Below are 288,358 nucleotides of genomic sequence, written 5' to 3' on the forward strand. Positions count from 1 at the left end.
GAAGTGCACACAAAAAAATTATAAAATAATAATAATAAATATAGCTGCAAGCAGCGATAAAGTGTCCAAAGCCAAAAACACCTCAAATCATGAACACAGCCTGGGATGTGCGTGAAATCTTGCAAGCACATTCCCAATAGGTCAAGGAACAGATACCAACCTTCTCACATTGGCCTGTTATAGCGCCACCAGCGGGTCAACTTTTGCACAACACATTTTTGGAACAAAATGGACCAATCTTTGACGTCAGTAACGTCAAAGAGAGCACTGCCTGCGATCTTGACATTTTGTGCTTTTATAGCCATTGTTTTCTGGCTTGAAGCGAGCCCACAATTGTTTCGAAGGAACAATATTTTTCTAGTTATGTTATGATGTTTAGTTGGTCAAAATAAAAGTTTTGAGAACCACTGAATTAAGAATGTCTGCCTATTGTAAACTACTGAACTCATAAAACGCCACAGTCTCGTAGTAAATCAGTATCATACATATCCTGAAGCTGGAGACGTAGGCCTACCGATATTCAGTGATTGGGTCTAATGATCAAAATTATAATGGTGTAAAAAATCTATAAAATAAAATTCCACACTGTAAGGCCAGTAAGGGACAAGATGACCCCCGGCCACTTTCATTATTACTGAATACCTTTAATACACCTAGGTAAAACCAAATCCATCCTCTTTGGGTCAATTCATAACCTCAGCAAAGTCGTTAACTTCACAATCAAAGTGGGTGATACTGTAATAACAAGACAAAACAAAATCAACAACCTTGGTTACATCTTAGAGGCAAACCTTTCCACTGAAAAAAATGACTATTATGGTAATCAATAAAGTCAACCAACAAATGTGTTTCTTGCAGAGGGTCGCCCCGCTGGTTAACAGCAATACACGGAATACTCTAGGAGGTGCACTCCCCTCCTTGACTATGGAGTCCACGTCTGGTATCGCGATGCCCCAAATACCTTAAAGTCAAAGCTCCAAACAGCCCAAAACAAACTGATTAGGATCCTGCTTGGCCTTCCTTCACTATATTAGCGTAGAGTGGATCACAGTAGCTGACAGAGTACTGCATCTTGCAATGGGCCTGGTGTACAAGATAGACTACACCGCTAAGATACCCATGTACCTGACAAAATACTTTATAAACGTCAAGGATGTCCACAATTACAACACCAGAGGCAGCGCCACAGATCATGTTCAACCCAGATTCGTTCTCCCGCTATACCACTAGCATGTGGAACACTTACAGAGTACCGAAGGGAGTGTAAATCTCCAACTTCCTTTAAAATCGGTCTGAAAAGTCACTTACAGGCGGCTGCTACTCGAGACGTGTAATAGACTAAATCCATATTTAGCTCCCCTTTTCCACTGTAAATATATTTTCTTTCTTTTATTTTCTTCTTTATGACTGTTATTGTTTTCCTGCATAGTACTGTGTTCTATTTGTCTGTCATTCAATATTATATGAGATACATAGAGGTTTCCTGTGTAAAAAAAGCCAGAGCTAGAGCTAGTTCACCTTGTACCAGTGAACTGTAACGTCATTAAACTGTAGCTTTCCTATGCAAACTAATAAAGTCTTCAATCAATCAATCAATCATTCAATCAATCAATCAATAAGATTCCAAATGGCTATTCCCCCCCTGACATCGGATCATTGAGCATTGCCATCGTACCCGTCATCAGTAAGCAGCTTAATGACCACGTCGATGCCCAAGTCCTTGTGTTTGGCCTTGTAGACCACTCCAAAGCCCCCGGAACACATGTATTTCCACTCCTCCAGGCTGGCATTGCCAAATGTCTCTCTGCCTCCCTGTGCCATCTCTCACCATCAGACACCACGGGAGACTCCAATCTAGAGGGAAATAATTACAGGAAAATATTTTTTTTTATCATTAAATCACTCATACATTTATTGTAGACCTACTTGTCTGCTGACAATGAATTCATGCTTCCTTTGTCATGATGATTTGCCATGATCATGAATATTACTGTAAACCCATGCTGTAAATTAGCTCTGGTCCATAGCGTTAGTGGAGTTCTCCCTAACGCTATGTTCCTCTACCTCCGCATTTCTTGGCAAAACCGGAAAACCCCGCCGTCTGGTCCAAAAATAATGTTTCGCCCCTCACCAAAGCAATGGTATCAGTGGACAGTTGAAAGCTTACTCTACTTAGTGGACGCGGTCTGAGCCCCCCACCACACGCTTAAAATACATTTTTAGGGCAAAATGAAAAATATTCCACCGGATGGAGAATCTATTTCTTCTCGTTTTTCACTATTTGTCATCGCCATCACGGTGCCAACTCACTAATGCCGCGCAGGTCAGAGGACGGAATTACACAAAGCATTAGTCTCGTTGGATGTTATTCAACTCTGCGACGTTGGAAGCGCTTTTTCGTAAAAACAGTCTTCAACCAGGAATAGTGTCTCCATCCGGTAGAATATGTTTCATTTTGCCCTAGAAATGTATTTTAATCGTGTGGTGGGGGGCTAAGAACGCGTCCACTAAGTAGAGTAAGCTTTCAACTGTCCACTGATACCTTTGGTTTGGTGAGGGGCGAAACAGTTTTTGTTATTTTTGGACCAGACGGCGGGGTTTTCCGGTTTTGCCAAGGAATACGGAGGTAGAGGAACATAGCGTTAGGGAGAACTCCACTAACGCTATGGACCAGAGCTAGCTGTAAATGTACAATAAAATCTGAACAGTAGGATATTGTACTAATATTATACAGCATACCGTAAATGACAATGCATTCTGGGAGAGAAAGTATTTTTTACAGCAGGAATGTGTTGTGACACGTTGTGAGCTTGTAGATCTGCTATGTTTGGTGAGAATAGGGATGCTGGGGTTCAAGTGGTTAAAAATCAAGTATAAAAGTTGTTTTCATTCTGTCCTAATAATGGAAACAGATATTCTCTCAGGTTTTATTCCTGACATAAACTGTATCTCAGAGGGAAAGATTTAAATAGCGTTATATGACATGAATGTAACAATGTAACAAAAGTAACCCAAGATGCCTTGGATTTGAGCTAGAAAGCAAATATGAAGCGGGTGGTGCCATAGTTTTGTGCATTTTCTGTTTTGTATGTGTCTATGGAGTTAACATACATTTTTTTTCTTCTTCCGATCGCCAAAATAAAAGCCTGGGTTTCTGAGGCTAACATTAATCTAAGAGACCACCGGGTGAGCAGGGGGGTGTTTCACGAAACCTAGATTATAGGCATAACGCCTAGATTTATCAGCAATCATGTCTTGTGTTGTCAAAATGTTAATTTAGCCTGGATCAGAGCTCAATCAGTTTCATGAAATCTGAATTATCTAAACAGATTAGCCTCGCCAGTTAATCTGGATATGTTAAGCCAGAACTCGTTTTCATGAAAGTTATTCAACATTAGTTACCATGGAGATTACGCTGTGAAGCTAGCCTGTTAATCCAGTGCCTTTTTGTTCACGTTTTGTGAAATGTTAGTCTAATGACTCCAATTGTAAACTAATTACTTTTTTCCACAGTTAATTCAACACCTTTGTTGGTATAGGCCTATAGACTAATTTGAATTACCCTGCATTAAAATACGGTACAGTACAAAATACAATAAGATATAATAGTTTTAATTAATGAATCATGAATCAGATTGTTTCACAATGACTCAAGTGATATGGCATTGTCAGTGACTCTGTTATAGGCACACTATAGTTCATATTGTTGTTAGATAAATTATGTGATAATATATTAGGTTACTGACATTCTTGAGATTATAAAAACAATGCGATAAGAGGCTACTGAAGCCTATAATAGTAGCCTATCATATAACAGCCTGTCTAGGTGTGATTATTCTATGGGGCTGTTAAGTATGACATCATTTTGTAGGCAGAGGAGAATTTCTGCCCCCAGTTTCCGTGAATCTTTTTACTATTTTTACTATTTACACATTTTTATTCTCTTTGTTGTTGAAAGGAAAGTGTTAGAATTATACTTTAGTCGTTATTTTTTAGTCGTTTTTTGAAATAGCGAGGGACAGAAAATGCTCTGGGGGCAGATTCTCCTCTGCCTACAAAATGATGTCACGACTTAAAAGCCCCATAGCAGCCAGTGGTGTAAAGCAGTGGTTCTCATCCATCAGGCCGCAACACCAAAAATAATCATATTTTAACTGGGGACCCCCCACCCTGACGAGCACTAAGAGTTGAGGAATTACATTTAGTATAACATGGTTCTATTGTGAAAATAGCAGATCTACATGCTCAAAACACCTCGCATTGCAAGGCATTGTGAGCATGTAGATCTGCTATTTTCACAATTTCTATAATATTTGACAATTGGGCCAATGTTTAATTTGTCATTTTAGAGGTCCTTAAATTCCTTAAATTGTCACTTTAGAAATGTGCAGATACCCTCTATACACTTGTGGTATCTTGAGGTATTTGTACTTTGCTTGAGTATTTCCAACGTCCGATACTTCACTCCACTACATCTCAGATGCAAATATTGTACTTTTACTCTATTTATATGAAAACTTAAATAGTTACTAGTTAATTTGTAGATTTACAAGCTCACAATTGGACACATTGTCAGCTTGTAGATCTGCTATTTTCAAAAGATTTTCTGCATAATGGGAACTTTTACTTTTTGTAATTTAAGTACATTTTGATACCAATATTTCTGTTTTTTGAATTCTGTGTTTTTACTTGTAACTGAGTATGTCTTTATTGCAGTATTGATACTTTTACTTAAGTAAAACATTTGATCCTGGCCTGACAAAGTCTCTCCTTCTCAGCCTGGCTTGGCGTTAGTGGGACAGAATAAACCAGGCTATACGGAGGAGGCTTTGTCAAGTCTGGATTAAGGGGTCTTTAAACGAGTTCGCTTGGAAACGCTGCCGGTCTCATTTTTGATTTATTACCCAAAAAACGGCGCGTTTACACCTCGTTGTTGGTTCGTTTTTCTGCGTTTAAACGACAAGTTGACAACGCATGAATTCAAGCAAAATGTGTCATGTTCCCACTCCAGCCTACATAGGCCTAGCCTATACTGTGTATTTACCCTTCAACTATAAAATATATATTGTTTTTAATGAGACATGCTTTGTAGGCTATGCTCCCAAATCCATATTATTATCGTCTGTTCGCATATTCAATGAGTCCCGCAAAAGGAGGTTTTTTAGCGAGGTGAAGTGAAACACCAACAAAAGTCACCTGGAAGATGAAGGTCGGAACATTTATAGCCTATGGAGCACATTTCTGGACATTATCTACGGGGATGGGCAATATAAAGTGAGTTCTGTCTTGTCTTCTATCTGCAACACAGAAGTATAACGCATCATGCGAGGCAGCGAACGGAGTAGCCTACAGAGGCACATATGGGTATGGTAGTCTACCATACCTTGATTACAAGGGAAAATAATAATATGTACTTCTTAAAATAAATTCATCATGCCTGTTGCTAAGTATTGGCAACATGACTGTCTTGCAGCGTGCCTTCACACGTGCAAGACCAGATAACAGTCATGTTGCCAGCTCTTACTGAACTGACGCACTGGGATGCGGCGCACCGTTTCAAATGTTTTTTATTCGAGCAAATTACAGCAGAGATAAATGCAACAATGCATGCTTTTTATGATGAGCCGTTGCAAAATAAACTAACGGAATAAATTAATGAACTGGAGAGGGAGCAGTAGGTTTAACAGTGGACTGACACACTGGACAGTTTCTGTTTATTCTGTCTGTCTGTCTGTCTTAGTGGGGCGGTTAACCAAACCAATTGTGCATTTTATGAAAGAAGCATGAAACTTTCTACAGTGTTTCTATATACTATGAAGTTTGTTTTCAGACGTGGAACCACTTCTGAATTGACCTCTGGGCCCCCGAAATCCAAGATGTCCGTCCAAAAAAGGGTTTTTACCTTCATAACTCCAAATGCATTGATTTTAAGACCCATAAATGTATTAAAGTTGAATATAAAATCAGGCATTGCGGACATTTTGGTACCAGGTACGTGTCTGTATCCATTTCAGTTCTTGAGATACAGCATATAGGTACACCTGAGTCTGTAAAAGTACCTATATGTTGTATCTCAAAAACTCTAATAGATACAGACACATACTTGGTACCAAAATATCCGCAATGCCCAACTTTATATTCAACTATAATATGTTTATGGGTCTTAAAACCAATGCTTTTGGAGTTATAAAGGAAAAAACACTTTTTTGGACGGACATCTTGGATTTCGGGGGCCGCCATCTTTGAATCTTAAATCAAAGAGTGGCCTCCAAAGATGATGTGTACCAATTTTCACGCTTGTATCACCGAGTGAACGATTGCTCTTATTATTTCCTGTACTATGAGGCAAGACTCCTGATCAAGATCTAATTCTTCATTGTCAGTTTCTTCATTGTCAAATTAGTTTTTGTACCAAGCTGCACAGGCACATCCATATGCTCCACTTCAGTAAAGCCCTCTTTTATGACAGAGACAATGCCCTATACTGCACTGGCATGGTTTACACTTGCCTGTAAGTGGAAACCAGTGCACAAACTGTTCCAAGCATCTGGCCTGAAGAGGTTCTTAAGTTTAAAGATGGGGGACCAACCTGCCTTCTTTTCTACCATGTGCCAGACACAATTCATTGGTGAGGGCTTTGGATACCCTTGTTGATAGTGGGTCCTCACTGTATACTTAAAAGTGGTAAAATCTGATTTTGCTGCTATAATGTTGAGTGAATTTCCAAACGTATTACTGCTAATGTGGTAGTGAAATGAAAATGCAAGTAGCAAAGCAAATATTAGTTGATGCTGGCAAAAGTGATAATGAATATAATTGTCTTTGGGTGTGATGGAGGATATGGCTGATTCTGTGTGTGCAGTCATACTTGGTTGTCAGGGGGCCAAAGTTGATATTGACTTGACCTAAGATAACACCTCCTGGAGTCCTGGTTGTATTCTCACAAATCAGTACTGACCATTTATTTTAAATTTGCTGCAATAATGTTGAGCAAAGTTGCATATGTAAATGTACTGCTAATGTGGTAATGTAATGAAAATGCAGGTAGCAAAGCTAATATTAGTTGATGCTGGCAAGAGTAATGGTGAATATTATTTCAAGAGCATGATGCCCTGGTTTGCTGCTTATGATCACAGACATGAGACAGCTATAAACCGTTGGTCCATCACCTACAATGAAGATGCAGTTTCTGTGGCCTGTTTTGAAAACTGAAAGCCAATATTGATACAATGCCGCCAACAAGTGATGCCCTGACTCTGCACATCATGAGGACCCACTATCAACAAGGGTATCCAAAGCCCTCACCAATGAATTGTGTCTGGCACATGGTAGAAGGCAGGTTGGTCCCCCAGCTTTAAACTTAAGAACCTCTTCAGGCCAGATGCAGTTTGTGCAGTTTGTGCACTGGTTTCCACTTACAGGCAAGTGTAAACCAGTGCAGTATAGGGCATTGTCTCTGTCATAAAAGAGGGCTTTACTGAAGTGGAGCATGTGGATGTGCCTGTGCAGCTTGGTACAAAAACTAATTTGACAATGAAGAAACTGACAATGAAGAATTAGATCTTGATCAGGAGTCTTGCCTCATAGTACAGGAAATAATAAGAGCAATCGTTCACTCGGTGATACAAGCGTGAAAATTGGTACACATCATCTTTGGAGGCCACTCTTTGATTTAAGAAGCCAAGCCACGTGAAAATCAAAGATGGCGGCCCCCGAAATCCAAGATGTCCGTCCAAAAAAGTGTTTTTTCCTTTATAACTCCAAAAGCATTGGTTTTAAGACCCATACACATATTATAGTTGAATATAAAGTTGGGCATTGCGGATATTTTGGTACCAAGTATGTGTCTGTATCTATAAGAGTTTTTGAGATACAACATATAGGTACTTTTACAGACTCAGGTGTACCTATATGCTGTATCTCAAGAACTGAAATGGATACAGACACGTACCTGGTACCAAAATGTCCGCAATGCCTGATTTTATATTCAACTTTAATACATTTATGGGTCTTAAAATCAATGCATTTGGAGTTATAAAGGTAAAAACCCTTTTTTGGACGGACATCTTGGATTTCGGGGGCCGCAGAGGTCAATTAGAAGTGGTTCCACGTCTGAAAACAAACTTCATAGTATATAGAAACACTGTAGAAAGTTTCATGCTTCTTTCATAAAATGCACAATACCTTCCATATAATGAGCTTAACAGCCCCACTATCTGTCAGCAAGACTCAGCATATTACAATAACTCACTCATTACCTGAAGTCCGCTGCTTCTGTGATGTGATGCGGTGCATGAAGAATTAATCCAGTATTTGTTGGTGAGAAGTTGAAAAAGGGGAACGCAAAATAGTCATTAATCATTAGTTTACTTTGCTTAGAATGGAATACCAATCCATAGCCTAATGGTTTAATTTAACTTTGCGGAGAGGAGAGCTGTTACAACTCTCCCTCACGGCCGAATTCCGTTATTACACCGTTGCGAAACTGATGCGAAACCGCACTAATCCACTTCTAGAGCCGAATTCCGAAAATTCGGCTCTGGGTCAGGAAAACACGTCTTCGTGTGTCAAAATGGCCGAATCAATAGTAAAAGCTATCGTCTTACTTCAAAATCGACCAAAATCGACCTCATGTAATGACCACCTTAGGCTCAAATCATGGCTTAGTTTATTCTACTTACGTGAAATACGCCCCCCTCCTCCCCCTGCCCAAACGTTTGGACTTGTAGATCAGCTATTTCAGAGAAGAAAGGGGGGAGGGGGTGGCATTGGCCCCTGGGGGTGACCAGAGGATGAAGTGGTCAACTCCCCTTCATACCACAACAGGTAAGGGCTTGTGTGTGTGTGTGTGTGTGTGTGTGTGTGTGTGTGTGTGTGTGTGTGTGTGTGTGTGTGTGTGTGTGTGTGTGTGTGTGTGTGTGTGTGTGTGTGTGTGCGTGCGCGTGCGTGCGTGTGCGTGTGTGTATGTGGGCGCGTGATCCTGTGTGTGTGTGTGTGTGTGTGTGTGTGTGGGGGGGGGGGGGTTGCATAATTATTGTCTTAAACTCTCTCCTCTCCTCTCCCCTTCCCCCCACAGACACACCGTTGCTACAATCTGCACCAAATGTGCCACAAACACTATTTAAGGATCTGCCATGAGAACAGTCACACACAACAATTGACTAAAAAGGAAGTTAACACGTACAGCAGTGTTACAGTGGTGTGTAACAGTTTACAGTTCAGATACGACTTCTACTACAGTAAAAAAAAAGTGAAACAGTGAAAAAGCACTATGGCTTGTTTACATTGGGGTCCTTTGTGCTCAATTCATTGAGGAAAGAAATAGTTTAAACCTGAGCTGCTGATTCATATCAGTAAGTATTTACACACCACTCAACTCCAAAACAACTCCACTCACAATAACTGTACAACCATACACAAACCAGGTGGTTGAATATAAATATACAAGGAGTTCTTACCTTGTGTTGTTGTGCATCTGTGTCTCTGTCCAGGTATGTAACTGACAGAGCCATGTGAGTTTCTCTGACTGGACATGACACGACCTGTTCATGGAAGGAGACAGGCTCACACACACACACACACACACACACACACACACACACACACACACACACACACACACACACACACACACACACACACACACACACACACACACACACACACATTCCTCTCACACACACACACACACACACACACACACACACACACACACACACACACACAGGGTATAAGTCCAAGTCAGGACTCAAGCACGCTGGAAGTGGGGTTCCACCCCCCGACCCCCCCCCCCCCCCCCTTTAAACTATGTTAACACAAAATAATTCCCCACGCTCAAAAGCCCTTAATGCTGCATATTATTCATATTTAGGGCTGGGACTTTAACTGATTAATTGCGATTAATTAATTACAGAAAATGTACGCGATAAAAAAAATGAACACATTTTAATCGCACTTAGTTTTTGCACCACAGAACCTTCAGTTTCGGTCGTACCGATCATAGCAATGCACCAACCAAGAAGAGACAACAAAAGCAAAGGGAGAAGTAGCCGATCAGAGCGCTTTGCTTGGCCCAGTGGATGAGAAATTTAGATTTAAAAAACTCACTTGTTGATTCACTCATACAACAAAATGTATTTTGCTTGAAAAAAAATGCTTCTCGGGTCTCGGGTCAAATAATAATAATATTTGACCCGAGATTAAAATGTGATTAATTGCGATTAATTAATTACAAAGACTGTAATTCGATAAAAAAAATGTATCACATCCCAGCCCTATTAATATTTTTTTTCATATATATATATATATATATATATATATATATATACATTTGTAGTCCAACTCGAAGCGACAGGCAAGACTACACTTATCAAGCATTTAATTAGGGATTGGGGGGGACCAAAACAAAGCGACGCCGCTTCTTCTGCCTGTTGCCGGTTTAGCCCATGCCTAGGCTGGATCACACAGCCCATTTAACAATAATACCAAACTTTCCTTTCGTGGAAAGCCTGGTGACACAAGGTTACCTGAAATGTAATGGGAACTAGAAAAGAAAATTTCCAAGAAATTTTAAGTGTGCCTGCAGCTCGCTAAGTCTGTGCAACCTTGTGTAGCGGTTGGTGTTAGCATTAGCGTTAAATTTTTTAACATTAGCATTTTTTGCATAAGCTTTAACATTATGGTTCTTCATATGACACCACCCACAGCCATTTCGACTAATTAGTGGCGTTTTGGCGCATTTTCGGCCGTTATCACGGGTCGCACTTTAACGACAGTTTTTTTTAGAAAAAATTGTTTTGTGAGAAAAAAAAAATGTTTGAGAAAAAAAAAGTTTTTTGAGAAAAAAAGTTTTTTGAGAAAAAAAAAAGGTTTTTGAGAAAAAAAAATTGAGAAAAAAAAATATTTTGAGAAAAAAAAATTGAGAAAAAAAAATTTTGAGAAAAAAAAAAAATTTGAGAAAAAAAACATTTTTGAGAAAAAACATTTTTTTGAGAAAAAAAATGTTTTGAGAAAAAAAAAATTGAGAAAAAAAAATATTTGAGAAAAAAAAATTTGAGAAAAAAAAATTGAGAAAAAAAAATGTTTGAGAAAAAAAAAATTTGAGAAAAAAAAATAGAGAAAAAAAAGTTTTTGAGAAAAAAAAATTTTGAGAAAAAAAAAATTTTGAGAAAAAAAAAATTAAGAAAAAAAAATTTTGAGAAAAAAAAATTTTGAGAAAAAAAAAAATTGAGAAAAAACATTTTTTTGAGAAAAAAAAAATTATGACACCAGCCGCGAGTCTGTACGACAAACGGTTCATGAGTTATAGAGGCACTTCCTGTTTGGCGAAGGACACTTCCTGTTACAGAGGGGGCGGGGCTTAATCAATTACAGCTCATCCCTATTGGCCGGAAAAAGACCAAAGTTGTGTGTGCATTTTAAAGTTTAAATCACGTTGCTAGGCAAAAGTATGGCAGAGTTATGTGGCGCCAAAGTTTCTGTTTTTTTTTCGGAGTCCCCCATTCTAAGTCAATGGGGTTTTTGGGCGTTGTTTTTTGCGAATTACATCGCAATCGTATCGCGGATCGGAAAGAAAAGTAATAGCACACCATTCCCGGCCGAGCCGCACATTTTGATGTATATATTGCGGGGGTGGCGTAAATTGTGCGGCAGTTATTACGAGCAGAAATTTGCAAGAACATGACTTACTTACTTACTGACTTAAGTATGGCGGATTACAATAAGTGTTTTGCCATTGCATGGCAGGCACACTTAATTATATGTCAGAGTTGCAAAGACACTCCTTCAACGTGAACATACAGTGCCACCTGCTGTTCAATGTATGATATAGACTACTTTGAGAAGATTGAGGGTTTTAAAGGGATACTTACATTTCAAACATGTTTGGGGTCATTTTAACGTCCACTCAGGCTTTTGTGAGCAACCCCAGACAGTTTTTAAGTTGCTTTATTCAGTATTTAGATACAAAATAAATAAATAAAACAATCAGACACAATGTTAACATTACCCCAAACATGTTTGAAAGTGATTGATTGATTGATTGATTGATTGATTGATTGATTGATTGATTGAATATTGTATTAGACTTAAAATGTAGTACAGTACAATTACAGTTAAACACGCTGCCTAAAAGGAACATCCACAATAAGACCTTTTATGGTCTTTTTGACGTTGGAAGCCCTCTGTATTTAATTCATGGACATAATAAATAGCAAGCAAAGAAAACATTCAATAATATCGCAGTTATAAAAACACTATATGTACAGGATCGGGGAAACAAGGGGGTGGGGCTAAGGTAAGGGGGGGGGGGGGGGGGGCTGTCTATGGGATTAGTGATAACTACCTCCTTCTCTGGCCTCCTGAAAGGTGAGTTTTCAGGGCAGTTTTGAAGGATGCCAGCGAGCTACATGTTTTAAGGGAGGTAGTCAAGGAATTCCACACCTGGGTGGCAGTGTTGTAGAAGGAGAATTTACCCATATTTGTCTTATGGGTTTGTGTTATCAGATCGTTGCGTGCATGCGCTCCCTCTGGTGTTGTGACTGTGTTTTTTGGAGATGTTTGGTCAGATATGATCATAGATCATAGATACCTACTCCTCCCGCAGCAAGGGAAATTCAGTATTTTCAGCCCAACCCAGCTGCTTCGCTGCCCACAGGGAGCGTGTGAGCAATTAGGGGTCAAGAGTCTTGCTCAGGGACACACATCCACATTGCTACCCTGGCCTGGAACTGAACCAGGGACAACCAGGGGAACTGGTTCCCAATCCCCAGGCAGGCTCCCTAACCATTAAGCTATGGCCGCCCTCAATATGTGGGTACTGAGGGGATGGAGGGCAGATTTGCGTTGACTATTTTGAAAGTCAATCCCATTTTCTGTTGTTTAACCCTGTCTTCAACGCTGAGCCAACTTAGGCTAGCAAAATGAGTGGGAGAAAGGTTTCTCAGGCCAAGGACTAGGGATAGGACGATATCAATATTTCATGTCACGATTATTGTGACCAAAGAAATTGCGAATTACGATATTTTCACATTAATCAAAGAAAATATCCCCAATATCCATTATAGAGAGACTGTATCAAGTATGCGTTATTTCCAGGTCTGTTTTACCAATCACAGAGGGTTTAAAATTGTACCGGATATTCAGCTTGCTCTGAAAATAAAAGGTGAACTGATCCCAATGCATGATGATACATTTAAATCTCCACGATACGATTATTATTTTGTGGTTTTTATCACAATAAACGATAATAGCGATTATCATCCCATCCCTACCAAGGACCCCTCAGCCCTGGGACAGAGATGAAGCAGGGACCCCCACTACATAGTGTATATTGTGTTGCAGATTAAACTTGTTCATAGATTTCATAGCTTCATAGACTTAGTTGTTTGACAACACTTTCATCCGCTCCTTACATTTGACCTTGTGTGTTGGTCCCTGGCTATGTCCCTATGTCCGTATGCAGTACAAGACTAACGTCACAGAAACTACACAGAGGCCGACATCACCACAGCTGATGTCACGGACAGAACAACCTATACAAGGACACGTATACAAGTGTGTGGTGTTTGATACCGTGTGAAGTAACGGTGCCAACCGCTCCCACGTCTGGCTTTGTGTGTCTGAGCAGGGATTTCTATGCAAAGTGACTTCATTCGTCCGACTCTCCCTGTTACTAAGCCCATCCCCCATTGGGGGGGGGGCATTCATCATAAAACAGCAGATCTACAAGCTCACAAGGTGTCACGTTGTGAAATGAAGGTGTGGAAGAACACCTGTCTCTTACCTCTTCTTAATGGCGGCTCATGGAAACTCCATATTATGTTCCTTCTTTATAAAAATACACCATAACAATATCCACCATAATATCCTCTTATTTATAAGGTTTTCCTTATTTAGGACACAACGTTTCATCCAGCTCAATATGATATCATTGTTGTGATGTTGGATGAAGTTCGACTGTAAAGAATGTTTTTGATCAAAACAAACCAAGTACTCTTTTCAAAATGGAACCCAAACCGCATCACTTCCTGTAACCTTTACACCTTTCCCTTCTACTTCCTGGAACTATACCTTCTGCTTTTTAGCCTTTTACAGCTCCCCCTCTGGAGTGGAGCCAGTACTACACTGAATGAATGGCGTTCTCAGAGTTACTACTAACCTCTTTTTCTGCAAAGAGCTTTGTTGTAGAAGGAAAAAACGAGCAGACAAAGTACAGAGCCAACAGTCAAAGTATTGAGAGTTCAAGTGGTGAAATGTCTGAAAACACATTAACATGAATCCAACATGTTCATAATATAAGAGCTTATAGATCGGCTATTTTCACTATTTTAAAATGCTTTAAAAATAATTAAAGGCGTAAGGCAGGGGTCTCCAACGTTATCAGACCAAGGACCCCAATAGCTGAGAGACAGAGATAAAGCAGGAACCCCCTCTACATACTGTATAAATGTGTGATGCAGATTTTCATCGATTTCATACATAGATAGACTCATAGACTTGTTAGACAGCACTGTCATCAGTCTATGTTGGAGTCATGTTAATGTGTATTTTCAGACATTAAAGGTTAAATGACATTCTGTTTTTACCAATCATAAAAGTCTTTGCCCTGGTCCTAAAAACATGTTTTAAAATGTTTAAGCTTGAAAATCCACTCCATGGAGCTGTGGTCTCTATCTTTTATGAACCCTTTTGAAAAAAGGTCTGTCACCTGAAATACTCTATATTCACCACCAGGGGAGCCTCTCTCTCCTCTCCCCCACTCATTATATTAGTATGGTGCAGTAACTATGTACTTGAGTACAATTTTGAGTAGCCTATTTGTACTTTACTTGAGTATTTCCAATTTTCAATTCTTATACTTCTACTCCACTACATCTCAGAGGCAAATGCACTTTATCTCTCCACTACAATCATTTGGAGGCTTTAGTTACTAGTAACTTTGTAGATTTTGATTATTAATACATACTCAATCACTTCAGCCCTTATAGGCCAGCGGTTCCCAAACTATGGTCCCGACCCAGTGGCCACACACACACACACACACACACACACACACACGCACACACACACACACACACACACACACACACACACACACACACACACACACACATGCACGCATATGCACGCGCACGCACTTACAGATCTGCGGCCGCCCCTCCAACACGCTGAGAGATGCGTGCTGCGGATTCAATTTGGATCGGGACCCGATCATCGGGTGCGTGCTCGCATTTGCGTTGCGTTCGCACAAGACACAGGACACAGACACACACAGAACCATGGCGAGCCGAGCCCGAGGCGCTGTTTTTTCTTACCCCGGGGACGATACATTACCGGAGCCTTGTGGTTACATTATGTACCTTCGCGGAGTTCAATTTAGACCGTCCGCGCCGCGGTAACGTTCCAGAAAAACTTCACGGTCCACATATTGCTTGTGTTTATCATAGCGTTTTACTCTCTGCTCGCTGGCCCGTGCCATTGGGTGTGTGGGGGGGCTCCCTCCATTCCGACACAGCAAAGACATAGAGCCTAGTGTTGGTAAGAGGAGGGAGAACCATCTCTCACTGTATCCGGGCAATGACGGCACCAGGGGGGGGGGGGCTAGGGGGCGCTCTTAGCCCCTGCTCAGCCCCCCCTCCCCACAGACCCAATTGTAATGAAAAATATTTACAGAATAAATAAATAAAAGATAATAAATATGTGAAAGAAAATGGACTTGCTTCTATGTAAAATCATACAATAAAATGTATTTTCTATAAAGATAATTATTTGCTATTAACAGCCCTGTTCACTGATCAGAAGTGCATTCTCTCGGTAGAAGACGTGGTCTGCAACACAGCCACTTAATTCTCCCCCCTCCCGTTACACACAGACACACACACACACACACACACACACACACACACACACTGCACCGAGGAGAAGAGACAGAGCTGGCATCTCAAAAGACGTTTGAAATTTTTTTTTTTAAACGTCTTGGATACAGTGCCACTGGAATAATTCATCATAGATCAGAATATAGGTACTTCTACCTTTGTAGCTGTTGTCATCTCAAAGTAAAATCCACGATTTTTTTCTCCAACTTGCTTGGATTAGAATGAGGAGAACTTAAGTGATCACGGTGATCACGGTGAATGCAATACTAGATTGCCAGCCAGCTGTGTTGGGTTAACGAGGCTCGTTGAGAATGACCCTTATTTGACATACTGTAGATGAGCAACTAAGGCACTGTCTTTTATGGCAAGACATTTTAACTTTTTGTATTTTGTCTGTGCATGTGTGTCAACTGAGAATGGTTTCTCTGTAGCCTAGGTCAGGGGTTTTCAACAGGGGGTCCTCAGAATTACTACAGGGGGTCCTCCAAATCTTTGTGTGATATAAACCTTTTTTCCTCCTTTTTCATATTAACCACTTGCCAAAAATAGCCGATCTACAAGCTCACAACTTCTCGTGCTGAAAGGCCTTGTGAGCTTGTAGATCGGCTATTTTCGGCAAAAATGACTTGTAATTTCCTGTTGTCCTCAAATGGGCAACTTTATTTTTCATCCTGCATATCAAGCCTAATTATAATAATGATAATAATGCATACTGTATGATAAATGTATGCCTTATTCCACCTATATCTTTCCATTCCCACAACAATATAGGCTAAGGAAAGAAATGGCATATTTTGGACATATTTTGATTTGTGATTAATCATGATTAGTTCATTTTTAAGCTGTGATTAATCTGATAAAAAATAGTAATAATTTGAAAGCCCTAATATTAATATGTGAAAGACAACTGACTGACTTCTATGTAAATCATATACGACGGGTATCTTGTTTACAAACATTGAGACTAAATGCACAGCTGACTGTATCATGTAATCAATTCCGTCCAATCCCCAAACCTGTTGTTCTGGGGAGCGCTGGTTAAACCTGGTTTCATTGGCTAATTTTGGTACCGGACCCTGCGCACGCATCTAGTTTTATCAGTGTAACGTGGACCAGAAACCCGTCTATGGACAGTTTGTTCCGCAATGTCGCCAGTGGAGCACCGTTCGTTAATTAAAACGGGAGCGTTCCGAGCGTTGTCGCTCGACGCGCCCGGTGGAGCCGGGGGGTTAGCCCCCACTCTAAAAAAGCCAGCCCCCCCACAGACCCCCCAGTCACAATTTTCTGGAGCCGTCACTGTATCCGGGGAACGGTGCACTGTGATCTGACACAGCTGACAGAGTGTCGGTAAGGAGGGGGGAGGCGCTGCTCGCCAGCCTCGCCTGCTCGGACACCGCGGAGCTCTGTAACCCTGAGAGCAGTGCGCAAATACATTGCGATACATAGCGATTTTAATTATTTCACCAAAGCATAAACGGACTACTTGATATGAAGGATATTGATGTAAATAAGATAGTTGAATGAACACATGTATTTTATATGCTCATATTTACAATTAAAGGACAATATAATGTAGAGATTACTTCCTCAAAACTTGGGCTGTGGAGAAATACAGACAGAGAGAGAGTAGAGCCCAGGAGGAGGAGGGGGGGGGGGGGGGGGGGGGGGTGCACTAACTGCTTGTGACGACATAGTCCGAGAGCCAATGATCAGAGCATCAGAGCCTCATTATGCATCAGAGCCTGCGTTTTGCAGGACCACTAAGAAAGCACTGCATGTTGAAAGTTTTTTTTTTTTTGTGTCATTGAGGCCAGGAAACATTAAAAAAAGCATAAAAAACTCAAAATGTATTTTTGGATGTCACCACCCCTTTAAAGGTCCATGAAACACAAAATCACGTTTTCTATAAATATATATTATATTGTAAGATGGGCCAGTCTTACTGTTACGTTCAAAAATAGCTGTATTATAATAATGCAATACTATTAACCATTTACCATTAAAGGAATATATATATATTACTGTTGTATGATTATTCTTATATAAACCCAAATGGAAAAGGGGGAACTTTGTTGCCGGACAACGCCAGTTGGACTTTAACCAACAAACCATTAAAGGTTTAACACCACTAGGCTAGACACAGGTTCGTAATTATACCAGGCTGGGAGAGCAATAAGTGGGTACGAACACCCAGAGAGACTGACACCACACCGTTTGTTCAGGGGGGTACAAAGGTACAAAAAGGAATTTATTAGCCCTATACAATGGGATCTCTAAAAATGCCCTGGGACAACAATAAAACATAAAAGAAAACCTAACATCCTAAAAGGCGCCACTAACTAAAACACAATACAGATCATTTATTAATAGTTAAAATGTTATAAAAAAAAGGTTATCTTTGGTTCTACTAGTCAAGTGCCAGGTGCGGATCGTAGAGCACTCTCCTAGTATTCGTCTGTTCAACGAATTAATATAGACAGGGGGGTGAGCAGCCAGGGAGCCCAGGATAGCCACACAGCTCAGCAGTACTCAACAGCGTACATCATACGTCATCTCCTGGAACACACAATGGGAGGCCGCCAGATCATATGTTCACAGGTGCAGCATAGTTGTCTTAAAAGTACGGTGCGTTAACTTCGTGTGTCGCGATGGAAAGGTACTTACAGACCAGGGAAGCGGCTGCTTCCCTGTGAGTGTTGTAGACGTGCGACACACGCCGGACCGTCTCTCTCACAGGGGACCAGGTAGTCGTCTCCTCCGTCCTTCTCCGTCTCTCTCACCGGCGGTTCAGGTAATCGTCGTCTTCTCACAGCGGGCCAGGCAGTCGGTTCGCCTCTCTCACCGGCGTGCCAGTCTCTCCGTTCGCTGTAACTATAAGATTCACACAATGTCTCTCTCGGTCAGTGTAGCATAGCCACTCCACTCAGCACATGAGCCTCGGCTCTTGCTCAATCCGTCTGTGCTGCTTCCCCTGTTCAGCCCGACTGAATCACAATGTCCCATTTCATAGTCCTGCGTTCCGCCCAGCCGCCACCCAATTGGCCAGCCGTGACGTCAACCCACCCTGCATAGGCTGCGACATCGCCGCTAGTTATCCTATCCAGAACCTTCATTCACTTAAAGTCCCGCAGTCCATTTAGAAAAAGAGGACATGGTTAGGGGGAAAGGAATATTATTACCACATAAATACCATAACGAAAATACAATGTGTTTACATAAAAGAAACAAAAAGAAAACAACATTGTAGTTAAAGAAATAATACAAAAAATGAAAAATAACAACACCTTCCTTTCATCCCTATCACACTCCCCCCTACTTTATTGTTAGCAGTCCCTGCAACGACTCAGGCCGGACTATACCTGGCAGGCGGCTGCCCCAAGTTGCTCCTAGTGGAACGTCGGGGGCCCATAGGGAAAAACCCATAACACTGTGGCACTACTGGTCTGCTCACTTCAGGCACTGGCTCGGGTGGCACCGTTGACTGTGGCGGGGACACACACAATTTCAAAGCGTTACGGTGAACAGTTCGATCCCGGCCTCCCTTCTCTGGCCTAATCCTGTACACCAGCCCCGCCTCCCCGACTGTTTCCATCACTACAAACGGCTCAGGGTCCCACCATGGAGCCAACTTCCCCTGCCCTTGTCGATTCCGATTCCGAACCCATACTCGTTCCCCTGGTAGCAATGGAGGTATACCTGCCCTACGATCATAGATGCGTTTCCGTTGCTCAGCTGCCCCACCCATCCTCTGCCCAGCATGACGATAAGCCACATTCATTCGCTGCTGGTGGTCCTGTACCCAATCCCCCACTCTTAACTTGGGCTGTACTGGGGGCACCCCTAATTCAACATCAACAGGACGCCGTAAATGACGACCGAACATCAAATAAGATGGAGCATAGCCAGTGGCGCTATGGGGCGTATTGTTATAAGCATGTACTAATTCAGAAAGATGTTCAGGCCACCGTTCTTGTTTGTTGGCATCTAAAGTGCGCAACAAATTCAATAACGTTTGATTCCAACGTTCCACCGCCCCATTTCCGGCCGGATTATACGGGGTCGTACGGCTCTTTCTTATGCCATAAATAGTACATAACTGTTGCATTAACTCAGATTCAAAATTACGCCCCCTGTCGGCATGAAAACGGGCGGGGCATCCGAAGGGTTGAATAATATTAGCCCACAGGGCGCGGACAGTAGTCTGCGCTGTCTGGTCTCGAGTGGGTATAGCCCAGCTGTACCTAGTGAACAAATCAGTGGCAACCAGAATATTTTGACACACGTCAGCAGGCCTACCTAGGGTGAGGAAATCAATTGCAACTACTTCGAGTGGGTAAGAGACACTAAATGGCTGTAAAGGGGCCCGGGGCTCTACCCTCGTTTTCTGTAGGCTGCAGTTGACACACCCTTGATGGAACCGGCGTACCTCACCCTCCATGCCAGTCCAGTAGAAACGGCGCCGCAGCTGGGCCAACGTCCGATCTGCTCCAGCATGCGCCGCAGCCACATAAACCTCTCTCCACACGTCCTGACGTCGAGAACCTGGACAGACAAGCTGATAATACACTTCCTGCGTATAAGGATCAGTCATTCTACGGCACAGTACACCGTTCTTCAGTTCCAATTTGGCCCATTGTCGCAGCAGCTGATTAGCTCCCCGGGACCAACTCTGTTTCTCACTCAGCGTGGGGTGGCGGCCGCGGGCCACACATTGCGCCACCAACGTGATATCCCCATCATTTTGCTGTGCGTCACGCCATTCACTTCTCTCCTCGCCACTCTGAACAGTCTCTGGCGTCAACTCCACCATAGCCACCCCAGCGGTTTCCACAGGGAACCTGGACAAGGCGTCCGCGTTAGCATTACTTTTGCCCGGTCGATATTTAATATCAAATGTGAAGGATGCTAACTGGGCCGCCCAGCGTTGCTCTACTGCTCCCAAACGGGCTGTGTGGAGATGCGCCACAGGGTTATTATCTGTGTAAATGGTAAACTGGGCCCCGGTCAGATAGTCCTTGAACTTTTCCGTCACGGCCCACTTAAGGGCTAACAGCTCTAACTTGAAAGAGCTATAGTTGGCATCATTTTGCTCCGTCGGATGCAGACTCCGGCTCGCATAAGAAATAACCCGTTCTCGGCCATCTTGGATTTGTGCCAATACAGCGCCCAGGCCACGATTACTCGCATCAGTATACACCACGAATGGCTGGCTATAATCGGCGTAAGCCAAAACAGGGGCCTGCGTGAGGGCCGTTTTTAGCGCGTCGAAAGCCTTCTGGCAGTCAACTGTCCACGCTATTTTATACTGGTGGGATTTAGCGTCATTTGGAATGCCGATTGGTAAATTATTTAAGGGTCGGGCTATAGCAGCAAAGGATGGCACAAACCGGCGGTAATATCCCGCAAACCCCAGGAACGCACGGACGCCGCGCGCCGTCTCAGGGGGGACCCACTCTCTCACTGCCACCAGCTTGTCGGGATCTGGGCGCACACCCTCCTGGTCCACGACATGCCCCAGGAATTTCACTTCGCGTTGGAGAAGCGTACATTTATCGAGGCGCAGCTTTAATCCATGTTTCTCCAGGCGCTGGAACACTCTATCCAGGTGCTGTAGGTGAGAGGAAAAGTCAGGTGAGTATATAATAATATCATCTAAATATACTAATAAAGACTCAGCCAGCTGCCCGCTCAAACACTGCTGCATCAGTCTCTGAAAAGTGGCAGGGGCATTACATAACCCAAACGGCATTCTTTTGAATTCAAACAGCCCCAAAGGGGTTGTAAACGCAGTCTTCTCTTGGTCCCGAGGATCCATTCCGACCTGCCAGTACCCGCTGGCCAAGTCGAGCGTGGAGAACCACTTCGCCTGTGTTAGGCTAGTCAATGTCTCTTCGATACGTGGCAAGGGGAAAGCGTCTTCATGAGTGATCGCATTCAGCTTGCGATAGTCCACGCAGAAACGCCAGTTACCATCTTTTTTCTTCACCAGCACGATCGGTGCGGCCCAGGGGCTACAGCTCTCTGCAATAACTCCCTTCTCCAGCATGTCACTCAGCAGCGTCTTCATCTCCTTATACATTGCGGGTGGCAGAGGTCGATGTCGCTCACGTATGGGGGGGGCATCTCCGGTGTGGATCTGGTGCTGCACGACGTCCGTCCGGCCGAAGTCCTCATCATGGGCAGCGAACACCCTCTCCCAGGTGGACAGCATGGCCCGCAGCTCGTCTCTTTCCTCATCTCGTAGATCAGTGCGCTCCATCAGTGTCCGCATCTCCTGTGGTAGCGGCCGCTCCAGCTCAGCCGCTTCAGTGGTGATCAAGGCGACGTCCACCTTACTGAGCCTGTCACTGGGCGAAGACGGAACGTCTTCGCCCAGTGACAGGCTCAGTTCCCTGCGCCCCCGGACCTCAGTGGCATCTACCGGGTACAGTTGCCCCAGTCGTTCGTACCGGCCCACCCAGATTGGATATGGATGTGGATTACACAGCCGCACGGGAACCCGTCCTCCCCGTATGGTCACCAGAGCGCGCGCCACCCCCAGCCTATGGCTGTTGGGTAGCGTCTCCAACAGAGCCTCGAAATCCCCACCCCCTGGACCTCGGCGTGTACGCCCCCACACCAGGACTTCACTTTGGGCAGGAACCCGGATCTTCTGTCGGTGATCAGGCCACACGTACCCCAGCGAACCGTCTGTCTTCGTCACAGCCTCCACCTGTTTACACGCCGCAAACGCATTTTTCCAGGCAGCCCTCCCCTGTCGCAGGGAGAAGGCAGCCTTCCCCGGCCCCTTGAACAAAGTATTCCAGCATGCACTTACGACATTCATACCGATAATTAAAGGTTGTGTGCAATGCTCGTCTTTTATGATCACGACCCCCCTCCCAGGCACAGTGACTCCCTCCAATTCCATATCTAGCACTGCATAGCTAGTATAGGGAATCTCTAGGCCATTGGCCGCTCTTAGTTTAAAGACGAGAGTCTTTTTGCCCAATTTAGCCGGGGAAAAATATTTATTAAACAAACTCTGTTGCATTAGTGTAACCTGCGATCCCGTATCCAATAAGCCCCGTAAATAAATTCCCCCCATAGTAAGGCCAATCGTAGGACATTCGCCAATGAACATTTCATGGTCCTTAGTTTCTCTTAATAGAGGTTTAACTCCCGCTGCTCGGACCTCAGCAACAGGCCTATTTAGTTTAACGGCGGCTGGCCGGTTCTGCAAAACCTAGCAATATGGCCCGCCCGTTTGCATTGGCGACATATGGGTCGACCCGTCTCATCCCATTCATTTCCCTGTGTAGGCACATACCGATGGCTAGGAGGTGCATGACGCGGCGGTGGCGCACGGCCAGCCTGGACAGGCTCATACTGTTGGTGAAGCGGAGGCGGTGCAGGAACAGCAGCGGCCTGCAGGAGTGGACGGATTTCGTTCATTAGTTCTTTCGTGAATCCCTGCATTTGGCTCTTCACATCATCCAAGATCTCTCGTTTCAATTCGTTCCTCCACTCGGCCGTCTGTAAAGGGTTAGGAATAGGCACAGGGTTAACAGCATGGCATGTAACTTCAGGTGCTCTCACACTTCCATGTTCGCTGTCTAGAAGTACAGCTTCTTCTCGCAGCGCAGCAAAGTCATTATCCGGATTTCTTCGGGCATATATTCTTAAGGCCTGGCTCAGAGGACCTTTAGACAACCCCATTAGCAGTTGATCTCGTAGGACGGAATCAGAAGGGGCCGTGTCCGGGTCGTGTTGCCGCAGCCTACAGAATAGCTCCCTCAGTCTCAGAATATATGAACCAATACTCTCGTCTGGGCGCTGTGTACAGCTATAAAATCGAGAACGCACCTGAGATACCGGCACTGTTTCTCTGTACAGACCATCAAGGTAGCTCAGAATTTTCGTTATCGTGTCTCGCTCCCCTTCTTCTAACACAACAATTTGTCGTTTAGCTTCGTCTGTTAGCGTCTTAAACAAAATATTAACTTTTCTTGCCTCTGTAATATCCTGTGTACCTAATAATCCCTTAATCTGCTCTCTCCACTCCTTATACTTTTCCTCACCTTCTGTTCCTCCAAACTTAGGCAACCATGGGGCCCCCGGGTATACAGGCATCATCATCATCCTAAATCTTAATACAAACACCAAATATAACCGTTCAGTCTCTCCTTATTGCTCTCTCCTGGTCCTGCCGACCACAACGCCAATTTATGTAAGATGGGCCAGTCTTACTGTTACGTTAAAAAATAGCTGTATTATAATAATGCAATACTATTAACCATTTACCATTAAAGGAATATATATATATTACTGTTGCATGATTATTCTTATATAAACCCAAATGGAAAAGGGGGAACTTTGTTGCCGGACAACGCCAGTTGGACTTTAACCAACAAACCATTAAAGGTTTAACACCACTAGGCTAGACACAGGTTCGTAATTATACCAGGCTGGGAGAGCAATAAGTGGGTACGAACACCCAGAGAGACTGACACCACACCGTTTGTTCAGGGGGGTACAAAGGTACAAAAAGGAATTTATTAGCCCTATACAATGGGATCTCTAAAAATGCCCTGGGACAACAATAAAACATAAAAGAAAACCTAACATCCTAAAAGGCGCCACTAACTAAAACACAATACAGAACTATTAATAGTTAAAATGTTATACAAAAAAGGTTATCTTTGGTTCTACTAGTCAAGTGCCAGGTGCGGATCGTAGAGCACTCTCCTAGTATTCGTCTGTTCAACGAATTAATATAGACAGGGGGGTGAGCAGCCAGGGAGCCCAGGATAGCCACACAGCTCAGCAGTACTCAACAGCATACATCATACGTCATCTCCTGGAACACACAATGGGAGGCCGCCAGATCATATGTTCACAGGTGCAGCATAGTTGTCTTAAAAGTATGGTGCGTTAACTTCGTGTGTCGCGATGGAAAGGTACTTACACACCAGGGAAGCGGCTGCTTCCCTGTGAGTGTTGTAGACGTGCGACACACGCCGGACCGTCTCTCTCACAGGGGACCAGGTAGTCGTCTCCTCCGTCCTTCTCCGTCTCTCTCACCGGCGGTTCAGGTAATCGTCGTCTTCTCACAGCGGGCCAGGCAGTCGGTTCGCCTCTCTCACCGGCGTGCCAGTCTCTCCGTTCGCTGTAACTATAAGATTCACACAATGTCTCTCTCGGTCAGTGTAGCATAGCCACTCCACTCAGCACATGAGCCTCGGCTCTTGCTCAATCCGTCTGTGCTGCTTCCCCTGTTCAGCCCGACTGAATCACAATGTCCCATTTCATAGTCCTGCGTTCCGCCCAGCCGCCACCCAATTGGCCAGCCGTGACGTCAACCCACCCTGCATAGGCTGCGACATCGCCGCTAGTTATCCTATCCAGAACCTTCATTCACTTAAAGTCCCGCAGTCCATTCAGAAAAAGAGGACATGGTTAGGGGGAAAGGAATATTATTACCACATAAATACCATAACGAAAATACAATGTGTTTACATAAAAGAAACAAAAAGAAAACATCATTGTAGTTAAAGAAATAATACAAAAAATGAAAAATAACAACACCTTCCTTTCATCCCTATCACAATATCAATGAGTCACTTGTGATAGGGAGCAGTGATATGGTTCAATTTGCCCATAGGCTTGGGGATTCAGAGCTTTCTGCTGTCTCTGTAGCTATTTCTGTGTACTTCCACTTTCTAGGTCAAAAAGAAATCTTTGGCGCCACTCATTAAATATTAGCTATCAATGTTCTGTGGTGTAACGTGACGTAGGCATATCTAATTAATATTAACGTTTGTTTTACAGAGTCGTATCAAGGGGGGGCGTGGTTTCACTGTATGCTTGTTTCAGCCAGAGAGAAGAGCAGGCTCTCTGTCAACAGACAGTTACACTGTGTGGTTCCTGTCTGTGTTATTTTCTGTGTAGTGTAGCCTGTGTGTGTGTGTGCGTGTGTGTGTGTGTGTGTGTGTGTGTGTGTGTGTGTGTGTGTGTGTGTGTGCGTGCGTGCGTGCGTGTCGTGACAGTGCACGCACACACACAACGTCCACACACGAAAAATAGCAGATCTACAAGCTCACAACGCGTCGCGAAAGCGACGCGTTGTGAGCTTGTATATCGGCTATGTATATGTAGCCTAGCTAATAGCCGTAGAGCCGAAACCAACGTGTTTACATGAGAAGCTGCTGCTGCAACGGCTGTTAGCTAGGCTACATAGCTACATAGCAGATATACAAGCTCACAACGCGTCGCGAAAGCGACGCGCCGCGACGCGTTGTGAGCTTGTAGATCTGCTAGTTTTCGTGTGTGTGGACGTTGTGTGTGCGCGCGCGCACTGTCATGTCACGACACACACACACACACACACACACACACACACACACACACACACACACACACACACTACACAGCAAATAGCTATAAGCTAGCCTAGCGTCCATTCTTCACTGGTTCCGTGGTCCAAAGCTGGAGAAAGTGTGTCCATGGATAAAAGCTCAGACCGCTTGTTTGTAAAATACCTGCACATTTTAATTGGTTACAGAACATGGAGTTGCCGAATCTTTATACTTTTTACACCTCCAATGGCTGGTTTTAAAAAATGTTTCCGAAATGGAAAAGCAACAAGTGCCCACTGCTGACAGCTTCGGTCTGTCTCTCTCTGAGAAGACGCATTACTCCGCCCCCTCCCCCCACAACGGCAGATAAACACGCCTACATTTTAGAAATCTTTTCATGTTCTGAAATCCCATAAAACAAATTAGAGGCGGGGTTTCTTATCCCTTTAAGCCACTTAAATAGTTGATATTTTGTAGACTTGACCTTTCACTATTTACTTGGTCTGCTCTTTTTTTTTTACCTCTACACCAAACCTATTTGCCGAAAATAGCCGATCTACAAGCTCTCAACGCCTCGCGCTAGATCTGCTATTTTTGGCTAAGGTTCTCCTTGGAATAGGGATGCTAGGGTTCAAGTTGTTAATTTAAAATAATTATCCTGTAGTAACTTTAAGGACCCCCTAGGGGTCCCGGACTCCCTGTTGAAGACCCATGTTGTAAGCCAAGGGATAAGGCACCGCACAGTTTAAAAGTTTGAGAAACACTGCAATTAGATCAATGTATTGTACTTAGTTTTATGACAAATGGTAAAATTTACTTATTTGTGTAAATATTTGAGTCTGGTTATTACCGGTAAGATACACCAACCTCACCAATTCAAATGTACTTCTACGTGCACGACTTTGTACATAAAAGAAATAGACTGATTCTGCATGAAAATCTAATCTTTCTTTACGCATATCTCCTTTTTTTGCATACAGGGACCCCAACTTGATGTCTAAAGAAGAGCAGCTGTACATCCGATCGTCACACTGCAATTAAAAGAACACCAATAAACATTGCATTTTTCATTATTCCTCGGGCACTCGGGCACGCACACGTGCGCGTGTGCCCGTGCACATGAGCAAAAAAGTAAAAAATAATTTAAAAAAAAGCACTTTTCCGGTCCTCACACATCAGCGCTCACATATCAACACCTCCTCACGCGGTCTGCGAGTCCGCAGCTGCATGGGTGCTTCTCTCCTTTGGATCACAGGATCAGTGTCTTAACTCAGTGAGCTACCTGCTGCCTGTATCAATGCAGTCTGCTTTCTGATTAGAGGAACAACAAACAATGATACAAAAAGGAAAAAAGAGAAAGAAAGAGAAGACCTTTAATAGCATTATTTTGTCTATGGTTTGTTGTACTGTTACTTGACTAGATGTTTGATTGTTTAAGAACCACAATAGTCCTCTGGTTTTTAAATACAAATCATTCACATGGGGCTCCTGGCACTACATCTTGTCAGATGGAGGTCTGCAGCCAAATTGGTATTGATTTGTTGGTCCTTGATATGAACATGTTTGAGAATAACTATTTAATGGAAGGGGTAGCTATAGTGAAAGGGGTAGGTATAGTGAAAGGGGTAGGTATAGTGAAAGGGGTAGGTATAATGAAAGGGGTAGGTATAGTGAAAGGGGTAGGTATAGTGAAAGGGGTAGCTATAGTGAAAGGGGTAGCTATAGTGAAAGGGGTAGGTATAGTGAAAGTGGTAGGTATAGTGAAAGGGGTAGCTATAGTGAAAGGGGTAGGTATAGTGAAAGGGGTAGGTATAGTGAAAGGGGTAGGTATAGTGAAAGGGGTAGGTATAGTGAAAGGGGTAGGTATAGTGAAAGGGGTAGGTATAATGAAAGGGGTAGGTATAGTGAAAGGGGTAGGTATAGTGAAAGGGGTAGGTATAATGAAAGGGGTAGGTATAATGAAAGGGGTAGGTATAGTGAAAGGGGTAGGTATAGTGAAAGGGGCTAGGTATAGTGAAAGGGGTAGGTATAATGAAAGGGGTAGCTATAGTGAAAGGGGTAGGTATAATGAAAGGGGTAGGTATAGTGAAAGGGGTAGGTATAGTGAAAGGGGTAGGTATAGCCTAATGGAGAGTGACTGCCTAGTAAGCAGAAGGTTGCGGGTTTAAGCCTCAGCATGGGGCATGATGTCAGTGACACAGTCACTACAGATTTCAAAGTGATGTATACTGTATACAATAAATACTGTCAACATTACGTAATGCATTACTTGTTGTAAGTAAGTTCTGTTCAGATTCACTACACCTGCGTTCTGTTCGGGTCATTTTGACCCGGGGGATATTTGGTTTAAAAAAAACAACACTAATATAAATTTGAACTTAACAGATCATCATGATACATTGACTTTGACTCAATACCAAACAATTCATATGATATATATGGTAAATGTTTGCATTTCTGCTTTGCTATATCACATTAAACACTGAACGAGCTAGGCGCTTTTACTGATTTAGCTGGAATTCATGTAAAAGAACTACTTTATTTAATACTGGGCAATATTGCTCATGCTTATAGGAAAAAAAATTAAAATCAGACAGGGGGGCTTCGGAAGGGGGGTGTTAGAAGGGGGGGGCTGTGTGTCTGTGTTTTGGCACAATACGGTGTATTTCTGTGCATAATTATGTGCTTCCGGGTCAAAATGACCCGAACAGCACTTAAGGTTCAAAAAATATGAGGGGGGTGTAGCATGGGTGTAGTGCAAAAATATTTTTTTTACACGTTCATCTCAGAAGAATCTTTAAGGCCAGTGAGTTTCAGGTGGAAAAAATTTAAACTTCTACCTTTTTTTTTCAAATGAAAATGTAAAACGGGTCAAAATGACCCGAACAGAACTTAAGGGTTAAATTAATATCCTACTTAATCATACTGTACAACAGTTTAACTCAAAAGCAACTCAAAATGTGATGAGAAGTGACGTGTTTTGAGCTTGTAGATCTGCTGCCTTTAATTTAATAAAATAATTTTTAGGAGATTTAAAAGCTTACCTTTTCTTGCATCTGTATCTGTTTGATGATACAACCTACAACCCAATACCATGCAATGACCCTCTTACACTCGGGCACTAGACACCAGCCTATAGACCAATTATTTGTTTACAAACATTGAGACTGAATGCACAGCTGACTGTATCATGTAATCAATTCCCAACAGATCCCCAAACCTGTTGTTTTGGGGAGCACTGGTTATTCAACCTCCTCTTGTGTGCTAGTGAGGTGCTCCCATGGGTGCGCCCTTATCGAGACATATATACTTCATTGCGCAACGGTGTTCCACGTCAAGAGTAGCTGATATACAAACTCACATCGCGTCACCAATGCAACCCTTCTGAGCTTGGAGGTCTGCGGCTCTGCGCGCGACACAGTCGCAGGACGAAGCATAATTACTAATTAGGCTTCATGGACTGCAGCTGGGCGAGCAGTAGACGCTCTGGTGATCCAGTGGATCGGGTGGGTGATCATGAGGAGCGCTCCCTCTGTTCTGATGACGGTGAATAGAGGTGGGGTTTGAAGGTTTTGAACTGTTTTGAATCGCTATTATTGTTTACAATCAACAGAAACTAAGGATTATATATTTCAAGAGTGAGAATTTACAGTAAAAATCCTAAGCATTCTTCCTCCACACTGGGAGAAAAACGGCATCTGAAAGTTTGATGGAATGCATTTTTAAACACGAGTGCCATCCATTGCATCCTATGAACGGTGGGGTTCATTTGGTGCCGACCGGCGTGCGCATGCTGGTTTATATCAATGTGACTTGGACCATTAAGGCATCTATATCACATGATGTGCTTTGTGTTGAGTCAGGTAGAGATAGTGCATCAACACTCACTGGTGCTGTGGTGGAAAAAGTACTCACATTATTTACTAAGTAAATGTATCAATACTGCGATGTAGAAATACTCAGCTACAAGTAAAAGTCCAGAATTCGAAATGTACTTGAGTGAAAGTACAAAAGTGTTGGTATCAAAATGTACTTAAATTACAAAAGTAGAAAGTACCGCAGAATGTTTTCCAATGTATACAAACTATTTGAAAATAGATCTACAAGCTCACAATGCATCGCATCGCGACGCATTGAAACTGAACTTAAATGCAGTACTTAAAGGGCGATTTCACCACTTTTCAACCTATCTTCATATAATTCGTCCTCTTCATGTTCATGGTAAAATAGTAAAAAGAAAATCTACCCAGTCTGTGTCTCAGAGGAGGGCTGTGGACAGGTCAGAAACCTATCGTCCAGTGACATCATCGATGGGAATCCAAGCTATTAGAAAATGCAGGCTTGATGATGATGGTTTTCTGAACTTCCCACAACAATTCCCATGTAAAATGTTACTGATATATCGTTTAGCTTGCCTTGAGGGGAGCAAATGTAAACATTGTCTCACTTTACCCCCTGTGAATCCTCAAGTGCCGCAAAGGTACCTTGTTCACTTTACCCCCTTGTTTTCTCTCATCCGTCTCAGTTTACCCTGCTCAAAAATGGCTTGTTTTTCTAGACCTGGTTGCCTTTTTCTCCCAGAATGTATGGCAACCGCGCACACGCACGCACAGACACACACACACACACACACACACACACACACACACACACACACACACACACACACACACACACACACACACACACACACACACACACACACACGCGCGCCATGAGTCCACATTTTTTTAATATATTTTCAAACATACAAAACGACATCGGTGATGAAAATATGAGGTTATGATACATTGTTATTATTGTCTTGATGCAAGAATTGATTGACTGACTGACTGACTGATTGAATGATTGAGTAAATACTTTATTAGACCAAATGTAAACAGCCCAGCAGTATAGAAACACATAAAGGAGTTATTTATGTGTAAAGAATAATCAAAATGAAATACATTTGATTTGACCAGTAGTTCACACATAGAGCAAAACATTAAAACATAAAACATAGTGGGTCTCATTCACCAAGAGCCTGATCTGATTCTTTACTTTATTTCTATCTATTATTTGATTTTTGAATCTCGTTCTTGACCGCCAACAGAAAAAACCTGAAACTAATAAAAACTACATTTAGAACAAAGCATTTCCCCCAAATTAGAACTAAACTTGCAACCCCGCTTTAAAAAAAGGGATAAAAACTGAAACAATACAACATAGGCTATTGTATAAATGAGATACGATACTAGCCTACATGTTGTATAAAATCGTCCTGCAGATTAAACTTTTCATTGATTTCATAGATATCTTCATAGACTCCATGGACCGTGGTGTGTAAATCAATTTTAATATTCTTCTATCCACCTGTTTCCTCGAGAATTTACTGTAGCATTATCTGCGCGACACTTCCGGTTAACAGCATACATACAAGCTCACATCGCGTCGCAGATGCAACCATTGTGAGCTTGTAGTTCAACACTCGGCTGCGGCGCCGGAACTGCCGCACACCTTCTGCGCAATGCATGATGGGATGTTGGAAAGTTGTGGATATATTATATATTTCCTCTTACTTACACGGAATAAAACAAGTCATTAAATACAAGGGGAGCGTGTCGCTGTTACTACGCACATCTTTTCGACACCCGACTCTAACCATAACCTCCGTGGAGTGAGTCGCTAACCCTCCGGTCGAAATGATGGACGTTCGCACAAGCGAGATTTTCCCAAATACAAGTAAGAAACCAAAATAATAAAAAATAAAACCTGAGATAATAGTGATCCGTGGTTACTTAAAGCTGCACTATGTAACTTTCCTCTATTACCCCGCATTTGATAAACTGAATATCGACCTTCAGGTCAAAATCGGTGTCAGAGCCTGTGTCTAGAGGAGGCATGACCTTTGACACCATCTACTTGTCTCAATAGAAGAGCAAGGAGACAAAATACAACCACAACAATAATCGTTGTGGATGTATTTTGTCTCCCTGCTCTTAAAGTTATTGTATTAGCATACTCTATACTCTATAAGTTATATTGTATTAACATAGGGATTACAATCAAATTACATTTTATGAATAAAAAAAGGTTACTTAGTGCTGCTTTAATGAATAGAAGTTTGCCAACAATCATGACATTCGCCGTACATTTCAGGGTTAAAATGAACTGTTAGGGTCATTTGTGACCCGTTTTCAAGTTTAAATATGTAAAAAGTAAGTTTTACATTTCTTTATTGGAACAAGGCCTCATGATATCCTCAGAAACAGCTATTCTAACACAACAACATTCAATTTTATCATCATATTGGCATCTCCTACGCAGGCCAGTGTTATGAGATAACCCTAACCCTCGTACCACCAGAGGGGGCTCAAGTTCCACCAGCGGTACTAGTAACACAGGTTGAGAACCACTGCTCTATAGCAATGAAAATAACAACACAGAGCCATTTAACACTTACTTTAACCCCAAAACCCTCTTACAGCACCATTTCATGCTTTCATGTTTACATTCCCGTACTAAGCGTTGTGCACGGTCCACCTCTCTAATCTTTGCATAGTTTGAAGGAAGAGGCTGAAGCCTAATTTATGCTTCGTCGTATATGACGGTGCTGCACAACGAATCATGAAACGGGTCTTTAGTTGTACGTGTCTTCATAATACTCCCGTAGCCTGGCCTCCACCTCGGCAAAGGAAGGCCTCTCCTCCCAGCTGGAATGACAGACAACATGTTTACAGTTAGTGTAGTCTCGCGTAGCCAGACAACTATTCCACAATCTCAGAGTGCTTTAAAGAGTCTGGAACTTCAGCTCCTGAACAGTGGTGCTTTGGGATTTTCTTTTCAGGGCGGACGGTCATTTATTGTGCGCACATAGAGGCTATTTAGAAAGAAAGGATGTCAACAGATCTAATGGTGGGAAAACAATAACGATAGTCTAGTCTTAATTACATTTGCATTGTTACTTAGGATTTTATTTTGTACTTTCATTTAATTCAATTAGACAATACAGTGCTGCAGTAGAGAAACAAAGTTTGCCTTGAACGATTCTCAAACAGTAGCCTAAATACCACAGTAATTGAGCCATGTATGAGGACGCACACACATCAACACATGCACATGCAGTCACCGCTGGAAACCTAGGTGTTAAAGTAGGCTATATCCATATGAATTGAAACCTAGGTGTTAAAGTAGGCTATATCCATATGAATAGAGGGTAGGCCTACTTGAGCTTGTGAATCTTGTGACACCACTCAGTGCTGTCCTGCGTTATACAGTGGATGAGGACTCACACATTCACCACTAGAAATCTGTTATGCAAAGTATTAGCCACTGATTAAAGTGCTTAGCTTACTAGTTATCGCAGATTCGCGGGGTGGGGGGTTGTCGCGGCTCACTCGGGGGGTACCTGGCATGCACGCGTTTACACGCTCGTGAACCGTTCGGTGCCGTCTGTGCGCGACTGCGCGTGCATGTGGGAAATATATTGACCACACACGGCGTCCGGTCGCGTCCGGCCTCAAAAGCGCTAATGCTCTTGAAAGCTGCGTAACGGAAGCTGGCATTTCCTTTCACGCAAATTTTTAAATGTCATTTCTGATTAGCAGCAATATATACCTGTATATATATATATATATATATATATATATATATATATATATATATATATATATACTTAGATGAATTGTATTTATATTAGGATAAATGTGTGCGACTGTAAAAATGAAACAGTGGGAGTGGAGTGGGGGGGAGGCTTCACATCTGCTTTATCCCTTCTCATTTCGGATACGCATGATCAGAACTTCCATCTCCCAGACTGTATGATGGGAGCATTTGCAAATTGTGGGAGTCAACAGTCTGGCCACTACAATTAGTGCCTGTTCCTTATAATGTGGATGTCGTGTGATCATTTATTATATCATGCTTACTGTAGTTGCTCTAGATAAGAATGCCTGCTATACACAGTACTGGTTCTGGCCCATAGTGTTAAAAGGGTTTCTTAACACTATGGGAGCCATGAGCCCTTGCGTTCACAGCCCAGGCTGTGACGTCTATTGTTGAAAATCTGCTGATCATGTCTGTCCGTCCGTCCGTGGGACTTGTGATTCGTAACGGTGCTCATCGGATCCTCATCGGAGTAAGAGAGGAAATGACCGTTTTGTCTACCCAGGTCGGAGATGCGAGAGACTAGGAAAGTCTTTTGTACCGACAGCTCTCAAGCTGTACAACGAGACTCACAATGGTCGATTAACAAGGACTACCTTCCTAGGACGACGGTAGCCTTTTTTTTCTTTACTGGAACTATATCTGCACTGACTTTGACCTCTAAGGATCTTCCAGGGAGGGTGTTTTTGTGCGTCTTGCAGCATCACCCTTTCTTGTTTTTTTATTTTCTTTTGCTAGCTTTTTATCACTCTGACCTTTGGACACTGCACTATTAGGTTGTGTTAGTAGTTTTTTTTGTATTTCTGCTTGTGTTTGACATGTTGTAGAGATAAGATACCTGTTGCACTAACTAGCATTGACTGTTATGGTCACTTTGATTTGGGCACTGTATTATATTGATAGTCGTGCTTATATTATTCGTTCCCTTTCCTGTTGTACCTTGCTCTTACTGTACGTACTGTACTCTGTTCTTGTTTTTTTGTTTCTTTTTATCTTTTTACATACTTCTCTGTAACTTTGTAAATAACCTTATACTGCTGTGCTGCCTCTGGGCAACTCATCTTCCCCCTTGGGATAATAAAGGTATCTATCTATCTATCAGTAGAGATATACAGGAAACAGGGAGAGAGAAGGGGAGAGAAATGCAGCAAAGATCGTCGGGATCAGGTCTCGAACCCGCAACAATATACTGTCAGGCTACATTGGAGCCTATAGGTGCCCGGACCGCTGCGCCAGCCGTTCGGGCCGCACTTGTAATCCTTGTAAGCTTCTAGGTGACACATTGTAAGCTTGTAGATCTACATTTTTGCCTTTTTTACAAGCCCAACATAGGGATGTAATTCTAGGAGAGTCAGTTCCCAGCGTGTCTCACCTGTAGGTCCAGCAGTGCTTCATGAGCTCGTACATCTCCAGAGGACAGTTGTTCGGGGGGTCCAAGCGACCGCCTTGTTCGATCATCTTCATCACCTCTGTACCCTTCTTGCCCTGTCAGCACATAGTGATGATGTCAGCAGTGGTGGAAAGTAACTAAGTAAATACATGTACTCAAGTGCTGTACTTAAGTACAATGCTGAGGTAATTTTAACTTTACTGAAGTATTTCCAGTTTTCAGTAGTTTTCTGTCCCCGTGTGCAGGAACTCGTTTCATTCTCAGTAAAGGGGGTTTGTTGTATTTTAGAAAATCCAGGGGATGAAAGGTAGCATTTGTACTACATTCACAATAATACATTCATCTGGTTCATCCAATATAATTGTGATGTCCGTGTCAAATACATAAATACAACACAACACAACACAACACAACACAACACAACACAACACTTCCGACGTAAGCAAGACCAATTAGGTTAACCTAGGACAACCTTGGACAACTGTTACCTAACTCAACTGGAACAAAAGTTGTACTGACTCTGACCTCTAAGTACTTTCCCAGAGAGGGTTGCTTGTGGCGTCTTGCTGTGGCACCTTTCTTGCGTTTTTTTATTCTTGATTTATTTGCACTGACACTTTTTTGGCCCTGCACTGTTGGGTTGTGTTGGTTGAATTGAGTACTATTGCTGTGTTGACATGGTGGTGAGATACTTTTGATCTGTTTGGCACTGCATTGTTATCTATCTATCTATCTATCTATCTATCTATCTATCTATCTACCTATCTACCTACCTTTAAAACGACTTATTTGGGATGCTGCTTTTAGGCAGGGTGTTTAACTGTACTTGTACCGTAGCCTACAGACCTTTTTATTTTATTGACTATACTTGCACTGTTCTCCATTTTTTGTCTAATGAAATATTCAATCAATCAATCAAAAACATAACCTACCCTGTAGGGTCTCTGTCCATAGGAGTAGGCCTCCCACATCACGACCCCAAAGCTCCACACATCACTCTTGGAGTAGAACTTCAGGAAGTTCATGCACTCTGGAGCGTACCATTTGATGGGCCACTTCCCAAGCTGAGCGGCCTGGAACGGAAGGAAAGGAAGGCACACAAATCTGGGGGTCAAGTTTTGCCAGATCTTTTTCTATGAAAACAAGCTTAAAAGTAACGACTGTAGGCCACGTGAGGTATTTGAAAATAGCCAATCTACATACAGTAATCGTCTAAAGGGGGACACACATACCGGTTGCGTCATAACAGCCGCACCCATTATTTTCAATGAACTTACTATACCCACACGGGCAGCGCAGAGTCACGCGTTCACCCCCCGCCCGCCGTTTCGATACACCACTGTTCTATTTTCCAGGTGTTGCCGCGCGGTGAGAAATGTGTGCAGCCTGTCCGCAGTCGGCGTGTGTTCCCCTTAAAGGGCCACTTCACCTCTGGGACAACCTTATCTTATTTTATTGTTGTTTGGGACACTATCAACACAATCCTGAGTTATGTTTTGTGTTCAATCTGTGTTTTTAGATATTTTAGTATTTCAGCATGACTAGTGATGCATTTTGCATCATCAGTGATGCATTTTGCATCATCAGTGATGCGTTTTGCATCATATGATGCAAAATGCATCACAAGTAGGCCTACATGCTGAAATACTAAAATATCTAAAAACACAGACTGAACACAAAAAATAACTCAGGATTGTGTTGATCGTGTCCTAAACAACAATAAAATAAGATTGGGTTGTTCCAGAGGTGAAGTGGCCCTTTAAGTGCTATTTTGTAAAGATAAATACATTTTAATTTCAGAAAAAAATGGGGGTATCAAAAAATAAGTTACCACTTAACTCTTACCATGCCACAGAGGTAGATTGACGTAAATGGTCCAAAAGCCGTCATTGCCAATGACGTATTTTGACGTATATAATGAAAAATGATTTTTTTTTTCTTTTTTTCTTTTTTTTCAAAGATGTCAAAATGACCTGAGATCAGAGAGATGCTTTTCTCTGTTTGTGTGTTGGCTCCCTCGTTTAGCTGATTGAGAAAATGTGTGTCCATTCTAGTGGATGGACACTTCATTCAGCTCTATCTCTGGAACCATTTGTCTGATTGACAACATTTTTTTTGCCACTGAATCACAACAACTGGGTCTGTTTCTGTGGGGGAAAAAAAATCAAAAAAAAAAAATCTTTTTTCATTGCATAGTAAAGAAAAACATCAAAATCCTGGCACAGGGACCTTGGGGCCATTTTGGCCTGGAATGGAAAGTGTTAAGCTTGCACAGCACTAATATATATATATATATATTATATATATATATATATATATATATATATATATATATTAGTGCTGTCCAACGATTACATTTTTAATCGCGATTAATCGCATGATTTCTGTAGTTAATCGTGCGATTAATCGCATAATAAAAATATATTTTTTATTGGCTCAAACTTGCATAATATGTTGTATATTTGGTGCAGGATGCATCCAAATAAATGTATTTTTTATAATTATACTATATGTATCCAATACATTATAAACTCAATGTTATTTATTTCATTATATTATAAATTATAACCCCTCTGCACTACATAATTTAAGGCAGTGGTGGTTTTCAACCAGTGGTCCTTGAGGGGGTTCCAGCTAAACAGTGGTGTAAAGTAACTAAGTACATTTACTTAAGTACAATTTTGAGGTATTTGTACTTTACTTGAGTATTTCCAATTTTCCAATACTTTTACTTCTACTCGAAATATTGCACTTTTACTCTACTACATTTATTTGAAAACTTTATTACTGGTTACTTTTCAGATATAAGTTATAATATTTTAAAACATACATGAACCACTTTAGCCATGTTGTATACTTAGGCTGTTTGAAAATAGCCGATCTACAAGCTCACAACATGTCACATCGTGACGCGTTGTGAGCTTGTAGATCTGCTATTTTCAACACTTTCATACTTTTACTCAAGTATATTTTGAATTCTGGGCTTTTATAATTGAAACAGAGTATCTCTACATTGTAGTATTGGTTTTACTTAAGTAAAATATGTGAGTACCTTTTCCACCACTGCAGCTAAATGATGGAGAGTTGGTAAACCAAATTGACCCTTATAGATCTTTAACTCTTATTTTTGGGGTCTGGGAGAATAAATGTAATCAAATGGTGGTCTGTGGCTCAAAAACACACACACACACACACACACACACACACACACACACACACACACACACACACACACACACACACACACACACACACACACACCATTTTGTTCCTACAGTGTTCAGCTGGGGGCTGCCGCTAACATACAGTAGCCTACTAAAGACAGTCACAGTAGTCCTGGCTATCTGGAGGCTAACTGTTAGCGAACTTGCTAACAGCAGGGAAGGCACCTGTAGATGAGTAATTCCACTGTGTTTTCATCATTCATTCAACCCAGCTTCCAGACAAACACACACACTCATGGTCTCACACACAGTGAGCTTGAGCTCCGTTCCTGACTTTGAGCTGAGCTGCTCTGGGCTCACCACCATGCTCACCACGCTAATGTGACAACTCTGAGATGCGTAGCGCGGAGGGAGCGCTAAGCGTTAAAATAATTAACGCCGTTAATAGGTTGATGCGTTAATTAGTTAATAACGCGTTAACTTGGACAGCATTAATATATATATATATTAGTGCTGTGCGAGTGATTAATCGCGATTAACTCACCGTTATGTTAATCGCGATTAATTATTTTAATCGCAATTAAGCGCATATTTATATTTTATAGCCATTTGGCCTTTAGACACTGTTTCTCAACATTATTATCTCAATTATTATTTGGGGAGGTCTGCAGATGATTAGCTTAATGTGCAATATTGTTTTCTCACTTAACAGTGAACAAACCAACATACTTACAGAGTATCTGCACATTTATAAAGTGACAATTTAATTATTTTATTAATATCTCTAATATCTCTAAAGTAATTAACTAAAATGGTCAAACATTGGATACAATTTTGGCTATTTTGGCTACAAGGTCCATCCCTGTTGATACAAAATATAATTAAAGCCTAAAGGTGGACACAACAGTAATCAGATTAAGTAAATTTAGCAGATCCTTATACGAATCAGCTGCAGCCTGTTTAATGCAATACCATTATGATTTATTTGGGTTTTTAATTGCTTTTGAATAAAAGATTAACATACTTTCGCATAAAGCCAGCATATTTCTCCACTCCCAAGTTAATAAGGCCATGAAAGACTTGAAAGATATCCCTCTAAGTTACATTGTGAACTGATAAAAGCTGATGACCTATTTGCGATTAATCGTGCGATTAATTAGCTAAATCATGTGATTAATCTCGATTAAAATATTTAATCGTTGAACAGCACTAATATATATGTAACGGAGGTGATCCAAACTTCCCCACCCGGGTTCGTACCCGGGTCTCCCACGCGAAAGTCCAATATCTTAACCACTAGACCACTCTTTGGTCTGGGGGAGATACTAGACTTTTGAGGCTTCAAGGCTGGGGATGCGACTCTCTCCATCACACTCACCCCCTTTTTGACCTCCTCCTACGGGGAAGCCCGAATCCGGGTCACGGCACCAATGTAACGGAGGTGATCCGAACCTCCCCACCCGGGTTCGTACCCGGGTCTCCCATGCGAAAGTCCAATATCTCAACCACTAGACCAAAGAGACATCTCTTTGCTCCGGGGGAGATACTAGACTTTTGAGGCTTCAAGGCTGGTGCTGCGACTCTCTCCGTCACATATATATATACACACAAACACACACACACACTCACACACACACACACACACACACACACACACACAGTATACCTTATAGTAGTCCTGCTCCTCCGTCAGGACCTTGGACATGCCAAAGTCACTGATCTTGGCATGGTACTGGGTGACCAGCAACACGTTGCGGGCTGCCAGGTCTCTGTGCAAAAAGTTGTGTTCCTCCAGGTACTTCATGCCCATGGACACCTGGTGCACCAGCTCTGTGATGTTCTTCACTGAGAGATGTCTGGTTAGAGAACAATGATTAATATTACACCAGCTCTGTGATGTTCTTCACTGTGAGATGTCTGGTTAGAGAATAATGATTAATATTACACCAGCTCTGTGATGTTCTTCACTGAGAGATGTCTGGTTAGAGAACAATGATTAATATTACACCAGCTCTGTGATGTTCTTCACTGAGAGATGTCTGGTTAGAGAACAATGATTAATATTACACCAGCTCTGTGATGTTCTTCACTGTGAGATGTCTGGTTAGAGAACAATGATTATTATTACATCAGCTCTGTGATGTTCTTCACTGTGAGATGTCTGGTTAGAGAACAATGATTATTATTACACCAGCTCTGTGATGTTCTTCACTGTGAGATGTCTGGTTAGAGAACAATGATTATTATTACACCAGCTCTGTGATGTTCTTCACTGTGAGATATCTGGTTAGAGAACAATAATTATTATTACACCAGCTCTGTGATGTTCTTCACTGTGAGATGTCTGGTTAGAGAACAATGATTATTATTACACCAGCTCTGTGATGTTCTTCACTGTGAGATGTCTGGTTACAGAACATTGATTATTATTACACCAGCTCTGTGATGTTCTTCACTGTGAGATGTCTGGTTAGAGAACAATCAAGCAATATTACACGAGAGGGTGTGCATATAACACGGTTATCCTGCACGACAGCCTACCGCAGGAACGAGCCGACAGGCGAGTTCCGTCGGTAGAGCTGGAGTTGCCCTTAGTTGGAGTTGGGCTGGAGTTGCACTTAAAAAAAAACGTCAACTTCATTTCATTGTAATTAAGATATTCGATAGGAATTTGTATTTTTTTAATGACACCAGGGCAGGAATTTCACGGCGGCCACGACGGCCATGGCCGTCGTTGCCCCTCTCTTTGGCCGTGTGTCCCTCGAAAAATGACATGCCCAAACGGCCACAGTGGCCGTGGTGCCCCGGCGCCCACAGCAGTTCATTAAATGCTTATTACCGCTTTTTCCTATGCGCGATTTTCCAGTCATTACGGTAACAGCAGTGCATGGTTGGTTGAGCTGCTCACATGACCAGTAGTAGATTCCATTTACGCTCGTAGTAGCAGCATAGCAGCCACCGCATAGTGGAGCCGCCGACCCAGTGATTATACAACACAAAAACATCACCGGGCTAAACGGGAGTTACATCTAACGCAGCCTGTTGAATAAATCCGAATGTGCGAACGAATGCCTTCAAACGGAGCTCTGCTGAGCTCAGGACAACAACCGAAATGCAGCACAAGGGAACCAAAAGCTATTCTTTCCCCAAGAGGCTGAGCTGTCAGAAAGTACATTATTGTTGAGAAAGGGATCACTCCGCGAACGGGAGGGAGGAGTTTGTGTGCGTGTGTGTGTGTGCGTGCGTGCACAACACATGGCCAGTGGTGGAAAAAGTACTCAAATGTTTTACTCAAGTAAAAGTATCAATAGCCTACTCTGCAATGTAGAAATACTCCGGTTGCAAGTAAAAAGTCCTCAAATTCAAAATATACTTGAGTAAAAGTACAAAAGTATTGGTATCAAAAATGTACTTAAAGTACCAAAAGTAAAAGTACAAAATGTTTGAAAATAGCAGATCTACAAGCTCACAACACATAGTTATGCGACATCTTGAGCTTGTAGATCTGCTATTTTTTCTACAAGCTTGGTTATTTTCAAATAGCCTAAATAGGGCTAAAGTGGTTCATGTTTAATAATATAATATTATAATTTATATATGCAAAGTAACTGTTAACTAAAGGTTTCAAATAATTGTAGTGGAGTAAAAGTACAATATTTGGATCCGAGATGTAGTGGAGTAGAAGTAAGTGTTAGAAATACTCAAAATTACAATAAGCAATTAAGTACAATACTTAAGTAAATGTACTTAGTTACTTTACACCACTGCACATGGCAAAACAGAAATAAACATTTTCTTGATATTTATTTAATTGAAAGGTATTACATTAAACCTTAACGTTTAAGCTAAATTAATTATGACTGTGGCGTGGACTTAAAATCATTGTTTTAATGATGGCCTTCCTGCCCTGGCACTTGGCCTTTGTGCCCTCAAAAATTTTACAACACCAAAGGCCAATTGGCCTTGCCCCTAAACTGATGAAATTCCAGGCATGAATGACACATTTAGCTACTATGTCCCTGAACGTCACATGAAAACCGCTAGCCTAGCCTCCTAGCATGGTGTGGGGAGAGAGGCGTGCTTGCTGTCTTTCGTGACCAACGCAGCTGATTACTTTACTTGATGAGAGACAGTGAATCTGTGCTCGTTATATGCACGGTTGGAGAGCCTGTTTTCCATTGAGAGCCCGACTACCTGTTGTATGATTATTATTACACCAGCTCTGTGATGTTCTTCACTGTGAGATGTCTGGTTAGAGAATAATGATTCATATTACACCAGCTCTGTGATGTTCTTCACTGTGAGATGTCTGGTTAGAGAACAATGATTAATATTACACCAGCTCTGTGATGTTCTTCACTGTGAGATGTCTGGTTAGAGAACAATGATTATTATTACACCAGCTCTTTGATGTTCTTCACTGTGAGATGTCTGGTTAGAGAACAATGATTATTATTACACCAGCTCTGTGATGTTCTTCGCTGTGAGATGTCTGGTTAGAGAACAATGATTATTATTACACCAGCTCTGTGATGTTCTTCACTGTGAGATGTCTGGTTACAGAACAATGATTATTATTACACCAGCTCTGTGATGTTCTTCACTGTGAGATGTCTGGTTACAGAACAATGATCATTATTACACCAGCTCTGTGATGTTCTTCACTGTGAGATATCTGGTTAGAGAACAATGATTAATATTACACCAGGTCTAACATGAAAAACTGAAAAAAATGGGATTCAAAAATACGTTCTACTCATCTTACGATAAGGGACATGCAAGGGGTGTTGCAATACTTATTTCAAATAAAGTGATATTTCAGCCCACTACCCAAATTGTTGATAAAGAGGGACGATACGTCCTGGTAAAGGGGACCCTTGATTCTAAGGAAGTGACACTACTTAATGTTTATAGGCCACCAGGCCCAGATAAGCTACTAATTAAGAAGATATTCGGGTTGATTGCTACTGAGGTCTCAGGCATACTTATTGTAGCAGGAGATTGGAATATTCAGTTAACGGTTCGAGATTCCTCAAATCCACAAAAGAAATTAAACTCAGAATCACTGTATGTCAAAAAGCTACTTAATGAGACAGGAATGTTTGACGTGTGGAGGGACCTTAACCCAACAGTAAAACAATTCAGTTTTTTTCACACCCCCACCATGTCCACAGTAGGCTCGATTATTATTTTATGCTTAATACGGAGAGGCATAGGATTATAGACTGTAAAATAGGGGTTAAAGATGTGTCTGACCACGCAGGAGTATACCTTAGACTTCATTTGGATGTTCGTCCTAAAAACACAGTTTGGAGGCTTAATACAAGTCTCCTAAACGACCCACAATGTCAAGAATATGATACGAAGGAAATAACTGACTATCTAGAATTTAATAATACAGAAGAAATAAAACCAAGTGTCTTATGGGATGCAGGAGCCAAAAAAATGTTGGCATGGAAACTACGGAAACAACAGAATGAAAGATCAATCTTTAAAATTAGGGACCCTGCTACTAATAACTTTAGTTACACCACTGAAGAAATACATCAATCCTTTGAAAAATACTATACAAAGCTATACACCCAACCTGAAGCAGCAGAACCAGCACTTGTACAAGACTTTTTGGATTCCCTGGACTTGCCATCAATAGGAGAAGCACAAAACAAACTTTTAACAAAAGACATTACAACAACAGAGATTGATGAAGCTATATCGAACTTGAAAACAAATAAAATGTCTGGAGACGATGGCTTTCCGGCCGAATGGTATAAAAAGTTCAGTGAACCACTGACACCTTTACTAAAAGAATGTTTTAACCACGTTCTCCAGGGCGGAGAGACACCTGTTTCTTGGAGACAAGCTATAATATCGGTGATTCCGAAACCAGGCAAGGACAGAAAGGAATGTAGCTCCTATAGACCTATCTCTGTCTTGAATATAGACTATAGACTAGAAAAGAAAAATTCTAAGACATTTTAAGTGTGCCTGCAGCTCGCTAAGTGTGTGCAACCTTGTATAGCAGTTGGTGTTAGCATTAGCATCCTTGTATAGCAGTTGGTGTTAGCATTAGCATTTTGCATTAACATTAACATCATTATTCAATTTTTTTACATCTGCATTTTTATCATTAGCTTTAACATTAACATTTGTATTAGCAGTAGCATTAGCATTTGTTAGCATTAGCATTTGTTAGCATTAGCATGTGTTAGCATTAGCATTTGTTACCATTAGCATTTGTTAGCATTAGCATGTGTTAGCATTAGCATTTGTTAGCATTAGCATTTTTGTTAGCATTAGCATTAGCATTAGCATTTGTTAGCATTAGCAAGTGTTAGCATTAGCATTTGTTAGCATTAGCATGTGTTAGCATTAGCATTTTTGTTAGCATTAGCATATGTTAGCATGTGTTAGCATTAGCATTTGTTAGCATTAGCATTTTTGTTAGCATTAGCATGTGTTAGCATTAGCATTTTTAGCATTAGCATTTGTTAGCATTAGCATGTTTTAGCATTAGCATGTGTTAGCATTAGCATGTGTTAGCATTAGCATTAGCATTTGTTAGCATTAACATGTGTTAGCATTAGCATTTGTTAGCATTAGCATTTGTTAACATTAGCATTAGCGGTTAGCCGTTGGGACTGTGGGACCACCCACCGAGTTTGATACCAGTAATGTTTTGGGAATTGGAGACATGGCTGTTTAAAGCCCAGCCAATAGGAATGCAGAGGGGGCGGGGCTTAAGCAATTACAGATAATTCCTATTTGCCACACACAGCGAGTTTCCAGACGGTACCATGCTGCAAACTGGAGATATAGCTGTTTAAAGCTAAGCCAATAGGAAGATAGGGGCGGGGCTTTAGAGGGGGCGGGGCTTAAGTAACTAGAAGAGAAAATTTCTAAGAAATTTTAAGTGTGCCTGCAGCTCGCTAAGTCTGTGCAACCTTGTGTAGCGGTTGGTGTTAGCATTAGCGTTATTTCATTTGACGCAACCCGCGTGTCTGTATGACAAACGGTTCACGAGATCAAGGGTCACTTCCTGTTTGGTGAGGGGCACTTCCTGTTTGGCGAAATAGGCCCCAATTAAGGTCATGGGCGATTAATGAATTAAAGCTGCAAGCAGCGATGACCAGGCCCTCGCAGCTCTACCCACGTCACAAGGCCAGCAGCCAATCAGAAACCAAACAGGAAGTCAGCCATTTCGACTAATTAGTGGCGTTTTGGAGCATTTTTGGCCGTTATCACGGGTCGCACTTTAACGACAGTTTTTTGAGAAAAAATTGTTTTGTGAGAAAAAAAATTTGAGAAAAAAACTTTTTTGAGAAAAAGAAATTTTGAAAAAAAAATTGAGAAAAAAAATCTTGAGAAAAAAAAATGTGAGAAAAAAAAATTTTGAGAAAAATTGAGAAAAAAAAATTTTGAGAAAAAAAAAATTTTGAGAAAAAAAAAATTGAGAAAAAAATTTTTTGAGAAAAAAAAAATTGAGAAAAAAATGTTGAGAAAAACATTTTTTGAGAAAAAAAAAATTTTGAGAAAAAAAATTGAGAAAAAAAATTTGAGAAAAAAAAATTTGAGAAAAAAAAATTTTGAGAAAAAAAAAATTTGAGAAAAAAAAAATTTGAGAAAAAAAAATTTGAGAAAAAAAAAATTTGAGAAAAAAAAAATTTGAGAAAAAAAAATTTGAGAAAAAAAAAATTGAGAAAAAAAAAATTGAGAAAAAAAGAAAAGGTATGACACCAGCCGCAAGTCTGTACGACAAACGGTTCATGAGTTATAGAGGCACTTCCTGTTTGGTGAAGGGCACTTCCTGTTAAAGAGGGGGCGAGGCTTAATCAATTACAGCTCATCCCTATTGGTCGGAAAAAGACCAAAGTTGTGTGAGCATTTTACATTTTAAATGACGTTGCTAGGCAAAAGTATGGCAGAGTTATGTGGCGCCAAAGTTTCTGGGTTTTTTTCGGAGTCCCCCATTCAAAGTCAATGGAGTTTTTGGGCGTTGTTTTTTGCGAATTACATCGCAATCGGAAAGCGGATCGGAAAGAAAAGTAATAGCACACCATTCCCGGCCGAGCCGCACATTTTGATGTATATATTGCGGGGGTGGCGTAAATCGTGCGGCAGTTATTACGTGCCGAAGTTTCCCCCATTCTAAGTCAATGGGGTTTTTTGGCGTCGTTTTTTGCGAATTACGTCGCAATGGTAACGCGGATCGGAAAGAAAAGTAATAGCACACCATTCCCGGCCGAGCCGCACGTTTTGATGTATATATTGCGGCGGTGGCGTAAATTGTGCGGCAGTTATTACGTGCAGAAATTCGTGGCGAAAGACTTAATTAATTAAGTATGGCGGATTACAATAAGTGTTTTGCTATTGCATAGCAGGCACACTTAATAAGTCCCTATTGGCCGTTTAAGTCCAGACACCAAGTTTCAAGACGGTACCATGCTGTGAACTGGACTAGTGGCTGTTTAAAACCCAGCCAATAGGAATACAGAGGGGGCGGGGCTTAATCAATTACAGCCCATCCCTATTGGCTGGAAAAAGACCAAAGTTGTGTGTGCATTTTAAAGTTTAAATGACGTTGCTAGGCAAAAGTATGGCAGAGTTATGTGGCGTCAAAGTTTCTGTTTTTTTTTCCAAGTCCCCCATTCAAAGTCAATGGGGGATTTAGCGCGTAGTTTTTTACGAATTACGTTGCCATGGTAACGCGGATCGGGAAGAAAAGTAATAGCACACCATTCCCGGCCGAGCCGCACATTTTGATGTATATATTGCTGGGGTGGCGTAAATCGTGCGGCAGTTATTACGTGCAGAAATTTCCCCCATTCTAAGTCAATGGGGTTTTTTGGCGTCATTTTTTGCGAATTACGTCGCAATGGTAACGCGGATCGGAAAGAAAAGTAATAGCACCCCATTCCCTGCCGAGCCGCACGTTTTGATGTATATATTGCGGGGGTGGCGTAAATTGTGCGGCAGTTATTACGCGCCGAATTTTGTGGCGACATTACTTATGTATGTATGTATGTATGTACTTAAGTATGGCGGATTACAATAAGTGTTTTGCTATTGCATTGCATGGCAGGCACACTTAATTATTCGCCTCAATAATGGCATGACAACTAGAAGACATCCTTCCAACTTTAATTGATCCTTGCCAATGTGGTTTCATAAAAAATACAGACACAGGACAATATCAGACGTGCTCTGTTCCTATTAGACAAGATGAGCAAAAGCAACTAGAAAAGAAATTTCGAAGAAATTTTAAGTGTGCCTGCAGCTCGCTAAGTGTGTGCAACCTTGTATGTGTTAACATTAGCATCTTTGTTAGCATTAGCATTTGTTAGCATTAGCATGTGTTAGCATTAGCAATATGGTTTCTTGTTTTTAAGAAATAGGCTCCTCCCACAAGTTCCGCAAGGCGATTACGTTCCGTCGCTCCCGAGATCGTTTGTGTTTCGTTTTGAGAGGGTCGTTCCCCCTGAAAAACACGTTTTGGCATGAAACGGTTACGTTTTGCGCGTTTGTGGTGCCCCCTATGGGTCGAAGTGGAAATGCTTTTGGGTATATGTTCAGTATAGCGCCCCCCACTTGTGGTTAAAATTTGGTGTTGACTGGATGTTTCGTTTGTGATTTATGGCTACTTCTTACAAAACGGGCTCCTCCCGCTAACTTTGGAACCCTGTTACAGAAGAACGGTATGGACTATCAAAATATCGTTTAAATATGTTTATCGCATGAGTGCATAGATCGTGTGTATCGATTTTTGTGACATTTGGAGAAAATATGTAGGAAAAGGAGCAAAAAGTGTTTTGAAGAAAATTCAAAATGGCGGAAAATCTATCCTGACGCAAATGGGCGTGGCCTATATGAGGAGATGCGTCATGACCCAAGGAATCCAGGGAAAAAGGAATTTTAATTTTCCGACCCACGGTTCAAGAGTTACAGGCCGAAAGGTAAAGTGGACTGTTATAGCGCCACCATGAGGCCAACTGACAAAATTATTTTTCATTTAATCCTTGATATCATTATAAATCTCCTCTCCAAGTTTTGAAACTGTAGCCCCTATGGTTTGCGAGGAAAAAAATATTGAATGTGAGTTTTTGCGATTCCCATTATAAGTCAATGGGTAAAATTAATTCACTAATAAATTAATATCAATTAAACAATACAACTTTTCTCTTAGAAAAGTAATAGCACACCATTCCCGGCCGAGCCGCACGTTTTGATGTATATATTGCGGTGGTGGCGTAAATCGTGCGGCAGTTATTACGGCTCCAAATTTGTGGGATCATTATTATTAATTAATGAACCGTTGCCGTCCCCGCTACCTGCAAATTATTACATGCCTACAGACAGGTCTCCTACAGACCTGTGTGCTTCCAAATGGCACACACTTGATCTGCCTGTATGCCGTCAAATTGTAATTCAAGTACCAAAAGTAAAAGTACAAGATGGCCAATTTGCTTAGTTAGTCATAATACGTAACAAAGAAATCACAATAAGATATTTGCTCAAAATCATTAAGGCCTAGCCTACACACGGCACAATTATATTATTCATATTAACCATACATGTATGTTACTTTTGTCAAATTGTAATTCAAGTACCAAAAGTAAAAGTACAAGATGGCCAATTTGCTTAGTTAGTCATAACCCATAGCTTTATACATTTGCACAATACATATTCAACTGAAGTTAAACTTAAAGGGGAAGACCACCCATTTTCAATATTGAAATATGTCATTAATATACCTTAGAGGAGTTGTGTGGAAATAGAAAAAAAGTTCCCCCCCTTCTGTGTTGCCTAGAACTGGAAGATTGATTTTGGGGTTTGTATTGTAAAGTCCAGAGTGTGATGTCATCATTCTGGACTTTACAATGCAAACCCCAAAATCAATCCTCCAGTTGTAGGCAACACAGAAGAGGGGGAACTTTTTTTCTATTTCCACACAACTTCTTTAAGGTATATCAATGACATATTTCAAAATTGAAAATGGGTGGTCTTCCCCTTTAAGGTTGGATAGTGATTTTCTTTGGTTAAAATAATAATATTCCTAAAATAGTGTTTTAATCTTTTAAAAAAATATATAATAATTATCTAACAAAGAAATCACAATTAGATATTTGCTCAAAATCGTTAAGGACTAGTCTACACGCGACAATTATTATATTCATATTAACCTACATATATTTGTGTTACTTTTTGTGTTCATCCTGCTCTCACTGTGTGCGATGACGTCATTTCGGTGGAAACAGTCGCCTTTTTACGGTCCGATTTACACACTAAAATGTCACCCTGCCGTGTTAAGTCCCATACCGCCTGTCCCCGTAACCGCGAACTTAAAATAATATAATTTGCTGCATGTTTTCACCTGTCAAGCACGCGTACCCAGGCCATTGCAGGACTGCCCCACCCCTGCTGTTACTGTCATGTCCCTCCCCTCCCTCATGTGTCTCCCACTCGCGGCCTGCACCTTGTCGTTGGTGAGTGGGCTTTAAACCAAGACAGGCCTTTAACCAGCAATAAAATAGATGGAGTTGCATTGTCATCTTTTTTGTTTTCTTTTTTATATTCAAGGTCAACTCTGGAAAGGTAAGGTCTGGAAAGGTATAAGTTTGTATGACAAACGGTTGATGAGTTATAGGAAAATATAGTTTCGGTCAATCAGAAGAGGGGACGGGGCTAAGTTAAACCAATTAAGGTTAAGGACTCTTAATCAAGTCATATGACACCACCCACACGTCTGTACGACAAAAGGTTCATGAGATATAGGGGCATTTCCTGTTTGGCGAATGGCACTTCCTGTTTGGCGAAGGAAGCACTAATTAAGGTTAAGGACTCTTAATCAAGTCATTTGACACCATCCACGCATCTGTATGACAAGCAGTTCATGAGATAAAGGGTCACTTCCTGTTTGGTGAGGGGCACTTCCTGTTTGGCGAAATAGGCCCCAATTAAGGTTAAGGACTCTTAATCAAGTCATTAGACGCCACCCACAAGTCTGTACAACAAACAGTTCATGAGAGATACGGTCACTTCCTGTTTGGTGATGGTCACTTCCTGTTTGGCGAAATAGGCCCCAGTTAACGTTAAGGACTCTTGATCAAGTCATTTGACGCCAACCACAAGCCTATACACCAAACGGTTCATGAGATAAAGGGTCACTTCCTGTTTGGTGAGGGGCACTTCCTGTTTGGCGAAATAAGCCCCAATTAAGGTTAAAGACTCTTAAACAAGTCATATGATACTACTGTACGACAAGCAGTTCATGAGATAAAGGGTCATTTCCTGTTTGGTGAGGGGCACTTCCTGTTTGGCGAAATAGGCTGCAAATACGGTTAAGGACTCTTAATCAAGTCTTTTGACATCACCCACAAGTCTGTACGACAAATGGTTCACGAGATATAGGTTCACTTCCTGTTTGGTGAGGGGCACTTCCTGTTTGGCGAAATAGGCCCCAATTAAGGTTAAGGACTCTTAATCAAGTCATTTGACGCCATCCACGCGTCTGTACGACAAACGGTTCACGAGGTAAAGGGTCACTTCCTGTTTGGTGAGGGGCACTTCCTGTTTGGCGAAATAGGCCCCAATTAAGGTTAAGGACTCTTAATCAAGTCATTTGATGCCATCCACGCGTCTGTACGACAAACGGTTCACGAGGTAAAGGGTCACTTCTTGTTTGGTGAGGGGCACTTCCTGTTTGGCGAAATAGGCCCCAATTAAGGTTAAGGACTCTTAATCAAGTCATATGACGCAATCCGTGCGTCTGTACGACAAACGGTTCATGAGATGTAGAGGCACTTCCTGTTTGGCGAAGGGCACTTCCTGTTACAGAGGGGGCGGGGCTTAATCAATTACAGCTCATCCCTATTGGCCATCTAAGTACACACAGCAAGTTTCGAGACGGTACCATGCTGCAAACTGGAGATATAGCCGTTTAAAGCTCAGCCGCAATATATACATCAAAACGTGCGGCTCGGCCGGGAATGGTGTGCTCGGCCGGGAATGGTTTCTCAAAAAAAAAAATGTTTGAGAAAAAAAAAATTGAGAAAAAAAAAATTGAGAAAAAAAAAATTGAGAAAAAAGAATTTTGAGAAAAAAAAATTTTGAGAAAAAAATTTTTTTTGAGAAAAGAAAATTGAGAAAATAAGATTTTTGAGAAAAAAAAATTTTGAGAAAAAAAAATTGAGAAAAAACATTTTGAGGAAAAAAAAAATTGAGAAAAAAAAATTATTGAGAAAAAAAATTTGTGAAAAAAAATTTGAGAAAAATCTTTGAGAATTTTTTTTTTTGAGAAAACTTTTTTTGAGAAAAAAAATTGTTTTGAGAAAAAAAATTGAGAAAAAAAAATTTGAGAAAAAAAATGTTTTGAGAAAAAAAAATGTTTTGAGAAAAAAAAATGTTTTGAGAAAAAAAATGTTTTGAGAAAAAAAAAATGTATGACACCAGCCGCGAGTCTGTACGACAAACGGTTCATGAGATGTAGAAGCACTTCCTGTTTGGCAAAGGGCACTTCCTGTTATAGAGGGGGCGGGGCTTAATCAATTACAGCTCATCCCTATTGGCTGGAAAAAGACCAAAGTTGTGTGTGCATTTTAAAGTTTAAATCACGTTGCTAGGCAAAAGTATGGCAGAGTTATTTGGCGCCAAAGTTTCTGGGTTTTTTTCGGAGTCCCCCATTCAAAGTCAATGGAGTTTTTGGGCGTCGTTTTTTGCGAATTACGTCGCAATGGTAACGCGGATCGGAAAGAAAAGTAATAGCACACCATTCCCGGCCGAGCCGCACGTTTTGATGTATATATTGCGGTGGTGGCGTAAATCGTGCGGCAGTTATTACGGCTCCAAATTTGTGGGATCATTATTAACTAGAAGAGAAAATTTCTAAGAAATTTTAAGTGTGCCTGCAGCTCGCTAAGTCTGTGCAACCTTGTGTAGCGGTTGGTGTTAGCATTAGCGTTATTTCATTTGACGCAACCCGCGTGTCTGTATGACAAACGGTTCACGAGATCAAGGGTCACTTCCTGTTTGGTGAGGGGCACTTCCTGTTTGGCGAAATAGGCCCCAATTAAGGTCATGGACGATTAATGAATTAAAGCTGCAAGCAGCGATGACCGGGCCCTCGCAGCTCTACCCACGTCACAAGGCCAGCAGCCAATCAGAAACCAAACAGGAAGTCAGCCATTTCGACTAATTAGTGGCGTTTTGGAGCATTTTTGGCCGTTATGACGGGTCGCACTTTAACGACAGTTTTTTGAGAAAAAATTGTTTTGTGAGAAAAAAAAAATTTGAGAAAAAAACTTTTTTGAGAAAAAGAAATTTTGAAAAAAAAAATGTGAGAAAAAAAAAATTTGAGAAAAAAAAATGTGAGAAAAAAAAATTTGAGAAAAAAAAATTTTGAGAAAAAAAATTTGAGAAAAAAAAAATTGAGAAAAAAAAATTTTGAGAAAAAAAAATGTGAGGAAAAAAATTTTTTGAGAAAAAAATTTTTTGAGAAAAAAAAAATTTGGAGAAAAAAAAAATTGAGAAAAAAAAATTTGAGAAAAAAAAATTTTTGAGAAAAAAAAATTTGAGAAAAAAAATTTTGAGAAAAAAAAAATTTGAGAAAAAAAAAATTTGAGAAAAAAAAATTTGAGAAAAAAAAAAATTTGAGAAAAAAAAAATTGAGAAAAAAAGAAAAGGTATGACACCAGCCGCGAGTCTGTACGACAAACGGTTCATGAGTTATAGAGGCACTTCCTGTTTGGTGAAGGGCACTTCCTGTTAAAGAGGGGGCGGGGCTTAATCAATTACAGCTTATCCCTATTGGTCGGAAAAAGACCAAAGTTGTGTGAGCATTTTACATTTTAAATGACGTTGCTAGGCAAAAGTATGGCAGAGTTATGTGGCGCCAAAGTTTCTGGGAAAAAAAAAATTTGAGAAAAAAAAAATTGAGAAAAAAAAATTTGAGAAAAAAAAATTTTGAGAAAAAAAATTTTGAGAAAAAAAAATTTTGAGAAAAAAAATTTGAGAAAAAAAATGTTTTGAGAAAAAAAAATGTGAGAAAAAAATTTTTTTGAGAAAAAAATTTTTCGAGAAAAAAAAATTTGGAGAAAAAAAAAATTGAGAAAAAAAAAATTGAGAAAAAAAAATTTTTGAGAAAAAAAATTTTGAGAAAAAAAATTGAGAAAAAAAAAATTTGAGAAAAAAAAAATTTGAGAAAAAAAAATTGAGAAAAAAAGAAAAGGTATGACACCAGCCGCGAGTCTGTACGACAAACGGTTCATGAGTTATAGAGGCACTTCCTGTTTGGTGAAGGGCACTTCCTGTTAAAGAGGGGGCGGGGCTTAATCAATTACAGCTCATCCCTATTGGTCGGAAAAAGACCAAAGTTGTGTGAGCATTTTACATTTTAAATGACGTTGCTAGGCAAAAGTATGGCAGAGTTATGTGGCGCCAAAGTTTCTGGGTTTTTTTCGGAGTCCCCCATTCAAAGTCAATGGAGTTTTTGGGCGTTGTTTTTTGCGGATTACATCGCAATCGTAAAGCGGATCGGAAAGAAAAGTAATAGCACACCATTCCCGGCCGAGCCGCACATTTTGATGTATATATTGCGGGGGTGGCGTAAATCGTGCGGCAGTTATTACGTGCCGAAGTTTCCCCCATTCTAAGTCAATGGGGTTTTTTGGCGTCGTTTTTTGCGAATTACGTCGCAATGGTAACGCGGATCGGAAAGAAAAGTAATAGCAACCTATTCCCGGCCGAGCCGCACGTTTTGATGTATATATTGCGGCGGTGGCGTAAATTGTGCGGCAGTTATTACGTGCAGAAATTCGTGGCGAAAGACTTAATTAATGACTTAAGTATGGCGGATTACAATAAGTGTTTTGCTATTGCATAGCAGGCACACTTAATTAAGTATGGGGGAGTACAATAAGTGTTTTGCCATTGCATGGCAGGCACACTTAATGAAAAGTCATTAGCAATTAGCCTTGACGCTGAAAAAGCCTTTGATGCCTGTCGTTGGGAATTCTTATACCTGGTACTGCAACGCCTTGGCTTTGACGAAAAGATTATAACATGTTTTAAGACACTATACTATCAGCCAACTGCCCGAATTAAAGTAAACGGCAGCTTGTCCGGTGTAGTCAAGCTGGAGAGAGGTTGCCGCCAAGGTTGTAATTTAAGCCCCTCCCTATTTGCGCTATTCATAGAAGCCCTTGCACAATCAATAAGGGAAGATACATCCATATCAGGAATTTCACTTTATGGCAGAGAACACAAGATATGCCTGTTCGCAGATGACGTATTGGTGACACTCTCTGACCCAGAGACCAGTTTGCCAAGACTCATGTCACGTCTTGAAACATATGGTTCATACTCTGGGTACAAACTAAATATAGACAAAACACAAGTCCTCTCTTTTAACTACTCACCACACAAGAGTATGCGTAAGAAATACAACTTTAAATGGAATATGGAGGTTATCAAATATTTGGGGATTAATATACCTAAAAATCTGTCTAATATTTACCAACAAAATTATGATTCAATCACAAAAGATATACAAGCTGACTTGGATAGATGGGTTCCATTGGTATTAGGTTTGTGTGACAGAGTAGAAACCATAAAAATGAATGTCTTGCCAAGGTTGCTATTCTTGTTTCAATCTTTACCTATAGACATACCAAAGAAACAATTTGATAATTGGAACCGTATGATCTCCAGGTTTATTTGGAGGGGTTGTAAACCTAGGGTACGTTTCAAAACACTACAACTACCGAAAGATGAGGGGGGCTTATCTCTACCCTGCTTGGAAGGCTACTATAAAGCGGCTCAATTGAGATATCTAGTCTGCTGGTGTAATGACGAATACGAGGCCAAGTGGAAGGACAGAATTAGATCAACTGGATGTCCCACTTCAAGCCGTTTTGGCTGATAAAACCCTCATGAAAATGCACGCAAAAGAACTAAGCGATTGGACAAAGGTCCCCCTAAACATCTGGTTTAAGGAATGTAAAAGGCAAAACATAGAAAGAGAGTTAAGGCTTTTGAAGTGGGTGGCATACGATAGAGACTTCGCACCAGCACGGCTAGATTATAAATTCAAACAGTGGATCCGGTACGGTATTACAACATACAGCTCGATCTCATCTACTAAAGGTATGAAAGATTTTCAATATCTAATTGATAAGCACAACTTAGGAAAACAAGATCGTTACAGATATTTTCAAATGAGACATCATTACGACAAAAATATAAAAACTGAGAAGGTTGAATCAGATCTCATCAATATTCTCATTGATGCCTACAAGGGCAACACCACCAAAAAGTTAATATCAAGAATCTACTCGAGTATACAGACGGCAGGGAATCACTCCACCCTTTATGTCAAAACTAAGTGGGAAAAAGAGGCAGGTATGACTTTGGAGGAGGAAGATTGGTTGAATATATGTAATGTAATGTCCACCACCTCTAGCTCTGGCATTTGGAGAGAGTTTTCATGGAAAAATATGATTAGATTCTTTATTACTCCAAGAAGAAAATATGTACAGAATGGTACTCCGGAATCTGGGGTCTGTTGGAGGAAATGTAATAATACAATGGCTGACCACTTCCACGTATTCTGGGATTGCCCAATAATCCTAACATACTGGCAAGAGATCATATCTGATATCAACACAATAATGGGATTTGAGACAGAATGTAACTTCACCAACATTTACTTGTGTAATATACCAACCGATCTCAGCACAGCAGACAAATACCTCCTCAAAATATTATTGGTAGCCGGTAAGAAGGCAATAACCCGAAAATGGTTAGACAAAGAACCACCAACAAGGGAAGAGTGGACAGCCATTGTACGAAGCATTTATGAAATGGAAAAACTTACTTTTTCTGTAAGGCTGTGCTTAGAGAAGTTTTTTAAATACTGGCTAAAATGGATACTTTACATGAAAATGGATATTCTGGATATTCTGTGAGACATTCTGTGTACCTGAGTGTGTTATATTTCTACCCCTGTCATGTTTATTTCCTTGTACATCTCATATCTACCCAACTTTTTTGTTTTATTTTACTATCTATTCCACCGTTGTATCTGGAGACCTGTCCAGCATGTTGCTGGGACGGGGAATGTGACGTTGGAAAGTCTGTTAACAGGCATACCAGATCTGTAGTTTCTGGAGGATCAGAATGAGGACTTTATAACGGACTGAAGTTGTGATGGAATAAGACCTCTCACACATGGACTGTATGAGCCGTAACATAATGAGTGTTTAAAAAATGCTGCATCGTAATTGTTTATTTTCTGTATCTCTGCTGCCCAAGTTGACCTGTTCACTATACAAAAAAGAAAAAGTTAAAAAAAAAAAAATATTACACCAGGTCTGCTACTCAAAGTGACAACTGGCCAATCACAGTGTGTCTTTTCCGGGACTTATTCATTCAATTCAAAGGAACTTTATCGGAATGTTTACATTGCCAAAGCAAGCGTTGCTGATATTGCGCGGCTCAGCTGTCCCCCCCCCCCCCCCCCCCCCCCCCGCGCACACCTGCCTCTGAGCGAACCTCAGTTTCTGTGACACACAAGGATGCATGCTTCTGAATTCTGCCTTTTTTTACAGACGCCCCCAGAGCCGAGCAGGCGTCTACCTTTCTATGTCTATGCACTGAGCACCATGCACTCACTTGTTGATCGGGTCCAGGTCTGCCAGCTCCATGATGAGCATGAGGCTCTACTCTACTGTATATGAGACAGCCAGACAGCTAGGGGGCAGTAACACTCACATGTTCTTCCGCAGGAACTTATTGAGCGAGCCCAGGTCTGCCAGCTCCATGATGAGCATGAGGCTCTCGGCCTCGCAGATGCCCATCATCATGAGGATGTAGGGGTTGTCCAGCCGCCGCATCAAGTCCACCTCGCGCAGCATGTCCTTGCGCATCACGAGGTCGTCACTGTTCTTCAGGATCTTCACCGCTACCGTCATCTCCCTCCTACGAACAAGCAGGAGTGATTGATTTAGACAGCAAATACATTTGATTTAATTTGAGTCATAGTCATTGTATTTTGGCAGGCATTGATAGTGATTTGACACAAAGTGTTGCGCTGCGACACATTTTGTGAGCTTGAAGATTGGCTATTTTCAGAGTGCAACCAAACATAACATGACGTTTTGTTTAGTTCTACTGGATCTCTTCTCCCGGGACTGCCCATAAGTCTGAAGGTTCATTAGTCCGAAGGTTCATTAGTCCGAATTTAGTTAGGGTTACTGAGGTTAAGTTTAGGGTTAGAGTTAGGCATAGTATTCTTAACAAATTCGGACTAATGAACCTTCGGACTAATGAACCTTCGGACCAATGCCATGGCACCCTCTTCTCCACTAGTCCCTCCCTAACATTTTAGTCCACGTTTTATTTTCTGACAATATTTAAACTATATTTAGTCTTAATTTTAGGCATCATAGATTGTATTTAGATTTTGATTGACATGAATAATTTTGTAAATGTCTATGGAAAAAAATGATAGCAGAGTTTTTAGCGGCACCAAAACTTACACCCTAAATATAGTCTAAATCTTATAATATTTAGTCTACCAAAACTAGACTAAAACGAAAACCTTTCAGATGACTAAAATGCGACTAAAAAACGAAATGAAATGTTATTCAAAAGCATAGGCCTAAAACTAAATAAAATCAGAATCAGAATGAACAGATTTCTGCAAACCTTTGGATAAACTGTATCTTTTTTAAAGTGAACATTTGTAACTCAAATATTTTCTTATGGGGTCCCTCATACATAATATTTTGAGATGGGTTAGCGGTCAAATACATATAATTCTATAATTGACATTAAAAGGTCTGAGAACCGCTGACCATAGAAACATGCATTTTTCAAAAACCTTAGAAGGATTTAGAAGACATTTATAGAATCAGGTCGAAAATATTCTAAGATGTGTTCACGATTTAAAAAAAAAATAACAGATCTACAAGCTTTGCGGGGTCGGCCCTCCATTCCGAAACCCCCCCATTTCGAAACACCCCGTTTTCGAAACCCCCCGTTTTCGAAACCCCCCCTTTTCGAATTTTAATTTTCGGAAAGGTGGGGTTTCGAAATTGCAGTCGGGACCTCGCGATTCCGAAATTTTGAATTTGAGCAGATTATTCCACCAGCAGGGCTTAAGGTGAGCCAGAACGGCCGGAACCCCCGTCAACACTAGGGCTTTGCACATAAAGAGTGCTGCTGCATTATATCCTATATTAATTATATTGACCTATAATTGCAACATGTCGATAATAAAGTGAATAATATGAATGCCATATAGGCCTATTGATTATATGGACGTATAATATGCATGACGCACTGTGCGTCCTGTGCGTCTGGGAACACATTGCCAAAGGGCACCAAAAAATAAAAAAAGAAGAAGAAAAGGCCAAGCCGATCATCATCATAGATTCAGAGCCTAATAACTAATATGTAGGCCTACCGCCTACCGGTATTTGCTCCGCCTAAAAATAAACACGGAATGCATGCCAAAATATTGCGTGATGCCTGATCAATGGTTGTTGTGATAATCGATTTGGGTGCACAGTCAGTCAGTCAGTCAGTCAGTCAGTCAGTCAGTCAGACAGACAGACAGACAGACAGACAGACAGATTGATAATTTTCCCATTGCACACGAGAACGTGAAGTCAGTTAGTTCAGCACCGCAGGCAGCCCCTCATCACAGACAGCGTGTTAAAAGTGGTTGCACTTACGTATATGAGACAGAAATGGGCCTCTAATATTTGACAATTTGGCCAATGTTTAATTTGTCATGTTAGAAATGTGCAGATACTGCTCTATAGACGTAGACTTTGTTGGTTTGTTTACTGTTAAAATGGCGCATATTAAGTTAATCATCTGGGGACAAAATAATTTGGGTCCCAACCCACAGGTTGAGAACCACTGGTATAGCTCCCAGTTACCAATGGATCAATTAGCGCGGTCATTATTTGCTTTCAAGGAAAAACAAACAATAGATGTGTGAATTGCGCCGGTCATTAGCTCCTGCTGTGACATCAAACGAATATGGTCCACCAATTAAGGATCAAAGTGGTGATGTCTGGAGGTTTGTAGGTATGAGTGGAGTTTTTGGTGTGGGGATTCGACAAGAGATGACATCTGCTAATTAGACTACAGTCTCACAGCTGAAAAAGGGAACTGCCTGAACTTCATGACAACTAGGCCTATAACTACTTCCTAAACGTCAAGGATGTCCACAATTACAAGAGGGCGCTCCACTAATCACGTACAACCAATTTGACAGACACTAAAACGTCTCCAATTCGTTCTCCTGCACGCTACCACGAAAATGTGGAACTCCCCAGATCGTGCATAGTTTATTTTGTGAGGAGTTGCTCAGAGAGTCAGATAAAAGGAAAGTGCCACTGGAGTGAGGAGAAATATTGTATGTATCCTATAGGCTATATGCCTAAAATAGAATATTGCAGGCCAAATCGTGGCAAATGGAGACGTTTTACGCGCGGCGAAAGCCTGGTGATGCGAGGTTACGCGCGGAGCGGGCTGCGAGGAGAGAGTGATAGAACAGAGAGGGAGGGCGAGAGGAGAGACAGGGAGAGAGGAGAGATAGAGAGAGACGTTGAATATACATTCATATCTTGCTAAACTAAGTATAGGCCTAAGCTCTATATGATCTGTCTGGTTTATTGCAGGGTTTATCACCGCTGGTTTTATTTTTTGATCGCCCGTTTCCGACCGAGATAAGCGCCGCAATTTTGCTGGGGTGCACTGTTGATTTGTAGACCTATACATTTGAAAACTTGAATTGGGACATTGTGCATGAGTAGGCCTATACCGTTGTTATACTTACATTTTTATGTTAATAATCATTCATAATTCCATTGTTTTATTTGCTTTTTTTTGCCGTGGAGTAAATCTCATGTCTACTTTGAAATAAATATACAAGTTCAGCTGTGAAAGATCACATTTTAAGCCTGGGCTTTGTTTAATTTGGCTTCTAATTTAGTGTGTAGACAAAACAATAAGTTAAGATAATACAATGTATAAAAAGCATAAAGTAAAGTGTCCCGTCTCACAGCTGTGCGTGTTGAGCGCAGCTACAGCTCTGGGATGAAAGCTGCTGTTGGATGTTTTAAAAGGTGTGCGTTTAACTGTAAATTCTGCCTGGCATCATAACTTAGTTTCGAATACCGTTATGTGGTAGATGTGCGCACATTGTGTGTTGGGTCACAGGGGACGGGGACGGTGGGAGAGAATTAGAAATGAGTAGGCTATAACAGACATTCATTGAGAATTATAGATGAGAAAAGGCCTTCTGAATGTTGATGGTTTTTTGGAGAGCTATCCAAGAGCCCCAAATTACACATGAACGAGAAGTAAGCTGCGTTTCAGAGAGAGAGAGAGAGAGAGAGAGAGAGAGAGAGAGAGAGAGAGAGAGAGAGAGGCCGCCGCTGCAATCCATTTTGTGCCCGATTGCGCACTTTTTCTATGCACCACCCACATATCAAATTAATTAAACAGAGCAGGCATCACAACCATTGATCTGGCATCACGCATGCTTGCTTGCATGCATGCATGCAGTGATTATTTTTAGGCAGCGAAAATATGAGTTATTATGATGATCATGATTCTTTTTGCTTTTTCTCTCATTTTTTGGTGCACTTTGGCAGCGATGCCCGACGCACAGTGCGTGCGCGTAGAGAGAGAGAGAGAGAGAGAGAGAGAGAGAGAGAGAGAGAGAGAGAGAGTTATAGGCTATTCGGAATGGAGGGGTGCTATAGAAAAATAAATAACACCGCCATTTCGAACAATAAAGTCAATGTTCGAAAAGGCGGTGCTGTTTCCTTTCGGAATGGCGGGTCTTATATAACATTTGGACACACCGCCATTTCGAAGAATGGAATTCAATGGTCGGAATAGCGAGATTTCGGAAAGGCAACGTGCACCCCACTCGGTGCTGCGCTGTATGCTTGTTTATCTTCTATTTTTCAATATATAAAGCATGAAATAATGGTTACAATGTGTTGCATACTTCCTCGTCTTGTAGATTCCTCTCATCACGGTTCCAAAGTTCCCAGAGCCCAGCTCTTCCTGCAGGATGATCTGGTGGCGCTCCACCGTGGCACTCCTCAGCTCGCCAGGGTCTGCGGAGGGCCCAAGGCCAATTAGGCTCAGTGTTTCAAATCTGCATTTTTGTCGTCTGTCTGTCGGTCTGTCCGTCACACCTCGCGTCACACTTTTACCCTACTCATATCTCCATGCCAAATTCTCCTTCTACATCACTGCCACCCAGGTGTGGAATTCCCTGACTACCTCCCTTAAAACAAGTAGCTCGCTGGCATCATTCAAAACTGCCCTGAAAACTCACCTTTCAGGAGGCCAGAGAAGGAGGTAGTTATCACTTCTCCCATAGACAGGTGAAAACTCACCTTTCAGGAGGCCAGAGAAGGAGGTAGTTATCACTTCTCCCATAGACAGGAGAAAACTCACCTTTCAGGAGGCCAGAGAAGGAGGTAGTTATCACTTCTCCCATAGACAGGAGAAAACTCACCTTTCAGGAGGCCAGAGAAGGAGGTAGTTATCGCTTCTCCCATAGACAGGAGAAAACTCACCTTTCAGGAGGCCAGAGAAGGAGGTAGTTATCACTTCTCCCATAGACTCCCGTAGCCTGGCCTCCACCATGGCAAAGGAAGGCCTCTCCTCCCAGCTGGAATAACATGTTTACAATGTTAGTGTTGTCTCGCATAGCCAGACAACTATTCCACAATCTCAGAATGCTATATAGAGTCTGAAATAGTATATATGAATTTTACGAAACAGTGGGAGTGGAGTGGGGGGGAGGGGAGGCTTCACATCTGCTTTATCCCTTCTCATACCGGATACGCATGATCAGAACTTCCATCCAGCATTTGCAAATTGTGGGAGTCAACAGTCTGGCCACTACAATTAGTGCCTGTTCCTTATAATGTGGATGTCATGTGATCATGTATTATATCATGCTTACTGTAGTTGCTCTGGATAAGAATGCCTGCTATATACAGTACTAGTAGCTCTGGCCCATAGTGTTAGAAAGGTTTCTCCTTAACACTATGGGAGCCATGAGCCCTTGCACTCACAGCCCAGGCTGTGCAGTCTGTTGTTGAAAATATGCAGATCATGTCTGTCTGTCTGTCCGTCCGTCCGTCCGTCCGTCCGTCTGTGGGACGGGAACGGCCCCCTATTCCGAAACACCGCTATTCCGACGCACCCCTATTCCGAAACGGGGCTATAAACACTGCTATTCCGACGCCCCCCCCCCCCCCCCCACGCCCTTATTGCTCATTACTTAAAACACCCATCACCCATTCACCCTCTAAATGATTTGTCTCCTATTCCGAAACACGGCTATAAACAGCACCAACGGTCGACCCCCCCCCCCCCGCGCTCATTACAAACACCCATCACCGATTCCCTCTCTAAATGATTTGTATAGGACTCTCTCCCCTTGCGCTTATTCTCCCCCGCTCTCCCTCTCTCTTTCTCTCTCTGTGCTCCTTCCCCTCTCTCTCTCTCTCTACTATTTATTTTATTATAATGTAAATACAAAATATGTATGCTCTAAATATTCACTATAGGCCTATATTTCCTTTATTTGTAAGAATTAACTTGGTAAAGTGTCTTTTCAGGTTGTGATGACACGTTGCCTACCCCAACCAACATCAAACACCTGTGTATTAATCCTTCATTATTCTTCCTTTTATTAAATACGGTACAATAAAATGTCTACCTCTGTCTTGCCTGTATATGTCCTTTCGTGAAAGCAAACGGAAAGTTTGAGCATTTGAAGAGATTCCATTTTAACCTGGACAAACATGTTGATATACAAGCTTGAAACGCATCACAGCGCGACGCCTTGTGAACTAGGACAGTGTTTCTCAGTTTCTCAAACTTTAAAATATTAAGGTCTCCTCTTAACTCTGACCAGTAACGACTCTCCATCGGGCCCAGCGCAAGGTGCTCAGAGGGTCTAGAGCTATATAGCTTGGAGCTATATACGGAGGGAAAGGTTCCGATTAGAGCTGAGTGACACAGGTCCAGACAAAAACGTTTTTATGACAAAATATAGCCCAGGAGCATGCTTTGTCAAACCGACATTTCCTTGCAGGATGATTTAATTCAGTTTCGTTAAAAAGCCCCCAGGTCACTAAAGACAGACAGATCAGGACCATAGACAGCTCCTCGATTGAGGAGCGCGCAACGCCAGTAAATCTTTTCTGACAATGTTTTATTTTTTAAGTTTTTAAATTATCCAACACCAGGACTCTCCCAGTCTCCCTGCACGACGATTGGCGATTTGAATGTATGGCGCTGCCATATTCTTATTAGTGTTGAAAAAGAGAGACGCTCTTTTTTTAAGTTGCCATTAACAACGAGTCAACGAGTACCTGTCTGTCTGTGATGAGCTGTCTGTCTAGGGTAGACAGAACCTCGCCATCACAGACAGACAGGTACTCAATGTTATTGGCAACTTGACATGCCAATAAAGTATTCAATTCGCCGAGGCCAATAAGTTTGAGGCAATCTTGTACAGTACAAGATTGCCTCAAACTTATTGGCTTTGGCGAATTGGAAGCAGATGTTAATCAATCAAGTTCACGTCTATAAAAGAGTGTCTCATCAGTGGTACATTCTCTTTTTCAACACTAATAAGAAGATGGCAGCGCCATACATCCAGATTGCTAACCGTCGTGGAGGGAGAGTTCTGATAATAGATAATTTCAGACATTTAAAAAATAAAACTACGCCAGAAAAGATTTACTGGTGTTGTGCTCGCCAGGGGTGCGGCGTGTGGGTCCACACGCGGTACCTCAATGTGGACGCCGAAAACCCAGACATTGTCATTTTAAAACCGCCAGGTGACCACGCGCACGCGGCTGAGGAGGATCTGGTCGCCACCACGGCTGTAAAAGAGCGGATGCTCAACCTGGTGGCGGCCGATCCTACTCAACCCGTCAAGCGGGTCTATGACCAAATAATGGCCCAAGCACCACGAGGCCAACACCTCCCCATTTGGGAATCAGTTAAAACGCGTCTGGAGAGACGCCGGGCCAGCTACATGCCTCCCATCCCCCGCACACTCCAAGAAGTCGCCGTGCAGGGGGAATGGGCGGCTACATGGGGAGGGGACCAGTTCCTTTCCAAAAATAATATGCAGCACGGCTACCTGGTCTTCACGACTGAAGACAATTTGGACAGACTGTGTCATTGTGACCAGGTGAGAACCCTCTCCCATAAAACGCCCTGCTAATTAAAATATGTTGTATTATCAATGCTTGATCATTTTAATAAGTGTTTTCCGTAATGATACAGGTCTAGTTTATATCAGTATGAATAAAATGGATTTTGACATTTGTTTTAGATATACATGGACGCCACATTCCGGACGTGCCCGAGGCCCTATTACCAGTACGCCACAATTCACGGGCTGTACCTTGATAGGATGGTGCCTTTGGTGCACATTTTAATGTCCGGGAAAACGGAGGCCATGTACAGGTCTGTCCTCAGACATGTGAGGAGGCGTGTGGAGCGCGTCACAGACCGACGGTAAGAGAGAGAGAGAGAGAGAGAGAGAGCGAGAGAGAGAGAGAGAGAGAGAGAGAGAGAGAGAGAGAGAGAGAGAGAGAGAGAGAGTGTGTGTGTGTGTGTGTGTGTGTGTGTGTGTGTGTGTGTGTGTGTGTGTGTGTGTGTGTGTCGACACTCACTGTCGGCCTTCTTGCCAATGCACCTGCCTTTTTCATATTTTATGCAAAGTAGAATAATATATTTTCCTTCTTTTTTAACACCTGTTTGTCCATGCGTCCGTCCATCCATACCCCCATTCACGATGGAGCCCTATTAGAGTTCTCTCTGATTACGAGATGGCCCTAATGAACGCCCTGAGGGAGGAGCTGCCAGGGACGCGCATCACAGGCTGTTTTTTCCACCTGTGCCAGTCTCTGTGGCGCAAAGTGCAGGACCTTGGCTTGGCAGGTCAGTGTTGTTAACTGACCACAACAAAGAGTAATTTTGTGTAATGTAGAGGTGTTATTGTACATGGTTATATGTGAGTAAAATGAGTATATTGAGTCATTTTAAATAGGGCCTATATGGCACATTCCTATACTTGTGAAAGAGGTATAGGCTTAAGCTCTTTACAGATAAATTCACATAATATAGCCTATTCACTCATGGGTTAGAAGCTTTTTCTTTGTTGTTGTTATTATTATTATTACCCCTATAACACCCTTATTGTTATTATTAGTATTACTTGTAAAACATATAACTATATTGAATGTTGAGTGCTTATGAAATGAGTAAATAGCCTAACTTTTACTTCACTCAACTTTTCATCCATACAGGTCCATACAGGCAGGACCGGCACCTCAGAGGCTGGTTCAGGAAGGCCATGGCCACAGGATTTCTGCCTCTGCCTATCCTGAGGCAGAATTTCAGGCTCTTTTGCGCAGCCAGAGAGACCCGCCGCCAGCTCCGCCAGTACCCCGCAATTGGTGATTTCATCAACTATATGGAGAACACATATGTGGGGGAACAGGCCCTGCTGTTCCCACCGGCTGTCTGGTGCGTGCATCGCCGTCGGTCTGACAACCGCAGCAATAATGCAGTGGAGGGTAAGAACTTGGATGAATGTATTAACTTTATTATTATTAGGCTATTATTAGTTATTAATTATTAATGATTAATTATTAATAATAATAATCATCATCATCTTTTCTTCTCTTTTTTTCATTCCAAATCATCTGTTGTATTTGCTTCAATATCTCTAAGCAACATGTGAATGAAATGTTAATGGGCCATGATGTGTCCTGCATGTATCCTTTTTATTTCAGGTTTCCATCACAGATGGAATGCCCGAGTAGGCCGGGGGCACCCGTCCATCTGGGTCTTCATCAGGAAGATGAAGGACGAACAGAGGCTGGTGGAGAGCATCTGCGAGCAGGCTGAACGCGGGGATCGCCCACCCACCCAGCGGCTGAAGTGGCGCCGTTTGGACGAGAGGTTTGAGAGATATTCATACTGAGACAAATGTAATAATAAAAGTGGGCATGGTACAGTGGACTACAGTGCACTTATTGTGCACACCAAAATGTGTTCACCTATGTATTTATAATATTAATCAGTGGTGTAAAGTAACTAAGTAGGCCTACTTATACTGTACTTAAGTACAGTTTTGAGGTATTTCTACTTTACTTGAGTATTTCCAATTTCAGTCATTTTACTTTTACTCCACTACATCTCAGAGGCAAATATTGTACTTTTACTCCACTACAATTATTTGAAATTTTTACTTACTACTTACTTTGCAAATATAAATTATAATAGTATTATAAAATATACTTTAATCCACTTTAGCCTTATTTTATACCGATGCTATTTGAAAATAGATGATCTACAAGCTGATGCGACACGTTGTGAGCTTGTAAATGTGCTATTTCCAAATATGTTGTACTTTTACTTTTGGTACAAGTACATTTTGAATTCCAGATTTTTACTTGTAACGGAGTGTTTCTATATTGCAGTATAGATACTTTTACTTAAGTAAAACATCTGAGTACTTTTTCCACCACTGATATTAATGAACTAATTATGTTCTCCAACAGGCTTAAGCTGCTCCGACGCCAGTACCGCCGAGGAGGAAGAACCATCGAGCAGTACTGGAATGCAGTCCAGCACTGCATCCATAATTTTGTCTAGTTTATTATTATTATCAGTGGCATCAGTTCAGCAATGGCAAAGATGGGAGTCCTCAAGGAAAAGAGGCATATATTTTGTATAACACGGTTCTATTGTGAAAATAGCAGATCTACATGATCTAGATCGTTTTTTTTTTTTTTTTTTTTTTTTTTCTGAAAAAAACGAGTTTTGTCAGTTTTTACACAGGTTTCTTGGGCTGGATATGGCAGCCTGGAATTGTTGTTTAAGTGCAGCTAAACTTAGCATGTTAGTAAACGTGGCACATGCATTGCACCTGTGCAGCTGACCTACAGAACTGCATCCATCATTTTGTATAGTTTATTATTATTATTATCATCAGTGGCATCAGTTCAGCAATGGCAAAGATGGGAGTCCTCATGGAAAAGAGGCATATATTTTGTATAACACGGTTCTATTGTGAAAATAGCAGATCTACATGATCTAGATCGTTTTTTGTTTTTTTGTTTTTCTGTCTGAAAAAAAAAAAAAGTTTTGTCAGTTTTTTACACAGGTTTCTTGGGCTAGATATGGCAGCCTGGAATTGTTGTTTAAGTGCAGCTAAACTTATCATGTTAGTAAACGTGGCACATGCATTGCACTTGTGCACCTGACCTACAGAATCTGGGAATTTACCATTTTGTCAAGATGGGGAGAATACAAGTGTGAAGAATATAATTATAATACCTTGTTAAAGAGAACATTTTGTTATTTTTTATATAGAGTTTTATCATTTCCCTTTATTTATTTTATTTCTATTCTGTGAGGAAAATATTGCACTTTTATTTCAATACAAGTATAGGCCTAAACTCATGTTGGATGTTTTTATTTTTATTTTTGTATCCATATAAGTGCCGATGTGAACCGGCTGATGTCATGACATGTCGACATGTATAAGGAAGAGTAAAGGCCCTTTTGACATGATTACCAGACTTAAGTGTAACAGAGTATTTCTTCATTGCAGTAGGCATATTGATATACTTAAGCAAAACTTTTCCACTGTGCAAATTGTTGGTATAGGGTTAACGATGTCCATCCTTTGAATGGGTTGAGCCCACTAATGTTGAGTCCTTTTGTTCTGAAGAGATGATTTCAGCGGGTGTTGCACTTGGTTTTATCCGGTTTTGGTTGATGTTATTACAGTTACCTACGTGTGTATTGACCCCCCACAACGGTGTAACAAGGAGCTGTGTGTGATCAGTAGGCTATACATTTTTTTTTGTCAAGACACACAGACGTGCACAAGCCTGCATGGCTAATCACTGCTGTTCACCCCCTTGTGTTAACATGGTTGGATAGATTTTAGTTGTGCTATATGCGCACAGACTCTACTGTTGCACAATCATTTATTTATTTATGTAGCCTATTGCTTGCTGCGCTATTAATAGACTTCAGTGACGGGCCGGCCGGGCTACACCAGAAAACGCGCATGCATGCCGTGCGCTGTCTGTGGCTGTGCGTGTGCGTGTGCGAGAGACCGGGGAATTTGCGCTGGCCAATTCAGCAGGCTACACCAGGCGTATGGATAGCGCGAACCATGGATATTGATTGATTGACTGAAGAATTTATTAGAAGATTGCAATAGAAAAAAGTACAGTTTCAGCACAGTACAAATCACTGGTACAAGGTCAACTAAAAGGAGATCCTAGAAAGCCGAGGCTTATTTCCACAGGAACCACACTTTAAGTATATCATATAACATTGAATATATGATACGCATCTCTCCCTCCCCGTCTCTCTCTCTCTCCCCCCGTCTCTCTCTCTCTCTAGGGATAGGGAATTAGGGATACGCATTCCCTAAAAATAGGATTCTATTTTTTCCTCCTTGGTGTAGCCTTGGTGTAGCCTGGAGCTTTTACGCATACGCGAGCGTCTTCACCAGGCGTTTCTTGCGCAAAATATAGATATATGAGACCCAGCGGCAGTTTGCCAGGCTATCAATTGGTGATTTACGTATATACATATATATATATATATATATATATATATATATATATATATATATATATATATATAGAGAGAGAGAGAGAGAGAGAGAGAGACGGGGAGAGAGACGGGGAGAGAGAGAGAGAGAGACGGGGAGAGAGAGAGAGGGAGAGAGGGAGAGAGAGAGAGAGAGATGGGGAGAGAGAGAGAGAGACGGGGAGAGAGAGACGGGGAGAGAGAGAGAGACGGGGAGAGAGAGACGGGGAGAGAGAGAGAGAGACGGGGAGAGAGAGACGGGGAGAGAGAGACGGAGAGAGAGAGACGGAGAGAGAGAGAGAGAGAACGAGAGAGAGAACGAGAGAGAGAGAACGAGACGGAGAGAGAGACACTTTGGAAGCAGAACAGACTGCGCCTATAAACACTGTTCGAACGGTGTGAACGGAATGGACGATATGGACTAAATATTAAATAATAGCCTATAGGCTATTCGGAATAGCGGGGTCTTATATAAAAATTATAACCACCGCTACTCCGAACAATGGAAGTCTACGTTCGGAATAGCGGTCTTTCGGAAAAACGGTGTGTAACCCTGTGGGACTTGTGATTCGAAACGGTGCTCACTAAAGAAACGTCCAGTCAACACCAGATTTGAATCACATGTCGAGGGTCGTATACTCAAGGAATGCCCAAAAGCACTTCGGGCGCCACAAATGCGCAAAACGTAACCGTTTCATGGCAAAACATGTTTTTCGGGGGGAACAACCCTCCCAAAATGAAACAAGTGATCACAGGAGTGACGTGACAACGCAATTGGCTTGCCAGTTGTGTGGGTGGAGCCTATATATTAAAAACAATAAAACGTATTCATATATCACTAACGCAGGATCCAATTAGCACCGTTTTGAATCGCAAGTCCCATGGCCTCCAACGTCTTCCTCAGTTCCCAGCGTTTTCCTCTGGGTCGCGTCAGGGCGAGTCGGCAACCGCACTCGCAATTTTCCAAATTTCACATTTTCTAGTTATAATTTTACAGTAGAGATATACAGGAAACAGGGAGAGAGAAGGGGAGAGAAATGCAGCAAAGATCGTCGGGATCGGGTCTCGAACCCGCAACAATACGCTGTCAGGCTACATTGGAGCCTATACTGTAGGTGCCCGGACCGCTGCGCCAGCCTTTCGGCCACACTTGTAATCCTTGTAAGCTTCTACGTGACACATTGTAAGCTTGTAGATCTACATTTTTGCCTTTTTTTATCTATAATGAGAAGCCCAAAATAGGGATGTAATTATAGGAGTCAGTTCCCAGCATGTCTCACCTGTAGGTCCAGCAGTGCTTCATGAGCTCGTACATCTCCAGAGGACAGTTGTTCGGGGGGTCCAAGCGACTGCCTTGTTCGATCATCTTCATCACCTCTGTCCCCTTCTTGCCCTGTCAGCACATAGTGATGATGTCAGCAGTGGTGGAAAGTAACTAAGTAAGTACATGTACTCAAGTGCTGTACTTAAGTACAATGTTGAGGTGATTTTAACTTTACTGAAGTATTTCCAGTTTTCAGTAGTTTTCTGTCCCCGTGTGAAGGAACTTGTTTCATTCTCAGTAAAGGGGGTTCAAAGCATTGGAACTCTTCACCTGTGGTTCTAAAATTAGGTTATCTTCTCCCTCCTGGCCCCCAAACTGTGGAATAAACTCCCTGTTGCACTTACAACGGCAGACTCACTCCCTAGCTTCCAACGTGGTCTGAAGACCATGTTGGAAGCTGACTATGGGCATTCCCAGATGATGCCCTGTTAGGGTACTCCCTTATGCCCATATATGGAGATCCCCAGGCATCAAACCAAGGCCCTAACTCGCCAATACCCTGCTTGGCTTGACTAATTAACATAAGTTTTAAGCCCATATATGGAGCCCAATGTCATCAATATTAAGGACATATCTGGGAATGCCCGTATTTGATAATGCCCATATATGGGCATGTTTTGACATACTGTAACATTGTTGACTATCATGCAGGGGTCTCCATCTAAGGGTTACTGGTCCGATATACATCACTGGCCAGATGGCCAAGAATTACTGTACATACACATTCCCTTTTGTACTTGATTGGGTTTGTTGTATTTTGGAAAATCCAGCGGATGAAAGGTAGCATTTGTACTACATTCACAATAATACATTCATCTGGTTCATCCAATATAATTGTGATGTCCGTGTCAAATACATAAACACAACACAACACAACACTTCCGACGTAAGCAAGACCAATTAGGTTAACCTAGGACAACCTTGGACAACTGTTACCTAACTCAACTGGAACAAAAGTTGTACTGACTCTGACCTCTAAGTACTTTCCCAGAGAGGGTTGCTTGTGGCGTCTTGCTGTGGCACCTTTCTTGCGTTTTTTTATTCTTGATTTATTTGCACTGACACTTTTTTGGCCCTGCACTGTTGGGTTGTGTTGGTTGAATTGAGTACTATTGCTGTGTTGACATGGTGGTGAGATACTTCTGATCTGTTTGGCACTGCATTGTTATCTATTAGGGGTGTAACGATATAGTAACTGTATCGAAATATTGTTTTTAACTTAAAAAGTAGAAGTATATCGAAAAACAGCTAAAATCGAATCGTATCGTTTTATTTTTTATCGTATCGAATCGCCTATGCAAAGAATCGATTGTATCGATACTACCTACTTGTGGTAGTATCGATTTAGTATTTTTAAGAAGAAAAAATTAAAAGGTAAAATGTGTGTTATCTCTGTGTTCATGTCAAGGTGCAGGTTTGTCAATATACAATGTCCATGTATTTGGCAGATAATCACTGCGTTTACTTATTTATATCCATAATAATACATGTTTCCCTTAAAAACCTGCACTATCCACACCTTTCACACTGATTTAATGTATTTGATAAATAGTTACTATATCGATTTCTATCTATCTACCTTTAAAACGACTTATTTGGGATGCTGCTTTTAGGCAGGGTGTTTAACTGTACTTGTACCGTAGCCTACAGACCTTTTTATTGTATTGACTATACTTGCACTGTTCTCCATTTTTTGTCTAATGAAATATTCAATCAATCAATCAAAAACATAACCTACCCTGTAGGGTCTCTGTCCATAGGAGTAGGCCTCCCACATCACAACCCCAAAGCTCCACACGTCACTCTTGGTGTAGAACTTCAGGAAGTTCATGCACTCTGGAGCGTACCATTTGATGGGCCACTTCCCAAGCTGGGCGGCCTGGAACGGAAGGAAAGGAAGGCACACAAATCTGGGGGTCAAGTTTTGCCAGATCTTTTTCTATGAAAACAAGCTTAAAAGTAACGACTGTAGGCCACGTGAGGTATTTGAAAATAGCCAATCTACATACAGTAATCGTCTAAAGGGGGTGTTCTGTTCCCACAATGTGTTGTATACTTCCAGTATGTTAACAAGGTTAAACAGACAGCCAAACTCGGTTTTCACGAGCCAGGAAGCGAGCGCCTTGCTCCTTTTAATAATTACAATCTTCAGAGTTACAGGTGAAAATCGTGTAAAACTGTAGCAAACAGAAAAACAAAGACAAAGAAATGTCTTAGCTATCATCAAAATATCACTCTATGAATTTAAGCTGGCTAGTACGTGCTAATATGAAATATAAACACAGCTACATGAAATGAAATACTGTCTCTGAAAAGTAGCCGATCTACAAGTTTCCATTAACATCATATTTCTTAACAAACATGAATTATTTACATGAATTCGCTCATAAACAAATCAAAATAGTGTACAGAAAGTGAATCAAGTTCAAACTTACAGCCATTGCTTTCAAAGGTGCAAAAAAGGTTCACGATACAGAAAACACTGCCATCATGTGCTTGTCAGCTTGTTGTGTAATGGAGTCTACTGAGTTACTGAGCTTCTTCTTCCCAGCATGCACTGCTAAACCACTACTGACATGTCAGAATAAGAGTCTGCTAACCTTAGCATTTCAAAATAAAAGCACCTCATTGGATTACTACAAAATAAACACACAAGCAATGTAAACGTAAGTGTCTAACATGAACATAAACATGAACTCAAACTGAGGGCAGAATACTCCCCGCCTGGCATTACTGATGCCACTACAATTTCTTATCTCAGTCCTTTTCTAGGAGGATGATGACATCAGAGATGGGCCTCAGGTAAGTCTTTGAGGTGCCCTGGGATGATGTCCTCACTTCAACTTTGCGGACCCTTCCATCGGTCCCTGGAGGTTGATGTGACCAAAGCCATTGGCCATTCATTCCTTGGTGCTTGACTTTGTTTAAGCAGCACAACGTCTCCGGTTTGCAGGTTGCGTTGTGCCTTGTGCCACTTGCGTCTTGAATGCAGAGTGCTGATGTACTCATTTCTCCATCGGCTCCAGAATTCGTTTGCAAGTGCTTGCACTTGTCTCCACTGGTATTTCAGGAGATCTTTTCCAGTGAAGTCTCCTGGTGGAGCAGCTAAGCTTGGCTTTTGGGTCAAGAGCATGGCCGGAGAAAGCAGGATAGGTGCTGCGGGATCTGATGAGACGGGAACCAATGGTCTTGCGTTGACTATCACAGATACCTCCGCCATCAGCGTAGAAAGTACTTCATGTGTCAGGCGAGTATGCTTGTCTTGCAAGAGCATGGAGTCTAAGATCCTGCGTGTTACGCCAATCATGCATTCCCACACTCCTCCCATGTGGGACGCGTGTGGGGGATTAAACTTCCATGTGCAGCCATTGCTATGGAGATACCTCAAGATGCTGGTCTGTTCATCATCAGGACGTGCCATGCCGAGTTCTGAACTGGCAGCAACAAAGTTGGTCCCCCTGTCCGACCAAAGTTGCTTTGCTGGGCCTCTGACTGCGAAGAATCTTCGCAAGGCGTTGATGCAGCTGCTTGTGTCCATTGACTCTATCAGTTCAATGTGTACTCCTCTGGTACTCATGCATGTGAACAGAATGGCCCACCTTTTATTGTGAGTTGCACCTCCGCGGGTGCGTCGAGTGACCACTGTCCACGGTCCGAACACGTCTAGACCGACGTAAGTGAAAGGTGGAGATGTGTCAAGCCGCTCTGGGGGGAGGTCAGCCATCTTCTGTACTTCTAGCTTCCCCCTGAGCTTGCGGCATATCACACAGTGATGGAGGATAGAGCCAATCAGCCTCTTGCCGGCCACAATCCACAGACCAGCCGCTCTGATGGCTCCTTCTGTGAATAGTCGTCCCTGATGCTTCACTTCCATGTGATGGTGCTTCACAAGCAGTTTGGTCACATGGTTTTGCTTTGAGATGGAATGGAAGCGTGTCTGAGACGTCCTCCGACTCTCAGTAGACCATCGCTGATGTAGGGATCAAGGTTCAAGATCGAACTTGAACTAGAGACTTCTTTATTTGCTTGAAGAGCAGCATACTCGTCTGGATAGGTGTCTCTTTGAACAGTCTCAAGGATGAGTCTCTTTGCAGCTGCAAGTTCCTCTGGAGTGCGCGGTTTGCTGCATTGATGCCATCCCTTACATGTGTGCTGTGATGCATCTGTAGAATCCGCCTTGTAGGAACGTGCCTGGTGAATCAGGTAGGAGACAGCTCTTAACAAGGATTCCCATGTTGAAAAGCGCTGGAAACGTTCAGATTTGAGCCCTCTGGCTTCAACATGGGTAGAGAGAGCGGTTACTTGTGGTTTGACTTCCACGTCGACTTCAGGGTCTATCAGTTCAAAGGGCTTGTGCACTTCAGGCTCTGTAGGCTTGCGAAGGAAGTCAGGTCCCTTGAACCACATAGTATCCATGAGCTGCGATGCAGGTACAGACCTGGTGGCCAGATCAGCTGGGTTTTGTTCCGAAGGAATATAGTGCCACTGATCAGGTGATGTCGTCTGGCGTATACGCTGCACACGATTATGCACGTACACGAAGAAGCGTTTTGTGTCATTGCAGATGTATCCTAGGACCACCTTGCTGTCACAATAGAACTTCACAGCATCTGGCTTGTGGTCCAGTTCATCCAGGATGACGTCCGCCATCTCGACCGCGAGGACAGCTCCACATAGCTCGAGACGGGGTATTGTAGGCTCTGGCTGTGGTGATAGTTTTGCTTTTCTAAGCACGAATCCAACTTCACAATGACCCTCTTCAGTGACAGATCGTAAATAAGCTACTGCCCCTATGGCCCAGTTTGAGGCATCGCAAAAGAGACACAGCTCTGTGTATGTAGATCTTGAGAGGGACATTGGTAGATAGCAGCGGGGTACTTGGAGGCTGCTCAGCTCTTGCAGTGATGATTTCCACGCTTCCCATGTGGGCATTTTATCATCCGGAAGAAGGGCATCCCAATCTTGGACTCCACTGGAGAGCTCTCGCAACAACAATCTGCCTCTGATTGTCACTGGTGCTGCGAATCCCAAGGGGTCGAAGATGCTATTGACGACAGATAGCACTCCCCGGCGGGTGTAAGGCTTGTCAGTCACAGCTACTTTGAAGGTGAAGGTATCTGTGCTTATGTCCCAGCACAAACCCAGACTCCTTTGAGCAGGCAGAGTCTTATCGTCAAGACCCAAGTCTTTGATGTTTGAGGCCAGTTCTTCTGGTTCGAAGGCTTGCATGACGGTAATGCTGTTTGAGGCGATTTTGTGCAGTTTCAGGTTCGACTCTGCAAGTGATGCACAAGTACGCTTCATGAGGTCTATAGCTGCGGACTCTGTTGGAAGCGATATGAGACCATCATCCACGTAGAAATGCCTCTCAACAAAGTGCTGTGTGTCGGCGCCGTACTTAGGCTCACCTTTCTGTGCAGCTCTCCGCAGACCATAAATAGCTACCGCCAGGGACGGGCTATTGCCGAAAACATGTACTCGCATGCGGTACTCCTCTACCTCCTTGGAGAGGTCGTTATCCTTATGCCATAGGAATCTCAAGTAGTCCCTGTGGTCGTCTCTCACCAGGAATCCGTAAAACATTTGACGAATGTCAGCTGTGACTGCGATGGGTTCCTTCCTGAACCGCATTAAGACCCCTAGCAGTGTGTTATTTAGGTCGGGACCTGTCAGCAACACTGAATTGAGGGAGACGCCATGCTGTTGGGCACTTGAGTCAAACACAACGCATATCTGCCCCGGCTTCTGGGGATGGTAGACCCCGAAAATGGGCAAGTACCAGCACTCATTCTCTTCTTGGACAGGTGGTGCCTTCTCTGCACGCTTGTTCTCAAACAGCTTGTCCATGAAGGCGGCAAACTGCTCTTTCATCTCAGAGTTTTTGTTCAGAGTGCGTCTTAGGGAACTGAGGCGGGACAACGCTTGCTCTCTGTTGTTGGGGAGCAGGGGACGAGGTGACTTGAATGGCAGTGGAGCCACCCAATTGTTCAGTTCATCCTGATGAACCTCTTGATCCATAATCCCCAAGAAGGTTTCATCCTCGAATGACATGGCGTACTTGTTATCGTGAGCAGTACGTTCAAATACTGCATGCCCTAGCTCGTCTCCAGCTGGCATGGGCTTTGATGGGCGCTTGAGGAGGTCATGCTTGTGCTCCCCGCCGTAGCTTGGTTTCTCCTTAACACTGATGTTGTTTGGACAAGGAGTGAGGAGAGAAGGACGTCCATTCTGCAGGACTTGGGTTCTGAAGACACTTAGAGTCGGCTTGTGAGCATTGTCGATGTAGCCTGACTTCCGTCAGATGGTGGCAGTAGTGCGTAGGGGTAGAGAGTTCTCTGGGTAGAGAGTTGATAACACTCGTAAAGCCCCGGGCCGGACCAATCAGCGGCAGCTACGGGCGGGCTCTGAGCGGCTCTGAGCCAATAGAGTCTGATTGCAGACCACGTGGAAACCCAGGAGGCGGATTCTGGGTGTAACGTCATGCAGACAAGCCAATATGAGTGGTTGGAGTTGGCACTCCAGACTGTGATAGACAGACGGCCCCATCCAATCACCTGCTTAGCAATTCAAAAAATGGCCCGCCCCTTACATCGAGTGTGCCGGAGCAGTACCAGATGCTAGTAGGCAGAGTGGACGCACTGCTACTATCATCTGGCGCAGTCAGGTTATTGTCGATGCACACCTCACCAACAATTACCCAGCCCAAGTCGAGGCGCTGAGCAAAGGGTGAATCATGGGGCCCATTGACTTGTTCTCTCACCTTGTGCACCCGTATCATGTCTCTCCCCAGCAGGATCATCATCTGAGCTTCAGGGTCTAACTTGGGGATGCACGGAGCAAGATGCTTTAAGTGGGCATGTGCAAGCGCCACGTCTGGTGTTGGTATTTCTGATTTATTGGTCATGATTTCATTGCACTCAATGAGAGGTGGGAGATCCAGGCATTCGCCTCCGTTGACTGCTTGGATCTGAAAGCCTACAGCTTTCCTTCCTGTCATCTCTGTTGTGCCAGCGCATGTCCTCATCAGATATGGTGACAGGCTGCCCTCAATCCCAAATAGTTGGAAAAACTCAGAGCGGGCCAGAGAGCGGTTGCTCTGATCATCAAGTATGACGTATACCTTGACGGAGCGGTCTGGTTGGCCTCTAGGGAAGACCCGAGCTAAGCACACCTTTGCACAGGACCGAGCAGGGCTACCTTGACCACAGACCTTGGTGCACCGTGCCGTCACCTCGAGTTGGTTGCCGTCTTGTGGTTCTGCATCTGCTTCTGGTGTGGGTGATGCAGAATTAGGTTGAGGCTGGGAGGTGCTAGGATGCATAGCAGAGCAGTGTCTGTCACTCTGGCATTCATCACATTTCAACGTTACCTGACAGTTCTTAGCCAGGTGGTTTGGAGAGCAGCACTTATAGCAGCGCTTGTTTTCTTTCAGGATATCCTTCCGTTCTTGAAAGGGTTTCAATTTAAAGGCTCTACATTTAGCCAAAGGATGTGGCTTGTTGTGCACAGGGCAGTATCGAGCAGGATCACTGTCTATCTTCTCAGTCTCTGCTGCACCTGTGTGATCTGCGTCAGCAGTTGCACAAACATCCGTCTTATGCAGAGACACAGCAAACTTGAATCCACCTTGTCTTGGTGGCGTTCTCTCGCTTTTGTTGTAAGGCTGGCTGCTGGTTGACAGGACGAAGCTTGGGTCATTTCTGGCCTTAGCCTGGCCATAGATAAAGTCAACAAAGAATGAGAAGGGCGGAAAGATTACTTCTTGTTCTTCCTTGTAGCGAGAACCGGTGCTGAGCCATTTTTCCTGTAGGCCTGGAGGCAACTTCTCTACTACTGGCTTTATCCCGCGAGGCGTATCAAGATAGCTGAGGCCGGGAAGATGTCCTTCGTTCTTAGCTGCCAGCACCTCCAAGAGAAGATCACTGAGTTCTCTCAGTTTGACATTGTCTCTAGCAGACAGACGTGGGAAGTTATCCAGTCTTTTAAACAGAGCATTTTCTACTATTTCAGGTGTAGCATAGCATTCTTGAAGTCTCTGCCAAGACAACTGGAGGGCAGCTTTGGGATTGGTGACATATACAGAACGGATCCTTTTAACATGCTCTGATGACTCTTTACCGAGCCACTTTACTAGGAGGTCCAATTCTTCGCTATAAGTGAGGTCTAAGCCCTGTGTTGCATTGAGGAATGAGGACTCCCATGCTCTATAACTTTCTGGTGTATCATCAAATTTTGAGAGACCAGTAGTCACTAGCTCCCTACGTGCGAGGAATTTTGCAAAATCTTCCATTTGTAGGGGGTTGGCTTCTTGCGAAGAACGATCAATGTGATCAAAGTACTGTCGAGGAGTATAATAATTTTTAGGAGGAGACCGATCATATTTTCGAGGGCTAGGGTCATCATATTGTGTGTGTGGGTTAACTGATGGCCCTGGGATAAACGTGCGATCCAATGCTTGAGCACGCTCATAAATTGAGGGTTTGAAAATGTGTGTGGGGCTTTTCTTCATGTACCCGGCTGGAATCTGTGGGGTGGGATTTTTATCATGAGGATTTAACATTTCCTTGTGCAGTGGCAAAGCAAAATCTTGAGCACGGAGCTGTGTTTGATGTTGCACATAGTCCGCTGTTCTTTGTTTGACCACTTGTGATGGGATTTTACTTTTTACACTTGGTGCATCATCATCCACCCAACCTGCCGCTTCCTCTAACACCTCAGCTTTTGTTTTAGCAGCTGCCGCTTCCCCTTCAATTTCCAAAACCTCCAAATCTGCCTCGAGTGTAGCTTTATTTGCATCTAGTGTAGCCTTTTCCAGTAGTCGGGGATCCACATGCCCAAAAGCTCAAGGAATAGGGTTGAACCTGTGATTTTCTGCCGCACTTTTTATTTCTGTTTTATCTATTAGTTTGGTCATTAAGGTCCACAGAATGAGAGGCCTGCTCTGCCGGAAACATTGCGAAAAAAAGTTACGGCCATTTGTATATTCACTGTCCCATTGACACTAGAAATATTTAAAAAAGAAAATAAATCTGCTTTAAGTAGCATGAGGGGTCAAACTAGGGGTTCTTCATCATTCTGAATCCATTGCAAGCATTTGTTTTGCATGAAAAACATTCCTTGGGCAAAATATTGGCCCCCAAACACTGTGAAAACACTGTGAAAAGTGATGAGTCATCACTTTTTTTCCACTTTTCACAGTTTTGGATGTGCTTGTCAGCTTGTTGTGTAATGGAGTCTACTGAGTTACTGAGCTTCTTCTTCCCAGCATGCACTGCTAAACCACTACTGACATGTCAGAATAAGAGTCTAACCTTAGCATTTCAAAATAAAAGCACCTCATTGGATTACTACAAAATAAACACACAAGCAATGTAAACTTAAGTTTCTAACATGAACATAAACATGAACTCAAACTGAGGGCAGAATAGGGGAACACACATAACGGTTGCGTCATAACAGCCGCACCCATTATTTTCAGTGGACATTTATATATGTATATAAATATATATATATATATATTACAGTTAGATTGGGTAACTCAGTTAGATCGTGGTAAGAGCACTCGTTTTGTCGTTCACCACACACCCCAACACCACCTGGATCAATTCACTTTGATAGTCTCTTATCAGCACACCTGTGTAATTCTGCATAATCACCATGATATGGCGACAACAGCCATTCACTCATTCAACATAAATACACACACACATATACAGTATATACCTTATAGTAGTCCTGCTCCTCCGTCAGGACCTTGGACATGCCAAAGTCACTGATCTTGGCATAGTGCTGGGTGACCAGCAGCACGTTGCGGGCTGCCAGGTCTCTGTGCAAAAAGTTGTGTTCCTCCAGGTACTTCATGCCCATGGACACCTGGTGCACCAGCTCTGTGATGTTCTTCACTGTGAGATGTCTGGTTAGAGAACAATGATTATTATTACACCAGCTCTGTGATGTTCTTCACTGTGAGATGTCTGGTTAGAGAACAATGATTAATATTACACCAGCTCTGTGATGTTCTTCACTGTGAGATGTCTGGTTAGAGAACAATGATTAATGTAAAGTTCTTGAATGAATCCCCACAGCAGTTCTTTAACTCCAAACAGTATTTATTTTAACTTCTTTACTTGGTAACATGAGAGCAATCATAACGTGTCCTTCACTCGCAATGTCAACATCAGATCTGAATCTACATCCGGGGCACTGCTTCAAGTGTGTTACTACTACTAGTATATTCCAGTGCCAAGCGCCCCCTTGTGGAACAAATATAATATTGTCAGACCATGAACATTACAACCCTCTTCTCCTTAGAGATTTTTTTCTTTTAAACAGCTGTTCACAATTCAACAAAACATTCAGTTCACAGAAAATTCAATTCACAGTTCAACGCTTCTTTTTTTTTTTTTTTTTTTTTAACAGCTATTGGAAATACACACAAGGAACATAGTCCATTCACATTATTCAAACTCAGACAGGTATGACGGGGGCCCCCTGTTGGCTCTGACCGGGTACCTACGGACAGGTGACTGTGGCTGAGGTGCGTTAGGGCCCAAGGGCTCTGGGGCCAGGGGCTCCGGGTTTGGCATTTCACACCAGTTCATGACATCTTGTCCATCATCCACAGTCTTTGAGTCACACAGAGAGTGATCTTTGACCACCAGTATTGGTTTGAAGTGGGATGAGTTTCGGGTGATGATATGATCGTTATTTTTAGCTGTCACCATCGAACCCTTGATAGCAATGACCTTGTAAGGTCGGGGATTGTAAGGAGGGCATAGTTTGCCTTGAGCCTTTTGACGGCATAGGACCGTGTCACCCACTTTCAGAGCCAACGGAGCAGCATGACGTGTCTTGTCAGCGTGGAGTTTCATCCTGTTCTTTGCCACCGCATCTTCTCGACGCAGCATTGCATCCGTGTGAGAGAGACGGGGAACAGGAGATTCAGGTAGCTTGATTCTGAGGGGCCTGCCAAACAGTACATCAGCGGGAGCCATGCCAGTCGAACAGTGAGGTGTGGCACGGTAGTTGCGGAGGAATGTGTACAGAGTCTGTTTCCATGGAAGGCCCTCAACATGAGCAGCACGTATAGTCTTTTCAAGGGTACGCATGAAGCGTTCGGCTTCTGCGTTGGCCTGAGGCCACAGCGGTGTTATCTTCCGATGTCTGAAACCCAGGTATGCCGCGAAATCAGCAAATTCAGAGCCTTGGAAAGGAGGGCCATTGTCTGTTTTTACCTGAAGGGGTATACCCAGCGTAGAGAAAATTTTGTCAAGTTTGGGAACCGTGGCTCTAGCCGACGTGGACTGTAGGATCTCCACTTCTGGATACCTGGAGTATTCATCAATTACAACTAAAAGATAATCACCAGAGGGGAATGGACCACAGAAATCCACACCAACCTTTTCCCAGGGTGATGACGGCAGCTCAGACATGCAGAGAGGTTCCTGTGTGTGAGTGGGCACAACAGCCTGACAGGGCAGACAGCTAGCTATCATGGTTTCTACTTGTCTGTCAATGCCAGGGAACCAGACTTTTTCCCTGATCAATTTCTTGGTTTTGACCACGCCTTGGTGGCCTTCATGGGCAAGTGATATTGCCTTGATCTGTAGAGAATGGGGAACGGCAATCCTTGTGCCTCGTAACACCGTGTCATCTGTGGCAGTTACAGTCAGTTCATCCTTGATTCTTTTGTATGACAACAGTGCAGCAACATCAACCCCATCAGGAAAATCTTGGTTTTCTGACAGTGAACGCCATGCGTTTGTTTTAATGAGTCGAATGACCTCACATAGAGTGGGGTCAGTTTTAGTTGCATTCTGGATTTCGGCCAGTGTCATCGCTTTGGGAACGGCGGTCGTAGCGATGAAGTGTACATATTCTTCCGCTTGCCGTTCATCTCCTGAAGCACCTTGCAAGAGTGCGATAGGGTGCCGTGACATGTAATCTGCTGGGTTGTCTTTACCAGCTCTGTAGCGTTCAGAGAGCTTCACGTTCAGTCTGTGAATATTTTTGTTCAATGGGAGACAGTGCTCTACTTGCATAGCTTAACACTCTGGCTGGTTCATTTGGGCCATCCCTTTGGGCTAATACAGCTCCAAGGCCCACTGGACTTGCATCGACTACCAGTTCAGTTAGTTTCTGTGAGTCAAAGTAGGTCATCACAGCATCAGTTGTCAAACTGCGTTTCATCTCATCAAGAGACCTCTGGTGTTCTTCTGTCCAACTCCAACGAGCATTCTTTTTTGTAAGTTCCCTCAGCGGTTGAGTTATTGTGGCAAAATCTTTAATGAAACGGGCGCTGTAATTGGCCATGCCAATTAGACTGCGAACTTCACTGGCATTGTTTGGGGAAGCTGCGTCGTGTAAGGCCTGAACCTTCTTAGGGTCTGGAGAGAATCCTCCATCTGAGAATGTGTATCCAAAGAAATCCAGCGTTGTTTGTGCATAAGAGCATTTAGCCTTGTTGAGGGTCAGGTTCTTCTCCTTTAACCTCTTGAATGTCGCCCTCAGAGCTTGATCATGATCAGCCTTTGTCCTGCCAAACACCAAGATGTCATCACTGAGGTTGATAACACCCGGGATGCCATCCAGGGCTTGTTGAATGGCATTTTGAAATACCTCAGCAGCCGATGAGACCCCAAAGCTCAGTCTCTTGTAACGTCGTAGTCCTACATGAGTGGAGAATGTTGTGATGTAACGTGAGGATGGCTCTAATTCTAGCTGATGATACCCACAATTTAAATCCAGCTTTGAGAAGAATTTGGCTCCATTGAGTGATTGTATCACATCATCCACGGTAGGTGTGAGATGTCTTTCTCTTTCAATGGCCCGGTTTGGTAATCGCATGTCCACGCAGATACGCACTGCTTCTGGGTCTTTTGGCTTTGGAACAGGGACAATTGGAGAAACCCATGGAGTGGGGCCATCCACTCTTTCAATGATATCAAGGTCTTCTAGGCGCTCTAATTCCGCCTCGAGTCGCCTCCTTACGTGAAACGGTACTCTCCTGTGAGGTTGTGTGACTGGAGGGACATTTCTCTTTATGTGCAATTTCACTTGCAAGTCCTTCAATTTGCCCACTCCATGAAACAAGTCAGCATATTCAGTGAGTAGGTCATTCACTGTTGTGACTTCTGGCTGGTTTTCAGTCATTGTGGGCTGCACTGGCAGTCTTGGGGACGTGTGGAGTGTGTTGGCAACCGTGATTAATCCCAGTTGAATGGCAGTATCATATCCAAGTAGACTACCATTGCTGCCTTGTAGTACATGGAATGTTGCATTTGTGAAACGTTGCTTGGATTCCACCAGTGAGGTGAATTTTCCCATGGCAGGCAGCGGTGTGTGTGAGCCATAAGGAAAAATGGGAACTGTGGATTTTGTGAGTAGGGGCTTGTACTTCAATTTCTGATAAGTCATTTCATCAATGATGTTTACAGATGCCCCTGTATCAAGCATGACTTGTATGTCGCAGTCACTGACCTTTATCTGTGCATGTGGGAGATTTGCTCTTGGACGAGAAATTGTGTAAAGATACTCCTCAGAAGGCACTGTGTCCTCCTGTTCGCCTGTCGCTTGGGACGTTGTACCACCATCTCCACTGGTGTGAACATAATGCACTTCATGTCGACCTCTGATGCCTCCCTGTGGCCGTTTAGAGCGACAACATTTTGCAAAATGTCCTTGCTTTCCACAGGAATTACACATTTTCCCTCGTGCTGGGCACGGAATGCCATCACGATGGGGAAATGTGCCAGAGCAGTTGTAACATTTTTTCTTTAGAGCTCCCCGCTCCACATCCACAGCCATAACATCTTCTCTTGTATGTTCTTTAATTGCACTGTGTTGTGGTTGTTCCATTCCAGATGCTTGTATCTCAACAAGTGCCATGGTTCTTCCTAATAACAGTAGCTCTGGCAATGTCATCTCTGGTTTCTGTAGTGCTTGACGTCGTAGTTTATTGCATGTACATGTTTGAATGATCATAGTTTTGATCTCCCTTTCAACATCATGAAAGTCACATGTTGCTGCCAGTTGCCTCAGCCTTGTGTGATATGAGTCAAGTGATTCTCCTGCAAGTTGTTTAGCTTGTCTGAATTTGTAAGTCTCATAGGTAATGTTGATTTTAGGGGAGAAATACTCACTTAGTTTTTCTGTTGCCTTTTTGTAGTCCTTTGCTTCCCCAGTGTCAGTGAGTGTATCAAAGATGTCCTGCACACCTTCCCCAGCATAGTGCAAAAGCATAGCACGTTTCCTTGTATCATCCTTTACATCCAAAGCAATGATAAAGTTCTCAAACCTCTGTAGCCACTTCTTCCAACGGACAGAAGAGTTCTGATCATCAGCAACATCAAAAGCAGGGAATGACGGTAATGCAGCAGCCATGGTGTTGTCTTCGTTTTTTTTTTTTTTTTTTTAAGTTTTATTTTGTCTCACTTTTCGTTGTTGTTGTTGTTTTAAATCCTCGTCGCCAGTGTAAAGTTCTTGAATGAATCCCCACAGCAGTTCTTTAACTCCAAACAGTATTTATTTTAACTTCTTTACTTGGTAACATGAGAGCAATCATAACGTGTCCTTCACTCGCAATGTCAACATCAGATCTGAATCTACATCCGGGGCACTGCTTCAAGTGTGTTACTACTACTAGTATATTCCAGTGCCAAGCGCCCCCTTGTGGAACAAATATAATATTGTCAGACCATGAACATTACAATTAATATTACACCAGGTCTGCTACTCAAAGTGACAACTGGCCAATCACAGTGTGTCTTTTCTGGGACTTATTCATTCAATTCAAAGGAACTTTATCGGAATGTTTACATTGCCAAAGCAAGCGTTGCTGATATTGCGCGGCTCAGCTGTCGTCCCCCCCCCCCAGAGACGAGCAGGCGTCTACCTTTCTATGTCTATGCACTGCAGGTCTGCCAGCTCCATGATGAGCATGAGGCTCTACTCTACTGTATATGAGACAGCCAGACAGCTAGGGGGCAGTAACACTCACATGTTCTTCCGCAGGAACTTATTGAGCGAGCCCAGGTCTGCCAGCTCCATGATGAGCATGAGGCTCTCGGCCTCGCAGATGCCCATCATCCTGAGGATGTAGGGGTTGTCCAGCCGCCGCATCAAGTCCACCTCGCGCAGCATGTCCTTGCGCATCACGAGGTCGTCACTGTTCTTCAGGATCTTCACCGCTACCGTCATCTCCCTCCTACGAACAAGCAGGAGTGATTGATTTAGACAGCAAATACATTTGATTTAATTTGAGTCATAGTCTTTTGAATAACATGTCATTTAAAACGTTTAGTTTTAGTCAACTAAAATCTAGAGTTGAAAATTTTATTTTTGCAAGCATTGATGGTGATTTGACACAACATGTTGCGCTGCAACACATTGTGAGCTTGAAGATTGGCTATTTTCAGAGTGCAACTGGATCTCTTCTCCACTAGTCCCTCCCTAACATTTTAGTCCGAGTTTTATTTTCTGACAACATTTACACTATATTTAGTCTTTAGTTTTAATTGACATGTAAATGTCTAAGGAAACATTTATAGCAGAGTTTTTAGTTGCACCAGAACTGCCATATACACTCTCAATAAAGTCTGAAATCATATAATATTTAGTCTACCAAAACTAGAATAAAACAAAAACATTTCAGATGACTAAAATGCGACTAAAAAACTAAGTGAACATTTGTAACTCAAATATTTTCTTATGGGGTCCCTCATACATAATATTTTGAGATGGGTCAGCGGTCAAATACATATAATTCTATAATTGACATTAAAAGGTTTGAGAACCACTGATGATAGAAACATGCATTTTTCAAAAACCTTAGAAGAATTTAGAAGACATTTATAGAATCGGGTAAAAAATAGTGAGTGTTAACAATTAAAAAAAAAAAAAAAAAGATCTATAAGCTTGCAGTGCAGCAGTCGGTGCTGCGCTGTATGCTTGTATATCTGCTATTTTTTAATAGATAAAGCATGAAATAATGGTTTAAGTCACAATGTGTAACAATGTGTTGCATACTTCCTCGTCTTGTAGATTCCTCTCATCACGGTTCCAAAGTTCCCAGAGCCCAGCTCTTCCTGCAGGATGATCTGGTGGCGCTCCACCTTGGCACTCCTCAGCTCGCCAGGGTCTTCGTAGGGGCTCTCGTACTCCGGCAAAGCGTCCCCGGTTCCAAAGGTCCCAGAGCCCAGCTCTCCATCCTCCAGGGGGGTGATCTGGTGGCGCTCAACCTGGGCACTCCTCAGCTCGCCAGGGCCTTCGTAGGGGTCCTCGTCCTCGTACCCCTCTGAGTCTGTGTCCATGATAGATAGATTAGGCCAATTAGGCTCAGTGTTTCAAATCTGCATTTTTGTCGTCTGTCTGTCCGTCACACCTCGCGTCACACTTTTGCCCTACTCATATCTCCATGCCAAATTCTCCTTCTACATCACTGCCACCCAGGTGTGGAATTCCCTGACTACCTCCCTTAAAACAAGTAGCTCGCTGGCATCCTTCAAAACTGCCCTGAAAGCTCACCTTTCAGGAGGCCAGAGAAAGGAGGTAGTTATCACTTCTCCCATAGACAGGCCAGAAGTGAGCCCCCCCCCTTACCTAGCCCCACCCCCTTGTTACCCCGATCCTGTACATAAAGTGTTTTTATAACTGCAATATTAAGTGTTTTTTTTTTTTGCTTGCTATTTATTATGTCCATGAATTAAATACAGAGGGCTTTCAACGTAAAAAATACTGTAAAGTCTTATTTGAGATGTTCCTTTTAGGCAGAGTGTACTTGTACTGTACTACATTTCAATTGTATTGACCGTACTTGTACTGTTCTCCATTTTTGTCTACTAAAATAATCAACCAATCAATCAAAAGTGGTTCTCCACCTGTGGGTCCCCACATGATTATGTTGGGTGGTCCCCCAGATGACAATGAAGTGATTCTTTTTTTAGGAATTTAAGTTAAAGGACCACTCCGCACTAAATAACATAATGCTAATTTTCCTACTTATATTGATCCCAAATGACTGTCCATGGGGTCTATGAGGCAGAAATGCTCCTGTAGTCCAGTTTCCCCAGCAGCCCTCATAGCTTGGTGGTTGGGTCCCCTTTCTGTATCGTGCTGCCTCTGTTACACTTATTTCCTGTTATATTAATCTGGGTAAAATGTCACGCATTGGGAAGTAAAGGGGGACACTTTATTGTGAAGGACAACAGGAAGAGAAGACAAATGTTATGGCTTCTATCTTCACAGACAAATAGACAATATGTTGATTACGTGTAGTGAGAAGTGTAGAGATGGTTGCAGTTGAGCCGTTCATATTCAAAACCTTTTGTATCAATTAAAATACACCACGGACACTTTCAAACGAGAAAGGCAGCGATGCACAAGCAAGCAAGGCATTAATCATGATGGTGGACTTTGGACAATTACACCAGCGAGGAAACTATAATGATATTATCATCGGATACTTTCTGGAAGTGGAACAATTACGCTGTGAGTATTATTGCCTGAACAAGTCAGCTTAGGACTTCTCTTCTCTATCCCAGCTCAAAGCCTGTATCAACAGAATGTGGTGCGCGTGTGTGTGTGTGTGTGTGTGTGTGTGTGTGTATGTGCACGCGCGATTGCGCCATCACCCTGCGTAATTTGGTTGCATAACATCTGTTGCATTGCATGCCTAAAACTGTATAGGCTACTACTATTGTGTATGTCAGATAGTGGCCTGTAACTGTTTTGGGTCGCTGTATTGAATATATGGCATAAAGGCAGAGTCACTGTCAGACACAGCCGGTGGAGGAGGCGGCGGCGGGAGCCGGATCATTGTGGCACGCTTACCGGCCCGGTGTTCGCTTGTTCCGCTAGTGGCGGGCGGGATTGGTCAGAAATCAAGCGGGAGCGGGCGGTATAGGGATTAAGACCTCTACCCTAGCCTTAGAGTGGAGCTCAAAGTGCTTTTACGCTATTTGTTGCAGTCAAAAGTTATTTATTTTTTCATTAATGTTTTACTAGTTAAGTGTGCCTGCCATGCAATGGCAAAACACTTATTGTAATCCACCATACTTAAGTAAGTCAGTCAGTCAGTCAAGTCGCCACAGATTTCGGAACGTAATAACTGCCGCACAATTTATGCCACCCCCGCAATATATACATCAAAATGTGTGGCTCGGCCTGGAATGGTGTGCTATTACTTTTCTTTCCGATCCATGTTACCATGGCGACGTAATTAGCAAAAAACGTCGCCCCAAAAACCCCATTGACTTTGAATGACTTTGAACTCAGAATAGCCAAAAGGGACAATCTGTAATTGCTTAAGCCCCGCCCCCTCTGGATTCCTATTGGCTGGGCTCTAAACAGACATAACTCCAGTTCACAGCATGGTACAGTCTTGAAACTTGGAGTCTGGACTTAAGTGGCAAATAGGGATGTATTACTTAAGCCCTAACCACTCTTAAGCCCCGCTCCTATCTTCCTATTGGCTGAGCTTTAAACATCCATAACTCCAGTTTGTAGCATTGTACTGTCTTATAATTTGGTGTGTGCACTTACACGGCCAATAGGAATGAAGTGTAATTGCTTAAGCCCCGCTCCCTCTGCCTTCTCATTGGCTGGGCTTTAAACAGCCATAACTCCACTTCCCACAGGCTACTGGTCTCAAACTCGGTGGGTGGTCCCACAGTCCCAACGGCTAACCGCTAATGCTAACTGCTACTTCCGCTAATGCTAAAGCTAAAAATGTTAATGCTAATGTTAAAAATGCTAATACTAACAAATGCTAATGTTAAAAAAGCAAATGTTAAAATACTGATGCTAATGTTAAAGTTGTACCATGTAACTTTTTTTATAAAACAAATCTTAAAATTGTCCTAACTGTTAAATCGCTAAAGTTTTAGAACACCCACTCCGTGAATTTCAGCCTGTAAAGCCTTCTCTATATATGTAAACTGCGATCCTTGCCGGGGACCGGATCTCGCGCCAAAATTGCGTCATCACACTACCGGCCAATCACAGCGAGGGTTATACAACTGCCGGCCAATCACAGCGCATCTTGAAGTGGGGTCGCTATGGCAGCCATATTTGTTGTCGCCCGTTTGTACAATCCCTTCTCTAGGTAATTTCGCCTACCAGGCAGGGTGAAGGAGTCCGTATCTCTGGAATTACTGAACGCACAGGAACAAGGGACCCCTCAAAAGATAGATCTCAGCGAGGTGGAGGCAGACGCGGGGGTCTGAAGGTACGAAAAACGGCCGAAAGACGCGGACGCGACCGCAGTTTGCTATAGGGCTAATGACCACTAGTTGGGCATCTTACACAGTATAGCTTTAACAATTGCTAATGCTAACAAATGCTAATATGCTAATGCTAAAAATGTTAATGCTAATGTTAACAATTGCTAATGCTAATGCTAGATAATGCTAAAAATGCTAATGCTAAAATGCTAATGCTAAACATGATAATGATAATATAAAAAATGTGAAAGCTAATGCTAATAAAAATGATAATGCTAAAAATGATAATGTTAAAACTAATTGAGTGTAGAGGTGAAAGAGCAGACCATACAGAGCCTAGGGTCAAACATACTGAGAGTTTTAAATATCTGGTAAATGCACTGATCACAGCTGTCAAATAAATTCTGTTTGGCTGATTGGAGACTCTCTCTCTTTGCGGGATAAAAAAGTATTATGTAAAGGATAATGAATGGCTCCTCGGTGAATGACGATATAACAGACCGATGGCCTGATAACTCCCCGAGGCGCCAGTGAATGGCTCACCAAGGAGTCATTATCCCGCTTATTACCCGGCTACTAAATAAAATTAATAATTTGACTCAAAACTAAAAACAAAACAAAGTATTTCCTTGTTTACAGACGGCTGGAAGTGTTCCACAAGTGTTGCACTGGGCATCCCCCTAGCGCGACACGGTCGCCTTGGAAAACAAGGAAGTGCTGATTAGATAGAATCCATTTTCTGATACTACGTCGTCTATTTCTCGCTTACAATATTTTTTAAAACATTCTTGAGAGCAATGTTTAGTTCTAAATGTCCCTGTGTGTTTGTTTACATGGCTGACATATTGTATACAGCACAAGATTCACGCAGTGCATCTTGACTGCAGGAGGTGCTCTGAGTCTTTGATTAGGCAGCGGTCTGTTATAGAGCGGAGCGGTCTGTTATCCAGAAATAACCAGTGTTGGGTAACGCGCATAATATAACGCATTACTGTAATATATTATCGAAATGCGGTAATGACTAATATAACGCATTACTGACAGAAAATCGGTAATATATTATTATAATGATAACTTCATTACTGTGTTACTTTCCGCATTACCAACCAGGGTCCCGTCGTCCCGTTTTAAGCCAATATGGTAGTGATTTTTGTCGTGCGACCCAGGTTATACCTCCTGTGCCTTCAGCCTTCCTCTCAAGTTCTGTGGCTGCTGCTGCCCCGCACAGAACGGCACAGATGATGCGCAGGGACGTGCAGAGAATGTTAGAGAGGCAGGGGGCTGACATGTTAGAGAGGCAGGGGCTGAGGCAGGGGCGTTTTGGTGGACAATTCTCTTGAATGCAGCCTTCAGTTATGGTATGGAAAGAGGGCATTTGCATTTATTATACCATAGTAAAGAAATGCATTCATGATCTGAAGAGGGCCCTTTTTACAGACGGATAAAAGGGCAGGGGCTCAAGCCCCCTTTGATGTCTATGTGTGTACATGCCTGAGCCACGCACTGTCGGGTGGATTGGAGTGCCTGGAAACCATTGCGTACAGCGAGTCAGCGCGCCCAGGTGTTTAGAATGATTATTACCCTAGTAAGCTACTAAATTCCACAACATTTCAACAACTGAAGGGAAAACACACGCTAAAATGTATGCATTTCTGAAAACTATCAAATGCCTGGTTTATATCTCCCACCCATGAACTGTAGCGCTGTGTTGGTGGATGTTTTCTCCGACGCACGGGCTGTCAGATAAAACATGCCCAAAACAAGAGCTATCACTCCCATGAAGTAACGTCAGAAACACAGAACACCCCAGCAGCACGCAGCAGTGTCACACAAAGCATCTCCTTATATGGAAGTATTGTCAAATCTGATAAATCCGATCATTTTCGTTGTGTATAGCAACTGGGTGTCAATGTATAGGGATACTGGACATCTGGGCAGCTTGATGTAAAATGTGCTCTTTTGACCAAAATATTAAGAAATAGTACATTTTCTACAAGATGGAATTTGTTTAAGTCAGATAAATAAACACACTACATTTAATAATTGAAACAATTGGCCTATATAGTATTACTGTACACTACAGTAGGCCTATAGGCTGCAATATAATGACATTATTTATTGATAGGCAAATTTGTAAAAAAAGAAATTATATATGTAATTGTTCAATTTAAACATTTTGGTAAAAGTAACGTTAAAGTAATAAGTAATATATTACATATTACTCTAGTGCAGACCGTAATATGTAACGAAAAATATGACTTTAATAAGGTAATATGAAGGTAATAAGTAATCAGATTACCAAAAAAAAGTAACGCTACCCAACACTGGATATAACAGACCGCTGATTTCAGCAACTGACCAATCAGAATCAAGCATTCAAACAAGCCGGGTAATAAAAAGTAATATATAATATATTATTCTTGATTCCAAGTAATAAGTAATATAATATTATTACTTTTTCCACAGAATAATAAGTAAAAAGTAATGATTACTCTCCTAAGTAAATATTGCCCAACACTGGTTGTGTACAATGCAATATAAATGCATGAGGTGAGGCTTGAACACAATAGTGACTCAAGCCTTTCAGACAATGATTTAATAATACAAACCCATAGTACAAACATGGGGAAATTCTCCTTTTACAACACAGCCACTGAAGTGTGGAACTCTTTGACCATTTCCCTTAAAACGAGTAACTCGCTGGCCTCCTTTAAGGCGGCCCTGAAAATTCATTTTTCAGGAGGTCAGAGGCGTAGGTAGCCTACTTTTTTCCCTGAAGACAGGAAAAAAGTGTATTTTGTTTGTATTTTTTTTGCCTCCTGCCCGAACATATATGTGAATTATTTATATTTATCAAATGCAACGAACATTGCCATGTTCTGTAAATTGAGTGCCAAGGACTTCCAATGGAATCAAGACTGTAAAAGGACTTATTGTAAAAGGACTTATTGGGATGTTCCTATTGGACAGAATGCTTTTAGCCCTACCAGTGCTGTGCTACATGTTTTAAATGTGTCCACTGTACATGTGTGTAAATTCATTGTGCCAATAAAATAATCAATCAAAAGACTTGGCCACTCGCTAACCCTAACCCTAATCTACTTCAAAGTAACAGACACATAAACGGTTAACGGGTAAATCTCTCTGGGTGTTCAGAATAATGTTGGTGTTGTGGTTTATACGTCACCTTCACGTCGTCCTCTGACAGGATGAGGCGTCTGTTTGCCGTGTTTGGATCCAGTGACAGAGGAGAATAATCTGAGGAAAAAACACATGATATAATATCAAAACTAATGAAACACTTTCTACCTGATGACTATTCTGGACATGTAATAAACGCCAACATTTTCATGCATAAAAAAAAGAAATGTATTATTAAAAGGTTAAACTTCTTCAATTAGGGACATTAGTCAATTCTAATTAAGTGTGCCTGCCATGCAACGCAATGGCAAAACACTTATTGTAATCTGCCATACTTAATTAAGTGTGCCTGCCATGCAACGCAATGGCAAAACACTTATTGTAATCCGCCATACTTAAATAAGTGTGCCTGCCATGCAATGCAATGGCAAAACACTTATTGTAATCCGCCATACTTAAGTCAGTAAGTAAGTCAGTAATGTTCTTGCAAATTTCTGCACGTAATAACTGCTGCACAATTTACACCACCCATGCAATATATACATCAAAACGTGCGGCTCGGTCGGGAATAGGTTGCTATTACTTTTCTTTCCGATCCGTGTTACCATGGCGACATAATTCGCAAAAAACGACGCCCAAAAACCCCATTGACTTAAAATGGGGGAAATATCGGCACGTAAGATTTACGCCACCCCCGCAATATATACATCAAAATGTGCGGCTCGGCCGGGAATGGTGTGCTATTACTTTTCTTTCCGATCCGCGTTACCATGGCAACGTAATTCGTAAAAAACTACGCGCAAAAACCACCATTGACTTTGAATGGGGGACTCCGAAAAAAAACCAGAAACTTTTGCGCCACATAACTCTGCCATACTTTCGCCTAGCAACGTGATTTAAACTTTAAAATGCACACACAACTTTGGTATTTTTCCGGCCAATAGGGATGAGCTGTAATTGATTAAGCCCCGCCCCCTCTGTAACAGGAAGTGCCCTTCGCCAAACAGGAAGTGCCTCTACATCTCATGAACCATTTGTCGTACAGATGCGTGGATGGCATCAAATGACTTGATTAAGAGTCCTTTAACCTTAATTGGGGCCTATTTCGCCAAACAGGAAGTGCGCCTCACCAAACAGGAAGTGACCCTTTACCTTGTGAACCGTTTGTCGTACAGACGCGCGGGTTGCGTCAAATGACAAGATTAAGAGTCCTTAACCTTAATTGGGGCCTATTTCGCCAAACAGGAAGTGCCCCTCACCAAACAGGAAGTGACCCTTGATCTCGTGAACCGTTTGTCGTACAGACGCGCGGGTTGTGTCAAATGACAAGATTAAGAGTCCTTAACCTTAATTGGGGCCTATTTCGCCAAACAGGAAGCGCCCCTCACCAAACAGGAAGTGACCCTTTATCTCGTGAACCGTTTGTCGTACATACGCGTGGGTGGCGTCAAATGACTTGATTAAGAGTCCTTAACCTTAATTGGGGCCTTTTTCGCCACAAACAGGAAGTGAACCTATATCTCGTGAATTTTTTGTCGTTCAGACGCGTGGGTGGCATCAAATGACTTGATTAAGAGTCCTAAACCTTAATTGGGGCCTATTTCGCCAAACAGGAAGTGTCCCTCACCAAACAGGAAGTGACCCTTTATCTCGTGAACCGTTTGTCGTACAGACGCGTGGGTGGAGCCATATGACTTGATTAAGAGTCCCTAACCTTAATTGTGGCCTATTTCGCGAAACAGGAACTGCCCCTCTCCATACAGGAAGTGACCGTTTATCTTGTGAACCGTGTGTCGTACATGTGGGTGGTGTCATATGAAGAACCATAATGTTAAAGCTTACGCAAAAAATGCTAATGTTAAAAAATGTAACGCTAATGCTAACACCAACCCCTACACAAGGTTGCACAGACTTAGCGAGCTGCAGGCACACTTAAAATTTCTTAGAAATGTTCTTTTCTAGTTAATTAAATAATTATTTAGTTTCGCCACAAATTTCTGCACGTAATAACTGCCGCACAATTTACGCCACCCACGCAATATATACATCAAAACGTGCGGCTCGGCCGGGAATAGGTTGCTATTACTTTTCTTTCCGATCCGCGTTACCATGGCGACGTAATTCGCAAAAAACGACGCCCAAAAACCCCATTGACTTAGAATGGGGGAAATTTCGGCACGTAAAAACTGCCGCAAGATTTACGCCACCCCCGCAATATATACATCAAAATGTGCGGCTCGGCCGGGAATGATGTGCTATTACTTTTCTTTCCGATCCGCGTTACCATGGCAACGTAATTCGTAAAAAACTACACTCAAAAACCCCCATTGACTTTGAATGGGGGACTCCGAAAAAAACCCAGACACTTTGGCGCCGCATAACTGCCATACTTTTGCCTAGCAACGTGATTTCGTTTTTCCGGCCAACAGGGATGAGCTGTAATTGATTAAGCCCCGCCCCCTCTGTAACAGGAAGTGCCCTTCGCCAAACAGGAAGTGCCTCTATATCTCATGAACCGTTTGTCGTACAGATGCGTGGATGGTTTCATATGACTTGATTAAGAGTCCTTGACCTTAATTGGGGCCTATTTCGCCAAACAGGAAGTGCCCCTCACCAAACAGGAAGTGACCCTTTACCTCGTGAACCGTTTGTCGTACAGACGCGTGGATGGCATCAAATGACTTGATTAAGAGTCCTTAACCTTAATTGGGGCCTATTTTGCCAAACAGGAAGTGCCCCTCTCCAAACAGGAAGTGACCCTTGATCTCGTGAACCGTTTGTCTTACATACGCGCGGGTTGCATCAAATGACAAGATTAAGAGTCCTTAACCTTAATTGGGGCCTATTTCGCCAAACAGGAAGTGTCCCTCACCAAACAGGAAGTGACCCTTGATCTCGTGAACCGTTTGTCATACAGACGTGCGGGTTGCGTCAAATGACAAGATTAAGAGTCCTTAACCTTAATTGGGGCCTATTTCACCAAACAGGAAGTGCCCCTCACCAAACAGGAAGTGACCCTTGATCTTGTGAACCGTTTGTCATACAGACGCGCGGGTTGCGTCAAATGACAAGATTAAGAGTCCTTAACCTTAATTGGGGCCTATTTCGCCAAACAGGAAGTGCCCCTCACCAAACAGGAAGTGACCCTTTATCTCGTGAACCGTTTGTCGTGCAGACGCGTGGGTGGCGTCAAATGACTTGATTAAGAGTCCTTAACCTTAATTGGGGCCTATTTCGCCAAACAGGAAGTGCCCCTCACCAAACAGGAAGTGACCCTATATCTTGTGATTTTTTTGTCGTAATGGCTTGATTAAGAGTCCTTAACCTTAATTGGGGCCTATTTCGCCAAACAGGAAGTGCCCCTCACCAAACAGGAAGTGACCCTATATCTCATGAACCGTTTGTCGTACAGACTCGTGGGTGGCGTCAAATGGCTTGATTAACTCATCTGGTGCCGATCCCGAACTAGTTCGGCTTTATTTCAATCCAATACAATTTTTTTTTATTAATTCACTTACCCCGAGCTGCTTGTAGAGTCGTGGGTGGTCCTGGCTCGCTAGCCGCTAGCCAGCTAGCCGTTCTACTCTGTCCGACGATATATTCCATTAAAAATGGTTTAAAATACATTTTTGAGCTCCCCAATGTTCACCCGATGTTCGGCGCCGCTTCCGATGAGTACACGAGTGTGCCGATCCCGAAGTAGTTCGGCTTTATTTAATTAAATGAATAAAATGATAAGAGGCCTTCTGAAGCCTGGCCTGATTTTTGTAGCTACTAGCCGAAAGCTAACAACGTCCCGGCCGGCCGTAATTTGTGAACGCAATCGCCAATCTCCGCCTAATCCAATGAAAGACCGCATCTTTAAAGGCTTATATCTCTTTTTTGTGTTTTAGGAAAGCGGCGCGAGGTTTATTTACGGCGAAATCGCCCAAAAATGATCTTTTAGATGACAAAATGGGAATAGCCATTCTGTTAGCATCTTCATCCGGGACATTTCCATGCCGTGCATGAACGTGAGCACGTGAGGTCCTGGAAGCTGAAGTCCTGGAAGCTAAAGCGCTCGCCTATGAGAGATGCGCTGGCATTCTTTGGCCCCTAGAGGGCGCTGGCACTCAAAGAGTTAAGAGTCCTTAACCTTAATTGGGGCCTATTTCGCCAAACAGGAATTGCCCCTCGCCAAACAGGAAGTGACCCTTTATCTCATGAACCGTTTGTCTTACAGACTTGTGGGTGGCGTCAAATGGCTTGATTAAGAGTCCTTAACCTTAATTGGGGCCTATTTCGCCAAACAGGAAGTGCCCCTCGCCAAACAGGAAGTGACCCTTTATCTCATGAACCGTTTGTCTTACAGACTTGTGGGTGGCGTCAAATGGCTTGATTAAGAGTCCTTAACCTTAATTTGGGTCTATTTTGCCAAACAGGAAGTGCCCCCCAAACAGGAAGTGACCCTATATCTCACGAACCGTTTGTCGCAGACACGTGGGTGGCGTCAAATGGCTTGATTAAGAGTCCTTAACCTTAATTGGTGCTTCCTTCGCCAAACAGGAAGTTCCCTTCACCAAACAGGAAGTGCCTCTATATATCATGAACCGTTTGTCGTACAGACACGTGGGTGGCCTCATATGACTTGATTAAGAGTCCTTTACCTTAATTGGTGCTTCCTTCGCCAAACAGGAAGTGCCCTTTGCCAAAAAGGAAGTGCCTCTATATCTCATGAACCGTTTGTCGTACAGTCGATAATGTTAAAGCAAAAGAATGCTAATGTTAAAAAATCTAAAGCTAATCTACCGCTAATGCTAACACCAAAAAAATCTAACGCTAATGCTAACACCAACCGTTACAGAAGGTTGCACACACTTAGCGAGCTGCAGGCACACTTAAAATTTCGTAGAAATTTTCTTTTCTAGTTAATAATAATGATCCCACAAATTTGGAGCCGTAATAACTGCCGCACGATTTACGCCACCGGCGCAATATATATATCAAAACGTGCGGCTCGGCCGGGAATGGTGTGCTATTACTTTTCTTTCCGATCCGCGTTACCATTGCGATGTAATTTGCAAAAAACGACGCCCAAAAACCCCATTGACTTAGAATGGGGGAAATTTCGGCACGTAATAACTGCTGCACGATTTACGCCACCCCCGCAATATATAGATCAAAATGTGCGGCTCGGCCGGGAATGGTTTGCTATTACTTTTCTTTCCGATCCACGTTACCATGGCAACGTAATACGTAAAAAACTACGCTAAAAAACCCTCATTGACTTTGAATGGGGGACTCTGAAAAAAAAACCTGAAACTTTGACGCCACATAACTCTGCCATACTTTTGCCTAGCAACGTGATTTAAACTTTAAAATGCACACACAACTTTGGTCTTTTTCCGGCCAATAGGGATGAGCTGTAATTGATTAAGCCCCGCCCCCTCTGTATGCCTATTGGCTGGGCTTTAAACAGCCACTTTTCCAGTTCACAGCATGGTACCGTCTTGAAACTTGGTGTCTGGACTTAAACGGCCAATAGGGACTTATTACTTAAGCCCCGCCCCTCTTAAACCCCGCCCCTATCTTCCTATTGGCTTAGCTTTAAACAGCTATATCTCCAGTTTGCAGCATGGTAACGTCTCGAAACTTCTATGTGTACTTACATGGCAAATAGGAATTATCTGTAATTGCTTAAGCCCCACCCCCTCTGCCTTCCTATTGGCTGGGCTTTAAACAGCCATGTCTCCACTTCCCAACATGTTACTGGTCTCAAACTCAGTGGGTGGTCCCACAGTCCCAACGGCTAACCGCTAACAAATGCCTAATGTTTAAAATGATAAAGGGAAAATTCAATGATAATGCTAAAAATGCTAAAGCTAATAAAAATGTTTCTAATGATAAAAATGCTAATGTAAAAAATTCTAATTATGTTAATGTTAATGCAAAAACGCTAATGCTAACACCAACTGCTATACAAGGTTGCACACACTTAGCGAGCTGCAGGCACACTTAAAATTTCTTAGAAATTTTCTTTTCTAGTTCTTGGCAACGAGCCCGTTAAACCCCATATGGGTAACTGGAGAACCTCAGGGCTCTGTACTACAGTACGTTTTACATCACGTTGTGAGCTTGTAGATCCACTATTTTCAGCTAAAGTCTTCCCTGAAATATGGGTGATGGTGTTTAAAGGGGAGTACCACTAATTCAACTTTGAACTATGTCATTAATATACCGTAGAGTTGGAAATAAGAAAAAAGATCCCCCCCTTCTGTGTTGCCTAGAACTGGAGGATTGATTGTGGGGTCATGTGATCAGTGACATCATGAAGATGTACCCTGCAAGCCTAAGAGTACCTCTTCATGATGTCACTGGTCACATGGGAGACTGGGAGAAAGAGTCACAAACCTTTTAAACCTTTAAAAAATACTTCTTCAGTGCGGACTTGAATAGCAGCACAGGGATTTAAAAATTCTGCTAAAAGCAACAGTAAAGAAATAGGTCTTGAGCTGTGCTTTAAAGCTATCCACAGAGGCTGCCTGTCATATGGTGACTTTCACACCAAAGAGACTACTAGTCCAGCAGCAAGCCCTCAAAAAAGGCCTTCTTTTTTAGATACCCCCACCGAGATTGAACTAAGCGCAACCATGTTTTTTTCTTATCTTTGGGGTCTCCCATTAATGAAACGGATTGTTGCGAAATTATATTTTGGGGGAAAATTTGTTTTTAGTTTTTTGGTTATTCTTTACACCTACACCAATCTCTTAAAAAGGCAAATCTGAATAGGGCAAAGGAAGCAAAAAAGCTATAAATGATATAAATGTATGTTTCTGCTTCTGCTTGTGACAAAACTATTCCATTTTCTATTGTTTCCCCAAATGCTCAAATCATGTCTCCTTTTCCACTTTGCTTGTCTTGTCGTATGGGCCATGTGTAATGTCAACTCAACCATCGCGCATAAACCTCAGTTGAGAGGCATATTTCTGCTGGCATGTGACTTGTTGGTAGGATATTATATTTTGTTTCATCTACACCACACGTACATTCTCAATTTTCGACTTTTTCTATGTAGCTGTAGCTTTACCAGCTACGTCAATTTAACACTGAAACCTTTTTCTATGTAGCTGTAGCTTTACCAGCTGTGTCAATTTAACACTGAAAAAGCTACTCATTCTATGTAGGTATAGCTTTACCAGCTACGTTTCTCCAGGGGTAGAAATGTAGCTTGATAAAGCTACTGCCATGGTGAGCTACTTGTAGCTTTACACGCTACGCTTTCAAAGTAGCTTCCCCAACACTGTGCACAGGTGATAAAAGACCCCTATTGTCTATGTGTGCAAATATACCTGGCAATAACATTAAAGAACAACTTTAGTTTTTTACAACAAGGGTTCATATTTTAGATTGTAATTAAAGAATATAAAAGATGGGTGTTAAAATTATTTCATTTACTTCTTTCTATTGTTTTAGAGATTTTTATTTCAGTGGTTGGGGGCATGTGTACAACTGGCTAAATATGTCATTTTACACAGAATAAGCCCATTCCCAAGATACAACGCAACCTTGGTTGGATGTGACTTATGGGGGCTAGAAGTGTTACTGTAAATAGCAATAAAGAAACTGCTGGCTTATTGTGTCTAAAAATACATATTTAGCCACTTGTACGCATGCCCCCATGCGTACGCATGCCCCACATTTTAGCACGGTAAACACGATAAAACAATAGAACAATAGAACGAAGCAAATAAAAACATTTTAACACTCACTTTTCCTTTTCTCTAATTACTGTACAATCTAAAATATGAACCCTTGTTGTAAAAAAAACAAAGTTGTCCTTTAATATGTTTCTAATATCCATATTTATTTCACTTTCATTTTAATGTCTACCGTGGCTTTTGGGAACACCCCACACAGCGTTTAGTCGCTTGATTCAATTGTTTAGATATTTGATATTCATTTTATCAGACATGAGACTTTTTAAATTCCTTTAAAAAATGTTTAATGATTTTGGGGAAAAATAATAAAAGAATGTCATTCTGTATCACATGCCTACATATTTACATCGATAATTATTTCTGGCAATGTAAAACGTTTGACGATTTTTCGATTTTTTTTTGGCATGAATCAGGGCTATTGAACACCCTTTACATCTGATTGTTGTTAAAATAATATTGAACCAATGAAAAGTAGTAAAAAGTGCTTGGAACAAAACCTCTTTCACACTTTCTGCCAAAACAGCTAACTCCACCTGATTGGCCCTCTCTTTTTTTCATTGCGACCGTCAGGTCGCAGTTACTACCAAAACCTCGACAGGCTATCTGTCAGTTTGTCCGTCAGTCTGTCCGTCAGTCCGTCCGTCAGTCTGTCAGTCTGTCCGTCACGTCACACTTTTCCCCAACTCATATCTCCGCCACCGTTGCCCCAATCCATGCCAAACTTTGCACACACACTCCTTGCCTGCCAATCCACAACTTCCACCCCAACTTCCACCAGGGACCCCCGGAGCTCCAGGGACCCCCAGGGACCCCCTGTCGCCGCCGCCAAAAAGTGCTAAAATGACCAATGACCACCCCAACGGGGCTGTTCACGGGGAATTCCCAGGGACCACCGACTCCTGGTGCTCCAGAATGGATGCAAAAGTGGTCGCACCCCTAGCGGAGGACCCCCGCCACTGCAGCGCACATAAAATGCCGTAACTCGGGCTAGGAGCGACCGGAAGAGCCGGGGCCGGTGCCCACGCACCCGCCTCGGCGGCGCTAAGAGAGCCGTCAACATGAATCTGTCCCATATAGCGCCACCATCAGCCCCATTTTCAAACACATTTTTGTACACTGCTCCTACAGATTTTGCCCTAAAACCACGCAAATCGGTACACAGTATGTCTACACTCATGTCATCAACATGGATCTGTCCCATATAGCGCCACCATCAGGCCCATTTTTTCAAACACATTTTTGGACACTGCTCCTACAGATTTTGCCCTAAAATCACGCAAATCGGTACACAGTATGTCTACACTCATCTCATCAACATTGATCTCTCCCATATAGCGCCACCATCAGGCCGACTTTTTCAAACACAAGTCAAAACCTCCCAACTCCACTTGTGCTCATTTTCCTCAAGGAAGGAAGGAACAACGATATAGCAGATAAACACAAATAAAGACCACAGTTTAAATGTACAGTATGAATACAAAATATATATCCACGAGTTTCCATCGCCCCATAGTGCATTAGGCAGACGCTTCCGGCGCCGCAGCCGAGTGTGATTTACAAGCTCACAACAGGCTGCATCTGCGACGCAACGTGAGCTTGTATGTTTGCTGTTAAACCGTGGTCCAAATAATCTCCAGTCGCCTCCAGCAAACTCCCGCGGAAAGAGGTGGATAAAAAAAAAAAGAAATAGCAACATGTATCACACACATTTTTTTGTGATGGCACTTTACATATTAATTATCTTCACAAAAGATGTGACGTGTTTAGCTCTAGCATGTTGGTTTGTTCTATAATCCTTTATGTTTTAAACATGGAAAACTAAATTGAAATCTGTGTCACACTCACTTGTCTAAGATTTTGAGTTTGTCTCCCTTCTTGAAACTCAGGTCGTCACTGTCCTGGGCCTCACAGTCGTACAGAGCGATGGCATGTTCTACAGGGAGGGATGAAGAGATGCATGCGATGGCATGTTCTACAGGGAGGGATGAAGAGATGCATTAAAGACAGGACTCAAACGTCTCACATTAAACACTGTTTGTTCAACAAGCTTGTGTATAATACAGTTTATAAACAGTAGCAGTAAGGTGGGCTAAAGGAGTTTAACCCTTGGATGCATGACCAACCAATACCTACACTCTTCCATGAGTGGGGTCAAAAATTACCCCAATTAAAATCAATGTATTTTTGCAATAAACGACTTGCTCTCACACGTAACTCTGCCATACTTTTGCCTAGCAACGTGATTTCAACTTTAAAACACTCACACGACTTGGGCCTTTTTTCTGCCAATAGGGACAAGCTGTAATTGTTGAAGCCCCGCCCCCTCTGTCTACTAAACGCATGCAGCAGCTGTCACACTTTGCTCTCACACTTTTCTCTCACACGTAACTCTGACATACTTTTGCGTAGCAACGTGATTTCAACTTTAAAACGCTCACACGACTTGGCACTTTTTCCGGCCCCTGTCTTCCTATTGGCTGGGCTTTAAACAGCCATAACTCCAGTTCGCAGCATGGTACCGTCTTGAAACTTGGTGTCTGGACTTAATCCACCATAGGGATGAGCTGCAATTGTTGAAGCCCCGCCCCCTCTTGCCTCCTATTGGCTTGGCTATAAACAGCCATAACTCCATTTTGCAGCATGGTACCGTTTCGTAACTTGGTGTCTGGACTTAGACAGCCAATATGGACGAGCTGTAATTGTTGAAGCCCCACCCCCTCTGACAAGTCTGTTGTTTCCACCCGCCCTGACGGTCACTTCTCGCCCTTAGGGTGTCTTACTGGCAATAGTAGTAATAGTAGTAATAGTAGTAGTAGTAATAGTAATAGTAGTATTTGGACACAGCTCCTACAATTTTTACCCTAAAATCACGCAAATCGGTACACACTATGTCTACACTCATCTCATCAACATGTGACCTGACGGTCGCTTACCTCCCGATTAGGGAGTCTTACTGGTAATAGTAGTAATAGTAGTAATAGTAATAGTAATAGTAGTGATATCAGTAATAATAGTTGCAACCGTAGGTCGCAAGTTTAGTATGTGAACGGTCACAGCTTGTAGGTAGGTATGTATGTATGTATGTATACGTACTGTATGTCTCTCTGTCACGCCTGACACTGTGGTTCAATGGGTTTGTTGCTCTGACATCATGCTCTGATGTCAATGTGATGTCAGGGGAACCACTCTAACAGAATGTGTTTGCCGCTCTGGCTTCACTGTGATGTCACACTAAACGTTTTTATGCCCATACATGGAGATCCCTGTCTGTAGAACCTGCCACACAGATATGGGATGTCTTGGCCTTATGTCTTGGCCATATATGGATTCTGTTAGTGTTGTATGTGGACGATGTGGTCTCCATATATGGGTATTCCCATATGAAGTCCTGTTAGATATGGGCTTAATATTAATGACTTCAGGGAACTCCATGTATGGGCATAAAAGGGATTCTGTTAGTTTGACATCATAGTGAAGCCAGAGCGTGAGGTCAGAGCAGCAAACCCATTCTGTTAGAGTGGTTCCCCCGACATCACAGTGACATCAGAGCTTGATGTCAGAGCGACAAACCCATAGACCCACAGTGTCAGGTGTGACAGAGATACATACATACATATGGACAAGCTTTGACCGTTCACATACTTGCAATCTACGGTCGCAACTATTATTACTACTATTACTACTACTATTACACTATTACTACTTTTATTACTACTATTAATACTATTACCAGTAAGCGACCGTCAGGGCGGGTGGAAACAACAGACTTGTAAGAGGGGGCGGGGCTTCAACAATTACAGCTCGTCCATATTGGCCATCTAAGTCCAGACACCAATTTTCGAGACTGTATACAATGCTGCAAACTGGAGTTATGGATGTTTAAAGCCCAGCCAATAGGAGGGAAGAGGGGGCGTGGCTTCAACAATTGCAACTCATCCCTATGGCGTTCTAAGTCCAGACACCAAATTTTGAGACGGTACCATGCTGCGAACTGGAGTTATGGAGTTTAAAGCCCAGCCAATAGGAAGACAGGGGGGCGGGGCTTCAACAATTACAGCTCGTCCCTATTGGCCGGAAAAAGTGCCAAGTCGTGTGAGCGTTTTAAAGTTGAAATCACGTTGCTACGCAAAAGTATGCCAGAGTTACGTGTGAGAGCAAAGTGTGACAGCAAAGTGTGACACCTGCTGCACGCGTTTAGTAGACAGAGGGGGCGGGGCTTCAACAATTCCAGCTCGTCCCTATTGGCGGAAAAAAGGCCAAAGTCGCGTGAGTGTTTTAAAGTTGAAATCACGTTGCTAGGCAAAAGTATGTCAGAGTTATGTGTGAGAGCGAAGTAGTTTATTGCAAAAATGCATTGATTTTAATTGGGGTCATTTTTGACCCCACTCATGGAAGAGTGGGGTAGTGATACAAAAACTGCAATTTCTTAAAATTAATGAAAGGAATGATAAAAATGCAAATGGCCTCATGTCACAAACATGTTTTATGAGGAATACCTGGAATATGAAAATATTTAAACTTTTAATTTTAAAGATATTGAAGAATAACAACCCCTGGGGTCATTTTTGACCCCACTCATGCATCCTAGGGTTAAGAGTTCTTCTAGTTTTCTCCAGTCTTTAACAAGTATCAGCTTTAACTGATTGCTGTATAAACACACTTGTCTATCATGTCTCCTGATAAAATGTGTATCTCGACCTGACAACCTTCCGTTTAATAATAATAATAATAATAATAAAAAGGGTAATAATCAAAGTCGTGTACACTGTAGGGAGCTACAATGGAAAAAACTATGGCTCGTGTACCAACCGGTGACTTTGTACACGACTTCGTACATTTCCCATAGATTCTATGGGACTTGAACACTTGCTCCTGCCCTTCGTGTACACGGTCTGTGCCGTCTATAGTTTCTCAATGGGGGGCAGCAGAGAGCCATATGTACACAGGCCCTAGTTGGTGTTCACGACCAGTAGTTTTACATGAACCCTCAGAGGGACACTGTGGGCTTATCAAGTGGTCCGTGGTGGTTCTCAAAGTGAGGTCGGGGGACCCTCAGAGGGACACTGTGGGCTTATCAAGTGATCCATGGTCGGTTCTCAAAGTGAGGTCGGGGGACCCTCAGAGGGACACTGTGGGCTTATCAAGTGGTCCGTGGTGGTTCTCAAAGTGAGGTCGGGGGACCCTCAGAGGGACACTGTGGGCTTATCAAGTGGTCCATGGTCGGTTCTCAAAGTGAGGTCGGGGGACCCTCAGAGGGACACTGTGGGCTTATCAAGTGGTCCGTGGTGGTTCTCAAAGTGAGGTCGGGGGACCCTCAGAGGGACACTGTGGGCTTATCAAGTGGTCCATGGTCGGTTCTCAAACTGAGGTCGGGGGACCCTCAGAGGGACACTGTGGGCTTATCAAGTGGTCCATGGCCGGTTCTCAAAGTGAGGTCGGGGGGCCCACAGTGTCCCTCTGAGGGGACACGGCACAGACCGTGTACACGAAGGGCAGGAGCAAGTGTTCAAGTCCCATAGAATCAATGGGAAATGTACACAGGCGTGTACAAAGTCACCAGTAGTTTTACATGAACCCTCAGAGGGACACTGTGGGCTTATCAAGTGGTCCATGGTCGGTTCTCAAAGTGAGGTCGGGGACCCTCAGAGGGACACTGTGGGCTTATCAAGTGGTCCATGGTCGGTTCTCAAAGTGAGGTCGGGGGACCCTCAGAGGGACACTGTGGGCTTATCAAGTGGTCCATGGTCGGTCCTCAAAGTGAGGTCGGGGGACCCTCAGAGGGACACTGTGGGCTTATCAAGTGGTCCATGGTCGGTTCTCAAAGTGAGGTCGGGGGACCCTCAGAGGGACACTGTGGGCTTATCAAGTGGTCCATGGTCGGTCCTCAAAGTGAGGTCGGGGGATCCTCAGAGGGACACTGTGGGCTTATCAAGTGGTCCATGGTCGGTTCTCAAAGTGAGGTCGGGGACCCTCAGAGGGACACTGTGGGCTTATCAAGTGGTCCATGGTCGGTTCTCAAAGTGAGGTCGGGGGACCCTCAGAGGGACACTGTGGGCTAATCAAGTGGTCCATGGTCGGTTCTCAAAGTGAGGTCGGAGACCCTCAGAGGGACACTGTGGGCTTATCAAGTGGTCCATGGTCGGTCCTCAAAGTGAGGTCGGGGGACCCTCAGAGGGACACTGTGGGCTTATCAAGTGGTCCATGGTCGGTTCTCAAAGTGAGGTCGGGGACCCTCAGAGGGACACTGTGGGCTTATCAAGTGGTCCATGGTCGGTTCTCAAAGTGAGGTCGGGGGACCCTCAGAGGGACACTGTGGGCTTATCAAGTGGTCCGTGGTGGTTCTCAAAGTGAGGTCGGGGGACCCTCAGAGGGACACTGTGGGCTTATCAAGTGGTCCATGGCCGGTTCTCAAAGTGAGGTCGGGGGGCCCACAGTGTCCCTCTGAGGGGACACGGCACAGACCGTGTACACGAAGGGCAGGAGCAAGTGTTCAAGTCCCATAGAATCTATGGGAAATGTACACAGGCGTGTACAAAGTCACCAGTAGTTTTACATGAACCCTCAGAGGGACACTGTGGGCTTATCAAGTGTTCCATGGTCGGTTCTCAAAGTGAGGTCGGGGACCCTCAGAGGGACACTGTGGGCTTATCAAGTGGTCCATGGTCGGTTCTCAAAGTGAGGTCGGGGGACCCTCAGAGGGACACTGTGGGCTTATCAAGTGGTCCATGGTCGGTTCTCAAAGTGAGGTCGAGGGACCCTCAGAGGGACACCGTGGGCTTATCAAGAGGTCCATGGTCGGTTCTCAAAGTGAGGTCGGGGGACCCTCAGAGGGACACTGTGGGCTTATCAAGTGGTCCATGGTCGGTTCTCAAAGTGAGGTACATCCTCAAAGTCCCTCCTTCCCAAACAAAGACGAACCAACCAAGGGTGCACAAGGCAGCGGTGTGCGATGGACTAGAAATATCCATTTAAAACTATTGGTCATGTACACACAAACTAAGGCTCCTGTACACAGTGTTTGGTCTCAATTGTGTGAGCAGCTAAAGGGCAGACAATGGCCTAGAACAACCTAATGGTGCCTATTAAGACTCTAGTACACCCTTTGGCCTCGACAAGCCTGATCATCCTACTATAGCTAGTACCCCCCTCACCAACTTTGTGCTCCCACTTGATAAGCCCAGTGTCCCTCTGAGGGTCCCCCGACCTCACTTTGAGAACCGACCATGGACCACTTGATAAGCCCACGGTGTCCCTCTGAGGGTCCCTCGACCTCACTTTGAGAACCGACCATGGACCACTTGATAAGCCCACAGTGTCCCTCTGAGGGTCCCCCGACCTCACTTTGAGAACCGACCATGGACCACTTGATAAGCCCACAGTGTCCCTCTGAGGGTCCCCCGACCTCACTTTGAGAACCGACCATGGACCACTTGATAAGCCCACAGTGTCCCTCTGAGGGTCCCCGACCTCACTTTGAGAACCGACCATGGACCACTTGATAAGCCCACAGTGTCCCTCTGAGGGTTCATGTAAAACTACTGGTGACTTTGTACACGCCTGTGTACATTTCCCATAGATTCTATGGGACTTGAACACTTGCTCCTGCCCTTTGTGTACACGGTCTGTGCCGTGTCCCCTCAGAGGGACACTGTGGGCCCCCCGACCTCACTTTGAGAACCGGCCATGGACCACTTGATAAGCCCACAGTGTCCCTCTGAGTGTCCCCCGACCTCACTTTGAGAACCGACCATGGACCACTTGATAAGCCCAAAGTGTCCCTCTGAGGGTCCCCGACCTCACTTTGAGAACCGACCATGGACCACTTGATAAGCCCAAAGTGTCCCTCTGAGGGTCCCCGACCTCACTTTGAGAACCGACCATGGAACACTTGATAAGCCCACAGTGTCCCTCTGAGGGTCCCCCGACCTCACTTTGAGAACCGACCATGGACCACTTGATAAGCCCACAGTGTCCCTCTGAGGGTTCATGTAAAACTACTGGTGACTTTGTACACGCCTGTGTACATTTCCCATAGATTCTATGGGACTTGAACACTTGCTCCTGCCCTTCGTGTACACGGTCTGTGCCGTGTCCCCTCAGAGGGACACTGTGGGCCCCCCGACCTCACTTTGAGAACCGGCCATGGACCACTTGATAAGCCCACAGTGTCCCTCTGAGGGTTCATGTAAAACTTAAAACTATTGCCCGTGTACACAGTGGTTAATCGCATGTGCAAGGATCTACAGAGCTGGCTGGAGCATGGAGCAGCCTGGTGGAGTCTGGTGCAGTCCTGTCTACCCTGGTCTGGCATATTCAAGCCAGATCTGGACAGTAATGGCCTGGTGGAGTCATCTAACTACCCCCTTTCCCCGGTCTATACTCCTACTCGGCAGGACTGGGCTGGACTTAGGTTTGCTGGACTCTATTGGGCTCTGGTAGGCTGTATTGGGCTCTGGTGGGCCGTGTTGTGCTGTGCTGGGCTCTGTTGGGCTACACGAGGCAGTACAGTACTAAAGCCTAGACATGTTCATGTAAAACTATTGCCCGTGTACACAAAGTCATGTAAAACTATTGCCTGTGTACACAGTGGCTTTTTCCTTGACCTTTCGAGTTAGGAGTGTCGTAGAGACACGAGACCGGGTTTGTTGGATTCAGCGTCAAAAAGTAAGTCAGAATAAGTGTCTTTTATCCGAAAGAATGTGTAATCGTGTTGGTGGCGTGCAAATTTCGTGTCTTTTTCGCAATCATAAAGGGTTAAAATTGTCGGAGAGACACGAAACCCATTCCATCGGATCAGGCATCCTTCAAATATGAAAAGTGTTTCCTTCGTAAAACAAACAGATTTTTTTAGATTTTTTTTATTGATTTTAAGGACAAAAATCCGGGTTTCGGTGTCTTTTTCGCAATCGTAAAGGGTTCAAAGTGTCGGAGAGACACGAAACCCATTCCATCAGATCGGGCATGCTTCAAATATGAAACGTGTGTCCTGCCTGAAACAAAACATATTTTTTTGATTTTTGTATTCATTTTAAGGACAAAGGGCCTGTTTTGACGCCTAAAACAACCCTTTTCCTTGACCTTTCGAGTTAGGAGTGCCGTGTACACAGGATCTACAGAGCTGGCTGGAGCATGGAGCAGCCTGGTGGAGTCTGGTGCAGTCCTGTCTACCCTGGTCTGCCATTACAGTCACTGTAATGGCCTGGTGGAGTCATCTAACTACCCCCCTTCCCTGGTCTATACTCCTATTGGGCAGGACTGGGCTGGACTTAGGTTTGCTGGAGTCTATTGGGCTCTGGTAGGCTGTATTGGGCTCTGGTGGGCCGTGTTGTGCTGTGATGGGCTCTGTTGGGCTACACGAGACAGTACATGTTCATGTAAAACTATTGGCTGTGTACACAAAGTCATGTAAAACTATTGCCCGTATACACAGGGGTTAATTATTATAATTGAATTTAAGGACACAACTGTTCAAGTGTGGAGAGCTACAGAGCTGGCGAGAGCCTAGTGCAGTGTTCCAGACGGATCCAGCCTCATATACTCCCCTTATAAGTCAGTGGTTCAACTATGGGACCCCTAGAGGGGTCTCCATACTCCCCTTATAAGTCAGTGGTTCAACTATGGGACCCCTAGAGGGGTCTCCAAATGATCTTGGGTGGTCCCAAATGTTTAGCTTAATGTGAAACATTGTTTTTCCACTCAACAGTGTACAGAGGCTATCTGCACATTTCTAAAGACACAATTTAAAGTTGTACCATGTAACTTTTTTTATAAAACAAATCTTAAAATTGTCCTAACTCTTAAATCGCTAAAGTTTTAGAACACCCAGTCCGTTATTTTCAGCTTCTGAAGCCTTCTCTTTATATGTTTTCTATGATCCTGACCGGGGTCCGGTTTTCGCGCAAAAATTACGTCATCATACACTACCGGCCAATCACAGCGAGGGTTATACACTGCCGGCCAATCACAGCGCATCTTGAAGTGGGGTCGCTAGCTATCACAATAGGGCGGCCATATTTGTAGGCGCCCGTGTGTCTCTATCTATACTCGGGTGAAACACTCCGTTTCTCCGGAATGCCTGAACGCACAGGAACCAGGGACCCCTCTAAAGATAGATCTCGGCGAGGTGGAGGCAGACGCGGGGGTGACACGGGGGTGTGAGGCCCGGTCCGCGGCGAAAAACGGCCGAAAGACGCGGACGCTACTGACCACTAGTTGAGCAACTTACACAGTATAGCTTTAAGGACTTTTTAATACTTTTAAAATGATAAATTAAATATTAGGGGCAGAAATTGTGAAAATATCAGATCTACATGCTCACGCCGCCCTGCGTTGTGAGGTGTTGTGAGCATGTAGATCTGCTATTTTCACAAGGCTGTGTTTTACAAAATGTAACACCTCAACTCTTTGTCCAAACAGTGAGGCATTGTGAGCTTGAAGATTAGCTATTTTCGCCATCTGTTGGAACCAAGTCAAATAAATGCAAGGCCTACAATTCTCTGTCTGTCTGTCTGTCTGTCTGTCTGTCTATCTATCTGGCAATATCCTCAGGGTGTCCAGTCAAAACGCCACAAAACTGACATTCAAGGAGTAGTTCACCCCCAAAATGACTTATTTTTTCAATGTATTACTCACGCCATGGAGACTTGAGTTCAATAGAAAAAAAGTCACTTTGGGGTGAACTACTCCTTTAATGAAATGTTTTTCTTCTCTTCACCCACACCAAATGATCACCACTCTGTTTTGTTACACACGTGTGGTTCTAAAGATGAAAGAAAAATGCAGGGCATTCACAATCCGGCTAATTAAACAACAAACAAATTGGAATTATCAGAAATATGTTAGTCGCACGCATACTGTACCAACAAAACACAGTAAGTCCAAATGGAAAACAAATACACTTGCACTGATATGAAACATATTCTCTCCCAGTGAACTTGACTGACCAGTGAACAAAGACAGACTGGTGCCACTCATCAAGCAGAAGCCACTGATCAAAAGAAGGCACTAATTGACCACACCTGGCTTGGTGGCCTGAGTGGTGTAGTATAGTGTGTTGACAGCAAGGCTTATGCAGGCCAACCTAACTCTGTCCCTGGCATGTGCGAGGTGCTTGTAGATCTGTGAGGCGCTTGTAGATCTGCTGTATTGGGTTTTTTAACTAGTTTGAAGTGTTGGTGCCGTGCTGTGACAGCTTGAAGCAGGGATGGCTCCCCACAAACCCAATTGTGATGAAAAATATTCATGAAATAAATAAATGAAATATATATATATATATATATATATATATATATATGTATATGTATATGTATATATATATATATGTGTGTGTGTGTGTGTGTGTGTGTGTGTGTGTGTGTGTGTGTGTGTGTGAAAGACAACTGACTTTTATGTAAACCATACTATATGGACAGTTTGTTCTGCATGTCACTATGCTGGAAAGTGTCCTAATCGGGAGATAAGCCCTAGGGGTCCCTGGAGCTCCAGGGGTCCCTTGTGGGGTGGAGGTTGTGGATTGGCAGGCAAGGAGTGTGTGTGCAAAGTTTGGCATTGAGTAATATGCTGGCTGTGTACACATGTTCACAGCGGCGTCAGTTCAGGAAAGGCTAAGGTATGGCAACATGACTGGTGTCTTGCAAGACACCAGCCATACCTTAGCAACAGGCACGATGAAAAGTACATTTAATTATTTCCCCCCTGTAGCCAAGGTATGGCAGCTGCCATAGGTTGCCATACCCAATTGACGCCCCTGCATGTTCACCTCCAGTAGGTTGGGAAAGTAGCCTGCCACCCTGTGGAAATAAGCTTGAACTGCAAGATAGGACCCTAAACAAATAAAATGGAATAAAAAAGCATCCGTAAGACGGATGGGCGAACAAGTGGTGTCCATACGTAGATGGGGTCCCAGAGGACATGTAGAGCCCACCCCCTTATTTTTCACGCCCCCAGGGAACACACAGTGGGGTTTGGAAATTTGTCGTGTACACCAGCCCTAGGACCTCGGCTTCGTGAACCGATTTATCGATAGGGGTAATAATAATAACTAGAAAAGAAAATTTCTAAGAAATTTTAAGTGTGCCTGCAGCTCGCTAAGTCTGTGCAACCTTGTGTAGTGGTTGGTGTTAGCATTAGCGTTACATTTTTTAACATTAGCATCTTTTGCATAAGCTTTATCATTATCGTTTTTCATATGACACCACCCACATGTCTGTACGACAAACGGTTCACGAGATAAAGGCTCACTTCCTGTTTGGTGAGGGGCACTTCCTGTTTGGCAAAATAGGCCCCAATTAAGGTTAAGGACTCTTAATCAAGTCATTTGACGCCACCCACGCGTCTGTACAACAAACGGTTCACGAGATAAAGGGTCACTTCCTGTTTGGTAAGGGGCACTTCCTGTTTGGCAAAATAGGCCACAAATCAGGTTAAGGACTCTTAATCAAGTCATATGGCGCCACCCACACGTCTGTACGACAAACGGTTCACGAGATATAGGGTCACTTCCTGTTTGGTGAGGGGCACTTCCTGTTTGGCGAAATAGACCCCAATTAAGGTTAAGGACTCTTAATCAAGTAATTTGACGCCACCCACACGTCTGTACGACAAACGGTTCACAAGATATAAAGTCACTTCCTGTTTGGTGAGGGTCACTTCCTGTTTGGCGAAATAGGCCCAAATTAAGGTTAAGGACTCTTAATCAAGTCATTTAACGCCACCCACGCGTCTGTACGACAAACGGTTCACGAGATCAAGAGTCACTTCCTGTTTGGTGAGGGGCACTTCCTGTTTGGTGAAATAGGCCCCAATTAAGGTTAAGGACTCTTAATCAAGTCATTTGACGCAACCCACGCGTCTGTACGACAAACGGTTCACAAGATCAAGGGTCACTTCCTGTTTGGTGAGGGGCACTTCCTTTTTGGTGAAATAGGCCCCAATTAAGTTTAAGGACTCTTAATCAAGTAATTTGACGCCTCCCACGCGTCTGTACGACAAACGGTTCATGAGATGTAGAGGCACTTCCTGTTTGGCAAAGGGCACTTCCTGTTACAGAGGGGGCGGGGCTTAATCAATTACAGCTCATCCCTATTGCCTGTAAAAAGACCAAAGTTGTGTGTGCATTTTAAAGTTTAAGTGACGTTGCTAGGCAAAAGTATGTCAGAGTAATGTGGGGCCAAAGTTTCTGGTTTTTTTTCAGAGTCCCCCATTCAAAGTCAATGGGGGTTTTAGCGCGTCGTTTTATACGAATTATGTTGCCATGGTAATGCGGATCGGAAAGAAATGTAATAGCACACCATTCCCGGCCGAGCCGCACATTTTTATGTATATGTGTCCCAGCACCCCCAGCAGCCAGTCATTGCAATTTTTTTCATTTTCATTTTTTCATTTCATTTGAAAGCTGGGGATCATAGCTACAAAATGATATATTGGTTGTGGAGATTGACCCAACAGTTTTGAAGATATGGCTTATAGAATGATGCCATGCTGAAATAGGACTTTTGAGATATTCAAGTTTTAAATAAATTTCTAACCTGCAATGACCTGACTCCGCCACATGGGGAGCAATCTTCAATTCAATCTTCAATTCAAAGAAGCTTTATTGGCATGAGAACACAAACGTTTACACAGTGGTGGAAAAAGTACCAACATTTTATAATTAAGTAAAAGTATCAATTCTGCAATGTAGAATCACTCTGTTACAAGTAAAAGTCCAGAATTAAAAATGTACTTGAGTAAAAGTACAAAAGTATTGGTATCCAAATGTACTTAAAGTACCAAAAGTAAAAGTACAAAATGTTTGAAAATAGCAGATCTACAAGCTCACAACGCGTCGCACCGCAATGCGTTGTGGGCTTGTAGATCGGCTATTTTCAAATAGCCTTGGTATAACATAGGGCTAAAGTGGTTTATGTATGTTTTAAAATGTAGTTATTGCTCTCTAAAAAGATAATGCCACAACAGCATCTCAAGCATTATTGGGCTAAATGTAAAGACGCTACGCTGCGCCAACCGTGAATTCAACACAATCTGCTGTTACGCAGTTTAACCAATTTGCTACGTACGTCTACACAAACGGTCAGATTACAAAGATAAATTGCTTAGTGAAGGCTCACAGATGTCACCATAGGATACGCTCCAGCAGAATGTCCCGTAATGATCGTATTATTTAATGAGGAGCATTTTAATCCGATCGGTCGTCGTTTCCTTAAAAAGGTATTAATGTATCTAAGTGCAGTACACCTCGCAACCGATGGGGTCGCATGGCTGAAAAACAACAGAAAATGGCATCTGATCGGATTAAAATGCAGTTTATTAAACAATACGAAAGATACGGGTAATTCTGCTTGAGCGTACCATACTGTGACATCTGTGAGACTTCAGTAAGCACGTTATCTTTGAAATATGAAGGTTTTTGTAGACGTACGTAGCAAATAGGATTAACTGCTCAACATGAGGGTGAAGCATAGGGGTTGAAGTGAATGTATTACGTGCGCAACAGGGCTAACTGTGCTAAATGTAGCATAATCAGTGTTTGTGTAACTTCAGTCAGAAGAATTATCTGACCTGATAATAAAACACAATCTACAGGCTTAACCGCCTCGCGTTGTGAGCTTGTAGAAGAGAGCAACAATAGAGTTGGGTCACGTTTTATTTGTTTATAGCCTGCAGCTAGCGCTGCAGCTAGCGCTAGCTAGCGTTAGCCGTTAGCCACTCATAGCCAGTCAACCAGAATAGTCTACTCTAAAGTCAACTTTCCGACGGCGAGTGAACGATTGCATTCCATCCATGTTTTCTTGGCTGTCAATTTATTGTCCAAAAAAACAAACGCCCTGAACGTTAGAATTAGATAGTTTAGGACGACACTGATCTATTCAATGCTAAGCTAACTCAGTGACAAAGGAAGCTTCCGCACCGGAGCATACGTCACAGACGTCTCCAGGCCGCTCCAGGATCATTTCACCAGCGTAGAAGAAGAAACAGCGGAAGTCAAGAACGGCGGAAGAATAATAAATAATAATACACAAAATCATACATTACGTGGTTAATAATTGTTCATTTGGAACACACGTGGCATTAAATTAATGGGATAAATACTGTGCGTTGCATCGCTAAGTAATGGAGTCCCGATATTACCGCATTTGGCTACAAACGGCTAACAAAGGCTGGCTAGTTAGCATTTTAGCTAATATAAACTGGGAGGACTAACAGAATTATGTACCGATCTCTCACATTAATTAAAAAAAGTCTTATTTACATGCAGAGTTAAGCTCTGGCGTTTAAGTGAAATGTAGCCTAGATATTATGAGATGCTGTTGTGGCATTATCTTTTTAGAGAGCAAAAAAAAAATCATTTTGGCTACAGGGAATAATGACAGTCCCCGAGATGACTGGCTGCTGGGGGTGCTGGGACACATATATTGCAGGGGTGGCATAAATCGTGTGGCAGTTATTACGTGCCGAAATTTCCCCCATTCTAAGTCAATGGGGTTTTTGGGCGTAGTTTTTTGCGAATTACGTCGCAATGGTAACGTGGATCGGAAAGAAAAGTAATAGCACCCCATTCCCGGCCGAGCCGCACGTTTTGATGTATATATTGCGGCGGTGGCGTGAATTGTGCGGCAGTTATTACGTGCCGAAATTTGTGGCACCGTCATTATTATTATTATTAAGTATGGCGGATTACAATAAGTGTTTTGCCATTGCATTGCATGGTAGGCACACTTAATAATGAATATAGCTGCAATCAGCAATAAAGTGGCCAAGCCAGAAAAAGTAGAAAAAAGCAGTTAACTCTTTGCGTGCCAGCGCCCTCTAGGGGCCAAAGAATGCCAGCGCATCTCTCATAGGCGAGCGCTTTAGCTTCCAGGACTTCAGCTTCCAGGACCTGACGTGCTCACGTTCATGCACGGCATGGAAATGTCCCGGATGAAGATGCTAACAGAATGGCTATTCCCATTTTGTCATCTAAAAGATCATTTTTGGGCGATTTCGCCGTAAATAAACCTCGCGCCGCTTTCCTAAAACACAAAAAAGAGATATAAGCCTTTAAAGATGCGGTCTTTCATTGGATTAGGCGGAGATTGGCGATTGCGTTCGCAAATTACGGCCGGCTGGGACGTTGTTAGCTTTCGGCTAATAGCTACAAAAATCAAGCCAGGCTTCAGAAGGCCTCTTATCATTTTATTCATGTAATTAAATAAAGCCGGACTACTTCGGGATCGGCACACTCGTGTACTCATCGGAAGCGGCGCCGAACATCGGGTGAACATTGGGGAGCTCAAAAATGTATTTTAAACCATTTTTAATGGAATATATCGTCGGACAGAGTAGAACGGCTAGCTGGCTAGCGGCTAGCGAGCCAGGACCACCCACGACTCTACAAGCAGCTCGGGGTAAGTGAATTAATAAAAAAAAGATTGTATTGGATTGAAATAAAGCCGAACTAGTTCGGGATCGGCACCAGATGAGTTAAAGAAGCTATAGTCAACTTTTTCTTGAAAAACAGAGGCTAAAATAAAAAACTAGAAAAGAAAATTTCTAAGAAATTTTAAGTGTGCCTGCAGCTCGCTAAGTGTGTGCAACCTTGTATAGCAGTTAGTGTTAGCATTAGCATCCTTGTATAGCAGTTGGTGTTAGCATTAGCATTTTGCATTAAAATTAACATCATTATTCAAATTATTTACATCAGCATTTTTATCATTAGCTTTAAATTTTTATTAGCATTAGCATTAGCATTTGTTAGCATTAGCATAAGCATTTGTTAGCAGTAGCATTTGTTACCATTAGCATGTGTTAGCATTAGCATTTGTTAGCATTAGCATTTTTTTTAGCATTAGCATATGTTAGCATTAGCATTTTTTAGCATTAGCATGTGTTAGCATTAGCATTTGTTAGCATTAGCATGTGTTAGCATTAGCATTTGTGTTAACATTAGCATATGTTAGCATTAGCATTAGCATGTGTTAGCATTAGCATTTATTAGCATTAGCATTTTTGTTAGCATTAGCGTTTGTTAGCATTAGCATGTGTTAGCATTAGCATTTGTTAGCATTAGCATTAGCATTTTTAGCATTAGCATTTGTTAGCATTAGCATGTGTTAGCATTAGCATTTTTAGCATTAGCATTTTTAGCATTAGCATGTGTTAGCATTAGCATGTGTTAGCATTAGCATTTGACACCACCCACAAGTCTGTACGACAAACGGTTCATGAGATAAAGGGTCACTTCCTGTTTGGTGAGGGGCACTTCCTGTTTGGCGAAATAGGCCCCAATTAAGGTTAAGAACTCTTAATCAAGTCATATGACGCCATCCGCGCGTCTGTACGACAAACGGTTCATGAGAAAAAGGGTCACTTCCTGTTTGGCGAATGGCACTTCCTGTTTGGCGCAGGAAGCACCACTTAAGCTTAAGGACTCTTAATCAAGTCATATGACGCAGTCCGTGCGTCTGTACGACAAACGGTTCATGAGATGTAGAGGCACTTCCTGTTTGGCGAAGGGCACTTCCTGTTACAGAGGGGGCGGGGCTTAATCAATTACAGCTCATCCCTATTGGTCGGAAAAAGACCAAAGTTGTGTGTGCATTTTAAAGTTTAAGTGACGTTGCTAGGCAAAAGTATGTCAGAGTAATGTGGGGCCAAAGTTTCTGAGTCCCCCATTCAAAGTCAATGGGGGGTTTTGAGCTTAGTTTTTTACGAAATACGTTGCCATGGTAACGCGGATCGGAAAGAAAAGTAATAGCACACCATTCCCGGCCGAGCCGCACATTTTTATGTATATATTGCGGGGGTGGCGTAAATCGTGCGGCAGTTATTACGTGCCGAAGTTTCCCCATTCTAAGTCAATGGGGTTTTTTGGCGTCGTTTTTTGCGAATTACGTCGCAATGGTAACGCGGATCGGAAAGAAAAGTAATAGCACCCCATTCCCGGCCGAGCCGCACGTTTTGATGTATATATTGCGGCGGTGGCGTAAATCGTGCGGCACTTATTACGTGCCGAAATTTTGTGGCGACATCACTTACTTACTTACTTACTTAAGTATGGCGGATTACAATAAGTGTTTTGCCATTGCATTGCATGGCAGGCACACTTAATAATGTTTCGAAAATGTTTTATAATAAAATAAGCTTCATATATGTGTTTCTATTAAAAAATGACCACAACAATCGTAAACTAGAAAAGAAAATTTCTACGAAATTTTAAGTGTGCCTGCAGCTCGCTAAGTCTGTGCAACCTTGTGTAGCGGTTGGTGTTAGTGTTTCGTTTTGAGAGGGTCGTTCCCCCTGAAAAACACGTTTTGTCATGAAACGGTTACGTTTTGCGAGTTTGTGGTGCCCCCTATGGGTCGAAGTGGAAATGCTTTTGGGTATATGTTCAGTATAGCGCCCCCCACTTGTGGTTAAAATTTGGTGTTGACTGGATGTTTCGTTTGTGATTTATGGCTACTTCTTACAAAACGGGCTCCTCCCGCTAACTTTGGAACCCTGTTACGGAAGAACGGTATGGACTATCAAAATATCGTTTAAATATGTTTATCGCATGAGTCCATAGATCGTCTGTATCGATTTTTGTGACATTTGGAGAAAATATGTAGGAAAAGGAGCAAAAAGTGTGTTTTGAAGAAAATTCAAAATGGCGGAAAATCTATCCTGACGCAAATGGGCGTGGCCTATATGAGGAGATGCGTCATGACCCAAGGAATCCAGGGAAAACTGAATTTTAATTTTCCGACCCACGGTTCAAGAGTTACAGGCCGAAAGGTAAAGTGGACTGTTATAGCGCCACCATGAGGCCAACTGACGAAATATTTTTTTATTTAATCCTTGATATCATTATAAATCTCCTCTCCAAGTTTTGAAACTGTAGCCCCTATGGTTTGCGAGAAAAAAAAATATTGAATGTGAGTTTTTGCGATTCCCATTATAAGTCAATGGGTAAAATTAATTCACTAATAAATTAATATCAATTAAACGATACAACTTTTCTCTTAGAAAAGTAATAGCCCCCCATTCCCGGCCGAGGCGCACGTTTTGATGTATATATTGCGGCGGTGGTGTAAATCGTGCGGCACTTATTACGTGCCGAAATTTTGTCGGAATATATAAGTATGGCGGATTACAATAAGTGTTTTGCCATTGCATGGCAGGCACACTTAAATGATGATAAAATAATCATTTTGGCCGTTGTAGGGCGGCCTTTGTTTACATCCCTTATCAATCCATAGAAGAGGAATGTAAGTCAGTCTGACAATGGCCAAAATTATTATTAAGTGTGCCTGCCATGCAACGCAATGGCAAAACACTTATTGTAATCCGCCATACTTAATTAAGTGTGCCTGCCATGCAATTGCAAAACACTTATTGTAATCCGCCATACTTGATTAATTAATGATCCCACAAATTTGGTGCGCTAATAACTGCCGCACAATTTACGCCACCGCCGCAATATATACATCAAAACGTGCGGCTCGGCCGGGAATGGTGTGCTATTACTTTTCTAAGAGAAAAGTTGTATCGTTTAATTTATATTAATTTATTAGTGAATTAATTTTACTCATTGACTTATAATGGGAATCGCAAAAACTCACATTAAATATTGTTTTTCTCGCAAACCATAGGGGCTACAGTTTCAAAACTTGGAGAGGAGATTTATAATGATATCAAGGATTAAATAAAAAATAATTTCGTCAGTTGGCCTCATGGTGGCGCTATAACAGTCCACTTTACTTTTCGGCCTGTAACTCTTGAACCGTGGGTCGGAAAATTAAAATTCCTTTTTCCCTGGATTCCTTGGGTCATGACGCATCTCCTCATACAGGCCACGCCCATTTGCGTCAGGATAGATTTTCCGCCATTTTGAATTTTCTTCAAAACACACTTTTTGCTCCTTTTCCTACATATTTTCTCCAAATGTCACACAAATCGATACACACGATCTATGGACTCATGCGATAAACATATTTAAACGATATTTTGATAGTCCATACCGTTCTTCCGTAACAGGGTTCCAAAGTTAGCGGGAGGAGCCCGTTTTGTAAGAAGTAGCCATAAATCACAAACGAAACATCCAGTCAACACCACATTTTAACCACAAGTGGGGGGCGCTATACTGAACATATACCCAAAAGCATTTCCACTTCGACCCATAGGGGGCACCACAAACGCGCAAAACGTAACCGTTTCATGCCAAAACGTGTTTTTCAGGGGGAACGACCCTCTCAAAAGGAAACACAAACGATCTCGGGAGCGACGGGACAACGTAATCGCCTTGCGGAACTTGTGGGAGGAGCCTATTTCTTAAAAACAAGAAACCATATTGCTAATGCTAACACATGCTAATGCTAACAAATGCTAATGCTAACAAAGATGCTAATGTTAACACATACAAGGTTTCACACACTTAGCGAGCTGCAGGCACACGAAATGTTCTTTTCTAGTTAAGTGTGCCTGCCATGCAATGGCAAAACACTTATTGTAATCCGCCATACTTATTAAGTGTGCCTGCCATGCAATGGCAAAACACTTATTGTAATCCGCCATACTTATATAATAATAATAATCACTTCACAAAATTTCGGCACGTAATAACTGCCGCACAATTTACGCCACCGCCGCAATATATACATCAAAACGTGCGGCTCGGCTGGGAATGGGGTGCTATTACTTTTCTAAGAGAAAAGTTGTATCGTTTAATTGATATTAATTTATTAGTGAATTAATTTACCCATTGACTTATAATGGGAATCGCAAAAACTCACATTCAATATTTTTTTTCTCGCAAACCATAGGGGCTACAGTTTCAAAACTTGGAGAGGAGATTTATAATGATATCAAAGATTAAATAAAAAAATATTTCGTCAGTTGGCCTCATGGTGGCGCTATAACAGTCCACTTTACCTTTCGGCCTGTAACTCTTGAACCGTGGGTCAGAAAATTAAAATTCCTTTTTCCCTGGATTCCTTGGGTCATGACGCATCTCCTCATATAGGCCACGCCCATTTACGTCAGGATAGATTTTCTGCCATTTTGAATTTTCTTCAAAATACACTTTTTGCTCCTTTTCCTACATATTTTCTCCAAATGTCACAAAAATCGATACACACGATCTATGGACTCATGCGATAAACATATTTAAACGATATTTTGATAGTCCATACCGTTCTTCCGTAACAGAGTTCCAAAGTTAGCGGGAGGAGCCTGTTTTGTAAGAAGTAGCCATAAATCACAAACGAAACATCCAGTCAACACCAAATTTTAACCACAAGTGGGGGGCACTATACTGAACATATACCCAAAAGCATTTCCACTTTGACCCATAGGGGGCACCACAAACGCGCAAAACGTAACCGTTTCATGCCAAAACGTGTTTTTCAGGGGGAACGACCCTCTCAAAACGAAACACTAACACCAACCGCTACACAAGGTTGCACAGACTTAGCGAGCTGCAGGCACACTTAAAATTTCTTAGAAATTTTCTTTTCTAGTATAATAATAATAATCACTTCACAAAATTTCGGCACGTAATAACTGCCGCACAATTTACGCCACCGCCGCAATATATACATCAAAACTTGCGGCTCGGCCGGGAATGGGGTGCTATTACTTTTCTAAGAGAAAAGTTGTATCGTTTAATTGATATTAATTTATTAGTGAATTAATTTTACCCATTGACTTATAATGGGAATCGCAAAAACTCACATTCAATATTTTTTTTCTCGCAAACCATAGGGGCTACAGTTTCAAAACTTGGAGAGGAGATTTATAATGATATCAAGGATTAAATAAAAAATTATTTCGTCAGTTGGCCTCATAGTGGCGTTATAACAGTCCACTTTACCTTTCGGCCTGTAACTCTTGAACCGTGGGTCGGAAAATTAAAATTCCTTTTTCCCTGGATTCCTTGGGTCATGACACATCTCCTCATATAGGCCACGCCCATTTGCGTCAGGATAGATTTTCCGCCATTTTGAATTTTCTTCAAAACACACTTTTTGCTCTTTTTCCTACATATTTTCTCCAAATGTCACAAAAAGCAATACACACGATCTATGGACTCATGCGATAAACATATTTAAACGATATTTTGATAGTCCATACCGTTCTTCCGTAACAGGGTTCCAAAGTTAGCGGGAGGAGCCCGTTTTGTAAGAAGTAGCCATAAATCACAAACGAAACATCCAGTCAACACCAAATTTTAACCACAAGTGGGGGGCGCTATATTGAACATATATCCAAAAGCATTTCCACTTCGACCCATAGGGGGCACCACAAACGCGCAAAACTTAACCGTTTCATGCCAAAACGTGTTTTTCAGGGGGAACAACCCTCTCAAAACGAAACACTAACACCAACCGCTACACAAGGTTGCACAGACTTAGCGAGCTGCAGGCACACTTAAAATTTCTTAGAAATTTTCTTTTCTAGTTAATTAGTTAGTTAGTTAGTTTCGCCACAAATTTCGGCACGTAATAAGTGCCACACGATTTACACCACCGCCGCAATATATACATCAAAACGTGCGTCTCGGCCGGGAATGGGGTGCTATTACTTTTCTTTCCGATCCGCGTTACCATTGCGACGTAATTCGCAAAAAACGACGCCAAAGAACCCCATTGACTTAGAATGGGGGAAATTTCTGCACGTAATAACTGCCGCACGATTTACGCCACCCCCGCAATATATACATCAAAATGTGCGGCTCGGCCGGGAATGGTGTGCTATTACTTTTCTTTCCGATCCGCCTAACCATGGCAATGTAATTCGTAAAAAACTACGCGCTAAAACCCCCATTGACTTTGAATGGGGGACTCGAAAAAAAATCCAGAAAATTTGGCGCCACATAACTCTGCCATACTTTTGCCTAGCAACGTCATTTAAACTTTAAAATGCACACACAACTTTGGTCTTTTTCCAGCCAATAGGGATGGGCTGTAATTGATTAAGCCCCGCCCCCTCTGTATTCCTATTGGCTGGGTTTTAAACAGCCACTACTCCAGTTCACAGCATGGTACCGTCTTGAAACTTGGTGTCTGGACTTAAACGGCCAATAGGGACTTATTACTTAAGGCCCACCCCCTCTAAAGCCCCGCCCCTATCTTCCTATTGGCTTAGCTTTAAACAGCTATATCTCCAGTTTGCAGCATTAGCATTTGTTAGCATTAGCATGTGTTAGCATTAACATTTGTTAGCATTAACATTTGTTAGCATCAGCATGTGTTAGCATTAGCATTTGTGTTAGCATTAGCATATGTTAGCATTAGCATTAGCATATGTTAGCATTAGCATTTTTGTTAGCATTAGCATATGTTAGCATTAGCATGTGTTAGCATTAGCATTTGTTAGCATTAGCATTTTTGTTAGAATTAGCATGTGGAGACATGGCTGTTTAAAGCCCAGCCAATAGGAATGCAGAGGGGGCGGGGCTTAAGCAATGCTAACAAATGCTAATGCTAACAAATGCTAATGCTAACATATGCTAATGCTAACAAAAATGCTAATGCTAACATATGCTAATGCTAACAGATGCTAATGCTAACAAATGCTAATGGTAACAAATGCTAATGCTAACACATGCTTATGCTAATGCTAACACATGCTAATGCTAACACATGTTAATGCTAAGAAATGCTAATGCTAATGCTAACAAATGCTAATGGTAATGCTAATGCTAATAAAAATGTTAATGTTAAAGCTAATGATAAAAATGCAGATGTAAAACATTTGAATAATGTTGTTAATGTTAATGCAAAATGCTAATGCTAACACCAACTGCTATACAAGGATGCTAATGCTAACACCAACTGCTATACAAGGTTGCACACACTTAGCGAGCTGCAGGCACACTTAAAAGAAATTTTCTTTTCTAGTTAAAGGGATATTACACTTTCAAAGTCATTTTATCGTCTAATCAGGCTTTTATGAACACCCTGAACAGTTTTTAATTTGCTTGATTCAATATTTAGATATTTGATGTAAATGTTACCAGGCCCGACACGCCCAGGCCCTCTCCACATACACACCCATTGTAACTTCAAACTCCATTTTAACCGTGATAAATTCATTAAAAACAACCATTATTTTTTCTGGTGACTCAAACTGCCCTCCTAATACGTGAGCATGCCGTGTTTTTTCGATAACTTTTTCATTTATTTTTAATAATCCATTTTTGTATTAAATATTTTTCATTTTCCCAAATAATTATTAAAAATTAATGAAAAAAGTTATCGAAAAAACACGGCCTGCTCACGTATTAGGAGGGTAGTATGAGTCAACAGAAAAAAACAACGGGTGTTTTTAATGAATCTATCATGGTTAAAATGGAGTTTGAAGTTACAATGGGTGTGTATGTGGAGAGGGCCTGGGCGTGTCGGGCCTGGTAACATTTACATCAAATATCTAAATATTGAATCAAGCAAATTAAAAACTGTTCAGGGTGTTCATAAAAGCCTGATTAGACGATAAAATGACTTTGAAAGTGTAATATCCCTTTAAGTCATTAATTAAGTCATTAGTTTCGCACGATTTACACCACCGCCGCAATATATATATCAAAACGTGCGGCTCGGCCGGGAATGGGGTGCTATTACTTTTCTTTCCGATCCGCGGTACCATTGCGACGTAATTCGCAAAAAACGACGCCAAAAAACCCCATTGACTTAGAATGGGGGAAATTTCTGCACGTAATAACTGCCGCAGGATTTACGCCACCCCCGCAATATATACATCAAAATGTGCGGCTCGGCCGGGAATGGTGTGCTATTACTTTTCTTTCCGATCCGCATTACCATGGCAACGTAATTCGTAAAAAACTATGCGCAAAAACCCCCATTGACTTTGAATGGGGGACTCCGAAAAAAATCCAGAAAATTTGGCGCCACATAACTCTGCCATACTTTTGCCTAGCAACGTGATTTAAACTTTAAAATACACACACAACTTTAGTCTTTTTCCAGCCAATAGGGATGAGCTGTAATTGATTATGCCCCGCCCCCTCTGTGACAGGAAGTGCCCTTCGCCAAACAGGAAGTGCCTCTACATCTAAAGAACTGTTTGTCGTACAGACGCATGGGCGGTGTCATATGACTTGATTAAGAGTCCTTAACCTTAATTGGGGCCTATTTCGCCAAACAGGAAGTGCCCCTCACCAAACAGGAAGTGACCCTTTATCTTGTGAACCGTTTGTTGTACAGACTTCTAGGTGGCGTCAAATGACTTGATTAAGAGTCCTTAACCTTAATTGGGGCCTATTTCGCCAAACAGGAAGTTCCCCTCACCAAACAGGAAGTGACCCTATATCTCATGAACCGTTTGTCGTACAGACGCGTGGATGGCGTCAAATGACTTGATTAGGAGTCCTTAACCTTAATTGGGGCCTATTTCGCCAAACAGGAAGTGCCCCTCATCAAACAGGAAGTGACCCTTTATCTTTTGAACCGTTTTTTGTACAGACTTCTAGGTGGCGTCAAATGACTTGATTAAGAGTCCTTAACCTTAATTGGGGCCTATTTCGCCAAACAGGAAGTGCCCCTCACCAAACAGGAAGTGACTCTATATCTCATGAACCGTTTGTCGTACAGACGTGTGGGTGGCGTTAAATGACTTGTTTAAGAGTCCTTAACCTTAATTGGGGCCTATTTCGCCAAACAGGAAGTGCCCCTCACCAAACAGGAAGTGACCCTATATCTCATGAACCGTTTGTCGTACAGACGCGCGGGTTGCGTCAAATGTGTCCCGATCTCATTGAGAGCCAGTCATTTCGGAAATTACAGCTTTAGACAGGGACTGAAAATACCTTCTTTTTTTTTCTCACTAAAATGTGATAAAGCCACTAAAGCATTTCATAAATTTCAGGCTACATTTCACTTAAACGCCAGAGCTTAACTCTGCATGTAAATAAGACTTTTTTTAATTAATGTGAGAGTTCGGTACATAATTCTGTTAGTCCTCCCAGTTGATATTAGCTAAAATGCTAACTAGCCAGCCTTTGTTAGCCGTTTGTTGCCAAATGCGGTAATATCGGGACTCCATTACTTAGCGATGCAAACCACAGTATTTATCCCATTAATATAATGCCACTTGTGTTCCAAATGAACGATTATTAACCACGTAATGTATGATTTAGTGTATTATTTTATTTATTATTCTTCCGCCGTTCTTCCGCTGTTTCTTCTTCTACGCTGGTGAAAATGATCCGTTCCTGCCTGGAGGCGTCTGTGACGTATGCGTTTGTCTTCCGTGAAGTCACTGAGTTAGCTTAGCATTGAATAGTACAGTGTTGTCGTAAACTATCTAGTTTTAACGTTCATAGTGTTTGTTTTTTTGGACAATAAATTGACAGCCAAGAAAACATGGATGGAATGCAATCGTTCACTCGCCGTCGGAAAGTTGACTTTAGAGTATACTATTCTTGTTGACTGGCTATGAGTGGCTAACGGCTAACGCTAGCTAGCATTAGCTAGCGCTAGCTGCAGGCTAACGCAGGTGTTGCGCACGTAATAAATTCACTTCAACCTGGTGTTGAAAAGTTAAACCTATTTGCTACGTACGTCTACAAAAACGTTCATATTTCAAAGATAAAGTGCTTACTGAAGTCTCACAGATGTCACAGTATGGTACGCTCAAGCAGAATGACCCGTATCTTTCGTATTGTTTAATAAACAGCATTTTAATCCGATCAGACGCCATTTTCTGTTGTTTTTCAGCCATGCGACCCCATCGGTTGCGAGGTGTACTGCACTTAGATACATTAATACCTTTTTAAGGAAACGACGACCGATCGGATTAAAATGCTCCTCATTAAATAATACGATCATTACGGGACATTCTGCTGGAGCGTACCCTATGGTGACATCCGTGAGCCTTCACTAAAGCAATTTATCTTTGTAATCTGAACGTTTGTGTAGACGTACGTAGCAAATTGGTTAAACTGCTCAACAGCAGATTGTGTTGAATTCACAGTTGGCGCAGCGTAGCGTCTTTACATTTAGCCCAATAATGCTAATCTACAAAGCAATAACTAAATTTTAAAACATACATAAACCACTTTAGCCCTATGTTATACCAAGGCTATTTGAAAATAGCCGATCTACAAGCTCACAACGCATTGCGGTGCGACGCGTTGTGAGCTTGTAGATCTGCTATTTTCAAACATTTTGTACTTTTACTTTTGGTACTTTAAGTACATTTGGATACCAATACTTTTGTACTTTTACTCAAGTACATTTTTAATTCTGGACTTTTACTTGTAACAGAGTGATTCTACATTGCAGAATTGATACTTTTACTTTATTATAAAATGTTGGTACTTTTTCCACCACTGTGTAAACGTTTGTGTTCTCATGCCAATAAATAATTGAAGATTGCTCCCCATGTGGCGGAGTCAGGTCATTGCAGGTTAGAAATTTATTTAAAACTTGAATATCTCAAAAGTCCTATTTCAGCATGGCATCATTCTATAAGCCATATCTTCAAAACTGTTGGGTCAATCTCCACAACCAATATATCATTTTGTAGCTATGATCCCCAGCTTCCAAATGAAATGAAAAAATGAAAATGAAAAAAATTGCAATGACTGGCTCTCAGTGAGATTGGGACACAAATGACAAGATTAAAAGTCCTTAACCTTAATTGGGGCCTATTTCGACAAACAGGAAGTGCCCCTCACCAAACAGGAAGTGACCCTTGATCTCGTGAACCGTTTGTCGTACAGACGCGCGGGTTGCGTCAAATGGCAAGATTAAGAGTCCTTAACCTTAATTGGGGCCTATTTCGCCAAACAGGAAGTGCCCCTCACCGAACAGGAAGTGACCCTTGATCTCGTGAACCGTTTGTCGTACAGACGTGCGGGTTGCGTCAAATGACAAGATTAAGAGTCCTTAACCTTAATTGGGGCCTATTTCGCCAAACAGGAAGTGCCCCTCACCGAACAGGAAGTGACCCTTTATCTTGTGAACCGTTTGTCGTGCAGACATGTGGGTGGTGTGAATGACTTGATTAAGAGTCATTAACCTTAATTGGGGCCTATTTCGCCAAACAGGAAGTGCCCCTCGCCAAACAGGAAGTGACCCTTTATCTCGTGAAACGTTTGTCGTACATACGCGTGGGTGGCGTCAAATGACTTGATTAAGAGTCCTTAACCTTGATTGGGGCCTATTTCGCCAAACAGGAAGTGCCCCTCACCAAACAGGAAGTGACCCTATATCTCGTGAATTGATTGTCAATGACTTTTATAAGAGTCCTTAACCTTAATTGGGGTCTATTTCGCCAAACAGGAAGTGCCCCTCACCAAACAGGAAGTGACCCTTTATCTCGTGAACCGTTTGTCATACAGACGCGTGGGTGGAGCCATATGACTTGATTAAGAGTCCTTAACCTTAATTGTGGCCTATTTCGCCAAACAGGAAGTGCCCCTCTCCAAACAGGAAGTGACCGTTCATCTCGTGAACCGTTTGTCGTACAGACATGTGGGTGGTGTCATATGAAGAACCATAATGTTAAAGCTTATGCAAAAAATGCTAATGTTAAAAAATGTAACGCTAATTATAATACCAACCGCTACACAAGGTTGCACAGACTTAGCGAGCTGCAGGCACACTTAAAATTTCTTAGACATTTTCTTTTCTAGTATCTTTTTGCATTTGTCACATTGCCAAGACAAAAATTAGATTTTAGTCAATTTACCCCCATTGATTCCGGATGGGGACCCGAATGTATTTGCGTCCCCATCCGGAAACAATGGGGGTACATTTATTGTTAAGTGTGCCTGCCATGCAATGCAATGGCAAAACACTTATTGTAATCCGCCATACTTAATTAACCCTTAAGTTCTGTTCAGATTCACTACACCTTCGTTCTGTTCGGGTCATTTTGACCCGGGGGATATTTGGTTTAAAAAAAACAACACTAATATAAATTTTTACTTAACAAATCATCATGATACATTGACTTTGACTCAATACCAAACAATTCATATGATATATATGGTAAATGTTTGCATTTCTGCTTTGCTATATCACATTAAACACTGAAAGAGCTAGGCGTTTTTACTGATTTTAGCTGAAATTCAGGTGGGGGGAAGGGTTCGGAATGGGGCTTCGGAAGGGGGGTGTTAGAAGTGGGGGTGACTGTGTGTCTGTGTTTTGGCATAATACTGTGTATTTCTGTGCATCTGTGCTTCCGGGTCAAAATGACCCGAACAGCACTAAAGGTTCAAAAAATATGAGGGGGGTTTAGCATGGGTGTAGTGCAAAAATATTTTTTTTACACGTTCATCTCAGAAGAATCTTTAAGGCCAGTGAGTTTCAGGTGGAACAAACTTCTACCTTTTTTTTCCAAGTGAAAATGTAAAACGGGTCAAAATGACCCGAACAGCACTTAAGGGTTAAGTGTGCCTGCCATGCAATGCAATGGCAAAACACTTATTTTAATCCGCCATACTTAAGTAAGTAAGTAAGTAAGTCAGTAATGTTCTTGCAAATTTCTGCACGTAATAACTGCCGCACAATTTACGCCACCCACGCAATATATACATCAAAACGTGCGGCTCGGCCGGGAATAGGTTGCTATTACTTTTCTTTCCGATCCGCGTTACCATGGCGACGTAATTCGCAAAAAACGACGCCCAAAAACCCCATTGACTTAGAATGGGGGACATTTCGGCACGTAATAACTGCCGCACGATTTACGCCACCCCCGCAATATATACATCAAAATGTGCGGCTCGGCCGGGAATGGTGTGATATTACTTTTCTTTCCGATCCGCGTTACCGTGGCAACGTAATTCGTAAAAAACTATGCTCAAAAACCCCCAGTGACTTTGAATGGGGGACTCCGAAAAAAATCCAGAAACTTTGGCGCCACATAACTCTGCCATACTTTTGCCTAGCAACGTGATTTAAACTTTAAAATGCACACACAACTTTGGTCTTTTTCCAGCCAATAGGGATGAGCTGTAATTGATTATGCCCCGCCCCCTCTGTAACAGGAAGTGCCCTTCGCCAAACAGGAAGTGCCTCTACATCTAAAGAACTGTTTGTCGTATAGACGCATGGGCGGTGTCATATGACTTGATTAAGAGTCCTTAACCTTAATTGGGGCCTATTTTGCCAAACAGGAAGTGCCCCTCACCAAACAGGAAGTGACCCTTTATCTTGTGAACCGTTTGTTGTACAGACTTCTAGGTGGCGTCAAATGACTTGATTAAGAGTCCTTAACCTTAATTGGGGCCTATTTCGCCAAACAGGAAGTTCCCTTCACCAAACAGGAAGTGACCCTATATCTCATGAACCGTTTGTCGTACAGACTTGTGGGAGGCGTCAAATGACTTGATTAGGAGTCCTTAACCTTAATTGGGGCCTATTTCGCCAAACAGGAAGTGCCCCTCACCAAACAGGAAGTGACCCTTTATCTTTTGAACCGTTTTTTGTACAGACTTCTAGGTGGCGTCAAATGACTTGATTAACCCTTAAGTTCTGTTCAGATTCACTGCACCTTCGTTCTGTTCGGGTCATTTTGACCCGGTGGATATTTGGTTTAAAAAAAACAACACTAATATAAATTTTAACTTAACAAATCATCATGATACATTGACTTTGACTCAATACCAAACAATTCATATGATATATTTGGTAAATGTTTGCATTTCTGCTTTGCTATATCACATTAAACACTGAAAGAGCTAGGCGTTTTTACTGATTTAGCTGAAATCCATGTAAAAAAACTACTTTTTTAATACTGGGCAATATTGCTCATGCTTATAGGAAGGGGGGGAAGGGTTCGGAATGGGGCTTCGGAAGGGGGGTGTTAGAAGTGGGGGTGACTGTGTGTCTGTGTTTTGGCATAATACTGTGTATTTCTGTGCTTCCGGGTCAAAATGACCCGAACAGCACTTAAGGTTCAAAAAATATGAGGGGGGTGTAGCATGGGTGTAGTGCAAAAAAATTTTTTTTACATGTTCATCTCAGAAGAATCTTTAAGGCCAGTGAGTTTCAGGTGGAAACATTTTTAACTTCTACCTTTTTTTTCCAAATGAAAATGTAAAACGGGTCAAAATGACCCGAACAGCACTTAAGGGTTAAGAGTCCTTAACCTTAATTGGGGACTATTTCGCCAAACAGGAAGTGCCCCTCACCAAACAGGAAGTGACTCTATATCTCATGAACCGTTTGTCGTACAGACTTGTGGGAGGCGTCAAATGACTTGATTAGGAGTCCTTAACCTTAATTGGGGCCTATTTCGCCAAACAGGAAGTGCCCCTCACCAAACAGGAAGTGACCCTTTATCTTTTGAACCGTTTTTTGTACAGACTTCTAGGTGGCGTCAAATGACTTGATTAAGAGTCCTTAACCTTAATTGGGTACTATTTCGCCAAACAGGAAGTGCCCCTCACCAAACAGGAAGTGACCCTATATCTCATGAACCGTTTGTCGTACAGACGCGAGGGTGGTGCATTATGACTTGATTAAGAGTCCTTAACCTTAATTGCCTATTTGGCCAAACAGGAAGTGCCCCTCACCAAACAGGAAGTGACCCTATATCTCATCAACCGTTTGTCGTACAGACGCGAGGGTGGTGCATTATGACTTGATTAACAGTTTGGCTGCTCTTGGTAGCCAAACACGTTCACAGACGAGATAAGGTTTCCATGGTAACCCGCATCTCAGACGCTTGCTACGGGTGCTGGTGAAAGAAAAAACTGTATGTCATGACGCAACGCAGCCAGAAGCAACCGAGAGCGGCCATTATCCATTGACTCCTATTCTATACTGAAACATAAAAACGGCTTTATCTCGAAATAAGGTGCAAATAACGCCGAGGAGGCCGAGATCAGCTTATCTTCACGGCGACACTATGCCGTGATGGTCGGCCCCGGTTAGGATTTTAGTTTTCGCGACCGTTTGTAAACAAACAGATCTCCTTCCTGGATCGTCAGTGTACACCCACGTGCACACGCACGGAGCTTCCGGGGCTCTTCAAAATAAAGTGAATGGTGGCGTCCTGAGTGTTAAGAGTCCTTAACCTTAACTCATTGACTGCCAAGGCCCGAGTTTCCCGAGTTATTACAGTAGTCCCAGACTGCCACAGCCCGAGTTTCCCGAGTTGGAAGCCATTTTGAAAAAAAAAAAAAAAGCCTTTTTTTTTCAAAGTTTTTTTTATAAAAACATTTTTAAAAATGCCTCAAATGTATTAGGCATGATCGCAATTGCGAAATTGCATGTTTAGCCCCATAACAAACACATCTTTCAAAATGTCAAAAATGGCTGTTTTGTCTGACTTTGAAGGCTTCTATCTCATGAATGCCTGAACGGATTTCCAAGCAGATTTTTTTGTTTGAAAGCTGTTAAAAAGTACTACACATATGGTGCATATATGGTGCATGGGCGTGCATGATCCGTGCACTAAAAATTGATCCGTGCACTAGAAATTTAGGAACGTGGCATCCTGGTACTTGGCGGCCATCTTGAAAAGGGCATTCAATGAGTTAATTGGGGCCTATTTGGCCAAACAGGAAGTGCCCTTCGCCAAACAGGAAATGCCTCTATATCTCATAAACTGTTTATCGTACAGTCGATAATGTTAAAGCTAATGCAAAAAATGCTAATGTTAAAAAATCTAACGCTAATGCTAACACCAACCGCTACACAAGGTTGCACATACTTAGCGAGCTGCAGGCACACATAAAATTTCTTAGAAATGTTCTTTTCTAGTTAAGTGTGCCTGCCATGCAATGGCAAAACACTTATTGTAATCCGCCATACTTAAGTCATTAATTAAGTGTGCCTGCCATGCAATGGCAAAACACTTATTGTAATCCGCCATACTTATTAAGTGTGCCTGCCATGCAATGGCAAAACACTTATTGTAATCCGCCATACTTAATAATAATGATCCCACAAATTTCGGCACGTAATAACTGCCGCACGGTTTACGCAACCACCGCAATATATACATCAAAACGTGCGGCTCGGTCGGGAATGGGGTGCTATTACTTGTCTAAGAGAAAAGTTGTATCGTTTAATTTATATTAATTTATTAGTGAATTAATTTTACCCATTGACTTATAATGGGAATCGCAAAAACTCACATTAAATATTGTTTTTCTCGCAAACCATAGGGGCTACAGTTTCAAAACTTGGAGAGGAGATTTATAATGATATCAAGGATTAAATAAAAAATAATTTCGTCAGTTGGCCTCATGGTGGCGCTATAACAGTCCACTTTACCTTTCGGCCTGTAACTCTTGAACCGTGGGTCGGAAAATTAAAATTCCTTTTTCCCTGGATTCCTTGGGTCATGACGCATCTCCTTATATAGGCCACGCCCATTTGCGTCAGGATAGATTTTCCGCCATTTTGAATTTTCTTCAAAACACACTTTTTGCTCCTTTTCCTACATATTTTCTCCAAATGTCACAAAAATCGATACACACGATCTATGGACTCATGCGATAAACATATTTAAACGTTATTTTGATAGTCCATACCGTTCTTCCGTAACAAGGTTCCAAAGTTAGCGGGAGGAGCCCGTTTTGTAAGAAGTAGCCATAAATCACAAACGAAACATCCAGTCAACACCACATTTTAACCACAAGTGGGGGGCGCTATACTGAACATATACCCAAAAGCATTTCCACTTCGACCCATAGGGGGCACCACAAACGCGCAAAACGTAACCGTTTCATGCCAAAACGTGTTTTTCAGGGGGAACGACCCTCTCAAAACGAAACACAAATGATCTCGGGAGCGACGGGACAACGTAATCGCCTTGCGGAACTTGTGGGAGGAGCCTATTTCTTAAAAACAAGAAACCATATTGCTAATGCTAACACATGCTAATGCTAACAAATGCTAATGCTAACAAAGATGCTAATGTTAACACATACAAGGTTGCACACACTTAGCGAGCTGTAGGCACACTTAAAATTTCTTCGAAATTTTCTTTTCTAGTAATAATAATGATCCCACAAATTTGGTGCGGTAATAACTGCCGCACAATTTACGCCACCGCCGCAATATATACATCAAAACGTGCGGCTCGGCCGGGAATGGTGTGCTATTACTTTTCTAAGAGAAAAGTTGTATTGTTTAATTGATATTAATTTATTAGTGAATTAATTTTACCCATTGACTTATAATGGGAATCGCAAAAACTCACATTCAATATTTTTTTTCTCGCAAACCATAGGGGCTACAGTTTCAAAACTTGGAGAGGAGATTTATAATGATATCAAGGATTAAATAAAAAATAATTTCGTCAGTTGGCCTCATGGTGGCGCTATAACAGTCCACTTTACCTTTCGGCCTGTAACTCTTGAACCGTGGGTCGGAAAATTAAAATTCCTTTTTCCCTGGATTCCTTGGGTCATGACGCATCTCCTCATATAGGCCACGCCCATTTGCGTCAGGATAGATTTTCCGCCATTTTGAATTTTCTTCAAAACACACTTTTTGCTCCTTTTCCTACATATTTTCTCCAAATGTCACAAAAATCGATACACACAATCTATGGACTCATGCGATAAACATATTTAAACGTTATTTTGATAGTCCATACCGTTCTTCCGTAACAAGGTTCCAAAGTTAGCGGGAAGAGCCCGTTTTGTAAGAAGTAGCCATAAATCACAAACGAAACATCCAGTCAACACCAAATTTTAACCACAAGTGGGGGGCGCTATACTGAACATATACCCAAAAGCATTTCCACTTCGCCCCATAGGGGGCACCACAAACGCGCAAAACGTAACCGCTAATGCTAATGCTAACAAATGCTAATGCTAACACATGCTAATGCTAACAAATGCTAATGCTAACAAATATGCTAATGTTAACACATACAAGGTTGCACACACTTAGCGAGCTGCAGGCACACTTAAAATTTCTTAGAAATTTTCTTTTCTAGTATATATATATGTTCCGACAGAATTTCGGCACGTAATAACTGCCGCACCATTTACGCCACCGCCGCAATATATACATCAAAACGTGCGGCTCGGCCGGGAATGGGGTGCTATTACTTTTCTAAGAGAAAAGTTGTATCGTTTAATTGATATTAATTTATTAGTGAATTAATTTTACCCATTGACTTATAATGGGAATCGCAAAAACTCACATTCAATATTTTTTGTCTCGCAAACCATAGGGGCTACAGTTTCAAAACTTGGAGAGGAGATTTATAATGATATCAAGGATTAAATAAAAAATAATTTCGTCAGTTGGCCTCATGGTGGCACTATAACAGTCCACTTTACCTTTCGGCCTGTAACTCTTGAACTGTGGGTTGGAAAATTAAAATTCCCTTTTCCCTGGATTCCTTGGGTCATGACGCATCTCCTCATATAGGCCACGCCCATTTGCGTCAGGATAGATTTTCCGCCATTTTGAATTTTCTTCAAAACACACTTTTTGCTCCTTTTCCTACATATTTTCTCCAAATGTCACAAAAATCGATACACACGATCTATGGACTCATGCGATAAACATATTTAAACAATATTTTGATAGTCCATACCGTTCTTCCGTAACAGGGTTCCAAAGTTAGCGGGAGGAGCCCGTTTTGTAAGAAGTAGCCATAAATCACAAACGAAACATCCAGTCAACACCACATTTTAACCACAAGTGGGGGGCGCTATACTGAACATATACCCAAAAGCATTTCCACTTCGACCCATAGGGGGCACCACAAACGCACCAAACGTAACCGCTAATGCTAATGCTAACAAATGCTAATGCTAACAAATGCTAATGCTAACACATGCTAATGCTAACAAATGCTAATGCTAACAAATATGCTAATGTTAACACATACAAGGTTGCACACACTTAGCGAGCTGCAGACACTTAAAATTTCTTAGAAATTTTCTTTTCTAGTATAATAATAATAATCACTTCACAAAATTTCGGCACGTAATAACTGCCGCACGATTTCCGCCACCGCCGCAATATATACATCAAAACGTGCGGCTCGGCCGGGAATGGGGTGCTATTACTTTTCTTGCCGATCCGCATTACCATGGCGATGTTATTCGCAAAAAACTACGCCCAAAAACCCCATTGACTTTGAATGGGGGCCCCCGAAAAAGAAAACCAGAAACTTTGGCGTCACATTAATTAAGTGTGCCTGCTATGCAATAGCAAAACACTTATTGTAATCCGCCATACTTAAGTCAGTAAGTAAGTAAGTAAGTAATGTTCTTGCAAATTTCGGCACGTAATAACTGCCGCACGATTTACACCACCGCCGCAATATATACATCAAAACGTGCGGCTCGGCCGGGAATGGGGTGCTATTACTTTTCTTTCCGATCCGCATTACCATTGCGACGTAATTCGCAAAAAACGACGCCAAAAAACCCCATTCACTTAGAATGGGGGAAATTTCGGCACGTAATAACTGCCGCACGATTTACGCCACCCCCGCAATATATACATCAAAATGTGCGGCTCGGCCGGGAATGGTGTGCTATTACTTTTCTTTCCGATCCGCAATACGATTGCGATGTAATTCGCAAAAAACGACTCCCAAAAACCCCATTGACTTAGAATGGGGGACTCCGAAAAAAACCCAGAAACTTTGGCGCCACAAAACTCAGCCATACTTTTGCCTAGCAACGTGATTAAGTGTGCCTGCCATGCAATGGCAAAACACTTATTGTAATCCGCCATACTTATTAAGTGTGCCTGCTATGCAATAGCAAAACACTTATTGTAATCCGCCATACTTAAGTCATTAAGTCATTAAGTCTTTCGCCACGAATTTCTGCACGTAATAACTGCCGCACAATTTACGCCACCGCCGCAATATATACATCAAAACGTGCGGCTCGGCCGGGAATGGTGTGCTATTACTTTTCTTTCCGATCCGCGTTACCATTGCGACGTAATTCGCAAAAAACGACGCCCAAAAACTCCATTGACTTTGAATGGGGGAAACCCAGAAACTTTGGCGCCACATAACTCTGCCATACTTTTGCCTAGCAACGTCATTTAAAATGTAAAATGCTCACACAACTTTGGTCTTTTTCCGACCAATAGGGATGAGCTGTAATTGATTAAGCCCCGCCCCCTCTTTAACAGGAAGTGCCCTTCACCAAACAGGAAGTGCCTCTATAACTCATGAACCGTTTGTCGTACAGACTCGCGGCTGGTGTCATACCTTTTCTTTTTTTTCTCTCAAAAAAAATTTTTTCTCAATTTTTTTTTTTCTCAATTTTTTTTTTTTCTCAAAATTTTTTTTTCTCAATTTTTTTTCTCAAAACATTTTTTTTCTCAAAATTTTTTTTTCTCAAAAATGTTTTATTTCTCAAAACTTTTTTTTCTCAAAATTTTTTTTTCTCAAATTTTTTTTGCTCAAAAATTTTTTTTGCTCAAAATTTTTTTCTCAAATTTTGTTTTTTCTCAAAATAGTTTTTTCTCAAAAAAAAAATTTCTCAATTTTTTTTTTCTCAAAAATGTTTTCTCAAATTTTTTTTTTCTCAAAAAAATGTTTTCTCAATTTTTTTTTCTCAAAAATTTTTTTTCTCAAAAATTTTTTTTCTCAAATTTTTTTTTCTCACAAAACAATTTTTTTCTCAAAAAACTGTCGTTAAAGTGCGACCCGTGATAACGGCCAAAATGCTCCAAAACGCCACTAATTAGTCGAAATGGCTGACTTCCTGTTTGGTTTCTGATTGCCTTGTGACGTGGGTAGAGCTGCGAGGGCCCGGTCATCGCTGCTTGCAGCTTTAATTCATTAATCGTCCATGACCTTAATTGGGGCCTATTTCGCCAAACAGGAAGTGCCCCTCACCAAACAGGAAGTGACCCTTGATCTCGTGAACCGTTTGTCATACAGACACGCGGGTTGCGTCAAATGAAATAACGCTAATGCTAACACCAACCGCTACACAAGGTTGCACAGACTTGTGCGGCTCGGCCGGGAATGGTGTGCTATTACTTTTCTTTCCGATCCGCGTTACCATTGCGACGTAATTCGCAAAAAACGACGCCAAAAAACCCCATTGACTTAGAATGGGGGAAACTTCGGCACGTAATAACTGCCGCACGATTTACGCCACCCCCGCAATATATACATCAAAATGTGCGGCTCGGCCGGGAATGGTGTGCTATTACTTTTCTTTCCGATCCGCTTTACGATTGCGATGTAATTCGCAAAAAACAACGCCCAAAAACTCCATTGACTTTGAATGGGGGACTCCGAAAAAAACCCAGAAACTTTGGCGCCACATAACTCTGCCATACTTTTGCCTAGCGGGGTCATGCTCAAGCTCCCTCAGCCCTATGTTCCCTCAGCCCTATGTTCCCTCAGCCCTATGTTCCCTCAGCTCTATGTTCCCTCACTCCCTAACAATTTATTATACCCTATGTTCCCTCAACCCCATGTTTCCCCCAGCCCTATGTTCCCTCAATTCCAAAATAGACCCTATGTTCCCTCAGCCCTATGTTCCCTCAACCCAAAAATAGACCCTATGTTCCCTCAGCCCTATGTTCCCTCAGCCCAAAATAGACGGTGCCATGGCATTGGTCCGACATCTCATTGTTCCGATGTCCCATTAAGGGCGTCTTACTGGGCAAGGTCGCGCCATCTGTCTTGGCCACCAGTCTTGGCCATATATGGATTCTGTTGGTGTGGTTCCCCTAACAGGGCATCATCTGGGAATACCCATATGTGAACTTTTAATTTATGTTATCCTTTATTAATATATATCGGACCAGTTACCCATATATGGAGATCCCTGTTACCCATGCATTCACAGATATGGCCTTAATAATGATGACATCAGGGATCTCCATATATGGGCATATAAAGAGATTCTGTTAGTGTGGTTCCCCTTACTTCATATGGGAATGCCCATATTTGGAGACCACACCGGCCACATACAATCCATTTTATGACCATATATGGACCCTGTCTGTAGAACCAGCCACACTGGTTTGACTGACTGACATGTTTAGTCTATAGGTTAGACTGACATGTTGGCATTCACGGATATGGGCTAGGGTTAGGGTTAGGTTTAGGCATAGTTTTACTGACGTTAGGGTTATCATTCACCAGGTTAACATTAACCAGGTTAGCATTCACCAGTGTCATCAGGTTAGCATTCTTCAGGTTAACATTCGCCAGGTTAGCATTCACCAGCATCGGCGGGTCAGCATTCACCAGCATTGACAGGTCAGCATTCACCAGGTTAGCATTCAACAGCGTCGGCAGGTTAGCATTCACCAGGTTAGCTTTCACCAGCATCAGACGAATGGGGCGTCAGAACAATGAGACGTCGGAAACAATGCCATGGGGGACTGAGATATTTGGTCTGAGGGAACATAGGGCTGAGGGAACATAGGGTCCTATTTTGGGATGAGGGAACATAGGGCTGAGGGAACATAGGGCTGAGGGAACATAAGGCTGAGGGAACATAAGGCTGAGGGAACATAAGGCTGAGGGAACATAGGGCTGAGGGAGCTTGAGCATGGACCCTGCCTAGCAACGTCATTTAAAATGTAAAATGCTCACACAACTTTGGTCTTTTTCCGACCAATAGGGATGAGCTGTAATTGATTAAGCCTCGCCCCCTCTTTAACAGGAAGTGCCCTTCACCAAACAGGAAGTGCCTCTATAACTCATGAACCGTTTGTCGTACAGACTTGCGGCTGGTGTCATACCTTTTCTTTTTTTCTCAATTTTTTTTTTCTCAAATTTTTTTTTTCTCAAATTTTTTTTCTCAAATTTTTTTTTCTCAAAAAAAATTTTTCTCAAATTTTTTTTTCTCAAATTTTTTTTTCTCAAAAATTTTTTTTCTCAACATTTTTTTTTTCTCAAAATTTTTTTTTCTCAAAAATTTTTTTTTCTCAATTTTTTTTTCTCAATTTTTTTTTCTCAAAATTTTTTTTTCTCAATTTTTTTCTCAAAATTTTTTTTTCTCAAAAAATTTTTTTTCTCAATTTTTTCTCAAATTTTTTTTCTCAAAAAAATGTTTTCTCAATTTTTTTTTTCTCAAAATTATTTTTTTCTCAAAAAATGTTTTTCTCAAAATTGTTTTCTCAAAATTATTTTTTTCTCAACATTTTTTTTTCTCACATTTTTTTTTCTCAAGATTTTTTTTTCTCACAATTTTTTTTTCAAAATTTCTTTTTCTCAAAAAAGTTTTTTTCTCAATTTTTTTTTCTCACAAAACAATTTTTTCTCAAAAAACTGTCGTTAAAGTGCGACCCGTGATAACGGCCAAAAATGCTCCAAAACGCCACTAATTAGTCGAAATGGCTGACTTCCTGTTTGGTTTCTGATTGGCTGCTGGCCTTGTGACGTGGGTAGAGCTGCGAGGGCCTGGTCATCGCTGCTTGCAGCTTTAATTCATTAATCGTCCATGAACTTAATTGGGGCCTATTTCGCCAAACAGGAAGTGCCCCTCACCAAACAGGAAGTGACCCTTGATCTCGTGAACCGTTTGTCATACAGACACGCGGGTTGCGTCAAATGAAATAACGCTAATGCTAACACCAACCGCTACACAAGGTTGCACAGACTTAGCGAGCTGCAGGCACACTTAAAATTTCTTAGAAATTTTCTCTTCTAGTATATATATATGTTCCAACAAAATTTCGGCACGTAATAAGTGCCGCACGATTTACGCCACCGCCGCAATATATACATCAAAACGTGCGGCTCGGCCGGGAATGGGGTGCTATTACTTTTCTAAGAGAAAAGTTGTATCGTTTAATTGATATTAATTTATTAGTGAATTAATTTTACCCATTGACTTATAATGGGAATCGCAAAAACTCACATTCAATATTTTTTTTCTCGCAAACCATAGGGGCTACAGTTTCAAAACTTGGAGAGGAGATTTATAATGATATCAAGGATTAAATAAAAAATAATTTCGTCAGTTGGCCTCATGGTGGCGCTATAACAGTCCACTTTACCTTTCGGCCTGTAACTCTTGAACCGTGGGTCGGAAAATTAAAATTCCTTTTTCCCTGGATTCCTTGGGTCATGACGCATCTCCTCATATAGGCCACGCCCATTTGCGTCAGGATAGATTTTCCGCCATTTTGAAATTTCTTCAAAACACACTTTTTGCTCCTTTTCCTACATATTTTCTCCAAATGTCACAAAAATCGATACACACGATCTATGGACTCATGCGATAAACATATTTAAACGATATTTTGATAGTCCATACCGTTCTTCCGTAACAGGGTTCCAAAGTTAGGGGGAGGAGCCCGTTTTGTAAGAAGTAGCCATAAATCACAAACGAAACATCCAGTCAACACCAAAAGTGGGGGGCGCTATACTGAACATATACCCAAAAGCATTTCCACTTCGACCCATAGGGGGCACCACAAACACGCAAAACGTGTTTTTCAGGGGGAACGACCCTCTCAAAACGAAACACTAACACCAACCGCTACACAAGGTTGCACAGACTTAGCGAGCTGCAGGCACACTTAAAATTTCTTAGAAATTTTCTTTTCTAGTTAAGTGTGCCTGCCATGCAACGCAATGACAAAACACTTATTGTAATCCGCCATACTTAATGATAATAATAATAACTAGAAAAGAAAATTTCTAAGAAATGTTAAGTGTGCCTGCAGCTCGCTAAGTCTGTGCAACCTTGTGTAGCGGTTGGTGTTAGCATTAGCGTTACATTTTTTAACATTACCATTTTTTGCATAAGCTTTAACATTATGGTTCTTCATATGACACCACCCACATGTCTGTACGACAAACGGTTCACGCGATAAAGGGTCACTTCCTGTTTGGTGAGGGGCACTTCCTGTTTGGCGAACTAGGCCCCAATTAAGGTTAAGGACTCGTAATCAAGTCATTTGACGCAACCCGCGCGTCTGTACGACAAACGGTTCACGAGATCAAGGGTCACTTCCTGTTTGGTGAGAGGCACTTCCTGTTTGGCGAAATAGGCCCCAATTAAGGTTAAAGACTCTTAAACTTGTCATTTGACGCAACCCGCGCATCTGTACGACAAACGGTTCACGAGATCAAGGGTCACTTCCTGTTTGGTGAGGGGCACTTCCTGTTTGGCGAAATAGGCCCCAATTAAGGTTAAGGACTCTTAATCAAGTCATTTGATGCCATCCACGCGTCTGTACGACAAACGGTTCACGAGGTAAAGGGTCACTTCCTGTTTGGTGAGGGGCACTTCCTGTTTGGCGAAATAGGCCCCAATTAAGGTTAAGGACTCTTAATCAAGTCATTTGATGCCATCCATGCGTCTGTACGACAAACGGTTCACGAGGTAAAGGGTCACTTCCTGTTTGGTGAGGGGCACTTCCTGTTTGGCGAAATAGGCCCCAATTAAGGTCAAGGACTCTTAATCAAGTCATATGACGCAATATGCGCGTCTGTACGACAAACGGTTCATGAGATGTAGAGGCACTTCCTGTTTGGCGAAGGGCACTTCCTGTTACAGAGGGGGCGGGGCTTAATCAATTACAGCTCATCCCTATTGGCCATCTAAGTACACACAGCAAGTTTCGAGACGGTACCATGCTGCAAACTGGAGATAAAGCTGTTTAAAGCTAAGCCAATAGGAAGATAGGGGCGTGGCTTAAGAGGGGCGGGGCTTAAGTAATAAGTCCCTATTGGCCGTTTAAGTCCAGACACCAAGTTTCAAGACGGTACCATGCTGTGAACTGGAGTAGTGGCTGTTTAAAAGCCAGCCAATAGGAATACAGAGGGGGCGGGGCTTAATCAATTACAGCTCATCCCTATTGGCCGGAAAAAGACCAAAGTTGTGTGTGCATTTTAAAGTTTAAATCACGTTGCTAGGCAAAAGTATGGCAGAGTTATGTGGCGCCAAAGTTTCTGGGTTTTTTTCGGAGTCCCCCATTCTAAGTCAATGGGGTTTTTGGGCGTCGTTTTTTGCGAATTACATCGCAATCGTATCGCGGATCGGAAAGAAAAGTAATAGCACACCATTCCCGGCCGAGCCGCACATTTTGATGTATATATTGCGGGGGTGGCGTAAATCTTGCGTCAGTTATTACGTGCCGAAATTTCCCCCATTCTAAGTCAATGGGGTTTTTGGGCGTCGTTTTTTGCGAATTACATCGCAATCGTATCACGGATCGGAAAGAAAAGTAATAGCACACCATTCCCGGCCGAGCCGCACATTTTGATGTGTATATTGCGGGGGTGGCGTAAATCGTGCGGCAGTTATTACGTGCCGAAATTTCCCCCATTCTAAGTGAATGGGGTTTTTTGGCGTCGTTTTTTGCGAATTACGTCGCAATGGTAACGCGGATCGGAAAGAAAAGTAATAGCACACCATTCCCGGCCGAGCCGCACGTTTTGATGTATATATTGCGGGGGTGGCGTAAATTGTGCGGCAGTTATTACGAGCAGAAATTTGCAAGAACATGACTGACTTACCGACCGACTTAAGTATGGCGGATTACAATAAGTGTTCTGCCATTGCATGGCAGGCACACTTAATAATGATCCCACAAATTTCGGCACGTAATAAGTGCCGCACGATTTACGCGGGGTAATGTCGCCATTCCGACATGTCACCATTCCGACATGTCACCATTCCGACATGTCGCCATTCCGACATGTCGCCATTCCGACATCCCACCATTCCGACACATTTTAGTCCCACCATTCCGACAAGGGCAGAAAATGGTGACAGTTACACTTTTCAGCCACTAGATTACACTATAATATTAGAAATCCTCAGGAACAAAATGGCATGTAACTGTGGAATGAATTAACCTTTTTTAATAATTTAAAAAATCACTGAATCAGAGGGACAACCTGCATCAGTGGACCCCCGCAGACACAGCGGACCCCTGGGGACCCCCTTGCAAAAAAAAAGAAAAAGAAAAAGCCTTGACATGTTTCCAGTTTATATTGTAAAATCAATGTTAACTTATCTCAGAGAAGCAGAGAAGTGTATTTGGTATCACAAGCTCTGAGTTATAGACAAGGGTCCATTTGGTTCCTGTTATCCATCATTAAGCTAGGGACCCCTTGGGGACCCCTTGGTACTCCCTGAAAGATGTGGCCTAGTATGCAATCTTTCTTGGGGGAGGGGGTTTGGGGTGGTGGTGGGGTGAAGAGAATGTTTATAAACAAACCCCTGCCTGACTAACGACCCTCTTTCATTCTGCCAGGAATGTTTATAAACAAACCCCTGCCTGGCCCATTCTCTACCCTGATTGGATACGATTTTTTGCCATTAATTGTGTAACCTATAGGGGGTCCAGAACCCCCAGGGGTCATCAAGGGAGTACCAGGGGGTCCTATCTGTTACTCAGAGTGTGGAATACCAAATACACTTCCAATATATTTCTTCTATTTTTCTTTTTCTATTATTTATTTTTTACTTATTTTTATTCTTTGGAAAAAGGGGGGTCCCCGGTGATTTAAGGGGTCCCCCGTGGGGGTGTCAGTGATGTCTTTGAGGGTCCACTGATGCAGGTTGTCATTCTGATTCAGTCACTGATTCAGTGATTTTAAAAATTATTACCAAATACACTTCTCTGCTTCTCTGAGTTAAGTTAACATTGATTTTACAATATAGACTAGAAACATGTCAAGGCTTTTTCTTTTTTTTTGCAAGGGGGTCCCCAGGGGTCCGCTGTGTCTGTGGGGGTCCACTGATGCAGGTTGCCCCTCTGATTCAGTGATTTTTTTAAAATATTTAAAAAGGTTAATTCATTCCACAGTTACATGCCATTTTGTTCCTGAGGATTTCTAAAACAATGGTGCAATCTAGTGGCTGAAAAGTGTAACTGTCACCATTTGCTGCCCTTGTCAGAATGGTGGGAATGTCACCATTCCGACACAATTTCACTAGTCGGAGTGGTGGGATGTTTTTCTGTCGGAATGGTGGGATGTTTCCAAAATGAAGAAGTATCACCATTCCGACAATTAGAAGTCAATGTCGGAATGGTGACATGTCGGAATGGCGAGAGGACCCCGATTTACGCCACCGCCGCAATATATACATCAAAACGTGCGGCACGGCCGGGAATGGTGTGCTATTACTTTTCTTTCCGATCCGCGTTACCATTGCGACGTAATTCGCAAAAAACGACGCCCAAAAACCCCATTGACTTAGAATGGGGGAAATTTCGGCACGTAATAACTGCCGCACAATTTACGCCACCCCCGCAATATATACATCAAAATATGCGGCTCGGCCGGGAATGGTGTGCTATTACTTTTCTTTCCGATCCGCGTTACCATTGCGACGTAATTCGCAAAAAACGACGCCCAAAAACTCCATTGACTTTGAATGGGGAACTCCGAAAAAAACCCAGAAACTTTGGCGCCACATAACTCTGCCATACTTTTGCCTAGCAACGTCATTTAAAATGTAAAATGCTCACAACTTTGGTCTTTTTCCGACCAATAGGGATGAGCTGTAATTGATTAAGCCCCGCCCCCTCTATAACAGGAAGTGCCCTTCACCAAACAGGAAGTGCCTCTATAACTCATGAACCGTTTGTCGTACAGACTCGCGGCTGGTGTCATGCATCTCAAAAAAAAAAAAAATCTAAAAAAAAATATTTTTCTCAAAAAAAAAATTCCCAAAATTTTTTTTTTCTCAAATTTTTTTTCCTCAATTTTTTTTTCTCAATTTTTTTTTTCTCTAATTTTTTTTTCTCAAAATTTTTTTTCTCAAAATTTTTTTTCTCAAATTTTTTTTTCTCAAATTTTTTTTTCTCAAATTTTTTTTTTCTCAAAATTTTTTTTCTCAAATTTTCTTTTTCTCAAAAAAATGTTTCTCAATTTTTTTTTTCTCAAATTTTTTTTTCCTCAAACTTTTTTTTTTCTCAAAAAACTTTTTTTTTCTCACAAAACATTTTTTTCTCAAAAAAACTGTCGTTAAAGTGCGACCCGTGATAACGGCCAAAAATGCGCCAAAACGCCACTAATTAGTCGAAATGGCTGACTTCCTGTTTGGTTTCTGATTGGCTGCTGGCCTTGTGACGTGGCCGCAGGGTTGTTAAGTAACGGATTACATGTAACGCCGTTACGTAATCAGATTACAAAAAACGTGTAACTTGTAAAGTCCTAGGTTACATTTTAAAATGTGTAATCTGGATTACAGGTGAATGACGGGGGTTACATGGTGGATTCCATTCTCCCCCTCCCCTCATGAATTTTACAAATAAGTTATAAAAACACCAAACAATAAAATACTCAAGTAGAAATACCAGTACACATTGTCACAGCATCGCTTCAGGGAACAGCAGCATGTTATGTTATGTTCAGTCGTAAGACGGTGGTGCGCATCGAAAATAGCAGATATACAAGCTCACAACGTGCATGTCTAACCGCGACACATTGTGAATTTGTAGGTCTGCTGACACCATTTCCACCTGGAACGTCTCTCAGCCAATCAATGACTACTATTTGACGTATCCCTCTCTGTGATTGGCTGGGATACCGGGTCCATTGTAACACGTTGTTGTTGTTTTTACTCTGAGCGTTACGTGGAGAGGTTGGTTGAAAACACTGGGCATTTATTCGTTTTCTGTTGGGAAATAAAAGCTAATAATCTTATTTTGGAACGCTGTTTCTGCCTTTAATTACAATGGCAGCACTGATAAGTTTAACACTAACAAATAGGTTCAGGGATGATTTATGGAATATTTACAACAATCCATCTGACAGGAAAACTGCACACAAGACAGAAGGAGATACTGATATGATCAATGAAGGCTTACACATGCTGTTTCTACAACGGTAAGCGAAAGGCTGTCCTTATAAAGTTTCCCATAGCATCTGGCTAGAGTTAGCTTCAGGCTAAAGGTGGCTTGTTTAAGCCATTGGTTCTCAAAGTGGGGTCCGGGGACCTACATGGGTCCTTGAGGGAGTTCCAGCCCAGGGAGTCCCCAGCTAATTGATAGTTAGGAACCAAATGGACCCTTATGGGTATGTAGAGTGTACACAATTTAAATGCACCCCCAGCTAAATGCTAGTTTGGAAACAAATGGACCATGGGTCTGTAACTCTCACTGTGTACAGTGAGAGTTAAAATTAACATTGATTTTACAATATAAATTGGGGTCAGAGATAGAATAAATGGGGGTCCATTGGCTAATAAGTGTCCATTTGGGGGTCCTTGACATGAAAAAGTGGTGTAACTTGGTGGGCGCTGGTTTAAGCTTCGCTTGTTTAGCCTTGGATCAAGACAGTCATAGGTCAGTCTTGTATCGAGGCTGGCTATGGATTGTTATGAGTAAAACATGATTTTATTTTTTATTTTTTTTGATGGGAGAACGGATGCTGGTCGTTCTCAGCAAGAGTATGTCAGTGACAGAGGTTGGTTGTTTGCATTGAGAGGCGGCCGACGTCACAAGTGAATGCTTGGAATTGGAAATTAACAGTACAGCACCTTAATATACATATTTCTTATATATGCCTACTCTATGTACAGTATACAGTATATATGGACATTAAACATTTGGCCATTGCTTAGAAAGAGAGTACCAGTCATTTGCATATAAAGCTATTAAGTCGTTTTTCTTTATTTTGTTTGTAGGTATACTTTTGCCTTCTGTGTGTACTGTGCCTGCATGCCTATGAATAGGATGGGGAAGGTGTACACTATTGTATTTTAACATCATATGGTGGTACATGGAGAGAAAAATATTGTCTTGAGTGGTACTGGTAAAAAAATAAGGTTGAGAGCCTGATCTAACCTATTTTCTGAACATGCAGTATTTTGTGTGAATTACAGTAGGCCTATGTGTACAAGTGGTGTTATCCAGTATGCAAATCTTCAAAATTAGATATTTTATGATAATACTGTTATCAGTCATAATAAATCGAGTTTTGCTTAAAAGTAATCCCAAAGTAACTGAAAGTAACCAGTAGTTACTTTTTAAATTGTGGTAATCGGATTACGTTACTGACTACACTTTTTTGCAAAGTAACTTGTAACTGTAGGGGATTCCTTTTTAAAAGTAACCCTAACAACCCTGGACGTGGGTAGAGCTGCGAGGGCCCGGTCATCACTGCTTGCAGCTTTAATTCATTAATCGTCCATGACCTTAATTGGGGCCTATTTCGCCAAACAGGAAGTGCCCCTCACCAAACAGGAAGTGACCCGTTTTCTCGTGAACCGTTTGTCGTACAGACATGTGGGTGGTGTCATATGAAGAACAATAATGTTAAAGCTTGGGCGCCTGGTGGCCTAGTGGACCAGGCGCATACCATATAGGCATTGCCATTTCGGCATCAATGCCTGTCGGCGTCGCCGGTTCGATTCCCGATCCGGCCGACCTTTGCCGCATGTCACTCCCTGTCTCTCCCCCATTTCCTGTCAGTCTACTGTCCTATCCAATAAAGGCAAAAAGCCCAAAAACAAATCTAAAAAAAATAAAATAATGTTAAAGCTTATGCAAAAAATGCTAATGTTAATAACGCTAATGCTAACACCAACCGCTACACAAGGTTGCACAGACTTAGCGAGCTGCAGACACACTTACAATTTCTTAGAAATTTTCTTTTCTAGTTACATAATGTCGCCACATATTTCGGCACGTAATAACTGCCGCACGATTTACGGCACCGCCGCAATATATACATCAAAACGTGCGGCTCGGCCGGGAATGGGGTGCTATTGCTTTTCTTTCCGATCCGCGTTACCATTGCGACGTAATTCGCAAAAAACGACGCCCAAAAACCCCATTGTCTTAGAATGGGGGACTCGGAAAAAACCCCAGAAACTTTGGCGCCACATAACTCTGCCATACTTTTGCCTAGCAACGTGATTTAAACTTTAAAATGCAAACACAACTTTGGTCTTTTTCCGGCCAATAGGGATGAGCTGTAATTGATTAAGCCCCGCTCCCTCTGTAACAGGAAGTGCCCTTCGCCAAACAGGAAGTGCCTCTACATCTCATGAACCGTTTGTCGTACAGATGCGTGGATGGTTTCATATGACTTGATTAAGAGTCCTTGACCTTAATTGGGGCCTATTTCACCAAACAGGAAGTGCCCCTCACCAAACAGGAAGTGACCCTTTACCTTGTGAACCGTTTGTCGTACAGACGCGTGGATGGCATCAAATGACTTGATTAAGAGTCCTTAACCTTAATTGGGGCCTATTTCGCCAAACAGGAAGTGCCCCTCCCCAAACAGGAAGTGACCCTTGATCTCGTGAACCGTTTGTCGTACAGACGCGCGGGTTGCGTCAAATGACAAGATTAAAAGTCCTTAACCTTAATTGGGGCCTATTTCGACAAACAGGAAGTGCCCCTCACCAAACAGGAAGTGACCCTTGATCTCGTGAACCATTTGTCGTACAGACGCGCGGGTTGCGTCAAATGACAAGATTAAGAGTCCTTAACCTTAATTGGGGCCTATTTCGCCAAACAGGAAGTGCCCCTCACCGAACAGGAAGTGACCCTTGATCTCGTGAACCGTTTGTCGTACAGACGTGTGGGTTGCGTCAAATGACAAGATTAAGAGTCCTTAACCTTAACTCAGTTACTGCCAATTAAATATGCCCTCGAGTGGCATTATTGCCAGAAAATCTCCATAGACTTCCATGTAATTTATAGTGCACAGATCATGCACGCCCATGCACAGATCATGCACCATGTTTGTGCAGGCTGTTCACAGCTTTCAAACAAAAAAAAAAGATTGGAAATCCTTTCAGGCATTCTTGAGGGTCAGGGGATCTTAGTATAATTGAGATTTTCAATTTTAATCCAACATAGAAAAATCCCTTTTTGTGATTTCTGTCCTCCCAAACGGATTCAAAACAATCACATTTTTACCCTTTTTCATGTTTTGGTTCAGAATAAAAAAATTGTGAAAACGCAAATCAGAAAAACACAAAAACCAGTGGGGGGATCTTAGTATAATTGGGGTATTCAATTTGAATCAAATAAACCAAAATTAGCTATTTTTCCAATTTTCGTTAGTAATTTAAAAATTGTGAAAACGCAAATCTGAAAATCACAAAAACAGCCAGGTTTACTTAGTATAATTGGGATATTCAATTTGAATGAAAAAAAACAGAAAATTGGCTATTTTTCCAATTTTCGTTCAGAATTTAAAAATTTAGAAAACGCAAATAAGAAAATCACAAAAACCAGTGGGGGGATCTTAGTATAATTGGGGTATTCAATTTGAATCAAATAAACGAAAAATTAGCTATTTTTCCAATTTTCGTTCAGAATTTGAAAATTGTGAAAACGCAATTAAGAAAATCACAAAAGGTCAGGGGATCTTAGTATAATTGAGATGTTCAATTTTAATCCAACATAGAAAAATCCCTTTTTGTGATTTCTGTCCTCCCAAACGGATTCAAAACAATCACATTTTAGCCCCTTTTTCAAGTTTTGGTTCAGAATTTAAAAATTGTGAAAACGCAAATCAGAAAAACACAAAAACAGTGGGGGGATCTTAGTATAATTGGGGTATTCAATTTGAATCAAATAAACCAAAATTAGCTATTTTTCCAATTTTCGTTAGTAATTTAAAAATTGTGAAAACGCAAATCAGAAAATCACAAAAACAGCCAGGTTTACTTAGTATAATTGGGATATTCAATTTGAATAAAAAAAACAGAAAATTGGCTATTTTTTCAATTTTCGTTCAGAATTAAAACATTGAGAAAACCCAAATAAGAAAATCACAAAAACCAGTGGGGGGATCTTAGTATAATTGGGGTATTCAATTTGAATCAAATAAACCAAAATTAGCTATTTTTCCAATTTTCATTAGTAATTTAAAAATTGTGAAAACGCAAATCAGAAAATCACAAAAACGGCCAGGTTGGTGGGTCAGGGGATCTTAGTATAATTGGATAATTCAATTTTAATCCAAAATAGAAAAATCCATTTTTGTGATTTCTGTCCTCCCAAAAAAATTCAAAATAATCACATTTTGCCCCTTTTTCAATTTTTCAATTCAAATTGAATAACACAAATTATACTAAGATCCCATGACCGGGGGATCTTAGTATAATTGGGGTATTCAATTAGAATCAAATAAACAAAATTTGCTATTTTTTCAATTTTCGTTTAGAATTTAAAAATTGTGAAAACGCAAATCAGAAAATCACAAAAACAGCCAGGTTGTCTTAGTATAATTGGGATATTCAATTTGAATAAAAATAAACAGTAATTGGCTATTTTTCCAATTTTCGTTCAGAATTGAAAAATTGAGAAAACCCAAATAAGAAAATCACAAAAATGGCTAAAAAATGTATATCAGGAAAATAGGGCCATTATTCAATTTTCTAGTCAAGGAAACAAAATCAGCATCATCAATGTCACGTGACCACGTCACAAATCACATGGTCTACAACTTCAAAATAAAAGCTAGTCTAGCTCTAGTCTAACATCCAAGCAATAGGATCAACAGGCATGCAGGCAGGCAGGCAGGCAGGCAGGCAGACAGACAGACAGACAGACAGACAGACAGACAGACAGACAGACAGACAGACAGACAGACAGACAGACACTTAGAACATTGACATACAGAGTTATAGAATGATGCCAATGACATACACTTTAATAAATATAAGTATTAATAACATTAATGATTATTAGTGCAGTCAGTCTGTACGGAGTAAAATCATCTGTGTTATTTTATCCATTAATAACTCTTGAGAGAGAATGAATTGATTGAATTGGTTCCATTCCATTCTCTCTCTCTCTCTCTCTCTCTCTCTCTCTCTCTCTCTCTCTCTCTCTCTCTCTCTCTCGGGTTAAATCAACACTCAGGTTTTTACTGTGTAGTTTCATGGGTGATATAATTCAGTTTATTATTATGTATTACTTTACCCTATGCTCATACATATATTTAGAATCTATTTCTGATGTTATATTTGACTCTGTATTTAACTTAAAATGGGGGAACTACAATAAGCACTAGTTATAAAGACTTCCTGGGGTCTATATCCAGGGACACTGTTGATGTCAGAAAATATTTTTTACAGCCTCTCAGTCTAGATTAATAAAAGCATAGCTTTGTTTTTGAGCGAAGCTCCGACATTTGGCATTGGGACGAAACATGGACAAACGCGTCCCGAAGCATGCCCTACATCTGGCCTTCATCTTGTCACATAAGCCCCTTTTCCACTGCAGCTTTAGCACCACACCACAGTACACCACACTACACCACACCACACCGCACCACATAAAAATAACTACATTTTCCATTACACAAAAGTACCCCTTTCGGTAAGAAACAAATTGACCCTTTTAACTGTGATTATAATACAATATACATTTGTATTACAACTATCATAAATTATAATACACTATAATGGATTATAACTGTGATTATAATACACTATAAAGTATTAATGTATCACTATTATAATTATAATACACTATAATAGATTATAATAGTGGTTATAACACAATAGAATCTATTGTCGTGTATTACAACTATATCCTGGTGGTCTAAATGAAAAGTCAGTGAGTGATCAGTCATTATGAAGTGTTTGGCCCTGTTTGGCCTTGCTCAGACCTACTCTAGATTGGATACCTTTTAGTACCACGTTTAGTACCACTTTCACACCACTCTACCCAGTTTTTTTTTCTTTTTTTTTTTTTTTTTTGCTGATGTGTTTTTGTACTTCCACAAAATGTACAACATTTATGGGTGTTTTTATGCACCTCCCCCGGGGTACCCAGGAGTTCCCAGGCCAGTGTTCTCTCCATGTAATCCCTCCATCTGGTCTTTGGCCCCCAGACCACCCTATAGGGAGATGCTCAGGAGGCATCTATCTGTACTACAACTTAGGCATTTAGCAGACGCGACTTATAATAAGCAAGGTCAATACATAAACATCAGTACATCAAATGCATAAAAAGAGTTACTTTCAGTCATGACCCACACTCCATGACCATAGGTGAGAGTAGGAACAAAAGATTGCTCGGTAGACTGAGAGCTTTGCAATCTAGCTCAACTCTCTCTTCTTCACAACAGTGCGATTCCGAGACCGCCAGCTCCTGTTGCTCCGAAGCTCCTTTTTCCGCTCTCATTCATGAACAGGACCCCAAGATATCTGAACTCCTTCACCTGGGGTCTCCCTACCTGGAGTGTGCAATCTATCAGTTCCCTGCTGAGAGCAATGGCTTCAGATTTGGACACTTTTTTCTTTTTTTTTACTTTTCATATCAGGTCAATCACACATTAAAGTTCAGGTCAAGGTTATATTTGACCTCTGGGAGGTGATGTCTGCCTCGCTATGACTAAATGTAGTCTCCACTTGTGTACATTATGCTCACCAGCCACCCCCGTCAAGGACAAAGTGTCAGTCCACTCACACACAAGTTCAGTACACAGTGTCATCATGCGCATTACAGCATCTTTATGGTAGTCTGCTGGGGAACAGTGACAGTGTTCCAAAATCCAGCATGTTGCCATTAAACAGACAAGGTCTGGCTTAGCCTCAGTGACAAGGAGCACGATACAATGCACAGGCATATTCAGAAGGTACTGGGTTAGATATCAAGTACCTCACTATACCTCATCATGTGCTTCATGAGAGAGAAGGTGACAAGTTAATGTCACCATGTCTCCCTGCAGTATGAAGTAGTCGACCCACTATCAGCCAGTAGGGACATACTATGGAGATAAGTAGTGTCCAGATACTGCTCTGTACTGTAGCCTACTGATCTGTCCAAATGTCTTTATTTCATGCATGCATTTCCAGTGCTGAACCTTGCAGCCTTGGGTCAGCAACCTTTATCAAATTATGTTTTTATTGTCCAGAAGATTGTCAGTGTGCCATGTTAAAATTCATTTTAATGATGCCATCAAATATATTGACACATTTTGATTGGCAGGACATTGTTATAACGATTAGACAATAATCCAACAATCTCCACGACTCCCTACCCGGTCAAAGTTCAGAGTTTTAATAGATGTAGAATTATGTGCAGGACAGGCCTGGAATTTCGTCATTTTAGGGCCAAGCCCACTTAATTGGCCATTGGTTTTGTCCATTTTTTGAGGGCACAAAGGCCAAATGCCAGGGCAGGAAGTCCATCAATAAAACAAGATTTTAGTCCATTGAAAGAATTTGTTGAATTTAAGGGTTATAAGACAACCTAATCTGCAGTGATCTCTCTCACTCCTCTGCCAGTGTGACAGTGGGTTCCCCTGTGCCATTGTTGGCAGAAAGGGACCTTGACCTGACCTAGCCTATAGCATAAAAGCCTAAGGGCCGATGCATACTCCACTTTAGAGCCAAATTTATTTCGGTTCGGCTCTGTCTAAACTAAGATATGGCGTCATTCAGAGGATCAGGGGGCGTGTACCGTCATCAATTTAGCTGTTCGGTGCCACCAAGATTTTGTCACTCCCAGAACTAAATTTGTCTCTAAAAGTGGAGTATGAATCAGCCATAAGACTGGCCTAAGAATATATTCTACACCTACGTATGAACATAATTATGTTAAGGCAGTAAATAATAATAAACTGAATAATAGTACCCATGAAACTACATAGTAAATACCTGAGTGTTGATTTAAGTGTTGAGAGAGAGAGAGCGTATAAACAGAACCAAATCGACCCATACAGGGTTTGGTTCCATTTATACTCTCTGAGTTAAAAATGTATAAAACAGCACAGAGTGCCTATTGACCACACTAAGAATCATTATTACCCTTAATAACTAAGAATCATTATTATTATTAATAATAATAATAATTGCGAGGTCGCAGATTAGTATGTGAACGGTCACAGCTTGTCCGTATATATATACAGTATGTATCTCTCTCTCTCTGTCTATAACGCCTGACACTGTGGTTCTATGGGTTTGTCACTCTGACATCATACTCTGACGTCACTGTAACGTCAGGGGAACAGAATGGGTTTTCCACTCTGACATCACATGCTGGCTTCACCGATGTCACACTAACAGAATCCCTTTTATGCCCATATCTAACAGAAATCCAAATGGGAATGCCCATATATGGAGGCCACATCGGCCACATGCCACACTAACAGAATCCATATATGGCCAAGACAGCCCATGTGTGGCTGGTTCTACAGACAGGGATCTCCATGTGGGCATAAAAGGGTATGATGTCAGATGTCATAGACATCATAGGACTTTCACATGACGGATAACTGAGTAAGCTTTTTTGGGGCTCTTACAGCATATCTCCATATACAGTAGGGGTCTCCATGTAAGGCCTATGGGTAACTGGTCCGATATACATCACTGGTCAGATGGCCAAGAATTGGGGCGAATTTAGGTGTCTTACTAGTATTTATTACAATGAAAATCCACAGATCTTAACCGTATCTTGTCCGTGAGTAACGCCTCAATGTCTATATCTGCTGTTTGTTGACATTGTGACATCACATTTGTTGTGACATCACCTCATCAAAGATCAAATCCTGGATATCCATACATGGAGACGACTGGATCATCACCTAGATCTCCATACATAGAGCTGACCTCTACATCTGATTCCCAGATGATGCATTTTTAAGGCAACCACACTAATAGTATCCCTTTATGCCCATTAATATTAGCCCATATTGAGTTTGCCCATACAATAGCTGTTGACCTGTCTGTTGACATTGTGACATCACATTGTCGTGACATCACCTCATGAAAGATCAAATCCTGGATATCCATTCATGGAGAAAACTGGATCATCACCTAGATCTCCATACAGTATGGAGCTGACCTCTACATCTGATCCCTTTTATATTAAGCCCATATCTGTGAATGCCCATACAATAGAATCCCTTTTATACCCATCAATATTAAGCCCATATGTGGGAATGCCCATATGGACATATTGTGTCAGTTTAACCAGTCCAACTTAAACAACCAACCGCAACTTGCCAAATTGCAGTATAATATATGTATGTCAATGTTAGAAGCATCTGTTTGTCTGTCTGTCTGTCTGTCTGCCTGCCTGCCTGCCTGCCTGCCTGCCTGCCTGCCCGCCTGCCCGCCTGCCTGCCTGCCTGCCTGCCTACCTTCCCTGAGAGAGAGAGAGAGAGAGAGAGAGAGAGAGAGAGAGAGAGAGAGAGAGAGAGAGAGCAAGGGGAGGAGTGATTTCATTGTTGCCTGCTTGGTTTTTTGAGGTGTTGCATGAATAACATAAGTCAAGGTAGCTTAATTTACACACACATTTTATGAAAAGGGTAAATATACCAGATTGTGCTCTCAACTGTCAACAGAGGAATGTGGTGCCACCTTGTGGATTCATTTTTCAATTAATTCTTTTAAAAATATATAAATATACACTGAACCAAATGAGCTAAATGAGGCAATCTTTTAACGGCTCTTTTAAGTGAGATAAAATGCCTAAGTTGTAGTACAGATAGATGCCTCCTGAGCATCTCCCTATAGGGTGGTCTGGGGGCCAAAGACCAGATGGAGGGATTACATGGAGAGAACACTGGCCTGGGAACTCCTGGGACCCCGGGGGAGGTGGATAAAAACACCCATAAACGTTGTACATTTTTTGGAAGTACAAAAACACATCAGCAAAAAAAAAGAAACTGGGTAGAGTGGTGTGAAAGTGATACTAAACGTGGTACTAAAAGGTATCCAATCTAGAGTAGGTCTGAGCAAGGCCAAACAGGGCCAAACACTTCATAATGACTGATCACTCACTGACTTTTCATTTAGACCACCAGGATATAGTTGTAATACACGACAATAGATTCTATTGTGTTATAACCACTATTATAATCTATTATAGTGTATTATAATTATCATAGTGATACATTAATACTTTATAGTGTATCATAATCACAGTTATAATCCATTATAGTGTATTATAATTTATGATAGTTGTAATACAAATTTATATTGTATTATAATCACAGTTAAAAGGGTCAATTTGTTTCTTACCCAAAGGGGTACTTTTGTGTAATGGAAAATGTAGATATTTTTATGTGGTGCGGTGTGGTGTGGTGTAGTGTGGTGTACTGTGGTGTGGTGCTAAAGCTGCAGTGGAAAAGGGGCTTATGTGACAAGATGAAGGCCAGATGTAGGGCATGCTTCGGGACGCGTTTGTCCATGTTTCGTCCCAATGCCAAATGTCGGAGCTTCGCTCAAAAACAAAGCTATGCTTTTATTAATCTAGACTGAGAGGCTGTAAAAAATATTTTCTGACATCAACAGTGTCCCTGGATATAGACCCCAGGAAGTCTTTATAACTAGTGCTTATTGTAGTTCCCCCATTTTAAGTTAAATACAGAGTCAAATATAACATCAGAATGTATGAGCATAGGGTAAAGTAATACATAATAATAAACTGAATTATATCACCCATGAAACTACACAGTAAAAACCTGAGTGTTGATTTAACCCGAGAGAGAGAGAGAGAGAGAGAGAGAGAGAGAGAGAGAGAGAGAGAGAGAGAGAGAGAGAGAGAGAGAGAGAGAGAGAGAGAGAGAGAGAGAGAGAATGGAATGGAACCAATTCAATCAATTCATTCTCTCTCAAGAGTTATTAATGGATAAAATAACACAGATGATTTTACTCCGTACAGACTGACTGCACTAATAATCATTAATGTTATTAATACTTATTAAAGTGTATGTCATTGGCATCATTCTATAACTCTGTATGTCAATGTTGTAAGTGTCTGTCTGTCTGTCTGTCTGTCTGTCTGTCTGTCTGTCTGTCTGTCTGTCTGTCTGTCTGTCTGTCTGTCTGTCTGTCTGTCTGTGTCTGTCTGTCTGTCTGTCTGTCTGCCTGCTTGCCTGCATGCCTGTTGATCCTATTGCTTGGATGTTAGACTAGAGCTAGACTAGCTTTTATTTTGAAGTTGTAGACCATGTGATTTGTGACGTGGTCACGTGACATTGATGATGCTGATTTTGTTTCCTTGACTAGAAAATTGAATAATGGCCCTATTTTCCTGATATACATTTTTTAGCCATTTTTGTGATTTTCTTATTTGGGTTTTCTCAATTTTTCAATTCTGAACGAAAATTGGAAAAATAGCCAATTACTGTTTATTTTTATTCAAATTGAATATCCCAATTATACTAAGACAACCTGGCTGTTTTTGTGATTTTCTGAATTGCGTTTTCACAATTTTTAAATTCTAAACGAAAATTGAAAAAATAGCAAATTTTGTTTATTTGATTCTAATTGAATACCCCAATTATACTAAGATCCCCCGGTCATGGGATCTTAGTATAATTTGTGTTATTCAATTTGAATTGAAAAATTGAAAAAGGGGCAAAATGTGATTATTTTGAATTTTTTTGGGAGGACAGAAATCACAAAAATGGATTTTTCTATTTTGGATTAAAATTGAATTATCCAATTATACTAAGATCCCCTGACCTTGGTGGTCAGGGGATCTTAGTATAATTGAGATGTTCAATTTTAATCCAACATAGAAAAATCCCTTTTTGTGATTTCTGTCCTCCCAAACGGATTCAAAACAATCACATTTTAGCCCCTTTTTCAAGTTTTGGTTCAGAATTTAAAAATTGTGAAAACACAAATCAGAAAAACACAAAAACAGTGGGGGGATCTTAGTATAATTGGGGTATTCAATTTGAATCAAATAAACCAAAATTAGCTATTTTTCCAATTTTCGTTAGTAATTTAAAAATTGTGAAAACGCAAATCTGAAAATCACAAAAACAGCCAGGTTTACTTAGTATAATTGGGATATTCAATTTGATTAAAAAAAATCAGAAAATTGGCTATTTTTTCAATTTTCGTTCAGAATTAAAACATTGAGAAAACCCAAATAAGAAAATCACAAAAACCAGTGGGGGGATCTTAGTATAATTGGGGTATTCAATTTGAATCAAATAAACCAAAATTAGCTATTTTTCCAATTTTCATTAGTAATTTAAAAATTGTGAAAACGCAAATCAGAAAATCACAAAAACGGCCAGGTTGACTTAATATAATTGGGATATTCAATTTGAATTACAAATAACAGAAAATTGGCTATTTTTTAATTTTTTTATTCAGAATTGAAACATTGAGAAAACACGAAAATAGGCCCATTATTCAATTTTCTAGTCAAGGAAAAAAATCACCATCATCAATGTCACGTGACCACGTCACAAATCACATGGTCTACAACTTCAAAATAAAGGCTATCTAGCTCTAACATCCAAGCAATAGAATCAACAGGCAGGCAGTAGAGGTGGGATTTATGGCTCTGTGAAGTGAGCCAGCGCCATGGATCTGGCTCACTTAAAAGAGCCGTTAAAAGATTGGCTCATTTAGCTCATTTGGTTCAGTGTATATTTATATATTTTTAAAATAATTAATTGAAAAATGAATCCACAAGGTGGCACCACATTTCTCTGCTGACAGTTGAGAGCACAATCTGGTATTTACCCTTTTCATAAAACGTGTGTGTAAATTAAGCTACCTTGACTTATGTTATTCATGCAACACCTCAAAAAACCAAGCAGGCAACAATGAAATCACTCTCTCTCTCTCTCTCTCTCTCTCTCTCTCTCTCTCTCTCTCTCTCTCTCTCTCTCTCTCTCTCTCTCTCTCACACACTCACTCACTCAGTGGAGTAGCAAGGAGGAGGTTTTGTGTTGAACCCCCCCAAATGCCCTACTGCGTGAACCAGATCCCATCGTTCACTTCAAAGAGCTATTCAAAAGATTCGATTCGATCGCAAACGTCCCACCACTAGCAGGCAGGCAGGCAGGCAGGCAGGCAGGCAGGCAGTTAGGCAGGCAGACAGACAGATAGATGCTTCTAACATTGACATACTTATATTATACTGCAATTTGGCAAGTTGCGGTTGGTTGTTTAAGTTGGACTGGTTAAACTGACACAATATGTCCATATGGGCATTCCCAGATATGGGCTTAATATTGATGGGTATAAAAGGGATTCTATTGTATGGGCATTCACAGATATGGGCTTAATATAAAAGGGATCAGATGTAGAGGTCATCTCCATATACTGTATGGAGATCTAGGTGATCCAGTTGTCTCCATGAATGGATATCCAGGATTTGATCTTTCATGAGGTGATGTCACGACAATGTGATGTCACAATGTCAACAGACAGGTCAACAGCTATGGTAAGGGCAAAATCAATATGGGCTAATATTGATGGGCTTAAAGGGATACTATTAGTGTGGTTGCCTTAACAATGCATCATCTGGGAATCAGATGTAGAGGTCAGCTCTATGTATGGAGATCTAGGTGATGATCAAGTCGTCTCCATGTATGGATATCCAGGGTTGATCTCTGATGAGGTGATGTCACAACAAATGTGATGTCACAATGTCAACAAACAGCAGATATAGACATTGAGGCGTTACTCACGGACAAGATACATACGGTTAAGATCTGTGGATTTTCATTGTAATAAATACTAGTAAGACGCCTCAATTCGCCCCAATTCTTGGCCATCTGACCAGTGATGTATATCGGACCAGTTACCCATAGGCCTTACATGGAGACCCCTACTGTATATGGAGATATGCTGTAAGAGCCCCCAAAAAGCTTACTCAGTTATCCGTCATGTGAAAGTCCTATGATGATGTCTATGACATCTGACATCATACCCTTTTATGCCCACATGGAGATCCCTGTCTGTAGAACCAGCCACACATGGGCTGTCTTGGCCATATATGGATTCTGTTAGTGTGGCATGTGGCCGATGTGGCCTCCATATATGGGCATTCCCATTTGAATTTCTGTTAGATATGGGCATAAAAGGGATTCTGTTAGTGTGACATCGGTGAAGCCAGCATGTGATGTCAGAGTGGAAAACCCATTCTGTTCCCCTGACGTTACAGTGACGTCAGAGTATGATGTCAGCGTGACAAAACCCATAGAACCACAGTGTCAGGCGTTATAGACAGAGAGAGATACATACTGTATATACATACGGACAAGCTGTGACCGTTCACATACTAATCTGCGACCTCGCAATTATTATTATATTATTAATAATAATAATGATTCTTAGTTATTAATAATAATAATGATTCTTAGTGTGGTCAATAGGCACTCTGTGCTGTTTTATACATTTTTAACTCTGAGAGAGTATAAATGGAACCAAATAAACCCTGTATGGGTCGATTTGGTTCTGTTTATACTCTCTCTCGAGTTAAATCAACACTCAGGTTTTTACTATGTAGTTTCATGGGTACTATTATTCAGTTTATTATTATTTACTGCCTTACCATAATTATGCTCATACGTAGGTGTAAAATATATTCTTAGGCCAGTCTTGGGGCTGATTCATGCTCCACTTTTAGAGACAAATTTAGTTCGGGGAGTCACAAAATCTTGGTGGCACCGAACAGCTAAATTGATGACGGTACACGCCCCCCGATCCTCTGAATGACGCCATATCGTAGTTTAGACAGAGCCGAACCAAAATAAATTTGGCTCTAAAGTGGAGTATGCATCGGCCCTTAGGCTTTTACGCAATAGGCTAGGTCAGGTCAAGGTCCCTTTCTGCCAACAATGGCACAGGGGAACCCACTGGCACACTGGCAGAGGAGTGAGAGAGAGGATCTTTTTTTTTAAACAAACATATATATTTTTTAAACATGGTCAATCAAACAAGGTTAGCTAATTTACAGTAAACTACATCCTGCACATAATTCTACATCTATTAAAACTCTGAACTTTGACCGGGTAGGGAGTCGTGGAGATTGTTGGATTATTGTCTAATCGTTATAATAATGTCCTGCCAATCAAAATGTGTCAATATATTTGATGGCGTCATTAAAATGAATTTTAACATGGCACACTGACAATCTTCTAGACAATAAAAACATAATTTGATAAAGGTTGCTGACCCAAGGCTGCAAGGTTCAGCACTGGAAATGCATGCATGAAATAAAGACATTTGGACAGATCAGTAGGCTACAGTACAGAGCAGTATCTGGACACTGCTCATCTCCATAGTATGTCCCTACTGGCTGATAGTGGGTCGACTACTTCATACTGCAGGGAGACATGGTGACATTAACTTGTCACCTTCTCTCTCATGAAGCACATGATGAGGTATAGTGAGGTACTTGATATCTAACCCAGTACCTTCTGAATATGCCTGTGCATTGTATCGTGCTCCTTGTCACTGAGGCTAAGCCAGACCTTGTCTATTTAATGGCAACATGCTGGATTCTGGAACACTGTCACTGTTCCCCAGCAGACTACCATAAAGATGCTGTAATGCGCATGATGACACTGTACTGAACTTGTGTGTGAGTGGACTGACACTTTGTCCTTGACGGGGGTGGCTGGTGAGCATAATGTACACAAGTGGAGACTACATTTAGTCATAGCGAGGCAGACATCACGATAAAATAAAGTTGTTTCAACTTTTTGTTCTCCCAGAGGTCAAATATAACCTTGACCTGAACTTTGCGATTGACCTGATATGAAAAGTAAAAAAAAAGAAAAAAGTGTCCAAATCTGAGGCCATTCTCAGCAGGGAACTGATAGACTGCACACTCCAGGTAGGGAGACTTTACCCCAGGTGAAGGAGTTCAGATATCTTGGGGTCCTGTTCATGAATGAGAGCGGAAAAAGGAGCTTCGGAGCAGCAGGAGCTGGCGGTCTCGGAATCGCACTGTTGTGAAGAAGAGAGAGTTGAGCTAGATTGCAAAGCTCTCAGTCTACCGAGCAATCTTTTGTTCCTACTCTCACCTATGGTCATGGAGTGTGGGTCATGACTGAAAGTAACTCTTTTTATGCATTTGATGTACTGATGTTTATGTATTGACCTTGCTTATTGTAAGTCGCGTCTGCTAAATGCCTAAGTTGTAGTACAGATAGATGCCTCCTGAGCATCTCCCTATAGGGTGGTCTGGGGGCCAAAGACCAGATGGAGGGATTACATGGAGAGAACACTGGCCTGGGAACTCCTGGGGACCCCGGGGGAGGTGGATAAAAACACCCATAAACGTTGTACATTTGTTGGAAGTACAAAAACACATCAGCAAAAAAAAAAAAAAAACATACCAAGACTGAAGTGAGTGGTGCTATTTATTGTTGATTCCATTAAGCACTGCCAACGTGAACAAACTTTGAGTGCTATAGCCCCTTTTCCACTGGCCAGGTTTGTGCCAGGTTTTCCACAACAAGGACCTGGGTAGAGTGGTGTGAAAGTGGTACTAAACGTGGTACTAAAAGGTATCCAATCTAGAGGTCTGAGCTAGGCCAAACACTTCATAATGACTGATCACTCACTGACTTTTCATTTAGACCACCAGGATATAGTTGTAATACACGACAATAGATTATATTGTGTTATAACCACTATTATAATCTATTATAGTGTATTATAATTATCATAGTGATACATTAATACTTTATAGTGTATTATAATCACAGTTATAATCCATTATAGTGTATTATAATTTATGATAGTTGTAATATAAATTTATATTGCATTATAATCACAGTTAAAAGGGTCAATTTGTTTCTTACCGAAAGGGGTACTTTTGTGTAATGCAAAATGTAGATATTTTTTATGTGGTGCGGTGTGGTGTGGTGTAGTGTGGTGTACTGTGGTGTGGTCATAAGGCTTATGTGACAAGATGAAGGCCAGATGTAGGGCATGCTTCGGGACGCGTTTGTCCATGTTACGTCCCAATGCCAAATGTTGGAGCTTCGCTCAAAAACTAATAAGCTATGCTTTTATTAATCTAGACTGAGAGGCTGTAAACAATATTTTCTGACATCAACAGTGTCCCTGGATATCGACCCCAGGAAGTCTTTATAACTAGTGCTTATTGTAGTTCCCCCATTTTAAGTTAAATACAGAGTCAAATATAACATCAGAAATAGATTCTAAATAGATGTATGAGCATAGGGTAAAGTAATACATAATAATAAACTGAATTATATCACCCATGAAACTACACAGTAAAAACCTGAGTGTTGATTTAACCCGAGAGAGAGAGAGAGAGAGAGAGAGCGAGAGAGAGAGAGAGAGAGAGAGAGAGAGAGAGAGAGAGAGAGAGAGAGAGAGAGAGAGTATAAATGGAACCAAATGGACCCATAAGGGTTCATTTGTTTCAATTCATACTCTCTCCAGAGTTATTAATGGATAAAATAACACAGATGATTTTACTCCGTACAGACTGACTGCACTAATAATCATTAATGTTATTAATACTTATATTTATTAAAGTGTATGTCATTGGCATCATGCTATAACTCTGTATGTCAATGTTCTAAGTGTCTGTCTGTCTGTCTGTCTGTCTGTCTGTCTGTCTGTCTGTCTGTCTGTCTGTCTGTCTGTTTGTCTGTCTGCCTGCCTGCCTGCCTGCCTGCCTGCATGCCTGTTGATCCTATTGCTTGGATGTTAGACTAGAGCTAGACTAGCTTTTATTTTGAAGTTGTAGACCATGTGATTTGTGACGTGGTCATGTGACATTGATGATGCTGATTTTTTTCCCTTGACTAGAAAATGTAATAATTGGCCTATTTTCCAGATTTTTTGTGCACAAATACATTTAAAAAATTTACCAATTTTTGGCCATTTTTGTGATTTTCTTATTTGCGTTTTCACAATTTTTAAATTCTGAGCGAAAATTGGAAAAATAGCCAATTTCTGTTTTTTTAAATTCAAATTGAATATCCCAATTATACTAAGTCAACCTGGCCGGTCAGGGTACTAAAGTATCGTTAGATTTTCAATAGGAATTCAATTTAAAAAAATCATTTTTCTCTCAATTTTCTAATTTTCTAGCTCCCCATAAAATCAAATATTGGTTCATTTTTCCAATTTTCTAGCTTGCAAAAAAATCTGGAAAATGCTTCAATTTTTTAAATGTGTGATTCATATTTGTCATTATTTGATTTGGAACCGACAAAGGAAAAACATCTTTAAAAAAGTTATTTTTCATTTTTTTACCACATTACGAATATCAAAAAATGGACCAATTTTCCAATTTTCTAGCTTGCAAAAAAATCAGGAAAATGCTTCAATTTTTTAAATGTGTGATTCGTCTTTGTCATTATTTGATTTGGAACCGACAAAGGAAAAACATCTTGAAAAAGGTATTTCTTAATTTCTTACCCCATTACAACAATCAAAAAATGGGCCCATTTTTCCAATTTTCTAGCCCACAAAAAAATCAGGAAAATGCTTAAAATGTGCTCAATTTTTTGAATGTGTGATTCATATTTTGGCATTATTTGATTTGGAACCGACAAACAAAAAATAGGCCCATTATTCAATTTTCAAGTCCAGGAAAGAAATCGTCATCATGAATGTCACGTGACCACGTGTCAAGTCACATGGTACACAACTTCAAAATAAAAGCTGTAGGCTAGTCTAACATCCAACAAGTAATAGGATCAACATGCAGGCAGGCAGGGGGTCCATGAGGGGTTTACAAGGGGGTCCATGGCTGGTTCCCAAAGTGTGGTTTGGGGACCCCCAGGGTTTCTATGGCTGGTTCACAACAGCCTGGTACACGTACAGCCATGGCTGGTTCCCAAAGTGTGGTTCGGGGACCTCTGGAGGTCCATGACGGATTTCCAAGGGGGTCCATGGCTGGTTCTCAAAGTGTGGTTCGGGGACCTCTGGGGGTCCCTGAGGGGTTTCCAAGGGGGTCCATGGCTGGTTAGCAATAAGTGTGTTTAATTGCGACCGTAGTAGGTCGCAGTTACTTTTACACTCTCTACTATCCAAACCTCCACCAGCCGTCAGCCTGTCCTTCCCTCCGTCACGTCACTCGTCACACGTCACACTTTCCCCCTACTCATATCTCCGCCACCGTTGCCCCGATCCATGCCAAAATTTCCATACAAACTCCTTGCCTGCCAAACTACAACCTCGAAGGACCCCCGGAGCTCCAGGGACCCCCAGGTCCCTGGGGGACCCCCAGGTGTAAAAAATGACCAAATGTGCAAAAAAGACCACCCCAACGGGGCTGCTCACGGGGAATTCCCGGGGACCACCGACTCCTGGTGCTCCAGAACGGATGCAAAAGTGGTGGCGCCCCCAGTGGAGGACCCCCTCCACTGCAGCTCACATAAAATGCCTTAACTCGGGCTAGGAGCGACCGGGAGAGCCGGGGCCGGTACCTATTCGTCCGCCTCGGCGGCGCGGAGACCCCACCTCTCATTTCTCATATGGCCCTCTTCTAGCGCCACCATGAGGCCGCTTCTTGCAAAACACATAATTTTTTGGACACTGCTCCTACAAATTCTGCCCTAAAATCACGTAAAGCGGTACACATTATGTCTACACTCATGTCATCAGCATGGATCTGTCCGAGATAGCGCCACCATCAGGGCATCCTAAAATCACGCTTTGCAGAGTCCAAAAATGTGTTTGAAAAATCGCCCTGATGGTGGCGCTATCTTGGACAGTGTAGACATACTGTGTACCGCTTTGCGTGATTTTAGGGCAAAATTTGTAGGAGCAGTGTCCAAAAATTTGTTTTGCAAGAAGCGGCCTCATGGTGGCGCTAGAAGAGGGAGAAATGGGGGTAGTGGTTTGGCAGCCAAAATCACTATGAGAAGGGAAAAAGTGTGACTGAAAGTCTGACTGACAGACTGACTGACAGACTGACAGCTGGTGGAGGTTTTGATAGTAACTGCGACCTGACGGTCGCAATTACACTATTACACTATTATATTATTACACTTATTACAATATTACACTATTACCCTTATTGCGCTATTACACTACCAGTAAGACTCCCTAATAGGGTGATTTTAGGGCAGTGTCCAAAAATGTGTTTTCAAAAATCAGCCTGAAGGTGGCGCTATATGGGACAGATCCATGTTGATGACATGAGTGTAGACATACTGTGTACCGATTTGCGTGATTTTAGGACAAAAAATTTAGGAGCTGTGTCCAAAAATTTGTTTTGCAAGAATCGGCCTCATGGTGGCGCTAGAAGAGGGTCATGTGTGAATTGATGGGTGGAGGTTGTGGTTTGGCAGGCAAGGAGTATGTGTGCAAAATTTGGCATGGATCGGGGCAACGGTTGCGGAGATATGAGCAGGGCAAAAGTGTGACGTGTGACGTGTGACAGACAGACTGACTGACTGACTGACTGACGGACGGACGGACGGACGGACGGAAGGACTCACAGCTGGTCGAGGTTTTGATAGTAACTGCGACCTAACGGTCGCAATAACATTTATGCTATTTCAATATTACACGTAATGCACTATTACACTATTTCACCTATTACACTATTACACTTATTGCTAACCAGCCATGGACCCCCTTGGAAACCCCTCAGGGATCCCCAGAGGTCCCCGAACCACACTTATTGCTAACCAGCCATTGACCCCTTGGAAACCCCTCAGGGACCCCCAGAGGTCCCCGAACCACACTTTGAGAACCAGCCATGGACCCCCATTGGAAATCCGTCATGGACCTCCAGAGGTCCCCGAACCACACTTTGGGAACCAGCCATGGCTGTACGTGTACCAGGCTGTTGTGAACCAGCCATAGAAACCCTGGGGGTCCCCAAACCACACTTTGGGAACCAGCCATGGACCCCCTTGTAAACCCCTCATGGACCCCCTGCCTGCCTGCCTGCCTGCCTGTTGATCCTATTACTTGGATGTTAGACTAGCCTACAGCTTTTATTTTGAAGTTGTGTACCATGTGACTTGACACGTGGTCATGTGACATTCATGATGACGATTTCTTTCCTGGACTTGAAAATTGAATAATGGGCCTATTTTTTGTTTGTTGGTTCCAAATCAAATAATTGCAAAATATGAATCACACATTCAAAAAATTTAGCAAATTTGAAGCATTTTCCTGATTTTTTTGTGGGCTAGAAAATTGGAAAAATGGGCCCATTTTTTGATTGTTGTAATGGGGTAAGAAATTAAGAAATACCTTTTTCAAGATGTTTTTCCTTTGTCGGTTCCAAACCAAATAATGCCAAAATACGAATCACACATTCAAACAATTGAAGCATTTTCCTGATTTTTTTGCAAGCTAGAAAATTGGAAAAATGAGCCAATTTTTTGATATTCGTAATGTGGTAATAAATTCAAAAATACCTTTTTTAAAGATGTTTTTCCTTTGTTGATTCCAAATCAAATAATGACAAATACGAATCACACATTTAAAAAATTGAAGCATTTTCCTGATTTTTTTGCAAGCTAGAAAATTGGAAAAATGAACCAATATTTGATTTTATGGGGGAGCTAGAAAATTAGAAAATTGAGAGAAAAAGGATTTTTTTAAATTAAATTCCTATTGAAAATCTAACGATACTTTAGTACCCTGACCCAGGTTGACTTAGTATAATTGGGATATTCAATTTGAATTAAAAAAAACAGAAAATTGGCTATTTTTTTAATTTTTTTATTCAGAATTGAAAAATTGAGAAAACACGAAAATAGGCCCATTATTCAATTTTCTAGTTAAGGAAAAAAATCACCATCATCAATGTCACGTGACCACGTCACAAATCACATGGTCTACAACTTCAAAATAAAGGCTATCTAGCTCTAACATCCAAGCAATAGAATCAACAGGCAGGCAGTAGAGGTGCATGGGATTCATGGCTCTGTGAAGTGAGCCAGCGCCATGGATCTGGCTCACTTAAAAGAGCCGTTAAAAGATTGGCTCATTTAGCTCATTTGGTTCAGTGTATATTTATATATTTTTAAAATAATTAATTGAAAAATGAATCCACAAGGTGGCACCACATTTATCTGCTGACAGTTGAGAGCACAATCTGGTATTTACCCTTTTCATAAAACGTGTGTGTAAATTAAGCTACCTTGACTTATGTTATTCATGCAACACCTCAAAAAACCAAGCAGGCAACAATGAAATCACCTCTCTCTCTCTCTCTCTCTCTCTCTCTCTCTCTCTCTCTCTCTCTCTCTCTCTCTCTCTCTCACACACACACACACACACACACTCACTCACTCAGTGGAGTAGCAAGGAGGAGGTTTTGTGTTGAACCCTCCCAAATTCCCTACTGCGTGAACCAGATCCCATCGTTCACTTCAAAGAGCTATTCAAAAGATTCGATTCGATCGCAAACGTCCCACCACTAGCAGGCAGGCAGGCAGGCAGGCAGGCAGGCAGGCAGGCAGGCAGGCAGGCAGGCTAACATTGACATACATATATTATATTGCAATTTGGCAAGTTGCGGTTGGTTGTTTAAGTTGGACTGGTTAAACTGACACAATATGTCCATATGAGTGGTGCTATTTATGAGTTGATTCCATTAAGCACTGCCAACGTGAACAAACTTTGAGTGCTATAGCCCCTTTTCCACTGGCCAGGTTTGTGCCAGGTTTTCCACAACAAGGACCTGGGTAGAGTGGTGTGAAAGTGGTACTAAACTTGGTACTAAAAGGTATCCAATCTAGAGGTCTGAGCTAGGCCAAACAGGGCCAAACACTTCATAATGACTGATCCTTATCCTAACCCTGATCACTCACTGACTTTTCATTTAGACCACCAGGATATAGTTGTAATACACGACAATAGATTCTATTGTGTTATAACCACTATTATAATCTATTATAGTGTATTATAATTATCATAGTGATACATTAATACTTTATAGTGTATTATAATCACAGTTATAATCCATTATAGTGTATTATAATTTATGATAGTTGTAATACAAATTTATATTGCATTATAATCACAGTTAAAAGGGTCAATTTGTTTCTTACCGAAAGGGGTACTTTTGTGTAATGGAAAATGTAGATATTTTTTATGTGGTGCGGTGTGGTGTGGTGTAGTGTGGTGTACTGTGGTGTGGTCATAAAGCTGCAGTGGAAAAGGGGCTTATGTGACAAGATGAAGGCCAGATGTAGGGCATGCTTCGGGACGCGTTTGTCCATGTTACGTCCCAATGCCAAATGTTGGAGCTTCGCTCAAAAACTAATAAGCTATGCTTTTATTAATCTAGACTGAGAGGCTGTAAACAATATTTTCTGACATCAACAGTGTCCCTGGATATAGACCCCAGGAAGTCTTTATAACTAGTGCTTATTGTAGTTCCCCCATTTTAAGTTAAATACAGAGTCAAATATAATATCAGAAATAGATTCTAAATATATGTATGAGCATAGGGTAAAGTAATACATAATAACTAGAAATACTGTTCCTTCGAAACAGTGTGGGCTCGGTTCCAACCCAACAAATAGGATACTTTAAGGTACTGTAAGGTACAGTACCTTACAGTATTGTACTGTACCTTACTATACTGTACTGCACCTTACTGTACTGTACTGTACTGTACTGTACTGTAACTTACTGTACTTTACTGTACTCTACTGTACTGTACTTTACTGTATTCTACTGTAACTTACTGTACTTTACTGTACTCTACTGTACCTTACTGTACTGTACTCTACTGTACCTTACTGTACTGTACTGTACCTTACTGTACTATACTATACTGTACTCTACTGTACCGTACTGTACCTTACTGTACTGTACTCTACTGTACCTTACTATACTGTACTTTACTGTACTCTACTGTACTTTACTGTACTCCACTGTACCTTACTGTACTTTATTCTACTTTACTGTACTTTATTGTACTTTACTGTACTCTACTGTACCTTACTGTACTGTATTGTACTTTACTGTACCTTACTGTACTGTACTCTACTGTACCTTTCTGTACTGTACCTTTCTGTACCTTACTGTACTTTACTGTACTCTACTGAACCTTACTGTACTTTTACTGTACTCTACTGAACCTTACTGTACTGTACATATTATATGTGTTCTAGATCTACATTTTTGATTCTGTGTTTGGGAACCAGCAACTGTCAAATGGACTCCAACTGTAGTGGAGTATATTGAGTGCATATACTGTAGGCTAACAATCCCAGATCACATCTGTCCTCCACTATGTCTATAACCAAGGCGTTCTTCTATGTGGCCACTCCAGACTGAGGAGTGGAGCATGGCTTTTATTGTGTTTGTGGATCTGACTTGGAAATGCATTGGTTTTGATATCTCCCTGACAACCAACAACAACCACTAATATGGCTGACTGTCCCTGCGGGCTCTAGGATATATGGCTATGGGATTTACATCCCATCGCCCGGACTTGATTCTTGATCACAGCTGTGTAATCAGTAGAGTGGAGAGGGACATTTATTTATAGTTTTAACTATAACTATAGTTTTATACATCACACAGCTTAGACATTTGGATCAAATCAGAGAGCAGACCTGTGTGAACGCAATGATATAGATAGCATATCTGAAGTGTGAACACTGCAGCCACAGCGCCTTAACATAAACATGGGTCTATTATCCTTCTCTCCACTCTGGGGACCCATTGGAAATGCATTGGGTGCTTAAAGTTAAACATTTTTATTTTTTTATAATTAAACTACAAAACATTTCAAAAAGAAAAATACACGCACACTTGTCCTCAGTAAGCTGAACACATAAAAATTTGAATGGTGTTGAAAGGTGTAAGCGTTTAGGAGATGAAGCGCGCCAAAGTTTTAGGATACTGACTAGTATAGAAATAAATAAATAATGAAGATAACATACGTGTGCTCGCCTTTAGGCGAGCCCACAATAAACTGAATTATATCACCCATGAAACTACACAGTAAAAACCTGAGTGTTGATTTAACCCGAGAGAGAGAGAGAGAGAGAGAGAGAGAGAGAGAGAGAGAGAGAGAGAGAGAGAGAGAGAGAGAGGTTCATTTCATAAGGGTTCATTTGTTTCAATTCATACTCTCTCAAGAGTTATTAATGGATAAAATAACACAGATGATTTTACTCCGTACAGACTGAGTGCACTAATAATCATTAATGTTATTAATACTTATATTTATTAAAGTGTATGTCATTGGCATCATGCTATAACTCTGTATGTCAATGTTCTAAGTGTCTGTCTGTCTGTCTGTCTGTCTGTCTGTCTGTCTGTCTGCCTGCCTGCCTGCCTGCCTGCCTGCATCAAGTACCGGTAACTGGAGTCGGTCTGCTGCGCAGATGGGCGCAGATGGGCGTGGCGTACGTGGTCTTCGAATGGGCGTAGCGCGATGGGCGTGGGAAAGGCTGCCACGAGCCTATAGCCAGCAGCTCGCCGTTCGGCTCCCACTCCCACTCTCACAGTTTCTACCGTAATTACACTACTTAATGCGCAATTTTTTGGACGGGGGGTCGGGGGCTCATTTTACCGGGGGTCCGCTCACTATCCCGACGGGCCGCTGTTCCGACTAGCGTCGGCAATTTAGTTACTGAGGTACGGTTACTGAGGTTAAGTTTAGGGTTAGGGATAGAGTTAGGGGGTTAGTTTTAGTGTCGGCAACGAGTGGCACGCGTGCCGTGGACCACCTCCAGGGACCCCTGGCTATATAACAGAGGGACATGCGGATATATAGAGAGAGAGAACCAGGGACACGGGACGGCCGCCGTTCCACTCCTATCCGAAGTGGGCTGCAGAGGCGGCGGTCCTCCGCAGCGGCGCGACCACATTTGCGTCCCCCGGAGCGATGGTCCCAGGGCGCCGTCCGTGAGCCACCCCGTTAGAAGGGTCTTTTTCCAGGGGGTCCCCGGAGCTCAGCGATACCTCCAGGTGTCCCCGGAGGGCGGAGGTGGTCCGCGATACGAGCCACTCAGCCGTCCCACTCCGATGCTCCAAAGTCGGATAGTAGTGGAACGGCTGCCGCCCCGTGCCCCTGGTTCTCTCTCTCTATATATCCCCATATCCCCTGTTATATCGCCGGCAGGCAGGTGTAACTGGAGGCAGTCCGCGGCCGAGACCCCAAACTCAAAGACGGATGCGAGTGGAGCGGCGAGCCGCTGGTTCTCTCTCCCAGCACTACCGAAGACCTTTCCCACACAAGTACTTAACTCCCATTCGTACGTAACTCCCACTCCCGTACGTAACTCCCACTCCCGTACGTAACTCCCACTCTGCGCAGCAGCACAGAATCCGCCGCCATCTTTAACCTCCAGTTACTCCTGTCTCGCCTGCATGCCTGTTGATCCTATTGCTTGGATGTTAGACTAGAGCTAGACTAGCTTTTATTTTGAAGTTGTAGACCATGTGATTTGTGACGTGGTCATGTGACATTGATGATGCTGATTTTTTTCCCTTGACTAGAAAATTTAATAATGGGCCTATTTTCCAGATTCTTTTGTGCAGAAATACATTTAAAAAATTGACCCATTTTTGGCCATTTTTGTGATTTTCTTATTTGGGTTTTCTCAATTTTTCAATTCTGAACGAAAATTGGAAAAATAGCCAATTTTCTGTTTTTTTTAATTAAAATTGAATATCCCAATTATACTAAGTCAACTGGCCGTTTTTGTGATTTTCTGATTTGCGTTTTCACAATTTTTAAATTTTGAGCCAAAAAATGAAAAAGGGGCTAAAATGTGATTGTTTTGAATCCGTTTGGGAGGACAGAAATCAAAAAAAGGGATTTTCTATGTTGGATTAAAATTGAACATCTCAATTATACTAAGATCCCCTGACCACAAAAATAGCCAGGTTGACTTAGTATAATTGTGGTATTCAATTTGAATCCAAAAAAACAGAAATTGTCTATTTTTTATTTTATTTTATTCAGAATTGAAAATTTGAGAAACCCCATTATTCAATTTTCTAGTCAAGGAAAAAAAACATCAACATCAATGTCACGTGACCACGTCACAAATCACATGGTCTACAACTTGAAAATAAAGGCTATCTAGCTCTAACATCCAAGCAATAGAATCAACAGGCAGGCAGTAGAGGTGGGATTTATGGCTCTGTGAAGTGAATCTGGCTCACTTAAAATAGCCGTTAAAAGATTGGCTCATTTAGCTCATTTGGTTCAGTGTATAAATATATATTTTTAAAATAATTAATTGAAAAATGAATCCACAAGGTGGCACCACATTCCTCTGCTGACAGTTGAGGGCACAATCTGGTATTTACCCTTTTCATAAAACGTGTGTGTAAATTAATTTACCTTGACTTATGTTATTCATGCAACACCTCAAAAAACCAAGCAGGCAACAATGAAATCACTCCTCCCCTTGGCACTCTCTCTCTCTCTCTCTCTCTCTCTCTCTCTCTCTCTCTCTCTCTCTCTCTCTCTCTCTCTCTCTCTCTCTCTCTCTCTCTCTCACTCAGTGGAGTAGGAAGGAGGAGGTTTTGTGTTGAACCCCCCCCAAATTCCCTACTGCGTGAACCAGATCCCATCGTTCACTTCAAAGAGCTATTCAAAAGATTCGATTCGATCACAAAGGTCCCACCACTAGCAGGCAGGCAGGCAGGCAGGCAGGCAGGCAGGCAGGCAGGCAGGCAGGCTAACATTGACATACATATATTATATTGCAATTTGGCAAGTTGCGGTTGGTTGTTTAAGTTGGACTGGTTGAACTGACACAATATGTCCATATGGGCATTCCCAGATATGGGCTTAATATAAAAGGGATCAGATGTAGAAGTCAGCTCCATATACTGTATGGAGATCTAGGTGATGATCCAGTTGTCTCGATGAATGGATATCCAGGATTTGATCTTTCATGAGGTGATGGCACGACAATGTGATGTCACAATGTCAACAGACATGTCAACAGCTATTGTATGGGCAAACTCAATACGGGCTAATATTGATGGGCATAAAGAAATGCTATTAGTGTGGTTGCCTTAACAATGCATCATCTGGGAATCAGATGTAGAGGTCAGCTCTATGTATGGAGATCTAAAAGGGATTCTGTGATGATCCAGTCGTCTCGAGACGACATCTCAAATGTGATGTCCCAATGTCAACAAACAGCAGATATAGACATTGAGGCGTTACTCACGGACAAGATACATATGGACAAGATCTGTGGATTTGGCTGAACACATCATATATCGGACCAGTTACCCATAGGCCTTACATGGAGACCCCTACTGTATATGGAGATATGCTGTACTCAGTTATTCGTTATGTGAAAGTCCTATGATGTCTATTGTCTATGACATCTGACATCATACCCTTTTATGCCCACATGGAGATCCCTGTCTGTAGAACCAGCCACACATGGACTGTCTTGGCCATATATGGATTCTGTTAGTGTCTCCACTTTAGAGCCGAATTTATTTCAGTTCGGCTCTGTCTAAACTACGATATGGAGTCATTCAGAGGATCGGGGCGCGTGACCCATCATCAATTTAGCTGTTCGGTGCCACCAAGATTTTGTGACTCCCCGAACTAAATTTGGCTCTAAAAGTGGAGTATGAATCAGCCCTAAGACTGGCCTAAGACCTAAGATCAGAAATAGATTCTACACCTACGTATGAGCATTATGGTAAGGCAGTAAATAATAATAAACTGAATAGTACCCATGAAACTACATAGTAAAAACCTGAGTGTTGATTTAAGAGAGAGAGAGAGTATAAACAGAACTAAATCGACCCATAAAGGGTTTATTGTGCCTATTGACCACACTAAGAATCATTATTATTATTATTATTAATAATAATAATTGCGAGGTCGCAGATTAGTATGTGAACGGTCACAGCTTGTCCGTATGTATATACAGTATGTATCTCTCTCTCTGTCTATAACGCCTGACACTGTGGTTCTATGGGTTTGTCACTCTGACATCATACTCTGACGTCACTGTAACATCAGGGGAACAGAATGGGTTTTCCGCTCTGACATCACACGCTGCCTTCACTGATGTCACACTAACAGAATCCCTTTCATGCCCATATCTAACAGAAATTCATATGGGAATGCCCATATATGGAGGCCACATCGGCCACATGCCAGTATGCATGGGCCCTTAGGCTTTTATGCTATAGGCTAGGTCAGGTCAAGGTCCCTTTCTGCCAACAGTGGCACAGGGGAACCCACTGGCACACTGGCAGAATAGTGAGAGAGAGGATTTTTTTTTAAACAAATATATATATATTTTTTTAAACATGGTCAATCAAACGAGGTTAGCTAATTTACAGTAAACTACATCCTGCACATAATTCTACATCCATTAAAACTCTGAACTTTGACCGTGGAGGGAGTCGCAGAGATTGTTGGATTATTGTCTAATCGTTATAACAATGTCCTGCCAATCAAAATGTGTCAATATATTTGATGGCGTCATTAAAATTAATTTTGACATGGCACACTGACAATCTAGAAAATAAAAACATAATTTCATAAAGGTTGCTGACCCAAGGTTGCAAGGTTCAGCACTGGAAATGCATGCATGAAATAAAGACATTTGAACCGATCAGTAGGCTACAGTACAGAGCAGTATCTGGACACTGCTCATCTCCATAGTATGTCCCTACGGGCTGGGTCGACTACTTCATTCTTCCTACACTTGTGCAGGGAGACATGGTGACATTAACTTGTCACCTCTCTCATGAAGCACATGATGAGGTACTGTGAGGTACTTGATATCTATAACCCAGTACCTTCTGAAGATGCCTGTGCATTGTATTGTGCTCCTTGTCTGTTGGCACCATGTTGGATTCTGGAACACTGTCACTGTTCCCCAGCAGACTACCATAAATATGCTGTAATGCGCATGATGACACTGTGTACTGAACGTATGTGTGAGTGGACTGACACTTTGTCCTTCACCCAAATGAGATGTCACCATAGAGAGCAAGAACAATAAGTAGAGGCTGGCGAGCATAATGTACACAAGTGGAGACTACATTTAGTCATAGCGAGGCAGACATCACGATAAAATAAAGTTGTTTCAATTTTTTGTTCTCTCAGAGGTCAAATCTAACCTTGACCTTATGTTGATGTATTGACCTTGCTTATTGTAAGTCGTGTCTGCTAAATGCCTAAGTTGTAGTACAGATAGATGCCTCTTGAGCATGTCCCTATAGGGTGGTCTGGGGGCCAAAGACCAGATGGAGGGATTACATGGAGAGAACACTGGCCTGGGAACTCCTGGGAACCCCGGGGGAGGTGGATAAAAACACCCATAAACGTTGTACATTTGTTGGAAGTACAAAAACACATCAGCAAAAAAAAAAAAAAAAAAAAGAGAAAAAAAAGAAGGAAAAAAAAACATACCTAGACTCAAGTGAGTTGTTCTATTTATGAGTTGATTCCATTAAGCACTGCCAATGTGAACAAACTTTGAGTGCTATAGCCCCTTTTCCACTGACCAGGTTTGTGCCAGGTTTTCCACAACAAGGACCTGGGTAGAGTGGTGTGAAAGTGGTACTAAACGTGGTACTAAAAGGTATCCAATCTAGAGTAGGTCTGAGCTAGGCCAAACAGGGCCAAACACTTCATAATGACTGATCACTCACTGACTTTTCATTTAGACCACCAAGATATAGTTGTAATACACGACAATAGATTCTATTGTGTTATGACCACTATTATAATCTATTATAGTGTATTATAATTATCATAGTAATACATTAATACTTTATAGTGTATTATAATCACAGTTATAATCCATTATAGTGTATTATAATTTATGATAGTTGTAATACAAATTTATATTGTATTATAATCACAGTTAAAAGGGTCAATTTGTTTCTTACCGAAAGGGGTACTTTTGTGTAATGGAAAATGTAGATATTTTTATGTGGTGCGGTCTGGTGTGGTGTAACCACTATTATAATCTATTATAGTGTATTATAATTATCATAGTAATACATTAATACTTTATAGTGTATTATAATCACAGTTAAAAGGGTCAATTTGTTTCTTATCGAAAGGGGTACTTTTGTGTAATGGAAAATGTAGATATTTGTATGTGGTGCAGTGTGGTGTGGTGTAGTGTGGTGTACTGTGGTGTGGTGCTAAAGCTGCAGTGGAAAAGGGGCTTATGTGACAAGATGAAGGCCAGATGTAGGGCATGCTTTGGGACGCGTTTGTCCATGTTTCGTCCCAATGCCAAATGTTGGAGCTTCGCTCAAAAACTAAGCTATGCTTTTATTAATCTAGACTGAGAGGCTGTATATTTCTGACATCAACAGTGTCACTGGATATAGACCCCAGGAAGTCTTTATAACTAGTGCTTATTGTAGTTCCCCCATTTTAAAGTTAAATACAGAGTCTGAGTTACATTATAGATGAGAGCAGTGTTTCGGATATAATTCATGCACGCATTCAGCTGAGGTGTTACTGAATGCCAAATATAACATCAGAAATAGATTCTAAATATATGTATGAGCATAGGGTAAAGTAATAAATAATAATAAACTGAATTATATCACCCATTAAACTACACAGTAAAAACCTGAGTGTCGATTTAATCCCAAATGGCTATTCATTTGTGCAGATATATCCCTTATCACCAGTAGGTTGTTATATATCTGAGGGGATATAAATGTATACTCTCAAGAGTTTACATTTGCACTCTCAACACTGAGGATTTCACAGAGTAGACTGGAGTACCAGAGATGAAAATGGTATGAAATGGGGTCTGTGGCCTAATAATGCATAGTACTTCTATAATTTTTATCCCACGATTTTGTATCCCATTTTTTCACCCAGTGCCAATTGCATAAGCTATGTAATCCTGGGCTCTGCTCTCCCTCTGCCGCGCCTGGGGAGACAACGGACTGACCTCATGCTTCCTTCAATGCATGAGTAGTCCAAATTGTTTCTTTTCACCTGACAGGGGGGATTTCCCCGGTATGGACGTAACGCGTGGAAGGAACACGTTATTCCAACCAGTTCCTTTCCCCTCCATCAGGCGCCCCGGCTGGCCAGGGGTATAGAGACAAGGATTACTGCATGTTTTTGTGAGGGTATCTACCCTAGGAGACACGGGGAGAACATGCAAACTCCACACGGAAAGAAATAAGAAGAAATAATGCATAGTAAATGGGGGCCTTGAAATTAAAAAGGTTGAGTATCATTCTTGTATGCACTCTGGAGCCAATAACTCACACAGACACATGGTGGGTGATATGGGGGGAAAGAAAACGAATGAAATGAAAAAACACACCATTTCCATTACCTGCATCTTCTGGAACTTCATCATAGTCTTCATCATCTCCGGAGGACAAAGAATCTAGAAAGACACAAGAGTAAAAATACACTATAAATCTATTTTGGATAAGAACTTAAAAAATGTTACAGTACATGAACTCCATCATTATTTTAATAGCCTTTATTTTTAATCACAAATTGGATATCTGTAAAGAAAGAGAGAGAGAGAGAGAGAGAGAGAGAGAGAGAGAGAGAGAGAGAGAGAATAAATGGAACCAAATGGACCCATAAGGGTTCATTTGTTTCAATTCATACTCTCTCAAGAGTTATTAATGGATCAAATAACACAGATGATTTGACTCCGTACAGACTGACTGCACTAATAATCATTAATATTATTAATACTTATGTTTATTAAAGTGTATGTCATTGGCATCACGCTATAACTCTGTATGTCAATGTTCTAAGTGTCTGTCTGTCTGTCTGTCTGTCTGTCTGTCTGTCTGTCTGTCTGTCTGTCTGTCTGTCTGTCTGTCTGTCTGCCTGCCTGCCTGCATGCCTGTTGATCCTATTACTTGGATGTTAGACTAGAGCCAGACTAGCTTTTATTTTGAAGTTGTAGACCATGTGATTTGTGACGTGGTCACGTGACATTGATGATGCTATTTTCTTTTCCTTGACTAGAAAATTGAATAATGGGCCTATTTTCCAGATTCTTTTGTGCACAAATAAATTAAAAAAATTGGCCCACTTTTTGCCGTTTTTGTGATTTTCTTATTTGCGTTTTCACAATTTTTAAATTCTGAGCGAAAATTGGAAAAATAGCCAATTTCTGTTTTTTTTAATTGAAATTGAATATCCCAATTATACTAAGTCAACCTGGCCGTTTTTGTGATTTTCTGATTTGCGTTTTCACAATTTTTAAATTACTAATGAAAATTGGAAAAATAGCTAATTTTGGTTTATTTGATTCAAATTGAATATCCCAATTATACTAAGATCCCCCCACTGGTTTTTGTGATTTTCTAATTTGGGTTTTCTCATTTTTTTAATTCTGAACGAAAATTTGAAAAATAGCCAATTTTCTGTTATTTTTAATTAAAATTGAATATCCCAATTATACTAAGTAAAACTGGCTGTTTTTGTGATTTTCTGATTTGAGTTTTCACAATTTTTTAATTCTGAGCCAAAAAATGAAAAAGGGGCAAAAATGTGATTGTTTTGAAAATATTTGTGAGGACAGAAATCACAAAAAGGGATTTTTCTATGTTGGATTAAAATTGAACATCTCAATTATACTAAGATCCCCTGACCCTTGAGATAATAGCCATTATGTTTTACATTATGTAAGCAAAGATGGCTGCCCTGTATGAAAGATGGGGTTGTATGGGGGGTGGAACATGCAAAATCGCGATTGAAATCATGTTTACTAGATTTAATGGGGTCCAAAAAATCTTTTTTTTTTTTTTTTTTTTTTAATTTTTTTTTTTTTTTTTTCTAAGTAAAAGTCGATTTAAGTCGTCTGGCAGGGACAGGGAAGTCCATAGTGAGAAAGTTGATCTAAAAGTCGTTTGGCACTGTATGAGTTAATTGGGGCCTATTTCGCCAAACAGGAAGTGCCCCTCACCGAACAGGAAGTGACCCTTTATCTCGTGAACCGTTTGTCGTGCAGACATGTGGGTGGTGTGAAATGACTTTATTAAGAGTCCTTAACCTTAATTGGGGCCTATTTCGCCAAACAGGAAGTGCCCCTCGCCAAACAGGAAGTGACCCTTTATCTCGTGAAACGTTTGTCGTACATACGCGTGGGTGGCGTCAAATGACTTGATTAAGAGTCCTTAACCTTGATTGGGGCCTATTTCGCCAAACAGGAAGTGCCCCTCACCAAACAGGAAGTGACCCTATATCTCGTGAATTGATTGTCGTACAGACGCGTGGGTGGCATCAAATGACTTTTATAAGAGTCCTTAACCTTAATTGGGGCCTATTTCGCCAAACAGGAAGTTCCCCTCACCAAACAGGAAGTGACCCTTTATCTCGTGAACCGTTTGTCGTACAGACGCGTGGGTGGAGCCATATGACTTGATTAAGAGTCCTTAACCTTAATTTTGGCCTATTTCGCCAAACAGGAAGTGCCCCTCTCCAAACAGGAAGTGACCGTTTATCTTGTGAACCGTTTGTCGTACAGACATGTGGGTGGTGTCATATGAAGAACCATAATGTTAAAGCTTATGCAAAAAATGCTAATGTTAAAAAATGTAACGCTAATTCTAATACCAACCGCTACACAAGGTTGCACAGACACACTTAAAATGTCTTAGAAATGTTCTTTTCTAGTATCGTTTTGCATTTGTCACATTGCCTAGACAAAAATTAGATTTTAGTCAATTTACCCCCATTGATTCCGGATGGGGACCCGAATGTATTTGCGTCCCCATCCGGAAACAATGGGGGTACATTTATTGTTAAGTGTGCCTGCCATGCAATGGCAAAACACTTATTGTAATCCGCCATACTTAATTAAGTGTGCCTGCCATGCAATGCAATGGCAAAACACTTATTGTAATCCGCCATACTTAACACATCTGGTGCCAACCCCGAGTTTCCCGAGTTTGTATTGATACCAACGCTGTGCCAACCCCGAGTTTCCCGAGTTTGGGCCGTTTTTGAAAAAAAAAAAAAAAAAAAATATCATTTTTTTTTTTTTCAAAAATATTTTTTGGAACTCCAGAAATGTGTTAGGCATGATCGCGATCCCGAAATTGCATGTTTAACCCCCATACCAACCCATTCTTTCAAACATGGCAGCCATGTTTGTTTACATCTGAAGAAAACATAATGGCCCATAAATCATGAATGCCTGAACGGATTTCCAAGCGGATTTTTTGTTTGAAAGCTGTGAACAGCATCTACACACGTGGTGCATCATCTAGGCATGGGCGTGCACTTTTTACACAATTGCACAATTACATGGAAGTCTATGGTAACCATGGCAACGCGAGACATTGAAGAGAAAAAATCATTGCAACATAAGTGTTAAGTAAGTAAGTAAGTAAGTCAGTAATGTTCTTGCAAATTTCTGCACGTAATAACTGCCGCACAATTTACGCCACCCACGCAATATATACATCAAAACGTGCGGCTCGGCCGGGAATAGGTTGCTATTACTTTTCTTTCCGATCCGCGTTACCATGTCGACGTAATTCGCAAAAAATGACGCCCAAAAACCCCATTGACTTAGAATGGGGGACATTTCGGCACGTAATAACTGCCGCAAGATTTACGCCACCCCCGCAATATATACATCAAAATGTGCGGCTCGGCCGGGAATGGTGTGCTATTACTTTTCTTTCCGATCCGCGTTACCATGGCAACGTAATTCGTAAAAAACTATGCTCAAAAACCCCCAGTGACTTTGAATGGGGGACTCCGAAAAAAAGAAAAGAAACTTTGGGGCCACATAACCCTGCCATACTTTTGCCTAGCAACGTGATTTAAACTTTAAAATGCACACACAACTTTGGTCTTTTTCCGGCCAATAGGGATGAGCTGTAATTGATTAAGCCCCGCCCCCTCTGTATTCCTATTGGCTGGGTTTTAAACAGCCACTACTCCAGTTCACAGCATGGTACCGTCTTGAAACTTGGTGTCTGGACTTAAACGGCCAATAGGAACTTATTACTTAAGCCACACCCCCTTTAAGCCCACCCCTATATTCCTATTGGCTGAGCTTTAAACAGGTATAACTCCAGTTTGCAGCATGGTAGGGTCTTGAAACTTGGCGTGAGTACTTAGATGGCCAATAGGAATGATCTGTAATGTTTTAAGCCCCGCCCCCTGCCTTCCTATTGGCTGGGCTTTACAAATCCATAACTCCACTTCCCAACATGTTACTGGTCTCAAACTCGGTGGGTGGTCCCACAGTCCCAACGGCTAACTGCTAATGCTAATCGCTACTTCCGCTAATGCTAAGCTAAAAATGATAATGCTAACACATGCTAATGCTAAAACAATGCTAATGCTAACAATGTTAATGCTAACACATGCTAATGTTTAATGCTAATGTGAAAAAAGCTAATGCTAAAAATGCTAATGCTAAAAATGCTAATGTTAGAAATGCTAATGCTAATGTTAGCTAATGCTAAAAATGATAACTCTAATGTAAAAAATGCTAATGATAATGCAAAAGAATGCTAAAGCTAATGCTAACAAAATACTAATGCTAAAATGTTAAAGCTAATGCTAAAAATGCTAATGCTAACACCAACCACTACACAAGGTGTCACACACTTAGCAAGCTGCAGGCACACTTATTTTTTTTTAGAAATTTTCTTTTCTAGTAATACACAAATACTCACTGTGATGGCATCCATTGTTAGGTATTGCCATATTATCACTACAAATATGCTCTAAAAGTGTGAAAAACATATTTTTTATTGCAAGTTATCCAGAATGTGTAACCAAATGAACGTTTGGTCATACAGGCCGTTCAGAGTACATTTACAGGAAAAACTACAATGGAGCAACAGTATTATCTCTTTTTTCAAGAGAGACCTACAACATATTAAACATAAAGTATTACCTGGACCTGGGGGCTGGAAGGATCTCAGAAGGTGTTCCTCATGAAGCCCAGTGGACTGACAGGCAGAGCACAGGTCATAGTCAGGACACACTGTGCACTTATACCTGGTCCCCACGATAGGATCCATCTCACAGCAGTCACAAACCACTCCAGGGTGCAACATGCCAGGATCTGGAAAACAAAACAAGATAAATTAATGTTTGGTCGTACAGGCCGTTCAGAGTACATTTACAGGAAAAACTACAATGGAGCAACAGTATTATTAAGACTTTGAATGGGGGAAATTTCAGCACGTAATAACTGCCACACGATTTACGCCACGCCCGCAATATATACATCAAAATGTGCGGCTCGGCCGGGAATGGTGTGCTATTACTTTTCTTTCCGATCCGCGTTACCATGGCAACGTAATTCATAAAAAACCATGCGCAAAACCCCCCATTGACTTTGAATGGGGGACTCAGAAAAAAACCCAGAAACTTTGACGCCACATAACTCTGCCATACTTTTGCCTAGCAACGTGATTTAAACTTTAAAATGCACACACAACTTTGGTCTTTTTCCTGCCAATAGGGATGAGCTGTAATTGATTAAGCCCCGCCCCCTCTGTAACAGGAAGTGCCCTTCGCCAAACAGGAAGTGCCTCTTTATCTCGTGAACCGTTTGTCGTACAGACGCATGGGTGGTGTCATATGACTTGATTAAGAGTCCTTAACCTTAATTGGGGCCCATTTCGCCAAACAGGAAGTGCCCCTCACCAAACAGGAAGTGACCCTTTATCTCATCAACCGTTTGTCGTACAGACTCGTGGGTGGCGTTAAATGACTTGATTAAGAGTCCTTAACCTTAATTGGGGCCTATTTCACCAAACAGGAAGTGCCCCTCACCAAACAGGAAGTGACCCTTTATCCTTAATTGGGGCCTATTTGACCAAACAGGAAGTGCCTCTCACCAAACAGGAAGTGACCCTATATCTCATCAACTGTTTGTCGTACAGACGCGTGGGTGGTGTCATATGACTTGATTAAGAGTCCTTAACCTTAATTGGTGCTTCCTTTGCAAAACAGGAAGTGCCATTCTCCAAACAGGAAGTGCCTCTATATCTCATGAACCGTTTGTTGTACAGACAATAATGTTAAAGCTAATGCAAAAAATGCTAATGTTAAAAAATCTAACGCTAATCTAACGTTAATGCTAAAACAAAAAAAATCTAACGCATGCTAACATCAACCGCTACACAAGGTTGCTCACACTTAGCGAGCTGCAGGCACACTTAAATTTTCTTAGAAATTTTCGTTTCTAGTTTTATCATTATTTTACGCTTTTTGTGGTAATCTTTTTATAGAAACACATATATGAAGCTTAACTTTTTTTCTAAAATATTTTCGAAAAAATGTTATGTTAGCGTTCGTTTTTTAAGAAAAAGTTGACTATAGCTCCTTTAAGGCAATAAAAGTGGGAAAAGAAATCAAAGAAAAACTAGAAGCGTTCTTCCGAGTGTTCTTCCGAGAACAGGACTCCGGCAGGTCATGAAGGTTTTTTTGGCACTATAATAGGCCAAAGTGAAAAGGGTGCCACGCGTTCTTTGGCCTTTCACGATAATCTGACGCTGCATGCGGGATTTGAGGCATTTTGTTCCAAAAATATATCGAAGAATGTGTTTTACATGCGTACTGTAAGTCGGCCTTCTGGTGTCAGATTAGGACCCAAACTGTACTGTAACCCTACCAAATGTCATGGTTTTATGCTTGTGCTGATATCAACCGCAGGTGGGATTTGATCCACCAACCTTCTGCACGCAAGGCATTTTCTTTAACCACTACACTAGACAGCCACAGGTATTATGTCAATCATGTTTGTTAAGAAAAAAAGTTCTATGTAGGCTGAGTGTCTTCGATTAAACAATGATTTAATTGCCAAGTTTTATTGCTTTTATTCATAATTTTGGAGGCTTGGGGTAAAAGTATTTCTGAAATTTTCAAGTGCTCACATTTTCTTTAACTCAGAACAGAAATATTACAAACACGTTCATGCACAACGGCCGGTAGAGAAGGTCTCGTTTTAAACATGAACATGATCTGGAGTATTATGAGAAATAAATACACTTTGGTGAATTTCATAACACTGGCCTCTATAGGGAAACCAGACTTCTCTTCAGTCGGGGCAGCCCCATACAGTAAGCTACAGTTTGATACAAACGCTTATCAAACGTGTCAACATCAAAGAGTTTGACATGTGCAAACACCGTGGACATCCAGAGTGTTCATCAACTCAACCCCAGGTGGCATTAGAACTGACAACCTTCCACATTGTAGTGTTATCAGGGCTCGAGACTAAGGGACGTAAAAATATATATTTGGGACAAATTAATCTCCCCTGGGACGCAGACGGGACGTAGAGGATTTTTTGTTTTTTGCAAACAGCGCATATCAATGTCAAACGGTGTGCAAACTCGCAGCATGAGACACACAAAAAATAAATATTGATGTAAACAGAATGTCTAAGAAGTTACCATAGGCAGTGCTGATCTTCCTTTTCAGGTAGAACGTATAGGCTAGTTGCTAAAATGCTGCGCTATTTGAAGAGGTTAACCAACAGAATGAGGCAGAGAACAGACTGTCAATCTGTGTTACAACTAGTAGAAAAGAGCCGATCTACAAGCTGTGGCTGAGATAAATCTTACCATGCCTGTCACCTTTCCTTGGAAAATATTGCTGCGCCACATAAAGAGTAACGTTGGATATATATAAACCTATAGCCTATATTCCCAAATACAAGACGTTATGTTCGTCTAATCAACTTCATCACAAACAAGGTAAGATTTTTAGAAGCCACAAATGAAGTATAAAAATAGAAAGGATTGCCAAGCCAATTTCACCAGTAACAACAACAACAATAACAATACATATTATTATAATAGTAATACTAATAAACCTACATTATTATTATTATTTATTTTGTATATATATTTTTTGGGACGGATTAAATTCATTTGGGGATGGTTACATTTGTATTTTGGGACGGTCCCGGGACGTAGGTGAAAAAAGTTAGTCTGGAGCCCTGGTGTTATGTTCTTGTTGTTACTGTATGTATGTACCTATATGTACTTCGTATATATTCTGTAATGTGTGGAGCTCCTTGAAAACGAGATGGTTCATCTCAAGGGGTTATTCCCAATAAAGACATTTCAATATAATATGTACATATACCCAGGGGGCAAACCAGCCTTTTTTTAGGAAACCTGCATTTGCCCCGACATACAAAGTTGTCCACCAGAAATATTATCTATGACCCAGTAGGATCACAACCTATATGGACAACCCGTTCAATTTGTACAACAAAGTCCAATATGGCCGCCTCAATATTAGCCCCTATTAGTTTTAAAGGGGGGTGAATAGGGCAACATTTTAAACTGAGGGATATTTCCACGAAACTTCACAGGTTGATCAATGGTATACATATGAACATTTTTTGTATTGCAAGTTTCCATGAAATCCAATATGGCCGCCATAATGTAAGGACACAGAAAATAGTTTTTGCCTCTAACTTCTGAACCAGATGAGCTAGAAACGCAAACTTGGTGTCTATTTCATGGTGTCTGACCATGGGAGACTCAATGGAATAGCTAATTTTATTATTGGGTGTGTCTGGACCTTTATTGTGCATATTTGCAAGATGGTGGACTCCCAAAATAGAGCTTTAACATAATTTCTACCATGATTGTTGACTGCTTTTGCAAATACAAGCAATATGAATCCATTTGCTAAGATTTATGGCACAGAAGGGACTTATACCTGTATTATTCTTGAGTTTGCATGTTGTCAAAATGGCTGTAAACGAGATATTATATTTCCTGTCCGATTCTACTGTATGTAGTTGTAGCAATGACTTCAGATAAAATCAGAGACCAAAACAATGTATCTTAGAAATTATTTTTTAATAAAAAAAAAAAGAAAAAAAGAGAGAGATTATCTCAATGAAATGAATGCAACTGCCTTTTTGGGTCTTTCACACATAGAAATGCACATGCTTTCCAACAACTTCAGCTTCAGGGAAATTATAATGAACACATGATTAAAACAGGCTGCATTATAATGCAAATAATTGCTAGTCACTGTCATGTGTACCTATCCTGCTGCATCTTGTCTCCAGTCCTTGGCAACGACACCCCAAGTGGCATGCAATTCCCTTCTTCGCACATGAACAGTTTTTCTGGCAGCCTTTGATACAGCTACATGATATTGCCTTGTCCATTGATATAGGCCAGGCTGGCTCTGTAGATGGACAGGGGACTGCCTTCCCATCACTGAGAGACCATCCATATTCAGTGAAGCAAGGGATGTCTGGCTTCGCGATTTGTGCAGTTTTATCTATTATGGCTGCTAGAGCAGCTCTTTTCAGGTGCAGGCCAAAGGCATTTTCTGTAGGTGGCAGCAGCTTCAAGAGGGTTGATCGGTTATTTAGGAACTTGTACACTCTCAGCTTTGCCAGGTTAAAGTCCTCCGAATGGTCAGCTTTTGATGCATATACAGTACAGCTATTGTGAGGACCTTCCAGAGCTGTGGGTGAGAACAGAGCAGGATGCATATCTTCCTATCCATCACATGGTCTCAGCCCTTGGACTCGCACAGTGTCGTGCCCTGCCCTTTATTCACAGCCTGAGTGGCAGAGATACCACCAGCTATCCCTTTTTCACTGGAAAGAAGGCATGGTTCAAGACCAGCATGGGTCTAGATCTCCCTGCACTTCAGGAGTTTGGTGAAAATTCCTCTTATTCCCTCTCAGAGGATGTCAAGAATCAGACTAGCGACCTCACAATAGCTGTATATGCATCAAAAGCTGACCATTCGGAGGACTTTGACCTGGCAAAGCTGAGAGTGTACAAGTTCCTAAATAACCGATCAACCCTGTTGAAGCTGCTGCCACCTACAGAAAATGCCTTTGGCCTGCACCTGAAAAGAGCTGCTCTAGCAGCCATAATAGATAAAACTGCACACATCGCAAAGCCAGACATCCCTTGCTTCACTGAATATGGATGGTCTCTCAGTGATGGGAAGGCAGTCCCCTGTCCATCTACAGAGCCAGCCTGGCCTATATCAATGGACAAGGCAATATCATGTAGCTGTATCAAAGGCTGCCAGAAAAACTGTTCATGTGCGAAGAAGGGAATTGCATGCCACTTGGGGTGTCGTTGCCAAGGACTGGAGACAAGATGCAGCAGGATAGGTACACATGACAGTGACTAGCAATTATTTGCATTATAATGCAGCCTGTTTTAATCATGTGTTCATTATAATTTCCCTGAAGCTGAAGTTGTTGGAAAGCATGTGCATGTCTATGTGTGAAAGACCCAAAAAGGCAGTTGCATTCATTTCATTGAGATAATCTCTCTCTTTTTTTATTTTTTTTAAATTAAAAAATAATTTCTAAGATACATTGTTTTGGTCTCTGATTTTATCTGAAGTCATTGCTACAACTACATACAGTAGAATCGGACAGGAAATATAATATCTCGTTTACAGCCATTTTGACAACATGCAAACTCAAGAATAATACAGGTATAAGTCCCTTCTGTGCCATAAATCTTAGCAAATGGATTCATATTGCTTGTATTTGCAAAAGCAGTCAACAATCATGGTAGAAATTATGTTAAAGCTCTATTTTGGGAGTCCACCATCTTGCAAATATGCACAATAAAGGTCCAGACACACCCAATAATAAAATTAGCTATTCCATTGAGTCTCCCATGGTCAGACACCATGAAATAGACACCAAGTTTGCGTTTCTAGCTCATCTGGTTCAGAAGTTAGAGGCAAAACCTATTTTCTGGGTCCTTACATTATGGCGGCCATATTGTGGCGGCCATATTGGATTTCATGGAAACTTGCAATACAAAAAATGGTCATATGAATACCATTGATCAACCTGTGAAGTTTCGTGGAAATATCCCTCAGTTTAAAATGTTGCCCTATTCACCCCCCATTAAAACTAATAGGGGCTAATATTGAGGCGGCCATATTGGACTTTGTTGTACAAATTGACCGGGTTGTCCATATACAGTAGGTTGTGATCCTACTGGGTCATAGATAATATTTCTGGTGGACAACTTTGTATGTCGGGGCAAATGCAGCACACCTTCCTTTGCCCCCTGGGTAATATTAGGCATAGGCACTAACCACTACACTATATGGCAGCCACACATAATTGACCAGTCATGTTTACGAGAAAAAAAAGTTCCATCTAATGTACTTGACACACTGAGTGCCTTTTATTAAACAATAATTTAATAGCAGAGTGCCACAATATTTTAATTATTTTTGCATATTTTGGAGGCTCGGAGTGAAAGTAATCTGAGTAAATGTAAGCGATTGTTTCTGGAATTTTCCTGCAATCTTATTTTCTTTCAAAATGATATAGTGCCCCCCTTTGGCCAATTGGGGTAAGATTGGTTTCAGTGATATTTGGACTAACCCCACAGTATTTCATCATGAAAATGTATTAATTCATTAAATTCATCCGAATCTCAATCTGCCACGTTATTTTCGCCGGCCACAGGAACAGTGACCGTAAACAGTAAACAAAGGAGCATATATATATATATATTTTTTTTTTATTTTGTAAAAATAAATTAACTAAATTGTATACAGGATGAAGCGTTCCTTTGTTTTGAACAAAAACGTAAACTAGATAAAGAATCATGAATGGATTCTTCCAAATCCAATTACCTGGATGTGAATGGGGCGAATTTCTTTATGATGACGTCATTCCCGGTTGTATCTGTCCCATTAGTCTGACGATACCTAACCCTATCCTTAACCTTAACCTTAACCCTAACTCTAACCTCAGTAAAACTATGCCTAAACCTAACCCTAACGCTGTATATATTTTTATGGTTACTTACCTTGAATCTCTGGTTCAAATCCCACTTGGAACATTGAAAGTGTATAATAAACAAATTTGAAGTAAAATGTAATGTTACTTCAAATTGTAATGCCTTGTATTTTATGTGTACGTTTTGCCTTTTAACAGGCATCTTATACTTAAGAAGTCTGTAGGGCGAATAACATTCTTCTGACCTCCTGTTGGGCCACGGATGATCATTATACTTTTAACCTTTAATTTATGAGGCCGCCACCATTTAATGCAACTACAACTTGGATTCAGCTTTTAAAGGAACCACTAATAGGCCAGAGCACCAGAGCATTACTTTGCCCTTTTAGACATTGCTAATTTTAAATGATAAAACACCCCAGTAAACACTAGCCGTCATCTAGACCTATGGTCTATGGTTAGCCCTCATTTGAACCGTCTATCGTCAGTCTGTCTATAGACCGATTGTAGCTGATTACATTTAATCCATTATTCCATACTTGTTGATTAAAAAAACAGCTTTAATATGCACACCTGGTTTTCAAATATTGGACTAAAGTAATTTTAAGAGCCAATTTCACTATATAGTCTAGTTTAGTTGTAGCCGCCATCTGAACGCTTCCATTTAAACGATATATCACCGTTTAGGACAAACGTGTGTTAGACCATCTTTTTTTAAATACATTTTTATCAAGTTGTTCATTATCGGATGCTAACAGTATAGTTTGAAATAATTAGATCTCCCGGTTCTACCTCGTAGTTGTAGTTTGGATCCACATGAGCAGTTTCCTGGCTAATTAACGTCTGTCAGACGTCTATTAGTCCTTTTAAAAGGGGTGTTAAATAACGCAGCACTAAATGCCTCGGCGCTCGACAGTCGCCTAAACTTAAAAAATAAACTCAGATAATGACCCACAAGAGCTCTCTGTTATAGCAGACTATTGAGTTACATAATTCATTCTGACACCAACAGACACAAACACACAAGACTGCATGTCTCCCCGGCCACATCCCCACCCCCACCATACGATAATGATTAAATAAAATCGTTTTATAGCTATCCATCAATATAAAGTTAGTTTGTGTTGTCAAACAAAATGCACCGACCTAAAACGAAAGGCGGGAGGCGATATGTCAACTACTAATGGCTGCTGGAACACATGTAAGCTACAAGCAGTTGCCGTGGTCTAGCGGTAGCGCACATGTTTCATTGACAGAAGTTCCCGAGTTCGAACCCCGTCGATTCCCTGTGTCAAATAATAACAGTGCAAGAATGCTATACAAATACGATCAGCTGCGGTGGTTCAGGTAACATACGGCGCTCAGAACGAAGGAATAGTGATTTTAAACCCTGCTGGCTGCCATCATTTTCACTAATTTCGGCGGCCGCTAACGGCGAAATGGTATTAAATAAACAAGGGTTCCGTTCGGAACCTAACGGTTCAAATGACGGTGATACAATGTCTAGTCTATGTATAGCCGTTGAAAAAACTTTAAAATTTAAACTCGTCACAGACCGGATCTAGCTAGACGTCCGGTTACGGCGAAGACGTAATTTGAACGCGTTTTAACCCCCAAATTGCTTAGTGGGACCTGCTGCATGTTTTGGTTGTTCAGGCTAATGTGGGGTTCCTTTCCATCTCTGTTAATTCATCACAGCCTATGCTGTGTTCATTCTGTGTACTGCACTGTTCTCTTTGTTCCTTAACCGTTTGTAAATTATAGCTTTCATTTGAGATTTTGGCTCTTCTTCTGTTGAGTATTTCTCTGATTCTGTTCTGTTAGTTCTTGTGATTTTGATCTTGTGCCTGTATTTCGATTTTGCTTTTGTTATGTTTTTGGTCGTTCATGCCTTTGGTTCCAACTCTCCTGACACACAGCTGACCGTTTCCCTAGCTTCAGAAGTCTCTATTGAAGGCCGGGTACACATTTTAGTGTATGGGAGGGGCTTACAGTACATGTACAGCAGGGGTGCCCAACCAGTCGATCGCGGTCGACCGGTAGATCGCGGGCTGGTTACCAGTGGACCGCGAGATGATTTCAAATAAATCATTTATTAATTCGGGGGGGGGAGGACATATATCGGGCGTTTCAGTGAAACGACTCCGAGCGAGTGGATGATGTTGACTGAACTCAACTCAACGTGTAGCAGAGCATGTGAGCGGAGTGGAGCCGCTCCGCGCTCCAGAGGGCTCTTGTCCCGCTCGCTCATCGCTCTGGTCGGCCACCGCACCGCTCCGCTCCCCGCCGCTCCGTCGCTCACGTTGATTTTCGCATTTCTCGCTCCACGCTCCGCTCAGGGTCGTCAATCAGAGTCACCAGCCAAAATAAAAAAAGGATTTTGCTACCATATGCGAAACACTTTCTCCTTTGCTTTGCACAACAAGTGTTCCCAACACAAATGCCTGCGGTAACGTTACGTGAGCCTCGGCTTGATGGAGACCTGCGTTCACTGTTACAAAAGACGCCATCTAATCTAAGGCATTGTATTTTTTAATAAGACGGGCAATATTAAATCCAGCTGGTTATTGATTAATCACCACAACCGAGAGACGGAGGCGAGTCGTGGCGTGTGTTTTTCAATCAGTCTCACTTGAATTCGTATCCGTTGACTGGCTGGTGATATATAACTTAACTGACACAAGGTAGGATATGTATTATAAACATAGCCTACGTGTGTGGATGAGTGAAACCGTGATAAAGGGAATTCTCTGTCTGTTCTCCTCTCCGTCTCCGCGGTGCCAACAAGGCTTCACTGCACTAGTAGGCTACTGCGCACGGCTCTGTTTTGTTGGAAACATGCGGCGCGCGGCCCCAATAGGGTCGGCTTGGAGCGGAGCGGAGCGGAGGAATGGAGCGGAGGAAATTCCTCGCTCCAAAACCGCTCAGACCCATTTGAATTTGGATCAACCTACCTGTGTGAGTCTGCTTTTTCTCACATGAAGTTCATCAAGTCAAAGTACAGAGCCACAATGACAGATGAGCACCTTGTGGCCTGCCTAAAACTTGCAACCAGCTCATACAACCCTGACTTTGACAAGCTAGCCTCCTCTTCCCAGTGCCAGGTTTCCCACTAAGGTAGAGAGACTGACATGGAATAAAGGACAAAAAAAAAAACCTATTAAAAAACTATAAAAAAAACTATAAAAAAAGAAAAAAAAAATAGAAAAACTATATAAAAAAGAGAACTATCAGTGACTTGACATAAATCCACAGGTTTTGTGTGAGTGTGTTGTCAGTGCATAATATGCAGAGTGTGCAATAAATGGTCATGCTGTCTGTATGCCCAATGTGAGAAGTTGCAATCGTTTCATTCAATTACAATTCCTACTCTACAGTATGATTACAGTACAGTACAGTGAGTACAATGTTATAATATCTATTAATATTTTCTGTTTTTTACATGTATATTGAATGGGTGTTACGGTACATTTTGGGCTGGTAGCCCTCAGCTAGGTGGCACATTTTCAAAGTAGACCTTGGGTCAAAAAAGGTTGGGCACCCCTGATGTACAGTATGTTGCAACATATTTGTTTTTGTAGGCTAAATTCTGATTTAGGCCCAACTATAGGTAAGCCCTAAATGGGTTAATAAAAACCTGGCAGTCTCACCTGTCTGGTCTGCTGTGGAATCAGAATCAGAAGTGTCACTGGTCTCTTCATATTCTCCCTGGAGGCAAAAGTCAGTCATTAATCATCCATGTCCTCCCAGAGTTTACTTTGATGTGTTGTTAGAAATGTCAACATTTAGCAGTTGTTCTGAGAGTAAATTTGAACAGTAACACCTCCAACCAAAAGTTAAATCAAATCAAATCAAATCAAACTTATTTATAAATCACATTTACAACAATATCGCCCAAAGTGCTGTACATGGAAGGCATCAATGAAAAACAGGCCTGTACAACAATCACAGGACAGCATAAAAACATTATAAAACAAGCAAAAGATATGAAGATATTTAAGCAACATTAAAAGCTAGAGAAAATAGATGTGTCTTAACTCTTATACTGCTTTGGACGTTCCTGTTCGCCCCAATTCTAGAGAGTGAGGCGCGCCAATACGGCTGTTCGTTCGTTTGATGTTTTTTATGGATTATGATAAAAGACGTCCTTGCGCAACTTTTCAATGTATAATTGGTCGTCGGGTCGTTTTGAGGACAGCCGGAAACCGCGTCATAAAAAAAAAAGTAAACAGACTGTCCTGGCTCCGCCTGCCTAGCTGCTAGCCTTGAGGGATTATATTGTTTTTTGCATCAGACTATTAGTAGAGAGAGAGAGAGAGAGACACGTTGGTAAAAGCGATCATTTTGTCGGAAATCAGTTGTTTTATAGTATTAGTAGTATAGTAATTGTAGTAGGTAGTAGTATTTAGCAGTACTAGAATATTGAGATGTATTAGGCCAAGTAGTAGGCCAACTCAGCCTCAACTTGCTGGTATCATTCCGCCGAAGCGCGACCCAACCCCCCCTGGCCGAGGAGCAGCAGCAGCAGCAGATCCACGGATAGAAATAAACTTTGTTAGAATTAGGATTACACAACCTACCTGTGTTGGTGACCCAGGACCAGCGCCCATGAATGGTGGTGGTGGTCGTGATGATGATGATGATGATGATGATGATGATGATGAAGAAGAGAAAAAGATCACTGTAGCCGTTGGTATTGAAGATAAAAAGATTGAAGATGGTGCCAGTCCACTGTAGCCGTTGGTATTGAAGATAAAAAGATTGAAGATGGTGCCAGTCGCGAAGAACCGGGGTCCAAAAGTGGATCAATAGCCTCCTGATATTGTGGAAACCGATCCCGACGGAGCTCGACCCCCGTGCAGGATGGTTCCCCCCGCCCGGGGGCTCACATCGCCGCAGCAGCAGAGACCATGTACCGCCGCCACCGCCGCGAAGAGACAAACGAACTGGACGATTTGGCCAATGAAGAATGGCTTCCGCGTAGAGACCCCTCGGAGAACAGAGGCCATGATTCTACTGTCCAAAGTGGTAAGACTTAAATCCAGTGCATGTATGTATTGTATAGTTGTATACTGTATAGTTGTATACTGTGTGATAACAGAGCATCCGTGTGGAAGCCTGGTCTCTATCAGTGAGATGGGGTAACGGTTTTCCATTGCGACGTGTTGCCACTCCGACATTGGGATCCGGTCTAGAGCCCGCCTACTGCATCCGGCTATTTACACGTACACATACATGCAAGAAATGTTTCCGTATCCGGACCGGATCAGTAACTTGATCCAAGCAGTTAGGATCCACGTGCATGCGTTTGTTTTTGTCGCTACACAGGACACACGTGGAGTTCCTATCACGCGCGTGCACGTACCGCGTGTAGTGTACGGTGCACTGCACAGCTACTAGGATTATTTGATGGGAATTTAGGATTTATTGGCTTAGTTTGTGTGTGCGTGCGTACGATGCGTGTGTGTGTGTGTGAGAGAGGGAGAGGTTTCTTTTTACGTGTGGTGCACGTGCGGTGCACACGCGTGCACGTACTATGCACGTACGGTGGACGCCCCGCACCCACCTCGCTATGTCGTCATCATCATCATCATCATCAGTAGGCCTACATCTCTGATGATGATGATGTAGCCTTTCAGTTCAATTCAAAGGAGCTTTATTGGCATGAGAAAACATACGTTTACATTGCCAAAGCAAGTGTTACAAATAAAAACTGTTGAAAATGGGGAACATATATACAGTTGGAGGGAGTACAGCTTTGTGTAAACAGAGCTATGTTGCATTGTGACATTTTATATATTATACATACAGGGTATAAAGGGCATTTCACTGTGACAGTAAATGCATGGTAACTATTTACTATATCTGCATTTTATGTATTACATATGAACTTATTGTAAGTCATTTGCTAAATGTCAAAATTGTAAATTGATTTGTTTACATATAAACCTTTTGATAATTTCCTGGCTATGATTTTAGATGATGAGTCGACGATGATGAGCCTACTTCTTCATTGCCACATCGTAGTCGTCCAAGGACAAGGATAGGTAAAGAACAAAAACCTTTTTTCTGTAAAGCAGACTTAGCACCAGACACATGCTCACATAGACATCAAAGGGGGCTGGAGCCCCTGCCCTTTTATCCATCTGTAAAAAGTGCCCTCTCCATAATTACTATATATATATGTTTATATATATATTTGTGTGGTAAGCAGTGAAGTGCATAGAATGTTATAGAATTTCTAAAACAGCCTTTTGATGAAAATATTAGGCCCCCAACCTCCACCCATTCTGCTGTGACGCGTTGTGAGCTTGGAGGTGTACTATTTTTCATGTATTTTATAGTAATTATGTATTTGTATAATTTACAGATCGACCATAGGCTTGTGTACGTGGTAGGGGTGCAGAGTTCAGCAGACTCGGTGGAGCCCTTCCGGGGGAGCCTGGCTGTAGTGAAACAGAATGGAGCCCCAGGCCCTGTGCAGGCTGAATGAAAAGCTAGGTCATTCACTTGCGACCTTACAGCCCACCCCCGTAAAACTAGACAATCATTTGTACTGTACTTCAACCTAAAAAGTGTGAGATAAAGAGAACCCTGAAAGCTGAAGCAGGATTCAGGCTGAATCTCATGTCACTGTGTCAATGTTCTGCACTGCTCTTACTGCTCTTACACGCTAAAAGTGTGTAAAAAAACACTTTTTCTTGTTTTTATTTTTTGGAATTTGTTTGTAAACAACCACTGATCATAGGTGTGATGTTACTGAAGCCAACAATAAAAGGCTAAAGAGAGATTTCTGCCTGAAAATGTCTTCTTTACAAAAATGCATTTTTCTCAGCTTTATGTTCTCAAAGAGCTGTTTTTAGGCCATATTCTGCAGCTTCTAGCTAATGGACAGAACATGATAAAAACTCGAAATCTTTTTCTGTTACAAAGTAGAAATTCTATTCTTCGTTGCCATATCATTGTTGTCTTTATAGTCAAAACAGATTTTCTCCAGTAGGCCTTCAAAGATGAGCGACAATTCTCAATTTAGCTGGCGGTGGATTGAGCTTTTTGTAAAATTCTGTGGCAGTAAAAGAGTTGAGATTTAAAAACATCAATAGACTGGGCCCTTAACACATCGGGTGCCCAGAATTATTCAACATTTAATTTGCTGGTGCCCATGGCAACCCGCCATTTTACTTACCTTCGAAGTACTGGCGAGAAAAATAATCAGAGTAAATGTAATCCAAGCATGTCCTGTTTATTTCGCGAAAATCTTTTCTTTCAGTCAGGACCGTTTTTTATCAATTCTATGCCACAGTGTTTGTGTTACGGCCGGTAGAAGAGGACGCCGTTTTGAGAAAAAAAGAAAAAAGGAAAAGAATCCGGAGAAAACTTCATTTTTGTGCAGCCGCTAAACAGGAAGTCAACGAGACAGACAGCACGTCCTGGTGACGTGATTTCGCTGCATGTTGGGAAATGGAGTTTGTTTCATCACCGCAGTAGCCAAGTACAGTAGCTACAGTACAGTATAGTTTACTGTACAACATGTCAACGCATCGTTGGGCACACGTAAACATCAAAGAGATTGGCCAGTTGACACCACGTGGGCGTTTAATGTGTTAATTGCCAGAGGAAGGCAGTTCCAGAGAACAGGGGCTGCAGCAGAGAAGGCACGGTCGCTCCTGGATCTAAAGTTCGTTGTGGGAACCACCAGGAGTGACTGGTCAGTGGACCTCAGAGCCCTGCTTGGGGAGTAGGGTTTGAAATACAATACAATAACTTTAACACCGGAGTGATGTGTTCTTGCTTTTTGGTGGCCATGAGGAGAAGGGCAGCAGCATTTTTGCCTGAGTGCAGACTGCTCAATGTCTATGTAAAGTGAATTACAATAATCAAGCCTGGAGGATTTTTAAAAGTTAAAAATTACAATTCCACTAAACTGAATAGTTTAAATATGAACGCGAGAGAGAGAGAGAGAGAGAGAGAGAGAGAGAGAGAGAGAGAGAGAGAGAGAGAGAGAGAGAGAGAGAGAGAGAGAGAAAGGTGTGTGTGCATCTGTGTCCTACAATATGTTCGTTACACTTTGTTATGAATTACATGTGACAGTTCTGCACAGTGTTACTGTCACAAAATCTTCCAGAATGGTAGAAACCTATACCAGGACATTCTGCTGATGTTTAAAGCTTGTGTAGAACCTACCAGGACATTCTGCAGATGTTTAAAGCTTGTGTAGAACCTACCAGGACATTCTGCAGATGTTTAAAGGTGGTGTAGAACCTACCAGGACATTATGTAGATGTTTAAAGGTGGTGTAGAACCTACCAGGACATTCTGCTGATGTTTAAAGCTTGTGTAGAACCTACCAGGACATTATGTAGATGTTTAAAGGTGGTGTAGAACCTACCAGGACATTCTGCTGATGTTTAAAGGTGGTGTAGAACCTACCAGGACATTATGTAGATGTTTAAAGGTGGTGTAGAACCTACCAGGACATTATGTAGATGTTTAAAGCTGGTGTAGAACCTACCAGGATATTATGCAGATCTTTAAAGGTGGGTCGGTCCTGTGGTTTCTTCTTCCAGCATGCCCGCATGATGTTGTAGAGCATCTTAGGACAGCTCTCCAGCCGCTTCATACGGTAACCTTCCTTCACTGCAGACTTCACTTCTGCATTGCTCATCCCTGGTGAGAGGAACACAAGGTTGTGTTATCATTTCTGGAATTGGCCTTGTGTGCGACCTGATATTGACACTACTTGTCCTGTATGAGAAACCATTTATTTAAAGTGATTTTGTGGGAGATTTCTGAGTTTCTGAGTACAGTGTATAGAGACAGTATTATTATTGTTATATTGAAGAGTACAGTGGATAGAGACAGTATTATGTTCTATTGAAGAGTACAGTAGATAGACAGTATTATTGTTCTATTGAAGAGTACAGTAGATAGAGACAGTATTATTGTTCTATTGAAGAGTACAGTAGATAGAGACAGTATTATTGTTATATTGAAGAGTACAGTAGATAGACAGTATTATTGTTCTATTGAAGAGTACAGTAGATAGACAGGATGATAATAGTTCTATTGAAGAGTACAGTATATATAGACAGTATTATTGTTCTATTGAAGAGTACAGTAGATAGACAGTATTATTATTGTTCTATTGAAGAGTACAGTAGATAGAGACAGTATTATTGTTCTATTGAAGAGTACAGTAGATAGACAGTATTATTGTTCTATTGAAGAGTACAGTAGATAGAGACAGTATTATTGTTCTATTGAAGAGTACAGTAGATAGAGACAGTATTATTGTTCTATTGAAGAGTACAGTAGATAGAGACAGTATTATTATTGTTATATCGAAGAGTACAGTAGATAGAGACAGTATTATTATTGTTATATCGAAGAGTACAGTAGATAGAGACAGTATTATTATTGTTCTATTGAAGAGTACAGTAGATAGACAGGATGATAATAGTTCTTTTGAAGAGTACAGTAGATAGAGACAGTATTATTGCTGTTCTATTGAAGAGTACAGTAGATAGAGACAGTATTATTGTTCTATTGAAGAGTACAGTAGATAGACAGTATTATTGTTCTGTTGAAGAGTACAGTAGATAGACAGTATTATTGTTCTATTGAAGAGTACAGTAGATAGACAGTATTATTGTTCTGTTGAAGAGTACAGTAGATAGACAGTATTATTGTTCTATTGAAGAGTACAGTAGATAGAGACAGTATTATTATTGTTCTATTGAGGAGTACAGTAGATAGACAGTATTATTGTTCTATTGAAGAGCAGTAGATAGACAGTATTATTGTTCTATTGAAGAGTACAGTGGATAGAGACAGTATTATTGTTCTATTGAAGAGTACAGTAGATAGAGACATTATTGTTCTATTGAAGAGTACAGTAGATAGAGACATTATTGTTCTATTGAAGAGTACAGTAGATAGAGACATTATTGTTCTATTGAAGAGTACAGTAGATAGACAGTATTATTGTTCTATTGAAGAGTACAGTAGATAGAGACAGTATTATAGTTCTATTGAAGAGTACAGTAGATAGAGACAGTATTATTATTGTTATATCGAAGAGTACAGTAGATAGAGACAGTATTATTATTGTTCTATTGAAGAGTACAGTAGATAGAGACAGTATTATTGTTCTATTGAAGAGTACAGTAGATAGAGACAGTATTATTGTTCTATTGAAGAGTACAGTAGATACAGTATTATTGTTCTATTGAAGAGTACAGTAGATAGAGACAGTATTATTGTTCTATTGAAGAGTACAGTAGATAGAGACAGTATTATTGTTCTATTGAAGAGTACAGTAGATAGAGACAGGGTGATTATTGTTCTATTGAAGAGTACAGTAGATAGAGACAGGATGAGGCAGAGTGGAGATGACATGTGACACACCACCACATGTGGAATCATGAGTTCACTATCTTTGTACTGAGTGTGTTTCTGACCTGGGTATGGTGTGCATCCATAGCTGATGATCTCAGTCAGCAGGATGGCAAAGGACCACACATCAGATTTAATGCTGAAGGAGTAATCGTCGAAGACCTTGGGTGCTGCCCACCTGAGGGGATACTTAGCTCCTGTTCATATGGGAAAACAAGTCACATTATTGACAATATTGCATGTAATAATCTTGCCTCACTGTAACAATATACCGTCATAGCCTACTCTATCTGATATCACAGGTGGTGGTGGTGGTGGTAAAATTCAATTTGAAACCACTAAGTGCTTAATAAGATACACACCATGGATTGGATTCTGGATTCTGGACATTCAATATTAAAGACTAAAATCATGATTTGTAGTGTTACATCTGCCCAAGAGTGAAACTATTGGGGTTTCGTTCATCAACACTGTAGTAGCAATAGCAACAAGGACATGAATAAAGAAATAAACATGGATGTACGTATTATGTACACTGATTACAGGCAGCACACTTTGAGATGATTGAAGGTGCTGTGTGTATGGGTCCTACTTCTAAAGAATATAAATATAAATATGATCCATCCACCCACCCACCCTCGGTCCCTGTCTGTCTGTCTGTCTGTCTGTCTGTCTGTCTGTCTGTCTGTCTGTAAATGGTAAATGGTGCATTTATATAGCGCCTTTATCCAAGGAGCTTTACAATGTGCATTACATTCACACACGCATTCATACACTTCAACATGTAGACAGGAAGAGCCGGGATTTGAACCACCAATCCATGGATCATTGGCCAACCTGCTCTACCTCCTGAGCTACAGAGTTTGTTTTCGTAATTTGATTATTATTTCACAACAGGTCGGAATCAAAAGAAATTTGGTGGTCCATTTCGATTTCTGCAAAGAACTCTAGTCTGTCTGCACGTGCACGCGCGCGCGCGCACACACACACACACACACACACACACACACACACACACACACACACACACACACACACACACACACACATATACATACATATATACATACATACATACATACATACATACATATATACATACATACATACATACATACATACATACATACATACTGTATATATTATATATAGTAATCATAATTAGTAATCATATAGACGGGTTTCTTGTTTACAAACATTGAGACTAAATGCACAGCTGACTGTATCATGTAATCAATTCCGTCCAATCCCCAAACCTGTTGTTTTGGGGAGCGCTGGTTTCATTGGCTAATTTTGTACCGACCCTGCGCACGCATCTATTTCTTATCAGTGTAACGTGGACCAGAAACCCGTCTATATCAGTTTACAGAATTACCACTCAAATACATTTTAACCATTTATCAGTCCTTCACCTGTACTGCTGCAAATCTTATAAAAGGAAAACAAAAAGCTATTCTGGAGTCCACGTCTACTCTTTTACTGGAGTATCTGTCCTGGGTAGGGAGGTCCCAGCAAACAAACATCAATCTCCAATAGAAGGCAAGGAATGACATCTAAATAGGTTTTGTTAGCCTATAGCTACATCCGCCATTAAAAGCACCACAGTCCAGTGGGATTTCAGAAAAAAGGCCTTCTATAAGAAGGTTAGAGCTATTTTGGGGTACAAGTGGGGTACAAGTGGGGTACCAGGCAGTTGTACATACTGTAATTCAAGGTGTACTGAATCTGAAAACATGGTACCCAAGCAATGTTTTTAGTTTTTAACCATCTAATTTGCATAACAAAATGGCTGCCAAATTGTAACTATTTCTTCAATAATAACTGTAGAACAAAGCAAGCTAAACTGACAAATACTGTGTAAGGCATTTTTAATGTAATAGGGGATAACTGGCTGACGCCACACTCGGCTGAACTGGCTTGCCCCGCCCACTGGCAGCCATGTTGAGAATGTCTATCCACGAGTTTCCAACGCCCCATAGTGCATTGCACAGACGTCTGTACCGAGCTTCCGGCGCCGATTTACAAGCTCACAACGGGTTGCATCTGCGATGCGACGTGAGCTTGTATGTCTGCTGTTAAACACAGAAGTTTGGTCCCGATGGTCTCCAGTAAACTCCTGCGGAAACTTGTGGATACTAATAATAATATTAACTAGAAAAAAGCCCCCTGCTGGGGCCTGGCCCCTTTCCTATGCGAAAGTCCGCTGTACCCAGAGATGGATACAGTCCAGTGGGCAGCTAAGCAATACAAATTTAGGATAGCTCAACATTAAATATGCAGGTCTTTCCAAAATGCAAAATAGTGTAAATGGCAATCCATCCATCCATCCACATCCATCCATCCATCAATATCCATCCATCCATCCACATCCATCCATCCATCCATCCACATCCATCCATCCACATCCATCCATCCACATCCATCCATCCATCCGACCATCCATCCATCCATCCATCCATCCATCCACATCCATCCATCCATCCATCCACATCCATCCACATCCATCCATCCACATCCATCCATCCATCCACATCCATCCATCCATCCATCCATCCATCCATCCACATCCATCCATCCATCCATCCATCCATCCATCCATATTCATCCATCCATCCATCCACATCCATCCATCCATCCATCCATCCATCCACATCCATCCATCCATCCATCCATCCACATCCATCCATCCACATCCATCCATCCATCCATCCATCCACATCCATCCATTCATCCACATCCATCCATCCATCCACATCCATCCATCCATCCATCCATCCATCCACATCCATCCATCCATCCATCCACATACATCCATCCATCCATCCATCCATCCATCCATCCACATCCATCCATCCACATCCATCCATCCATCCATCCATCCATCCACATCCATCCACATCCATCCATCCATCCACATCCACATCCACATCCACATCCATCCATCCACATCCATCCATCCATCCATCCATCCATCCATCCACATCCATCCATCCACATCCATCCATATCCATCCACATCCATCCATCCACATCCATCCCACATCCATCCATCCATCCATCCATCCATCCATCCACATCCATCCATCCATCCATCCATCCATCCACATCCATCCATCCATATCCATCCATCCATCCACATCCATCCATCCATCCATCCAGCCACATCCATCCATCCATCCATCCATCCATCCATCCACATCCATCCATCCATCCATCCATCCACATCCATCCATCCATCCATCCACATCCATCCATCCATCCATCCATATTCATCCATCCATCCATCCACATCCATCCATCCATTCATCCACATCCATCCATCCATCCATCCATCCATCCATCCATCCATCCATCCACATCCATCCATCCATCCATCCATCCACATCCATCCATCCATCCATCCATCCACATCCATCCATCCAGCCCCATCCATCCATCCACATCCATCCATCCATCCACATCCATCCATCCATCCATCCATCCATCCATCCATCCACATCCATCCATCCATCCACATCCATCCATCCATCCATCCATCCATCCATCCATCCACATCCATCCATCCATCCATCCATCCATCCACATCCATCCATCCACATCCATCCATCCATCCATCCATCCACATCCATCCATCCACATCCATCCACATCTATCCATCCACATCCATCCATCCATCCATCCACATCCATCCATCCATCCATACTCTACTGTACGCTACTGTAATCTACTTTACCTTACTGTACTGTACTTTGCTGTACTCTACTGTACCTTGCTGTACTGTATCTTACTGTACTGTACTGTACTGTACTGTACTGTACTGTACTGTAATGTACTTTACTGTACCCCCCCACCCCCCTCTCTCTCTCTCTCTCTCTCTCTCTCTCTCTCTCTCTCTCTCTCTCTGTGTGCATCTGCCCCCCCCCCCCCCCCCATTCCCTCTTGTAACCTGAGACTCTGGTGATGATAATGACACTCAGCTCCCAACTATGGATTGCGCAATATATGCCGCCTACAGGCCAAAATGTGGGGAAAAAATTGTAAACATTTTGGGATTATGAGAAGTAGAGACACATCTGAAGGTGATTGTATTGTGTTTTTTAGACAATTGAACAACTGCTGAACGTGGAGTTACAGATGGATGGACAAACAAACACACTATTTTTTGGTGCAATTCTGATTATGTAGTGGGATAATAAACTTTATTTGTATACGCACAAGGACAGAATACTAGTCATTGTTGGAAAGTTACTGTAAAGCTGTAAACAAACATGAATGCCCAGTGTGGGTCAATAGTGATATAATCTCACCTTCATCAATGTACTCATTGTCCTCAAGGATCCTGGCGAGGTGAAAGCCAGAGATCTTGCAGACTAAAGTATCGCTGACCAGAATATTTGCAGCTGTCAGGTCTCTGTGGATACAGTTTCTCTGCTCCATGTAGGCCATACCCTCAGAGATCTAGGAGGAAACAGGCATAAATAGAGCAGTCAATACAATAGGCCATCACTGTATGCCACAAAATAGATGGCTCTCTAAGGACTATGTTCTCAACAATTAAACAAATTGTGTCACAATCATAAACACTTTATCACCAAGTACAGTATGTGTTTACATATACAAGGAATTTGCTTTGCCAAAAAAAAAAAAAAAAAGACCAGGGATGCACGAATACCAACAACATCGATTAGATTGTGTTACTTGTTCTATTGCATTGCTATTTGTCCAGCTCTCCGTTTGAGGGTTCCCTGGGTTACCAACCGCCATTGTTTCCAGCTGAAGAGGCTGACATTGCTGTTCCTTCTGTCCAGCATCACCTGCAACGTTGTCGTAAGGTGTGGAAGGATGTGTGTGCTGCCCTCCTTGGCTCAGTGGACCGTAATCAGCCCTTTTTGCTGACCGCCACCGAACCCCGGCCCCCGTGTATCAGCCCGGCCAACGTGTGTGGCTGTCCTCCAAGGACCTTCCCTTGAAGACTGACTCCAGGAAGCTTTCACCCCGTTTAGCTGGTCCTTATGAAATCCTCTCCATCATCAACCCTACTTCGGTCAAGCTCAAGTTACCCCCTCACATGAAGATCCATTCCACCTTCCAATGTCTCCCAGCTGAAGCCAGTTGTTACCAGCCCACTTTCCGCCAACCCCCCCCCCCCCCCGCGTCATAGATGACCACCCAGCTTACACCGTCCGGCGGCTGCTGGACTTACGTTGTCGGGGTAAGGGCTTCCAGTACCTGGTGGATTGGGCAGGTTACGGTCCTGAGGAGCGATGCTGGGTGCCACGTTGTTTCATATTGGATCCGTCCCTCATCTCTGATTTCAACCGTGCACACCCTGACAAGCCTGGTGGATCGCCTGGAGGCGTTCCTTGAGGGGGGGGGGGGGGGGGGGGGGGCACTGTCATGGCCCCTACCAGTGTCCTGTGTTTGTCTATGTGTCTGTCTATAAGAGCCTGTTTACATAACACCTCTTTCACGAGAAAACACCCAAATAATATGTCAGATATGCCTTCCGTTCAGACGACAGCTGCATTTGTCGTCTGAACTTTTTCATGCATTTTCGGGGGTTGAAAATGCAACAAAGTAAGACCAGGTTTAAGAGTGGAAAAGCTGACAACGGTCTCCCCTCACGTCACTGTCTGAACAGCAAAAAACACGGGGTTTTTTCTTTGTGTGTATGGGAGGGAAAGCACATATTCACTAACACAGCCAACAAGAACTACTATTAGTAGAGTTTAAGTCCTTTTAAGTCAAGGAACATGGCTGCAACACCAGGATTTCTGTCCCAAAACACACAGCAACCATCAGAGATCAGAGGCAGCACTGAAGAGATCTAGGATAAACATTAGAGGATGTTTGACAGGCAGAAGCTCACCTGGGCAGAGAAGTTGAGGAGCTCGATGAGTTTGGTGTGTTTGCCCTCATCACTCTTTAGGAAGTCCAGTAAACTACCTGTAAACAAATAAGGTGGCGTTTACACAACGCTGTTCCCGCGAGAAATACGCAAAATGAAATGTCAGATATGCCTTCCATTCAGACGATAACAGCATTATCAGGGGTTGAAAACACAACAAATTAAGACCAGTTTTTAGTTTTCACTGTGTGAACGGTGAACATGTGATGTCATGGGTCGCATACAGCCTACTGCAGCCACGTTACCATGGTGAATGGTAAACAAGGAAGTGGAATCGTCTATCCGTGCGTCACCGCCACCTACAGTAGCGACATTACATGCACACTACATCTTTCATCCCCTGGTGCGGCTTCATATAAACGCTGGAAATAAAAGTGACATTTATGTCACTGTTGCAGGGGAGGAATTTCACGGCGGCCACGACGGCCATGGCCGTCGTTACCCCTCTCTTTGGCCTTGTGCCCCTCGAAAAATGACATGCCCAAACGGCCACAGTGGCCTAACCCTAACCCTTCCTGCCCTGGCACTTGGCCTTTGTGCCCTCAAAAATTTGACAACACTAAAGGCCAAGTGGCCTTGCCCCTAAAATGACGAATTTCCAGGCCTGCACTGTTGTTTAGATGATTGTTGTCATCTAAACAACAGTGACATAAATGTCACTTTTTAAAAACATGCCCTGACACTCATTTGTAAGAAATCCTGATCTTTGTATGTGCCTGTATATCAGAAATGTGCGTGCATACACACACACACACACACACACACACACACACACACACACACACACACACACCTTTCTCCATGTACTCTGTGATGATGTAGAGGGGCTCCTCCTTGGTGACTGCACCAAGCATGCAGACCAGCTTGTCATGATGCAGGGTCTTCATCAGGTTGACCTCAGACAGGAAGTCCTTCCTTGACCTGTCAGGTTTCCTGGTCTTTACAGTCACCTTGGTGTGGTTATTGTAGTACGCTGAGAATGGGAACATTTACCATGTCACACAATGGACATTTTGCCCTCATGTTAAACTCAAGGCAAAATCTCCTTTGAATTTATGCATGCACATGTTTAAACTGTGGACTTCAGTTTGACTGATATTCCCCAACAATGATTACGTCTCATAATGCAAAGGCCAGGTAGGAGGGTAATGTGCATATCTGTATGGCATACTTACTGTAAATGTAATAAATCTATCGTTGCGACCGTCAGATCGCAAGTTACTATGAAAAGCTCCACCAGCTGTCCGTCCGTCCGTCCGTCCGTCCGTCAGTCAGTCCCTCCGTGTATCCGTCACGTCACGTCACACTTTTGCCCCTACTCTAATATATGCCAACGTTGCCCCTATCCATGCCAAACTTTGCTCACATACTCCTTGGATGGCAAATCACAACCTCCTGCCCTGATTTCTCACATGGCCCTCTTCTAGTGCCACCAAAGTCATGTCATGAACATGGATCAGTCCCATTTCCCATATTCCCTCCTGATTGGCTATGATTTCCTTCTAAAGTCTGTGTATGCGACGTGATGGCCGCTTATCTCCCGATTAGGGAGTCTTACTGGTGGTTAAAATGGAATTTGAAGTTACAATGGGTTTGTATAGAAAGGGGGGGGGGGGGTGTCTGATACAAATATTATTAAATATCTCAATACTGAATCAAGCAACTTAAAAATCTGTCCAGGGTGTTCACAAAAGCCTGATATAAGAATAATTATATATTTGATTTCCTTTTCTACATGTGCCAATATTACTTTGATTGTAAATAGCCTTATTTCCTGAGTGCAAAATACATTTGACTCACCCATCCAGACACCCCCTAATGCTTCACCACACAACCTCTTGACCAGTTCCAGTGAGTCTCTGGGAACCTCCCAGGGTCTCTGGGGCTTGGTGCTGAGGCAGGGTCTGGTCAGGGACCATGGTCTCCGGCAGAAACCATCTGACTGCTCTGGAGGAGTAAAACAAACAAATAACATAAGTACTGTAAATGGAACCTGGAATTCCTACAATAACTATTACCAGTAAGACGGTTAAGGGCTGTCTTGGCCATATATGGATTATGTTAGTGTGATTCCCCTAAAGTACCATGCATAGTAGTACATAAGGACTGCAGGAATACACAAGAAATGGAGGGGGAGAGTGATTTAATCCGGTTGCTCCGTAGATCCGTATGTAATTGTCTCTGTCCGTAACCTTACGGACAACACTCAACCCGACGGATTAAAACCGATAAAAACGTACGTACGCTTGAACTACCCGTGGCGAACTTTTGTCAACCGTGGCAGTAGTGAGGACAATTACTTATGACAGCGGTTCTGAAACTATGTGTCCCAACAAGAAATATAATTTAGCAAGAAACGGGAAAAAGGGAACGTCATTGCAATCTTTATTGGCATGAGAAAACATACACACAAACGCGCACGTGCGCACACACTCACACCGCCTGTCCTCCAACAGCGAGACGGGTGCAGTGCACTGTGTTTTGTTATAATTACTCAGTCCGGGTGGTTAATCTGTACCTCGGTCGCTCGCGGAGTTGATTTACAGCGATAACGTTGCCGACAGCAAACATCACGTCGGTCGTCGGGTCAATAAATTCTGGGGTTCTACATATTTTGGCTAAAAAACCACCTCCATGTGGTGCGCGGCCCAAACGGGAGCAGAATTGGAGCGGAGAGCGGGTCGGCAAGTAAATAACGTAGAGGAACTATGCATGTGGACGGATCTAACCGTACGTACTCTCTCACCCAAAAACTTACACAAAATCATGCATACGTAACTATAAACGGCTCTTAACTCATACAGTGCCCCGGGCCACAAGTGGCCGCTAGAGTGCCAGAAATATCTCTATAGGCATTCGCTCTAGCTTCCGTCGACACTGCCCCAAGTGCCTTGGGATTTCACTCCAGCCACTGTTATGTATGACGAGAGGAGGAAGTTAGCTTACACTTCACTGCTAACCCCTTTAGAAGCCCAATCTAAAGCTATTTCAGTCGCAAAAAAACGTTCTCTTTGGTCTGGGAACACAATTCAGAGAAAATCCTCTCTAAAGATGTGACTTATTATTGGAGTGGGCGGCGCGATGCGGCCGTTTGCGTGAATACGGCCCGTGGATGGCCGAGTGTCGGCCCCGGGCCGACCCGGGTTGAGGCCTCCGATTAAATAATTCATTTTATTAAATATCCCGGACTAGTTCGGGATAGGCACCCTGGAATACGTCGCGCCGCCGACAGTTTAGATTGAGGTTTTTTTGGGGGGCTCTAAACTTTATTTTAAACCATTTTCAATGGAATAAATCGTCGGACCATCTAGCGTTGAAGTCTGTAGAACTAACCGTGTGCTGTGAGACCCCAGACATTACCCGTTATGTGAAAGTCCTATGACGTCTATGACATCTGACATCATATATATATATATTTTTTTTTGTATATATTTTTTATCCCACGGTTTTTGCAACCCATTTTTCTCACCCGGTGCCAACTACCTAACCTGTAGTCCTGGTTTCCGCTCTCCCCCTGCCGCGCCAGGGGAATTGGGGAGCACCTGGCTGGCTAGGGGGAGGTAGTATAGAAACCAGGACTACTGCATGTTTTTGTGAGGGCATCTACCCTAGGAGACACAGGGAGAACATGCAAACTCCACACAGAAAGGCCCTATCGCCGACCCCACCTAGGGTGAGGAACACGCCCCCAGCGCCCACAGCGCCCCCCGCGGGAATCGAACCCAGGACCTTCTAGCTGTGAGGCGAAGTGCTAACCACTGCGCCACCGTGCCCCGACATCTGACATCATATTATACAATTCTTTTATGCCCATATATGGAGATCCCTGTCTGTAGAACCAGCCACTCTGGTTAGACTGAAAGGTAAAGTACGGTTTAATCCCGGGATACAGGCTTCCCTGGTAGAGTGCACGTAATGTCCCGCCCAGAAAATGGCTCATCCCAGAGTTTTTTTTTCCTTCTTTTTTACACTGTGTGGACGGATTTTATGAAAATAAATGATAAAGAAGCTAAATGCAAGACCTGCAAAAAAAAAAGAAAAAAAAGAAGGTTTGGCTCGACACTTGGCCACCCACAGGTCGAGCAGCAGAGCTGGTGAGAGCGAAGCTGGGCCTTCCACTAGCAAGCAAACTAAACTAACGTCGTTCTTTGCTGCAAAGAAACCAATCAAGGCGATTCTGGCCGAGCTTCCCACGCTAGATGGATTGTCATTCAATGCCATCGCAAAGAGTGCATATCTTGGACATGCCCTGGAGAATCTCAGCCCTGCACCAATCAAAGTCACTGGATTGGTTTAAAGTTGGGGACTGGGAGTTAAGATTTCAGAATCTCTACAAAATACACTGGTGTCTACATGACAAGAAAGAGACACCTGTGTCTACTGTCTACAGATTGGCAAGAAAGAGACAGAGCATAAAGTGGTCCAGTCAGCTGGGGCATTAAGGTCACTGTGGTCTCAGGTCATGCCATTGGTTTGAGGGGCATTAAGGCCACTGTGGTCTCAGGTCATGCCATTGGTTTGAGGGGCATTAAGGTCACTGTGGTCTCAGGTCATGCCATTGGTTTGAGGGGCATTAAGGCCACTGTGGTCTCAGGTCATGCCATTGGTTTGAGGGGCACAAGGCCAAACTGAGGGGCAACAGCGGCCATGGCCTTCATGGCTTCCATGAAATTCCTTCCCTGATCGTGACAACTGTAGATTCGCTGTTTGCTATGTCCTCCAAAAATACATTGATGAAGACAGTACCTACTCAGTCTCTGCGAACCCCTGTTTGTAAAAAGGGACACAGAACCCCAACGGCCAGATGAGGGAACGGAATCAGAAGAGGAGAGTCAGACTACTGTGAGCCTACTTAAAGGGTTATTTCACTTAAAAAAAAATGTGGTCATTGTATTGTCTAATCAGGCTTTTCAGTTCACTTTTCATCACCCTGATCAGTTTTTAATTTGCTTGATTCACTATTTAAATATTTGATGTAAATGTTATCAGTCCTCCAGGAGGAGCGCCCCATACACACCCATTGTAACTTCAAACTCCATTTTAACCATGATAGATTCATTAAAAACCCTTTTTTTTCTGGTGACTCATAATACCCTCCTAATACGTGAGCAGGCTGTGTCTTTTTGATAACATTTTTCATTTATTTTTAATATTTCTTTTATTGTATTAAAATCTCTCCATTTTCCCCAAGAATTATTACAAATAAATTAAGAAAGTTATCAAAAAGACACGGCCTGCTCACGTATTAGGAGGGTAGTATGAGTCACCAGAAAAAAATAATGGGTGTTTTTAATGAATCTATCATGGTTAAAATGGAGTTTGAAAGTTACAATGGGTGTGTATGGGGCCCTACTCCTGGAGGACTGATAACATTTACATCAAATATTTATCAAATTAAAATCTGTCCAGGGTGTTCATAAAAGCCTGATAAGACGATAAAATGACCAAATTTTTTTTTAAAGTGAAATATCCCTTTAAATCCCACTTCCTCAAACCCAAAAGGGAAGAGGAATAAAGTAATCACGTGAGAAAAACGGGTAGCCTTTTTAATTGCCTCATTTCTTTTTTTGTTATATATAGAAGGACACCAAGAATGTAACTACGACACGTTGTGAGCATGTAGATCGTCTATTTACATTGTTAATTGCGGGCTCGCTGAAAGCGGGCACACGTATGTTATCTTCATTATTTATTTATTATCTATCAGTCAAGTTCTCCCCAGCAGTACAAAGGCAGGGCCCTTTTTGGTGGAAAAACATTTGGGAGTGGTGTTAGCTGGAGTATTGGTTGAGCTTCACATGACAGTTAGCTTGCAGCAGAATATGGTCACGTCAGCAAACACACTTGCAATTGAGGTGCCAATGAGGTGCAGCCAAAGGGTAGATCTTATGCGAGCCCACACTGTTTCGTAGGAACAGTATTTCTAGTTATTGTTAATTATCTTTCTATTTATTATTAAAAAGTTTTTTGTTCTAGAAAAAGCTCAAAGAACATTCAATGTTCAGAGAATGTTTTTCGTTCAAGAAAAATCTTAAGTTCATTCAAATTCAGAAGTGTAAGTGTCATTATTTTTTCTGAATAGTGTAGGCCTAGGCCTATACATGATTGATATTTTAATTTAATAACTAGAAAGATGCAATTTGAAATTGCAAGTGTGGTTGCTGACGGTTGCGGACTATATTCTACAGCAGGGTTGTCAAACTCATTTCGGAGTGCGGGCCGGATTGGAGGAAAGGTACTTGGTTAGGGCCGCGTCCAATTGCGGACGTGCATGCGTGTTCGTTTACTTACATGTTGTAAGTAAATAAGCTGTAACTGGCTTTGTCTCAGTCACTGCTACAGTATAACTACACTATCAGACTTTAGTTTGTTGTTTATTTACAGAATAACATACAGTCAACAATAAAAGATCAAACCTTAGATAACCATTCATTATTGCTATTGACTGTTACAAGGTCGGTGGCCAGCAGAGGGTGCTGATCATCAGTGTAAACAGAATATGTTGTGTTGCCACTAACTGCACGGGCCTGAAATGTGGGGCCCGGCTCGGCCCGTGGAATTAAGGCCCGGCCCGGCCCCAGGCCCGTTAGTGAGTTTCAGAAACGAGCCCGGCCCGTAAGCCCGTCACCTTATTAGGCTATTTAATTAATTATTTTTGTGCGTGGCTTTCACTGCTGCGCACAGCAGCTACACTCTCAAAGGGGAGTGCATACTGTCACAGACCACCGCAATTTGCGTCTGAAAGGTCCGGTTCAACTACAAAATGACATCTCTTGCAACTTCTGAAAAGGATTACTCCTAATTTGAGTTCGGAAAGCTGCACGCACGTTAGAAAGTTGGAACTTTCCCACGAAAACGCTGTGGTCGGAGACAGTATGTACATCCCACTAGCTGTGCTCGTCTTGCGCTCTGATTAAAAGAAAGAAGTCCACATCACAAGTAAGAAATCTTCCACCACCCACCGTTTGTTATGTTACTGTATATCCTCACAGCAGAACATTAGACATTGATATATTGTCGGCTTGCCGTGGTTACAAGCCATCTCGTAAAATACGGAGTATCGTCCAGTTAGCCTACTAAAGAGTAAAGACGCATTCCGTAATGAACGGATACAGAGCGGGAGGTCGGGGAATCATTACTGTAAAATGGGTGAATCTACAGTAGTGCTCCTAATTTTCTAGCCTCGCTAGTCTCGCTGTGTGAGTCGCAGACACACAGAGTTTGTGTGAGTGTGTGACAGAAGAAAAGCTGTAAAGCCCTCGGCTCGTCGCAGCCATTGGCTAATGTACTCATGTCGCGACCAATCAGAGCTGTGTTGCTATAGATACGAATAGAACCCATAGTCTAGAAGACTATAGGCTATGCGAGGCAGCACCGCACTCACTCACACTCTCCATTCTAGCTATGATCACAGCCGCACACAGAGACGTCATGTGTGAAATTCACGGCGCGAAATGTTCCGAGCATGGTTCTGAGCCCGGCCCGGCCCTAGGCCTGTTGATGAGTTTCAGAAATGAGTCCGGTCCCGTCGGGCTTGCAGGGCTCTAGTACAAAGTCAAATAAAATACTAGTAAGCTTTTTGACTTACTGTATTTACACAGGAACCACTTAATGTATCTCATATAACAATGAAAGACAGACGGATAGAACACAAAACTTTGCACAGGGAATTGTCAGTAACAAAAGGGTAAAAGAAACAAGCAGTCATACAAATGTAAATAACAAGGGAAAAATAAATAATAGTAATAAAGAGAAATAGGAGATATTTACAATGGCCGATTCTTGCAAGACACATTTTTGGACACTGCTCCCACAGATTTTGCCCTAAAATCACGCACAGCGGTACACAGTATCTCTACAGTTATGTCATCAACATGGATCTGTCCCATTTCCCATATTCCCTCCTGATTGGCTACCATTGCCCTCTAAAGTCTGTGTATGCGACCTGACGGACGCTTATCTCAGTGATTAGGGAGTCTTACTGGTGTATACTTGTATTTGCAAATATGATGGAAGTTGGCACTCACTCTTATAATGGCTGACCAGGTCCTGCAGGGTGATGAAGGTCGTATAAGGAGAGATGTAGAAGCCTCCATGGTCCAGCCTAATGATGTTGTAATGCTGGACCGTGTCTCCTTTCTGGACATCACAGACCCTCACTGACAGGCTGTAACTGCCTGTGGAGAGACAGATAGAGAAGATAGTTAGCACAATGGAGACTAGTGAAGAGTTTTCAATACATTTGAATTGTTATCTCTCTATCTGTTGTATGCCACCTGAGTCATAATTGTGTAAATACAACAATAATTTTAGACGGATAGTCCTTCTTCACTTTTGGTATGTTGTCATGCTGATGTGTTGACATGGCGTCTCACCTATATTGAGTTGGCCCTGCATGTCTCTGATGATGAAGGAACCCAGTGTGTTTCCAGAGGCCAGTAGCATTCTCTCAGCATCCTCCCTGCTCACACCCTTAAAGAACCACCTGAACCACAGCAAACAAGATCAACCAACCAACCAAGCAATCAATCAATAAATACATCAATACATTAATCAATTGCTACCAACAAATATATATTAGGGCTGGGATGCGATTAAAAAAATGTATCGAATTAATTACAGGCTTTGTAATTAATTAATCGCAATTAATCACATTTTAATCGCATATTAATATTTGACCCGAGAAGCTTTTTTCAAAACACATTTTGTTGTACGAGTGAATCAACAAGTGAGTTTTTTTAATCTAAATTTCGCATCCACTGGGCCAAGCAAAGCGCTCTGATCGGCTACTTCTCCCTTTGCGCTTGTTGTCTCTTCTTGGTTGGTGCATCACTATGATCGGTATGCCCGAAACTGAAGGTTCTGTGGTGCAAAAACTAAGTGCGATTAAAATGCGTATTTTCTTTTTATCGCAATTAATCAGTTAAAGTCCCAGCCCTAATATATAATAGTACTTAGGCCGGGGGTCAGCAACCCGCGGCTCTAGAGCCGCAGGAGCTTTTTCAAAAATGTATGAAAATGGAAAAAGATGGGGGGGGGATATATTTTTTGTTTTAATATGGTTTCTGTAGGAGGACAGACATGACACAAACATTCTTAACGTTTTCCAAACCCGTAAAAATGTGTAGAATAAATATTAAATGTCAACAATCTCTCCAGGATGCGTGCAGGGAAAATAAACATTTAATCATGTATTTGTAGCGTACTTAGTCATTTTGATAGTAGGCTAATATAGCTAATATAGACACTTACAGCATGTGTTGCCTTCATTATAAGGCTTATATAAGGCTTTACATTTTTTGTCGCTCCAGACAGATTTGTTTTTTGATTTATTGGTCTAATATGGCGCTTTCAACATTTTGGGTTGCCGACCCCTGACTTAGGCCTATTAACTCATACAGTGTATATTACTAGGCCTACTTACTCCTCTGCCTCCAACAGGTCTGTGGTCACATATTGACTGGGGATGAAGCCTTTCTGACCTGTACTGGTTAACATAGCATACCACCTGTACCCTGGTCTGAACAGAGAGAGAGAGAGAGAGAGAGAGAGAGAGAGAGAGAGAGATGATTGAGGAAGACAAGAAGGAAGAAACAGAGAGGGATGAAGGGTAGAGATAAACGCAGGGGGAGAGAGAGGCATAGGGGAAAATGTAGCAGATTAACACACTTTTTAATAAAGACAAGACATAACGATGGCCAAAACGCAAAACCTCCTATCTGAAAAAAATCACTTTGTTGGGAAAATGAAAAAGAAAATGTGTGTTCAACACCAAAACCTCCTATCTACTATTTCTACTATTTCTATGTAAATCTGCAGTCGACAACATGCAGATAGGAGGTTTTTACCTAGAAATAGTTAGGATAACAAATTTAAAAAACAACTACAACAACTAAAAACACACTCACTTGTGTAAGATTCTGAGTTTGTCTCCCTTCTTGAACCCCAGCTCTTCGTCGTGTTGGGTCTCATAGTCGTACAGAGCGATGACATATGTTGCAGGGTGGGCTATGGAGTGAAAGAGAAATGGTCAGTCAGGACAGTTTTGAAAGAAACCAGTGATAAACATCCTTTAATGGATGTGGTCGCAGGACATTAAACATCATTTGATGAATGGAGTTCCACATTCCACATTGTGGTGGGAGAGCAGTAGAATGAGGATTTTCCCATGTTTGTTCTACAGTATACAGTATTTGGTTAGTACCAGGTAAAGGTCTTCGGGTAAGCCAGAGACCCCCAAAATACCTGGGATCCGACCTGGGCCCGGCTCGGAAAGTGAAAGGAAAGTGCAAAGAAAAAACAACTTATTTTTATGTACAAACTGTCCGCATTGATTGACTGGTCTAAATGGTAAATTGCTTTTCTACCACTTCTACCATATAAATGAAAGAAAACACAGTTGTAACTTGCAAGGTTATTGGAAATGTTACAACTGCAACACAACAGTGGGCGGGGTTCCATGAGCCAACTCAAGGTTGTTGACTGATTTACCACTGTTAAAACAGTGGTAAAAATTGGCTTAAAAAGCCAATCAGACTCCAGTATCTGAACATGTGACCATAAAAAGTGGTAGAAGAAGTCTTTAAATGCTATACAACTCTTAATAATAACATTGGCACTCAGTCATTTCGGGGCTGCAGGTTTTGTACAGGTATGGTCTGACATCTCTCTGTACTGCTCGGGGTGTTTGGTTATAAGTAAGCCTTGCCGAGCCATGAGGCTAATAGGGCAGGGGCCTATCTCCTCTTTCTGTAGCCATGAGGCCCATAGGGCAGGGGCCTATCTCCTCTTTCTGTAGCCATGAGGCCCATAGGGCAGGGGCCTATCTCCTCTTTCTGTAGCCATGAGGCCCATAGGGCAGGGGCCTATCTCCTCTTTCTGTAGCCATGAGGCCCATAGGGCAGGGGCCTATCTCCTGTTTCTGTAGCGTGAGGCAGCTTGATGTAAAAGTACACCCCCTAGACATGATGCTAATATGTCGCTGGGTGCTTTTTTATATTGTTTGGCATTTGTTTTTCAGTTAAGGAGGTCAGCATTTGTATTTTGTTTTTGTGACTAGGTAAGAAATATGTTCTACTTCAGTTTTTTATTGTGATCAGTCTTCCGCCTTGGAGAGTTTGTACACCACCGACAATGAATAAAATTGAAGATCGAAAAAGTAAACTGTTCTTGGGAGCTGGGAAGGTCGGTTTTCCACACCATGTGTTTGCGTCTATGTACTACTGGGGCGACATCCCTCCACTCAGGAAGTAGCTGCCTCTCAGACGTAGGAACATGCTACAACTGCCTCTGTGATCCATCAGCTTGGGATACAATCAAGAGAAGGCTCGTTGGTGCTGGAGCTGAGGGAATCCACTGACCAGCTGGTGAGAGCAGCGGGCACCCAGATAAGAACGGGAAGGAAGTGGAAAGCCCAAGAAGAGGTCGACCTGACAACCGGCTGGCTGAAACACCGCAAGGTGGTCCAGGAGGAACGAGCAAGCCCTGGGAGGGGCAAGACTTGTTCTGGCCAAAGGCTTCCAGAGAAGATTGGAGAGCCATGGTGGTGACACCTTGCCTTGTCCCCGAAAACTCCAAACTTTGGTGCCAAAGAGACCTGTCCTCTTTGATACACCATCAATGAAGAGACCTGTCCTCTTGGATACACCATCAATGAAGAGACCTGTCCTCTTGGATACACCATCAATGAAGAGACCTGTCCTCTTTGTAACACCATCAATGTGAGCCTCCAGCATATCCTGTCTGGCTGCAGGATAGCGCTGTCCCAAGGCCGTTACAGATGGCGACACAACCAGGGGCTGAAAAAGCTGGCAGAGGTGACAGAGGCATGCAGACAGGAGACAAACAGCAGACCCTCCACTCCAGGCAGACTTCTCATCCAGTTTGCTAGGGCTGGAGAGAGAGAATCAAACCCTCCTGCCAGGGAGATACAGCAAGACTCCTCTCACCGGGCAATGAGTGGACCATGAGGGTCGACCTGGGGAAGCAGCTCCTGTCCCCCAGGGAGATTATGGAAACATCGCTAACACACTATGAATTCAACGTTAAAGACATAATTGCGACCGTCAGGTCGCATTTACTATCAAAACCTCCACCGGCTGTCCGTCCATCAGTCAGTCACACGTCACACGTCACACTTTTGCCCTGCTCATATATCTGCAACCGTTGTACTAACTATGCTGACCTTCAAAGCAGCCAAAGGTATGGCTCCTCCATACCTCCAAAAGCTGATCAACCCCTACACCCCCACTCGTTCACTTAGATCAGCCAACACAGGGATGCTGACCGAACCCTCGCTAAAAACTCCAGGGCAAAAATCCACTCGTCCGAGACAGTTTGCCCTCTTGGCTCCCAAGTTGTGGAATAAACTCCCTGTCGCACTTAGAACAACGGACTCACTCGCTACCTTTCGCCATGGACTGAAGACTCACCTTTTCAGACTCCACCTAAACCCTTAGCACTACAGTAAAATCAATGACCATACATGAAGCTAGTTAACATTTGTTTTTAGGTTTCTTTAGAACTTGATTATATTGTGTTTTTCTCTAGATAGATATCCATTTACATTGTTATATTGCTGTTAATGTACTGACCTATTATCTTGTTTATTATTGTGATGTTGTATCTGCTTATTGTAAGTCGCTTTGGATTAAAAGCGTCTGCTAAATGCCTAAACTGTAAACTGTAAACTATGGGGGCTACACATGCATAGAAACTAACCAGGCATGCAGTGACTGGAGTGGAGACACGATGCATTGATAGAACGCAGCACCTGGTATAACAGCTGTTGTAAACGGCAGATTATTAGTGGATTCTCCGCTTTGAAAATTAACGACTTTTTATGACTTTAATGATTTTATGACTCAGGCTCACTGTCTCTCTGAGGCAAGAGGAACGGGGCTAAAGCGTTAGCATGTAGCTAATGGTCATCACCACACAGATGCAGTTGAATCAACATCAAACGTAGGCTATAAACAATTAGCTCATGTCACCGAATCGATGCAGAACGGCACACGGCTGCATCACAATGCAAGCAAATTGTCTTAATCTAAAACATTTTAAGTGTGTGCGTTTTGCACAGTGCACACAGGCAAATGCCCCAACATCGGGACTCTGAGTGTCTTCAGTCAACCTGTGGGTCGAGACCCCAGAGAGGTCCCCAAATGATTTTGGGGGTCCCCAGATGACAGTGAAGTTACAATTTAAGGATTTAAGACATTTCAAAAACCTCAAGAAAGAAGAAAATAAAAAAGACCATTACTGCATAAAAAGTAATCAACTATAGGCCTACTATAAAAACGGTTCAAACATTAGCCAAATTACAAAATAATATAAGAAAGAGGAAAACATTTTGAAAATAGCCCATCTACAAGCTCACAAGTTGTCACAACGGTCAAAAACATTGTATTGGGGACCCATACAATTAGCAAGGGCTGTAGACAGTCACACGTACTGCTATTGATAGTGAGTTTTCAGTTAACCTTTCTTTAACCCCAAAAGTCCATTATGATCAACAGACTTTTTCTGCACATTTTCTGCCTCTTTTCTTATTGGGCCTCGACCGACCTGATACGCGGTTTTCCGGAACTGGCGCGAAAGTATACGGAGCTGATGTCTGACATCAGTGATTTCCGGAACCGGCACTGTGTCTTCAACAAAGAGGCACAGACAGATACAGAGAACTCCATAATGGGCATAAAAGGGACACAGACAGACAGATACAGATATCACCATATATGGGCATAAATGGACCCAGGCAAACAGAGGGTCAAAATGAGACATAATGACAACAGGTTTAATGGGACTGTTCGTCGTATTTACATTGTTCCCGAGTAGGCCGGTCCACGACTAGAAGCTCGGCCGCCCGTCAGGCAGATACAGAGATCTACCGTAAATCACCAATTAATAGCCCGGTGGCAAACTGCCGCCTGGGCTCATATATCCGCAGGGGGTCTGACCCCATTTTGCGCAATAAACGCCTGTCTCAAATAAGCGCAAGGTTCGTATAAGCGCCTGGGCCGTTATTTGCAATTAATATTATCCTTATTAGGTTTTATGTAAGAGCCCGGGCTATTATTTGTTTGGTTGTTTGGTATTATTTGCTATTTATTTAATTTAACTGGTCATTTATGTTGCATGGCAGTGGTGCGCTGAAAACAGCAAATCTACAAGCTCACAGCCCTGTGGACAGACACTTCTAAGCCAAATGTATATGGTGCCCAGCCCAGTGCTGCGCTACCATGACGCGCAGGACGCACTTGCCAAAGGACACCAAAAAAAGAGAGAGGAAAAAAAGAAAAGGAGTCTGCTGCTCTCTGCGCATTGACCATCATTCATTACTGTCTAAAACGTTGCTACAATGCAAAGTTTGCGTGAGTACTTTAATGGCAAAACGTTGTGATGGAGAAAGACTGGCCAATAAAGACCAGCTGGATCAGAATAACTCATTACCTACTGTTGCTGCCTCTTGTTATCCAGTCCGCATTTTGAAGAAGTAATCCATTATTTTGAGGTTCAAGGGGAATGCAGAAGGCTTAATCATAACGCAATACCATAATGGTTTAATGTCAGGATAGTGGAGCTGTTCAGTGGTCACGTCAGCGAGTCCAGTCCAGAGCACCAGCTGCAGGACTTCTGCGCTAATTGGTTCGTTGACTCGTTGACCTAGTCTTTGCTGGCATGCGGTAATTGATTATTTTGGAGAAAGATTCCCTTAGTATAAATATTATTGAGACCGTCAGGGAGCAGTTTACTATGAAAACCTCCACCGGCCGTCCGTCCGTCCGTCACACGTCACACGTCACACCTTTGCCCTGCTCATATCTCCGCATCAGTATGACATCACACCACATGTGTACACAAACCTTTGTGTACGTTGCTGTGGCAACAGTCTGTTGTTGCTGGTCTGTTAGTGTACGTTAGCAACCACCTTAGCAACCATGGTTTTACCCTAGCAACCAACTGTTTACCCTAGCAACCAACTGTTTACCATAGCAACCATGTTTTTTTTACCCTAGCAACCAACTGTTTACCATAGCAACCAGATACGCAGAGCAGGGATCTCCATATATGGGCATAAACAGGTGACATCACACTGATGTCAGATACTCAGAGCAGGGATTTCTCCATAATATATGGGCATAAAAGGGATTCTGTTAGGGATCTCCATATATGGGCATAAAAGGGATTCTGTTAGGGATCTCCATATATGGGCATACAAGGGATTCTGTTAGGGATCTCCATATATGGGCATAAAATGGATTCTGTTAGGGATCTCCATATATGGGCATAAAAGGGATTCTGTTAGGGATCTCCATATATTGATTGATTGATTGAAGGCTTTATTAGAAGTTTGCATAGGAAAATGTACAGATTCATGACGGTACAGTTCACTGGTACAAGGTCTACTAAAAGGAGATCCATGAAAAGACTAAGCTTATTTCAACAGGAAACCATTAAAGTATCTCATATAACATTGAATGACAGACAAATAGAACACAGTACTATGCAGTAGATATGTAAAGAAAAAAAAGAAAACAGTAGGTCTATACAATCAGTAAGTACAGTATATACAATATATACAAGGAAGGGGCAGGTAACAGTAAGTCTAAACAATCAGTATGTACAGTATATACAAGGAAGGGGCAGGGAGGGTAGGGTATATGGGCATAAAAGGGATTCTGTTAGGGATCTCCATATATGGGCATAAAAGGGATTCTGTTAGCTGTTAGTGATCTCCATATATGGGCATAAAAGGGATGCTGTTAGGGATCTCCATATATGGGCATGAAAGGGATTCTGTTAGGGATCTCCATATATGGGCATGAAAGGGATTCTGTTAGGGATCTCCATATATGGGCATAAAAGGGATTGTATCCCAGATGATGCCCTGTTAGGAGATCCACACTAACAGAATCCATATATGGTCCTACCGACAGCTGCTATAAGCCAACCCTGGCGATAAGGTCTGAGTCGAAGAAATGCTTCTTTCCTGGCAAGAATTGCCCCTTTATACTGTAGGGCTCGCTTGTGTATTGTATGACATCATGCCACATCATCGGCTGAGGACTGTGTGATGTCATCATATCTCCATATATGGAGACATAAGTTGCTCATGCCCAAATATGGGCTGGTGAGGTCAGACTTAGTGTGATGCGTAGGTTATCTCCATATATGGAAATTCAACTTCAATGAGTAACCATGGCAAACTGTCAACTGCCCGTATGTCTTGATAATTGGTAAAACAAACTTTTGGCCTATTTGTGGTCGCTTATCTCCCGATTAGGGAGTCTTACTGGTAGTATATATATATTTTTTTAAAAGGCTTTCATACACTCTTGATATTTTTCAAATGAGGTTTGGTCTAATAGATCGCAATGTGCTATTTTCTGGGTGTTCATAACAATTAAAATAATAATAATAATAATTATAACATTTATTATAAGATTTAGATTATTATTACTATTATATAGTTTGAGAAAGAAAAATTAACCAAATAATGGCCAGGTGCTGGCCAGTGCCAAAATAAATAAAAGCCTGTTACCTATAGCCGCCTGGTCCCTTTTAAGCGCTCGGGGTCCGACCCCATTTTGTGAAATAAACGCCCGGGCTACTAATTGGTGATTTACGGTATATATATGGGCATAAAATGGACGCAGACAGATAACTCCATATATGGGCATAAATGGACACATGCAAACGGGTCCTATGACAACAGGTATAATGGGGTTTGCATTAAAGGGTGGGGCATTCATTCCCTATTTACATCGTTCCCGAGTTGGCCGGTCCCCGACTAGATGTAATATAAAGAGTAATCTAGTAATATAAATGTAAGACGGAACCACTGCGCTACAGCCCTCACACCTACGTTGCACCGGCAGCATGCTGAATCACAGCATGCTGAATCACAGCATGCTGAATCACAGCATGCTCCGCAGTGCTGCCACCATCTGCCGGAGTCAGGTTACATACAGTATGGAGATCCCTGATGTCATCAGTATAGTATGCCCATGCATGTGAATGTCTCCTTTTGTGCCCATTTATGGAGCTTGTTAGTGCCTGATGCCATGACAACATATTATTGAGGTTATTCAATGCAATCTTTATTTCAGACCCAGGGAGATCCATATCACAGTTCCCACAGAGCATAGAGGTATTATAATATAATAGCTATTCATTTCTATGCAAGATTTGGTCAAAATATTTAGGCCAATTTCTTATATTATTTAGCAATTTGGCTAATGTTTTTAAGTCCTTAAATTGTAACTTCACTGTCATCTGGGGACCTCCCCAAAATCATTTGGGGACCTCTCTGGGGTCTCGACCCACAGGTTGACTGAAGACACTCAGAGTCCCGTGTGTGTGTGTGTGTGTGTGTGTGTGTGTGTGTGTGTGTGTGTGTGTGTGTGTGTGTGTGTGTGCGTGCGTGCGTGCGTGCGCGCGTGTGTATGTGTATGTGTGTGCGTGTGCGTGTATGTGTGTGTGTGTGCGTCTGTATTCATTTTCGATTGACTTCCATTCATTATCTTAACGGGGTGTCAGTAAGGGTGAGTTTGTTTAATGGTGACTGCATGTTTATGTTTGTGTGATCACAAACAGCGGTGTTGCTCAAATCAACTTCACCTTGTAGTATGTTGAAGACAAGATGCGATGTGCCGTATATTACCAATTAGTTGCCCGCCACTGCCACCCAGTTTCATCCGCTGGGGGTCTGACCCCATTTTGCGTAAATTGCGAATTAACGGCCTGTCTCAAATAACCGTCAGGTTCGTTTAAGAGCCTGGGCGATTATTTGCAATTTATGTGATCCTGATTTGGTTTCATGTAAGAGCCTGGGCCATTATTTGCTATTGGGGGGGGGGGGGGGGGGTGTAAAGAAAAAGTGACGAGTCATCATAATAACTAATATGTATTTGCTCCGCCTAAAAGTAATCACGGAATGCATGATCAATGGTTGTGATGCCTGCTATGGTTTCATGATCATCCATTTGAACTGGGGGCGGGGCCGCAGCGCAGTCCGTGCGATGCATTACTCTGAGTCTGCACTCACTCAGAGACACACTCTCACACACAGTGGAGATTTGACGGTCTTTCTGGGGCATTACAAAAGTAAGAAGCAAACTTTTTTTCCACCACATGTGAATTAACATATCCCTGCCCAGCTCTGACTGATTCATATTTAGATCTCAGTTGGAAAACAACTATGGAATATCAACTATGGTGCTGTGCTGTTAGATATCTGTTATATGATGTTGTTTCTATAGGCCTATTAGGCTTGTGGTTGCTGTTGCAGCATGCAAAACACGGAAACACAAGTTGCGGCTCTAGCATACAGTATATTGGTAGGCTATATAGTTTGAGGAAAACAAAACTGTAAACGAATAATGGACCAGTGCTGGATCAGTGCCAAAATAAATAAAAGCCTGTTACCAATAGCCGCCTGGTCTCTTTTAAACGACCATTAGTAGGGCGGCGTGGCTATAAAATCGTTCAATTTTGCGATAAAAGCGCCAAACTTGGTAGATATGTTGATTGATATATTAGAAACAAATCTGGATATCGGGCCATCAAAAATTTTGATTTTTCAAAATGGCCACTAGCGGTTTGTTAAACCTTCCTAAATCACCCTCTAGGAGCGACAGTTTTAGTGATAGGAAGCTGAAATGTTGCATGCTGTGTGCATGTTCATGTCAATTGGTTAAAAGGGGGTGTGGCAAGGGGAGTGGCCTATCATAAAAAGGTGCATAACTTTGATATAGATGCACAGATTTGCACAAAATGTTGTGGAAAGGTTGGTCACGACTAGGGATGGTCCGATCAGGTTTTTTGGAACCGATCAGCGAGCACCGATCACAAAAGTTTGATCACCCGATACTGATCAATCACTGATCCGATCAAGTTATTATTTATATTTTCTAAATGTTAATGTTTTAACTTTAATTCATTCATTCACTCATGAATTCATTTATATATTTGCATACTGAACGGCTGGTTGATCGGATGCACCGATCCGATCGAATCGGTGAATTTACCTTTTGATCTAAACCACCGATTATCGCCGATCACGCTTTGATCGGCCCGATCCGATCCATTGCCGATTGATCGGTAACATCTCTAGTCACGACCCAAATAACATCTGAGTAACTGTTCACACCATCTTCTAAAAAAGGGGTTTGTCATTAGGACCAGTGTAATACCAGTGTAGTACCAGTACGAAACCAGAAGCTCCCTCCCATCAGGTTGTTCTTCTTCACCTCCTCAATTCAACTCCTCAGGGCCAAGATCTGGGATAATGTGGTTCTCTCCTCTCGAAAGGCATTTTGGTTTTCCTCGGGTGAGGGTCGATGGCATGCCGAATCCGGTTTTAGTATCATCCGGTTGTAGACCTTTGCTGCAATACAGGTCAGGCTGATGCCTCGGTAGTTGCCTAGCAGGGCAAGGTTACAGAACTGTAGGATGATGTGGTCAAGACATCAGTTCTTTACGACCTCTGGGGGTATGCCGTCCGGCACAGCACTCTTACCCTCTCTCAGAGTGTTTTTCACCATGGCAAACTCAGTGACCGTGAAGGGATCATCCTTGATGTTGAGGTCCTGGAGGAATGATGGTATTTCTTCCTCCTCTCCATCTGATGTTGTGCCCAGCAGCCCTCGGAAGTGGTTGAACCAGGTCGCTACCCTCTCCTCACTGGTGTGTCCCTCGACCTGTCCCTCCTTGGTCCTCTTCCTTGGTCCTCGTCCTCGTCCAGGCTTCTCCAATCTCCATACTGCCTCTCACCATGCGCTGCCTGGACTCTCTGCACCGTCTCCATCAGTTCCTCCCCCTTGATGTTATCATAGGTACTGAAGAGAAGCTGCTTGGCCTCGTTCAGTATCCCACGTCTCTCCACAGTAGGCTCACATGCAACGCCAAGCCATGCTTCCTCCACCCTGCCCTGTGCCGCTACGACCTCTGGGTGTTTGGACTGCAGGGAGCTTCTGGTTTTGTACTGGTACTACACTGGTATTACACTGGTCCTAATGACAAACCCCTTTTTTAGAAATGGTGTGAACAGTTACTCAGCTGTTATTTGGGTCGTGACCAACCTTAAAGTTATGCACCTTTTTATGATAGGCCACTCCCATTGCCACACCCCCTTTTAACCAATTGACATGAACATGCACACACAGCATGCAACATTTCAGCTTCCTATCACTAAAACTGTCGCTTCTAGAGGGTGATTTAGGAAGGTTTAACAAACCGCTAGTTCGCCATTTTGAAAAATCCAAATTTTTGATGGCCCGATATCCAGATTTGTTTCAAATATATCAATCAACATATCTACCAAGTTTGGCGCTTTTATCGCAAAATTGAACGATTTGTCATGTTTCAAGAGCTACGCCGCTCCACTACATGGTCCACATCGATTTTGTAATTTTGTGTAATTTTTTTGTAATATACAGTATCCTCTTTTCCACTCTCACTCCTCCTCTCTCTCCCTCTCTCACTCGCTAATGCTCTGCCCAGTTCAAATATAATAATTGTAGGGGGTCACCAGTTCAAATATGATAATTTTAGGTGGTCCCCAGTTAAAATAAGATTATTTTAGGGGGTTATGGCCTGAAAAGGTTGAGAACCACTATGCTATGCAGCTCTCACACCAAAGTCTCACCGCCACCCATGTAAGGAGGTGTCAGTCAGTACTTGTACATTTAAAGAGGTGGTGCCATGATTCCCCCCCCCCCCCTCTAAAACATGATTATCAGGTATTATGATTATACTAGGAGGAAGATGTTTTCCAAAAAAGTATACAGAAAGAGTTAAAGGGTTTTTATGTGGCCACACCCCCAGTTCATTAAGTATGCATGGATGTCATGGTGGGTGGTGACCCAGCTGAAGTTAGCCACACCCCACAGTGTTGGGTGAATGGTAATTAGGGGAGGAGTTGATTCTGTGATGTAATAAGTATGTGTGTTTTTTAACTGACACTTTTGACCACAAGATGGCAGCCTCCAAGAGAAAACAAATAAAATTAAAGCTGCAAGCAGCAATGACCGGGCCCTCGCAGTTCTACCCACGTCACAAGGGGCAACAGCCAATCAGAAGAAGGGACGGGGCTAAGTTAAACCAATTAAGGTGAAGGACTCTTAATGAAGTCATATGACACCACCCACATGTCTGTACGACAAACGGTTCATGAGATATAGAGGCACTTCCTGTTTGGCAAAGGGCACTTCCTGTTTGTTGAAGAAAGCGCCAATTAAGGTTAAGGACTCTTAACTCAGCGGATGCCCACGAGGTGGGAACGCGTCAAACTCTTTGATGTCTCCGGAGGCCCACGACGCGTTTGACGCGTTTACTGTACTTACAGTAACAATCTTAAATCATACCGTAAGGTCGGGGCTACGCCTGGATGAAGCGGGTTGTTTCCATTCGATGCTGAGAGTATCTCACGGCCGTTTTTCTCCATCTAATCCAATGTATTTCCCCATCTTTAAAGCCATTTATCTCTGATGTTTGTTTTTATGGCTAAAACTGGGGCAGGCTGTGGCAAAATGACCAAATTATGATCGGCAAACAACAGCTAAATGCTACACTGGCTCATACAGGGTGATTTACAACAACATCCGGAGTACGGTCATGTGACCAAGTGACATCATCACGCATGCATTGACGCAGCAGGGCCCTGTGTTATATAATGGATGTCAATGTGAGCCATTTGGGCAGCAGAGAGACACTCTGACGCCACCTAGTGGGCAGTCTAAGTGTTAATGAAGTCATATGACACCAGCCACACGTCTGTACGACAAACGGTTCATGAGATAAAGAGGCACTTCCTGTTTGGTGAAGGGCACTTCCTGTTTGGCGAAGGAAGCGCCAATTATGGTTAAGGACTCTTAATGAAGTCATATGACGCCACCCACGCCTCTGTACGACCAACGGTTCATGAGTTATAGAGGCCCTTCCTGTTTGGCAAAAGGGACATCCTGTTTGGCAAAGGAAGTTTGACACTTAGCCACGGTCACGCTGTTTTACGAAAACTCACGATTTTGATAACTTTTCATCGTTAACCGAAAACTCACGATTTTGATAACTTTTCATCGTTAAGGTGTCTTGTGTACGCTGCACGAATTCGAAGTTGATCCGATTAACGCCCTAGGAGGAGTTCGTTAAAGTGCGACCCGTGAAAACGGCCAAAAATGCGCCAAAACGCCACTAATTAGTCAAAATGGCTGACTTCCTGTTTGGTTTCGGACATGGCGCCAAGAGACTCTTTTGTGAGTCCGGACATGATACAGGTGTGTACCGATTTTCGTACTTGTGGGTGAAACCGTATAGTGGGGCTGTTGCGTTGAAATTTTGTAGGGGGCGCTGTTGCGCCATTAGGCCACGGCCCCTTTTATTCATTTTTAAATACGTAATTTTTCGCCACTTGTGATGTGCGTGCAAAGTTGCGCAACTTTTGGAGTACGTTTTGCGCCTCAAAAACGCGATTCTTTACGGGGAAGAATAATAATAATCGTTGCAATTACAATAAGGTCCTCACACACTGTGTGTGCTCGGGCCCTAATAAGAATAGTCTTTACAATTACAATAGGGTCCTCACACACTGTGTGAGCTCGGGCCCTAATAATCTTTACGATTACAATAGGGTCCTCAAACACTGTGTGAGCTCGGGCCCTAAATATACTTTATTTGTTTTTTGGGGGTAGAAAGGATGCCATGTTATGGTTTCATGGTGTAGCAGCTCTTTAATGGAAAGCCCAGACATGTTGTCAGTCTTACCTGTCTTATCTGCTGCAGCATCACTGGGCTCTTTGTCTTCTCCAGATGCCTCCAGTTCTTTGACAAAGTTGTTAGGGAAAACCCCCACCTTGCCATTCAAGCTGCCTTTCCACCATCCAAGTTCAGTGCCCTGAAGGTACAAGACATAAAGCATGGTTTATCTGCCTGTTCTCCCAGTCTAATGTAGTAATCAGAAATTACTACATTAGAAGATCAGCCCAGGTAAGAAGGTTTGGGGATAAAACACGAGAGGTGAGGTTGAGATGGTTTAAATATGTGCAGAGGAGAGATGAAGGATATACAGACAGACAGACAGACAGACAGACAGACAGACAGACAGACAGACAGACAGACAGACAGACAGACAGACAGACAGATTGATTGAGTTGTTTGGACATGTGAATGGGAGGGATGAGGGGTACATTGTAAAGGGATGCTGAAGATGGAACTACAATGCCAAATATATATAATTTTGGACTGATCCAATAGCGCTACAGAACCAACAGAACGCCTGCTCCATGTCAGACTCTTCTCACGTTAAGACTTTGGAGTAGTTCACCCCCAAAATGGCCTGCTCTCTATTGATTACTCATGCCATGGAGACTTGAGTTGAATAATATTTGTAGTTTTTTCTTGCATTCCTAAGATAAAAAATGTATTACAATAAATGTACCCCCATTGATTCCGGATGCCCATCTGGAATCAATGGGGCTAAATTCACTATAATAATGTTTGTGTCTGTTCATTAACCTTTGAATGTGACAAACACACACACATATATATATATATATATATATATATATATATATATATATATATATATATATATATATATATATATATAATTGAACTTAAGTCTCCATGGTGAGTAATCAATAGAAACAAAATCATTTTGGGGGTGAACTACTCCTTTAATGGTGGATCTACTACCTATCGTTCTTGGACCACTACACTACAGGTCACCTAGATCTACATCTGTGTAGCAGATCTACCAGTCATTCTGTCTAGCTACAATCAATGCAAATAAACAATAGAAAACCAAAGGTCTTATAAACAAGCAGCAAGTACTGTATAGACCAGTAAGTAGCCTTGCACCATTTCCAGTATACGGTAACAGTACCAGTACATACACCATGACTTCAATGACCAGCTCTCCTTCACACATACTGTACGCATGCGTGCGCACACAAACACACGCACGCACGCACGCACGCACGCACGCACGCACGCACGCACGCACGCACGCACGCACGCACGCACGCACGCACACACACACACACACACACACACACACACACACACACACACACACACACACACACACACACACACACACACACACACACACACACACACAGAGCAAACTTTACACCCTTTACTTTTGTCACAATAATTAGTATGTTTTCTAGCTTGGAGTTATTTAATACAGTAACTGTCTTCCTGCTGCTTAGTGTGTTAGCCAGGTGAGAGTAATAAATGTACCTCTTCAATGAAGTCAATGATGTCTCCCACTTTGAGCTCCAGTTCATCCTCCTGCTCTGGCTTATAGTCATACAACACCACATACTGCCGCTTGTTCAGCTCTGCAGTGACAAAGACCGGACACAATATAGCAGTTAGACTACTAGCCTGCTCAACGGCAGAGAAGACTAGAGACATCACTGTATGTGTGTGTGTGTGTGTGTGTGTGTGTGTGTGTGTGTGTGTGTGTGTGTGTGTGTGTGTGTGTGTGTGGCTGTGAGCGTGAGCGTGCGTGCGGCGTGCACTTGTGCAGTGTGTATAACTCAGTCAGTCTCCGATCTCATCAGCTTGGTTTGGATATTGATGTCGTCTGTTGTTGCCTGGTTATGTCGAATGACAATATAATCACGTGAATTTGTGCACAATTCTAACTGCTGAGCTTGTCGGAGGATTGATATCTATTGAAGGCCTGGGTATAAAATGCACCGCCCGCCACTGTCCTAACCCTAAACCAAAACTGAATCCTAAACCGAAATTATAACCTTAAAACCCTGTCCGCCTGGTCGAACCACCTGGGAAAGAGACCCAAGAGACAGTTTTCAAGTCGGGACATGATACAGTGTGTACCAATTCTCATACTTGTGAAACTGTATTGTGGTGGGGCTTCAACTTTAAAATAGTGTATGTTGAATATAGTGAAATGTACTCTTAATGAAGTCATATGACGCCACCCACACGTCTGTACGACAAACGGTTCATGAGATAAAAAGGCACTTCCTGTTTGGCAAAGGGCACTTCCTGTTTGGCGAAGGAAGCGCCAATTATGGTTAAGGACTCTTCATCAAGTCATCTGACGCCACCCACGCCTCTGTACGACAAACGGTTCATGAGTTATAGAGGCACTTCCTGTTTGGCGAAAGGCACTTCCTGTTTGGCGAAGGAAGTTTGAAACTTGGCCACGGTCATGCTGTTTTACGAAAACTCACGATTTTGATAACTTTTCATCGTTAAGGTGTCTTGTGTACGCTGCGCGAATTCGAAGTTGATCCGATTAACGCCCTAGGAGGAGTTCGTTAAAGTGCGACCCGTGAAAACGGCCAAAAATGCGCCAAAACGCCACTAATTAGTCAAAATGGCTGACTTCCTGTTTGGTTTCGGACATGGCGCCAAGAGACTTTTTTGTGAGTCCGGACATGTTACAGGTGTGTACCGATTTTCGTACTTGTGGGTGAAACCGTATAGTGGGGCTGTTGCGTTGAAATTTTGTAGGGGGCGCTGTTGCGCCATTAGGCCACGCCCCCTTTCATTCATTTTTAAATACGTAATTTTTCGCCACTTGTGATGTGCGTGCAAAGTTGCGCAACTTTTGCGCCTCAAAAACGCGATTCTTTACGGGGAAGAATAATAATAATCTTTGCAATTACAATAGGGTCCTCACACACTGTGTGTGCTCGGGCCCTAATAATAATAAAGCTGCAAGCAGCGATGACCGGGCCCTCGCAGCTCTACCGTTTTGGCGCATTTTTGGCCGTTATCACGGGTCGCACTCTAACGATAGTTTAAAGTTTTTCTCAAAAAAATTTTTTTGAGAAAAAAAATATTTGAGAAAAAAAAAATTGAGAAAAAAATATTTTTTGAGAAAAAAAAATTTTGATAAAAAAAAATTGAGAAAAAAAAATTTGAGAAAAAAAAATTTGAGAAAAAAAAATTTTTTGAGAAAAAAAAAATTGAGAAAAAAAAATTTGAGAAAAAAAAATTGAGAAAAAAAAATGTTTGAGAAAAAAAAAATTGGGAAAAAAAATTTTGAGAAAAAAAATTTTTGAGAAAAAAAAAATTTGAGAAAAAAAAAATTGAGAAAAAAAAATGTTGAGAAAAAAAAAATTATGACACCAGCCGCGAGTCTGTACGACAAACGGTTCATGAGTTATAGAGGCACTTCCTGTTTGGTGAAGGGCACTTCCTGTTTGGCGAAGGAAGCGTCAATTAAGGTTAAGGACTCTTAATCAAGTCATATGATACCAGCCACAACTCTGTACGATAAACGGTTGATGAGTAACAGCCAAAAAAGGAACAATCAAGTTTCGGCCAATCAGAAGAGGGGGCGGGGCTTAGTTAACCAATTAAGGTGAAGGACACTTAGTCAAGTCATATGATACCAGGCACAACTCTGTACGATAAACGGTTGATGAGTAACAGCCAAAAAAAGAAACAATCAAGTATGGACCAATCAGAAGAGGGGGCACTTCCTGTTTGGTGAAGGAAGTTTGACCCTTCGCCACGGGCACGCCGTTTTACGAAAACTCACGATTTTGATAACTTTTCATCGTTAAGGTGTCTTGAGTATGCCGAGCGAACTTGAAGTTGATCCGATTAACCCCCTAGGAGGAGTTCGTTAAAGTGTGACAAGTGAAAACGGCCAAAAATACACCAAAACGCCACTAATTAGTCAAAATGGCTGACTTCCTGTTTGGTTTCGGACGTGGCGCCGAGAGACTTTTTTGTGAGTCCGGACACGATACAGATGTGTACCGATTTTCGTACTTGTGGGTGAAACCGCATGGTGGGGCTTGAGGCACGAAGTTTTGTAGGAGGCGCTATTGAGCCATTAGGCCACGCCCCCTTTTATTTTTTTTTAAATAAGTAATTTTTCGCCACTTGTGATGTGCTTGCAAAGTTGCGCAACTTTTGGAGTACGTTTGGCGCCTCAAAAACGCGATTTACTTTCGGGAAAATAAGAATAAGAATAATCTTTGCAATTACAATAGGGTCCTCACACACTGTGAGTGCTCGGGCCCTAATAACAAGAGAATACAAAATTGCTCATAAAAACCACACCAGGGGGTCTAATGAAGTACTTTCAACCTCCTAGACACATGAAAAACAGAAAAAAGTACAAAACTATGGAACCACCTCTTTAATGCCCATAGGCCTATATGGAGATACATGATGTCATCAGTATACAGTATGCCCAATTGCCCATGCATGGGCATATCCCCTTTTGTACCCATATATGGATCTGACTGATTTGTTAGTGCCTGATGCCATGACAACACATTGAGGTTAGAAAACACATGATTGTCTTTTACCGTAAGGATCAGAATCAGAACCTTCCAGATCTGTGGGGTCTTTGGGGTTGGTCTGAAGAGAAGGAGAGAAAAGAACATTTACACTTATTCACACCATACATTTAGTAAACAATAATCTATGTTCTCCATACCAAAAAAAGTATATGTTCCGAACTCAAATGCAGGAAATGGTGGGACATCTGCCATATAAGTTGGATCACTGCTGCAACGTAGCTATTAACAATAATAGTTATCTACTCCTCCCGCGAGGGAAATTCAGTATTTTCACACCACCGCGTCTGCCTCTACCTTGCCGAGATCTATCTTTAGAGGGGTCCCTGGTTCCTGTGCGTTCAGGCATTCCGGAGAAACGGACTCTTTCACCCGAGTATATGCTGTTGTTTTGTTGAGGCAAGCTACTTCCTGAAAAGTCAGCAAGATGCGCTGTGATTGGCCGGCAGTGTATAACCTTCGCTGTGATTGGACGGTAGTGTATGATGACGTAATTTTTCTGCGAAAACCAAACCCCGGCGAGGATCACAGAAAACATATAAAGAGAAGGCTTTAGAAGCTGAAAATAACGGAGTGGGTGTTCTAAAACTTTAGCGATTTAACAGTTAGGACAATTTTAACTCATACCCTGCCAAAAAAGATGTTTCTATGATAAAAACGTCTTTAAAACGTCTTTTTCACTATGGACCTCCCTGCCAGACGTCTTCTGAACGTCTTTAAAAAAAAAAAAAAAAAATTGAAAACATTTTTTTTGAAAACAATTTTTTTGGACCTCCAACAGTGTACTAGGCATGATCGCGATCGCGAAATTGCATGTTTAACCCCCATACCAACCCCATCTTTCAAACATGGCAGCCATGTTTGTTTACATTTGAAGAAAACATAAGGGCTCCTTTCTCCTGAATGCCTGAACGGATTTCCAAGCGGATTTTTTTGTTTGAAAGCTGTGAAAAGCATGCACATGCATAGTGCATGATCTGTGCACGAATGTGTGCACCAGCGTGCACACTATTTTTTTAACCCTTTGTTGGCGAACCAGCAATATAAGAGGTCATCCCACTTTAAATATGGCACCGACTGAAGATTTGTTTTATAAAAAAAGTTACATGGTATAACTTTAAGTAAAATATAGAGTACTTTATCCAAAACTTGTTATAGTAGGCAAATAAAGGAATTAAGCTAGAAGTAAGGTGCTCTGCAATCCAGTGCTGGGTCTAAAGAAGATATACTAAATGATATGAATGTGAAACAGACAGAATAACAATGATAAATAGGTGTGGCAATGGTGAGGAGCAGATCTATCACAGGTTTGGGTAAAACGGTCAATGCTTCACCAACAGGCTGTCAGAAGGGAGGCGTAGGGAGAAATCTTCCGTCAAGCCCGTAAGGGCATGGTCACACTGCACTTTTATTCTACCAATGAGGGCAGATTCTGCCAATGCATTTCAATGGGAATGGATAGTAGGCTATTTTCAATACATTGGATATGAATGTGAAACAGACAGATGTAAACACAACTGGTTGGCAGAGGCTTACAACTGCCATGTAGTATTTCTAGTCATTGCAGACAAGTTTGGAGGTGAATTGAATTTTATGGTGGCAGAAAAGGGTGTCCGTTCAAATTAAAGTACCTACCAGCTGTTTGGAGATGTCACAGACAGCCGTATCGATTCCCTCCTCGTCATGTCTTGAAGAAACACCACGTGTCACTTTAACATTTTCTGAAATGAAAACCACCATTTACAATCTAGGCATTTAGCAGACGCTCTTAATCCAGCTATTTAAAGTAAGCGATAACAGCACAAGGTAAATACATCAAATGCATAGAAGTAGTAATGTTAAAACGTAGGTAAAACAAGGACATTATAACAATTGTAGAGGGTCACCAGTTCAAATATGATTATTTAGGGGGTTCCCATTTAAAATATGATTTATTAAGGGGTCCGCAATTATAATATGATTATTTTAAGAGGTCCCCAATTCAAATATGATAATTTTAGGTGGTCCCCAATTCAAATTTGATTATTTTAGGTGGTCCCCAATTCAAATATGATAATTTTAGGTGGTCCCCAGTTAAAATAAGATTATTTTAGGGGGTTCTGGCCTGAAAAGGTTGAGAACCACTACGCTATGCAGCTCTCACACCAAAGTCTCACCGGCACCCATGTAAGGAGGTGTCAGTCAGTACTTGTACATTTAATGTCCATAGGCCTATATGGAGATCCATGATGTCATCAGTATACAGTATGCCCATGCATGGGCATACCCTTTTGTACCCATATATGGATCTGACTGATTTGTTAGTGCCTAATGCCATGACAACACATTGAGGTTAGAAAACACATGTGTAATGATTGTCTTTTACCGTAAGGATCAGAGTCAGAACCTTCCAGATCTGTGGGGTCTTTGGGGTTGGTCTGAAGAGAAGGAGAGCAAAGAACATTTACACTTATTCACACCATACATTTAGTAAACAATAATCTATGTTCCCCATACCAAAAAGAGTATATGTTCCGAACTCAAATGCAGGAAATGGTGGGACATCTGCCATATCAGTTGGATCACTGCTGCAACGTAGCTAACAGTTAATATTAATAGTTACTTACTCCTCCCGCAAGGGAAATTCAGTATTTTCAGGCCAACCCAGCTGATTCGCTGCCCAGAAGGAGCGCGTGAGCAATTAGGGGTTAAGAGTCTTGCTCAGGAACACACATCGACATTGCTACCCTGGCCTGGAATGGAACCTGGGACAACCAGGGGCTCTGGTTCCCCAGGCGGGCTCCCTAACCATTCAGCTATGGCCGCCCCATGCTGTGAGTCCCTGCAAAGCGGGCACGATCCCTAGATGTAAGCGGCCCGAAGGGCCCCGAACTTCTAGTAGGTAGAATAAACGTGCAGCGTGACTGGGCCCAAACAGAGTGTTTCTACATTGCAGTGTGGATACTTTTACTTAAGTAAAATATTGAGTACTTCATCCAAAACTTGTTATAGTAGGCAAATAAAGGAATTAAGCTAGAACTAAGGTGCTCTGCAATCCAGTGTTGGGTCTAAAGAAGATATTGTGGACTGTCGCTAGGCAACCGCCTCACAGGTGAGCCCCACAGCACACTGGGTCAGTGGAGAAGGAGGAGAGCCCCACATTTGGTGGAGAATCGGGTGATTCTCCACCAATGGAGAATCACCCCACCGGGGAACCTCACCAACCACACACAATGGAACATGCACAGGCGCTTACGGCGCTGTTAAAAAGCCAGGCTGAGTTACAGACAGCCGTGCATGAGCTCATACGTAAAATTAATAGAGATACAGCAGCAGCGCGAGCCCCAGCCGAAGTACTCACTAAATTTGCCCCTGGTGACGATGATATTGAAGCTTATTTGGAATTGTTTGAGCGCACTGCTACTCGGGAACGGTGGCCACAGGCTGAGTTTTGGCACCGTTTCTGACTGGCGAGGCGCAGCACGCTTGCCGCAACCTCTCAACAGCTGACGCTCGAGACTTCAATAAATTAAAGGCAGCAATATTAGCGAGTTATGGTTATAGTATCCCGGCCCGGGCACAGCGGTACCACAATTGGATGTATCGAACAGACGGGCCGCCCCGTGCCCAGCTTGCTTCCCTGCTTCGTCTGACGACTAGCTGGCTGACCAGCCCGGGTGATCCCCCCGCTGTGGAGAGACTCGTAATCGACCGCTGTATTAGAGCATTGCCGCCAGACGCCCGACAATACGCATCTAGAGTGAGTCCCGGTTCGTTGGAAGAGCTGATAGCCCTGCTTGAAAACCACCATGTCAGCACAGAGATGATGAGGCGGGAGGAGCGCGCCGGCCGAGAGAAACAACGGCGACCAAGCTCTCCCCGCTCGCCACCACGGCCCCGGAGCGCGCCGCCGGAGAGAAGCGGGCGAACTCCCCCTACCCAGCGGCGGTGCTACGTCTGCGGCCAGCCGGATCACCTGTCCTGGTCCTGTCCGGAGGTGAGGAGAGACGTGTCCATGCCCAGTGCGTCCGGCTCGGAGGCGCCCCGGCCATGTCTACACTCCGGCACGGGAAGACGACGGCACGCCACAGTACCGGTGCGCATCCGCGGCGTGGACACCCACGCCCTGTTAGACTCAGGCAGCGCTGTCACACTAGTTCACCCTGACCTGGCGGGGAAGGTGGGCGACGTTACAGTTCCCGTAACCTGCGTCCACGGCGATCTCCGCTATTACCCCGTCACACAGATTAAAGTGCTCTCGCCGAGGGGAGATCTGCTTGTGACGGCTGGAGTGGTTCCCAACCTCCCTGTCCCACTGCTCATCGGCTCTGACTGCCCGCTCTACGATCAGTACTGGCCGCCGAGACGAAACGGCGAGGAGCGGAGGCGGCGCCGTCCCCGGCACAGCCAGCCGAGAACCACCTACCGCGCCTGCCCCGTGTTCGGCCCGAGCGACGAGGCCCACGACGACCCACCTCCGCGGAGGAAAGCAGAGAGGGGGGGGAGGCAATCGGGAGAGAGAGCGAGAGAAATGAAGATGGGTTGGAAACCAGTGGAGCGCGGACCCGGCGGGGACGGCGAGCGGCCGCGGAGGACAGCGTGACGCCGGAGGGAGATGAAGTCCCCGGTTTTTCGGCATTGGAGCCGGACCGTGGGCCGAAAAGCGGGAAGTACGCCGCAGACCAGTGGGTGGACCCAAACCTGAACCTAGCCAGGCAGCGTGTGGTGGCCATAGACGGCAAATACATACTTGTAATTCTCGACTATGCCACTAGGTATCCCGAAGCCATTCCCCTACGGGCGGCTACAGCCAAGGCCATAGCACACGAACTAGTCATATGCTGTTTAGCCGGGTGGGAATTGCGAATGAAATTTTGACTGATCAGGGCACCTGTTTTATGTCAAGAGTTTTGTCAATGTTATATCGGTGGCTTAAAGTTAAACGTATACGTACGTCAGTCTTTCATCCCCAGACTGATGGCCTTGTTGAACGCTTTAACGCAACATTAAAGAAAATGCTAAAGAAAATAATTGACAAAGACGGGAAAGATTGGGATCAGTTAATTCCATATGTACTGTTTGCCATCCGAGAGGTTCCCCAGTCCTCCACGGGCTTCTCCCCCTTTGAACTGTTGTATGGGAGGAGTCCCCGTGGACTACTAGACATTGCAAAAGAAACTTGGGAGAGCCAGCAGCCAGGCCACCGAAATGTTATTGAACATGTAGATGCTCTGCAGGCCCGGGCCAGGAAGGTGTGGCCCATAGTCAAAGAGCATATGCAGCAAGCTCAGCGGGAGCAAGCTCGCACCTATAACCGGGGAGCCACCATTAGAGAATTCAAAGTGGGGGAGAAAGTCTTGGTCCTAGTACCCACCTCTGAATGTAAATTTCTGGCAAAATGGCACGGCCCCTACGAGGTGTTGGAGAAAGTGGGCCCTGTGAACTATTGTGTGAGCCAGCCGGGCCGCCGGAAACGGAAACAGATTTACCATGTGAACCTTTTGAAGAAATGGCATGTGGCTGAGCCTCTGCCGTCCTCTGTCCTATTAACGTCCAGTTCTCCCCAGTCTTTCCCTGAAGTGCCCATAGGAGAGGACCTAGCACTGGCTCAGAAGCAAGACGTAAAAGAAGTGCTGAGTCGGGCACGTGACGTCTTCTCCGACCTGCCCGGTCGGACCCCGGTCATCCGCCATGACATCATAACTACACCAGGGAGAGTGGTCCGACAGCGACCGTATCGTATCCCAGAAGCCAGACGTAAAGCCATCAAGGAGGAGGTGGAGATGATGTTGGAGCTCGGAGTGATCGAAGAATCTCGAAGCCCATGGTCCAGCCCCATCGTCATCGACCCGAAGCCAGATGGGTCTCTACGCTTCTGTAATGACTTCCGAAAGCTGAATGAAGTCTCCGCCTTTGACGCATATCCCATGCCACGAGTAGACGAGCTGATCGAACGACTGGGCCCGGCACGGTACGTGAGCACCCTCGACCTCACGAAGGGGTACTGGCAGGTACCCCTGACGGAGAGAGCCAAGGAGAAGACGTAGCCTGGCTCCAGCCAATAGACCCGCCCACTCTCTGAGTGAACTGCATCTCTTGGTCTGGATATGTCATATGACGAGTCTCTTGATTCGGTTCAAAGCCGTATCTTGGCGAACCGACCAATGAATTCAAAGCAAGACGGGAAAAAATCTACAGAAACAGTGGAGGGAGGGGTGGCTGCGTGGCTCACCAGAGTTCTTAATTGCTCCCTTTGAACTTCAAAAGGACTCCGAACTGCAGGCATTGATTGAGCCATACAAGTGTTGAGTAGCTCGTTAGTGATTCTCTCTAATCAGTGAAACATCAAAGACACTGACCTGTTGGGTGCATGTCATTGAGGGGAGGGGGAGGAGGGATTGTTTTGTGTGCAAAAGTCAAACACAACCCTCCCACCAGATCGCTTGTGATTGGGAATTTCAAATTTTAAATCCCCTCCCCTTTGAAATCTCAACACAATGGCTCAGGCTCAGACTCTTAAGCTCCAGCGCAGAGTCTGAAATCAGGCTAGAGAAGACGGCCTTCTCCACCCCGGAGGGGCTCTACCAGTATACGGTCCTCCCGTTCGGAGTCCATGGGGCCCCCGCCACCTTTCAACGTCTGATGGACTGCGTGTTGAGACCCCACCGGTACTACGCAGCCGCCTACCTAGACGACATTGTGATCCACAGCTCCAACTGGGACCTACATCTCCACCACCTGGAGGCTGTCTTAGGGGCCCTCCGCAAGGCCGGGCTCACCGCCAACGCCAAGAAGTGTCACGTCGGCCTCACCGAGACCAACTACTTCGGCTTCACAATCGGTCGGGGGTGCGTGAAACCCCAGGAGAGGAAAGTGGAAAGGATAAGGAATTGGCCCCGCCCAGTCACCCAGAAACAGGTGAAGTCATATTTAGGCTTATTGTCCTATTATCAAAAGTTTATTAAAGGTTATGCTACTGTTGCAGCCCCCCTATACGACCTGACGCGCCAGTCTCTACCCCGGCTGGTCAGGTGGACGCCCGAGACGGAAACAGCCTTCCAAACGTTGAAAGACGCTCTGTGTGAAGAACCTGTGCTAGTTGCACCAGACTTCAAAAAACCCTTCCTACTCCACACAGACGCCTCCAATACCGGTTTGGGGGCCGTGCTCGCCCAGGTGGTGAATGGGGAGGAGCACCCCGTCCTATATGTCAGCCGGAAGCTGTTGAAACATGAGAGAAACTATGCCGTCGTGGAGAAAGAAGCTCTCGCCGTGAAGTGGGCCATACATCACCTGAGGTATTACCTGTGGGGCCGCACCTTTACCCTCATCACTGACCATGCGCCCCTGAAGTGGATGTCTCGTAACAAGGATAGGAACAGCCGAGTCACACACTGGTTCCTGGAGCTCCAAGATTATCATTTCAGTGTGGAACACAGACCCGGGAAACAAATTCCCCATGCCGATGCCCTTTCAAGACTGTGAGTGAAGCTACCGGTAGCAACGGCGAGCTTAGGGGGAGGATGTGTGGACTGTCGCTAGGCAACCGCCTCACAGGTGAGCCCCACAGCACACTGGCCGAATTACCTGTTCGAATTACCTGTTCAATCAGCCTAATCTGAGCACAGCTGCGTTGCACAGGGCTGGGTCCTCTGGCCAAACAAAAGAGCCTCCTATCCCCCAGTCTGCACTGACTCACTATGCTGGCGGTCGGGCTACTGGCGGTAAGAAAGCTTTAGATATTGAGCTACACTCCACATGTTCTTCTCCTAATTGTAATACAGAGGAATGCAATACTAACCCGACGTATCTGTCTTCCACCAGGCAACCTAGGAGACGCTGACACTGAACGGAGAGCCGCACGTTGGAGGGTGCGAGGGCTTTGGAACTGTGCCTGTAAACATTACGTACTGTATGCGCACTGCCCGTGAGTGTGACGGCTTTGAAATTGTGCCTTGAAACATAACCCTACTACTGAAAACACTTGCAAGTATCAATCCGCCCCCGGGCCGGGGAGAACTTTAGTTGTACTCATACTCGCCTAAGTTACTTGACTTTGCTCTGCCTAGAAAGCAGTTTATTCTTTAAACAAATGTTTACCTGAGTTATTCTGAAACGTTTAAGAAAACGATATATGTTCTGTTGTTGAAGTACTTGCATTTATCGGAGCGGGGCTCCGCTGCTGTTGACTTATTCTGCTTTATTCTAAATAAACGTGCCCAAAAGTGGCTTAAACTGTCCATTTGTCTGGTGTTGGTTGAGTTCTAAATCTGGGTCCCCACAATATACTAAATGATGTGAATGTGAAACAGACAGATAATAACAATGATAAATAGGTGTGGCAATGGTGAGGAGCAGATCTATCACAGGTTTGGGTAAAACGGTCACTGCTTCACCAACAGGCTCTCAGAAGGGAGGCGTAGGGAGAAATCTTCCGTCAAGCCCGTAAGGGCATGGTCACACTGCACTTTTATTCTACCAATGAGGGCAGATTCTGCCAATGCATTTCAATGGGAATGGATTGTAGGCTATTTTCAATACATTGGATATGAATGTGAAACAGACAGATGTAAACACAACTGGTTGGCAGAGGCATACAACTGCCATGTAGTATTTCTAGTCATTGCAGACAAGTTTTGGAGGTGAATTGAATTTTATGGTGGCAGAAAAGCTTGTCCGTTGTTCAAATTAAAGTACCTACCAGCTGTTTGGAGATGTCATAGACAGCAGTATAGATTCCCTCCTCGTCATGTCTTAAAGAAACACCACGTGTCACTTTAACACTTTCTGAAATGAAAACCACCATTTACAATCTAGGCATTTAGCAGACGCTCTTAATCCAGCTATTTAAAGTAAGCGATAACAGCAAAAGGTAAATACATCAAATGCATAGAAGTAGTAATGTTAAAACGTAGGTAAAACAAGGACCTTATAACAATTGTAGGGGGTCACCAGTTCAAATATGATTATTTAGGGGGTTCCCATTAAATATATGATTTTTTAAGGGGTCCGCAATTCAAATATGATTATTTTAAGGGGTCCCCAATTCAAATATGATAATTTTAGGTGGTCCCCAATTCAAATATGATAATTTTAGGTGGTCCCAAATTCAAATATGATTATTTTAGGTGGTCCCCAGTTAAAATAAGATTATTTTAGGGGGTTATGGTCTGAAAAGGTTGAGCCATTACGCTATGCAGCTCTCACACCAAAGTCTTACCGCCACCCACGTAAGGAGGTGTCAGTCAGTACTTGTACATTTAATGTCCATAGGCCTATATGGAGATCCATCATGTCATCAGTATACAGTATACCTATATATGGATCTGACTGATTTGTTAGTGCCTGATGCCATGACAACACATTGAGGTTAGAAAACACATATATAACTAGAAAAGAAAATGTCTAAGAAATTTTAAGTTTGCCTGCAGCTCACTAAGTGTGTGCAACCTTGTGTAGCGGTTGGCGTTAGATTAGCGTTAGATTTTTTAACATTAACATTTTTTGTATTAGCTTTAACATTATCGACTGTACGACAAATGGTTCATGAGATAGAGGCACTTCCTGTTTGGCGAAGGGCACTTCCTGTTTGGCGAAGGAAGCACCAATTAAGGTTAAGGACTCTTAATCAAGTCATATGACGCCACCCACGCGTCTGTACGACAAACGGCTCATGAGATAAAGGGTCACTTTCTGTTTGGTGAGAGGCACTTTCTGTTTGGCGAAATAGGCCCCAATTAAGGTTAAGGACTCTTAATCAAGTCAATGACGCCTCCCACGAGTCTGTACGACAAACGGTTCATGAGATAAAGGGTCACTTCCTGTTTGGTTAGGGGCACTTCCTGTTTGGCGAAATAGGCCCCAATTACGGTTAAGGACTCTTAACACTTTGACCGCCACGGAGGTCATATGACGTCACGCTTTTACCCCCCCCGCGCTGCCACCGGCGTCAGTTGACGCCGGAATGTCTTTTTTTTAATTAACACAAGATTAGGAGCATATGTATCACTGACGCTTGGATTCAGCCGTCCTGGGCCCTGGAATTACTAAAATCACCATGGTTACCATTGTGTGGCCAATCAGCTTGTGTTACCTTGTGTTACCATGGTGATTTGGTACATGACCGTCCTCCCCAGGCCTGGGATTGCTGGATGGACGGCAACTTTGGCAAGGAGCAGCAGCCATGTGTTTGGGGGGGGGTTTAGTTTAGTGCTTTACTATACTACTGAGGACTACTTCTACAGCCGTTACATGTGATCTGAAAAGTTAAACTGGATCGTCATGGTTCATCGACCAGGCCACCAGGGACCACCGAGCCGCGGCGTCGCAGCGAAAAGAACTGCTATATAAAGTAAGTGGTTGTTGCTAGATTGATTGATTGATACATACAGTGGTGTATTGGCGTGTTTGGGGGGTCGCGACGTCGCTCCGAGAGCAAGCATGAGATGAGAGATGATTATGCTCATCTCGGATCACAACAGGCGCGGACCACCGATCGAGCAGGGCGTTTAGCTCAGCGGCGTCAGTTCAGAAAAAGCTAAGTTATGGCAACATGACTGGTGTCTTTCACGCGCGCGAGGCTCGCGTGCAAGACACCAGTCATGTTACCATACCTTTACAACAGGCACGATTACAGTACATTTTGGTCAGAAATAGGACTTTGTGAGGATAGAAGGTGCCAGTGGGACCCCAAAAAAAGGTTTTAAAATAGAAAAAGTGAAAATTCATGGTGTAGGTCCTTTAACTTTTTTTTTTACAGCATTATGGCAGGCACCCTGTTCTTCATTTAGAGGTACTGTGTGTTCTTGTACCATTTACCAATTTGTTTCTAGGGCTTCTGAAAGTTTTTTTCCTTTGACCTCAATTATCTCAGAAAGTAAATTTCTGATGCTCCTTTTTCATCTGTACAGCTTTCGCTCTCCCTCAGGTTTCTCCACAGCAGAACACCACAGCAGGACGAAATTTTTATGGTGAAAGCTAAGGTTCCGACTCTATATTCTCTGAAATTTTTGTCAATTTTCGTACATCCTACCATTTTCAATTTATTCCGTCAGAAATCAATGGGCCTCTATGGTGGCAAGGGTTTTACCCTTAAAACCCTTAACATTGTGGCAGTCAAAGTGTTAATCAAGTCATTTGACGCCTCCCACAAGTCTGTACGAGAAACGGTTCATGAGATAAAGGGTCACTTCCTGTTTGGTGAGGGGCACTTCCTGTTTGGCGAAATAGGCCCCAATTAAGGTTAAGGACTCTTAATCAAGTCATTTGACGCCTCCCACAAGTCTGTACGACAAACGGTTCATGAGATAAAGGGTCACTTCCTGTTCGGTGAGGGGCACTAACTGCTTGGCGAAATAGGCCCCAATTAAGGTTAAAGTTATACCATGTAACTTTTTTTATAAAACAAATCTTAAAATTGTCCTAACTGTTAAATCGCTAAAGGTTTAGAACACCCACTCCATTATTTTCAGCTTCTGAAGCATTCTCTTTATATCTTTTCTTCTTAGCAGTGACAGGGGCGGGATTTCCCGTCAAAATGACGTAATCTGCATCATCTGTATACGTTGTGTATACGTTGGCCAATCACATCGCAGATCATACACACTTGATACACTACCTGCCAATAACCGACTCTTCAGGAAGTAGCTTCCCTCAGCAAGCAGTGTTTACGATGGTGAAGGATTCTTAACCTCTTATTCCCTAAATCCTGCTCAGAAAATTACGTTCTACCACTCCATGGATTCGTATCGGTTGCGGTGGTTTGCGGCGCCGCTCCGGTGGTCCGCGGCGGTGGTCCGCGGTGACTCCGGGCGAAAAACTGACGAAAAAAGCAATACCGCGACTGACCACTAGTTTAGCAACTTACACAGTATAGCTTTAAGGACTCTTAATCAAGTCATTTGACGCCTCCCACAAGTCTGTATGACAAACGGTTCATAAGGTAAAGCCAAATAAAGTTTCGGCCAATCAGGAGAGGGGGCGGGGCTAAGTTAAACCAATTAAGGTGAAGAACGAATAGAAAGACTGTGTGTGTGTGTGTGTGTGTGTGCGCGCGTGCGCGCACACGTGCATGTGAGTATGCGTGTCTGCGTGTGTGTGTGTTTGTGTGTACAAATCATGTGGATGTGACAGATTTAGAGCTACAAATTATGGTATGGAACTGCCGATGGAATTAGTTCTACAAATCATGGGGATGGGACTGGTTTTAGAATTAGATCTACAAATCATGTGGTTGTGACTGGTTTTAGAATTAGATCTACAAATCATGTGGATGTGACAGGTGATGGATTTAGAGCTACAAATTATGGTATGGAACTGCCGATGGAATTAGTTCTACAAATCATGGGGATGGGACTGGTTTTAGAATTAGATCTACAAATCATGTGGTTGTGACTGGTTTTAGAATTAGATCTACAAATCATGTGGATGTGACAGGTGATGGATTTAGAGCTACAAATTATGGTATGGAACTGCCAATGGAATTAGATCTACAAATCATGGGGATGGGGCTGGTTTTAGAATTAGACCTACAAATCATGTGGATGTGACAGGCGATAGATTTAGAGCTACAAATTATGGTATGGAACTGCCGGTGGAATTAGTTCTAAAAATCATGGGTATGTGACTGGTTTTAGAAATAGATCTACAAATCATGTGGATGTGACTGTGTGTGTGTGCGCGCGCGTGTGTGTGTGTGTGTGTGTGTGTGTGTGTGTGTGTGTGTGTGTGTGTGTGTGTGTGTGTGTGTGTGTGTGTGTGCGCGTGCGTGCGTGCGTGCGTGCGTGCGTGCGTGCGTGTGTGAGTATGCATGTGAGTATGCATGTGTGTGAGTGTGCCAATACATGTGTCAATACATGCGTGCGTGCGTCCATGTGTTCCCTGGACCACACTTTGAGAACCAGATAAATAGCTGATCTACAAGCTCACAAAGTTACACAGTGCAACTTGTTGCGAGCTTGTAAATCATGTGAGACCACTGACTCAGCACTGTAATTAAAGTTAATAAGGAGCACCTTTGCTTGTGAGCTACAGAACTAACTGTTTGTTCAAGCTATATCCATCGTTTTGAATAGGGAGCGCGAGTGACGAACTGATCGCTAAAAGCCTAAAAAAATTGTCTAAAAATTGTCTAAAGCCACTCAGTTAGTAGCTTTAGATATTGCTCTACGCAATTTGCGATTTTAGTGTTGGTACGATCAATCATGAGCGCATGAGAGTGATTTAGAAACGTTTGGGGGAAAATAAAAAAATTCGGAGAACCAGAAGAAGATATAATGGGAGAGAATGGGACAATCTGAGTGACGCCCGGCACTCCGAGGGCCATAGATGAAATTCTGTAAGTATCCGTTTCATTTTAGTCACACTGTACGAAACACGACGAGCGTGGCTACAAACTTGCCAAAAAACATGCATAAATGTTGAATATTTTGGCCGTGAGGACAATATATTCACAGAAAATCTGGGAACAAGAAAAAATCTCCTCCACTCTAGCCACACTCTACAACTGGTTTTCCCGCCAAAAATACCCCCAAAATACCCCAAACCACTCTACCTTTGAGCTGCGATTGTGAATAAACCGTACAACATTTTCGAATACCGTTTGAACCAGGAAGAAGTCCAAAAGCGTGTGAGCGTTCCTACGTAAAAGTATGCCAGAGTAATGAGGCTGGAAAGTCTAGTGAAAAAGTGAAAATTTGAAAGTCAGATCCCATTCATTCTCTATGGGATGAAAGATTTATGAAAAAAGTTAAATATTTCAAACAGTATAAACTTTAAAAAAATGTCTAAAACAACAATGAAACTTCAAACCTCGCTGAACATTTCAAAGTTTGAACGAGGTTTTTATGTGAAAGTATGAAAGAGATATAAGAGCACAAATAATTTGCACCAGAAAAGTGGGCACTTTTCTGCATAGACTCCCATTATAAGTTAGAAAAAATAAAGTTTAAAAGTTAAATATTTCAAAAAATATGAAATATTTTGAAAAGAAAAATGTAAGCACACATCACTGTAGAAGGCTGAACATGTTGAAGTTTGAACGAAGTGTCTAGCATAAAGTGTGTTGAAGTAGTAGGAGAACGAAGAAAGGGGACGGAACCTTGGAAGTTCTAAATAACTAGAAAAGCAGTTCCTGCAGAAACTGCGTGGGCTTGCTCGAAGCTGCCGCAAATGTTATGATGTAATAGTAGAAAATGCATTTAAGTGCAAGGGTGTAAAGTACACAAGTATGTGTCTATAGTATAACGTAGTTATGTATAAATAGTATAAAAAGTTCAAATGGAATTCTACTTGAAGTATCAAAAGTAATAGTACTTGTTAAGAATTGAAAAGTACTCATTATGAAGTAAAATCATATTTGAGTAAAAGTACTCAAAATACCAAGAGTAAAAGTATTGTTAAAAAATCAAAAGTAAAAGTACACGAGTTAAAAGTACTCATGAAGTAAAATCATATTTGAGTAAAAGTACTCAAAGTACAAAAGAGTAAAAGTATTCATACTCATTTTGAATGAAGCGTACTTATTATTAAGTAAAAGTATATTTGAGTAAAAGTACTCAAAATACCAAAGAGTAAAAGTATTGCTAAAGTATCAAAAGTACTTATTATGAAGTAATTGTACATTTGAGTAAAAGTACTCAAAATACAAAAGAGTAAAAACATTATCATTAAAGTATCTAAGTAAAAGTACTTGTTAAGAATTGAAAAGTACTCATTATGAAGTATAACAATATTTGAGTAAAAGTACTCAAAATATCAAGAGTAAAAGTATTGTCAAAGTATCGAAAGTAAAAGTACTCGTTAAGAAATGAAAAGTATTCATTATGAGGTAAAATCATATTTGAGTAAAAGTACTTAAAGTACAAAAGAGTAAAGGTACTCAAAATATAAAAGAGTATATTTAAGTATACCAAGTAAAAGTACTCATTTTGAATGAAGCGTACTAATTATTAAGTAAAAGTATATTTGAGTATAAGTACTCAAAATACCAAAGGGCACAAAGTATCAATAAAGTATCAAAAGTAAAAGTACTCATTAAGAATTGAAAAGTACTCATTATGAAGTAAAACATATTTGAGTAAAAGTACTCAAATACCAAAGAGTAAAAGTATTGTTAAAGTATCGAAAGTAATCATTATGAAGTAAAAGTATATTTTAGTAAATGTACTCAAAATACCAAAGAGTAAGGGTGCCCTCTAGCCTGGCTCCAGCCAATAGACCCGCCCACTCTCTGAGTGAACTGCATCTCTTGGTCTGGATGTGTCATATGACGTGGCTCTTGCTAACGAAAACCTCTCAAACCGAGCGAAACCGACCAATGAATTCAAAGCAAGAGAGAGGGGGGGTGGGGTGAAAATCAACAGAAACATTGGAGGGAGGGGTGGCTGCGTGGCTCACCAGAGTTCTTAATTGCTCCCTTTGAACTTCAAAAGGGCAGTCATTGATTGAGCCATACAAGTGTCGAATAGCTCGTTAGTGATTCTCTCTAATCAGTGAAACATCAAAGACAGTGACCTGTTGGGTGCATGTCATTGAGGGGAGGGGGAGGAGGGATTGTTTTGTGTGCAAAAGTCAAACACAACCCCTCCCACCAGATCGCTTGTGATTGGGAATTTCAAATTTGAAATCCCCTCCCCTTTTCAATCAAATAGTATGCAGACAGGCTCAGACTCTTAAGCTCCAGCGTAGAGTCTTGAAATCAGGCTAGGTGCCCTCACACCAAAGTACCTATTAGAGTGGAATCCGCGTTCCGCCAATGCATTTCAATGAGAGTGAAGCGGTTTCATGCCAGCAGAGGATTTCTGCAAAAAACGCTCCTTTCTCATTGAAATGCATTGGCGGAACGCGGATTCCACTCTCATAGGTATTTTAGTGTGCGGGCACCCTAAAACATTATCATTTAAGTATCGAAGTAAAAGTACTCGTTAAAATTTGAAAAGTAATCATTATGGAGTAAAAATATATTTGAGTAAAAGTACTCAAAATATCAAAGAGTGAAAACTTATGATTAAAGTATTGAAGTAAAAGTACTCATTCAGAATTAAAAAGTACTCATTATGAAGTAAAAGTACATTTGAGTAAAAGTACTCAAAATACCAAAGAGTAAAAGTATTGTTAAAGAATCAAAAGTAAAAGTACTCGTTAAGAATTGAACAGTACTCATAATTAAGTTAAACATATTTGAGTAAAAGTACTCAAAATACCAAGAGTAAAAGTATTGTTAAAGTATCAAAAGTAAAAGTACTTGTTAAGAATTGAACAGTACTCATTATGAAGTAAAAGTATATTTGAGTAAAAGTACTCAAAATACCAAAGAGTAAAAGTATTGTTAAAGTATCGAAAGTAATCATTGTGAAGTAAAAGTATATTTGAATAAATGTACTCAAAATACCAAAGAGTAAAAGTATTGTTAAAGTATCAAAAGTAAAAGTACTCGTTACTAATTGAACAGTACTCATAATGAAGTAAAACATATTTGAGTAAAAGTACTCAAAATACCAAGAGTAAAAGTATTGTTAAAGTATCAAAAGTAAAAGTACCCGTTAAGAATAGAACAGTACTCATTATGAAGTAAAAGTATATTTGAGTAAAAGTACTCAAAATACCAAAGAGTAAAAGTATTGTTAAAGTATCGAAAGTAATCATTGTGAAGTAAAAGTATATTTGAATAAATGTACTCAAAATACCAAAGAGTAAAAGTATTGTTAAAGTATCAAAAGTAAAAGTACTCGTTACTAATTGAACAGTACTCATAATGAAGTAAAACATATTTGAGTAAAAGTACTCAAAATACCAAGAGTAAAAGTATTGTTAAAGTATCAAAAGTAAAAGTACCTGTTAAGAATAGAACAGTACTCATTATGAAGTAAAAGTATATTTGAGTAAAAGTACTCAAAATACCAAAAAGAAAAGTATTGTTAAAGTATCGAAAGTAATCATTGTGAAGTAAAAGTATATTTGAGTAAATGTACTCAAAATACCAAAGAGTAAAAGTATTGTTAAAGTATCAAAAGTAAAAGTACTCGTTAATAATTGAACCGTACTCATAATGAAGTAAAACATATTTGAGTAAAAGTACTCAAAATACCAAGAGTAAAAGTATTGTTAAAGTATCAAAAGTAAAAGTACCCGTTAAGAATAGAACAGTACTCATTATGAAGTAAAAGTATATTTGAGTAAAAGTACTCAAAATACCAAAGAGAAAAGTATTGTTAAAGTATCAAAAGTAAAAGTACTCGTTAAGAATTGAACAGTACTCATAATGAAGTAAAACATATTTGAGTAAAAGTACTCAAAATACCAAGAGTAAAAGTATTGTTAAAGTATCAAAAGTAAAAGTACTTGTTAAGAATTGAACAGTACTCATTATGAAGTAAAAGTATATTTGAGTAAAAGTACTCAAAATACCAAAGAGTAAAAGTATTGTTAAAGTATCGAAAGTAATCATTGTGAAGTAAAAGTATATTTGAATAAATGTACTCAAAATACCAAAGAGTAAAAGTATTGTTAAAGTATCAAAAGTAAAAGTACTCGTTACTAATTGAACAGTACTCATAATGAAGTAAAACATATTTGAGTAAAAGTACTCAAAATACCAAGAGTAAAAGTATTGTTAAAGTATCAAAAGTAAAAGTACCCGTTAAGAATAGAACAGTACTCATTATGAAGTAAAAGTATATTTGAGTAAAAGTACTCAAAATACCAAAGAGTAAAAGTATTGTTAAAGTATCGAAAGTAATCATTGTGAAGTAAAAGTATATTTGAATAAATGTACTCAAAATACCAAAGAGTAAAAGTATTGTTAAAGTATCAAAAGTAAAAGTACTCGTTACTAATTGAACAGTACTCATAATGAAGTAAAACATATTTGAGTAAAAGTACTCAAAATACCAAGAGTAAAAGTATTGTTAAAGTATCAAAAGTAAAAGTACCTGTTAAGAATAGAACAGTACTCATTATGAAGTAAAAGTATATTTGAGTAAAAGTACTCAAAATACCAAAAAGAAAAGTATTGTTAAAGTATCGAAAGTAATCATTGTGAAGTAAAAGTATATTTGAGTAAATGTACTCAAAATACCAAAGAGTAAAAGTATTGTTAAAGTATCAAAAGTAAAAGTACTCGTTAATAATTGAACCGTACTCATAATGAAGTAAAACATATTTGAGTAAAAGTACTCAAAATACCAAGAGTAAAAGTATTGTTAAAGTATCAAAAGTAAAAGTACCCGTTAAGAATAGAACAGTACTCATTATGAAGTAAAAGTATATTTGAGTAAAAGTACTCAAAATACCAAAGAGAAAAGTATTGTTAAAGTATCAAAAGTAAAAGTACTCGTTAAGAATTGAACAGTACTCATAATGAAGTAAAACATATTTGAGTAAAAGTACTCAAAATACCAAGAGTAAAAGTATTGTTAAAGTATCAAAAGTAAATGTACTTGTTAAGAATTGAACAGTACTCATTATGAAGTAAAACATATTTGAGTAAAAGTACTCAAAATACCAAGAGTAAAAGTATTGTTAAAGTACCAAAAGTGTGTGCGTGTGCGTGTGCGTGCGTGCGTGCGTGCGTGCGTGCGTGCGTGCGTGTGTGTGCGTGTGTGTGTGTGTGTGTGTGTGTGTGCATACATGTCTTCCCTGGACCACACTTTGAGAAGCAGATAAATAGCCAATCTACAAGCTCACAAAGTTACACAGAGCAACTTGTTGAGAAGAGCTTGTAGATCATGTGAGACCACTGTAATTAAAATTAATAAGGAGCACCTTTGATTGTGAGCTTGTAGAACTAACAGTTTGTTCAAGCTATGGGCCAAATCCATTGGTTTGAATAGGGAGCGCAAGTGACAAACTGATCGCTGAATCGGAAACATGAAAAGTCAAAAGCACATTCTCTTTGCACTGTGAGTGGCTTTAGATATTGCTCTACGAACGTTGTGATTTTGGTGTTAAAACGATCAATAATGAGCGCATGAGAGCGAGCTAGAAATGTTTGGGGGAAAATAAAAAAATTCTGAGAACCAGAAGAAAAGAAAATGGAGGTGAATGGGGAGTCTGAGGTCACACCCTGGCACTCGGAGGGCCATAGATGAAATTCTGTAAGTCTCCGTTTTATTTTAGTGGCACTGTACGAAACACGACAAGCGTGGCTACAAACGTGCCAAAAAACATGCATAAATGTTGAATATTTTGGACGTGAGGACAATATATTCACAGAAAATCTGGGAACAAGAAAAAATCTCCTCCACTCTAACCACACTCTAGGACTGGTTTTCCCGCCCAAAATACCCCCAAAATACCCCAAACCACTCTACCTTTGAGCTGCGATTGTGAATAAACCGTACAACATTTTCGAATACCGTTTGAACCAGGAAGAAGTCCAAAAGCGTGTGAGCGTTCCTACGTAAAAGTATGCCAGAGTAATGAGGCTGGAAAGTCTAGTGAAAAAGTGAAAATTTGAAAGTCAGATCCCATTCATTCTCTATGGGATGAAAGATTTATGAATAAAGTTAAATATTTCAAACAGTATAAACTTTTAAAAAATTTCTAAAACAACAATGAAACTTCAAACCTCGCTGAGCATTTCAAAGTTGGAACGAGGTTTTTATGTGAAAGTATGAAAGAGATATAAGAGCACAAAGAATTTGCACACTTTTCTGCATAGACTCCCATTATAAGGAGGGAAAAAAAGTTTAAAAGTTAAATATTTCAAAAAATATGAAATATTTTGAAAAGAAAAATACGAGCAACCATCACTGTAGAAAGCTGAACATGTTGAAGTTGGAATTACGTTTCTAGCACAAAGTGTGAGGGAGTTGAAATCGGACGAAGAAAGTGGTCGGACCCTTGGAAGTTAGAAAGTTGGAACTAGAAAAGCAGTTCCTGCAGAAACTGCGTGGGCTCGCTCGAAGCTGCCGCAAATTTTTATCTAGATTGAAAGGGGGTAGATTGAAAAGGTTTGTGCTGCTGGTGGTGGTCTGTTGGTACGGGCCTGTGTGGGCATGGCTTACGTATGTCTTTTATACATGCTGTATTGAGCTTGTAGATTGGCTATGTTTGGTGTTGTTTTGTGAATTTCCTATTTTGGGGTGAGTTTAGGCACTTATTTCTGGGGCAGAATCAAGGCTGCATAGTTGAAACTCAGTGGAGAGACTGTTGTCGTCAACGTGTGCGAGCCTGTGTGGGTGATGCACGTGTGTGATTTGGAGATGTGCAGTTATAAGCAGGTGAAGTGGCCATGTATTGCTAAAAAAAACTATATAGAAGTCTAATGCTGTTGCTGTGATGGCATGGCATGATGGAAACGCTCATGGACTCTGGATCTGGAGACTGGGGTTCGATTCTCACTCAAGGCAGTGATGTTTAAATCACGTTCCTGTGCAAAAGTATGCTGGAGTAACGAGGCTTCAAACATGTGTGTTAGTTTGTCCATTTGAAGGTTAAATCCCATTGAATCTAACCTGACTTTCGCCAGATGGTGACAGCATTGCGTTGCATTGCTTACCATCTGGGCTCGCTCCGGCAGAACCGATGTAAGGGGCGGGCCATTTTTTCAAATTCTATAGCAGGTGATTGGATATGGCCGTCTCTCTGTCACAGTCTGGGAGTGCCAACTCCAACCACTCATATTGGCCTGTCTGCATGACGTTGCACCCAGAATCTGCCTCCTGGGTTTCCACGTGGTCTGCAATCAGACTCTATTGGCTCAGAGCCGCTCAGAGCCCGCCCATAGCTGCCACTGATTGGTCCGGCCCGGGACTTTACGAGTGTTATCAACTCTGCCGGACCGAGCCCAGATGGTAAAGCAATGCAACGCAATGCTGCCACCATCTGGCGAAAGTCAGGTTACATTGAATCTCTATGGGATGTAGAAAAAGTAAATATTTCAAAAAATAAGAAATATTTTAAAACGAAAAATACAAGCACACATCACTGTAGAAAGCTGAACATGTTGAAGTTTGAACGAAGTTTCTAGCACAAAGTGTGTTGAAGTAGTAGGAGGACGAAGAAAGTGTACGGAAAGGTTATATCAATAGTGGACTCGCTGAAGCGAGCCCACAATAAATATAAACTGGGGTACAACAAGGTGGACTCGCCTTCAGCGAGCCCACAAATATAAACTGGGGTATAACAAGGTGGACCCGCCTTCAGCGAACCCACAATTAAGTATGGCGGATTACAATAAGTGTTTTGCCATTGCGTTGCATGGCAGGCACACTTAATTATTGTCTTTTACCGTAAGGATCAGAATCAGAACCTTCCAGATCTGTGGGGTCTTTGGGGTTGGTCTGAAGAGAAGGAGAGCAAAGAACATTTACACTTATTCACACCAAACATTTAGTAAACAATAATCTATGTTCTCCATACCAACAAAAGTATATGTTCCGAACTCAAATGCAGGAAATGGTGGGACATTTGCCATATCAGTTGGATCAATGGTGCAACGTAGCTAACAGTTAATATTAATAGTTACTTACTCCTTCCGCGAGGGAAATTCAGTATTTTCAGCCCAACCCAGCTAATATGCTGCCCACAAGGAGCGTGTGAGCAATTAGGGGTTAAGAGTCTTGCTCAGGAACACCCATCGACATCGCAACCCTGGCCAGGAATGGAACCTGGGACAACCAGGGGCTCTGGTTCCCCAGGCGGGCTCCCTAACCATTCAGATATGGCCGGCCCATGCTGTGAGTGCCTGCAAAGCGGGCACGATCCCTAGATGTGAGCGGCCCGAAGGGCCGCAAACTTCTAGTAGGTAGAATAAAAGTGCAGCGTGACTGTGCCCAAACAGAGTGTTTCTACACTCGCCACAAAAAGTTCGGAAATCTAACTTTGGTCGATTATATCTCCCCTTTAATAAACCCAAATGGTATTGTGTTTTATATAATTTTCATTGTTGATTTGTCACCTTTACAACAAGGTACAGCTTGTAAGCATCGGGCATTCGAGGCATGAGCTACACAGCCAAACGCGTGGGTTGCGCTGACCCAAAATTTGCCAACATTCGGTCCATTATATCCCCCCTTTAATTGTGCCAAATGGTATTGTGTTTGATATCATTGTTATCGTTGATTCGTCACCTTTACAATGAGGTACAGTTTGTAAGGATCTGGCATTCGTGGAATGAGAAACACAGCCAAACGTGTGGGTAGCGCTCCTCCAAAAATTGTCAAAATGGCATGGCAGGCCTGCAATACTGTTCTTTTGGTCTTCACATTTGTTACTTGGGGCATTGAATGATTGCACTCTCCCACAGTAATAAGGAAAAGAAAAAACAACACATATTGGCAATTTTTACACTTTATTAATGTTAAGCTCAGTGTCAGGGAAGCCCAAAACGAGAGTAAATGCCAGCAGAACAGTATGTTGCAAGCCATTTTGGCAAAATTCGGGTCGGCGCTACCCACACGTTTGGCTGTGTAGCTCATGCCTCGAATGCCCGATGCTTACAAGCTGTACTTTGTTGTAAAGGTGACAAATCAACGATACAAATGATATAAAACACAATACCATTTGGGTTCATTAAAGAGGAGATATAATCGACCAAAGTTAGATTTCCGAACTTTTTGTGGCAAGTTTACATTGCAGTGGATACTTTTACTTAAGTATTGAGTACTTTATCCAAAACTTGTTATAGTAGGCAAATAAAGGAATTAAGCTAGACTAAGGTGCTCTGCAATCCAGTGTTGGGTCTAAAGAAGATATACTAAATGATGTGAATGTGAAACAGACAGATAATAACAATGATAAATAGGTGTGGCAATGGTGAGGAGCAGATCTATCACAGGTTTGGGTAAAACGGTCACTGCTTCACCAACAGGCTCTCAGAAGGGAGGCGTAGGGAGAAATCTTCCGTCAAGCCCATAAGGGCATGGTCACACTGCACTTTTATTCTACCAATGAGGGCAGATTCTGCCAATGCATTTCAATGGGAATGGATAGTAGGCTATTTTCAATACATTGGATATGAATGTGAAACAGACAGATGTAAACACAACTGGTTGGCAGAAGCATACAACTGCCATGTAGTATTTCTAGTCATTGCAGACAAGTTTTGGAGGTGAATAGAATTTTATGGTGGCAGAAAAGGGTGTCCGTTCAAATTAAAGTACCTACCAGCTGTTTGGAGATGTCACAGACAGCAGTATCGATTCCCTCCTCGTCATGTCTTGAAGAAACACCACGTGTCACTTTAACACTTTCTGAAATGAAAACCACCATTTACAATCTAGGCATTTAGCCAGGGGCGGCCTTAGTAATCTGGAGGCCCGTTTCAAGAGCTATTGATGAGGCCCCCCCACGCCACCGCCAGCGCACCCAGGCCACAGTAGCCATGCAACAATCGCACACAAAAGTTGACTTATAGTCAATGACTGCCTGCTATTTATATATTATTATTATTATATCACTACATAATGTTATAGCATTGGCCAAAATGGCGTTATATTAACAAGGTTATATGATTATTAAAAAGTGTTATATGTGTGTTGCAAGTTGAAAAGGCTTGCTGGCTAGCTCTTGGAGGCCCCCTGGTGGCTGAGGCCCGTTTCAATTGAAACTGGTGAAACATAGCTAAGGCCTCCCCTGCATTTAGCAGACGCTCTTAATCCAGCTATTTAAAGTAAGCGATAACAGCACAAGGTAAATACATCAAATGCATAGAAGTAGTAATGTTAAAACGTAGGTAAAACAAGGACCTTATAACAATTGTAGGGGGTCATAATGTGTAAAAATGTGTGAACTATTCCTTTAAGCCTCAAACAACCCTATCTCTTTAGAGTGTGCACTGAGCACTACTGGCCAATCAGAGAAAGAAGGGCCGCTCAGCACACATGCTGGACAGAATGATATATAGACTGGTTAGATAAGGAACTCCTCAGAATTCTCCGGTGGGCAGCCAAGCTTGTTTTGGCTGGACACTGATTCCTGTCTGTCGTGGAGCGACTTAAAACATCGCAAAATAGAGGCTTGTATTCTGTATTACTTTTATGCATTTGCTGTTCATATATTCATGATTTGGGAAATACTCCCATGTAATCAATAAACAATGCTGAGTTTTAATAGCTGAACTGTGCTCCTGTGTAAACGTCTCATAACTGGACTATTAGGATAGAACGACGCATCAGCTGGTGACCCTCGACGTTTATCCTGTCCGGTTTCCAGGTGCCCAGTCCAGGAGACTTTTCGGTCCATTGGGGACCCACCCGCAGGTTTTTAGCAATATTTGGTGGTACAATTTAGGGATCCCTGACAAATGCATGTTATATGCTTAGTATAGTTAATTGTACCATGTAAAGTATTGTACGAAAACTGCATTATACCAAATTTAGGTCATTGGTAGTATTTTTATTAAAGTGTTAAGATAATGACATGAATTGGGAACAGCATCTGATATCCTGTGTAGATTTGCATGGAGTCTGAGATCACATTTACCAGTAATACTTTGAGGTCATAGGGTGTGGATTTGCCTGGTGTAGTTTTAGATAAAAGATAAATGTGGGACTTTTTGTGTTTAAGACTTTTTGTGTTTAGAGTAAAACACTGTTTAAGACTTTTTGTGTTTAGAGTAAAACACTGTTTAAGACTTTTTGTGTTTAGAGTAAAACACTGTTTAAGACTTTTTGTGTTTAGAGTAAAACACTGTTTAAGACTTTTTGTGTTTAGAGTAAAACACTGTTTAAGACTTTTTGTGTTTGAGTTAAACACTGTTTAAGACTGTTTGTGTTTGAGTTAAACACTGTTTAAGACTGTTTGTGTTTGAGTTAAACACTGTTTAAGACTGTTTGTGTTTTGAGTGAAACACTGTTGGGTGGAAGAGCAGATTATCTGCAAGAGCCTCTTGACAGATTTCATGGGAAAAAGGCTATTTCCCTTGTTCATCAGACCAATCTCTTATTGACAGAATGGAAGAATGAAGGAATTCTGATCTTAACCTCACACCCACGTGAATGTGGCTGTGGACAGACTGACCCCCACCATTGGCCTGTCACAAGGGATCAAATACGCCAAATACATAAATTTGAGGAGGAGCGCTGGTGGTTTGCCAATGAAGATAAGAAGAGAACTGTATTTTCTAGCAGTACAGAGAAAAAACGCTGAGAAGCGCTATCACGTTTCTATTTTTTTTTTATATAATTGCGACCGTAGGTCGCACTTACTACAGAAAGCTGCTCGAGGTGTCCGTCTGTCCGTCCGTCCGTCCGTCCGTCCGTCCGTCACACCCGTCACACGTCACACTTTTGCCCTGCTCATATCTCCGCAACCGTTGCCCCGATCCATGCCAGATTTTGCACACACACTCCTTACCTGCCAAACTACAACCTCCAAGGACCCCCGGAGCTCCAGGGACCCCCAGCTCCCTCGGGGACCCCCAAGTGTAAAAAATGAGCACATGTGCAAAAATTACCAAATGACCACCCCAACGGGGCTGCTCACGGGGCATTCCCGGGGACCACCCACTCCTGGTGCTCCAGAACGGATGCAAAAGTGGTGGCGCCCCCAGTGGAGGACCCCCTGCCACTGCAGCTCACATAAAATGCCGTAACTCGGGCTAGGAGCGACCGGGAGAGCCGGGGCCGGTACCTATTCGTCCGCCTTGGCGGCGCGGAGACCCCACCCCTCATTTCTCACATGGCCCTCTAGCGCCACCATGAGGCCGATTCAGATTTTGCCCTAAAATCACGAAAATCACTACACAGTATGTCTACACTCATGTCATCAACATGCTCAGGAAGATTTTGGAAAAACAAATTTTTGCTCTATTTGTGGAGATAAGTGACCTACGGTCGCTTATCTCCCGATTAGGGAGTCTTACTGGTAACCTTTTATTGACTTCCCCTGAAAAGAAATCTGAGGCCCAGATGGCATGTGAAGCGCCAGTGTCTCTGTCCACACTCTGTCCACCTCCTCCTACTCATGCTTGTGAGGGCTTTGTTGTCACAAATCCTGTCGAAGTGACAAACAACAATGAGGTGGACATAGGCAGTGACAGTGTGAGTACCACACACGTTAAGGTTGGGTTAACCATCCCTGAGCTGTTCAAGCACATTCTAGAACAGCAAGAAATCTTGCAGCGGGCCAGTAGCATGGTGCAGGAAGTGTGTCAAAATCTGCTTCGCCTTGCCCCTGCAGGGAACATAATTGAGGGCTTGATAATCCCTATTACATCACCACAACAGGCTGACATACTGGAGGAGTCCAGCTCCGGTGTGCACATTCCAAGGCATAAATCTGTCCTTAGCTCACAGTCCAGCTTGCATGAGCTACCAACAATGTTGAGCCATGGTGGTGCAGACAGAGCACAAACTGTCCTTCGAGGAAAACACCAAAGTACCCAGTGGCCAGTTTCCAGTAAACTTTGACCATCACATAGGCAGACAGGTTTATGAGCCATGGTCACTCCTGGATCTTGAAGCCTACGTGTGCAAGTTGCCCTCTCTGTCTAGTGGTGCTAATGTGTGGATAACAGAATTAAACCGCTTGACAGCCCATGAGGAAGTTGCAGTGAGAGATCTTCGGGCCATTTTGGGTCGAATTAAAGGCACTATGTGGTTAACTCGATTTGAAAATAATGCAGGAACCATGCGGATAGCAGACACATCTTTGCTTGCCCCAGTCTGCACTCGATTTTGGGATGCACTCCGTTTAGAGTTTCCCATGAAGACGGATGTGGCCTTAATGCGTACGCTTAAAATAAAACCTGATGAGAACATTCACAACTATATTATGCGTGCCCAGAGCCATTACTTCCATACAATGTGCTCACATTATGACCGAGATGATGCCCATGTTCAAATCTTTCGTGACATGGTTCTTACAGGCCTCCCTGACAAATTATGTGACACCCTAGCGGATGTCGCTGGACTAAGTGTCAAACCCCAGGCTGAATGGCAAGCTGTTGTGCTTCACCACTACAACAGATACATCAAGGAAAATAACACAAAATCAGAAAGCACAACGGAAATTACGCATAAAATAGCACTCTTACAACTACAGGAATTAGAGCGAAAGAAGAAAAAACTTCAAGAGGAGAAGGACACAGCTGCCCAAGATGTAGCCTTTGCTAGGTGCATGTTGACAGTAAGCACAACCACACCTGCCCCACAGGAGGTGATTGGAGATTGGCCAATGATAGACCCACCTTCCTCCATGTGCTATCAAACTACTTACCCAACGCAAAACTCTGTGTTTAGGGGACCTACACAAAGAGGTTTAAGGAGGAGAGGAAAGCAGCAACATCAGGGTCTTAACACGCAGCAATACGCACGTTTACTGCGGAACGCAGAATGCTGGCATTGTCATGAGTTTGGTCACCTCCATCATTCGTGTCCACTAGGGTGGTCACCAGTAGGACCTGTGAATGGAGGTCCTGAGGAGGAGGACTTTTCCGGTAACTCTGTACAGGACTCCCAAATTGATATGTAGGCATATTTCAACATATTTTGTGCCAACCAGGGACCACAAGATGATTCCAGATTGTTTACACTTTTTGTGAACCTAACACTAACTCTAACGCTAACACTAACAATAACCCTAACCACCGTCGGACTGCTGCCCCGTCGGACTAATGGGACCAATATTCTCACCTTGACAGCCACCCATAGTCACATGTCTGGTACAACAGCAGCCATTAGGCATAATGGGTGGCCCTGTTGGATTGACTTGTCCAGTCTTGAGAGTCTTCATTATACCATCATGTTGTTTGTCATAAGACATGACTAACTATAACTATGTCTATGTACTGCTGAGTAAGGTCAACCTTTTTGGGCAGTGACCATAAGGGCAAACTGAAGGCAAGACCATTATGTAAAGTTTGTAACCGTTATGAAGTGAATTTGTTTTTTTTTGAGCGGTGCAAACCGCTCCTGTAGGTGGCTGTGCGTATGTCTGTAGCTTTTTTTCTCTGCGTTTTGCCATAGCAAAGTGTGTGTGTGTAGCATAGCCTGTACATCCTAGACTTAAATCCAAGTCTGAAGATGTTATGCAAGCACGACCACCGCTCACTTCACATTGGGTGTGTTTCTTTTTTGTTTTTGTTTTAGTAGACTGTACCGTAGGTGCATGGCCGGTGCATGGCCCTGAGACACGTACAGCTGCTGAGGGCATAGAGGCCTCTTTGTTTTATTGCTGTGGTAAGAGATAAGGTCTTTGGCATTTAATGAGCGCAGGAGAAAAGGAGTTTTAGTAATGTAATAATGAACTGAGAGGGGGGCAGGGAAATCTATCTTTTTGCTTTGCTGATGTGTGAATGTTATAGCGCTGTACATAAGCCTTTTTGTGTCATTTTATATTGCATCTGAAGCAAAGTGAACAGATTTTTTTGTGAGTCTTCAATTCCGCTGCGTTCTAGTCGTAAAGGCGAGAAATTATGTAGGATTTCCACGTCACCACCCTTATGGTGAAAACAAACATACTTTTTGAAGAACAGATACTCTTATGACATGACTGTGACGAAATGTTTAAGGGAAAGGGTGCTTTAATCTGCAGTCCAAACCAGTGTGAATCTGTTGTGTTGTTGCGTTTTGAAAATGGTTGAGAATGTTTTTTTGGGTATCTGAACTGAATCTTGAAGATCGGTGAACACAAAATACATGTGTTTGTCAAAAGTCTTGTTAAGTGTTAAATGTTTGTGTGTGTAAGCCTACAGAGTGTGTATTTGTGTTTGAGTGAGTGAGTGAAGAGAGAGAGAGAGAGAGAGAGAGAGAGAGAAAGAAAGAGAGAGAGAGAGAGAGAGAGAGAGAGGGTGAGCGAAACTCGTTAGTGATGTTTGTGTGGGAGTGAGTGCATGTGTATGGGAAGGAGCGCAGGGGAAGATTCCTCTGCATTCCTCCTGTCACTAACGAAACCTCGTATGTGTAAACGACTGTTATACTTTATAGATTGAATGAAGGGTGTTATAGTGTTGGGGACAATTGATTGATAAAGTGTGTGTATATGAGAGATTGTAACATGACTGTCAGCTGTTAGTCAGTTAGTGGGAAGTGTGTTTGTCTTTGTCTGTGTATGTGAGGAATGGCTAGGATGTGTGTACGTCTGTGTCGGGTGCAAGGAGTATGATGATCTATGTAACTGCCTAGCATAAAGACAGCAGTGACAGCAATAATGATGAGAAAAAACCTCACCCATTACCCTTCATAGATAATATTTTTTTATTTTTTTTATTACTATGGGTCCTGGCGCCGTGCAAAGTGTGTCCTTGTTAATATTCGATTTCTATTTTATTTTTATAATTATTTTTTAATCAAGTACAAGGGGGCCCCAATGCAAACAAGCCAATGAGTTTATGTGGGTTTAAAACCTTTTAGTGGTACTTCTATAAGCGAACTCTACCCCCCATCATTGTAACCACTTGTTCGGGTTATGTGTAGTATCAGTCCCCATAATGATGAGAAATAAACTCATTTGATTCAACAACAATCAAAGCTGTAATTTATAGATGATATAACATTTTAAAGGAAATAATAATTGCATGTTGTGTGCTTGCAGATTGGCGTTCACAAGTGTTATATAAATCCCGCGATGCAAACAGAGCTGTATAGTTTAGGGCAATCACTTATTTATTTATTATTATTATTTTTATTTATTTATTTTTTTCTTCCTTCCAGGCAGATAATTTAGAATAGGGGAGACGCGCTTGTAGAACTGCCATGAAAACGAATATCTGGCACAGTGACTATACTGTATTGTAGGTGTAGGCAACATACCTCTGTTGCTTACTGTGATTTTAAGTTATTATATATAAGGTTTTGTTGTTCTTTTATTTTATCTCTTTACTTGTGTTTGTTATGTACCCATATGGGGCAGAAGACGTGTAGAAGCAAAGGGCTTATTATAGAGAAATGTCATGTGTGTTTGAAATGTGTAAGTTACGTACACATGCCTGGTTGGACCATCTGACTACGTTGTGTTGTTTTTGTTTGGCAATTGTTGTATTGTTGTATTTTGTTTCATTTTGTTTGTGTTTTATGAGCCCTAACCGTTTTGTAGAAGTTATTCAACTTAAGTGGACAGTTATCCATGGGTTTGCTGTCTCCTAACTTTTCAGCTTGTGTCATTTAATCAGCCTCGACAGTGGAGGGAACATGGTAAAAATGCCCACTCTTAGGCTATATGACCCCCCCCCCCCCCCCCCCCTCGCAAAAAAAGAAAAATCTCACTCTTAGGTTTTCCTGAATGTTGGCAGCCCTGTTCGCAGCATAGGGGGCCACTCTTTTCTAATGAGTAGTTGTGGAAAAAGTACAAACATTCTTTTATTGCAATGTAGAGGTGAATAACTAAAGTAACTAAATAACTAAAATGAGAGTGTCTTTTGAACGGCTCTTTGAAAGGAACGGATCCCAGAGGTCCGGCTCACTTCAAAGAGCCATAAATCTCATCTCCAGTCCTCTGGAAGACTGACTGCTTTGAGTAGGCTAAATGAGGAAGTGATCCGCGGTGGAAAATGTGTGATAAATCATTTAGATTTTATAATTATAATGGATAAGCCGAACCACACCAGGTTACATGAACAATACTGATGAAAAATAAGATGTTTGCATGGCGACATTTATTTTATATAACTGAAATGTCATGAACCACAGTTAGAGTGAGTCTTTGTTATATATATATATATATTTTTTTCATTGTTTTATTTTACTTTGTTTGTCAAGGAGGGTCAATATACTGTAGTCCTGATGGGCAATGTAGTGACTTGAGACATTTCTATGATCTGCTATGTTTAAGTGCGGTATTTTGTTATACACATTTCTATAAGTATGAAAGGTGTTGTATACGCTGATTTGTATTGTGTACCCGGTCAAAACGTTGCCATGCCAGTGTTACTTTATTGTGTTCTTTGAGTCATATTTATTTCCAAATATCTTTTGACACCTCCGAGATCTTTTCCCGCTAAACGTATAAAATCACTTTCAAGTGTTATTTTTGTGCACCTTGTTGCTTATTTCTTTCGCAAAATCTGGCAACACTGGTCTTTACTTTACTGCTATGATGTTCATGGCACTACAATGGTCTAGTGAGAATGGTGTCTTTTATACTTGTATTGTTGCTGCCAATGAGGGCATGTGAAAACACCCATTTCCAGTAAGTTATGATAATTATTTTGCAGAAAACAATTCCGGAACTGTAATGAAATGCTCTAAGGTTGCCTACCTCTGGGATAATTCTAGTTGTAGTCATTTATTTGTGGACAGATCTGAAGGATTATGTGGGCACACACCATGTTGGGTTATTTTAAAAGTTTTGTATTTATTTATTTTTGTCCTAAGTGTAACAGTACAAATTGTAGTTTCACTTGGCAGCCAACTATTATTTAATTTATAATGCTGTTTGATGCTGCCTTTATTCTGGTTGTGCAGGAAAAAAGCTGGTGAGGTTTGCTGTTGTCTGGCCACCGTGCCATTCTTCTTTCTGGGAGCCAAAAAATGTCCCAACAACTGCTTGAGGCGTGACGTACGCTCTGATGGCTTAGGCCGTGATTATAAGGACTCAAGTGTACAGATTAAATTAAAGAACTTCAGTGCAATTTGATAAGGAATATACACCTTGGTTGTGTGGGTGTGCGGTGGGTCTCTCAGAGAATACAACTGCCCTACAGGTCTAATCATAAAAAGGACCTCCAGCTTACGGCTAAATCCTGAAGGGTCCCAGGTTTGTGGTACAACATTGTGACGGTTGCCTATAGTAAACTTGGATTTGTGCTGTTTTCACATTGAGGACAATAATTGATAATGTTGTTATTGACAGGTGCATTTGTGACCCATGTCAATAAGTTCACCCATGGTGCGGTGTCTCCCTGTACTTTGTTAGTTATTCGATGATGGGGTAAACAAACCTATGTGCTCTATGAGTTAAACAAAGTAATATATTTATACATGTGCCATGCCATTACTGGCATGTCAAGGAGGGAGGTATAAAGATACAATATTCCCCAGCTATAAATATTTTAATTGGGGTAAAGAATAACAAGTCTTGTTATTCGCTTTTATGTGAGTCATAAAAGGGGGGGTTAAACTTTTTGCTTTCCTGTAATCTGTCTCTATACTTTCTCGTTATATCAGTAGATAATACAGCCTTGTTGTTCCTCTGTCCATATTTTTTGGGTTTGTTTTTGTTAAGTATTACAGTACAGCTGGAGTTTGTAGTCCCGGATATATAGAGGACCATAGAGAGGACATGGGGGTTAAAAGAGTTCAAGTTCACAGTCTATTGCCTTAGTTTTTAACATAGTGACACTCCTCACTCATCGCATCACATTTTGTCACCCCTATCATAGTAATAGCACCTAAAGATGCCGCTGAACAAAACAATGGCTCAAACACTCTCTAGACTTATACATGTTATCTCTGATCAAGGAGGGGCAATACACAATGTGCAGTCCCCTTTGCACATGGAGCTCACATACACACACACACACCCACACGCACACACACCAAGTCCTGGTGTGGAGGATACAAGGAGGGGGATGGGTCTAGCTGTGTTCTCTGGAAGGGAACCCTTATTTATTTTGTCTCAATGCCATGTAAAATATTAAAGTGTCAATGGGTGATATTTTGGAATATTGGGGTACGGAATCCAATCTAGGGACCAGCACGTGACCCGTCTGTCTCGCTGAAGATGCAACGAAGAAAAATATATTCAATGTTACACATTTAGATGCAAATTTTATTCTGTAAAGCTTGTAAAGGAATCTGTGGGACCAACCCAAATGATTACCTAAGATTTAGCAAAACAATGTTATTGTTCAATACTCAGCATGTTACATGACATGATAAAACTGTGTTCAACATTTTAAACTGGGTGATCACTAAGAGTGATCAAGGAGGGATTAATGTGTAAAAATGTGTGAACTATTCCTTTAAGCCTCAAACAACCCTATCTCTTTAGAGTGTGCACTGAGCACTACTGGCCAATCAGAGAAAGAAGGGCCGCTCAGCACACATGCTGGACAGAATGATATATAGACTGGTTAGATAAGGAACTCCTCAGAATTCTCCGGTGGGCAGCCAAGCTTGTTTTGGCTGGACACTGATTCCTGTATGTCGTGGAGCGACTTAAAACATTGCAAAATAGAGGCTTGTATTCTGTATTACTTTTATGCATTTGCTGTTCATATATTCATGATTTGGGAAATACTCCCGTGTAATCAATAAACAATGCTGAGTTTTAATAGCTGAACTGTGCTCCTGTGTAAACGTCTCATAACTGGACTATTAGGATAGAACGACGCATCAGTCACCAGTTCAAATAATGATTATTTAGGGGGTTCCCATTTAAAATATGATTTATTAAGGGGTCCGCAATTCAATAATGATTATTTTAAGGGGTCCCCAATTCAAATATGATATTTTAGGTGGTCCCCAATTCAAATATGATAATTTTAGGTGGTCCCCAATTCAAATATGATTATTTTAGGTGGTCCCCAGTTAAAATACGATTATGGCCTGAAAAGGTTGAGAACCACTACGCTATGCAGCTCTCACACCAAAGTCTCACCGCCACCCATGTAAGGAGGTGTCAGTCAGTAATTGTACATTTAATGTCCATAGGCCTATATGGAGATCCATGATGTCATCAGTATACAGTATGCCCATGCATTGGCATACCCTTTTGTACCCATATATGGATCTGACTGATGTGTTAGTGCCTGATGCCATGACAACACATTGAGGTTAGAAAACACATGTGTAATGATTGTCTTTTACCGTAAGGATCAGAATCAGAACCTTCCAGATCTGTGGGGTCTTTGGGGTTGGTCTGAAGAGAAGGAGAGAAAGAACACTTAAGCCCCTTTTCGACTGCAGCTTTAGCACCACACCACACCACATGGCACCACATAAAAATATCTACATTTTCCATTACACAAAAGTACCCCTATCGGTAAGAAACAAATTGACCCTTTTAACTGTGACTATAATACAATATAAATGTGCATTACAACTATCCTAAATTATAATACACTATAATGGATTATAAATGTGATTATAATACAATAGAATCTATTATCATGTATTACAACTATATCCTGGTGGTCTAAATGAAAAGTCAGTGCGTGATCAGTCATTATGAAGTGTTTGGCCCTGTTTGGCCTAGCTCAGACCTACTCTAGATTGGATACTTTTTGGTACCACGTTTAGTACCACTTTCACACCACTCTACCCAGGTCCTTGTAGTGGAAAACCTGGCACAAGTGGTTGGTGTGGTGTGGAGTGGTGTGGTGAGGTGATGGGCCAGTGGAAAAGGGGCTTTATTCACACCATACATTTAGTAAACAATAATCTATGTTGCCCATACCAAAAAAAGTATATGTTCCTAACTCGACTGCAGGAAATGGTGGGACATCTGCCATATCAGTTGGATCACTGCTGCAACGTAGCTATTAGTTAATCTATCTATAAATGCGACAAATCTATGTCTTCGTGCGTGTCTGTGTGTATGTAATCCGCGTATCTCGAGAACCGTTCGTTCCACCAGCTTCAGATTCGGCACGCGTGTTCCCTACCACGGCGCGGAGTGCATCGACCCGACCCGACGCGCGGTTTTCCGAAACCGGCGCAAAACGTTCGGAATCTCCTTATTCTGAGCTGATTGTCGACATCAGGCTGTTTCTGAGGAAACCGGCGCAAGCGCTGACTCATTGTGACATCACATTATAAAAGGCTCTGACATCATGTACGCCACATGAGTCAACAAAAAAATGCCATGGTTACGTATTGAATGTCATCAGTATGACGTGTTCTGATGTTCATATATGGGCTTAAATGGACACAGGAAACATATGGCCTGTGTCCATAAATGACAACAGGTATAATGGGGTTTGCATTAAAGGGGGAACCGGCACTGTGTCTGCAACACAGTCGGAGGAACAGACAAATACAGAGATCTCCATAATGGGAATAAAGGGACACAGACAAACAGATACAGAGATCTCCATATATGGGCATAAAATGGATGCAGACAGAGAGATAGAGATATCTCCATATATGAGCATAAATGGACACAGGCAAACAGATGGTCAATACGGGTCCTACAGAGATCTCCATATATGGGCATACAATGGACGCTTAGAGACAGACAACTCCATATATGGGCATAAATGGACACAGGCAAACAGATGGTCAAAACGAGTCCTACATAGATCTCCATATATGGGCATGAAATGGACGCAGACAGAGAGATATCTCCATATATGGGCATAAATGGACAAACGCAAACAGATGGTCAAAACGGATCCTATGACAACAGGTATAATGGGGTTTGCATTAAAGGGCGGGCATTCATTCCCTATTTACATTGTTCCCGAGTTGGCCAGGTCGCCGACTAGACGCTCGGCGGCCGAGCTTCTAGTATTAATAATAATAGTTAACTACTCCTCCCGCGAGGGGAATTCAGTATTTTCAGCCCAACCCAGCTGATTCGCTGCCCACAAGGAGCACGTGAGCAAGTAGGGGTTAAGAGTCTTGCTCAGGAACACACATCGACATTGCTACCCTGGCCTGGAATAGAACCTGGGATCATGAATGATTGGGATTTAAATTAAAACTCAACGGTAACGCGATCCAAAAAACAAACAGAAGAAATAACGCTACCAGCCAATGTCTGCATAGTCAGTCATAGGCTGCGACCAGTCCAGCACGTCACATCAAAGAAGTACACGCCTAATATGGGGGCTCTCCCCTGATCTACAAGCCTACAACTTGGCACGGAAGGGACACAGTTTGGTCTTGGAGATCTATGTTCTGTGTGCGCTACACCGTCATACGACTAATCATAAATCAGGCACCGTGAGAAGGAGCAGCACTCGACTATAGCGCAGGAGAGAGAGGGGATGTCAGAGTTGGATGAACATGAAACGTGTCAAAGTGAACTCATATTATCATCAAAATAGGACACAACTTCCATATTGAAGCTTTTTTTTCCCGTTGCGTGAGGCGGTGTTGTGTGTTGAGTGAGTGGATAACGTAATGTGTTTGTATGTGCGTGTGCGTGCGTGTTGCAAAGCACAGCGCTCAGAACAGCCCCCGTGGCATTTTGTATCAATTATATTATTTATTATTGCTGTGTTTGAGCCCGACTCAATCGGGATAGAATCCTGTAGCGTGCGGAGTGCCCGACTGTTCAAAACGGCTAGTGTGAGCCCGTTTAGATTATCTGGTCAAATAATCTGAAAAAATGATCCTGTAGTGTTTAATTCTACCCGATTCAGTCGGGCCCGATTATCGTGTAATGTATGGTCGGCTTTAGTGCCCACACCCCACACCACACACACACGGAAAAAAATTAAATAAAACTATCATAGACCTGGTTGCTTGTTTCTCTCTCAAAAACAAAACCTGGCAACATTGGGTGATCAGATTCAGAGAAGTGTTTATCTTAGCGCAGAACGCTAACAAGCAGACTGCAGTGGAGACACATGCTGCTCATGATTAAATGCATTATGTAGCGCAATATTGTGGATATGTGTGGCTGGCTACCAACAGGGAGGGAAACATCGGAAAAGCACTGTTGATGACACGGAAAATAGAAGCTTCGCACGGAAAATAAAATAGACACTTCGCGGACATTTTTAGCGCTTCTTCAGCAGCCTTTGCTATAGATTTCAGCACTTTTGCGGGAATAGCATGGTGCCCTGTGCTTCAGCACGTAAAGTGTGTGCATTAATCTGGCCATTCTTTAGCATGATGTGAGTTTGTAGTTCTATGCCTTGTAGATTAGCTGTTTTCGACTAAACTCACGCAGCCACCACTAGCTGCAGTTTGTGTGTGTGTGAGAGTCAGAGTGTGTGTGGAAGGACGAGGGAGGGAGGGACGGACGGATGGACGGACGGGGGGAGAGAGAGCGAGAGAGATAGACGGAACACTAAAGCCCTGTTCAATTAGGCTAAAGACACAGATTTAATATTATGTTAATCAAAATGGGACCTTGCCCGGTCGGGCAGCCTGGTAGCAAACATCACCTGCCCCGGGTAAGCGGGCAAGCGTTAGCGTCAACCCCTGCACTGGCTGTGCTGCGGCTGCTTTTTGAGAGATTATACTGGACCCCTGCTCTTCACACTATTCGGTGCTATACTATTCGGTTTTAAAAACTATACGGCCGAAAACCGAAAATGCATTTTTAGCCATTTTCTGCCGAAAACTTTCTGCGCCGAATATTCGGTCACATCTCTATTTGCAGACAAGTTTTGGAGGTGAGTTGAATTTTATGGTGGCAGAAAAGGGTGTCCGTTCAAATTAAAGTACCTACCAGCTGTTTGGAGATGTCACAGACAGCAGTATCGATTCCCTCCTCGTCATGTCTTGAAGAAACACCACGTGTCACTTTAACACTTTCTGAAATGAAAACCACCATTTACAATCTAGGCATTTAGCAGACGCTCTTAATCCAGCTATTTATAGTAAGCGATAACAGCACAAGGTAAATACATCAAATGCATAGAAGTAGTAATGTTAAAACGTAGGACCTTATAACAATTGTAGGGGGTCACCAGTTCAAATATGAATATTTAGGGGGTTCCCATTTAAAATATGATTTTTTAAGGAGTCCGCAATTCAAATATTATTATTTTAAGGGGTCCCCAATTCAAATATGATAATTTTAGGTGGTCCCCAATTCAAATGATAATTTTAGGTGGTCCCAAATTCAAATATGATTATTTTAGGTGGTCCCCAATTCAAATATGATAGTTTTAGGTGGTCCCCAGTTAAAATAAGATTATTTTAGGGGGTTATGGCCTGAAAAGGTTGAGAACCACTACGCTATGCAGCTCTCACACCAAAGTCTCACCGGCACCCATGTAAGGAGGTGTCAGTCAGTACTTGTACATTTAATGTCCATAGGCCTATATGGAGATCCATGATGTCATCAGTATACAGTATGCCCAATTGCCCATGCATGGGCATATCCCCTTTTGTACCCATATATGGATCTGACTGATTTGTTAGTGCCTGATGCCATGACAACACATTGAGGTTAGAAAACACATGTGTAATGATTGTCTTTTACCGTAAGGATCAGAGTCAGAACCTTCCAGATCTGTGGGGTCTTTGAGGTTGGTCTGAAGAGAAGGAGAGCAAAGAACATTTACACTTATTCACACCATACATTTAGTAAACAATAATCTATGTTCCCCATACCAAAAAAAGTATATGTTCCGAACTCAAATGCAGGAAATGGTGGGACATCTGCCATATCAGTTGGATCACTGCTGCAACGTAGCTAACAGTTAATATTAATAGTTACTTACTCCTCCCGCGAGGGAAATTCAGTATTTTCAGGCCAACCCAGCTGACTCGCTCCCCACAAGGAGCGTGTGAGCAATTAGGGGTTCAAAGTCTTGCTCAGGAACACCCATCGACATCGCTACCCTGGCCTGGAATGGAACCTGGGACAACCAGGGGCTCTGGTTCCCCAGGCGGGCTTCCTAACCATTCAGCTATGGCCGCCCCATGCTGTGAGTGCCTGCAAAGCGGGCACGATCCCTAGATGTAAACGGCCCGAAGGGCCGCGAACTTCTAGTAGGTAGAATAAAAGTGCCGCGTGACTGTGCCCAAACAGAGTGTTTCTACATTGCAGTGTGGATACTTTTACTTAAAATATAGAGTACTTCATCCAAAACTTGTTATAGTAGGCAAATAAAGGAATTAAGCTAGAAGTAAGGTGCTCTGCAATCCAGTGCTGGGTCTAAAGAAGATATACTAAATGATGCGAATGTGAAACAGACAGATAATAACAATGATTAATAGGTGTGGCAATGGTGAGGAGCAGATCTATCACAGGTTTGGGTAAAACGGTCACGCCCACAGTCACTGCTTCACCAACAGGCTTGCAGAAGGGAGGCGTAGGGAGAAATCTTCCATCAAGCCCATAAGGGCATGGTCACACTGCACTTATATTCTACCAATGAGGGCAGATTCTGCCAATGCATTTCAATGGGAATGGATAGTAGGCTATTTTCAATACCTTGGATATGAATGTGAAACAGACAGATGTAAACAAAACTGGTTGGCAGAGGCATACAACTGCCATGTAGTATTTCTAGTCGTTGCAGACAAGTTTTGGAGGTGAATTGAATTTTATGGTGGCAGAAAAGGGTGTCCGTTGTTCAAATTAAAGTACCTACCAGCTGTTTGGAGATGTCACAGACAGCAGTATCGATTCCCTCCTCATGTCCTTCTGAAATGAAAACCACCATTTACAATCTAGGCATTTAGCAGACACTCTTAATCCAGCTATTTAAAGTAAGCGATAACAGCACAAGGTAAATACATCAAATGCATAGAAGTAGTAATGTTAAAACGTAGGTAAACCAAAGCAATTTTAGGGGGTCACCAGTTCAAATATGATTATTTAGGGGGTTCCCACTTAAAATATGATTATATTAAGGGGTCCCCAATTCAAATATTATTATTTTAAGGGGTCTCCAATTCAAATATGATTATTTTAGGTGGTCCCCAGTTCAAATAAGATTATTTTAGGGGGTTATGGCCTGATAAGGTTGAGAACCACTACGCTATGCAGCTCTCACACCAAAGTCTCACTGCCACCCACATAAGGAGGTGTCAGTCAGTACATGTACATTTAATGCCCATAGGCCTATATGGAGATCCATGATGTCATCAGTATACAGTATGCCCATGCATGGGCATACCCCTTTTGTACCCATATATGGATCTGACTGATTTGTTAGTGCCTGATGCCATGACAACACATTGAGGTTAGAAAACACATGTGTAATGATTGTCTTTTACCGTAAGGATCAGAATCAGAACCTTCCAGATCTGTGGGGTCTTTGGGGTTGGTCTGAAGAGAAGGAGAGCAAAGAACATTTACACTTATTCACACCATACATTTAGTAAACAATAATCTATGTTCCCCATACCAAAAAAAGTATATGTTCCGAACTCAAATGCAGTTCTATTTCATCCCTGCTGACCGCCAGAGGCGGTGCTTAAAGCACTGAATATTCCCTTCGCGCATGCGCAGTTCGAGTATTAATATCAACAAAGTCACTTGTGACCCCTGGATGACCCCACAGAGGGTATATCATCCGGGGTTATCCAAAGGATCATTCCCTCTTTTCTTCTCGCGCGCCGAGTTTCGTTTGCAAGCTCTGCATTGAGCTACTATATGCATCAGTATACGATGCATTATTATGCAACCTACCTTATTGAAGTCGCTAGTAGTTCCGTGGCCGTTTCGGTCGGGGTAGCGAGAGTTCGCCCTCCAGGAACTGCGACTTTATCTCCTCTACAAGCGGAGTTTATTTCACGTGGACGCGAAAGCGTCCGATCTCTCAGATGACGAGGGTCTTAACTCTCCGGACAAGAGGTAGGTTACTGTTGTTAGCGGTAAGTTCCGAACTAAAATGAGGTTAAAATTACATTGCGTTTGTTTGTATAAGAGAATAAACTGTTGCGAAAGGCTGCGGGTGCTGCCTCCCTCCAATACGAGATTCTCGATTGCTGCGAACGGACCGTGAGCGCTCCGTTTCTACTATTATCAAGGATACAGACTATTATGACTTTCCTTGTTGCTAAAACACGCTGCTTTTAGCGAGTTGTTTATGCCTTTTTGTTTCACCTTCTGGTTATATCACAGCGTTTAGCGGTGTGCAAACTCCTAGCCTTTTTTGCTAAACAGCTGGCTATGCGCTCCCTCTCCCTAGGACAGGGATTTATTTATCTGTGGCACGCTTCTGACTGTAGCCTTGAATAGCCATGCTGATCATAAACGATAGCCGTTCCTGCTCACAGCATGACGGCCTACTAATATGATTATTTGGTAGATATTGTCTAATAGCTTTTGGCAACGTTCAAGCTTGCTTCAAGCTTTCGTAAACAACTATTTTGTATAGTTTGTCTTGTTATTAGCCAGCTGATACAGCACCGTCTCCTCGTTAGGAACCAGTAAGACTCCCTAATCGGGAGATAAGCGACCGTAGGTGGCTTATCTCCACAAATAGGGCAAAAATTTGTTTTTCCAAAATCTTCCTGATCCATGTTGATGACATGAGTGTAGACATGCTGTGTAGTGATATTCGTGATTTTAGGGCGAAAACTGTAGGAGCAGTGTCCAAAAATGTGTTTTAAAAATCGGCCTGAAGGTGGCGCTAGAATAGGGCCATGTGAGAAATGAGGGGTGGGGTCTCCGCGTTGCCTTGGCGGACGAATAGGTACCGGCCCCGGCTCTCCCGGACGCTCCTAGCCCGAGTTACGGCATTTTATGTGCGCTGCAGTGGCAGGGGGTCCTCCACTGGGGGCGCCACCACTTTTGCATCCGTTCTGGAGCAGCAGGAGTCGGTGGTCCCCGGGAATTCCCCGTGAGCAGCCCCGTTGGGGTGGTCATTTGGTCATTTTTGCACATTTGGTCATTTTTTACATCTGGGGGTCCCCCAGGGACCCCCAGCTCCGGGGGTCCTTGGAGGTTGTAGTTTGGCAGGCAAGGAGTGTGTGTGTGTGTGTGTGTGTGTGTGTGTGTGTGTGTGTGTGTGTGTGTGTGTGTGTGTGTGTGTGTAAAATCTGGCATGGATCGGGTCAACGGGTGCGGAGATATAAGCAGGGAAAAAGTGTGACGTGTGACGTGTGAGCACATTTGGTCATTTTTTACATCTGGGGGTCCCCCAGGGACCTGGGGGTCCCTGGGGCTCCGGGGGTCCTTGGAGGTTGTAGTTTGGCAGTCAAGGAGTGTGTGTGCAAAATTTGGCATGGATGGGGGCAACGGTTGTGGAGATATGAGCAGGGCAAAAGTGTGACTGACTGACTCACTGACCCACGGACAGCCGGTGGAGGTTTCTACAGTAAGTAGCTCCCTACGGTCGGAATAATCGCGAGGAAGCGTATACGCGCGACCTCCCTCAGCAAAATGGCCTCGATTAATTGATTGATCGTAGCTACCTCAATGTCTCCCAGTGGAGCTGGAAGTAGGGTTTGGTTCAGCAGTGATGGCTGCTTACACCTTAGACGTGTTGGTGGTTGCCACCTCAAACGCCGGATATAAGCGTCAGTTCCGACACCGCCCCCCCCCCCCACATCTGGCTGGGTCCAAAGAAGGCAGTCAGTGACCCGGCAAAAATCCTAACATTGGACCAGGAGCTATCCATCCTCCTTAAGGGTGCCATCGAGGCTGTAGACCCTCTGTCAGACAAGGAGGTTCTAATCTAGCCTGGTTTGGCCAGACTATATACTAATGCAGCTAACTAACTGCAGTATAGTATGGCGTCCCCACCTTGTTTCAACATGGGTGGATTGTTTAGCTGTGCTAGGCTAGTTCTAATCGACATACTTCCTTGAGTCTGGGGGGACCCAAGAGGTATATTAAGGTCATGTCATCTTATATGTTGACCACAGCAGATGATCTGCAAACTGATACCCACAGTTTCCACTGCCTGTCAACACTGGCAGTTTCTGTGCTATGCCTATCAAGGCCACCACTGGAAGCTCAATATGCTTCCTTTCGGGTTCTCCCTCTCCCAGAGGGTGTTAACAAGGTGTCTGGCAGCGGTGCTTGTGCCGCTGCAGTCTCAGGGTATGAGGGTCCCGTCGTACCTGGGCAACTGGCTGATCTGCGTACCATCCCAGAATCAAGTGTCCAAGTTGCAGCACGTCACCCGTCCTGCATGGCCCATCTAGGGCTCAGTAAATAAGGGAAGATGTTGCCTAGAACATCTCTGACCATAACATTGATTTGTAACATCAATAACGCCTGTGGCCTTAAATGCCACTACCATAACAGCCAGCACCAGGTGGTGCATTTGGCTCTACAGTGCCTTGTGCCGTGCCTGAGAGGCGAGCACATTCTCATGTGGTCACGTAACACCATGACGTGTATCCGGTAAATCGGGGCGGAACCAGGTCTGCAGGCTGCTGCAGGCATCCATGGACCTCATGACTTGGGCAGCCCCCTGCCCGATTGGCCTAAGGGCAATTTATCTACCGGGTGAGTAGAATCACCTCAAAAGCCCCAAGTAGGTTGCCGCCCGAAGGGCGCCTTCCTTTGAAATGTGCACATGCCCGGAGGCACTGCACGTGCATTCTACTGCTTCCACTGATACAACCAGTGTTTAAGAGTTCTTCAGGAGGGTCACACCATTCGACTGGTGGCTCCCTTCTGGCCAGGGAGGACTGTTTCCCTGGCTGCACAGACTAAGTCACAGCCATAGCACCTCCGGGACAGGAGAGGTCTCCTCTCGACTAGGAGGTCGGGTCTGGGGTCCCACCTCAACCCCTCCAACTGAACCGCTGCGGGGCAGCTGTGCGGATCCAGGCAGGCATACCGTCCTGAATGCTAGAGGACCGGGGCCAACCACCAGGTTACAGTAGGATAACAGATGGAGCTGTTTCCAACTGGTGTATGGGTCTGAGTGATGACCCAGTGCGTTGCTCTGTGCCTACTTTTCTGGAGTTTCACCAGTCCCTCCTAGACTGGGGCCACTCTCCATCTACTCTAAAGTTTTGCATAGCAGCAAGATCATGTAGACATGGTAGAATCGACAATGGCACAGCCATAGTGGGGAACAACAGTCAAGTGTCCCTTTTCCCGGAGGGGGCTCTGAGGTTGCATCCTTCAAGAGCCTTGAGAACTTCCATCATGGGATCTTCCCATGGTACGGGACACCCTTTGCGGGCCTCCCTTTCAAGCCCCGACACAGGCAGTCTAGGTTGGGGTCATGTGAGAAGGCATTCATCCTGCCCATTACCTCAACAGACGTTTCAGTGAGCTACACGCCCTGCCTGTCAGTGACGCTTGTCTGAAGTAGAACTCAGACGGCTGAGGTGTCGCTATGTGGCCGAACACAGCGTTCCTCCTTAATGGTGCTGTCTCAGTCGCACCTCAACCAGCCTGTAAGGCTTGCCCAGGTTAACCTCCCCCACGAGAGTGGGTGGACAAGCTGGAACTGTTGTGCCCAGTGTGGGCCCATAGAGCTTAAGTTAGCCCTGCCACATGCTTTCGGTGGCCAGAACAGCTCTTCCGTGGCTATGATGGCCCAGATATTGCGCTCCCCAGACAGCGCCTGCCCCATTTTTAATTGTGGGTGCCATCAGCCACACCTAAAAGTACGAGGCGAGTAATCGTCTCCTGCTATCGGGTATAGGGTGCCACTCTAATGATAGTGCCCCCACATCATGGGCTACCTGAGAGTAGTACCCCTGGAAGATATTGGTTCCACTGCCTCATGGGAGTCATTGGCATGTTCTCCAGGTTATATTGGGTGATTGTTGCCACTCCCTATCCATTGGGGGTGGTTCTCTTCCCAGAATCCTCCGATTCTGCTCTTTGAGGTTTGTAATCAGGATTCCTCGTGACTTTGTTGGTATAAGTCATTCAGTGCTTTAAGCACCGCCTCTGGCGGTCAGCAGGGATTAATAGAACGAAAGTTACGTATGTAACTACAGTTCTATAGATCCCGAATGACCGCCAGAGCACTGGGTCACTCAGAATCCTCGTGGTCTCGCGAGAAGATTCTGTAGGGAATGATCCTTTGGATAACCCCGGATGATATACCCTCTGTGGGGTCATCCAGGGGTCACAAGTGACTTTGTTGATATTAATACTCGAACTGCGCATGCGCGAAGGGAATATTCAGTGCTTTAAGCACCGCCTCTGGCGGTCATTCGGGATTCATAGAACTGTAGTTACATACGTAACTTTCGATCACTGCTGCAACGTAGCTAACAGTTAATATTAATAGTTACCCACTCCTCCTGCGAGGGAAATTCAGTATTTTCAGCCCAACGCAGCTGATTCGCTGCCCACAAGGAGCGTGCGAGCAATTAGGGGTTAAGAGTCTTGCTCAGGAACACCCATCGACATCGCTACCCTGGCCTGGAATGGAACATGGGACAACCAGGGGCTCTAACCATTCAGCTATAGCCGCCCCATGCTGTGAGTGCCTGCAAAGCGGGCACGATCCCTAGATGTGAACGGCCCTAAGGGCCGCGAACTTCTAGTAGGTAGAATAAAAGTGCAGCGTGACTGGGCCCAAACAGAGTATTTCTACATTGCAGTGTGGACACTTTTACTTAAAATATAGAGTACTTCATCCAAAACTTGTTATAGTAGGCAAATAAAGGAATTAAGCTAGAAGTAAGGTGCTCTGCAATCCAGTGCTGGGTCTAAAGAAGATATACTAAATGATACGAATGTGAAACAGACAGATAATAACAATGATAATTAAAGCTGCAAGCAGCAATGACCGGGCCCTCGCAGCTCTACCCACGTCACAAGGGGCAGCGGTTACACTATTACACTTATTGCACTATTACACTATTACACTTATTACACTATTACACTTATTGCCCTTTTACACTTATTGCCCTATTACACTATTACACTTATTACACTATTACACTATTACACTTATTACACTATTACACTTATTGCCCTTTTACACTTATTGCCCTATTACACTATTACACTTATTACACTATTACACTATTACACTTATTGCACTATTACACTTATTACACTATTACACTTATTGTGCTATTACACTATTACACTTATTACACTATTACATTTATTGTGCTATTACACTATTACACTTATTACACTATTACACTTATTACACTATTACACTATTACACTTATTACACTATTACACTTATTACACTATTACACTATTACACTTATTACACTATTACATTTATTGTGCTATTACACTATTACACTTATTACACTATTACACTATTACACTTATTGCGCTATTACACTATTACACTTATTACACTATTACACTTATTGCGCTATTACACTATTACACTATTACACTTATTACATTATTACACTTATTACACTATTACACTATTATACGTATTACACTATTACACTTATTTTGCTATTACACTATTACAATATTACACTTATTATACTATTACACTTATTATACTATTACACTTATTACACTATTACACTATTACACTATTACACTTATTACACTATTACACTTATTACACTATTACACTATTACACTTATTACACTTATTACACTTATACACTATTACACTTAATACACTATTACACTTATTGCGCTATTACAGTTATTACACCTAGACACAGTTACACTATTGCACTTATTACAAACCATTGAAAAGATAGCAAATAGGAACTATCAATAATCGACCAATAAGAAGAGGGGGCGGGGCTAAGTTAAACCAATTAAGGTGAAGGACCCTTAGTCAAGTCATATGATACCAGCCACAACTCTGTACGATAAACGGTTGATGAGTAACAGCCAAAAAAAGGAACAATCAAGTTTCGGCCAATCAGAAGAGGGGGCGGGGCTTAGTTAAACCAATTAAGCTGAAGGACTCTAAGGGCGGATTCACACTGCAATCCGTTTGATTAGAACTGATTCTGAAAACGGTTGCTGGTTCACACTGGCCAGCATTCACATTGGCAGACCTTCTGGCCTCCCAGGAGATCACTAGCACTATACAGCACGGTCCTATAGGTGGCGGTATGCACATAGTGTCATCAACTATGCGACATTGCTGATGGTGGTCGCCAATAAATTCAGGCACGAAAGTTGATGTAACAATCCAATGACGCGCGACAGCGCAGTGTGGAACAGTGTTGCGGTCTTGGGTCGCACGCCCCCGACGACCAAACCTTTTTCTGAGCTGGGGTCTCGCACCCCCCGAAGTTCACACCTGGACAACTGTTTAACAAAGAAACAAGCCTATTTGCATATCCATAGACCTGTATAGTAGGTGTCGAGCAACGTTCGCTGATCTACAAGCTCACAATGCCTCGCATCCGCGACGCGTTGTGAGCTTGTAGATCTGCTATTTTCCAGGGGCAGAAACGTGCCTACAATTGAAACGCTTTCACAAGCCACAGTGTGGCTTAATATTCACATTAAGGGCACGTCAAGCAGGCACAGCAGTGCCAAGGAATCTATAACATCGAAGCAAATGTCAGGGATAAAGGAATACTTTTAGGCTATTTTCTATCAACAGCGGTAAGTAATTTTCGGTTTGTTTGTCATGGTTTAACTTGTAGGCTTTCTCTTTCTGCTTTTCTTTCCCGACGGGCGACAGCAGGAGTAGCTGCACGCACACGCATGCATGCACGCACGCACCAAGCTCTTTCCCCCCCCCCCCGCTGTAAATCTGATCCTAGAGCAGCATTATCTTCTCACAGTATAGCCTACTTCATGTCGCTGCCTCGTGGCTAATAACGGACCTGAATCTGATCCTAGGTCAGCCTAAACGCAGCACAGCACTGACAGCAGTGACAGCACACATCTACAGTTCGTTCCGTATCCTGATCAAAGCGCAGCAGCGCACGCCAGTGCACACACACACATTGATTGATTGCTTGCTTTACGGTTTGCATAAAAAGCAAAAAGTACACACACGTCACACACACACAGTACGGGTCCTATCAGGTCCTCTCGGGTTATACACATGATGATTACAGTCCCGTGTTCCGAGCGGCGGTTCTGGCCGTTCCGTCTCACTTTCACCCCTGCGCTCAGTGCGCTGGTGCGAGACAATAAATAACTGTTCGCCAATTGCTACTTCTCTCAATTGGAAGTAGCCTACATGACACCAGTCCAGCGCACCGCAGTAGTAGGTTAACTGGTGATATAAAAAATATAAACGAATTTTAGAAGACAGCCCTACGAGCAAGCAATATCTCTGTGAGACGAAGTCGCTGATCTTATGGCCATGTCGACAACTGTTACCCAGTTTTTATTTGTGGCGACGCCTGACTCATCAACTTTATATGAGGTCACGTTCCGGTTTTGTGGACGGTTGCTTCACACTGCAGCTCACCGGTCTCGAGGTCGCACAATGCAGTCTCGAGACTACCTCTTGAGGTGGTTTCGAGGCTATCCGTTTCTGAGGAAAACCGCAGGCTTCACACTGTCAAAACCGATCTAAACATCTGCCAAGTAGCCTCGAGACCGGTCCCGAGACCGCAGTGTGAATCCGCCCTTAGTCAAGTCATATGATACCAGCCACAACTCTGTACGATAAACGGTTGATGAGTAACAGTCAAAAAAAGGAACAATCAAGTATGGACCAATCAGAAGAGGGGGCACTTCCTGTTTGGTGAAGGAAGTTTGACACTTCGCCACGGGCACACCGTTTTACGAAAACTCACGATTTTGATAACCTTTTATCGGTAAGGTGTCTTGAGTATGCCGAGCGAATGTGAAGTTGATCCGATTAACTCCCTAGGAGGAGTTCGTTGAAGTGCGACCCGTGAAAACGGCCAAAAATGCACCAAAACGCCACTAATTAGTCAAAATGGCTGACTTCCTGTTTGGTTTCGGACATGGCGCCAAGAGACTTTTTTGTGAGTCCTGACATGATACAGGTGTGTACCGATTTTCGTACATGTAGGTGAAACCGTATGGTGGGGCTTGAGGCACAAAGTTTTGTAGGGGGCGCTATTGAGCCATTAGGCCACGCCCCCTTTAGATTTTTTTTAAATACGAAAATTTTCGCCATTTGTGATGTGTGTGCAAAGTTGCGCAACTTTTGGAGTACGTTTTGCGGCTCAAAAACACGATTTATTCGGGGGAATAATAATAAGAAGAAGAATAATCTTTACGATTACAATAGGGTCCTCACACACTGTGTGTGCTCGGGCCCTAAATAGGTGTGGCAATGGTGAGGAGCAGATCTATCACAGGTTTGGGTAAAACGGTCACGCCCCCGTTCAAGAAAAAATATTTTAAAATGTCATTTCTGCTAAGCAGCAAGCTAAACATGCTTGTATGATTTTTATTTATATAATGATAAATGTGTGCGATGTGAGACAGAAACGGAAGTGACGAGGAGGCTTCACTTTATCTCGCACTCATCATTTCTATTCCGGTTTGCCAAACTGTATGCCGGGAGCATTTGACCAAATCGCGGAGGCAACAGTCTGGCCACGCGAGAATACTGCTTCACCAACAGGCTGGCAGAAGGGAGGCGTAGGGAGAAATCTTCCGTCAAGCCCATAAGGGCATGGTCACACTGCACTTATATTCTACCAAATGAGGGCAGATTCTGCCAATGCATTTCAATGGGAATGGATAGTAGGCTATTTTCAATACCTTGGATATGAATGTGAAACAGACAGATGTAAACAAAACTGGTTGGCAGAGGCATACAACTGCCATGTAGTATTTCTAGTCGTTGCAGACAAGTTTTGGAGGTGAATTGAATTTTATGGTGGCAGAAAAGGGTGTCCGTTGTTCAAATTAAAGTACCTACCAGCTGTTTGGAGATGTCATTGACAGCAGTATCGATTCCCTCCTCATGTCCTTCTGAAATGAAAACCACCATTTACAATCTAGGCATTTAGCAGACACTCTTAATCCAGCTATTTAAAGTAAGCGATAACAGCACAAGGTAAATACATCAAATGCATAGAAGTAGTAATGTTAAAACGTAGGTAAACCAAGGCAATTTTAGGGGGTCACCAGTTCAAATATGATTATTTAGGGGGTTCCCACTTAAAATATTATTATATTAAGGGGTCCCCAATTCAAATATTATTATTTTAAGGGGTCTCCAATTCAAATATGATTATTTTAGGTGGTCCCCAGTTCAAATAAGATTATTTTAGGGGGTTATGGCCTGATAAGGTTGAGAACCACTACGCTATGCAGCTCTCACACATAAGGAGGTGTCAGTCAGTACATGTACATTTAATGCCCATAGGCCTATATGGGGATCCATTATGTCATCAATATACAGTATGCCCATGCATGTGCATACCCTTTTGTACCTATATATGGATCTGACTGATTTGTTAGTGCCTGATGCCATGACAACACATTGAGGTTAGAAAACACATGTGTAATGATTGTCTTTGTACCTTCAGGATGAGAATCAGAACCTTCCAGATCTGTGGGGTCTTTGGGGTTGGTCTGAAGAGAAGGAGAGCAAAGAACATTTACACTTATTCACACCATACATTTAGTAAACAATAATCTATGTTCCCTAACGAGAACAACAGACAGATAGATGTCCAAGTGCAGTACATCGGAAACTAAATTCCTATTTATGTCTCAGAGAGAGAGAGAGAGAGAGAGAGAGAGAGAGAGAGAGAGAGAGGTGTGTGCATCTGTGTTCTACAGTATGTTCGTTACACCTTGTTATGAATTACACATGACAGTTCTGCAAAGTGTTGCTGTCACAAAATCTTCCAGAATGGTAGAAACCTATACCAGGACATTATGCAGATGTTTAAAGGTGGTGTAGAACCTACCAGGACATTCTGCAGATGTTTAAAGGTGGTGTAGAACCTACCAGGACATTCGGCAGATGTTTAAAGGTGGTGTAGAACCTCCCAGGACATTCTGCAGATGTTTAAAGGTGGTGTAGAACCTACCAGGACATTCTACAGATGTTTAAAGGTGGTGTAAAACCTACCAGGACATTCTGCAGATGTTTAAAGGTGATGTAGAACCTACCAGGACATTCTGCAGATGTTTAAAGGTGGTGTAAAACCTACCAGGACATTATGCAGATGTTTAAAGGTGGTGTAGAACCTACCAGGACATTCTGCTGATGTTTAAAGCTTGTGTAGAACCTACCAGGACATTATGTAGATGTTTAAAGGTGGTGTAGAACCTACCAGGACATTATGTAGATGTTTAAAGTGGTGTAAAACCTACCAGGACATTATGTAGATGTTTAAAGTGGTGTAAAACCTACCAGGACATTATGCAGATGTTTAAAGGTGGTGTAGAACCTACCAGGACATTATGCAGATGTTTAAAGGTGGTGCAGAACCTACCAGGACATTCTGCAGATGTTTAAAGGTGGTGTAAAACCTACCAGGACATTATGCAGATCTTTAAAGGTGGGTCGGTCCTCTGGTTTCTTCTTCCAACATTCCAGCATGATGTTGTAGAGCATCTTAGGACAGCTCTGCAGCCGCGGCATACGGTAACCTCGCTCCACCGCAGACACCACTTCTGCATTGCTCATCCCTGGTGAGAGGAACACAAGGTTGTTTTATCATTTCTGGAATTGGCCTTGTGTGGGACCTGGTATTGACACTACTTGTCCTGGGTGAGAAACCATTTATTTAAAGTGATTTTGTGGGAGATTTCTGAGTTTCTGAGTACAGTGGATAGAGACAGTATTATTGTTCTATTGAAGAGTACAGTAGATAGAGACAGTATTATTATTGTTCTATTGAAGAGTACAGTAGATAGAGACAGTATTATTATTGTTCTATTGAAGAGTACAGTAGATAGAGACAGTATTATTATTGTTATATTGAAGAGTACAGTGGATAGAGACAGTATTATTATTGTTATATCGAAGAGTACAGTAGATAGAGACAGGATGATAATAGTTCTATTGAAGAGTACAGTAGATAGAGACAGTATTAGTGTTCTATTGAAGAGTACAGTAGATAGAGACAGTATTATTATTGTTCTATTGAAGAGTACAGTAGATAGACAGGATGATAATAGTTCTATTGAAGAGTACAGTAGATAGAGACTCACGCGAGTTCGTTCCTTCTCGGCAGGACCTCTGAAAGGACTTCTTATAAGACTCTACAATGCCTAATCCTCTATCTGGGGCGCTGTGCTTATGTGCTTAACTTAGTTATTGCTATGCCTGGCTCAGGACTTCTTCGGTGTTCAACTGGAGTAGCTGGGACAACTCGCCCAGATCTAACTGAGAAGCTGTTTTATATGCGTTCTGGTGACGTCATATTGATGACGTCACTCTGACCTGTATGCCGTTCAATCCTGGTTGCCATTGACTCCTCTAACAAATGGCTACTGTCTATGAGGGTAGTCCCATATGACATGGTGGAATGGACTATCTCCATATATAGTGTTCTCCACTTCCCCATGTTAGGCCAAGCGGGTTCGCTCCATATCTCCATGTATAGGCCTAAATGCCCGACGTTGAGCTTGGCAACGAAACGTTCCTAACAGCCGCCCCCATATTTACTTTAGAAAATATGTTAAATTCTAAGAACGTTTTCGAGTACCGGTTTGATACAGAAGCGTGTAAGCGCTACACTTCTGGAATCCTGTGCGTCGACTTTAAAGTCGGATCTCGGCCTAAGAACGTTATCTGGCCGCCCCATTACAGCTTATTTGTTGCGCTTCCTCTCCTTGCTTGATGATTTCCACCTGGCCGCCCGTGTTGGATTTAGGAAACATGAAGGTGAATTAGCTGAAGTAGGATTCAAGTTGTTACTGGATATCGTTCTGTCTGTATGACCTCTCAACATGTTGGTGGTATTAACTCTCCGATTTCTCAACATGTTGGACTGAATCGTCCTGCCGTCCCATGAAGGGTCTTGCCACCTCATGAAACGTTTGCCGCCTTCTTGCTGCACTTTCCTCCCAGAAGGTAGTGTCCTCGTGAGGGTTCATATCTGGCCGCCCGTGCCAGATCGGGGGAGGGAAATGCACGCTCTACATCCCTTAACTTCTTGCTCCGGCCGCCCCGTGCCAGCCAACTTCCACTCGGCTGCTTCCACCCTTTCTTTATTTACCTTTACCCTTTTTTCCTTATCTTCTTCCTTTCTTCGTTTTTTGTACTTTTGTCCTCCTTTGCAGTGTAATTTTCCTCCTTTTCTTAGTCTTGTCTTGTGTATTCGCCGCCCCCAGATTTCTTTTGGAAATATGTACTGTATCCTGGGCATTTCCAGTCAGGTTCGGCGACGCTTAAAGCCCACGCTCCTATTGTTGTTTCACTGCCCTCCAATCGGCTCCCCTTCTCGTTGGCTCGGTTCCTTCTTTGTTAACCGCAAGATCTGCAAGTCGTGCAGGGCAGACAGGTGAGTATTGGAACATCGTGGACATCTCTTCTTCAGGTCACAGTCTCGTGCAAAGTGAGTTCTCCCGCACCTATAGCATCTGTGATTCTCTCGAATCCATCTCCGTTTCTGTGCAGTAGTCAGTTTCAGGAGGGTATCGCAGCCATCCAAAACGTGCAGGTCGTGGTCACAATATACGCAGCACCTATCTTCATTATTGGGTCTCTTGTGGATCTGGCAGCCCGCTCGGATGCACTAGACGCACTAGAACCAGGACTTCGTCTCCGGTCTCTTGCTCTGGATGTATGTTTCGACTGTCGGGGTTCCTGCCACCGTTGCCGTGCCCTGGAAGGATCCAGTGCTATTCCGGCCCCGCCATCCTGAGCTGTCGGTTGCGTCCGCGTCCCTTGTACCCCTTCAGAGCCTTCCTTGCCTGAATGGTGGCTCTCCAGGCCTGCAGGGCCGTGTTTAGGTTGGTGGTGCCCGAATTGACATTCAGGGCCAGATCTAGTTGGTTGGTGTGGCCCAAATCTCTCTTCAGAGCCAGATCTAGTGGAATGGTGGGGCCCAAATCTCTCTTCAGGGCCCAATCTAGTTGAGTGGTGGGGCCCAAATCTCTCTTCAGGGCCCAATCTAGTTGAGTGGTGGGGCCCAAATCTCTCTTCAGGGCCCGATCTAGTTGAGTGGTGGGGCCCAAATCTCTCTTCAGGGCCCGATCTAGTTGAATGGTGGGGCTCAAATCTCTCTTCAGAGCCCGATCTAGTTGAATGGTGGGGCTCAAATCTCTCTTCAGAGCCCGATCTAGTTGAATGGTGGGGCTCAAATCTCTCTTCAGAGCCCGATCTAGTTGAATGGTGGGGCCCAAAAAACCGCGTCCTTGTTCAGCTCTTTCCTCTGTAAACCTTCTAGGTATTCTTGTCTGATGAGCCAGGTTTCTGGAAAACCTTCAGGTCCTCTCCGCTCACCTGGTTGACCCATCGGTGGGCCTTCGGTGTGTATGTGTTCATCCATGAGAGACCCGCGGGCTGACTGTCGACCCACGGGTTCGTTCGGCTCGTCGTAGTTTTGAGGCTGGCTCTGACTTGTTGGCTCCTTGCTGGGCACTGTCATGTCGCTATTTCTTATCTCTCTCTCGACACTGGTCAACTCTGGTTACGGCCACGACCGGAGGTCTGGGTACGTGTCATCTTGTACGCTCGCCACAAAGTCTTCCACTGTTGAATCCATCGTGTCGATGGTAGGTGCTTCATCCGGGAGGCTGTCCGTCTCAACTGAGGGTCTGGAGCCTCTACCCAGAGGCTTGGTCCTACGGCTGGACTTAGGCATCGTGTCCTCAGACAGTTCTGCTATCCCTTATTCTGACACCATAAAGAAGAGCTCGGCTTGGC

At 42.3% G+C, this 288,358-nt stretch overlaps 3 protein-coding genes across 3 annotated transcripts; all 3 read right to left on the reverse strand.

The window, feature by feature from the left end:
* Positions 1 to 32,341: 32,341 nt before the first annotated feature.
* Positions 32,342 to 36,277, reverse strand: LOC308286306 (tyrosine-protein kinase SYK-like). The gene is made up of 3 exons (XM_080727306.1): positions 36,179 to 36,277; positions 35,229 to 35,341; positions 32,342 to 32,904 (listed from the first exon to the last, which is right to left on the reverse strand). The coding sequence occupies exons 1-3, from the start codon at positions 36,269 to 36,271 to the stop codon at positions 32,832 to 32,834; spliced, it is 279 nt and encodes a 92-aa protein (XP_080583432.1). The 5' UTR covers positions 36,272 to 36,277; the 3' UTR covers positions 32,342 to 32,831.
* A 2,327-nt stretch (positions 36,278 to 38,604) lies between these two features.
* On the reverse strand, positions 38,605 to 85,616 carry LOC308286809 (tyrosine-protein kinase SYK-like; the record flags this gene model as incomplete). Its single annotated transcript, XM_080727933.1, has 9 exons — positions 38,605 to 38,616; positions 40,077 to 40,266; positions 57,173 to 57,379; positions 61,437 to 61,548; positions 62,017 to 62,111; positions 70,375 to 70,487; positions 72,157 to 72,297; positions 80,142 to 80,331; positions 85,417 to 85,616. 9 exons carry the CDS (start codon positions 85,614 to 85,616, stop codon positions 38,605 to 38,607), a joined length of 1,260 nt encoding a protein of 419 aa, XP_080584059.1.
* A 16,701-nt stretch (positions 85,617 to 102,317) lies between these two features.
* LOC308286810 (tyrosine-protein kinase HCK-like) lies at positions 102,318 to 217,680 on the reverse strand (the record flags this gene model as incomplete). The annotated part of the gene is made up of 14 exons (XM_080727934.1): positions 102,318 to 102,448; positions 179,278 to 179,331; positions 183,832 to 184,002; positions 194,313 to 194,370; positions 199,175 to 199,329; positions 201,123 to 201,254; positions 205,364 to 205,514; positions 206,926 to 207,002; positions 207,758 to 207,937; positions 208,765 to 208,911; positions 214,992 to 215,141; positions 215,340 to 215,449; positions 216,873 to 216,972; positions 217,614 to 217,680. 14 exons carry the CDS (start codon positions 217,678 to 217,680, stop codon positions 102,318 to 102,320), a joined length of 1,683 nt encoding a protein of 560 aa, XP_080584060.1.
* Positions 217,681 to 288,358: the final 70,678 nt, after the last annotated feature.

The sequence above is a fragment of the Nannobrachium achirus genome (assembly GCF_963921795.1).
Source record: "Nannobrachium achirus genome assembly, chromosome: 6".
Classification (NCBI taxonomy): Eukaryota; Metazoa; Chordata; class Actinopteri; order Myctophiformes; family Myctophidae; genus Nannobrachium; species Nannobrachium achirus.

What these genes read in the sequence shown, in the direction of transcription:
- LOC308286306 (XM_080727306.1), bottom strand. Translation starts at nt 36,271, where the DNA reads ATGAACTTCCTGAAGTTCTACTCCAAGAGTGATGTGTGGAGCTTTGGG. An exon ending in ATGGACAGAGACCCTACAGG is followed by an intron (nt 35,342 to 36,178) that starts GTAGGTTATGTT and finishes ATGTGCTGACAG; the next exon opens with GGCAAGAAGGGTACAGAGGT. An exon ending in AAGCACTGCTGGACCTACAG is followed by an intron (nt 32,905 to 35,228) that starts GTGAGACACGCT and finishes CTGTCATTCCAG; the next exon opens with CTGGGAGGAGAGGCCTTCCT.